Here is a 288,358-nt window from a genome sequence, read left to right as displayed (position 1 = left end):
ACATATGGTTCTTGTCCCATGCTGGTCAGTTTTCGACGCGTGTCGGGCCACCCAAGATTGTCGCCGCGGTGATGGGAGGGGTCCGTGATAGCGTGCGTAAGGAAAGGGTTTCCCCTTATTGTGTCGATCAGCTCTTTACCTTTCATATTCGTCCGTTTCATTTCAATGGTCATCAAGTGGTAGGCGAACATAAAGACTCTGTATGTGCATGTGAAAAAAGGACGAACAAAATAAGAAAGGACAGTGTACACGTACGAGTCAGCCAAAAAAAAACAAGCATGGTCTCCAGCTATCAATCTTTGTCACCAATTTCCTTCTGGCTTACTTCTCGGAGGCAAGAGAGTCTTCCGCGGTCCTCGTTGATGCCGGCTACTAATGTTCGAAATTTGAAAATAAAATATGCTTCCCGCAGCACATGCTGTGGAAGTGTACCGGTAACGCGCAGCAGTCCCCTACGAACCTGGTAGACATGGCAGTCTCGAACCGCGAGGTGCGATGGGAGGCGGATCTGCTCAGCCACGACCTTGCCGATCAACTGTGGCCATCCGGCAAGCCCAGGATGCCGCCCGGGTCCAAGGACTCGTGGCCGTCACCCATGCCGGGGTGCTTGTAGCCCCACCCCGCTCAATGACGCCGGACATGTTCAATAAAGTTTTTACTCACTCACTCTCGCTGTTCGCGCTCGCGCCTGTTTGAGAAACCGGACTGCAAAATAGTTACGCAGATATTTTCAAAACTGTGGTTTGGCAGGCGCAGATGTCTAGATAAAGGTAGCTTCGGGTGAAGTGGCGTGGTACCGGTGATTATTCAACCGCAGTCAAAATGGCGTGTCTGTTTGGCCGATATATTCTTGTCCGCAGATGTTGCAATATAGCATGAATATTACGTTACTGGAGTCACAATGAAATCTTTCAGTTACGCAGAATTCGAAATCCGAGAAGTTCGCTTAGGATCCACGTGTTGTGACCATTTGTGGGCATACCTTGCATCGAGCTTTTCCGCAGGGATGGCACCTTGCTTGAATTTTGGGGGTGCTTGTTTTTGCTCTGACAAGAATGTCCTTCAGATTTTTATTCCTGCGGTACACCACGTGAGGTGGCTTCGCGAAAATAGAAGTTAGTCGTTTGCTTTGCCTGATTATGTTGAAATGGCCGGAAAGTATGTTGTTGATTCATGGCGCTGATGAGGAGTAAGTTAGTACAAGGTTCGTTTGGGAAGTCGTTTTAGATACTCTGTTTGGTCCCTTATTATATCATTCCTGTTCACGTCGAGCACGTAGTAATGCATCGTCAATAATGTCTTCCGGATATTTTTGTTTCAATAAGTAATGCTTTACGTGTTCTGCGTGTCTGTCAAATTCCCGCATATAGGTGCATATTCTTCGGTACTGGTAGGCCTGAGAATATGGAATACCCTTTTTGCAATGCTTTGGGTGGCTGCTGTTGAAATGTAGGTACATTTGACGGTCTGTAGGCTTTTTGTAAAGGTTTGTTGACAAGCGGTCATTTTTGACCGTTACACACTAAACAAAAATGACCTGAAATAACCTCAAAAACTGGGTAAACCATTTGTCCTCTAGCGCACTACCTTTCCTGGGTTTTTTTTACCACCTCCTATCGAGGTAAAAATTTACTCTCGTGCTAACTGAGTTTTTGAACGTAGGGAGAGTAGTAAATATTTACCCCAGTGAGGTTTTCAGCGAGTACAGAGGGAGTAAATTTTTACTACCTTCACAAGGTTTTTGAGGTGATTACTGGGACTTATTTCTGGTGGCAAAAAAAATAAAAATTGACGGGTGCATTTGGCCAGAAACGACAAATTTATTGAATAGCAGAACTGATTGAATTTATTGAACGGCAGAATTGGTGACACATAGATTCACATACAGACAAACACGCACACACAACAAATGCAGAATTATACACCACTAGAACAGACTGCACGCGTTGCTCAACTACACTTCGACAATCCGGTGTATATATGGGCACGACTTTTTGACCGGCCAAGTAGTACCGGTAGGAGAGCTCTTTTTTTCCATCGATTAACAACAACGCTTGAAGGTGCAAGCGTAAGCTTCAGATGGGCTGCAGGACACTAAATCTCACACCGAACTTTTATTGTAAATCTACACGATCTCACCTTTTTGATTATCCAATAATTTCTTGGCACACCGAGCTCTTTGCCCCACGCGTGTTAGCACTGCTGATGCACAAGTCCATAAAATATGCCTAATTACACACAAACCATGGTAGCTCAATGATTTTAATAGAGCGACGGTGCACAAACACAGTAGCAGCACGTATTCATCACAACGGGCGTAGAGGAGCGGTGCACGCCTGCACACAAGCTTCTTACCGACGGTGTTCTAGGCCTTTTCGATGAGCACGGCTATCCGATGAAACACAGCTGGCGATCACAGAACACATATCCTGTGCGAATTTCATCGTCATTTCAGACACAATTTAACGCGTGACCGCTATCTTGCGGAGACGGGGCGGTGTATGCATACTTCCAACGAAAGATCACCATCCGGGCAAGTCCGGGTTTTCTTCGTGCTCACCGGCCGCCGCTTGTTGGTTCCGTCTGCCTCTTATCGGCTTCGTGCTACATGTTTGAGAACAGTTGGTGCATGAGGTGGGCAATTCGGGCAGCACTTTACTCGTGCAGACATCGCCTACTGTGGAACAAAATATATGCGATGCTTCTTTCACCTGCCCCGGCGACACACTCCCACTGGTCACTGGTGGCCGCGGCTCGGTGCCGACGACAGAGTGAAGCATTTTGCTTATTGCTTCTCCAGCAGGCAAGCACGGACGACGACAGCAGATTGATTTTGTTACCACTGGCAGATCTGGAGATATCCGCGAATTGGAGATATCCGCGACGTGCAGGTTCGGAGGCGCTCGGAAGAGCACGGTCGCTCGATGATGTAGGAAACACGTGAGATCCATCAGCCCAACCAGACACACAGATACCGAGCTTCTTGCACTGTCTGTCTCCAAAGCCACCGCCGAGCAAAAGCAACAATTTGCGAAAATATGCAGGACAACTTTCCACGGCAGGTTTTCTTTCTTTTTTTTCTCTTTTGAGAGGCCACCCTCCGTCTTTTTCTTTTTTTTTGTTCAAAGAATGCTGTTCTCGCTTGTTGTGCTTATGCTGCCCCCAGTTCCAGTAAAAGTGCGCTGACTCGAAGTCAGTCCAGAGGCACGGCGATGCAAAAAAAACAAAAAAAAAAACATCTGTGGGCTTCGCATACCTTCAGTATTCACTGAGAGCGTCACAAGGGGGGGTATGGGGCAAGAGCCGCCGAAGCAGCTGCACCTTGCAGTCACGTGGTAATAAACTCTGAAACGCAGGTTAAAAATCACGTGATAGAAAACTCCCTAAGTGGTAAAACTGGATTTTGACATCCTTTTACTACTTGCCTGAGAGGTGGTGGTAAAACTATGTCATGTACCATCTTTTACTCCTACGCGAGGTAGTAATTTTAAACGCAAAGGAGTTTTCAGAGGTCATGAGCCGGAAAAACCCCAAACTCGGATAGTTTTTGCTTACAGTGTACAGTGACGTCCAAGAAGTTAATGCTAGTTTTGAATATTTTGTGCGTGATTTTAATTGACGGGTGGCACTTGTTAAAATCATCTATGAAGCGGAAAAGACTTCCCTCATCGTGGTTCCATATCATAAAAATATCGTCTAAGTATCTTCTGTAGTAGAAAGGTTTCAAGGTGCGTCGCTCAATGAATGGGATTTCAAGTGAAGTCATAAAGGAGCTCGCGAAACTTGGGGCCATTTTTGTTCCCATTGCAGTGCCACTGACTTGAAGGAAATGCTTGCCATTGAACTCAAAATGGTTATATTTTGTAAAAGTTCAAGAAGTGTGAACAGTATCTCGCCCCTTACACTCGTTGATGAGTCAGATTTTACATATGCAGAAATTATAGCCGCTATTCCGTCATGGTGGGGTATGTTGGTGTACAGTGAACAGACGTCCATGGTCACCAGAAAACTACCGCCTGGGATGTCGAGACTTGAAGTTTCGCAGATGAAGTGATTTTTGTCCTTTAGGTAATATGGAAACTTTGGGGGGGTGTTTTTATTAAGGAATTGATGAATTCTGATACATTTTCTGTTAATGTGCTGTTACTGGATACTATCGGACGTCCCGGATTGCCTGCTTTGTGTATTTTGGGGAGCAAATAGAATCGACCACGAACAGAATGGGCCGGTAACATTGCTTTTAACATTTTGCCGGTAATTTTCTCGTCCCGGCGGAGATTAATTAGCGTTACTTTTATCTCCCTTTCAAATTCGGGAGTCGGGTCCGTTGGAAGTTCTTTGTAAAATTTTGTGTCTGATAATTGTCGTTACCCTTCCTTTAAGTAGTCCGACGTGTTTAGAAATACTATGCAGCCCCCTTTATCAGCCGGTTTGATAGTAATTTCAGTGTTTTTTTCGTAGTTCATCGAGTGCCCTTCGTTCTGACTTTGATAGGTTGTTTCAAGATGGCCGATTTTTTTTCATACGCTGTGATGATATCTTTTTGAACTGCTGATATATACATATCGAGGTGTTTGTCCCTCTGCTCACCTGGACACCAAGATTTGTCACCACCAATCAATATATTCTCGTCCGTACACTCCTTGCGATCATGAAAGTATTCACGGAGGCGGAGATTTCGCGCAAAGTTATCGAGGTCTTGGTACATTTCAAATTCATTGAATCTACCGGATGATAGACAAAAGGTTAAGCCTCTCGACAAAAGTTGAAGCTGAGCGGGTGTGAGCGTTGTGTTGGACAGATTGAGGACATTTTTCTCATAAGTTTTTGGCTGCTCTTGGCTATCACGTGGCACGGGAGTGTCAGCGTCATATTCGAGAGTAAGGGTGTTTTGATTAGGATTGCGCTGTAGTTACGAGTTCCCATTTTTCTCCTCAAAGTTAGGTTGTGGTACGGGTGGTCCCTCGCGTTCTTGTACGGCCTCATTCCTATTTTCCTGTTGCAGAGCAGTGGAGCTTCTGCAGTCCCGATTGAATTTTCTATCTTTTACTACTGAAATTTCGCCCCTCTTTTTTAGTTCATATCTTTCCACTCCTCTTGCCTCATGCTCTCTGAGATTAGATACTAATTTCTGCGTGGCCTCCGTGACACTGTATTCGGTGGCCTTACGCTCACTATGGTCCTCAATGACCCGAGTCGGTTGCAAGGACACTTCCAGTAATATTTTTCCCACTTACCCCTTTCTGCTTCCCTTAGTGTAGACATTGAGGTGTTGCAGGCTAGGCGGAGGCCCTTAGGTGCAATTTCGTGAGATGGATATTTGGTTAGTTGTTCCGTGTGTTTTTCGTATTGCACCCGTTTTTCAATGATTTTCCTAATCGATAGTAATAAATGGGACCATGCATGTTTAAGACTGCCCGTACCTTTTGTTTCCCCGTGTCATTTGGAAGCCGCCATCTTGGTCTTCGCCGCCTTCTTCCGCCTGGTGTTGTAAGGCCTCGCTGGTGGGAGTGGCGACGTCGTCACTCCTGGGGCCCTGGATGACTCTTTGTGTCCCTCGGCTCCCTGTTCTTGAGTGGGTTTGGCACTGGAGTTTGCCGTGCAAGCAGATGCCGCCGATCTCTGACTCACTGGTGGGACTCGCTGGCTCGCTGGCCTCGCTGGTGGTAGTGGCGACATCGTCACTGCTGGGGTCCTGGATGACTCTGTGTGTCGCTCGGCTCCTTGTTTTTGAGGGGGCTTGGCACTGGAGTTGTCCGTGCAAGCGATTGCCGCCGATCTCCATGCCACCGACGTCTATCGCAACTGCACCCTCGTGTGTTGTGCCAGCAGCGCGACTACATCGAAGCTTGCATGTAAGCTGTCAGCAGCCAGGAAGCGGCGCAGCGGGAGTGTTGAAAAACCATGTTTGACGTAATAGACGCCTGCCGTTAACAACCCGTAGTGGCAGAGACGGCAGGCCTCTCTGATGAATCGTTGTACCTTCATATCAAACCGATTCATTGATCGCCAGTTCGAGTCCCGCCGTCGGCGATTGGGTGCGCGAGGTAGAGGCAGACTAAGATGCAGTGTCTTGATGTTCGGGCGCATCTGCCTCATTCGTTTCAATGCCTCCCTCAACGAATCCAGTGATCTTGAAGAGCTAGTCTTCAGGATGTCCGTGGTGCCCACATGCAGAAACAACGTGTCCACCCGGTAAGATAAGTACTCAAGCAGTGCTGGAATATATGAAAACATAGCACCGCCATAAGAGATGAAGCATGGCGTCTTTGAGCCGTTCGGGCTGAAGTGCGTGTGGACGTATCGCATGATTGAGTCCCCGATGATGGCACACTTCGTAGGGTAATTTGGATATCTTCGCGACAAACGATTCGTTGATGTTGTACTGGCAGCTTAGGTTCAGGTCAGTGGGAGTAGTAATTCAATGGGCCAGTTAGTCTTCGTGAAGGTATGGGATATAGCACAACGGGAGCGTTGACGCCACTTCACTGCCTAAGCTACCTTTATCTAGACATCTGCACCTGCCAAACCACAGTTTTGAAAATATCAGCGTAACTCTTTTGCAGTCCGGTTTCTCAAACAGGCGTGAGCGCGAACAGCGTGAGGCATATTTTATTTTCAAGTTTCAAACATTAGCAGCCGGCATCAACGAGGACCGCGGAAGACTTTCCTGGCTCCGAGAAGTAAGCCAGGAGGAAATTGGTGACAAAGATTGATAGCTGGAGACCATGCTTGTTTTTTCTGACTGACTCGTACGTGTCCACTGTCCTTTCTCGTTTTTTTCTTCCTTTTTTTCACATGCACATACAAAGTGTTTATGTTCGCTTACTACTTGATGACCATTGAAGGGAAACGGACGAAGATGAAAGGTAAAGAGCCAACCGACCCATTAAGGGGAAACCCTTTCCTTACGCATGCCGTCACAGACCCCTCCCGCCACCACGGCGACAGTCTTGGGTGGCCCGACACGCGTGGAAAACTGACCAGCACGGGACAAGAACCGGATGTGGACGTACACGGACATTTGGTTTCGTTCTCAGTGTTGACAGTGGTTCTTCGTCTTTTTTATTTTGATTTTTTCTTTTTTCTTTTTTCTCTTTTTCTTTTCGTCTTTTTTCTTCTCTTTCTTCTTTCTTTTTCTTTTTTTAGTTCTCTCTCACTCTCGCAAGCATTTTTCAAGGCGAGAGGGACGCGGCAGCAATGAAGTTTGGAAGTTCATGTTAGTATAACTCATCCCCTGATGAAGGGAGGACCCCTCCCGAAACTGTTGGGAAATAAATATATTTATCCTTGTTGACAACGCTCCGTTATATATATATATATATATATATATATATATATATATATATATATATATATATATATATATATATATATATATATATGTATATATATATATATATATATGTATATATATATATATATATATATGTATATATATATATATATATATATATATATATATATATATATATATATATATATATATATATATATATATATATATATATATATATATATAAGAGAAAGTTGTGTATACTTAAGGGCTCGCAGTTTCGTGTTTAGACACAATTTTTAATTAGATTTAAGAGACAACAATGCCAAAGAAAGTATAGGCCAATTGTAATGAAAAATGTGAAGAAATAAAAGTTGGTGAAAAGATAACTTGCCGTGGGCAGGATCCGAACCTGCGGCCTTCGAATGACGCGTTCGATGCTCTCTCTCTTTTGATATATATATTGTCACGTTACAACGTAACTGTAACCTGCTGATAATGGCACAGAAGAATGTCAAACTGATCGAACAACGGCAGTACGACTATTGTGTTTCTCTGCACGCGCATCTTTGTCCTCTTCTTAACAGCGGCACATACAAGCATGCCAGCATCTGTGGAAATAATAGTTTTTTGTACTAGTGGCATTACCCCCCTTTCCAAAGGACATCGTCCCGATGTCATAACATTATTGCCAGATGAAAACACGCACGATAAGCAGTACACAATGGGGTGTTCACAATCACTGTATGTCTACTCAAGGGAGTGTGACGAATAGTCAGCGTTGGTAAAATGGTTTCATCCTCGAAACATGAACGACGTGTGGCTGGTGTGAACGGCGGGATTGACGAGCCATGTCCTCGTCAAGAACCTCGTAGTTCACTTCACTGAGACGACGGAGAACTCTATAGGGACCAAAATAGCGGCGTAACAACTTTTCTGACCGGCCCCGTTGTCGAATGGGAGTCCACAACCATACTCGTTCTCCGGGTTGATAAGAGACATCGCGACGACGAGCGTTGTACCGCAGTGAGTCGATGCATTGTTGCTTATGGATTCGTTCGACTGCAAGCTTACGAGCCGCGTCTGCCAGTCTGATAAATTCGTTCGTCTTGACACTAATTTGGTGTCTGTCTGGTAGAAGCATGGCATCCAGCATTGTAGTGACCTCCCTGCCATGAAGCAACCGGAATGGTGTGAATCCAGTTGTTTCTTGCACAGCGGTGTTGTAAGTGAACGTGACGTAAGGGAGGATCTCATCCCAGTTTTTGTGGTCTTGGTCAACGTACATGGATAGCATGTCAGCGATCGTCTTGTTTAGTCGCTCTGTAAGGCCGTTGCTTTGTGGGTGGTATGCAGTAGTTTTTCGATGTGTTGTGCCGCTAAGCTGCATGACGTCTTGTATCATCCGGGCGGTAAAAGCTGTGCCACGATCAGTTATGACAACTGCTGGTGCTCCATGTAGGAGGACGATGTTTTTCATAAAAAAGTGGGCAGTCTCAATGGCGGTACCACGTTGTAATGCCTTCGTTTCGCAGTAGCGCGTCATGTAATCAGTAGCGACTACAATCCAGCGGTTGCCGTTACGAGACTTGGGAAAAGGTCCGAGTAGATCCATGCCAATTTGTTGGAACGGTTGTGTCGGAGGAGCGACGGGCTTCAAAAAGCCGGCTGGGCGCTGATGTGGAGCTTTACGGCGCTGGCACTCGTGACACGTCTTCACGTAATGCTTCACGTCTCGACTGAGCTTAGGCCAGTAGTAGTGTTGGCGAATCCGGGCCAAGGTACGTGTGAATCCCAAGTGGCCTGAGGAAGGCTCATCGTGACAGGCGGACAAGACATCGGCTCGTAACGCTGGCGGGACAACGAGCAGGTACTCAGTCGCGTAAGGGTCGAAGTTTGTTTTATAGAGGATATTTCTGCGGACGCAGAACGATGATGACGAGCGGGCGAATGCTGGTGGTGGATGCGGCGTACGGCCTTCGAGATATTCGATGACTTGTCGAAGCTCGGAATCGTTCTTCTGCTGTTCAGCCAAGTCGGATACACTAATGGCGCAGAGAAAACGGCCGTCGAGATCGTGATCACCTGACGCTGTCTTAAGAGGAGCTCGGGAAAGGCAGTCCGCGTCAGTATGCTTCCGGCCAGACTTGTACACGATTGTCAAATCGAACTCCTGAAGGCGTAAGCTCCACCTGGCCAGACGTCCGGAAGGGTCTTTAAGGTTCGCCAACCAGCAGAGCGCATGATGATCGGTAACAACTCTGAACGGGCGACCGTACAGGTACGGTCTGAATTTAGCTATTGCCCAGACAACAGCTAGGCACTCCTTTTCAGTTGTTGTGTAATTCGCCTCCGCAGATGATAAAATCCGACTCGCATAAGCAATAGGGCGTTCGACGCCGCCTTGCCACTGGACGAGAACTGCACCAAGGCCGATGTTACTGGCGTCTGTGTGTAGTTCAGTGTCGGCATATTCGTCGTAGTGTCCGAGTAAGGGCTCAGACTGTAGACGCTGCTGGAGCTCGGAGAAAGCGCGTGTTTGCTCAAGGCCCCACACGAAGGGAACGTCGTCTTTTGTCAGACGAGTGAGGGGTTCGGCAATGTTTGCGAAATTTTGGACAAAGCGTCTGTAGTATGCGCAGAGGCCTAAAAATCGACGCACATCACGTTTGTTGGTAGGTGGTGGAAAATCTGCGACAGCCAATGTTTTGTCTGGGTCAGGCCGAATACCATCAGGGCTAACAAGGTGACCGAGGAACTTTAATTCGTTGTAACCAAAATGACATTTTTCTGGTTTCAGTGATAGGCCTGCCGTGCGAATTGCAGCAAACACAGATCTAAGTCGCTGCAAATGCTGCTCAAACGTTTGGGAGAAGACAACGACGTCGTCTAAGTAAACAAGGCATGCTTCCCACTTGAGACCGGAGAGCACTGTATCCATCATCCTCTGGAATGTCGCAGGGGCAGAACACAGACCGAAGGGCAGCACCTTGAATTCGTACAGACCATCAGGCGTTATGAATGCTGTTTTCTCTCGGTCGCGTTCATCAACTTCTATCTGCCAGTAGCCACTGCGTAAATCCATAGAGGAGAAGTATCTGGCGCGTCGGAGGCGGTCTAGTGAGTCGTCGATGCGCGGAAGCGGATAAACGTCTTTCTTTGTGACTTTGTTGAGTTTGCGGTAATCGACGCAAAATCGGAGAGTGCCGTCCTTCTTTTTTACTAGTACGACGGGGGACGACCATGGACTGTTCGAGGGTTGGATTATGCCATCTTCGAGCATCTGCTTCACTTGAGAACGTATAGCCTCTTGTTCCTTTTGTGATACTCGGTAGGCGTGCTGACGTATGGGTCGCTCAGCATGGTCAGTGACAATGCGGTGCTTTACGGTTGGTGTTTGTTTTATCTTGGATGTAGACGCGAAACAGTCGCTAAACATGCGGAGGATACAGCGGATTTGCTCTTTCTGCGCACATGACAGGTTCGGATTGACATCGACTGCATCGGCTACCGCGGTGTCACTTTCAACGGCTGTAGAAATTGGGGCTATCGTCGCACACGCTTCATCGTCAATGGATTCGAAATGAGCGATCGTTGTTCGCTTGGCCAAATGTTGGTATGCTCCACTAAATTTGGTGACCAACAACTCAGTCATTCCACGTTTAAATTGAATTATGCCGCGGGCAACACAGATTTGCTGAGACAAGAGCACCGAAAGGTTGGCTTCAGCGATACCACGGCTGTCATGGTCTATGTCGCCCTGTACTGTAACGAACATACTGGTGCGTGGTGGTAGTGTGACGGTGTCGTCGACAATGCGAAGCGCAGTCTTCTGCGGATTGGTATCTCTAGACTTCGGGCCATAGTCGTCAGCAAACGTTACGAGGCAGTTTCGAAGATTTATAACAGCGCCATGTTCACGAAGGAAATCCATGCCAAGGATAACTTTCCGGGAGCATTCGGGAAGCACAACAAAAGAAGCAACGAACGTCGACTCACAGATTTGCAGCCTTGCGGTGCATCTCCCGATTGGTGTCAAGAGATGACCACCGGCTGTCCGAAGGTTTGGTCCATGCCCCCAAGGAGTCGTGACTTTCCTGAGCTCAGCCACAAGTTCAGCGCTGATAACTGAGTAGTCGGCACCGGTGTCAACCAGAGCAGTCACTGGAGGGTTGTCGACACGAATGGCAATGTCAGCAGAAACGGGTTCGTCAGCGATGTGTGGTGTCGGCTGAAAGGAATCGTCGAAGGGCGGTGGAAGGGTCGGAGGAGGCTGTTTTGACGATAGCTTAACAGCGGTCCCACCCCCGGAGGCCGCTGATTCTAGTTTCCCCGGCGTGGACTTGGGGACCTAGCGGATCGTCTCGCAACAACATCGGCGAAAGTGGAGTAATGATTCGCGGACGTAAAGCGTCGAGGAGACGGAGAGCGTGATTGGCGTCGCTGAAGATTCGGAGACGGTAGACTTGCCAAGTATTCTGCGATGGCGCGGCGTCGTTCGCCGTCCCTGGGCCGACGAGCGTCTGGCCGAAATCCAGGTAGGCCCATCTGTCTGTACGAGCACTCCCGGTACAAGTGACCTGGCTCACCACAGTGGTAGCATAGTGGCCGATTGTCGGAAGCGCGCCACACGCTAGATTTCCGCAAATTAGGTCACGGATTCTCATAGTGTGGTGGGCCCGAGAAGTACTGCGGCATCTGCGGGCAAGTCGGTCGTTGGTTTTCATAGCGTGGCCCGCCCGAGAAGTGCTGTGGCGTCTGCAGGCTAGTCGGTCGGGGGAAATAGCTGGCTGCCGGTGCAGGAGCACGTACAGCTTCCGCATACGTAAGCAGAGGAGCTTCGGTTGGAGGTGGCGCTAATGGTCGTACCAGCTGCCGCACCTCTTCACGGACGACGTCTGTCAGAGCAGCCACTTGAGGCTGTGAAGGCACTGCGTGAAGCTTTTGCAGCTCGTCGCGTACAATGCTACGGACTAGCTCAGCAAGGTCTCTCACGCTCGTGACATCGGGTGTTACCAAGGGTGCTGACAGACATGCAAGGTTGTCGGACCGCTCATACTGCGAAGACCGCTGTCTAAGCATTCGCTCCATTGTCGTCGCTTCACGGAGGAATTCGGCCACGGTAGCTGGTGGGTTTCGTACAAGTCCTGCAAACAGTTGCTCCTTGACACCCCGCATCAGAATGCGCACCTTTTTGTCTTCCGTCATTTCAGAATCCGCTCGACGGAAGAGACGAGACATCTCCTCAACGAACATGGCCACGCTTTCATTGGGTCGTTGATTGCGAGAATTGAGGAGACGTTCGGCTTGTTCTTTCCGGTCAGCGCTACCATACGTGTTCCGCAGCTGAGCGCAAAACACTGGCCAGGTTTTCAGGGCAGCCTGGTGATTCTCGAACCATATACGCGCCGAATCCTCCAGGTAGAAATAGACATACCGCAGTTTCCGGTGCTCGTCCCACTCGTTGGCGACGGCGACTCGATCGTATTGGTCCAGCCAGTCTTCAACGTCTTCGTAGGGCTCCCCATGGAAAGGCTTTGGCGTTCGAGAGGCTGGTAGCCATGGTGCTGGCGGAGTCGCGGTCTGTTCAGTCTGGCTTGCAGTTGTCGCATATGCCATGGTTCTGGAGCGTTCCGGCAGAGGGCTGAACTGGGGTGGTAGGCCTAGTTGCCGCCGACTGCGTCGAAGGTTGGCTGTTTCTACTAAGGCGTCGATGTTGGGACCGAGATCTTCCTCGTGGTAACAGTGCATAGACTATTACCCAGCGCCTCCACCAGTGTCACCTTACAACGTAACTGTAACCTGCTGATAATGGCACAGAAGAATGTCAAACTGATCGAACAACGGCAGTACGACTATTGTGTTTCTCTGCACGCGCATCTTTGTCCTCTTCTTAACAGCAGCACATACAAGCATGCCAGCATCTGTGGAAATAATAGTTTCTTGTACTAGTGGCAATATATATATATATATATATATATATATTGGTCCCATTGGAACGTCATGTGTATTTGTGGGAATTGATTTGCGCCACTAATGGCTAGTTTTTTTCTCTTGCTGGAAAGATCAAGTGTAGGCCTAATAGCAGACGTCTGCCTATGAACAAGTCTAACTGTTATTTTTTATTTCTTATTTATTTTTTTATCTTCTCCTATTTCACTTCTTTCTCTATTTCTCGCTTAATTTTTGTTTCATTTCTGTCTCTCTGTCTTCATTTTATATCTCTTTATTTGATTCCTTTCTCTCCTTGCTGCTATATTTATCAGTTTTCGGTGTGTTTTTTGGTATTCTTCAGCTTTTCTTCCCTTAAGTTCTCTGTTATCTTTCTGCCCCGCCGCGGTGGTCTAGTGGCTAAGGTACTCGGCTGCTGACCCGCAGATCGCGGGATCAAATCCCGGCTGCGGCGGCTGCATTTCCGATGGAGGCGGAAATGTTGTTGCCCATGTGCTCAGATTCGGGTGCATGGTAAAGAACCCCAGGTGGTCTAAATTTCCAGAGTACTCCACTACGGCGTCTCTCATAATCTTATGGTGGTTTTGGGACGTTAAACCCCACAGATCAGTCTGTTATCTTTCTTCCTATCGCTTTCTCTTTCTCATTAAACTTGTACTTGCTAACTCAGTCATAATCGTAATGTTGCATCCCACACTAGACAACTTGCGTACGTGTTCTGAGGCCGAATACAAATACGACGAAGAAGCAGGTGAGAAAAACATAGACATGTTTTTGATAGTTTTTGTTTGTTTGCTCTGCATGAAATAGCGGGCGTACTAAACAATTCCACTGCTAACATTTGTTCACCAAGCACGCCCCACCTTGCTTCGCATCCCATTATGACAGGAAGGGCTCGTGAATATAATGGCTCCTTTGTTGAACGGCCGAGCTTTTAATGCTGGCCGTTAGCCCATCCATCGCTAAAAAATTGGATGTCACTTTGACAGGCATGTATCACTGCAAGCGCGTATGTTCGAACCAGGTTCTACAGTTGCCATAAATGCCTAGGAAAGGCCAATCGATAAGGTATGAATAGCTTATCGATAATTCATTGAGCACCATAAAATACTAGAACCTCTTAGAGTGTTGTTAGTATGACGAAAACACACAGCCAAGGCCTAAAATAAAAAATATATAAGCAAATATTGCCTCTACACTATCCTATCAATATCAAATAAATAGTCAATCAATATTCAACACTTTCTAGAAAATGCTTGCATGACTTTGACCTGACCTAAATACTTGAGGGAGACAAGATATAACCAATCTAGAACAAGTAAATAGCTAACTTGCAAGTAATTAGCAGGTAGAATCGACAAAAAATACAAATAAAGATTTTTTTATTAATTTAGCCTCACCTTAGAAATGCATGACCGATACATCTTAAAAAGGAATCTTTAGTGAATGAATAATTGATAATTTTTCATACATTCTAGAAAATGCCTGTTCGGGCTTACTCTAACCATGCATAATATAGTACAGCGAGAATAGGGAAATTTATAGGAAGCAGGAGGCAAACAAGGCTGTGAGTGGGTAAACCATAGCATTGTTTTGTGTAGTATAGTATAAAATAGCATAGTACAATGTAGTATAATATTGTTTAGTATATAAATGGGTGGGGAAGAAAAGTGAGGCTTCACACGAAAGAAAACGATATGGCCAACACCACCATTTTCATCGCTTCCTCCATTTTCGCAACACACATTTAGTTATCGTTGTCTCGCGCCCTTCTCCTCGTGCGTGTTGTTCATCGTCCTCGCGTTGCCAATTGAAACATTCGTCGATTCGATCTCGTCGACCATTCTACCTTAAATATTCAAATTTAATTTGAAATGAACCCCTTGCTTTTCGCAGTTCTTTACTGCCAGATAAATGTCAGCCATTTTGAAAAAGGTGAAATTGACAGAGGCCACTCGATGAATTCGACTAACAAAAATTGCAGGTTCAGAAGGAATCTAACTCAAGCATTCTGCAATGAGATCAAGTGTTCTACCACAAAACCACGGCAGGTCTCGACACCTGTATGGAAAAAGACCATACACAGGCGTACTGCTGGTCAAATCTCAACTGTGGTTGCGGTTCTGGCTATCTTAATTAATATATTTTACGTATGCACCTTTATAAAACAGGCTTCCGACAGGTTTAAGGTCATAGTGAAGCTCAGTGTAATCCGCTGTAGTAAAAAACTGGTTATATAAATTATACGCGACTGTTCAATGCACGTGTGCCCACGCAAGATTTGTGCATATTACTAGCGTCATTTCGTTACATTTCGCTGAAGAAAACAGTTATCTCACATTTGTGATTCATTCGCATTCGCCATTCATTCACATGATTCGCCTAATGTCGATTGTCTTGGAAGGTGGCAGGTGCAGAATTTTTATAATAAGTAGAACAGGCAATAAAGCACAGCGCATAGAGAAACGTGTAGCGCATTGCGATAAAGAACTTTATTGCAAAACTTACGATAGCAGTTGCCGAATAGGAAAATATTAGCCCATGGTATTTAGGAATAAAATCGAGAAAGTTCGAAAACGTAAACGTAATTAAGAGTTTTATACTTGGTGGTTCCAAGCATGAGCAATGCGTAATTAAGCACAATGAATACAGATTGAGATTTCAGTAAATATCACTGAAATCGCTCATATCTCCTCATTATTGTCTAATATCGAAATATCAGTCAATAATATCCCCAAAGGTCCCAGACGAACACCAGTGACCTCATCAGCTTCAGCCTCATCAGCTTCAGTACTGCCTTTGACGGGTCCCGCAGTGTCTTTGCTATCGGACGTGGGCGACGGAAAGATGTAGTCGAAGTTCCAGGTTACAGTCACAACTACCACCAGTAAAAAGATCGTCATCACTGCGACTATAGGCTTCCTGTGTCCTGGTGCTACGACAGACTTAAGACATTGTAGTAGACACTGGCCGAGAGATTGCTGTCCTGCCGACTTCAGAGCGCTTTCGGAGGTGTCGTGGTGGGAGGCGGCTATGGGCACTCTTGGAGGATGCGCCACTGGAACTGGAGCCGGTGCAGTCGCTCCTGCCTTGCCCGGACTCGGTGCCTCCGCATGATGTTCGACAGGAACCACACGTGGAGGTTGACTTGGACTTAAATGTGAATGATCTGTAGCGTGTTCATGCAAGTCGGCTTTTTAGATGTTATTGACCTTCATATCTTTCGCCGGCTCCGATGCAACTGCCACAGCTCGCTTCATTTCATGAGTTTCGCCAGCTTTTTCCGTCGGGTTTTTGCTAGAATACTTCGAAGGTCTGGGGAAAGATTCGAGGAAAAGCATAACATTCCGTATTCTCTCCAGAGTACCTGCTAATGGGGCTTGACTTGTGTCCGAATAGACGCATGAGTCAAGGTGAAGAAACGTTTCTTCTGGTAGGGTACTCTCGGGGCCTCTGCATTCCGCAGACTTCTGCAATTTATCGGCACTGTGCTGGAATGTGTTGGGTTTTTTGGTCTCACGGGTGACACGCTCCCCCGAAGCTTTCTGGAATATGTTGTCATTAGGTCGATGGAAAAGATTCAGCGCTTCGGTGCTGATGGGACTGGCAACAGAGCTTGCAGCGCTCCGACGTTGGTCTGAAGGAACAGCAGTGGACGATCGTGGTGGTAATCGCTGCTTTTCCTTTGGTAGTTGGGACATGGTTGCTGAATCGAGTGTTGACCACTTGAACCTTCCGGGAGAATGCAGCACAGACTATTCGCTTTCGTGTTTTTCGTGCGAGCCGAGAACATTGTGGTCTATTAAAATGCTGGACATCTGTTCGCTTTCGGAAGTCGCTGAACTACCATTCAAGTCTGAAGGCGGATCACTTCTGCCTGCTGCACTGGAGCTAAAAATGTATGTGGGAGATAGTCCTAAATTTTTATATACGATAGAAACCCCACAAGAGGCATCTCCAAAGTTTGAGTTTTCCTGATTATCCGGGACTGTGATGCTTGGCTCATCCGTGACATTACTTTCTTTCACCTTTTCATGTGGCATCACATCTTTCTTGATGCAGCTCTCTAAGACAGGGAAGAAGTCATTCCACATAGTGCTTACAACAGAGTGAAGCTCCTCCAAATATCCTGCGTCTTGCGTTGATTTTACGTCAGATGAGCGACACTGTGGTGCTGTGAGTTGCTTGCCGTTCATTATCTTTGATAACTCTGAAAACTTTCCACAACGTGTACACCTGGCAGTTCAACCATTCAAGCAAATCGTAAGTTCCTTGAGAGCCAGCACAATATTGCTAGTGCGAGGGCACCAAATGACATACATTTGTAATTGGTAGTCTTTGGAAGGTTCTCCTGGTGCCGATCTTCAAGAGCACTGTGTCAAGTTTTACTTCTTCACAGAATGATCACGCTAATTGTTACCTTGAACCTCGCCGTCCGTATCAGAAGAACGTAGTGGTCTCGTCAGCTTACTATAACAGCAGCGACCAAGTGGAAGAGTTCACCTGCAACGAACAATGACCGTGATATGCTTACAGGCGCTTAAAAAAAGAAGAGCTCTCAGAACGTACGAAACGTACCACAACTCGTTTCCTGCTGCGCCAGTCTAATGCTGATGCTGATGACCTCTGATGAATGGCGCTTACACACAAAGGGGGATGGGCCAAGAACAGGGCGGCAGAATACTTAAATGAAACTAAAATGAAATTGAAGCCAATCTGAAAAAGTAGCTTAAAATAATACTACCAAAAAACAAAAATATTTGCTGAGCAAGCGGTCAAACCATCTTCTGTTTTTGAAAGACATAACTACGAATTATAAACTAAAGATCTGAAAAGGTAGGGGTTCACAAGCATGGTAATCTTTTTTTGCGTTGATGTAATCAAACAGCGGAGCATACATCCCTGTGGCAGTAACCAAATGAAGTTCCGCCAAGTGATAAAATTACTGGTAGATTTACTTGTATTCCTAGTTTTTGTAATGGGGCTACTAAAAATCTTTTTCTCTGATAAGAATAACAATGACAGAATAAAGAAATGTTCAATTGTTTCAATTTCTTTGCACCAAATGCATAACGGTGACGCCTTGAGCCGAGCTTTGTTAAGGTACTAATTTAGTTGTGAAACTGCACAGCGCAATCTGGTATAAGTGACCTCTAACTGGCGAGATACACACCACTGTTTATTCCAGCAATAGCTCAAATGCTCGAAATCTTTGAATTTATCCAAATTACCTTTTCCCCATTGCAGGCAAGCATTTCGGAACCTTAGCGCGGTTACGTAAGCCGTATCTGGCAAAACTGGGATGGTGGGCCCACCCAGGAATACTGCTGCTAAAGAGTCCTCCATTTGGTTCAAATATAATCCGCGGTGGCCTGGTACCCATAGCAAATGCAGTTTTATTACGTTTTTCGGTACTAAATGCCGAAACGTATTCATCAGCTCTGAATTTACTGCCGCAGAAAGTGCATTACAAACTGATAACGAATCTGTAATGATAACTGCTAATGATTCGCTTGAGGGTAAGTTGCGTAGGGCAAGAACAATGGCCAATAATTCTGCAATAAATCATCATCATCATCATCATCATCATCAGCCTGTCCGCGTCCACTGCAGGACAAAGGCCTCTCCCATGTTCCGCCAGTTAACCCGGTCCTGTGCTTGCTGTTGCCAATTTATACCCGCAAACTTCTTAATCTCATCTGCCCACCTAACCTTCTGTCTCCCCCTACTCCGCTTCCCTTCTCTGGGAATCCAGTTGGTGACCCTTAATGACCAGCGGTTATCCTGTCTACGTGCTACATGCCCGGCCCATGTCCATTTCCTCTTCTTTATTGCAGCTATGATATCCTAAACTTCCGTTTGTCCCCTAATCCACTCTGCTCTCTTCTTGTCTCTTAAGGTTACACCTACCATTTTTCTTTCCATTGCTCGCTGCGTCGTCCTCAATTTAAGTTGAACCTTTTTTGTGAGTCTCCAGGTTTCTGCTCCGTAGCTAAGTACCGGCAAGATACAGCTGTTATATACCTTCCTCTTGAGGGATAGTGGCAATCTACCTGTCATAATTTGAGAGTGCCTGCCGAATGTGCTCCATTCCATTCTTATTCTTCTAGTTACTTCAATCTCGTGGTTAGGCTCTGCGGTTATTACCTGCCCTAAATAGACATAGTCTTTTACAACTTCAAGTGCACTATTACCTATCGCAAAGCGCTGCTCCTTTCCGAGGTTGTTGTACATTACTTTCGTTTTCTGCAGATTAATTTTAAGACCCACCTTTCTGCTCTCCTTGTCTAACTCCGTAATCATGAGTTGCAATTCGTCCCCTGAGTTACTCAGCAATGCAATGTCATCGGCGAAGCGCAGGTTACTGAGGTACTCTCCATTAACTCTTATCCCTAACTGTTCCCATTCTAGGCTTCTGAAAACGTCCTGTAAGCACGCAGTGAATAGCATTGGGGAGATTGTGTCCCCCTGCATTACACCCTTCTTTATTGGTATTCTGTTGCTTTTTTATGAAGCACTATAGTAGCAGTTGATCCCCTGTAGATTTCTTCCAGAATGTTTATATATATTTCATCTACGCCCTGATTCCGCAGTGTCTGCATGACGGCTGATATTTCTACTGAATCAAACGCCTTCTCGTAATCTATGAAGGCTATGTATAGTGGTTGGTTATACTCTGAGCATTTCTCTATTACCTGATTGATAGTATGAATGTGGTCAATTGTTGAGTAGCCTGTTCTAAATCCTGCTTGTTCCTTTGGTTGATTGAATTCTAATGTTTTCTTTACTCTGCTAGCAATTACCTTTGTGAATAGCTTGTATACTACAGAGAGCAAGCTGATCGGCCTGTAATTCTTCAAGTCCTTGTCATCTCCTTTCTTATGTATTAAGATGATGTTAGCGTTCTTCGAAGACTCTGGTACTTTTCCCGTCAGGAGACACCTCGTAAATAGAGTGGCTAGTTTTTCTAACACAATCTGTCCTCCATCTTTCAGCAGATCTGATGTTACTTGATCCTCACCAGCAGCTTTGCCTCTGTGCTTGCTCTCCAAAGCTTTTCTGACTTCTTCTATCACTACCGGTGGGGTGTCGTCTGGGTTACTGCTAGTTCTTATAGTATTAAGGTCGTGGTTGTCTCGGCTACTGTACAGATCTCTGTAAAACTCCTCCGCTATTTTAACTATCCTATCCATATTGGTAGTTAATTTGCCTTCTTTGTTCCTTAGTGCATACATCTGCCTTTTGCCTATCCCAAGTTTCCTCTTCACTGCTTTGACGCTTCCTCTGTTTTTCAGAGCGTGCTCAATTCTCTCCATGTTATACCTTCTTACATCGCATACTTTACGTCTATTAATCAGCTTCGAAAGCTCTGCCAGTTTTATTTTGTCTGTTGTACTTGACACTTTCATGATTTGACGCTTCTTAATTAGGTTCTTCGTTTCCTGGGAAAGCTTGCCGGTGTCCTGTCTAGCTACCCTGCCTCCAACTTCCACTGCACACTCCGTGATGATACTCGTCAGATTATCATTCATTGTATCTACGCTAAGGTTGGTTTCCTCGCTAAGAGCAGAGTACCTGTTCTGCAGTGACACTCTGAATTCCTGTACTTTCCCTCTCAGTGCTAGCTCATTGATTTGCTTCTTGCGTATCAGTTTCTGTCGTTCCTTCTTCAAGTCTAGGCGGATTCGAGCCCGTACCATTTTATGGTCACTGCATCTTACCTTGCCAACCACTTCCACATCCTGCACGACTCCTGGGTGTGCAGTCATTATAAAGTATATTTCGTTCTTATTTACGCCATTAGGGCTCCTCCATGTCTACTTGCGGTTTTCTCGTTTTTGGTAGAAGGTATCCAAAATACGCAGATTATTGCGTTCTGCGAATTCTACTAGTAGCTCTCCTCTGGCGTTTCTAGTGCCGATGCCATAATCTCCTACTGCCTGGTCTCCAGCCTGCTTCTTCCCTACTTTTGCATTAAAGTCGCCCATTACTATAGTATACTGTGTTTTCACCTTACTCATGGCCGATTCCACGTCTTCATAGAAGCTTTCAACTGAAGCGTCATCATGGCTGGATGTAGGCGCGTAAGCCTGTACTACCTTCATTTTGTATCTTTTATTCAGTTTAATTACAATGCCTACCACCCTTTCATTAATGCTATGGTAATCCTCTATGTTGCCAGCTATGTTTCTGTGAATTAGGAACCCTACTCCCAGTTCTCTTCTGTCTGCCAAGCCCCGAAAGCAAATGACGTGCCCATTCTGTAGCACAGTATAGGCCTCATCTGTCCTCATAACCTCACTCAGCCCTATTATATCCCATTTAATGCCTTCTAGCTCCTCTAATAATACAGCTAGACTTCCCTCACTAGATAACGTTCTAACGTTAAACGTTGCTAAGGTGAAGATCCAATGGTGGCCTGTCCGTATCCAGAGATTCCTAGCACCCTCTGCTGCTTTGCAGATCTGACCGCCGCCGTGGTCAGTTGCTCCGCAGCTGGTGGGGACTGAGGGCCGTGAGTTAATTGACGAATGCCTACGGTAGGGGGTGGGCAGATACTGCACCAGGGTGGCCAATCCTTCTCTGGTGAGATCATCGGTGCGTACCGGCTTTAAGTCGGTACGATCAGACAGTAGTGGGAATGCTCCATGCATGTCTTCCTTATTGTTGTTCAGCAGCGTTGGCGGCCACCCACCACGGAGCCCAACGAGGGGACGCTACAAGGTTACAAATGCTGAAACCTGCAGACGCCAGCCGTACAACGCCACTATAACCCAATGCGCCTAGACCAAGGTAGGCTATTTGCACAGGGTTAACCCTAGCCGCCAGGAAGTTTGGAAGTAAATGGAAGAGAGTAGAAGACAGGACAGATAAATAGTATGAGATAAAGACGAAGATGTAGGGAGAGAGATAGGAAAAGGCGACTGCCGATTCCCCTGGGTGGGTCAGCTCAGGGGTGCCGTCTACGTGAAGCCGGGGCCAAAGTGGTGTGTTGCCTCTGCCGGGGGGCCTTAACGGTCCAATCACCCAGCGTCGGCTCAACCCCCAGGATCCCCTTTCCCTCGGACACGGCAAAGCCACGCACGGCTAGGCGTGGGAGGGAGTCGAAACTCCCCCGTTAGCTCGGGTTCGTGGTGTCGCTACACACCAAACGCCTACTTGCGCAGGCGCCCCTGCGGTACTCTCATTACAACAATGGTCCAATACTATACATCACATCACAGCACAACACTTCGACACTTGTGACACAGGATAACACAACATTAACACAACATATGGCACCCAGCACTGCCAAACACATTCTGATTCGACTTCAGCACTTATCCTGTGTACTTGGAGCGGCGCTTGCGCCCTTTCTTGCGGTGCTCGCTCGATCTCTTCTTGTGTTTCCTCGTTCCCTCGTTAATCCAATTAGTTATGTTATATTTTATCACTTACATGTAAATATCTTGAACTACCAAAAGTTTCAATAATAATTTTCATTACGTTCATTTTGTTTTATTCACTTGCTGTTTTTTTTGTTGCCAATCTTTGTTCTATATTTTTATACATGAATGCACAGGAGGTCCCCCTGACATTTTTTTGTTTTGGGACCTCCTTCTGTATTATATCAACTTTTTAGCTGCACTGTATTGTAATGAATGAATGACATTTCGGTGAAAAAAAATAGTTAACCTGCATAAAATATACCTGGATAGTTGAAATAAGCTCAAGAAACTGAACAAGGCAGTGCATTTTTACCTAATTTAATGAAGAAATAACCCACGTAATCTTAAAAACTCACGTTCCCCCTTAAGTATCGCTTTCATTAAAATGCACCTTACAGTATCGAAAATAGCCTCCTTTGGGAAGCTGAGGGCTAGATTTCTTGAACGTTGATAAGGAGCAGCCATATATGCTTGACATAATCTTCAAAAACAAATATTTGTGCCGGTCTTGTGCTACTTTCACACTCAAATTGCAACACAGTAAATATGCTATTACACGAGAATGCCAGCAGCAGGCCCTTGATATTTTTTTACCAGCAGGGACTGAGACACAAATCAGACGCACCAACAACTGAAAAAGCATTCAAGTTCACGGCCGACAGTGATCGTAAATGTTTACCAAGCTAGTGTGTGCAGTCTGGACATTAGAGACAGGTCTTTAACTGACCAAACGCAACCTCATTTAACATAAAAATACAAAATGCATGAAAACCTAAGAAATCAACACGACAGAAATGTTCTGTCCTTGCGTATCTATGCCTTACCATAGAAACTGACAGCATTACCACTTTGTCATACCAAAGTGGTATGACAGCCATACCACTTTCGCGGACCGATGAAGCCAGTACTCTTTGACGACTTGCGCAGGAAGTCACGTTTTCACTATGGCTCCCACCAAGCAACGAGACGAATCGTCAGCACCACCTGACCTCTTTGATGGCTCTCCACATGCCCACTGGGCTCGATCGAAAAGAAGCCACTCTTCTTCATCGCTTATGGCTAGGAGTGGCATTTACGAAATCTTATTATTTTGTCATAGGAATGACGGACAACGCTCTTCGCAATGCCCCTCATTGCGAAGAGACGCTACATCACATCCTGTGCGTCTGTCCATTGCAGGAGATCCAGAGACAGTCACTGGCATCCGTTCTTGCACACAGTGACAACAGCCAAATGTCTGTGGACACTGTTCTGTCAAGTGCCCGAGAGAAGACATTGCAACAAAAGGCGACAGAAGCTCTGTTGAAATTTCTACGCGACACGGACTTGAACAAGTGGCTGTAACAGCAATGTCACTCACCGCAAAAGACAAGACTGGACAATGACTGAGTGTGCGCGCGTGTGCTGCCGAATGTGCTGTGTTTATCTCTCTTCCCTCTCTGCTCTCTATTATTCATCTCCCCTATCCTTCTCCGATATACAGGGTAGCAAACAGGCTGCCTATAGGCTAGTTAACCTCCCTGCTGTTCTTTTCCTCCTATTTTCCTTTCCTTCCTTGTCGGCCTCCGGCAGTTCAGCATTGGCTTTGCGACACAACGCTAACACGTCTTCTATATAGAAGAAAATGTGATGCATAACAAAAATACACTCAAACCTCGTTATAATGTAATGGGATATAACGAAATAATGGATATAACGAAGTAAATAAAATTCCCCTTGAAAGCTCCATTGAGAACTATGCATTTTAAACCTCATTGTAACGAACTAAAATTGACTGGTAAATAGATGTAACAAACTAAATATAAATTAGTATATATATAAAAAAACTGTAGTGTGTTAGGTACTACATTGCCACGCTGTGTTGGTGGCAAAAGACGAGAGCAAAGAAGTGAATGGCAGATGTGGCTGAGTAAACAGTCCTTCACTTCGAGTTCCTGTCTATCGTTTCCTCTCGCGACAGACTGGTGGATGTGCTGGGTACTGTACTGCAACGTCTTATGACTGCTGATCCTGAACCAGAAGCAGCGATCGCCAGTGCACAAGGGTCTGCTGTAATCCATCGAAGCAGCCACCGCCTTTAAGGACTACCACCAAAGTACGGCCCCTTGGCAAGTTCCGTGAGGACAATGTTTGCCACATCCGCAACCCAAACCGGGCATGACCCATTTGCTAGCGTACCCTGTGTCATCACCCCGCCTCGCAAACCCAACCAATTTCATGGTGATGCCGGTGAGGATGTCGAAGACTGCTTGACCATTTCGACCGGGTCACTGCCATCAATGACTAGAACAATTGCCGTAAGTTGAAGAACTTGTATGTCTCCCTCTTAGACGCGGGAAGAGTGTGGTCTGAGAACCACGAAACTTCATTCACAAGTTGGCAGGAATTCCATCGGCAGCTTCGCGAGGCGTTCAGTAACCCCAAACAGAAAGAGAGAGCAGAGCAGGCACTTTCTTCGCAGTTTTGAATTCCGAACGAGAGCGTCCCCATGTTTGTCGAAGAGATGTCGCGATTGTTTCGACGGGCTGACCCCCACATGCCAGAAGACAAGAAGGTGCGCCTGCTAATGCGAAGCGTAAAGGAGCTACTTTTCGTAGGCCTTGTGCGCAACTCTCATACGACTGTGTCGGAGTTCATACGTGAGGCCACAATTATGAGAGCGCATGCTTCGGCAGCGGTTGTCGCAGTATGAGCGTCAGACGGCCATGTCCGCTGCAAGCTCGCTTGTACCAGGAGGTGATAAGAGGGAGGTCCTCACAGAACTCATACGGCAAGTTGTACGCAAGAACTTTGGAAATTTTATGCAGCATCCCCTCCCAGTAGCGCTGCTCTTACAGACATCGTTCGTAACGAAATCCGGCAGTTCGTTCAGTTTTCACCACCATCGCAAGTCGAACCTCCCACGCTCTCCTACTCGGATGCCCTACGTGTCTCTACTCTGTCAACGGCACATTTTGCTCATCCACCTGCTGGGGCCCCCAGACGCTTTCCAAGTCCAGCCCATCGTCTGCCTTCTCAGGCCCATTTTCGTCCTAGCCCGCGGAAGCCCACAGTCTGGCGTGCACCCGACAATCGTCCTTTGTGCTACCATTGTGGCAAAGTTGGACACATGTACCGCGACTGTTACTACTGACGAATAGGCCTACGCGGATTCCACCCAGATGCACGTTGTCCACGTTATAGTGAGTGCCCACAAGAAATGGTGGATTACTTGGAAGGTAGTCATCACACTCCTGTCCCGCCGCGACGACAGTCACGGTCACCATTACCCCGTCTGTCCGCATCAATGCACCGCACCTGACCCGCCTTTGGGTCCCCTGGTGTCAGTGGCGCAAGCCCACACCGGAGAAACTGAAAACGGCGACCTCCGGAGGTGAGGCCGCTGTCATGCGAACCGACAAATACCCTCCGCCACTGCCTTACGACGTACTGTTAAAGCCTGTTTCTGAAACCGCCAACAGAACGCCCGCCGCCATTACCGTTTCCATCGACTGTTATCCAGTGACTGCGCTTGTCGACACGGGAGCCGATTAAATGGTGATGAGTGCTTCATTGGCCACCCATCTACACAAGGTGCTGACAACGTGGGACGGCCCTCAACTAATCACTGCTGGAGGACACCTCGTATCCCCTATAGGAAGGTGCACCGCCAGGCTTGAGATTTGTGCATCGGCTTTTGTAGCGTCATTTCTTGCACTGCCCAATTCTTCTCGGCCGGTCATTTTGGGCATGGATTTTCTGCAAGAGTATGGAGCGATAATTAATATACGTGATTTGTTCGTCAGTTTTGCTAACTGTGTTTCTCCAGATTCCGACATCGAGAACAAACATCGTGGCATGGCTTTACGCGTAGTCAATGATTGCGTCACGTTGCCACCTCGCGGTAGTATCTTCGTGCTTGTTGAGCGTCCACGGGAGCAGTCGATTACGGGCATCGCCGAAAGTAACCTGATGTTATTGCTTCATCGGGAAGTCGCCATTGCTCGAAGTCTCGTTCAACTCCGAAATACTCGTTCAACTCTGCAATAAATACCGGGGTATAATCTGGGAGTCGAATCGAAAAGGACCAGTTCAAAGAAGGAGAGAAGATGCCAACCCCAGCCTTTTCTTTTGACACTGATGCATCAGACGCTATGATATTGCTTATCTCTAGGTGAGCTAGATAATCTGCTAACTGGTCATTTAAATACCTATATGCCAATTGTTTATGAGGAAATATATCATCGAATGGCATGCTAAGCATTGACTTAAGGTTGTGTATTGGACCAATATGTCTAATTTTTACATTCAGTTTCTTAGTAGCGCTTGTGCAAATACTATTTGCGGGGTGGGTAGTCGCGACCATTGGGTTTCGAAAAATAAAGTTGGTTCTTGAATGAAAGCGTAAATTGAGAGTCTTTGTTGTGAACTGTATATCTTTAGGAATGCTTGCACAGTAAGAATTTTAAACCTATTTAGCAGAGAAGGTAGGCGAGCTTCCATATACAACACGTTATTTGCAACAAACTTTGGTAGACCCAGACACAAACGCAACGCTTCTCTTTCCAGCAGTATTAGGGGTCTCATTTTATAAGCTGCGCTGCCAGAAAATAATACACATCCGAATTCTATGATGGTCCGCACATAACGTTTATATATCATTATTAGCACATCTCTTCTTAAACCCGCTTTACGGTTGGCAAGCTTCCGTAGCCACCCCATGGCCCGCGTTGCCTTGGAGTACACATCATCAATCTGACTTCTCCAATTTAATGTGTCATTATATATGATGGCCAAATATTTAAGGAAATTTGCCTGCGGAATGAGCTCATTGCTGAACATTAACGAGATTTTGATAGGCTGCATAAAAAAGAATGCAAGAAGCACACTTTTCTTTACGTTCAGGGTCATATGAATAATTTTAAGTCATCTTTCTATCATATTGAGATATTTTTGTAGACTCTGGTATAATGATTGAAGGTCGGTATTACTTGCACAAGAAACAATATCGTCCACGTACACATATAACTGAATATCCTTAGTTAAAGGAATGGAGCTTAAGAAAATGTTAAATAAAACTGGCGACAGGACAGCCCCCTGTGGTACGCCGCGTGTCTGCTTATATCTATTCGATTAGTACCCATCTATAAAGCAGTAATATTCTCTCCCTCTTAAAAACTGCGACACCCACACAGTGATGTAGTTGGGAAAGTGGTGATATTTCATCTGTTTTAATAAAATGGAATGCTCAACTTTATCGTACGCTTTAGCCAAGTTTAGAGTAACTAAAACACAGTATTATGCACAGTATGCGCCAGTCGGTGCTTGTGACCATCGCCATCGCATTCTTCTTCCTGAATCACCATGACCCATACCCACAATTCGGTACTCTTGCTTAATCGTGAGTCTATGTGAAAAAAGTAGAAGCAGATTGATAGGTTGGTAACACGCTTATCACCCGGAATTCCTTCTTTGAAACTGCGACGAAGACGAAAACACACTTTAAAAATGTAGGGTTCTCTTATGCAGCCACCTGAAGATACCAAAAGTCAAGTGCCACGTGGTAAATTACCTTCTATATTACCTTATTCAGGAGCGTTGGTGCAGCGCTTTCACGAGGACGAAGTGAAGGAAGTTAAGGTAGCGCCACGCGGGTCACGTGATAATGAGTAAGCGACCACCATTCTGTGCTTTTATTATTCACACAGATGAAAAGGGTGTAAGTAACTAAAAATACTTTACAGAGAAAAACTATTTTCTCTCTCTAAGTAAATTATTGTTTCACGATATCAGAAGCACGGCTTTCCTCACTAGGAGACACTTGGTACGCAAGAACGAAATGGGCCCCGAGAGCGCTATCGCATTCTACTTTTGACAACGAAGCTTGAGTGCACATGTCCTCCTAGATTTAGTTTATGTGTACGAAAGACTCTTTCATTCGTTAAGGCTAAAAACAGTCGTGAAGAATTTCAGCGAGGCCAATGCATTGCGCTATTTTGCAGCACAAAGAACCGAAAACAGAAAAACCAGGTGGAAACTCGCAATAAATGTTTTACAGGAACGCGGAAAAAACAAAACGCAGGTTGGAAAAATATTCACGGATTAAATTAAAGAACCATGTGCCATGCACTCTAATAAATTGCAAATTTTATTCGAGTAGTTTTCGAGGTACAAATTGAAATCAACTACAAAGAGCCAAGTTTGAAAATATTTGGGAGGACGCATGAAGAAGTTAAAGCGGACAGTTAATCGGACATAACGAATTGTTGTAACTTAACGCACGCAAGAATAACAAATGACTATATTGTCACTGGATTTCAAAATGTATAATAACAAAAAAATTGCAGGACCAACGTAGAGTGGGAATCAATGATATGCGAAGCACAAATGAGGAAGGTGGATAGGTGACTTTAAATTCAGGACAAAGGGCTTTACTCTCGAGCCGGCAGAATTATTCACTGCTGGTGCTATTCATAGTAGATTCAGAAACCCTATAGTACACAGGGGGAATGTAGTGAGCTGATAGACACTAGCGATAGCTGGCGAGGTTTGCAAACCCGTTTGACGGGGTGTTAAATGTCACCTCCTCTACTTGATTACGTGGCCAACTAAATGTGTAATAATAAAAAAAATTGCAGAACCCACGCATAGTGAGAATTGATGATATGCGAAGCACGAATGAGGAAGGCTGATAGGTCACTTTAAAATCAGGACAAAGTTACGAGACGGAGGTAAGTTATGCCGTACAGACTTACATGTGCTGATTATTGTGTTTGCATGTGTGTAGTTTACCTTCGTCATCTATTCGCATCACCTGATACCTACTTTGGTATATATGAAGCTAGTGAAACAGCTACGAGAACGCTATGAGCGTAGCATGTAGTACTGTTTTACATGAAATGCATATTATGATTATCAGGTTTGCACGTGTCATTTACCTTCGTCGTCTAGTCACTTCTCGTGATACCGAATTCGGTACATGTGGAGCTAGCGAAATGGCGGTGAGTACGTCATGAAGGGCCCAATATAATCCGACGCAACGTAGACGTGCACGCAGGCGGGGCGCTGCGATGCCACGCTAGCGAAACGTGACTGGCGTGACCAGCGTCGGTGCAGCCCGGTGGCAATTGTCGTGGCAATTGACGTGATTGACGAAGGGACGCCAAGTGTGCTCAAACACGCATGCCTCAAAGCAACGCATCACCACCTGCGAGTATATGCCAGGCAGATCCACAATGGAGGTCAGTGGGCAGACACACTGAACTCTACTAGAGGGATATCGCGCCTGGCGTGGCATTGCCGGCTTGACGCAATGAAACGAATCCCGGCGCGCACGCGCACCGGTTCACGTCTAAGTGTATAGGCGCCTTGAATGTGGCATGTATTCACGTTCTCACACGACACGCTTCTCATTATTATCATGTTTGCACCAGTCACATGCCTTCGTCATCCACTTATGTGATGTAATAACAAATTTGGCATATGTGAAGCTAGCGAATCGGTTACGAATGCATCCCCAGTGTGGGACGTAGTCATGTTGTTGCATGACACGCATGTTGTGATCATCATGCTTGGACGTGACATTCACCTATGTCGTCCGTTCACGTCACGTAATGCCGAATTTGTACTTGTGAAGCTAGTGAAACGGCCACGAGCTCATCAGGAGCGTAGCATGTAGTCATGTTTCACATGACACGCATCTCATAATTACCATGTTTGTACCAGTCACATACCTTCGTCATCCACTCAAGTCCCGTTATAACAAAATTGGGACAAGTGAAGCTAGCTAAATGGGCGTGAATGAACCATCAGTGTGGCATGTAGTCATGTTGTTGCATAACACGCATGTCTAGGTTATCTTGTTTGGATGTGTCATTTACCTATGTCTTCCGCTCGCGTCTCGTAATACAGAGTTTTGTACACGAGAAGCATATGAAACAGCCGCGAGCGCATCATTAATGTAGCATGTAGTCATGTTGTTACACGACACGCATCTCAGGATTATCATGTTTGCACCAGTCACATACCTTCTTCATCTATTCACGCACTGTTATACCAAATTTGGTATATGTGACGCTAGCGAAACGGCCACAAGCGCATCATTAGTGTGGCATGTAGTCATGTTGTTACATGACACGCACGACATCATTTTCATGTCAGGCTATGTCACTTGTGTTTGCCATGCAATCATGACATACCATACAATCATGTTATGCTATATCAAGTTCAGTATCAATACCATTATCAAAACGGCAAGGAGAGCTAAAAGTCTTCGGTGGCTAGATATGTAGATAGATAGATAGATAGATTTAGATAAATAGCTAGATAGATAGATAGATAGATAGATTTAGATAAATAGCTAGATAGATAGATAGATAGATAGATAGATAGATAAATACGCTCACAGTCGCTGAAGTTCGCTAAGAAATGCTTCGCATTCAAAAATAACACCTTGTCACACACACAAAAAGCGTTTGTCTGGTTCGATGTGCTTACCGCCACGATAGTCTAGTTGCTAAGGCACTCAACTACTGACCCGTTGCTGGTGGTTAGTCTAATCCCGGCCACATTTTTGATGTAGGCGAAAAGGCTGAAAGCCGGTGTGCTTAAATTTAGGAGTACGTTAAGGAACCCCACATGATCAAAATTTCTGGAGCCCTTCACTATGATGTCTCGCAGAATTATATGATGGTTTTGGGACGTTAAACCACGACAAATATTATTTGTTATTATTTATTTGAAGTTTCCTATTGTTCATGCTGCGATTGCTACTTGTTGCTTATCGTGCTTAAGTTCTAATACTCGGTTAATACGCAAAACGAAACGTACGTGCATCACTAAAAACGGGTCCTTGTCCTTCTTTCCAGCAAGAGCACTCTATTCTCACATTTATTGTATTCCTGAAACTAATTTCTTGTCCAAGTCAAAAGGAAGTTGTGTGTATCCGTACATACATGTCGTGTAACATGTGAACTCTCAATTCCTTTTAAAGCATTCACACTCCAGCCAAGTGGCTTTGTGCAGTGAACGCTCAATGGAGTTTCAGCTGCCAACTAATCATGGCGACAATATCCCGCTACGAGTACTTCGTTTAGCACGCGCTCAAAAGAAGGAGACGCGTTGACTGTGACTGCGATCTCGCCATTGTGTGTGTGCTATTTGGAAGCTTCTCGTCATTGTATTGAACTCGGAAAATATACGATAGAGGTTTCGCGAGTCTTCTGAAATATTTTCACAACTCAGTTCAATTTGTTCTTTTCTGTTTCCTTTTTTGCATGGACGGTGAATAAACGTAAAAGTTGGCACTCTGATTTAGCATATTCACTGTGAGCACATCTCGTACGATCAACGCGAGTTTTAAGGTGAAGCCCTTGAATATCTCACCAAATTGGGAAATTTACCGTCGGTGACCGTGGCATCAACAAGACCGATGCACAAAATAGGGTTGATCTCTCTATCATAGGAAACTGTTTTACACGAAAGTGAAACATATCCTTACAAAAATGGTTGCATGTTTATTGTATATTCATATAAGAGAGTATGTGCATTACTATTCGTGTTTGGCACCTATATCATTGTTTAACGGGATGATGGTGATAAAAAATCATTAAAAACAAAGACGTTGCAAGAACAATCAGGCCCTACAGTGGGTCAGCTTTTTTTCACCACAAGGTAGTGCTTGGTCAGGGACCCCACTGGTTGTGGCCACTCTTCTGGCACACCCGACCATGGCTTGTTGGACGGGTAGGTCCTGTAAGCTGAGCAAGGCTGTCTCCCAGTCCTGTCAGGTTAGATTATGGTTCGGGCGCAAAGTAGAATGGAGCTGACATGCCTATACCATGTGTCAGCCACCTCCGCACAGCACTGGCAGATGCCAGCAAAGGTAGAGTTGAGATGCCTAAGCATTCTCGGGAACTGTCACGTGTTGATTAATAGAGGGAGATTTAATCTCTTATCCGCCTTCCTGAGTCTTTTTCAGGCTGCAGAAGAGTGTTGGTGGGAGTTCCGATAATTGTTAATTATCTCATTATAGGTCAAGAGACGAGTGGCACTCCTCTGAAACACAGGAGTTAACGGTGGGCGAGGCTGTGACCCAGGGAATGAGTGCGCAGGTGGCAGCATGCACCACTTCATTGCCTGCGAATGCTTGATGACCAGGAATCTATAATAAAGCGTGGGGAAAAGGGTAACCTACCCGCAGAGCAATTAAAGAGGACACACTAATGTTGTTGCTTCGTAGTAGGTCACGATCCCGACGACAAATGCCCATGATCACTGATGAAAGAAATATTTGTCGTAGTTGTTGTCGATATCGGTAAAACACATTCAGAGGTATTGGCGGGACAGCCAGAAGAGCTGATCGAACGCAGAGTGTGAGCTACAGATCGCTCCCCGCGGCATTGAACATTACGGTAGAGTTATTGTTCGATGCCATGGCTGAACTAGAGTGAAATGCGATACCATGGCCGGAATAGAGTGATTTTCTTCGGGTCGAGCTTAAACGGTGAACATGGTGTGAGAACTAGGAGAGGCAGGCGCGTGCCGTAGAGCTATTTCTAAGAAGGTAGTCTTTCTAGAGATACTTCTCAAAGGAATTGTACTTGTGCCACATGATTACATTTAATAGTTCATTGACAAATCCACAGGTTCCACAGAGTACATGAACAATTACTGATTGACATGTTTTTCACAATGGTGTTTAACAAGGGCGACATTCAGGCCGTGCACAGGCTTTGTATTAGACCATACTTCAACGTGATAATTTAAATTTTTCTGTCAGTGACAATATTCATCCACAGGGCAAAAGTTTAGGCTTTTCCTCAACGTCTATCCATTTTCATGGGCTTTCTGCATTCACAAGTGTGCCTATCGGTACGCAAAAAACAAGTAATATGCAATTTGACGTACACATCAATACGTAAGTGAGATATAGTGTGTTTCTTTATTTATGGAATGAATACATATATATTATGAAGTCTTGGTAGCCTTGGCTGCGACAGCGTTTATTTGAGGAAAGACCTCGCAAAACGAACAGGCAGAGCCGGCACACCGACGATGACGATGATGATGACCCAGAGTGGCAATGAGGGCAAAGAGACAAGCGGATGATGGTGATTGTAATTATGCAGGGATGAGGACGATGTAAGTTACAAATGCCCACACTAATTCCCCCCACTTGGAAGCGGACACACTGGCCGCCGTAAGTCAAAGTGACGGGGAACGTCGCGTGAAAGGTTTCTTGCGACAAACGTGGACAATCTTTTTGCTGCGGTAGCGGTGGTCTGTTGGGGCGACGAGTGGTGTCACACGATAATTAACCTGCGAAATCTGTTCTAAAACAATGTATGGCCCGATGAAGCGTGGTTGGAATTTGTCACAGAGACCAGGAGTGTGAATAGGTGTCAAAAGCAGCACCTCGTCACCAGGTTGGAAAGACACAACGCGGTGGGATTCGTCATAGATGATCTTCCGCTCGTGCTGTCTCGCTTCAGTATTGATGCGAGCCTGATGGCGAGACTGGGCCAGGCGGGAAATGTATTCTTCGCTAGAAGACTGACATGAATTCCCATGGCTGCTAAAGAAGGAGACGTCGAGAAAGGTAGTAGGGGTGCGTCCGTACACGAGGTAAAACGGTGAGTAGCAAGTTGTTCGCAGAACGGCGGTGTTGGAAGCGAATGTCAGGAATGCTAAAAGAGTATCCCAGTTTTTGTGATTGGGCTGGACGTAAACGGCTATCATGTCTGCAAGGGTTCCGGTGAAATCTTTCTGTGAGACCATTTGTCTGAGGGTGGTAGCTTGAAGCTGTCTTGTGGGTAGTTGCAGAAGCGCGCAGTACTTCATTTACAACTTGTGACAGGAACACTTTGCTGCGGTCACTAAGCAGTACACGAGGAGCCCCATGACGCAGTATTATTGCGTGAAGAATAAAGTCTGCAACTTTCACAGCCGAGCCTGTAATAACAGAGGAAGTCTCAGCGTAGCGTGTTAGGTGGTCCACGGCAGTCACTATCCATCGTTTGCCAGCAGATGTGACGGGGAGAGGCCCGTAAAGGTCAACACCTACAACCTCGAACGGCATTGAAGGGCACGGAAGTGGCTGTAGAGGTCCAGCAGGTGCCGACGTGGGGAGTTTACGACGCTGGCATGGGTAGCAGGAACCGACGTACCGAGCTACACTAGAAGAAAGGCCAGGCCAGTAATAACATCGAATGCGGTCAAGAGCTTTTTTAAAACCAAGATGACCAGCAGTCAAGTCGTCGTGGAAGGCTTCGAGCACCTGAAGTCGAAGAGAGCGTGGCAGTACAGGAACCCAGCGCTGACCGTCAGGGTGGTAGACGTGGCGGTAGAGAACCCCATTGTCCAGCTTAAAGTGCAGGAGTTGACGACGGAGTCACGCGTTTGGTGGATGAGAAACTCCCGAAAGGTGGTCCATCATGCGTCTGCAGTATGAATCGGACCGCTGGCGGGAGATAAATGTTGACTCGTCGTCCGAAAAGGGTTGCGTTATTGATGCGAGCGTATGAACTTTGGTAGATGTGGCGGTAGAGTTCTCACCAACGCTCATATGGGTAGTTGGAAGCGGGCAACGAGATAAAGCATCGGCGTCTTGATGTTTTCTGCCTGACTTGAAGGTTATGCCATAGTCGTACTCCTGTAAGCGTAGTATCCACCGACCCAAGCGTCCGGACAAGTTCTTCATTGTAGAAAGCCAGCATAAGGCATGGTAGTCCGTAACGATTGTGAAGTGACGGCCGTGGAGATAGGGACGGAACTTCTGGACCGACCAAACCACAGCCAAACACTCTTGCTCAGTTATGGTGTAGTTCTTTTCAGCAGCGGTGAGTACGTGACTGGCATATGCAACAACTTTCTCTAGGGAAGACTTGTCGCGTTGTAGAAGAACGGCTCCTATACCAAGGCCGCTAGCGTCGGTATGGAGGATAGTCGGTGCGGCTTCGTCAAAGTGGCAGAGCAGAGGTTCAGACGTGAGTGGCCGCTTCAACAGGTCGAATGCCGTTCGACATTCTTGAGACCACAGAAAGGGGACGTTGGACGCAAGTAGTTGGTGTAATGGAGCAGCAATAGAAGCGAAGTTCTGGATAAACCGGCAAAAATAGGAGGCGAGGCCAAGGAAACTGCGAAGCTCCTTTTGTTTTTCGGGGCGCGGAAATTGAAGGACTGCAGAAATCTTGTTAGGGTCGGGCCGGATGCCATCTTTGCTAACGACGTGTCCTAAGACCTTGATAAATTTGCTAGGGAAAGAGCATTTCTTCGTGTTTATTTGAAGCCCGGCGCCGGCAAGGCACGTCAAAGCTTGATCCAATCGTTCTAGGTGCTCAGGAAACGTTGACAAAAAGATAATAATGTCGTCCAGGTAGCATAGGCAACTTTTCCATTTCAGGCCGCGCAGCACGGTATTTATCATGCACTCAAAAGTCGCGGGTGCGTTGCAGAGCCCGAAAGGCATCACATTAAATTCATATAGTGCGTCGGGGGTTGCGAATGCCGTTTTCTCCTTATCGTCTTCATGCATGGGGATCTGCCAGTACCCAGAACGCAAGTCGATGCTTGAAAAGAATTCCGCGCCCTGTAGGGAATCAAGGGCGTGGTCAATGCGTGGCATAGGGTACACGTCCTTGCGTGTGATCTTATTGAGCACCCGGTAGTCCACGTAAAACCGCACAGAGCCATCCTTTTTATGGACCAAAAGAATAGGAGACGACCAAGGGCTAGATGAGGGACGAATGACTTACCGTTTAAGCATGTCCGCAACGTTTTCTTCTATAATTTTTCTTTCAGTTAGAGACACGCGGTAGGGTCGGCAGTGTACAATAGATGTCCCAACAGTTTGAATTCGATGTGCTGTAGTATTAGTGCGGCCCAGCTTAGGCGAGCGAATATCGAAAGAATTTGCATGTTTCTGTAACAATGCGAGCAGCTGCTGCCTCTGTGAATATGTCAATTCGCTGCTGATAGTGGTGGTAAAGGCAGAGGAAGAAACATGCTCACCGAGGCAAGGTTCTTTGGATGCGATGGCCTGAAGTGGCGTGACGAGTACAGGCTCGAAGTCAGCAACACGGGCCACAGTAGTGCCCTGTGGCAGTAAGATCTTCTCCGGTGTAAAGTTGACAGCGGTGACAAGTGCCTAGCCATTGCAAAAACGAACGACACCGGACGGAATAACTATACCTTTGCGAACGCAAAGTGGTGACGGTGAGACCAATACATCCCCGTGATAGATGTCGTTGGACGTAATGCTGACAATTTGCTCTTGTAGTGGTGGGAGTTCGATGTCTTTCGCAGCGACCAGACGAAGTGGCTTCTGGTTATCGTCGTCAGGCATGTAGTCGGTGTCAGCGAGGTGAACGACGCGTTGTCCACAACAAATCGCCTTGGAAGCAGATGATAGAAAATCCCACCCTAAAATTAGTTGGTGAGGGCAGCGGGACAGAACAGCAAACTGGACATGATGGCGGATGCTGTCGATGAAAACACGCACAGTACAAAGCGCGGAAGGGTGAATGACGTTCCCCTGGGCAGCAACTAACGTGGGGCCTTCGTAAGGCGTCATTACTTTCCTTAAATGTTCACACAAATCAGCACGTATCACAGACAATGTCGCACCTGTGTCCACCAAAGCATCGACTCGCACTCCTTCCACTTTCACAGAAACCATGTTACACGGGCCTAACGGAGGAATTTCTGTTGTAATTCCGAATGCAGTTTTTCCTCCACAAACTGCATCACTTAGTTTTCCAAATGAATATCAGAGGTGAATGAGGCGCGCTGAAGTGGAGAAGTGGAAGGGTGGAAGGGCGAAGGCGAGCGGCGTCTCGTGTTTCGGCTGTTTCGTGGTGATCTCGATGCAGGAGGAGATGGAGACCGGTGCGGGGGAGACGAATAACGCCGACCTTGATAAGACGCCCCGGTGTACAAATCCCGTTCACGCACATCGTTCCGACGCTCATCTTGCTGGCGCTTTCGGCAGAAATGAGATATGTGGCCGCGATAGCCACAGTAGTAGCATACAGGGCGAGACGAGCGCCACGGTGGGGAATAGAATGCATTCGGGGCACCTGGAGATAGCGCGGTCAGGTGGGCCGAAGGGTCAGGGGGCACGGAATGGTAGTTCACCGGGGTAGCGGCAGCAACTGACGCGTAGGATGGACGTGGCAATGTCGCGTGGGCGTCGCTGGGAGGCACGGCAGCAACTTGAGGGTACGTGGATACAGGGTGAAAAGCAGGTGGCTGTACGGGCGCAGAGCCAGTCAGGGATGTAAGTTCCTCCCTGATGATGTCACGTAAGGGCATTCCCGAAAGCTGTGTGGGTCGCGATGTAGGAGGTGTGAAGCCCATGGACCGCAATTCTTCGCGTATAATGTCCCGGATGAGGTCACGCAGATGGCCATCTGACGTGGAGTGGTGGTCGCCGATGTCTGGTTGAAGGCGAACGGAGTCCAGCGCATCAAGGCGCTGGCATGTCGCCACGACATCAGCGATGGTAGCTGGGTTTTGCACAGCGAGGGCATTAAAGGCAACAGGCCCAATGCCTTTCAATATGTGGTGCACTTTGTCCGATTCTGGCATGGATTTATTGACACGCCGGCAGAGTGTGAGGACATCCTCGATGTATGAAGTATACGATTCACCGGGATGTTGTCGGTGAGTATCGAGTGTCCTCTTCGCGACGGCGGATCGAATGTCTGGTGTCCCAAAGACGTGCCGCAGCTGCTGCTGGAAGGTAGCCCAGTCGGGTAAGTCAACGACGTGGTTAAAATACCATGTCTTCGCGACTCCGACCAGATAAAAAGGCACGTAACGCAGTTTGGCGGCCTCGTCGCACCTATTAGCGGCACTTACGCGGTCGCAGTCATCAAGCCAGTCTTCCACGTCTTCTCCCTGAAGACCAGCGAAGAGCGGGGGTTCCCGCTGATGTCCGTGTATGTAAGTAGGAGGGGCAGCGTGCGTCGGTGCGTGGTTGATGACATCAGCGCCGGTAGGCTCGGTCTGGAACATGCTGCCTGACTGTGGGCGCAAGCGGCGGCCTGAACGAAGCTCCAGGGGGTATAGCGGGCTGCGGGAGGTCAGAGGACCGAAAATCCACCTCCACCACGTATGAAGTCTTGGTAGTCTCGGCTGCGACAGCGTTAATTTGAGAAAAGACCTCGCAAAACGAATGGGCAGAGCCAGCACACCGACGATGACGATGATGATGACCCAGAGTGGCAATGAGGGCAAAGAGACAAGCGGACGATGGTGATTGTAATTATGCTGGGATGAGGACGATGTAAGTTACAAATGCCCACAATATATATATATATATATATATATATATATATATATATATATATATATATATATATATATATATATATTGTAACGAGGGCAGTGGGCATGGAGCTCGAGTATAGAAAAGGAAGAAGACTTGCTGTGATCGCAGGCTTGCGTTCAGTTAGCCCTTGCGCTAAATGAAGCTCTCCTTCGCCGAGTGAACTCCTGCTTGTTCAACAACACGTTACAAGTGGTGGAGGTGCTGCGTTGGCATCGAAAATTTCAAGACCTAACTGCTATCCCCCGAATGAAATCGAACTCTATATTGATGGCATTAAGGTGCACGGACTTGTTGACACTGCAGCTGCCGTATCTGTAATTAGCGAAAAACTGTGCCGAAACTTGAAGGAAGTGACCACACAACCTACCGACCTTTCTTTGCAGACAGCTACGTCCCATCATATTCAGCCTTCAGCTTTGTGCACTGCACGAGTCGTCATTCAAGGTGCGATGTACATCGTCACATTTGTAGTTTTATTCCGTTCTTCGCATGACGTTATCCTTGGGTGGGACTTTTTGCGTCAAATTCTGCTTTGGTCGACTGTGCTCGTTCTGAACTCGCGTTATCTGTGCCGTGCTATGACCCCAACGATGGTGCTTCGTGTAGAGTGTTTGCTGCTTCTGACGTTGACATTGCGCCTTTCTCAGCTGTTGTTGTCTCGGTGTCGTGTGCCTCCCCTCCGAAATCGCCTGTGTTGTTTATGCCATCGGTCCCATCTGCGTGCCGTCGAAATATCATGCTTCCGTTCGCCGTCGTCATTTTTCGCAATGGTCACGCTGCCATTTATGTGTGCAATCCCTCGGACAGCCCGTCATCCCTACTACGTGGAGAATGCCTGGGAAGCTACGAACCTTACGAGTGCATTCTTCCGGCTACTATACCCGATTCTACAGTTTCGCTCCCAATTTGTGCTGTCACTCCTACCAACGCGCCTAATGATGCTCTGGACGTATTCTCGGATGCCATCGACTCTGAGCTCGCACCAACTCAGCGCGAAGAAATTATAAATCTTCTCCTCCGTTTTCGTTCTTCATTCGATCGTGACCAGTCAGGCTTAAGCCGAACCTCTGCGGTCGTTTACCGTATTGACACCGGTCAACAAGCCCCGCTAAGGCAGCGTCCGTACCGTGTGTCATCTGCTGAACGCCGTGTCATCGACGAACAAGTGGACGACATGTTGAAACGTGGCATCATTGAGCCCTCCAACAGTCCCTGGGCTTCACCGGTTGTTCTCGTGAAGAAAAAAGACGGATCCATCCGGTTCTGCGTTGACTACCGCCGACTCAACAAGATAACGCGCAAAGACGTATAACCTCTGCCGCGCATCGATGATGCTTTGGACTGCCTACAAGGAGCAGAGTTCTTTTCTTCGTTAGATTTACGCTCAGGCTACTGGCAGGTGCCCATGGCAGAGGGTGACCGCCCGAAGACAGCTTTTGTAACACCGGATGGACTATATGAATTCACCGTTATGCCCTTTGGCCTCTGCAATGCGCCTGCCACTTTCAAAAGGATGATGGATACCGTCTTGCGAGGTCTGAAATGGAAAACGTGCCTCTGTTATTTGGATGACATTGTGGTATTTTCAAGCGACTTTGCGACTCACCTCAGCCGCCTCAAGCAAGTTCTTACGTGCCTTTCCACGGCGAGACTTCAACTTAAGTTGAAGAAATGCCACTTCGGCGCTCGCAAGCTTGTAATTCTCGGCCATGTGGTTTCTAAGGACGGCATTCTCCCGGACCCTACGAAACTTAATGCAGTCGCAGCGTTCCCAAAGCCAACCACCATCAAAGAGCTTCGAAGCTTCATCGGCCTATGTTCTTATTTCCGCCGCTACGTCCGCAATTTCGCCTCCATTATCGCCCCCTTGACCAATCTTCTTGCCGGAGGTTCTGATTTGTCAGCGTGGTCGCAGGCGTGTGATGATGCATTTCTGGAACTCCGACGGCTCCTCACCACGCCTCCCACACTCCGACATTTCGATCCGTCTGCTCCAACGGAGCTTCATACGGACGCTAGTGGTGTCGGGCTAGGGGCCATACTGGCCCAACGCAAGGAGGGCTTTGACGAGTACGTCGTTGCCTATGCTAGCCGCACCCTCAGTAAAGCCGAGAAGAATTACAGTGTAACTGAAAAGGAGTGCCTCGCCATTATTTGGGCAATCGGAAAATTTAGGCCTTATTTATATGGACGTCCGTTTGATATTGTAACAGACCACCATGCGCTTTGCTGGTTATCTTCACTAAAAGATCCTAATGGTCGGCTCGCTCGGTGGGCATTGCGGTTACAGGAGTTCGATATCCGTGTTATCTACCGTTCTGGCCGGAAGCATTCCGACGCCGATGCCCTGTCACGTTCGCCATTGGCTTCAGAGCTTGTCGGCTCGCCTATCTCCACTAATGCTGCCTTGGCCATCAGCATTTCTGACATGCCTTCCGAGCAACGCAAAGATGCTTGGATTTCTTCCCTTTTGGACTTTCTCTCAAACCGGACGCCCGCTCCAGTTCCCAGGACGCTTCGCCGTCAAGCAGGACACTTCGCTATTCGGGATAACCTGCTTTACCGCCGAAACTACAGCTCGATCGGCCGTAAGTGGTTGCTCGTCATCCCCCGACATCTGCGCTCTGACATCTGTGCCACGTTTCACAATGATCCGCAATGTGGCCACGCTGGTGTGTTAAAAACATACACCCGCTTGCAGCTGCGGTACTACTGGCGCGGTATGTACCGTTTCGTTCGCCGTTACGTAAGGTCTTGCCTTACGTGCCAGCGACGCAAAATGCCCACTCAACATGCCACAGGTCCCTTGCAGCCGTTGTCATGTCCAGCACGAGCTTTCGATCATGTCGGAATCGACCTTTACGGTCCGCTTCCCTATACTTCGAGTAGCAACCGCTGGGTCATTGTCGCTATCGACCACCTAACGCGGTACGCTGAAACAGCTGCGTTACCTTCTGCTACCGCAAAATACGTTGCGTGTTTTATACTGCAAAACCTGGTTTTAAGGCATGGAGCACCTCGGGAGTTGCTAAGCGACCGTGGCCGCGTTTTTCTCTCCGATGCCATCAAAGCGTTGTTGAGCGAGTGTCGCATCATACACCGCACTACCACAGCCTATCACCCGCAAACTAATGGGATGACAGAGCGTATTAATCGTACACTTGGGGATATGCTGGCCAAGTACGCTTCATCCGACCAGTCAAATTGGGATAGCATACTCCCTTTTGTGACATATGCTTACAACACTGCAACGCAAAGCACGACTGGATTTTCGCCTTTCTTCCTTCTTTATGGACGCGAGCCATCATCAACAATGGATACCATTCTTCCTTATCGACCGGACCCTTTAGAGATGACTACCGTTTCTCGAGCAGCAGCACACGCTGAAGAATGTCGGAAGCTTGCTCGTGCGTTCACGTCACATGACCAGACGCGCCAAAAACATCGCCACGACGCGTCAACCACGCATATGAGCTTTGCTCCGAACTCACTGGTGTGGTTATGGATTCCTTCCACTCCTCCAGGACTCTCCCACAAGCTTTCGTCCAGGTACCATGGCCCTTATCGAGTTGTAGGCCAAACATCCCCTGTTAACTACCTTGTCGAGCCGCTGGATGCATCTCCGGACAAGCGCCGTCGCGGAAAAGAAATCGTACACATCTCTCGGCTCAAGCCATACCATGACCCTTCTGTGTACACCTGTCCTTAGATCGCCAGGATGACTCCCTCATCGACCGGGGGTGATTGTAACGAGGGCAGTGGGCATGGAGCTCGAGTATAGAAAAGGAAGAAGACTTGCTGTGATCGCAGGCTTGCGTTCAGTTAGCCCTTGCGCTAAATAAAGCTCTCCTTCGCCGAGTGAACTCCTGCTTGTTCAACAACCCGTTACAATATATATATATATATATATATATATATATATATATATATTTATAAATATATATATATATATATATATATATATCTTTACAAAGACCACAGTATTTCCTACGCTGCGCCTATGACGCGACTCTATGAGCGGAAAAGTGGTTGTTTTCTGCGCTTCACACAGACGTTCAGGGAATGAGGAGGAGGAATAAACTTTATTATTCAGAAATGAGAGGGGAAATATGGGAAACCAAGATTGACGGTGGCTGCAAGGGGCCGCAACACTAGCAGATTTGTCCACCAGCTTGGCCTGCATATGCAAATTCGGGCTCCCTAAGGACCTCTGCCAGGCTTCCTGTGAGAGAGATGGCTGCAGGAGCTGCTCGGGTGGATGGTTGTTGGGGCAACCGCATAGTACGTGGTCTTATCCTGCCTGTGCTAGGCCACAGTTAATACACTTGTGTAGCTTTTCATCGTTCACTATTGCGGCCAGCCTGCTCGTGCTGGGTATACAATGAGTCTGAGCCCTTCGCAGTGTAGTCGCTTGGGCCCGGGTTAATGCTTCATCTGGAGGTGGATAAAGCCTTCTTTGTTCTCGGTGCCGGCTGAGCTGGTCGCCGTAGCTGAGCGCCAGGTCATTCCGATCTGGTTCCTGGGACCGCACCACTGCCAGGTTTATGTTCCCTCGGACTGTCTGGTGAGCAGCCTTATTTTCCGGGTTGCCACAGTGGCCCGAAACCCAAATTATGTTGATTTCTTGTTGAGGTTGTGCTAATTTTCACAGTGCCGTTCTATTCGTATACCCTGCAGCATATGCCTTGATAGCCGACATCGAATCCGATATAATAAATTTCGTGCCCTCAATGGTAGTTCAAATAGCAATCGTTGTTTCTTCTGTCTCGGTTGTGGAGCAGGCCTGAAAGGTTTGTGTCCACAATGTGCGTCCATAGCCATCAACTGCCACACTACCATAATTGATCCCGCCGGCGTGAGTGGCGTCCACATACGCTGCTGTTTTGTTATCCATTCGGCTTTAACTAAATTTACATGGTGCTGCCACCTAACCATGTTTCTGCATTCTAGAAAACGTTTTGTATCTTGGAATGATTGGAAGATGGCACTCATATCTCACGGAGATTAGAGTTACTGCATATGCTACCTTTGGGTAGCATATGGTACCTAAATGTAGCATATATAGTGACTCTAACAGAGATATGGGTGCCATTTCTCCGTTTGATCTCGGTGAACGCCCCTTAGTTTACTGCAGAAGGGGATTATTGCAATGACCGGCTTGTGTGCGAACGTAATGCCTTCTCTCATTAGGAGTTTCGCCGAAGGCTAATAATCCAGTTCCTAGTTGGAGCCTTCTGTAGGACATAATTTATTGACCCAATTAGACACAGAACTCTGTCAAAATGTTCAGCTCATATGAAGCTGCACATCAACAGGACAAGCTGTTCAATGTCACTTTGAAGTCTATCACATAATTACATAATCATATACACATCGTTATTCTGACTAATACTTCGGCATGTAGTTTTTATTTTATCTGTTTAGGAAGTCCGACAAACGACAAGTCTATTGCTAATTAAATGCTTATGAACTAGAACTCACAAGCAAGGAATATAAACTACAAGAGAAGTAAACATAGTATTACAAGGTAAATGAAAACAAAGCACGGACAACAAAATAAAGAAAATGCATGAAAGTCGCTTCGTGTCTGTCAGTGCCTTTTGCAAAATGAAAAAAAGCAAGAGAAAGAACGAAACAACAAAGTGACGAGGCATAATTGAAATTGATTTAACTTGAGAATTCACCCTTTACAAACGACCACAGTGCTTCAATGTTCGAAGACTATGCAACAACCAAACAAAGAAAGACACTCGGATAGAATTTAGGCACCTGCCACGCACCTTTCGCACAACTTAGCGTTGAAGCGAGCCGTACTTTTCTATTAGTTCTCATACGGCGCCAAAATTTGCGAACAGACGGTAGCATGGCAAAGGCGCAGCGTCCTCGCCGTAAGATGTGCTAATGCGTGTCATTTCTTCGGGGCTGCGTAGAATGGCGGAAACATCGCAGTCAGCCAAAATACAACCGCGTGACACTTTATTTATTTTGCCTTTAGACGCGCTAACGGCTAGGAACGCCATCGACTTTCTCTGGCTCAAAGAAGGAGATCAGAAGCGCCTGTCTTGACGCAATATTGATAGCGTCTGGGCGCTTGAACTCAAGGATTTCCAGTGTGCCGCCATAAAATTTTCATATATAACCTTCCCTCCCACATCCACAGAGAGAAGGCGAAACATTCTTGCTATGCTCCTACGCCTTATTATATTTCTTATTAACAAAAACTTCAAGTGTTGCTCAAGCATTCTCATGAACAGTTATTCATCATTCTACTTCTGAATTCACCTGAGTACTCTAGATCATTATGGTGCGTACTACTACACGTCGTCTGGAAAGAAAGGAAGAAAAAAAATTGCCCGCAGCTTCCCTCGGGGGAACACTGAGGAGGATGCGGAGCATATAATTGGTTAACGGGGTGTTAAAGTGCGACTTGGGTCGATGGCTAAATTGGTTAACGTGGTTGTGAAATGGGGTGTTAAATTGCGACTTACTTGGGTCGATGGCTAAATTGGTTAACGTGGTTGTAGGAGGGGGTGTTAAATGAGTGAACACGTACACACGTATGCGAAAGGACGGCGCTGGACGAAGGGACGTCGATCATTGTGTTTGTGGATTCGTTGGAATTCATTTCACCGCGACCTTGGACGTCGACGCGCCGTACAAACCAACCGACGAGCGGCAACTGAGCGAGCGAGCGCCGACCTTGAGTATATATACAGCGCGACGGCGCAAGCACTGTCAGCTGTTGAATGTTCTCGAAGGAGAAGCGCGCGCGCGGCACAGACGGCGATGGAGCGACGGCGCATGCGCTGTCAGCTGTCGAATGTTCTCGAAGGAGAAGCGCGCGCGGCACAGATGGTGGGCGACGTCGCGACGGCGCATGCGCGCGCGTCAGCTGTCGAATGTTCGAGAAGCGGTGCGGACGGCGCGGACGGCGCACTACAAGGCGCGAGTATAAGATGCTTCCGCATCTAAAAAGAAAGAATGCCCGAAATATGCGTGTTCGACAGGCTGCCACTTTCTCGGTCGTACATTCTAGCCTTCTCTCGAGCTATGTTTTTACAAGAATAAGATATGGCTGCGCGTGTATGTCGCGTAGTGATAGTGCGTACAAGTAAAGATTGATCTTGATTGATGTGCGGGACTTAACGTCCTGAAACCATCATACGATAATGAGAAATGGGGGAGGGTACTGGAAATTTTCGACCTCCTGGGGTTCTTTCACACGCACCCAAATTTGAGCACACGGCCCTAAAGCATTTCCACCTTCTTTGAAAATGCAGCCGCTGCAGCCAGAATTCCATCCCGCGACTTGCGGGTCAGCAGCCGAGTACCTTAGCCAGTAGACCAACGCGCCGGGTCTAGTCCCTACAAATATGAAGCTCAGCAAAAAAAAAAAGCGAGCGATTTTTAATTTGGTGCCACTGGCTAGAAGCTTTATTGACTCAACGGCACGTTCTTGGCCACCATGCACGAATAAGTCGCCTTCACCGCTTGCAAGTTTTACACAAAATCTGAGCAAAAAGAATGAACTAACACCTTCAGTGCAAAACGCCTTCAGTGCAATATGAAAACAGAAGGCTTGCGGAACTAAAATATGCTTCACGGCCACGTGTTGACACTGTTAAAACTTTCATCAATCAGCTCAGAATAGACTCAGTACCACGCCGTATACCGAGGACGAAAGGGTAGTGTGATTGGGGTCCTACGCGATTCGAGCCCTTGAAGCACGGGAAAAGTAAAGTATGTACACAATATGATTTCATTTGTTACATATTGTGTACTATTTGGATCTATTGTATCGTTATACTCTTGTATCGTGATATCACATTGAATTCGTGTGTACATGTGTGCCAACATAATCATGTATATTAGAGCAAATGTCTTCACTGTAACGTAGTGATGTTAGTCATGAAATATAGATGTGCCGAACTGTATGTGCCTTGTTACTGGAATGGTATGAAGCCATTGTGTTCTGTACAAGCTGTAAATAAACTTTTCTAAACACAATAGAACCATGCAGTCAACAGTCAACACCAAGGCCAGGCACAGGATGAAATGACTCACCGTGATGGAACTTAAGAAGCCTTACATAGATTATATCTGCACGTGCTCACGTGCACGTGCCAGAGTCTTTAATCTCTGTGGCACTCGGCAAATTATAGAAGAGGAATAATTTAAGCAACATATCTTTTTCATTTAACACCCATGACTCATGGATGGACTAATGGGATAAGCGAAGCGTTATTCTATGAAGAAGAATTGAAGGAACAGAAATGGAACCACTGGCGCAGCTCAGTGTTAAGCGCTTGCGGAGAGAGCATTTTCATTTATTTAATGTTTTATTTTGAAACTAAATATCCGGCTTCATTTTGGTTCCACAGACCTTAACTTTAAGTATCATGCCACCCGATTCTTGTAATTGAGCGCCATTCATGCGGAGTCATAATCATCATTACCTAAGCAGACCACGTAACTTGGAGGCAAGATTGCCCCTGGTCATTAAGGGGAATTGATATGCAAAGACAAGGCACACGCACGAGGGCGAAGCTGAAAGTTAGGAGAGCTTATGAGACTGTGAACTGTGCTAGCCTATTGTGGCAGCAGAAATCACAGAACCGAGCTGATTGACGAAACGTGCGAGAGGTATTTGTCCAGTATTGGGCGTAATCAGGCTCATGATGATAAATATTACAACGATTCAGTCACAAAGCGTGCTTCTCCGCTCTTGTGTAATTGTATAAAACTACACGTTCCTAAATTTTAGAGTGGAATAATTATCAACATAAAAGCAGGTGGGTTGTAGTGACGCGAAAGGTAAGTGCGCCTATAACATCTAAAGCCATTTCAAGCAGACCACTGACGCTAATAGCATGCAGTACAAGTATAAAGTGGCTTGCTCACCTAGTGAAGCCATGCTAAAGAAAACAATCATAAATCTTTTGAAAGAAAAAAAATTGGGGGACCCTTATGGTACGCCTTTAGAAGTGGAACACGAGAGCGATATTCAGTCTCTAGTGTGTAGTGAGTTCAAAATGGCTTATGTCAGTAAAACTTTTGCTTACGGTTTCGTTCTCTGTAAGGGTAACAATAAAGTTGTGTTCTCTCTTTCTGTAAGAGTATAACATGGTTTAAACCACGGTTGCGTGTGAGATCTTTTCGAGCTTCATATGCATCCACTACGTGGCCCTAAAAGAAAAGGCGCGGTAACTTCTGTGCCTTTTGTAGTGGGTGACAAACTTCAAACCATCAAGTCATGATAATCACCTGTTCTGACATGTGATGCGTGGTACAAACGTGCCACGAATCATAACTGCGATATTACATGTTGCATGGTAAAACAACATGTAATATACAGTACACGTGCATTTGTAAGGCATGCAAGTTACTTTCACGGCATTTCCTAGCACAGAAAGTTATTTTCACGGCATTCTTAAGCAGACGCATGGCATTGTGGTGGAAAACCCGCCTTCCAACAAAACGACCGGGTTCGATTTTTACTCAGACCTAGAATTTTAAGGGCGAAGCTCCTTAGGCTTTGGGTCATTCCCTGCCCTTTATGTAGTAGGTAGCCACCTCTAGTTTATGGCTTGCTCAATCGATGGCTGTGTGTATATGTCCTGAAAGAAACAGAGAGGGACATTTGGAACATCGGAATGCTTACAAAATCATCACTGCAGACCTACCGAACTTTCAAGCAGTAAACTTCAAAAGAAAATATCTATGATAATTCTCGAGGTAGTTTTCTGCTGTTCGAGGCTAGAACGGGAGTATTGCGGACCAAGACGTACTGAGCCAAATACGAATGCACAGACATGGTATGTTGTGCGTATGGAGAGGAGGAGAACAGCTGAACATTTGATAATGTTCTTTAAAGTGCTCTATACTCTGTAGTGCAATATAATTGTGTGGCATTTTTCAAAGCAGTGGGGTTTAGGGACAGTAAAGGCAAAATAGACTTTGAACGGGTAGAAATAACTAGCAGGAGGCCAACTGATTAGTGGCTACAATTAAGGCGCGAGTGAAATTTAATCATTAAGCACAAGGTGATAGTTCTCAACTTTATGTCTAAGTAGTGTGAGCCACCGGCCGGTCTAAAGGGCACATACGGATACATTCATCCATCCATTCATACATCCATTCATTCATCCATCAGTTCATCCTAGGGAATAAGGAGGCGTGGTGTTTACAGCGTATTTATGAATAGAATGATGATGAGTGGGGCGAAGCGACCATCGGTCCATCCGGGTGTCGAACCGTTTGTGCGCCCATCCGTTCGCCCGTCCATCCGTCCATCCGTGCATCCGTCCGTCTGTCTGTCCACGCATACTTCTGTTCATCGGCCCGTCTGTCCGTCCTTGTGTGCGTGCGTGCGTCTGTGCTTCCGTCTATGCGTCTGTGCTTCTGTCCGCCCGTCTGCCTGTTCGTCCGTGCTTCTGTCCACCCGTGCATGGGTCAATCCATGCTTCTGTTCATGCGTGCTTCCGTTCATCCACGCGTCAGTTCATGCATGCTACAGTTCGCGAGTCCATCCGTGGTTCTCTACGTCCGTCTGTGAGTGCATCCATGCGTCCGCCCATGCGACAGAGGCGCGGAAGCATGGACGCACTGATGGATGCATGGACGGATGCATGGAGGGAAGCAAGAATGAGCAGATGAACGGAAGCACAGACGGGTGAACGGATGGACACAAACGTGGACGGAAGGACAGACGCTTCGCCCCACTTATCATCATTCACTTCGTAGATATGCTCAGATATTTAGGGGTGAAGCTCCTTATAGCGGCACTTGCTCATCCCTCGTAGCCGTTGTAGTATGTAACAAGTAAAACCTTTTGACCTGCAAGGTGGTGCCGGTGAGAGATTTCTTCTGTGCGTTGCTGAAGAATAAGAAATAGTGCTCAATGTACATGCCAATGGCTGCTAATTGGGAATGAGAGACAGGAGCATTCGGCTTTTAGTTAACGCGCACGCTGCGATCAACATTAGCAGCCATTGGCATGCACATTGAGCACTATCTGACAAGAAAGGGTTGCTACGTAATACTCGCTGGGTGTAACCTCCTTAATCTTAGAAAGGTTTCGCGAGCGTTCAGCCGCAGTGCCATGAATATAACGAACTAGTATATACCATGAATGAACTCGAGGTGGTTAAACGTTAGAAGTAGATACGAAGCGCAAGCCGTAAGAAAGTAAAAGCCGAATTCTCCTGTCTCTCATTTCCCATTAGCAGCCATTGGCATGTACATTGAGCACTATCTGACAGGAAAAGGTTGCTACGTTATACTCGCTGGGCGTAACCTCCAAGGTTTTAGAAAGGTTTAGCGAGCGTTGGGCCGCAGTGCCATGAATACAGTGAACTAGTATATACCATGAACTCAAGGTGGTTGAAGGTGGGAAGTAGACCCGAAGCGCAAGCCGTAAGAAAGTCTGTGGATGCCACCTCTCATTTAGTCCTTGGAAAGTCCGCTGGATGGCGGTGCTTCTATATGGTGAATATATGATGAAAAGTTGTGAGATGGTGGAACTTGGAGTGTTGAATAGATGAACGAACGGACACACAGAAAGATGCATGGATGGACGCATGAACGGACGCACGGGCGGATGCAAAGACGAACGCAGGGACGGACGCACGAACAGACGCACGCACGGACGGGCGGATGGACGCATGCACGGTCACGCAGACAGGCACATGGACGGACGAAAGCAAGAACAAATGGACGGACGAATGCTTCGCCCCACTCTCCATCATTCACTCCGTGGATATGCTGCCAAATTTTAAATATTTATTTTAGTTGCATCTTTCTCGATTTTCGGTCACGCATAAAATGATTTTTCCCACAGAATCAACAACGACGTCAGCAACGCCGAAACTTAAATTGCTGTTAAACGAGCTCTTTATCGCTACCATGTTTATAGTGCACAGTTTTGCTTATACACTGGGCCGCTCAAAATTTATTGGTGTTTGTCGGCGTTGCCAAGACTGATTTCTAACGTATTTATGTCTCAGTGCATCACAGTGCACGTTACGGTAAAACTATATGATACTCAGTAAAAGCCGAATTCCTCCTTTTTACAGGTGCAAGAACACCCAGGTGGTATGCTCCAAACAAATTGAGCAAATACCACCACCACTGAAAATGAAAAGTGAGAGGCTAGGACGGGAAACCCCAATTATAATTTTCGACAAACATCAGCGCTAACTGTGATAGAAATTATTAAGTCGTAACAAAACCTTGTGACAGACTTGGTGAGGGGGACGTTTCTGCTCAGCTGCTTAACAATGTGTGGGGTGTGCTGCCACTTTTCAAGTGTTTACCGAGTTGACTTGTCGAGCTTTTAGATAAGAGAGGTCTGTTATATGCTCAGACGCATATATCAGTATTCAATAGTCTGTAATACAAGACCAATACTTCAGGTCTCTCGCAGTAATTAAAACCTCCACACTCCGGGATGACTTGGTAAAGCATTGAGAAGAGCACGTGAGAAGTCTTAGTTGCTTTACTCGAGATGAGCTAATATTCACACTGTCAGATTACTGCGCAGTACAAGTTATAGCGCTACGTGTTAACTTTCCTGAAGCATACCAAAGAAACACTAATACCACCCATCCGGAAGTACAATTTCTGCCAATGTGTGTTCTTGGAATCTACCGCAAGTCGATCACGCCTCTTTTCTCATACACATCTCTTATGCATCCTTTGTGCTAATGAACACGTTCTTTGTCACCCTAATCTTCAAGTAGAGGACTCCTATTTGCAGAGCCTAATTGTGTGCAAGCACCGAGTTCTCATTTGGAACACAAACCTCAGTAATTTCACGCCTTGTTTGCTTCCACTTGAGCTCGAGGGAAAGGTAAGAATGGGCAAGTGATTATTGGTTGGCGTGCGCTTTAACTGAACTCCATTTAAACAGCCGTAGCTTTTAGAATGAAGCAAACGGTCTATTCTTCTTAAAATTAATGCTCTGCAAAACACTCAGAAGGTGACACTTTAAATACCGAAATATACGGAGCTCGTCGCAGTAAAGCTACAGTTTCCTTCAGAAGCTGTGATCTCTTCTTTTGTCATTCGATCAAGATATTTGTCGGAGCTACGTGCTATCCTTCTTTTCGAAGCACTCATTCTGTTGTACTTGAATGCAATGATCCTGTTCACGTGGGTGGCGTTCAACATTAGCAAAACGTACAGCAGTGCTGGGTCTGGATAGTTAACGCTGCTGCTACAAAACGTGAAGGTAACGTGCCACGTATTTTCTAGTCTTGGTACAAACTTTGGGAAAAAGCAAATATAGATTGGGCATAATAATTTTAGTTGTGCCACGCCAAAGTTTTGAAACTTGAGTTCTAATAATTATGCACTTACATTAAAAACAAACTTAATACAGGTATTGTTTAATCAACTGCCTGTATTCTGGCCCCGTAAAACGCAGAAACGGTGCTAAATGAGAACATTGTTCGCACAACCCCATAGCAAGAATAAGGTGTTCGTACAAGTCGAATACTTTGGTCCCAACACCAAGATTTTTTATAGTGCGACGTGATTATTTTTATTAGGACTGTCATATCTGATGCTTGATGAGTCGTGTTACGTTACAAGCAATGCGAAGATAATGGATATGAAATAGCAATGCCTTCAACCAGTTTTTCTCATCCTTACATTGTACCATAACAGCCTTCAGAGTTGAGGCAAACTTCATTGTTGAAGAAGCTGCACGAAACATGAGCAATTTCGAAAGCCTGCGTCCTGACACAGAACTTTTCATGCGCACCAGAAAGGCGATAATATCATATATTTGCCCTAATTAAAAAGCTCAGTGTTTGTATGCGGCCACACATGAATAAAAAACATGAAACCATGGAACTCGGTTGGTATGTGTAGTAAAAATTATTGTGAACAACTATCACAATTAGATATCGATGTGTCCAGCTTATTCTAAGCAACAGAGCAGCATATCTTAAAGCTGGTTTTTAGAAAACGCCCACAATTATAAACACGCGAAAATACGTCACAACTTAGATAGGATGATGATGCAGGTTTTGGGAAAATCAGTTAATGCTCGTTAATGGGCCCGAAGCTCTGCACAAAATCTTTATGATTTTTTTGTTGTCTCGGCTACGTTGATGCTGACTAAGGAATGATAAGAGCGCACTGAAGCACAATTGCATTCGTGTGTATGTGCGAATGAGTGTATATGCGGGTCTGTGCGTGTTTGTGTGTGTGCCTGTGCGGGCGGGCGTGCGTGCGCAGGCGTGTTACACACTAGCGCACTTCGTAATGCGGCATTCTATAAAATTATTACTGTCACCTCTCATTTTTTATTCCATTAACCAGGTCCCTAACGTACACCGATCGTTGTACCTTGCCCAAACAGAACGAAACAGCAGTGATGACTCCGAACGGCCGCGAATGTTGTGGTTACGTAATCATTTTCTTTACCATAGGAGGCCAGGAATCCGAAAGCGGAAGTGTGAAATATGAAAGATGACATAGTCGTAACGTAGAAGAAATAACAATATATGCCGACAGACACAACAGTTTCATCTCGTTTCAAGCTTCGTGAACTGATGTTCAACCAAAATTTACAAATTTCCTAGTCGCAACTCACGGAAAAAAATCTAATAATTGTTTCATGATGACGCTTCGTTTTTAGAATTGTTTCAGTGGGAATGATAATGCTTGTGTTATGTCTTCCACGGTTAGGTGAATATGGGCATTCGATTGATCCAAGGAAACAGAGCAGCATTACACGCGTTTCAGCATTTAGACAAATTCGACAATACACTCATAACTCGATATAACAAATTACGATAAAATGAATTGTCGGTTAAAAAGTTTGTTAGCTTTGCCATAACTACAATGTTACTGATAATCACTTTTATTAAAGTTTTGGATGCAACAAAGTATTTTTGTGGTAGATGGGATTCAGTTATACTGAATTTTGATTGTACTTCTTGTGAAGGACAATACCTTATTACTTAGGTACTTATATTAATCAATAATACTCTGCTTTGGTTCTGTATGTCATTTCACAATTTTACAGTGGTCACGCAAATCTTATACGTTCAAGCTATCTGACATCACGCACACAGCCATACAGCTCCTCGACTGAACTTCAACGCGTTCAGGCGCAAACTTTTACGAGTTATATGAATAAAATATTGCCCCCTCGGGCTCTGCATTCGGTTAGTTATGCGCTAATAAAACTACAGAAGGAGCTTGTTAGTACGACTTTGTGGCTTTCCCCGCGGCCAACAGATGACATTAAATTAAAGAGGCATTCCGCAGAACCAGGCTGAAGTACGCTTCACGATGCTGCTCACGATGCGCCAACTCGCATTTCCTCTTGTTTTCGTCAAAGTGTGACAGGATGAATATTAATGCAGCGTACTTATAAAGAGGTTTAGGCTACCGTTGCTTTCAAATGAACCCAAAAATTGCGTTATGATTCAAGTGAATTCGGAAAAGCCACACTGGCTGAGGTAGCGGCTAAGACAAGGTTTTGATTTTGAACCGCATTAGATGCATTACTAAGTATATAAAATTGTAAAATTGAAGGAAACAGGTAGTGTTGTGAGGTGGTGAATTCCATGATGAATATAACGCACTGTGTTAGCCAATGTACATGCAGAAAGTAGTGAAGCTTGGAACTTTCTTGCAAACAAGCTATTTTATCATTTGTAAACCAGCTGGTGGTTGGCGCGCTTTCAAGTAATTTTCCTTATAGGAGTGATGGACGCATCTTTATGTTTTACGAAAAGCATGCGCACTTCGTCCATGTGCCTTTTCTTTCAACTAAGCTGTAAGTAAACCCCGCGTTAATAACTTCTTCCTTAATGTTCAGTGTCTAAAGCACCGTTTTGTATTCATCATGAAACCGTTAGAATACTCGCGTTTAAATAACTATAATAATATGCGCGGCTAGGAAAATCGCAGCGGTGTCTTCAACTAGGGCTTGACAGAAAACCACATGCATTATCAAAGATATTGTAGACATAAATGCTGTCTTCGTCGCTCATTGTTCATCTTCAATTCATAACGAGCAAAATTTGTAACGCTATCCTAAAGTGCCTGCGATAAGCAGCCGTAAAAGTTCCATTAGGCACTTTTCTTTAAAAAGCACTAAGTGCTATAGCTCCGAAAATAGTTTTCGGCGTGTAAAGAAATGTAGCGTACTATCTCTGGCAACTTCATGCGTCAAAATCATTGACAAAAATGAAGCACGCGCATTCTTTGCGGCCAGCCTTGTGCGACCTCACAGTTATCGATATCGAAATCACCCAGCTGCCTACGCATTCGCATGAACTAGAATTCGAAGAGCTATGTCTGTTCTCCCTCAAGGAATATTGTCTGGTCGGATGAGATTGCTCCCAACGGCTTCTTGCATTTCTTCCTTACTTGTTCGGTTCACCACGAAATCAGCCAGCTGCCTACGCATTCGCATGCACTAGAATTCGAAGAGCTACGTCTGTTCCCTCTCAATAAATATTGTCGGGTCGGATGAGATTGCTCCCAATGGCTTCTTGCATTTATTTCTTACTTGTTTGGTTCACCAGCAGCCATGGCCCATCGTGCTATCACCAGGGACACCACAAATTTTCAAGCACACTGATTCATCGAACTTTTAGCTTTTTAATTATCTCTGCGGTATAGAATGTCATCATTTACAACTCGTGGCGAAGGATTAATTTTTCACAAAAAAGAGAGATATTAATTATTTTTATATGCGCCAAGTTTTCGACGACTGCATAGAAAATATGTAATATTCTTTAGAAAACAAGTACAAATGGTTGGTAACTTTCTTTAGAGCATGCATCGGAAATTCACCCAGGCTCACCGTAGTTTGTTGCAGTTCACGACACAAGAGTTAAAAGTGTACATTTCAGCACCGCAAAGCAATATTTAGTGGTGTTTTGTGCCCAAGTTGACAGGAATCATTTTCGTGTTGTTTCTTATGTGAAACAATGTAGATATTTTTGTCATTTAATGCGAAGTTATAGCTTAAAGTCAGGGTAATATTTCTGGCAATCGAGAAAAGGCGAAACGAAGCAGCAATAGAGTTTGTAACGTTCGGTTTTAGGGGATGACGCGATATTCGTCAGAAGTTTGCCATCAGTTCAAAATACACGTAATGATGAAAACTAGAATTTGTACGCATATTCACAAACTAGGTGTATGAGGCGTTCCCCAAGCGGGGTTTATAGTGTTATTAAAATGAAACAATTCGAAATGATTTGTTGAGCGGTGTTGTTGCAGGCCTCAACCTGATGGCCCCAACATCGCGCAGTAGGTATGAAATAATAAAGAAGAGAAAAGGTTAGAGGAACCATTTGTGAGTTACTCAGGAAATGAAGCAGACTGATCTGCCATTCGAGATCGCGAGGTTAGACTTATGAAGAATAAAAAAATAGTAATAATTTAGTCACCTTATATAGATCGTGTGTACTTTAGTATACACGCTCTTGTACTTTGTTCGCTGTAAATAGAGTCTGTGTACTTTGCAGAGTGTCTTGGTCTTGCAAAGGAGTCTTGTTAGTGGCGTCCCCACGCTGCGTATATCCGCTGGTAGAGAGCAAATGATATAAATATCGACTTTTATCGCGTCACAACTCAAACGCATATTTGATTTCATTTTTTTTGGTAATCCTCATCCTTTGATTTGTGCACTCACAGAGTAATGACGACGGGTTCCGCTAAGAATATTTTATCCGAGCTGACTTCCCTTCTTATAGCGGGAGTGTTTCGCTGGTATAAGAGTTTAAGTGCACCATGCATGCGGCTGCGTAAAATACTGCCAGGACGCACTTTCCCCTGCATGTGTATTCGTAGGGCTCCGATCCATTTAGTCCCAGTATTCTCACTCATTTTACGCACCACAGTCTCACATAGAAGCACTGCGCCCAGCCCCAACATCAGCCGGCTCATATAGAGCCGAAAGGCCACTGAGCTCACAGAACTGAGATGACATGAAATAAAAAAATTTATTGCGCCGCACTGCTCCGGTTTGTCTTAATAGACGAAAGCAGACAGTAGAACTTTTAGGCCACGCAATGACCTAAGGGCTCTTATATCCACTTAAGATCTTAACTTTCCAGCTTGTCAAGCGAACAGATGAGTTCCATATTTATAGGAAAGCGCTCCGCTTCCTCAGAGAGAGAAAGAGAGATAAAGATGTGAGGAAAGGCAGGGAGGTTAACCAGACGCACATCCGGTTTGCTACCCTGCACTGGGGAGGGGATAAAGGGGAGAAAAGAGGTTGCAGAAAGATGAGAAGGTACATACAATCACGAGCACACTCGGGGAGCACACACAGTTTACAGGCGATCGCTCAGGTTTGTTGACTTAAGGTAAAGTAGCAGTGCTTTAGTTGCTTTCTGCGCAACTGAGGCAGATGCCCAAGGTCCTAGTATCTTCTGCACACAAAATGGTCCGGGGTCAAGTCGATCATCGCTGTGTGTCGTAGCAAGCGCAGCTGCACAGGACGTGTTCGATGGTCTCTTCATCTCCGCAGTAGTCACATGTAAGAGTGTCTGCCATACCAATGCGAAAGGAGTACGCCTTTGTGAATGCAACACCCAACCAAAGGTGGCATAACAGCGTCGCATCGAAGCGGGAAAGGTGTGATGGTAGCTTTAGCTTGAGCGAAGGATCCAGTTCATAAAATTGACACCTTTAGAAGGTGGTAGACGACCAGAACGTGCGTGTGAGATCTGGAGCCAGCAGGTAAAGTTGTCTTGCTGCATCATTTCTTGATAGAGGAATCGAGACTACACGGGTTTCTTCATGGGCTGAGCGGGCTGCATCATCGGCTAATTGATTTCCGGTAATACCGATATGTCCAGGCAGCCATTGATATATAATATCATGCCCTCGTGCTAGAGCTTCATGATGGCAATGTCTTATTTCTTCTACCAGTTGGTCATGGCTCCTCCTACGCATGGTAGACTGCAAACTCTGAAGCGCTGCCTTCGAATCACAGAATATGACCCATTTTCCTGGACGTTCTTGAACGAGATATTGTAAAGCAGCCCTTATAGCAGCAAGCTCTGATGCCGTAGATGTAGTCATATGCGACAACTTAAACTTGATTGTCATTTCTGCAGCCGGAATTACAGCGGCACCTGATGAGCTGCTGGATGAGACGGACCCATCAGTGTATATCTGCGTTCGGTCTAAGTACAACTCATGTAATATTAGCAGTGTTGCTTGCTTCAATGCTACTCTGGAGTGACTGCTTTTCTTTTTGATTCCCGGAATTTCCAGACGTACTTGCGGCTGGTCGAGGCACCACAAAGGGCATGCCGTTCTCGCAGCTGGCGTATATCCTGATGGAATGCTGTTTAGGTGCTTGGCTATGACGTCTGAAAACGTAGCACGTGGTCTTCCGGAAGGTAGAAGGGCCAAGTGGTGGTCGGGGACACGGCTAGCATGTCGAATGTGCGCTCTGAGGCAATCCACAACTATATATTGTCCTGACCAGATGGTCTTTGGCAAGCATGATTGTGGCATAAGTAGAAGCGCATCGCGGCAGTCCTAGGCAGATACGCAGTGCCTGACCCTGCAAACTCTCCAATGAATGAGTATTCGATTTGCAAGTGTTAGTCAGCACCGGCAAGCTGTAGCGCAATAGACCCAGAAATAGGGCCCTGTACAGCTGTAGCATGGAGGCCACAGAAGTTCCCCATGCTTTACCGTACAAGAATTTCATGATATGCACAATAGATAGCAGTCTCTTCTTCAAGTACGCACAATGTGGGCTCCACGAAAGACTTCTGTCGATAATTATGCCCAGGAAACGATGCGTCCGTGCATATTTGACACTCTGCCCATTGATGTAAACAGGACATGGCGTCATTGGTTTGCGTGTAAACGCCATCAACGCGCACTTCACAGTTGATATATTTAGGCCTTGTTTCTGAAGGTAGGCTGTTGTGAGGGTTGCTGCCCGCTGTATTCGTGCACGCACCTGAGGGCGAGTAACTGCAGCACTCCAGAGGCAAATATCATCGGCGTATATGGATAGGCACACCGACTTAGGCAGAACCTTCACCAGACCAATGAGGGCCACATTGAACAATGTGGGGCTTAAAACACCTCCCTGAGGTACACCGCAGTAGGTGTAATGTTGGGTAGTTGTACCCTCATATGTTTGTACAAAGAAACCTCTGCCAGTTATATAATCTTTTATCCATTGAAACATTCGTCCACCAATGCCCATTGCTGCGAGAGAAGTGAGGATGGCATCGTGAGCTACATTATCATATGCACCCTTCACGTCAAGAAAGAGTGCCACTGATATGCGCTTGCGACTTTTTTCTTGTTGAACAAATGTCAATAAATCAATGACACAGTCAATGGAGGAGCGGCCCAGACGAAAGCCTGCCATGCAAGAAGGGTATTTGGTGTATCGTTACAAGTACCACTCTAGACGAAATAGAACCATTCTTTCCGTCACTTTTCCGAGGCAGCTTGCGAGGGCAATAGGGCGATACGCTGTCAAGTCCAATGGTGATTTTCCCGGTTTCAAAAGTGGTATTAATCGACTTATTTTCCATTCTCGGGGAACACTGCCGCTGAGCCAGGAGTTGTTGAAGCATGTTAAAAGTTCTTTTCTAGCTTTTTGTCCAAGGTGTCCCAACGCACTATAAGTAATACCATCAGGACCTGGCGATGACATGCGCTTAGAAGCGACTAACGCACCTTCCAGTTCTTCCATGGTGAACGGAGTGTCCATTTCTGGTAATCGCGTCTCAGGAACGATCACAGCGTCGATGCTCTCGTTCATAATATTCCCGGCAACTCTCGTGCAAAATTCTTCAGCCACCTCGAGTTCTGTTTTTCCATGATGGAGTGCCAAAGCTTTAAACGGGTGCCGTTGTTGTGGAGAGGAGCGAAGACCACAAACTGTTCTCCAGATATATGACAGTGGTTTATGAGGGTCTAGAGATTCGCAGAATGCTTTCCAGCGTTCGCTCTCCAGTTTGTAAATGCGTCGTTGAATCTTTTTCTGGAGCCGCCTTGCTTCCCTCAGATCGTAAATTGATTTTGTGCGTCTGTATCGTCGTTGCGCACGCCTTCGTATAGCTCGTAATTTTTCCAGTTCGATGTCAAACTGTGTTACTTTAGACGAAAATGGTAATTTGCATTTGGACGCTTGCAAAGCTTCCACTATGGTATTTTCCAGGCTGCAGGCGAGGCCTTCTTGGCAAGCGTTCTCAACACGCGATGCAAACATCGACCAGTCAGTGCCAATTGCAACACCGGAAGAGAATTTTTTATGATACCATCGATCGTCACGTAGGTGGGTATGTGATCACTCCCATGAGTCTCAATATCGCAAAACCACTTAACTTTGGGAGAGAAGCACCGTGACACCAATGTCAGGTCAAGGCAACTGCCATACGTGAGACCCCGCAGATATGTGGGGGTACCATCGTTCATGATGGAAAGGTCGTAATCGGAAGCGAATGTAACAAGGTTCCGGCCCCTGGCATTCATCCTAGTGCTCCCCCAAAGCATGTGATGGGCATTGAAGTCACCGGTGATGATCCAAGGCCCACCGGTTCTCATTAGGATGTCTTTTAATCTGTCGCAGTCAAATCGCGATGACGGAGATATATATCCACCAATAAGCGTGAACGAAACTGCATTCTTCTTCACACGAAGACACACGTACTGATTGTCGTCATTTGAACTTATTGGGTGCGAAAGATAAGTCAAGTCTGTGCGAATGTAAACAATTACTTTGCTTCGTTCTTCGCAAGCGGCTGAACAAAAAGCTTCATAACCGGACAATCTATAAGGCGTTGATACGTTTGGTTCACATATGACAAGTATAGGGAATTGATTGGCCCGAACAAATTGGCGAAAGTCCGAGATACGGGACTTCATACCTCTGGCATTCCACTGAAAAATCGCGCACTTTTAACTTTAGTGCGGAAGATGAGATTTTGTTGAGCCATTGTGCTTATACGAAGTTAGCAAGAACTGGATTCAGTGCATCCAGTATTTGCAGTGCACTCTTAGCAGACGGAGATTGTATGCTGCTCAGTAGCGTGCGAATCGTGGCAATTAATGATTGCACGATTGCAGCCACTTGCCTGTCTTGGTTGGAAAGATCTCGAACCGGCACGATTGCAGTCACTTGCCTGTCTTGGTTGGAAAGATCTCGAACCGGGAGCGCGGACTGGCCGTCATGAAGCTCCTTCGGTTCGCTTGATGCTGCTTCCCCTTGAAGTGCAGGCCACTCTGTCGCAGTTAGGGTATGCTCACTGGCTTTGTCCTTTACAGCCTTTCCCACGGCATGTGGTCTGGGAGGCAAAGGAGGTGGTACTGATGAGGGATCACGCAAACGTGTCGAGGAGGTAGCGGGCGTCCTCGAAGACCGACGTCGACGTGAACGACGCCTTCTGACTTTAGCTGCGACTTCTCGATGAGATGAGTGATCGCGCACCATCTCCTTCAAGATGGCAATTTCCTTCTGAATCCGCGGGCACTCCTTCGATGTGGCTTCATGGGATCCATTGCAATTAGAGCATTTCTTAACAGTTGCGACGCACTTATCCGCTTCATGGTGCTCGGCGCAGCGGTGGCATACCACCGAATTTTCGCAGACGCTGCTCACATGTCCAAGTTTCATGCATTTACGGCACTGGAGAGGCTTCGGAATGAAAGGCCGCACAGCATGTCTGAAGTACCCCACCTTCACATGACAGGGGACTGATGTGCTCTTAAACGCAATCTTCACACAGCGAGACTTGCCTAGCCGGGTGACATCAACAATTGGAGTATCAGTTGTTGACTTGACAAGAAGTTGTAAGTCCTTATTGGAAATAGCGACATCAATGTCGTAGATCACGCTGGTTACTACATCACATACCAAGAGAACATGAGAGCGCACCTGGTTGCCGTCCAAGTCAGTTACAGTGCGCAGAACGCCCAACGCACTTGCGTGCAAAACGTCAACAGCCAGTATATTCTTTCTGGCGTTCACTCTTATGTCCGTGATCTCATTTGGCACGAGCGTTTCCAGAGACCTCGACACAGACTGTCTGTTAAGGCGTTTCATGCTGACGGTAGGAAGTGCAGGCAGAAACAGGATGGTATAAGTGTTTGATTTTGGCGCTTCACTTACAGTTTGAATAGTTGAGGGTGAGGATGTCCTCATGTTCCTTCTCTTCGCCTTGCGGCTCAGCACAGGTTGAAAACCGTCATCTGAGAAGTCCTCACTACTGAGATAGTAAGCATGAGTATCTTCACTGTCGTTGTCGCTCGCTTGTCCCATCCGCTTCCTGGAGGCGGTCGCCGCTGACGCCGCTGGTGCCGGCAGGCGCCCGGGGTGGTCTACTTCCATCCCCTCCAAGGTAGCAGCGGAAACTGATCAACAGACTTAATTTACAACTGAAATACGCTGGAGTTAGCAGAAGTAGCTCCTATTCAAAACACACTTCTTCGTCTTCCTCTCAGTGGGTCAAATGTCAAACAGTGTGCTTTTAGCCTGCATACGTAACCTGCATCCGCTTCCTCAGTGGGTCAAATGTCAAACAGTGTGCTTTTAACCTGCATACGTAACAATGGCAAATCGTGCTATGTCAGTCGCTTTAATGGTTTATGCACTCAGACTTGGCGTAGTAAAATACCCGATGAAATGAAGAGGAAAGCGAAGCGCTTTACTTTAATAGGTAAACTATATGTCCCATTATGTGAATGTTGCAGGCCACGTGATCAATATAGAAAACAATATGCTTTGTCGGGAGTTTTATTTATTTTCTCTTGTGTCAATTCGCAGTATAGTTAAATACTACGAAAAATGCTACTACTGACGCCTCACTCAGCTTCATTGCTTGTATGTGTCATTAGGTTGTGCCTTTGGATGACACAAGCAATTGATATATTGCCCTTCTTTTGTTCATTACCTACATGTGCCACATTTGAAACACTGGTAAATTTGTATCCTTATTTTGGCATTCCACGTTCAGTAAACTAACGGGCATGAAGGAAATGGTCGTAGTGTACAGGGCGCTATATGTCTTATCGAATGCGCTGCAGAAACACGGAAGCTAAACAACTGTTAGTACTTCATGCTAAGATCAGTGTTGGTATATAAATTTGGTTTCATTGAAAAAAAGGACGCCATTGTAATGCAGGTGCCCTGGGTATAGCTCTACAAAAGATAAGATACCATACTGGAAGGGCCAATTTATGCACCGCCATGGAAACGTGGTAGTGCGCAGTGCAATATGCTAGAAGTGGTCTTAACTGGAACATTACGGTGCGCCTGCCACCCCACTGCTCACCGGGCCACGTTGGGAATTGAAACGAAGTCATTCATTCTAGCAGACCGACAAGGCGCAATGACATGGACGTTTTAAGAGAATCAAAATTATAGGCCCCACGTACCTCTATAACCCACAGACAAAACTGCCGTGAACGCAATCACAATTGCAAAAGTAGCCCAAGGAGCCCTCATGGTAAAATAAATAGCTCCAGATTGTCACCCGCTTACGACAGAAGCACTTTCTGCGGCCAAATGAGTTCTGAAGTAGCAGGTTTTGTTGTCTTACTGTTGTAATTTGCATTTCCAGTTTCAAGCTTTATTCCTTTTTTTCTCGAGGGCTTGAATGCCTCGGTCCAGACACGGTTCGATTAAAATGTGCACGTGCCTGCAACTGGCATACTCTCTCCTACATGAATGAAGCTGTTCCTCTGCATTTCAGTGAGAGGATATATCTTCTCTGAGTATTCATTTGTACAGGAGACTCAGTCCATTTTTATAGAGAGCAATAGAAAAAACGGTTAAAGGCGAAGCACTTCAGGGTAATAAGGGCTGCAGCGCGAGCACGAATGTGCTAGAAGAAACAGACGAAAGTCGAGGCACGAAAGGCAAAGAGGACAACACGAGCGCTTTGCCTTCCGTGCCTCGACTTTCGTCTGTTTCTTGTAGCACATTCGTGCTCGTGCTGGAGCCCTTATTACCGTGAATTCAAACCAACTAGCCCAAATTGCCATTCTTCTGCGAAGCACTTCATAGCAAACTTCGGCCAGTTTGATCGTTGTCTATCTATCTATCTATCTATCTATCTATCTATCTATCTATCTATCTATCTATCTATCTATCTATCTATCTATCTATCTATCTATCTATCTATCTATCTATCTATCTATCTATCTATCTATCTATCTATCTATCTATCTATCTATCTATCTATCTATCTGTCTATCTATCTATCTATCTATCTATCTATCTATCTATCTATCTATCTATCTATCTATCTATCTATCTATCTATCTATCTATCTATCTATCTATCTATCTATCTATAAGTTGGTTTGGCATAGCATGACTGTAGCACGAGCATAAGTTACTAGTCGCAACATTAAAATCTAAAATTAAGATGGCAACCGACGGATGGAAACAACGTCGAGGGGTAATCAGGGTGAACAGTGGAAGTGCTTCAGACAAGCTGACTGACGTTTCGATAGGAGGGTCTATCTTTCTCAAAGGCTCCGTGTCTTCTTTGGCGTGTTAGTTTTGAAGGGGTTAGTAGTAAAGTCATCTCCAGGTAGTGGCGCGTGTTTCTGTTGATAATCGCCAGTGATTATCAACCGGGACACGCGCCACACCAGTAGTTTATGTCACCGCTGACCCCTTTAAAACAAACATGCCAAAGATGACACGGCGCCTTTGAGAAAGACAGAGCCCCCCTAACGAAACATCAGTCAGCCTGTCTGAGGCACTTCCACTGTTCAGCCTGACTAGTCATAACATGAAAATGAAGACATGCATGCCATGGATGTCATAACTAACATTTCATGATCTTGCTGCTCTTGCATCGGTTTCATTGACATGATATATTGCAAAACTGGTAAGGTACGACATGACTGCAATGCGAAGATAAGTGCCAGGCCACAACGTGTAAGTCTTGACATGCATGTCATGAAAGTTATGACTACCCGCCGTGCTCACGGTGCGCTCGTGGTCGTTTCACTAGCTTCACTGATACCAAATTTAGTATTATGGGACGTGAATGAATGACGATAATATATGACAGGTGCAAACAAGATAATTATGACATCCACGTCATGTGAAGATATGACGACATAACACGATCATGATGGGCTCGCGGCCGTCCCGCAAACTTCACCTACATCAAAATTGATAATACATGACGTGAAGGATGACGAAGGTATATGACTGGTGCAAATATAATATACATGATATTCGTGTCATGTAACACATGACTACATGCCACGCTCATGATGTGTTCGCAACCATTTTACTAGCTTCAGATATACCAAATTCGGTATTACGTGACGTGAATAGACAGCGAAGGTAAATGACACATCCAGACATGACAATCATGACTTGCGTGTCATGTAATACATCACCAGATGATAATACGCTCATGATGATCTCGCGGCTGTTTCGCTAGCCTGACAAATACCAAATTTGGTATTAAATGAGGTGAATGGACGACGAAGGTCAGTTACACGTCATAACATGATAACATATATGATACGCGTGTGATGTAAAACACGACTACATGCTACGCTTATAGCGTGCTCACGTCCGTTTCACTAACTTATTATATACCAAATTTGGTATTACTTGACGTGATTGACGATGAAGGCAAATGACACGTCCGAGTATTATAATCATAATTTGCGCGTCATGTAAGCATGACTACATGCTGATATCATAGCGCGGTCATGGCCGTTTCACTAGCTTCACATATAACAAATTTCGCATAATGTATTACGTATTACGGAGTAATGTCAGGTGGATTTGTGTTCGAGACATAATAATTATGACATAGTAGTCATGTACGGCATAGTTTATACGCCTAATAATGCTGGTGCTGGTATTCCAAATGTCATTGGTACTGTCGTTACGCTACCATAAACAACATACCTGCATATTGTCTACATATGTGAGCGTCCATAGCAAATCTACAAGTGTTTACTGTGTACTACGTCCGCCCACTTTATAACGTTGTGTTGATTTTAAAGTGATATATAGACCTTCCTTATTCGTGCTTCGTATATATTTCATTCCCACTATAGGTTAAATCTGTCAATTTTTATAGAAAGGCAGGTAACTTACCCGGCGTTTACCCATCACTGACTTGCTACTGTGCGGATACAGGAAAAGACAGAAAAAATAAAAAAAATTGAAAATAGAAATAACAGAATAAACTGAGTTTTTTGGCTTCCAGACAGCACACGCCCTGATGAAGTCTCGCATTTGGTGCATTAAAGGTGCAAATAACTTTGTCGAGCTGACCAGTACTCTCCAAATAATTAATAAAAGTTTCATCGCAAGTTCTGTTGCGTACGAGGCAGGCTAAAAGGCCAAAGACACAGTAAAATGATAATCATTATTTCTCTTTTATCGAAAGCATGGAATCTCGGTAGGGCGCACGCTAGCGGATATGTGCTCGACAAAATAAATTTGCACAAATGGGTTGCCCATGAAATATATTAGAATAGAAACTTAGCGGTGTTTACTTGTAAAAAGCTGCCGTTCGCGTTGTTCCCTTCTCTCTAAACACGACGCAATCTTCCCAGAACAGTTCCTTTCCTCAGCCTTCGACAGATGATGACAAATGTACAGTCTGAAGCCATCTTGGCCTCACCTTGCTTCTCCGGACAAAAGGCGATATTCTTTTTTTGTCCTTTCTCTGAGAACAAGCGCTATTAAACGCATTGTATAGGATGCTCTCTTGTCAACAAATGTAGCTAATATTGAAAGAGTAGCAAGCAAAAATACTTTTTTTCTGTGATCTTAGCAGATTAGTGACGTTTTATTCAGGACGGTGCGCAACTACCACCGTATACCTCTGGTTAATGAACAATTGCACTGCTAAATTCATGTCATCTCCACCATGGTCTGCATCATCAAGGTAATGAAAATGTCACGGAAATAAAAACCTCTGATATCACATTTGTTTATTCGTTTACATTAACGCAACCGCTTTACTATTTGTCTCATAAATTCAGGCTGCCTTCCCTGCGATGCTAGCTTCAACTAAAGAAATTCTAGAGCGGCCATGTATAAAGCATCAAACTCTTTAGACGTGACTTCCGAGGATGGTCGAACCAGAGTATATCAGGACAGATTTATCCTCACCGGGGTCAAAAACTCAGCTGCCAGCTTCCATCCAATCAGTCTTTCGTATCTTGCATATTCCCTCAGATGGGGCTTTTATAGGACGTCCATAAGCGCGAGTGCTGCGAGTGATTATGCCGCATATGGCACTTGCGAAAGCTAAGCGTATTCCTGTTTGCGCAGGGCCACGTAGATGGCATTACTCTCATTTATCATCCTTTATTTTCACGCCCGGCGCAATGCCTGATTTCTCCTATGTTTTGCAGCTTTTTTTCCTACACGAATTTCACGCAGCATATTACGAACACAGATCGATAAGATGACAAGCCGCAACAATGTGAAGTGCTTGAAGACAACATCGACTTTTTCGCAGTAAACTTAATTTTTGCCGCATATGCGTGGCATGCTTGTTCCACTGAATGTATTTTAACGCTATAGCATTGCAGAGCTCGTTTCAAAAGGTTCTAGCGTAGGCGGTTGTGAGCGAAAACTAATCATCATTGCGTTACCGAAAAGTCAACAAAGATGCAAATAAAATATATACTGAATGCCGAGTCTGAGTTAAAATCAAACCCTTGTCGTTTGCGTGGCATGCGGGTGTTGTACCACACAGCCACGCCTCTGCTTGTAAATACATGAAAGTAAGTTCCTCTGCTTGGAAATGAAGAGAAAATAACTATTATGCCTTACCAACGCACGCGTCCTGTGTACGTACATGTTTCAAAATATAACAAGTAATACTGCCGTAATAGTGCGTGGGACAAGCGTACATCGCCATCAGGCGTCATAACTTAGAATTATCATGATGTCATAGTTCAAAACCAATCGCCCTCTATAAAAAGCCAGCACACACTACTGCACCCTTCAGGCCTCGTAGTGGGTGCATAAAATGTTCGAAAAGATTTCGTACAATGGGTGGTTGAAGTACACACTAGGAACAGAATATCGCTATGTCGGTAATCAGCAGACGATGATGAAGAATCGATTGTGGGCTCCTGTCTCCCTTGCAGGCACCATTAGGTGCGTGTACCACTGTCATCATCATGTACCGTTCTGCGTTATATTGTAACCACTAAAGACATTTTAGGGGTGAAGCTCCTTATGGCGTGGCTTGTGCGTCCCTCGTAATACGTAACCACCTGTGGCACATACCCAAAATAGGTATAACATTTGACCTCCAATGTGGTGCCGGTGAGAGATTTCTTCTGTGCGTTGTTTAACAATAAAAAAATAGTGCTCAATGTACATGCCAATGGCTGCTAATGGGGAATGAGAGACAGGAGCATTTGACTTTTAGTCAATGCGCACGCTGCGATCCCCATTAGCAGCCATTGGCATGTACATTGAGCACTATCGGACAAGAAAGGGTTGCTACATTATACTCGCTGGATATAGCCTCCTTAGTTTTAGAAAGGTTTAGTGAGCGTTGAGCCGCAGGGCCATGAATACAATGAACTAGTATATACCATGAATGAATTCGAGGTGGTTGAAGGGGGGAAGCAGATACGAAGCGCAAGCCGTAAGAAATTAAAAGCTGAATCCTCCTGTCTCTCATTTCACATTAGCAGTCACTGGCATGTACATTGAGCACTATCTGACAGGAAAAGGTTGCTACGTTATACTCGCTGGGCGTAACCTCCTTGGTTTTAGAAAGGTTTAGCGAGCATTGGTCCGCAGTGCCATGAATACAGTGAACTAGTATATACCATGAACTCAAGGTGGTTGAAGGTTGGAAGTAGACCTGAAGCGCAAGCCGTAGGAAAGTGTGTGTGTGCCACCTCTCGTTTAGTCCTTGGAATGTCCACTGAATGGCGGTGTTTCTATATGGGGAATATATGACAAAAAGATGCGAGATGGTGGGACTTGGAGTGTTGAATAGATGGACGAACGGACACACAGACAGATGCATGGACAGACGCATGAAAGGACGCAGGGGCGGATGCATGAATGAACGCAGGGACAGGTGCAAGAAAAGATGCATGGACGGTCACACAGACAAACGCATGGACGGACGAATGCTTCGCCCCACTCTCCATCATTCACTCTGTGGATATGCTGCCATTTCTTTGTAATTTGGCTTTGCGTCGCACGCCGTCGTTCCACGACAAATGGTGTCGAAGCCATGGAAGCAACGAGCGGAACCGGCAACCTTACTAGCAAGTAAGCCGTAATCATTACAATACAAGAACCGCCTGACAGCTAAGCGCTCTGCTAGACAAATGCAGGTACGAGAGTCACGGATGAGGTGACAATGCTCTCGGGGTGTGACAGCAACGACCGAGTGGTATTCAGCAAGGTCATAGTCAAGCTCGTCGCAAGCTGTGACGAGCTTTGGAAGATCAAATCCGCAATCGAGAACGTGATTCCGGTGGACGAACTTGAGAGAGAGTACGAGTCAGCGGGGCACAATGACGACCAGGTACTTCAGGTTCTGACGTGCCAGTGGCGTCGTATTGAAGAGCTCAGCTTACGGAATGCGCGGTGGATCTCTACTTGAATGGCAATCAATATGTCTCCTGCCCCAAGGACAGAAGCGTCCTGGAGGTTTGGACCGCGTCTCCCAAAGCTGACTGTCGAGCCATGTCGTGGGGGCGCATGTCAGTGGATATCTTTCTGGAAGCAGTTTAACGGAGCTGCCATACCAACACATTTCTGAGCAAGACGGAAAAATTTTGTTACTTCCGCAATTACCTGGTAGATGAAGCCATAGTGGTGATTGCCGGGTCACCAAAGACGCAAGCCTCTTATGAGAGTGCCACCTGGTTGCTGAAGCAGAGGCTCTGGAACAAGAGCAGTATTGTATAGCAGCACTTCTAAGCACGGCGTGAACTGCAGCCGGTAAATTGTTCATCAGATATGAAGGAGTTGAGCAAGCTTTACGTTGCAGTCCAACTGAATATACGCTGCCTCAACGTTTTAGACAACGCCATGAGCAATTTTTCAGCAGTGCGCTACGACATTATGCTTCAATACTTTGCACGAGAAATCGCCGTCGTGTTCCACCGCTATAGACGTCTCTAGGAAAACGACAAGGACCAGGAACATCTGATTCAGGGGAGGCAACCACAAAGTATTGTAAGAAAACAGAAGCATTTCTAATCTATTTCTTTACATGCATCTGTGAAAGTGTCGTGTGTCTGCGCTCTAATTATTTTTTTTAAATGTGCAAACACTGTTTTTGAAAACACTCCTCGCTCGTTTATCGTCAATTATGGAGGCTTGTTATATATGCAGAAAAATCTCTGCATGGGTTCCACTACACCGTTCATACGGCCAAGGCATCGATATTAACTACACCAGATGGTATGCACTAACGCTGAGGTGTTGCAGAATCACACGAGGATTACGATTCGTGCTTCTAATTGCCGCGTTGCACTTGACTCTGAGATTACATCGGCGCTGACTTGGAGCAGTAACATGGCGCCAGGTGGTGATGATAGCTGGACCAGTAGTGACTGTTCCTGCCGCAGTTCACTGTAACAACTAGTATTGCTCATTCACTCTGTGGAGGTTAATGGATAATAAACAAAAGTTTGTGGGCATGCCATAGAAAACCATATTGGCAATAAGTAAGTTCAGCTTTGGCAGTTTTCAACAACACACGAAAACAAGCACATCAAACCGCACGTTCGCGCGAACACGCGGCCACATTTCCGTTCATACAGTGGGCTACTCTTGTTTCACAATTGTGAGCTACATTAGCTCTCACCTAGGTATCATCATCGTTTGTTTATTTTTTGGTATAATGACGTCTGTTTGCCATTGTGTTTGCTTTACTAATTTCAGCAAACATTATGGTACTTGCTTCACCGAAACTTCAGCAAAAAAATTTATGCGATAATGATTTACTCGTAACAAACAGAACAATTGGAAGTGGTCTTTCGGTTTACTTAGAAAAATTATTTTCGTAGACACTTACGTGGTACTTGCGACGAATGCGCGCATCATTCATAATGAACCATATACAACATTCTCAACTGGCGTTACAAAGATTTTAGCGAAATGTTGTTGCTGACCTGGTGATTTAGCACATTCATTCAGAAATAATCTTGCTTTAGCTAGCATATGAAACTGATTTCGCCACCTGCTCCAGAGCAGTCCAAAGAATACGTCGGTAATTGAACATAAGAAGCATCATATGCTTTTGATACCCGGTATAAATAAACAGCAAGGTCTTATTTACACCATAGTTTATTTGGCTTTATCTTTAATTGGCAGCGTTGTTTCATGTAGAATTGACTACAGATTACTGCACTGTAAAAGCCGTGTACAATGCGCTGCTTCTAAAGATCATTAGCATTGTGTAAACAAATATACGATATATGGCAAATCACCGAAAAGAATATACAATATGTAATAAATAAGCAAAAACTTTCAATAACGCATTAGGCACAGCTTTGGTAAACAAGAAGGCGTTCTGCGTGACAACATTTGAAATGAATGAAATGCCGGCGTTCAACAAACCCAACTGCGCTCAAGCAATGTAACGTACTGCGTACAACTGTAAATTAGCCTCAACGGATCTATAACCTCTAATCGTCGTGTGAGAAATTTCGCTAGTAATTTCCCCTTACACGGGAGCTTAGACCGGTCACCATGAAAATTATTGCACAGTGGAGATAATTACTGGGCACTGCTTCTGACTTATTATCCCTAATGCATCTGGGCTGTCAGTGATCGGGCGTGGGGTGGCTCGTTGCGCACAGCATCCATACCTAGACTGCCTATATACGGTCGCCCGCTTTGCGGAAATCATTTCTCGCAGAGATAAAAGCCGCGGAGTGCCATCTGTTTAGACTAATGCCTCAGATATTTTCTTTTTGTCTTAGTTTTTAGAGAATTATAGGAATATATCACGCATACCGTTCATGATGCACTCAAAGGACAGCGCCCACTTTCACATCGCGAGCATTCTGCCTCAACAAACAACAAAAGCATATGCACGGAGTGCATGAAGAAGATTGGGGCGAAGCACCCGTAAGTCCGTCTGTGCTTCCATCTATCCGTGCGTCCATGCGTCCGTCCCTGCATTAGTCTGTGCATCATCCATCCGCCCGTCCATTCATCCGTTTGTCTGTCCGTGCGTCGTTCTGTCCGTCCGTTCATCTAGTAAACACGCCAAGTACCACCATCTCGTATCTTTTCATCATATATTCATCATACAGGCGTGCCGCGATTCAGCGGACAATCCAAGGACTAAACAAAAGGTGGCACGGCCGGATTAGAGGAGTGGCACACGCGCACGGTCTTACGGCCTACTCTTCGTGTCTAGTTCCCGCCTTTCACCACCGCTAGTTCATGGCGATGCAGCCCAACCCTCACTAAATCTTGCTAAAAGCAAGGTGGTTACGCCCAGCAAGTTTAACGTGTCAACCTTTTCAGGCCAGATAGTGCTCAAAGCGCGTCCTTCTCCAACACTTCTTTTTTTGTAATAGGCGTCAAATTCAAGGCAAATTTTGTTGGAGATTAAGTCATCGATACTCGTCTCTGTAAGTTGTTTCATCAGAAACAACCATTCCTCTATTGATAATTAGTATGCGTGGGTTTCCTCCTCAATTGAAAAGGGTGCGCGCGTGCCACTTCTTTAGTCTGGCCGTAGAGGTGGCTACCTACTACTACTACGACGATGACTACTACTACTGCTACATACATCGCGGACGCACGTCCTACGGCTTTGGGAGCTTTGCCCCCAATATGGAGGCAGTGAAAGAAGCTCCGGTACGTCCCATTATGTAAATGGAGTGATTGCATAATGAGCTTTTGTCAAAAATGGCTCAATGTTGAAGAACTCGCGATATTCTGCGAATAGTTTTGCCGCAATCGAGAAATAGAGCTTAAAATGGGAGTTCAAAGTACGTAAAATTGTGTAGTGTACAAAAGGGAAAAAAAAACTTGCTCGACCAAAGTACTTTTACAAGCTTTTGTTTTCAAATTGCTCCAATAATTAGAATGCCGTGTTTATTTTAGGAATTAATTTCTAAGTAGTGTTGCAGATTGTTCATTAGCAGTTATATGCAGGCTCATGAGACGATCGCTTTTACGTTCATGTCGTTCCCAACTTTTTGGTTGCTAAGTACTCTATGAAACGGAAGTTCTTTATGTGACTTTAGATATTAAACGAGAGCCCCAACAGAAACTCACCTACCGCCAAGTGTTGTCGTTCATTCAGAAAAAAAATATATATATTCCTGCAGAGAAGTCTATGCCAGGAGCGAAAAAAAGTACAGTGTAGTGCTACAAAACTTAAAGCGCAGTGCCAGCAGCCCGAGAGCTCGCGGATGGAGGTAATGAATCTTTAAACGTTATGGCGGAAGCAGCAATTGTAGCAAAGCGGAAAACGCAGCGAGAAAACTTAACAGCGGAAATGCCTGTGGGGGGAAAACCAGAAAATTCAGCGTGTTGTGTGAAATGTTTTTCCGGCATGCTTATCACCCACCTTAAATCGGTCACGAGCGCTTACGCTCATTCATTCTAATAAACAACAATGTTACGTGTTTCTAGCATACCTCCGCATAGCTTCAAAGAACCGTAAAGTTATGGCAAACCTTTTTTTTTGTTATCATACAGCCATTATGTCGGTCAAAGCGTCACCTCAGCCATGAAATTGTAGGCATGGTGCCTATACTGGTGTCATGTTTAAAATACCCCGTAGAGTCCTCATGTCAAACAAAGAATCCCGTTTGAATTCGTTTGATAACGTGATAGTAAAGTAATGTAACATGCAGGAGTCACACAGTGCAAATCCCAATTCGAGTCGGTAGCCGAATGCCTCCAACCCATTACAAACAGCTTAATCGCAATTCTTGATCGTCGTCAGCCGCAATAGAAGCTGACAATGCCTTATGAATGTGTTACTCTATGGCTTTCCATAGAATAACGAAAAAACGACCTAGTCCGCTTCCATGAAACAGTGCGTAGGGCGCTCGGTGAATGAAACGAAGGTCGAGTGTTCGATCCCGGCCGTGGCGATCGCATTTTGACAAAATGGGGGAGACCCGATACTGTGCGATATCAATGACATTGCGATTACAATGACCTCTTTTCACGTAGACAGGATCTCAGCGGAAGTCTATAGAGCTCTATACAGGCAGGGGAGGGTGTTCTGTGTGTCGTCAGGTAAGTTCTTTATCATTTGGTACACAACACAGTCAGAACCTGGTGCAGATTCATTGCAGCACTTCAGCTATGTCGACTGTATCGTTGAATTCGCCTTATCCTTGACGCATTTTGTTTGTAGTTTTTGGCTTTCTATAGCTCTCTGATATTTGTGAACGTGTTAGAGTAGTGCTCAGAGCAAGACACTCGTTAAATATGTGCACCCGGAAAGTTTGCTTGATCTTCCAGGCTGTTGACAACAGTGTTTACTAAAGGGAGAGAGTGTGCTGCTTCACCTTGCATCCTATTTACCTTGTGCCAGGCCTTAGCCACATCTGCATAGGAGTTAATTACCGATAAAAACTTGTGCCAGCTCTCTCTTCTTGCCAGTGGGCGTTTTCGCCGACCTTCGGACATAATTTGTTTAAAGAGAATGAGATTCTTAGCAGTGGGGCAGCCATGCAGCAGTCCCAACACTTTGTTCGTTGCGTCAGTATGACGTGATCTAGAGTGAAAACTGATTTTGACGTCCTCACTTGACCTTAATTCTTGGTGAATTTCAGTAGTCTGAAACCGCGTTAAGTGCAGAATTCTTTCGGGGAGACGATGAGACTAATGTAATTGACATAAAATGAAAATAAAGAAAATATCTCTCGCATTGGAGTCATCCTTGGTAACTGCACAAAGAATAGCAGACTTCTTTCTATTCTGTCATTGTGTGAGCAACAGGTACTTGAGGTTCGCTGGTGCTAGCTAGATTTTTCAATCGGCCTAAAAAACCTTGGCACATAATACCTCTTCGTTCAAAAACATACCATCTTTCGGTAGCATCAACAGACTATGAATGTACAAAAAATAATTCTGTGTCGTAAGGTAATTTTTCTGAACACTTTTGAAGTACTGCATTTGTACGAACACTGCCTTCCACGCCCTTAATATTTTTGTAGCCTGCATACATTAGACGCACATGAACGTAATCTTCCAAGAATTGATATGTGGGGTTTAACGTCCCAAAACCACTATATGATTATGAGAGACGCCGTAGTGGAGGGCTCCGGAAATTTAGACCACCTGGGGCTCTTTAACGTGCACCCAAATCTGAGCACACGGGCCTACAACATTTCCGCCTCCTTCGGAAATGCAGCCGCCGCAGCCGGGATTCGAACCCGCGCCCTGCGGGTCAGCAGCCGAGTACCTTAGCCAGTAGATCACCACGGCAGGGCTCTTCCAAGAATCATACCTTGATTTCATGGAAAACTGCATGGAAAAACGCTTAACAGTCTGTGCCTGCCTTTATACCTTTTTTTCCTGTCATCATTTTATTATCCAACTCATGAAAGCAGATTTTTGAAGCAACAGAATGCTTTTGTGAAAGAAAATGCGTACAATTTTGCAACATTGCAAACGACACCGTTTGCGAATGTTGCGAAAAAAAGACGGGAAGAGGTTAAATATAAGACAGCCCACGTTTGCGGCCTTCAATATTTAGATCAGAATTAGCAGATACTCTCCTCCGGAGGTGCAATCGGATTTCTATTAGATAACAGTTAGGAGAGACTCGCTTCACACAAATTCAAATCTAAGTGTAGTCTGGCTAGTTTTTAACAAAAAATAGGGTTTCCCCGAGAGAGAAAAAAAAGGGGGGCGCAAACAATTATTATCACGGCTACGAGTTGAAATCGAACCTGAGTCTTCAGCTTAGCAAGCGCTATAGTCTTGCTACAAAGCCACGCGAATAGTTGAAGCTATTTATGAAAAATGTGATAATCATCAGGTGTTGATGATTGTAAGAATCAATTTGATGCGAAACAGTCTGTGAATAACTGTCTATGGTGAATTTCTGTACTTCGAGCGAAGCATTACTTGGAGATATTCATTTTTTTGTAAATGAAGTAGTTCTGTTCACATGATGACCTTATCATTCAGCATTGAGATAAATGCAGCGCTCTGACAATCAAGACACAGAGCATATTGACATCGCTGTGCAGCCACTCTGGCAAAAAATCTCTTCAGTTGACTACTGAAGAGGTCTTCCATCGAGGTTGTATCATAGGAACGATTCACTCTAACAGGGTGCTTTCTGCATAGCAGACGTTAGTCACTGTTTATTTAAATGTATCCCCCTGAGTGGACAATTATGTCAGAAAAATGAAATCAGGGACTGTAAAAATTTTGATCCAAGCACAAAAAAAAACACAAGAGCTCGTGTTCAGAAAAGCCAGGGCAATGAACTCGGTATAACTTATCACATTAATCTTTATTTTATCCAAAAAGCTAGGCTCCCACGTTGGGAATACAAAAAAAAATCAGCTTCCTCTTTGGAAAGTGTACATGAACTATAAATGGCCGAGCACTTTGTGGAAATGTGATGTATCGTTGTCTTATTTGTTCATTATCGTCGGAATCATAGTTTTCCCCGTTCCATTACGGTAGCATCGTCATTTAGTTGGTTGGCTGCATGACCCTAAAAGCGAGGGCTCGATTGCGGCTGCGCTAGCAGCGTTCGAAAGGTGGTGGAGTGCTACAAGTCTGTCTACTCTTCGGTTTAAGTACACGTCCAGAAGCACCAGATAGTTCAATATTCTTCAGTCCTCCACTAACATGCACCTTGTATTCACCTCATGCTTTTGGCACAAGACAACCCTGATAAGTTTTACCATGTATTTACTCTAACCGGTGTAAAATAAACAACCAAGAAGGCCGTTGCTGGACAGTGTAATTCAGCCTATGCAACCAATTTCTTTGTCAACAGAAATAAGCTCTTGATTATATTTTATTGAAGTGTTGCTTCGTTAATACTACGGGTTTTTGTTGTTCGCCGTCGTGCACATCTTCAGCTACTGAGGAATCGGCGTCACGTATACCTTAATGCTGAATTATTCACCTTGTCATTAACACTTCTCACCCTCTGAGCTATATCTTAATGGAATCAGAATACCAAACTCTTGGTAACATATTCATCTATATAGCATAAAAGCACTGATACTGATATCTTTTAGTCCCGTACGTCACCTACACATACAAGGCTGCACCTAATGCCATTCCAGAAAGTACATTGTTCTTTGGCTCTACAGCAGCAAGTCCCCCAGAGCCATTCATAGGGTTCTTCCGTATACCGTGAGAACCCTGGCGGCTACTAACGTCACGTCTGCGGTCACTCAACATGCCAATTAATTCAAGCAAGTGGTTGACGGCGACTCAGAAGCATCGTCCGATACAGTGTCATACTTCAGAACCCCTCCCTGACTCTTTAACCTTCGACTTCCACGCGCAGTTTTGAATCTCACCTGTTTCTGCTTCAGGATTTTAGTCTGAGCTTCTTATAATGTACTACGGGCCCTATCAGGTGTTTTCTCAAAGATATCCTGCTAATTACATGGTAAAACGTGCTAAGCCACCTTCCAACTTCCATCGTCGCAACTGAAAGACCGTTAACGTTGACTGGCTCAAGGCACATTATGACCTTGTGACGGCTCTCAAAGTCTCCAGAATGTCTACATTCCAGCACCAGATGTGGCTTCGAGTATATCACATGGGAAAGCCACAGTTTTGATACAATATTTCTTATGCAAAACATCCTTAGGCCTTTTGCTTATGTCCGTTTATTGACATGCCCTCAATGAATGTTTTTCTGCTGTTATATTATTGTGAACCACTTTAGGATTTTTGCGACAAGCTCCTAAAAAAGTTTCGTTTTGGTTTATTGCTGTCTGAGTGGACTCAATTTCCTCGATAAGCTTTTGCGCATATCAGGCAGTTCCGGAACTAGTTGTTCAAGCGGCTTTATACTATTTTAGAGTGCGCCGTACATGCTTTACCACTGAACCGACGCCAGTATTTTGGTGGAACACGGATACTTTCGTGAATTTTCTTTTACAGAACAGGGCCTCTTTATTTCCCCTTTACAAGCAACTTTAGGCACTAAATGTGCATTTTGCAAAAGACTACACGTTTACAAATCCACTCATCTCACTTGAGGCACAAGATGAACGATGGCGCATATTTGTCAAAGTGGGATTTTGTACGCACCATTGCTGTCCCTTGCCGTTACTCTGAAGAGAATGAAGACGGCGATCAGAACATATGCATCTGTATTGTGCGTGCACACAAGAATCTTTTTACTTAACATGTGCAATCTCTTTGACGAAACACGGTGGGTGAATGTACTACTCATTCAGCCTTGCGAATTGTCACTCAAATCATTATTATTCTCATTCCTTCCAGCCATAGCAGCGCTTTATAATGTAAGAAAGGGAAGCGCAATATTATTCACACAATATTTTCTCGAGGCGAGACACTACGATGAAGAATTCGGGGGCGTCATAGCCATAGCTCTTTATGCGTTTCTTCTTTCACTGAGTTCGATGTTGTAAAACATGCCTTGAACGTTAGAATATAAGATGGAGACACAAGCTTTCTTTAGGTGAATGTGAGCACTTATGCGGAGCCCTTGTGCTGCGTTAAGCTAGACTAGTACAGTGTTTTTACAAAATAGAAAAATAATTCAAAAATTTGCATGTTGAGGAAGGTATTGAACAGTTGAGGCATTCCAGTAACTTGCATTCTTGTTCACCGTTGACGTTCTGTAAATCACAGCTGTGATCAGCAGCACAAGCCCGAGAAAGTTCGAGCCAGAAACTACGTAACAATTAAAAATTAAAACACTAAGGCATATGGTAACCTAACAATCTTGTCCACGCGACCCTCGGCATTGAAGGGGAAAGAAGTTTCAAAGTGCGGAATGTTTGACGCCTAATACTCTCTTCACTCCCACCCACTGTCGTTGCGAATGCGCATTCAAAGGAATTGAAAGTGAACGCCGCATTCAGCATGGTCGCTTTGATTCTTTAAAAACGTGTGGCAACTATATAAGCACTTCACTGAATTCTGCCAGCGATCGCAAGCTTGCTGTTAAACACATTCAGGAGTACAGAAAACTTGAAAGTGAGAAGGGCAACGAATGTTCACCAGTAAGCAGATGTTTTGTTCATAACAAAAACAAAGCTGTGCTTGAAACACCCCGTGCAACTTTGAGGGATATTTCTGTGAACTGGACCTTTCTGTAAACTGTCATATTGCCAAAAGGTGGCAAGATGTTCAGGTGGTTTTTAAAGGGAGGCTTTTTTTAGTACTGCTATAGTAGTAGTAGTAGTCAGTTTATTTCATATATTACAATGCAATATAAATGATTCAGATGCAAAAAGCGTTTAATACATCTATGAAAGGTTTATGAAACTGTAGATCATCACAGATATAATATTTTTGCAGATACAACAAGCAACAAAGCTGACATGTCATGTGCCACCATCGCGCAAACAAAAGAATACAGTAATCAGAAACAAGCAACACATGATACGCCTAACATAGTGCATATACACAAGTGATAAGCACAAAAAAGGGGAAAACTAAAACAAGACAGGAACAAGACTAGATGCCTCGTATACCGCAATGAAACCACACGCTTTCTCAGCACTTGGGAAAATGACAAAGCCCAATTATTTCTACCTCCTCTTTTTATACATTATGGATTAGTCATGATCAGTTATTTCTTTCCTGATCCAAGTTTATTCGAGTTGTTTTCGAGAGGTCCCTACACTGGCGTAAAACTGCAAGGCATTCTGGAACTCGTTAACTAATAGCGTTGACTGGCAGTGCAGTGTTTGTTTTCCAATATTTGTCCTGTTTTTTTTTGTAAACGCTGTAAGTTTCGTTTAGCAAGATAGCGATAGTCATTCTCTTTTTGTTTATGCCACTTGTTTTGGGTACTTCTTGAAGTAGTTTAAATATTATATCTGGTTTGCCATTAACATTTCATGTTAATGACAGAGCACTGAAGCGTGCAAGTTGTCTATTCTGCCCTAGTAATTTTAATATAAGCGAAATGGTATCGTTTGTAACAAAGATGTTTATTATATTTTTTGTTGTACACCAAAATAGTAAACCGTAACAAAGCCTCGAATAGAATAGGGCATGGCAGAAAATTTTCTTTTATTAGTGAAGAATGAGCAAGCCAGTTCTACACAGCTATTCTACCATTTCTGAAAGCCGCCTAACTATATGATTAACATGGATGTTCCACGTTAATTTTTGACTAAAACAAACTCTAAGGAATTTAACTGTGCCCTGCTCTGCTTCAGCTAGTTTGAGAATGAAGTCATATACTCATTTACATTTATTTCTGGCATTTCTGAGTGATTTGGTGTAAAATAAACGTTCGTGTTGTCCGCATACAAAATAAAGTGCATTGGGGCGGGTATACATGCAGTATCCTTAACGTGAAGAAAGAATGACAGATGACCCAATAAAGAAAGCTTGTTTGGAAAATCATGCATTGCTATTGAAATTGTAAGCAGTGTAGACACATAGAACTGCCATAACATGTCATAATCATCCGCAGCAGCCTGACTATGCCCACTGCAGGGCGAACGCCTCTCCCATGCTGTTATACACCGTCCTCTTGAGGTTTATCGGTCGATTACCGTTCATAATTTGAGAATGTTTGCCGAATGTGATGCTAACGCGAAGTACCACAGTTTCGTTTTTTGCACTTATCATGATCCTTTCACACCATACGGACTTTTCGTAGCGGTTATAACACAGTGTATCTTATATTTCATGTTATTATAAGATCACTGTGGATTTTCGAGAGTTACAACTAATTAAGACTGAACAAAACAATGGAGGTGGACCCTCCGTAAAAAGACACCTCTCCCGCAAAAATAGGTGCGGCTAAAAATTTATCAGGGCTTTTTGTTATTCAAAAAAATTATAGAGGCAGCCTGGTTTCATCCTCAAACGTTAAACAAGAGAGGCTGCGTTCGAAGCCAAGTACTTGACTGAAGTGTGTGTGAGTTTGTGCGTGTGTGGGCGCATGTTTGTCAGTGTATATTGTCTCGAGAGGAAACGATAGGCAGGGACTTGAAGTGGAGGACTGTTTACTCAGCCACAGCTGCCATTCACTTCTTCGCTCTCGTCTTCTGCCACCAACAGAGCGTGGCATTACCCTCTCCCCAAAGAAAAAAAAAGAAGCATCGCATGAATACAACAGGTCCGAAAACAACGAAAGGTAGTCAGAAATGTCTTGTGTCCTTTGAAAAGAAAAAAAAACGGGATGAAAAATAAAGAAGCAAGAAAATAATGCACAATTGTCTTGAAGGCTATTTCAACATCACTAAGTTCTTGACTTGCAGTGAACGCGAATAGTACGGCTTCATCCTGGAGACGTGAACCACATCCGAGGAGCGTGGTCTGCGAAAACGGTGGGACGTGTCTGCTGGGACAACTTCGTAGTTCACTTCGGCGAGGCGATGAATAACTCGGTAGGGTCCGAAGTACCAACATAACAATTTTTCTGAGCGTCCCCGTTGACGTATAGGAGTCCAAACCCAGACTAGATCACCGGGTTTGTATATCACTTCTCTGTGGTGGATGTTGTATCAGCGAGCCTCTTGATTTTGCCGCGATAAAATGCGAAAGCGCGCCAGCTGACGGGCGTCTTCGGCACGCTGAACAAATACATCTGCGTCCGGGGTAATCGTGTCCGGCAGAGTTGGTTGCAGCATGATGTCAAGTATTGTGGTGACGTTGCGGCCGTAAACCAGACAAAAAGGAGCAAAGCCGGTGGTTTCCTGTAAAGCCGTATTGTAGGCAAATGTAATATACGGGAGGATTTTATCCCAATTCTTCTGATCCTTGGCAGCATACATTGAAAGCATATCTGCAATCGTTTTGTTATGGTGTTCGGTTAACCCGTTAGTCTGCGGGTGGTACACAGTTGCTGTTCGGTGCGTCGTGCTGCTCAGCAACAGGATCTGTCGGAGCAACTGGGCCGTAAAAGCAGTACTACGATCTGTTATGACGACAGCGGGAGCACCGTGGCGGAGAACGATGTTCTTGATGAAAAAGTCAGCCACCTCGAAAGCAGTTGCTCGCTGGGTGGCTTGTGTTTCGCAGTATCTGGTCAAGTAGTCCGTGGCAACCACATTCCAGCGGTTACCAGCCGTAGACTTCGGAAATGGGTAGAGTAAATCTATATCGACCTTTTCAAAAGGTGCGTGAGGGGGTCGCAAAGGCTTAAGCAGACCGACTGGTTTTATCGTTATAGTTTTGCGGCACTGACAGGTTGTGCATGTCTTGACGTACTGCTGGACGGTTTTCGTAAGTTTCCACCAGTAGTATTTGTCTTTGATCCGCGCCAGAGTACGCACGAAGCCAAGATACCCTGGCGATGGCTCGTCGTGACAAGCACGCAAAATATCATCGCAGAGAGCAGCAGGAACGACGAGGAGGTAAACAGTTTTCGTTGAATGAAAGTTTGTAGAGGATGCCTTGACGTAGACAGAAAGATGACAAGTCACGCACGAACTGACGTGGGGGTTGTAGACGACGTCCCTCAAGGTATTCGATCAGTGGTTTTAATTCTAAGTCTTCGCGCTGCTCCTCAGCTACGTTTAATGATGCGACAATAGCAAGGCAGCTGAAGTCTTCATCATTATCTTCTTCAGTGACCTCGACGGGTGCGCGGGAAAGACAGTCAGCGTCAGTGTGTTTCTGACCAGACTTGTAAACCATCTTTATATCGCATTCTTGTAACCGAAGGCTCCATCTTGCGAGACGGCTCGAAGGATCTTTCAGATTCGCTAGCCAGCAGAGAGAGTGGTGGTCACTGACGATTCGGAAAGAGCATCCGTACAAGTAGGGCCTGAATTTCGTTATGGCCCATATAACCGCCAGACATTCTTTTTCAGTCGTCGAGTAGTTCTCCGCAGATGACAACGTGCGGCTAGCGTAGGCGATGAAGCGTTCCACGCCATCTTGATATTGCACGAGAATAGCTCCGAGGCCAAGGTTGCTCGCGTCAGTGCGGACTTCTGTGTCTGCTTCGTTGTCGAAGTGACCTAAGATAGGTGGCGTTTGTAGGCGTTGTTGAAGATCGCGGAAAGCGCTGGACTGTTTGGGGCCCCAGACGAAGGCCACGTCAACCTTGACGAGTTGTTGAAGAGGGTCGGCGATTTTCGAAAAGTTCGGCACGAAGCGGCGGTAATAAGCACAAATTCACAGAAAGTGGCGTACATCATGCTTAGTTTTTGGTATCGGGAACAAAACAACTGCCATAGCCTTGTCAGGGTCGGGGCGAACACCACTGCTGCTGACAATGTGGCCAAGGAATTTCAGTTCCTCATATCTGAAATAACACTTTTCCGGTTTCAGAGAGAGGCCAGCAGTGCGAATAGCCAGAAGAACCACCTCAAGCCGCTCAATGTGCTGCTCAAAAGTCGTAGAAAAAACGACTACGTCGTATAAAATACACTAAACAAGAAAACCACTTCAAGCCACATAAAACTGTGTCCACCATTCGTTGGAACGTGGCTGGAGCGGAGAACAGGCCAAAAGGGAGAACTTTAAATTCATAGAGACCGTCCGGTGTAATAAACGCTGTTTTTTCTCGGTCCCGTTCATCTACTTCAATCTGCGAATATCCGCTACGGAGATCCATGGAAGAGAAGTAACGGACGTGTCGCAGGCGATCCAAGGAGTCATCGATACGAGGAAGAGGATATACGTCTTTTTTTGTTATCTTGTTCAGTTTGCGGTAGTCGACGCAGAATTGTAATGAACCATCTTTCGTTTTAACCAGAACAACTGGTGACGCCCAAGGACTAGTCGATGGTTGCATTACGTCGTCGTCGAGCATTTGTTTCACTTGATGACAGATAGCAACTTGCTCCTTCTGCGACACGTGGTAAGCATGTTGGCGCACGGGTTGCACGTTGGGCTCAGTGATAATTCTGTGCTTCATTAGAGGAGTCTGCCGGACTTTCGAAGTAGTGGCAAAACAGTCACTAAAGGGTGAGAGGAGACGGAGGAGCCTTGCCTTCTTAGGTTCTTCCAACTGGTGATTGACGTTAAGGCGACTAGTCACGTCATTATCGCAGCTGTTTTCAGTCGAGATCGTCGTAATCAAAGGGAAGGCGTCCGAAGTATCGAATACCTCCAAGTAAGCTATGGTTGTGCGTTTCGCAAAGTGCCTGTGTTTACAACCGAAGTTCGTAACTAAAACCATAGTCTGGCGATTTCGCAGTTGTATGAGACTTCGAACAATGGCCCCTTCCCGATCAAGCAATAACGTCAGGTTACTTTCGGCGATGCCCGTAATCGACTGCTCCCGTGGACATTCAACAAGCACGAAGATATTACTGCGAGGTGGCAACGTGACGCAATCATCGACTACGCGTAAGGCCACGCCACGATGTTCGTTCTCGATGTCGGAATCTGGAGAAACACAGTTAACAAAACTGATGAACAAATCATGCAGATTAATGATCGCTCCATACTCTTGCAGGAAATCCATGCCCAAAATGACCGGCCGAGAACCATTGGGCAGTACAAGAAATGATGCTACAAAAGCCGACGCACAAATCTCAAGCCTGGCGGTGCACCTTCCTATAGGGGATACGAGGTGTCCTCCAGCAGTGATTAGTTCAGGGCCGTCCCACGTTGTCAGCACCTTGTGTACACGGGTGGCCAATGAAGCACTCATCACCGGGTAATCATCTCTCGTGTCGAGAAGCGCAGTTACCGGATAACAGTCGACGAAAATGGTAATGGCAGCGGACATTCTGTTGGCAGTTTCACAAACAGGCTTTAACGGCACGTCGTAAGGCAGCGGCGGAGGGTATTTGTCGGTTCGCGTGACAGCGGCCTCACCTCCGGAGGTCGCCGTTTTCAGTTTCCCCGGCGTGGGATTGCGCCACCGACACCAGGGGACTCAGAGGCGGGTCGGGCGCGGTGCGTTGGTGTGGACGGACGGGGTGATGGCGACCGTGACTGTCGTCGCGGCGGGACAGGAGCATGATGACTACCTTCCAAGTTATCGCAATTTCTTGTGGGCGCTCACCATAGCGTGGACAACGTGCATCTGGGTGGAATCCGCGTAGGCCTATTCGTCGGCAGTAACAGTCGCGGTACATGCGTCCAACTTCGCCACAATGGTAGCACAAAGGACGATTGTTGGATGCATGCCAGACGGTGGACTTCCGCGGGCCAGGACGAAAATCGGCCTGAGAAGGCAGGCGATGGGCTGGACTTGGAAAGCGTCTGGGGGTCCCAGTAGGTTGATGAACAAAATGTGCCGTCGACGGCGTAGAGGCGTGTAGGGCATCCGCGTAGAAAAGCGTGGGAGGTTCGACTTGTGATGGTGGTGAGGAGTGAACGAACTGTCTGATTTCGTCACGAACGACATCCGTAAGAGCAGCGCTACTGGGAGGGGGCGCTGCATGAAATTTCCAAAGTTCTTCGCGTACAGCTTGCCGTATGAGTTCTGTGAGGACCTCCCTGTTATCACCTCCTGGTACAAGTGAGCACGCAGTGGACATGGCCGTCTGACGCTCATACTGCGACACCCGCTGCCGAAGCATGCGCTCAAAAATTGTGGCTTCACGTATGAACTCGGACACAGTCGTAGGAGGGTTGCGCACAAGGCCCTCGAAATGTTGCTCCTTTATGCCTCGCATTAGCAGGCGCACTTTCTTGTCTTCTGGCATGTGGGGGTCAGCCCATCGAAACAATAGCGACATTTCTTCGACAAACATGGCGATGCTCTCGTTCGGCATTTGAAATCGCGAAGAAAGTGCCTGCTGCGCTCTCTTTCCGTTCGGGGTTAGTGAACGCCTCGCGAAGCTGCCAATGGAATTCCTGCCAACTTGTGAATGAAATTTCGTTGTTGCCATACCACACTCTTTCCGCGTCTAAGAGGGAGATATACACGTTCTTGAACTTACGGCGATTGTCCCAGTCGTTGATGGCAGCGACCCGGTCGAAATGGTCAAGCCAGTCTTCGACATCCTCACTGGCATCACCATGGAATGGGTTGGGTGTGCGAGGCGTGTTAATGACTCAGGGTACGCTAGCGAGTCGGTCATGCTCGGTTTGGGTTGCGGATGTGGCAAACATTGTCCTCACGGAACTTGCCAAGGGGCCGTACTGTGGTGGTAGTCTTTGAAGGCGGCGGCTGCTTCGATAGATGTCAGCAGACCCTGGTGCACTGGTGGTGGTTGCTTCTGGTTCAGGACCAGCAGGCATAAGACGTTGCAGTACAGTACCCAGCACGTCCACCAGTCTGTCGCGAGAGGAAACGATAGGCAGGAACTCGAAGTGGAGGACTGTTTACTGAGCCACAGCTGCCATTCACTTCTTCGCTCTCGTCTTCTGCCACCAACACAGCGTGACAATATGTTTGAGTCTGTGAGCGTGTGTGTTTGTGTGCACATGTGTGTCACTGTGTGTGAGCGCTTGTCGTGGGAATGCGTGTGTTAGCGTGTATTAGCGTGTGTATGTATGAGTGTTTGAGCGTGTGTTTGTGAGTGTGTATGAGCGTGTGTGAGAACGTGCGTGTTCGTGTGTGCGTGTGTGTGTCTGTGTGTGAATGTGTGATCACAAAAGAAAAATACTATTCGGGTGTTTTTTTTAATTCCATGTTATCTTTTCACAGTTCTTTTAGCAAATAAGGAGCGACAAAACAGTTAAAGGCAGTGATGAAACAAAGAATCAAATAATTGATAAAATTTTCAGATAACAGAGGAACTCTTGACAAAAACGGCTGCCTAGACACGCAGCAATTTCTAACAGGCTTCACTTAACATAGCCACTGTTATCTCTCCACCTCTCGGGAACTAGTGTTCTTACTCACTTTCAAAGTTTTACTCAGAGCCACCATCATGTTGTTCATCATAATTTCGACATACTTTAATGCTGCCGAACGCGTGTAACGCCCTTAAAAGCTGCGACACTGGTATTCGATCAAAAAGTGTAAACCCGTAATAAAGAACCTTTCCTCTCGTTTATATCAAAGGCGATGCAGGCGCTTTTCGCCAGTTTAATAAATAGCAGAGTCTTTCAATCGATATTGATTACACACTTAGCAAACATCGTCGCTTCGACCAGTTCTGCCGGTGCGGGTACTTCAATATCCCTGTTCCCGCACAAAAGCTTCAAGTTTATCAGAAATCCTACACCCTTTTGATCCTCCCGTTTTCCCGAAAGAGGAGTTAAAGTAAGCGCGGACACAGATATTGGAGTCGATATTTGCAGAGAACTTCTACCGGAGGCGTCGTGCTATTGAAGCCAGTTATATAGCAGCGCCTTTCCTATATCGGTCTAAATGGGATAGTCTTTCAACAGCCTGTGTGCCGAGAGCCACTGGTTGGGCAAGGCTTCAGCTACGCTTTGATGTTTCTTCTTTCAAGAGTTCAACATAGTTTACTAGGCCTTTCATGCGTGATAGCGACACCTACACAGTAAAAATTTTTACACCCAGAAGGGTGTAAATGAGCTTGTCCCGTGGACGACATCCTAAGGGTGTCAATTTAGCACCTTCCAAAAAGGGTGCTTTTTCATGCATCCTTAGAATAGGGTGTACATGTAAAAAAATTGTAGGGTGTTAAAAAACACCCTTAAGGAAGGGTGCCTTCGATGTCCATCACTTTTTTAGCACCCTCTGAGGAGGGTGCGAGAAGGGTGCACAAGGGTGTTGAGTGCCCATGGCAGGGGTGCCAGTATTCTTTTAGACTGCACTAATAGATATCAGCATGCACTGATTACACACTACTTGAAGAAAGTGGTCCTCATTATCAATGGTGCGCCACCTGTCGAGCTCCATTCATTGCATCTGGGCAAAAATATAAACGCGTGCCATCGTGTATAAACTTGTGCTGGATCTATATATACTTCACAGTATATGCATAATGCGCGTTACAGAAAATGAAGCCTTGCTGCCCTTGCATATTGTGTTTATTTAATAGGCAAATAAAACAAACTTTTCTTCTGCCACACAACTTTTTCACCAGATATACGTTCACATATACGTACACTACACATGCAACACCTCAAATGTTTATTATATTTATTCAGTTTCACTTCATTGACAATTCTTTGCAACATACAATTACACTGGTTTCAGTTTAGTATACTGCTTCAAGTACATAGAGACTACAAATGAAATATACGCTAATATATCCCTATAATTCTTTCAAGTATCTACAATCCCAGTGGTTTCCAGTTTAATACTCCTTCATGTACACAATCGGTTAATAGGAATGAAATACAGGCATATATATACTTATGATTCTTTCAAATATATACAATCACCATGATTTCACTATATACGCCTTCATGTACACAATCGTTCCAAGAAGTGATGCACACAAAAATATATATGGATAGTGTTTTTCAAATGTATATAATCACAGTGGATTAAGCTTTGTATTCCTGGATGTATAACAATTGGTTATGAGAAATGATGTACATGCAAACATATACGGGTTTTTGCACATATACCTTTAGCGAATACTTAAAAAACCAATACAATGATCAGAAACACAATAAGCTAAAAACGAACACAAAACTGAGTCAAAACACACAAAAAACAAAAGAGGTAATGCATAATTATGGCTAATGACACAGCTGGGTCACTTTATGCCAAATGTCCCAGCCATTTTGGCAACCATCTCAAATGTATTCGAAAAACTCGTGCTGCATTGAAAATAGTGAACTTCTGGAATATTTAGGAGAGGAAAAATATTTGGTCACGTGGCTGCCTTCTGAACTTCCTGGAATGCCGTCTAGGTGTTGTATGTGAAAAATTTTATTTTAAAAGCACCGCTCCTTCTTTTCCTACGAAACTCGGTCTACGTGTTACGTAATAAGAGTTTAATTTGGGCGAGTTGGTTCATCGTGGTTGTGTGCTAGTCACAGCGCGACAACTTTGGGAAGAGACAGAAAGGACAGGAAAGAGCACCGACTGTCAACTGAATTTAATGAATGTGCTACGAGCCCTTTTATACGGAGTACAAGAACCGTGTTCATGCGCGACGACAAGTGTGAGCACTACAAAATAATCTTTAACTGTGAAAAGAATACTCCCTCTCGGAAAGGATAAGTGAACGTGTAGTGATGCACTGATTATTGGTTTACCTGATAAAAAATACTTCTTCAAACATTAAATTGGCAATGAGTAAGCCTATTCTTGTGACGAATGGGGCAAGATTGACTATTCCTGTTGCTGTTTAGTACACACACTTTTGAAAGCTTGCAAGGGGTGGAAAACAACACGCTAATATCATATCTGCTGGCTATTTTTTTAATTGTGAGACACATGATGTGGTATAACATGCAAAGGTTTTGGTCATTGTTTTTTTTTGTTGGTCCTGTCTTCTTAAACTTTACTTTCTGCAGGAGGGTTTCGCAAACGGGTGTGATGATTCTGTTGGTATATCCAGCATCTTTTAGTCTTTTAATCTGGTTTTTAAGCCTGACCTCACCCTTGTGTTAACATGACTTCTGAAGGTTGGCCTGAATACATGTGGTATCAATTCCTCTTTTTACTAATTTTGAATGCCCACTATCAAAAGGCAGAACATTCTTAGCCCTCCTGGGCTGATAACACCAGCCAATACCCCAACAGCATCATCACACTCGTTTGCGAAACCCTCCTGCAGAAAGTTAAGGTAAAGGAAGCAGGACCAAAAGAAAAAAGAGAATGACCAATCACCTTTGCATGTCACACGGTACTACGTACATAAGGTGTCTCACAATTTTACGGAAAGAGCCAGCAGATATGACATTGTTGTTTTCCACCCCTTGCAAGCTTTCAAAAGTGCATGTACTTACAGCAACAGGAATAGTCAATCTTGCACCATTCGTCACTAGAATGAGTTTACTGAATGCCAATCTAATGTGTCAAAGATACCGCTAACATGTGGAAAAATAAACAGGACAAACTGGGCAATGCTTCAATGATCAAGCAAGACAGCATGCTTTATATAATAAGAAGAGCTATAGTAGTCTCATGGCCGGACACCGTAAAGAATGTAAGTGTAGTCCTAGGTTTCATAACACACGGTTTTTGAAAAAAAAGCAAGCAGAAAAATGAGAGATTTTAGAACTCTTTATCAGGAAGGCCAAGGATCAATGCATCAGTACACCTTCACTTATCTTTTCCGAAAAAGAGTATTCTTTTCTCGGTTAAAAAATATTTTGTCATGGTCACACATGTGTTGCTGCAGATGAGCCCTGTTCTTGTGCTCAGTATAAAAACGCTCGTAGCACCTTCAATAAAATTCAGTTGACAGCGCTCTTTCCTGTCCATTTGCGGTAAGATTTTTAATATAGAAAGAATTTCATTTTCTTACAGTTTACTTTAATGATGAGTTTTCATTGTATCACAACATGGAGCAAATTGCATCTCAATACGGAGAAAAATCACGATTTTGTGAAATTCGTGATATTTTCTCATATATTTCAGCAGCTTGAGAGGTCTAAAGATATTTTTTCCTCAAAATATACTTTCTGTTGAGTAAGTATTCACTGCTCAGATATTCATACAAAGTGCAATATTGTAATAAAAATGCAAACATAACACATTTTGGCTTGATTCTTGGAAGAAAATGTGGCGTAAAAATTGCACTAATATTATTGAGCTTCAAATACCTTACAGAAGCACATTTACTTAACAGGTAGACCGAATTTGCTTTAGAAAAAACAATCGGTAGTTTTAAAACGAAATTTTCCACAAACAGCACACAGACGGCATTATGCCAGGAAGTTATAAGCCAGCCACATGAACAAAACTTTTTTCTCACTGAAATATTCCAACTGTTCACTGTTTTTAACGCAGTAAGTCAGCACATTTTTTTTCAAATACATTTTAGATGGTCGCCAATGTGGCTGAGACATTTGGCATGGAATGGTCCAGCCATATTTAAAAGCAAAATAACTTACACAAATAACAATATTTGTTCATCTACCATGACCACACTAGAAAAAGTTGTTGAGGCATTGTGACACTAAAATTTTCAGTGTCGTACTGCCTGAACAACTTCTTTGATAAACGCCAAACTCACGCCAAGAAAAAGCCGCTCTATCACGGTGGTTGTTAAACCCCTTGCGGCCGTAGACAATGTTGAAAATAAAAAAATATCAACTCATCAGTGCTGTCACTCCTTCTTCGTCATTACTGACACGGAAGATTTTTCGGTTATCCATGTGGAGGTTCAGGAAGTAGGCTTGCTCTAGACTGGGGCCGGGGGGTAGACTACGCAGGACGTCAGCGGCACCCTCTCATCCTGTAATAAGAGCAAATATGACTTCTCTTAAAAGGATGTTCGTGCTGTTCTGGCAGCACCATATATAAAGAATGTGTAGTGTGTATCCTTTGAAACGGCGTGTAATTGACATTACACTGAACTTGAAGCATACAACCCATACATTCTAATAATTTCGTATGATAAAGATAAGAGTTTTCCAGCATACAGCAAATTCCCGAAATGAGGTGAAGTGTAAGACTACAGCTCGAAAATGGCACTTACGAACGCCTGAACTCACCTAAGAATCAAATTTCTTATAGGGTAGTGAGCCAGTGTGAAAAACAATTCCTAAAGTACAACGCTCAGAACATGTAACATTAATCAAAATGCACAAGAAACTCACCTCTTCATGTACAAACAGTGAAGACATCTCTGCTTTCTCTTTTACATGAGAACAAATGATCTTGGGCGTGGCACTAGCGAAGAGGTCTGCAAAAAAAGTAAAAGATTTACTGACTTTAATCACGCCTCTAACAATCTGAGGAATTATTACAAGTCACCAATCAGTGCAATTCTGACTGCCTCTATAAGGGCATCAAAAATGAACAATTTTCTCGTTCTTTCTACCCTCACAAGTCAATGAAATCTAATCCAAATTTGACGCTGTGCTTCCTATTTGCCTGATTTCTAGACGTAGGGCTGCGAACATGCGTTTTGTGCACCTAATCTAGCACAGAAATTCGTCATCTATAATTCAATCATCTTAATTCATTGTAATTTGATAAAAGATGTGATAGCTCGTCCAGTTTTTAATGAGTTGCGGGCCTGCAATAGGCACTGCCTTGCACGTATGAAAGTACTTCTTTAAAAAAAAATTCAAAGCTTGCTTTGAGAAAAAGCGTCTGGCATATTTCGACAACCAAGCCCATCCTCTGATGGCAATCAGGGGCACGCTATTAGCGATTATTGACTACGGGATTTACAAACGTAACCCGTGCCTATGTACTCTGTTAAACACAATCACGCAAGTAAGAGCGCTCGAACGCGGCAACGCGCTCGGACGCCGACTACGTTGCAGCAGCCATGGCTTATGCTAGAGCAACCGCACATAGCCCCAACAGTCACGTATACTCTCTCGATTCTGTAATAACGCCGATCGTTATCGCAGATGAAGGCAAAGAACGGAAACAGCAAACAGAAACGAGGGAAAACAACGCACGGCGATGGCCACAACAACGCGCCTTTGGAAGTCTGCTAGATCTTTCCCTGTAGCTGGTGGCACTTGTCCTAAATAGCTTAAAAGACCGAGGCGCACGTGCTGGGAGCATCGCGGCATATCAGCACCTCCAACTATACCGTCTTTAGGCAAAAAAAAGCCATTTCGTACAGTGCGCCTCTGTACATAATTTTTGCTTTTTCTTTCTTTTTTTACGCTTAGCCCTACAGAAGCACGTTGCACATTTGAGTATTAATAGAAATGTTATTACGATGTAGCCCAAAGCACATCTTAAAACAATATCAATCACTTTGTGCAGTGTAGAGACAATGTGCGATCAGCAACTAATCCCGCCCTTGTTAAGTGATCACATCACTCACTGTATGAGTGATGCAGGCACTTACACAACATCGCGCATAGCAGTGTGAACTCGTTAAGTCACACGTTTAATCGGGCATCTGCAACAGGCCCGCGAACGCATACTGTTGTAAATGGCTGGCAGCCTACTTCAGCAGAGCTGCTGCAGGCGCCCAGCTAGCGCTGTATGATTACTACCTACGAAAACAGTACACTCACCGTTAACAGGACCACGTTGTCCGTGTCCGCCACTCGATGAATATTCCTTAATCCGAGCGTCACTTCGAACACGGTGTCATGCGTGACCACCATTGAATATGCGCCTGTTCGCTAGAACACACACAGCGACCAAGACCCCAGACCAACGCAACGCATTTGAAAGACGATGAGACAGAGGGAGCAACGTTGAGAGAGAGAAGGAGGAGGCACTGGCGGCGGCGTGGCGGCGCGGCAGCTAGGGTTCCTCGATGCGCGCTCTCCCCTCCGCCGCCTTCGAGGAACCCTAGCGGCAGCTGTCCACGCAGGTGTTCGGTGACGCAACTATTCGCTTATCTACACCGCCGTTGGGGGGGAGGGGGGAAACGCTGGCCGGGTTGAGCGGGCGGGGGGGGGGAAGAGCGGGAAACCCGCCAAGGCGGCGCCGAAAGGCAAACGCTATGGCGCATACGGCGGACGGCCGTTCGGCGCGGAATGACTCCTTGTAAACGGCAACTCTCCTCCCAGCCAGTCGCACAGCGACGCAGATTATTTACCAGCCTCGGGTTCTTTGAGTATTTTGACGGAATGCGAATGCAGTGGGCGAAAAATAGTGAAGCAAAACTTGCGGAAAACAAAGTGCACCATGGAATGGCCAGAAACAATAATTATTTCGTCCTCGGTGGCATTAGCGGGAGAGCATCGCCACACCTTTTTCCAGAAGAATTTCTTTTCGCATTGTCTGCGTCTGGCTATTCCGCGTATGGTGCCGCAAACACTGAATGCGTAGTCGAAGCTGGAACAAATTAATCCACAGTCGCGGATGTTTATTACAAGGCTTGTCACGCACCACGAAACGTGCCGAGGTTGTAATAACAAACTTTTTGCTGACCACATGATCAGCACATAATTCCATATGGTTGCCCAATGAGCTAGCTAAGCACCTGTAGCAAAGGCAGGGCACGTTCTTGTTAAACGTTGTTAATATAAACGATGGTTGCGCATAAGTGCAGTGACAGCTTTCCGTGTGAATTGGTCATAACCCACGTTTTCGAGCGTAGAAGCGCCTCAGTGGACCTAATCAGCTACCACAGCAAGTTCGTAAGCAATGATTTAGTACGAAAGTGTGCAGCTGTTTTCCATGTACTGTATAGTCCGTGTACAGTGCGTTGACCACAGCCATTTCTTAAGCCACCTCCCATATAGACTCTCAGTCTGAACAGGTGTGGGACCTTAAACACTAAGAAGCAGTGCCCCCCCCGCACACACACACGAAATTTGAGGGCGCACGAGCTGATACACACGCATACTTATTCACAGGCGCACACACATACACGTATACACACATACGGCAACACACACACGCGACCGTAAACGCACGCATGCATGGGCGTACACATGTGCACAGGCACGCTAACACAAGCACGGACTCGCACATACACGCGCACGCACACATGCACGTGTGTACACACAATCGCGCTTACACGCGAACGCATGCGCAGGCTCACGCACACACACCCATACTCGGGCGAACATTATGTTCCTGTATATAATCCACAGCAAACATGTAGCTTATAACCAACGCTAAGGAAAGCTTTCGTAACATGGATTGCAGTTAATTGCCAATATAGATGAAACGCGATTTGCTTCTGCTGACATTCTGCTGTATTTGGAGTGCACCTTCACACATTCTAAGTCAATTAGGCCGTCATTTAACGCAAGGTCCACATATTCGTGCAGTAGCTGCGCTGCTCAGCCGCCAATCCGAAGGTCGCGGGTTCGATGCCGGCCGTGGCAGTCGAATTAAGGCGGAGGCAAAAATGTGGAAGCCTTTGCACTGTGCGATATGAGCGCTCATTAAAGAACACCAAATGATGAAAATCTGCAGCTTTCCACTACGACGACCCCCATAATCATATCGAGGTTTTTGAGACGTAAAATCCCAAATATTATAATTATGTGTTCTTCTTATGCTGCATATTCCATCCGATGAATCGGCATCTACACCCTTCTCAGGCACAAAAGCACCCTTAGAGCCTATTTTAGGGTGCTATCGAGGCAAGCACCCAAACAAAAGTGTGCTTTTTTTCAATCGACCATTTATGGGTGTTAAAGGGTGTTGCAAAGGGTGCTTTCTCGTAAAAGCACCCTTCTTACACCCTTTTGGGTGCAAAATTTTTTTACTGTGTACTGGTATCCCTTTACACCTGACGTTCGTTGGCAGGCGTAGTGATCATTTAGCGAAGGGGCTTTCATAATCATCGTTGATAAGCAAGAGCTGCAGACCATTTAGCCACCGGTAGTCTCCAATTTGCAAGGAAGAGTTCTTTTGTTATCCACCTATAGACATTTACTATCCGCAACAAATCGGCACGTGCAGCCGGCAAAGGTAAATCGACTTCTAGCCTGTATTTAGGATGTACACTGCAGTGTTGAGAGAACTCCAAGTACGCTACTGAATTTATGGCTTTCTATTATTTTCGTGGGAGCTTCCATTCTTGGTCTTAATTTTGATTTTACCTAAATGTATCTTGTCAAGCGCACATTGAGCTCACTAAACAAAACAGCTGAATGAAAAACACTTTCACAATGCCCTCTCAGCAAAACATCCCTAGCCTAACCAACTACCTGAAACATGCAAGATTTTTTTGTTCTGCAGAAAGGTTATATAATGCGGCGCACATATAACGATGTAGAAGAACAGACTGAGTCGTTCATGACGTGCACTGCATGATTCACCTCACGGGGTGAATGAGCTAAATCCTATACAAGTTGCTGGATTTCAGAAGAAACTATTTAGTACACAGTAAAAATTTTTACACCCAAAGGGTGTAAGTGAGCTGGTCCCATGGACGACACCCTAAGGGTGTTAATTCAGCACCTTCCAAAAAGGGTGCTTTTCCATGCACCCTCAGAATAGGGTGTACATGTAAAAAAACTGTAGGGTGTTACAAAAACACCCTTAAGGAAGGGTGCCTTCGATGTCCATCACTTTTTTAGCACCCTCTGAGGAGGGTGCGAGAAGGGTGCACAAGGGTGTTGAGTGCCCATGGCAGGGGGGCCAGTATTCTTTTAGACTGCACTAATAGATATCAGCATGTACTGATTACACACTACTTGAAGAAAGTGGTCCTGATTATCAATGGTGCGCCACCTGTCGAGCTCCATTCATTGCGTGTGGGCAAAAATATAAACACGTACAGTCGTGTATGAACTTCTGCTGGATCTATATATACTTCACAGTATATGCATAATGCGCGTTACAGAAAACAAACCCTTGCTGACCTTGCATATTGCATTTATTTAATATGCAATTAAAACTTATATACTTTTCTTCTACCACACAACTTTTTCACCAGATGTGTAACATGTTGACGTATACCTACGCTACACACACAACACTTCAAATGTTTATCATATTTTTTCAGTTTCACTTTATTGACAATTCTTTGAAACATACAATTACACTGGTTCAGTTTAGTATACTGCTTCAAGTACATAGAGACTACAAATTAAATGCACGCTAATATATCCCTATAAGTCTTTCAAGTACCTACAATCCCAGTGGTTTCAGTTTACTACTCCTTCATGAATACAATCGGTTAATAGGAATGAAATACAGGCAAATATATACTTATAGTTATTTCAAATATATACAATCACCATGATTTCACTATATACGCCTTCATGTACACAATCGTTTCCAAGAAGTGATGCACACAAAAATATATATGGATAGTGTTTTCAAATGTATACAATCACAGTGGTTTAAGCTTTGTATTCCTGGATGTATAACATTTGGTTATGAGAAATGATGTACATGCAAACATATATGGGTTTTCGCACATATAACTTTAGTGAATACTTTAAAAACCAATACAATGATCAGAAACAGAATAAGCTAGAAACGAACGCAAAACTGAGTCAGGACACACAAAAAACAAGAGGGGTAATGCATAATAACAGCTAATGACGCAGCTGGGTCATTTTATGCCAAATGTCCCAGCCATTTGGTAACCATCTCAAATGTATTCAAAAAACTCGTGCTGCAGTGAAAATAGTGAACTTCTGGAATATTTAGGAGAGGAAAAATGTTTGGTCATGTGGCTGCCTTCTGAACTTCCTGGAATGCCGTGTAGGTGTTGTATGTGAAAAATTTTATTTTAAAAGCATCGCTCCTTCTTTCTATACAAAACTCGGTCTACGTGTTATGTAATAAGAGTTTAATTTGGGCGAGTTGGTTCATCGTGGTTGTGTGCTAGTCACAGCGCGACAACTTCAGGAAGAGACAGAAAGGGCAGGAAAGAGCACCGACTGTCAACAGAATTTAATGAATGTGCTACGAGCGCTTTTATACAAAGTATAAGAACCGTGCTCATGCGCGACGACACGTGTTACCACTACAAAGTAATCTTAACTGAGAAAAGAATACTCCCTCTCGGAAAGGATAAGTGAATGTGTAGTGATGCACTGATCATTGGTTTACCTGATAAAAAATACTTCTACAATCGTTAAATTGGCAATGAGTAAACCTATTCTCGTGACGAATGGTGCAAGATTGACTATTCCTGTTGCTGTTTAGTACACACGTTTTTGAAAGCTTGCAAGGGGTGGAAAACAACACGTTAATATCATATCTGCTGGCTATTTTTTTAATTGGGAGACATGTGATGTGTTATAACATGCAAAGGTTTTGGTCATTGTTTTTTTTGTTGGTCCTGTCTTCTTTAACTCTACTTTCTGCAGGAGGGTTTCGCAAACGGGTGTGATGATTCTGTTGGTATATCCAGCATCTTTTAGTCTTTTAATCTGGTTTTTAAGCCTGACCTCACCCTTGTGTTAACATGACTTCTGAAGGTTGGCCTATATACATGTGGTATCAATTCCTCTTTTTACTAATTTTGAATGCCCACTATCAAAAGGCAGAACATTCTTAGCCCTCCTGGGCTGATAACACCAGCCAATACCCCAACAGCATCATCACACTCGTTTGCGAAACCCTCCTGCGGAAAGTAAAGTTAAAAGAAACAGGACCAAAAGAAAAACAGAATGACCAATAACCTTTGCATGTTACATGGTACTACATACATAAGGTGTCTCACAATTTTAGGAACAGTGCCAGCAGATATGGTATTGTTGTTTTCCACCCCTTGCAAGCTTTCAAAAGTGCATGTACTTACAGCAACAGGAATAGTCAATCTTGCACCATTCGTCACTAGAATAGGTTTACTGAATGCCAATCTAATGTGTATGAGATACCGCTAACATGTGGAAAAGTAAACATAGGACAAACTGGGCAATGCTTCAATAATCGAGCAAGACAGCATGCTTTAAATGTTAAGAATCGCTATAGTAGTCTCATGGCCGGACACCGTAAAGAATGTAAGTGCAGTCCTAGGTTTCATAACACACGGTATTTGAAAAAAAAAGCAAGCAGAAAGAATGAGAGATTTTAGAACTTTTTATCAGGGAGGCCGATGATCAATGCATCAGCACACCTTCACTTATCTTTTCCGAAAAAGAGTATTCTTTTCTCGGTTAAAAATATTTTGTCATGGTCACACATGTGTTGCTGCAGATGAGCCCTGTTCTTGTGCTCAGTATAAAAACGCTCGTAGCACTTTCAATAAAATTCAGTTGACAGCGCTCTTTCCTGTCCATTTGCGGTAAGATTTTTAATATAGAAAGAATTTCATTTTCTTACAGTTTACTTTAATGATGAGTTTTCATTGTATCACAACATGGAGCAAATTGCATCTCAATACGGAGAAAAATCACGATTTTGTGAAATTCGTGATATTTTCTCATATATTTCAGCAGCTTGAGAGGTCTAAAGATATTTTTTCCTCAAAATATACTTTCTGTTGAGTAAGTATTCACTGCTCAGATATTCATACAAAGTGCAATATTGTAATAAAAATGCAAACATAACACATTTTGGCTTGATTCTTGGAAGAAAATGTGGCGTAAAAATTGCACTAATATTATTGAGCTTCAAATACCTTACAGAAGCACATTTACTTAACAGGTAGACCGAATTTGCTTTAGAAAAAATAATCGGTAGTTTTAAAACGAAATTTTCCACAAACAGCACACAGACGGCATTATGCCAGGAAGTTATAAGCCAGCCACATGAACAAAACTTTTTTCTCACTGAAATATTCCAACTGTTCACTGTTTTTAACGCAGTAAGTCAGCACATTTTTTTTGAAATACATTTTAGATGGTCGCCAATGTGGCTGAGACATTTGGCATGGAATGGTCCAGCCATATTTAAAAGCAAAATAACTTACACAAATAACAATATTTGTTCATCTACCATGACCACACTAGAAAAAGTTGTTGAGGCATTGTGACACTAAAATTTTCAGTGTCGTACTGCCTGAACAACTTCTTTGATAAACGCCAAACTCACGCCAAGAAAAAGCCGCTCTATCACGGTGGTTGTTAAACCCCTTGCGGCCGTAGACAATGTTAAAAATAAAAAAAAATCAACTCATCAGTGCTGTCACTCCTTCTTCGTCATTACTGACACGGAAGTAATTTCCGTCATCCACGTGGAGGTTCAGGAACTAGGCTTGCTCTAGGCTGGGGCTGGGGTATACCACATAGGACGTCAGTGGCACCCTCTCGTCCTGTAATAAGTGCAAGTATTACTTCTCATAAAATGATGTTCGTGCTGTTCTGGCAGCACCATATATAAAGAATCTGTAGTGTGTATCCTTTGAAATGGTGTGTAATTGACATTACACTGAACTCGAACCATACAAACCATACATTCCAATAATTTCGTATAAGGATAAGATAGTATCCAGCATACAGAAAATTCCCGAATTGAGGTGAAGTGTAAGACTACAGCTCGAAAATGGCACTTACGAAGGCCTGAACTCATCTAAGAATCAAATTTCTTATAGGGTAGTGAGCCAGTGCGAAAAATAGTTCTTAAAGTACAACGTTCACAACATGTAGCATTGATCAGAACGCACAAGAAACTTACCTCTTCATGTACAAACAGTGAAGGCATCTCTGCTTTCTCTTTTACATGAGAACAAATAATCTTGGGCGTGGCACTAGCGAAGAGGTCTGAAAAAGTAAAAGATTTACTGGCTTTAATCACGCTTCTAACAATTTGAGCAATTGTGACAATTCAGCAATCAGTGCAATTCTGGCTGCCTCTATAAGGGCATCAAAAATGAACAATTTTCCGTTCTTTCTACCCTCACAAGAAGCTCCGTCCATGGCATCTGATCTAAATTTGACGCTGTGCTTCCTATTCGCCTGCTTTCTAGACGTAGGCCTGCAAACATGTATTTCGTGAGAGCTATTCGAAAACATACAGTGTGCTTCAGTGAGCCATGGCACAGCCTAGAATGGACACTTGGTTAATTTTTACATGACAGTAAATAGTAAATAGTCTACAATAAGAATTTGATAGTTATATTTCTCACTTCATTTTCAATTTTCAGTGAAAATGCTGTCATCCCTCATAAGAGTGCATAAGTGTTTGGCATGTACAGAATTAGTTGTGTGCTTCTCAGATAACACATACTTTCATCCCAGAGGTAGGATCCCTGCTTTAGCTGTCTTGTCCATAAACCCTGGTCCAATTTTTATATTTGGTCATCAAATCACAACCTGTAGTTATTTTAACACATGACTGCCTCAGCAGTAAACACAGTCTTGCATATGTTGCCTAATTAATCTAGTCATTTCTGTTTTTAAAAGGACTTCAAACATATCTGCTGAAACACTCTACATGTTGGACACGGTACAAGCAACGAAAAGTTCTTGGTGTGTTGCTGAAGCCAACATTTGAATATGTTTGCTTTTCGAAATCTTGGCTCCAGCGCCAGCTCATGTTCCAAGGGTCCTCCCATGAACTTCTACCTTATTTAAATTCTGAAGTAACGGTCATGAGAGTTTTAAGCTGAATTTTCCGAATGTGTTAGTGTGTGTCAGTAGACACGGCATATCACTCACGAGAGATGCATTTCTAGACTTGTTCATTTGCAAGTGCGCAAAATTAAGCAATTATGTTTATTAGTGTATTAAGCGGAGAAAATTTAAATTCGTTTGTGAGGGGATGTTTCCAAACTAACTTTTTTAGTGATTAGGCTTAAAATTGATCACAATATAGCTCCGGAACTATTACACCTGTCCTAATGAAACCTGAGCGGCGACAGGTCTACTACTAGGGCTTTGCCCTGTATGAGTAAGAAGTTTCCTGGTAGGTTATTACCAAAGTTAAAAGCGATCGTAAGAAAAAAAAACGTGGTCCGAGCCTTTGAATTGACGGGCGTACCTTTGCAACGAGCAGTGAGCCACCCTCCTCCTCTGAGCGAGGGCGAGGGAAGACGCGGGCGCCTCACGTTTATCAGCGTGTCTCTTTAACTTCTTTCTAACTGCATACCTTTTAATTGGCTAAAGCTATCGAAATACTTTTTTCACAAGAAGAAGCGGATTGTCATGTTCTAAAGGTAGGTTTCAGCAGTGAATCAGTCAAGTTTGTGGTTATTTTTATAAAAATGTTTTAATGAAATAAGATTTCTGCTGATTACCCCCTTAATTAAGGGCCTAGAGAGTACGGAGTTGGGCCTCCGGTTAGCCTATGGGGTGCTGTTTCTAGTTCCGGTACTATCACTCCTGTCCTGATGAAACTTGAGCGGCGACAGGTCTACAACTAGGGCTTTGCACTGTATGAGTTAGAAGTTTCCCGGTAGGTTATTACCAAAGTTAAAAGCAATCGTAAGGAAAAAAAAACACGTGGTCCAAGACTTCGATCTGACGGGCGTACCTTTCTCCCGAGCAGTGAGCCACCCTCCTCCTGAGCGAGGGCGAGGGAAGATGCGGGCGCCACACGTTTATTAGCGGTTCTCGTTAAATTCTTTCTAACTCTGTATCTTCAGGTTACCTTAAGCTATCAAAAATATTTCTACACGGAAAAAACCGGACTATTGTGTTCTAAAAGAAGGTATTAGCTATTTTTCGGTGGTGTTTGTAGCTCCTTTTGAAAAATTGTTTTACTCAAATGAGCTTTTTGCTGATTACCACCTTAATTAAGGGCCTAGAGTGTACGAAATAGGGCCTCCTGGTAGCCTATGGGGTGCTGTTTATTATTATAATAAGCGGACAAAATTTAAATGCGTTTGCAAGGTGATATTACCAATTTAATTTTTTGAGTGAATAGGCTTAATTTTTATTGCTTAATAACTCTGGAACTAATGAACCTAGTCTGATCAAGCTACAGCAGCGTCAAGTCTACCCTAAGGACTTTCAACTTTAAAGTAAGAAGTTTCCCGGTAGAATATTAACAAAGCTAAAAGCGATCGTAAAAAACACGTGGTCCGACTGTTGTTTTCACGAATTCACACTGTTTTCCGCTCCTAAAATATAAAGTTTTCGTTTGTAATAGCAGTATTTGTAGCGGTTGAACTCCTTGTATCTTCACGAACAAATAGACACTACTCTGACCCTCCTAGAACCAAAATTGCTAAAGTTATAGGTAGATATGTGCAGAGCTCACTTAACCGTGCTGCTGACGCGGCCGCTGTGCTAAAAACCCCGCTGTATGATTACTACCTACGAAAACAGTACACTCATCGTTAACAGGCCCACGTTCTCCGCGTTTGCCGCTCCATGAATATTCCTTATTCCGAGCGTCACTTCGAACACGGTGTCATGCGTGACCACCATTGAAGATGCGCCTGTTCGCTAAAACTCGCACAGCGACCAAGACCCCAGACCAACGCAACGCATTTGAAAGACGGTCAGACAGAGAGAGAGCAACGTTGAGAGAGAGGAGAGGCACTGGCGGCGGCGCCGCAGCTGTCGACGCAGGTGTTTGGTGACGCAACTATTCGCTTATCTACACCGCCGTTGTGGGGGCAGGGGGGCACGGCTGGCACGGGTGAGTGGGGGGGGGGAGGCAAACCGCCAATTCGGCGCCGAAAGGCAAACGCTGTGGTACATACGGCGGGTGGCGGTTCCACGCGGAAGGCAATGGAATTGCGCTTCAAGAATTACTCCTTCTAAATGGCAACTCTCCTTCCGCACAGCGGCGCAGGTTATTTACCAGCCTTGTGTTGTTTGAGTATTTTGGCGGAATGCGACTGCAGTGGGCGAGAAATAGTGAAGCAAAACTTGCGGAAAACAAAGTGCACCCTGGAATGGCCAGAAACAATAATTATTTAGTCCTCGGTGGCATTAGCGGGAGAGCATCGCTACACATTTTTCAGAGGAATTTTTTTTCGCATTGTCCGTGTCCGGCGATTCCGCGTATGGTGCCGCAAACACCGAATGCGTAGTCGAAGCTGGAACAAATTAATCCACAGTCGCGGATGTTTAGAAGGCTTGTCACGCACCACGAAACGTGCCGAGGTTGTTATAACAGATTTTTGCTGACCATATGATCAGCACATAATTCCATATGGTTGCCCAATGAGCTAGCTAAGCACCTGTAGCAAAGGCAGGGCACGTTCTTGTTAAACGTTGTTATTATAAACGATGCTTGTGCATAAGTGCAGTGACAAGTTTCCGTGTGAATTTGTCATAACCCACGTTTTTGAGCGTAGAAGTGCCTCAACGGAGCTAATCAGCTACCACAGCAAGTTCGCAAGCAACAATGAGGTACGACAATGTGCAGCTGTTTTCCATGTACTGAATAGTCCGTGTACAATGCGTTGACCACCGCCATTCCTTAAGCCACCTCCCATATAGACTCCCAGTCTGAACAGGCGTGGGACCTTAAACACTACGAAGCAGTGCCCCCCTCCCGCACACACACACACACACACACACACACACACACACACACACACACACACACACACACACACACACACACACACACACACACACACACACACACACACACACACACACACACACACACACGAAATTCGAGGGCGCACGGGCTGATACACACACATACTTATTCACAGGCGCACACACATGCACGTATATACACATACGGCCACACGCACACGCGACCGTAAACGCATGCCTGCATGGGCGTACACATGTGCACAGGTACGCTTAACACAAGCACGGACTCGCACATACACGCGCACGCACACATGCATGGATGTACACAAAACTGCGCTTACACACGAACACATGCGCAGGCTCACGCACACACACACCCATACTGGGGCGAACATTATGTTCCTGTATATATTCCATAGCAAACATGTAGCTTATAACCAACGCTAAGGAAAGCTTTCGTAACATGGATTGCAGTTAATTGCCATTATAGTTGAAACGCGATTTGCTTCTGCTGGCATTCTGCTGTATTCGGAGAGCACCTTCACATATTCTAAGTCAATTAGGCCGTCATTTAACGCAAGGTCCACATATTCGTGCAGTAGCTGCGCTGCTCGGCCGCCAATTCGAAGGTCGTGGGTTTGATGCCGGCCGTGGCAGTCGAATTAAGAAGGAGGCGAAATGGTAGAAGCCTGTGCACTGTGCGATATCAGCGCTCATTAAAGAACACTAAATGGTCAAAATCTCTGGAGCTTATCACTACGACGACCCTCATAATCATATCGAGGTTTTTGAGACGTAAAAGCCCCAATATTATAATTATGTGTTCTTCTTATGCTGAATATTCCATCTGATGAATCGTCACCTACACCCTTCTCAGGCACAAAAACACCCTTAGAGCCTATTTTAGGGTGCTATCGAGGCAAGCACCCAAACAAAAGGGTGCTTTTTTTCAATCGACCATTTATGGGTGTTAAAGGGTGTTGCAAAAAGTGCTTTCTTGTAAAAGCACCCTTTTTACACCCTTTTGGGTGTAAAATTTTTCACTGTGTATGAGGTGTGATGTCTTTACGAATGGTAGCTGCTTGACACGTTTAGACGCCTGCTGTTGTATTTTTTTGCCTCGCAACATATCATGCGGTATTATATGAAGTGTCAAGTGTTTCTTTCTACTATATTACACGAATGTAGGGCTTTTTTCAGGAAGCAGTTGGAGCAATAACGTGGCTATATGGCAAAACATCTGCTTGCCGCGGAGACGGCATGGGTTTGATTCTCACTTGAACCCTAAACATTTATTATTATTTTTTATTTGTCTCCTTCGCGATTCTTCAGGCCCGGACAAGGCGGGGATTTCGCACTCAGAACCAATGGCGCCGGCATTGTTACGGACTCTTTAATTTATGCAAAACAATTTTTTGACACTATTTGGTTAAAACATCACTATCTCTCAGTGTCTATTTTTTATATCTTTCGCAAACTGCAGCTATTTTATTGCCCCATAGAACGTCACGAGAAAATGTGCCTTGGGAGTACATTATTTTTGAGTGATTGGTTTTTGGAGGTAAAGGGTGTTTTACTATATTATATCAGTGTTTCCAGTATTTCTCAAACTACTGCATTATGTTTCAAGGAACATGAAATAATTCACATATTGTAACCAATATTCATTATCAACCCACCTCTAACATGCTCATACCTGTTTCTTTTTCATTATGATATGGTTGATTCCGTAAATATTCCTACAATATCTTTTTTTTTCTTTCGCAAACAGCGTGAAATGAGTCGTGTAGTTTTATTGCAAAACGTTGTTTTGGGACGCAGGTGATGATGAAAGCTGATTACAGGCATGGCGGCTTGCCCCGCTTTGACACAGGAAGTAAGATACCCCATTGCTTTTTTAACGCAATAGCGTTAGAGAGCTAGTGTTAAAGAAATTCCGCGGTCGGCGTCGGCTACGTTGAATGTGAGTGAAAAATCGTCCGTGAGCGAAAAATCAAGACATAAGCAAATAAAACAAAGAATAAAATTTTCGGTCTCATTGAAGATAAAATCCGAGCCGTTTGCGTGCAAAGCAGGTGTCCTACCACAAAGCCATGAGGTTACTTGCAGCCGCCTAAAGAAAAAAAAACACTACATAAATGCCATGTAGTGGATGGAAGGAGTCTCCTTAATGCATTTTATTTGACAGGCGTCACGATGAAAACGAGCCCGTTCGGCAATTGGTAGGCGCATTTGGGAGGCTATCAAACTACGTCGAAAAGTGCCACGGAAGTGCAGCTATCGCCGCACCGCTAAAAACGCACCATAACTTTGAAACAGCCATAAAATTGGACATTTATATTTAACTAGCGGAAATCACATCATGCCTTTTTAGAGGTGTTGGTCAAGGAAACACCAAACCCTAGATATTGTGCTGCCCTCTGTGAGGCATTGTGGGACTCGTTATGGCCTCCGAAAGGGTGAGCGCGTGGCGTGTATCTTGGATGCCTTGTGACTCTTGTTTCAGATCAAAAACCTGTATGTAACATTTGCGCGCGCACGTGTGCGTGTGTGTGTCTGTGTGCCACCTGTGAAACATTGTGAAAAACGCGTCTCCTCTACAGCAGAGGGCCGTTCTATCAGAGGGAAGTGGCCACACTGCACAGTCCCTGCAATACTATAGTTACGTCACGGTTGCAGGCACGTGCATTTGTGTCCGTTTGTGTGTGTATGTGTGTGTGTGTGCGTGTGTGTGTTGGTGTGTGTGTGTAACCAAAAATAATAATAAGTATGCACTTATTGGTTAAAGGGTGCACTAGAGGCCGGATTTCGCTATCGCGTTCAACTCCTAAAGGCGAAGCTTAAGCGTCCCCGAATTTTTCAATTGATCTTGGTACAAATTATTTATTACTACAATTGAAGTAACACACGCACTCACACACATGCTCACACATGCATGAGCAGATACGTGCGTGCTCAGACACACGCACACACGAGCACGCGCGCCTACATACATACAAGCGTGGGAATTCGGTTCATCACAGCGCACTACCGTCCCCTTTTTAGAGGACAAAGGAGGGCGGCCTTCTCCAGTTAGTGTTTGTGCCCGCTTATGCACAAACACAAACACACGCTTACGTGCAGTTTCTTGTAAAATTGATCAATGACGTATAAATGCGTATTGCGACAAACACTGGGCTCTCAGACTGGCACCAGTACACTTTTGCAGATACAAAGAATGTGAAGATAATGGCGGCCAAGTAGGCTGCCTTTGAAAGATAGCTATCCCTCTACGAAGCTCACAGATGAGAGAGAGCTAGAGAAGTGATTCGAAATCCGCGGGTTTCGCACCATCGGACATGAAGTTTTTCGGAGAGCTCTGTAGGTGGCGGCACAGAAAACACCACGCACAAGCGCGACGCACAAACGCGTGCGAGCGTAGCGATGACATACCTAGCATTGGCCCTTCAATGGCTCTTTTTTTTCTTTCGTATTAAGATATTCTGTGACCTTTCCTGTTTGTCGTTCCGTCTTTCTATCGATCTCCCTATCTCTTTCGACATTGGTTTCTCCCGAAGTGGCCCTCGCAGACCTCTCTTCCCTCTTCCTCTCCACACATCTCCCTCCATCCCTCACTCTTCCCGAAAAAGGCGTGCTCGCGACACTCCACTCTGCAACGACGAGATTCGGAGCGCTTAGTCGGCGTGCGGCTGCATTCGAGGGACGTCGTTGGTGCGCAAGCAAGGGAACGTGGGAAGTCGGAAAAACGTCGTTGAGTCATCGCCAGTTATTCAAGCTGGAGAAACAACGGGAGTGGTTGCGCCACGTGATCGCTGTCTCTTCCAACTGGATTCGCTCTCGATAGCAAGCATATCGGATCGTTCATCTATCCCGAACAGCGTTACTCCGTCAGAAGGCATTCTGCAAGGACGTTCAGCAACAACAAGAATTGAGAAAGCTTGTGACAGTTTGACTTCGTTTGATTGGAAACACGTGTTGTAACAGTAACCAGCGGTGACAAGTGGAACGTTTTTGCTCGTGAGTGCACGGGACAGTGGTGTGAAAGTTAGCGGTGGTGCATCTCTGTAAGATTAAGTAATCAAAATTTATAGGTTTCGCCAAAAGCGTTGAGAAAGACAGCGTAATTCGATTTACTGAAGACAGCATGACAGGAAGCCACAAGAGGCAAAGGTGACTAGGGACATTCGTATGTTACGCTGTATCTGTGTGTCAAGTTTTCCCTTCATTTAAGCCAACTTTGATTTTGGAGTTTCTAGCAATTTTAGGGCAAGCGGAACTGCTATATGTTTGAAGAACACCGTCAGTTAGACTTGCAGGGATTCTTTCTTAATATACTTCTGCTTTCCAAAAAAAAGATGTCGTGCTGGTAGGAAAAATGAATTTGCAAAACATAAAAAAGGGAGCCGAAAAGTCACAAATTTCTTGGTATTTCGAACAATTATAAGCTTTATGTGTACATTCCCCAATTTAGAAAATAAGATAATAACTGAGCAAGTCTTTTTTGGAGCAGACTACATTTTCTACATTAAAAACATGGTTGTTAGGAAAGAGATCAACACTCGAATTCGTTAAGCTTTCAGCACACGGTAACCAAAAAAATGAGAAGTGTCTTTCTTTTCAATCCTACAGGAGGCAACTGTTGAAAACGTGAACGCGTACCTTTGGGAAGGATTTTAATCCAGAACGCCTGCCTTTGTGCAGTGGTAAGTCCTTTGATCTCGCCGATATTTCTCTTCAATCTGGGAAGTTCAGACACAGCATCTCGACTACGGTACAGCGAACGAAAATAATTTTAGCAGCCCTTTTCTCACACATACTAAACTCGCTCATGATATTCGAGTCACGTCTTTCATCGTTGTGTATCAACGGGCGCTAAGCTGTGGGTGGTGATGAAGACCTGCACGATACTTCTGAGGAACTGCCCTTCGCGCTGATACGCGGTACGTGGTGGCGGACGCATGGCTCGGCTTCATCGACGTGACGTGGGACGGTTAGTGGCCCCGAGTGAGCGGCGGTGGCAGCGCCTGACATTTTTCATCGCAGCCTTAGCTACCACACTCCCAAAAGGAAGCTACATGAGCGCTGCGCTACCCGATGTCATCCGAATCGGTGAGTTAATTGCTTTGACAACGCACGCTTTGCGTTCTCCATTTTCTGGAAATGTTTTTGTCATTTTCCTCTTTTTGCTGGTAACAGGATGTAAGAAAAGTTGTTAGTGGAGTCGCTATCGACTCTCTGCTTATCAGAGAGACTAGGTGATTTGTCATAAATGTGCAACAGCCCAAATGCATCGAACCAATGGCGAAGTTCAGTAAAGAACATCATAGTAATGATGTGGGAAAGGTGAAGGAGGGGGTTATGTATATAACTTTAAATGGTGGAATTGATGTGAAGTAGCGAAGAATGAATATGCTGATTTATTACACTTGACCACTAGCTAGTATACAAAAAAGGTGATCACACAATTTTAGATAGCCTAAGATACTGTCGGTTCATAATAGTCATCAATAGAGGCAGTGCCCTGATGCGGAACGAGAACAATGCTATCAATGCACTATTCACGTGAGATGATGAGCGTTAATTTGTAATATTCGCAGCTGTAGAACCTGCAGAATTTATAATTTAGCATGTGAACTTTTCCGTGATGCGACAATCATATTGACAGACTGAACGGCATAATTCTCAGTGGCTAAGGAACGACAACAAAGTGCTTCGAAGCAAATGTCTTTTATGACTCTACCTAAATACCTTTTTTGATTTATTGAAATGGCGCAATTATAGTGGTATCGGCTACTCCTTCTCGCTTAAAAGACAGAATATGAAGTGAAAAAAATGAGGGCACAAAATTCAATACACTAGAACACACGCTATGAAAGAACATGACAGTTCAAACACGTTATTATATATGCACACGAGTGCCCAATCACAAGTTGAGCAAGAAAAAGTCAGTTCACGTGCAAACGTTCATTCTAAAATGTTCCGAATTTCTTGATGTACACTGGAAGTCACACTGGGACAAATAATTACACATAAAATCTAAAATGCCTTTTTTTCTGCGGTGTGCGATGAGAGAAAGGCGGCATAAAGTTGGACTCTGTGAATTGAAATGAACTCTCTGATGACCCCTTTATAATGCAGTACAGTAAGAGTAGTGGCATGCAGCAGATAACGCAAAAAAAGGCATTTTCCTGCTGAATATCAAAATACTTTCTTTGTGAACCGAAATTTAGTATGCACTTTACGAAATGGGTTGTCTTATGTAAAATATGAAGATTAAACATTGACTGTGAATCAGTGGTGCTGTGCGCCAGCTTTTCACCGTCTCAAAAAGAGTTAAATTAGGCATACCTACACAATAAATAAAGTGCTCTACACATTGAAGAGGCAAGCTGCACATTATCACAAGGTTTGCTTGTGTATTTAGTAATGAAACTCACCACCAGAATTTAAATTCGGCGTATCCCACCTACCTGAAAATCAACGTTATGCGAAGCGTGTGGAGGGAACGTGACGGTGTTGGAAATTTTTCGTTGAGCGACACGCCATGAAATGACGCTAAATATATGTGCATATGTTGCAAACACAGGTATATGTTGAAGAGTTGCAGATGTTTATGTGACCAGTTGTTTGCACTTGCGCAACGATACCAACTAGAACATTAGCAACATCAGAAGCTGACATGAAGCGCTTACGCTCCCGAGGATGTATAGCTCTGGACGCCGCTACATAAATGAACTTCAGCGCATGGTAACAAACCACAATTCACGTTAACCCAACGTGACGGCTGTATTAAAGGAGTACATATGTAATGTTTATAAAATTGGGTAGGCTGCACTGAAATCACTATTAGCGTTTCATGAAGATCAGCGTCTATTTCAAAAGTATTTCCGAGACCTGGCATAGCTCTGTGGTAAAATGCTTCATTACCACGCAGAATGCTTGGGTGCGAATGCAGCTGGAACCCTGACATTTATTCTTTGCATTCGTCGTGTATACTCTACCGATGTCGGATATTTCTTGACGCTCACGCTTTAACATCACCGATATGTGTTCTCTTCGTTCCTGGGTAGTTACTAAGTATGAATCACCTATGGCACATACCCGCATACCAGTGGCACATACCTGCCCGTGCGTATGTGCCAGTGTCTAGCGGGAAGTGTTTGACGACGTACATGACGAGATTGTGACCTTATTCATGTGTTAACCACTGCATCATATTCGACAGACCATCTTACCCTTCCTTGCTAATTTGGCTCACGCCAAGTTAAGGAGGTGACCACGAGAGCACCGAAACGTAAGCGCGTAGACAGACAGACAGATAGATAGATAGATAGATAGATAGATAGATAGATAGATAGATAGATAGATAGATAGATAGATAGATAGAGACACTAAAAGTCGCCGAAGTTCACTAAAATACGCTTCGCATTTGGAAAGTAGCTGAAGGCAGCTACTTACTGAACAAGATGTAGGTGTCATATATTGACTTACCAAGGCTGTGTCTTGTGAGAATGGTGCCTATGTATCTGGATTTCGTCCTTCCTTATAAGGGCTTACTTAGGCCGTATAAGAAATCAGCATTATTCATGACAATGATTTGCAGCAGCCGCGGGCTTTGGGTGTCTGTGTGCAAGAGCCAAGGCCTCATTGAGCGGAACTTGTTACTTACAGAAGCGCAAGCATCCACTTCTGCAACTTCCCTGTGATTAACACAGAGCTCTCCGTGCTTAAAGAACCATTTGTAACGATCTATTGCAAAACCATCGGCGCATCTTCAGTATGATAGAAGGCCTGTTTTGACGAAATGTTTCCTGTTGCCACCACTGGTTTCATAAATCTATCGAGCTCCAGGCTCGACACTTGTTACTGGCATTATTCGGTGCAAGCGGGGATGAGAGAAAATATTGTTTGCGTGTCATACCTTACCAGAAATATGTGACAGTGGAATAACAATATATATATCTAAAGAGACGCCTAATGTGCCCTATATAAAAAGTGGCTTCCGGAAATGCAACTTTCCCGAGAGCGTCCTCGCGATTCAATCTCTTTGCAGCAGTTCACAAGCAGAAAAGTACGCTGCCAGCAATTCTTTGCCAAAACCAAGTCGTTTTGGCTTAATGTTCCTCACTTTGATGGCCTTCTTTATGTCCTCGAAACAGCGTTTTTTTGTACGTGAAAACTTGATCTACTGTTTTTGTTTTATTGCAAAGGTTTTCGCCAGTAAGCTGCAGTGCGCATACGCATTGCAAGCGATGCAGACTTCTAGACGGTACTTACCGATCACTCTCTATCTCCTAGCCCTATCCTTTCGATATAAACTCGCACGCATAAAGAAGTATAGGATAAACAGGCAGAAATAGAAAAAAGTAAAGTAAATTGATTTATTGACTTGACTTGGTGCAGCATTCTGACTGATGCATGCAAGCAGTTGTATATATATATATATATATATATATATATATATATATATATATATATATATATATATATATATATATATATATATATATATATATATATATATATATAACCGTTCACAAGATATATTACTTACCCGGATTTTCAATATGCCGACGACACCAGCATACTAAATTATCTAATTATAAAGTTTCCGTCCTTCGAAGAATTGTCGAATGATAGTTCCACGACCATTGAAACATTATGGTCTCAGTTAAAAGAAATTATGCACCACTGTATTAATACCTTTGCACCTCTTAGAGTGAAAAAAATTAAGAAACACAACCCGTGGATAACACGTGAGGTAATACATGCGAAACGCAAAGTAAAGCGAATACGAAAGAGAATGAAACGAAAACCCGGCGCAGTAACAGTAAATAATTTGACTGCTGCTATGAGTGACCTAAAAACAAAAATCAAAACAGCGAAGAGCAACTATTTCACTAAAACGTTGCCAAACTTTCTAAAAAATTCCCCCAGCAAGTTTTGGAGCTACCTAAAGCCTGCAAAAAACAACAAAAGCAACAGACCCCCGGAAAAAGATAACCCGATCACTGCAGACAAAATGAACAGCTATTTCAAGTCTGTATTCACTGTCGATGACGGAAACATTCCAGACATCGACACTAGTGCGGAAGGTACCCTGGAATCGATTATTGTCAATGAGGCCGGTGTCATAAATCTCTTGTTAAACTTGGACACAAAAAAAGGAGCAGGGCCTGACAACATTCCTAACATCTTTCTTGTAAGATATGCAGAGGTGCTAGCTAAATATCTGTGCGTCATGTTTAACAAATCACTATCAACGTGCTCTTTACCTGTGGAGTGGAAAAAGGCCAAAGTTGTTCCTGTGCATAAAGGAGGATGCGGAAATGATATATCTAACTTTAGACCTATATCCCTGACATGTACTATCTGTAAAATCTTGGAGCACATAATCCTTAAACAAATAACTGTTTTCCTAGAAGAAAAACGTATACTATCTCCCTATCAGCATGGCTTTCGCCGAGGTCTTTCAACCATAACCCAATTAGTGGAATTAACACATGAGGCATCCCAGAGTATTGACAACCAAAAACAAACTGATCTAATCTTCCTCGATTTTGCCAAAGCATTCGATAAGGTATCACACAAGAAACTACTTCAAAAACTTGAGGCCACCTTAGGAAATTCTACTGTTCTTAACTGGATCAAAAATTATCTTACTGATCGTACACAGTATGTGGAATTTAACGATGAAACCTCTGCTACCACCTCCGTCACATCTGGAGTTCCGCAGGGCTGTGTGCTGGCGCCAATTTTGTTTCTTGTCTTTATTAATGATTTGCCTACAAATATTAAGGAAAAAATCAAATTATTCGCGGATGACTGCGTGCTATATCGAGAAATAAACTCAACGGAGGACCATGTAGCTTTAAAAAGTGCTTTACAAGATGTTTCCTGCTGGTCCCGTAAATGGCAGATGTCACTTAATGCAAACAAGTGTACAATTTTATCAGTAAGTCGAAAAAAAACTAGGTCAAATTTTCTTTACACCATTAATGGCATTCCCATAACTAGAGTAAGTCAGCATAAATATCTTGGAATTATTATAACTGAAGATCTAAGATGGGATGCACACATAAGTTACGTTACTTCAGCTGCACTACGCCGCTTGTTTACACTCAGATACCGGCTTCGCCAGGCCCCGCCTTCTCTAAAACTGCTTGCATACACTTCCCTTGTGCGATCATTACTTGAACACGGTAATATTATTTGGTCACCTTTCACAAAACAGCAAATCACGAAACTGGAAGGAATACAAAGGAAAGCTATGAGGTTCATTTACAACAAGTACAGACATACAGATTCTCCGACTAAACTAATGAAAAAAGCTGGATTACTTACTTTAATGAATAGAACAAGGTTAGGACGTGCGAAATTCATACATGAATTATTACATGGTCATTTAAACATTGATATATCCGCCTATCTTACGTTTGATCAAACTAGAACAATACGCCAAAAACACCCAATGAGACTTAACGAATACTCCTTCAACACAAACTGTTTTAAGTACTCATTCTTTCCGTTAGCCACTAATGAATGGAATAAACTGGATCCGAGTATCTCCAGCACTACCGATTTAGCAAAATTTCTAACCCTTGTCGAAAATGAACTTTGTATTATGCAAACGGAATCACCTGGTTGATTTTAATATGTGTGTTCATGTGAACATTGTACGAGCGAAGTATCATGTCATCATATTTTTTCTTTAAGCAATTTTTAGTACTGAATCCAGGTGAAGAGAAATCGCTCTGTTGATTCTTGAACATGTTTCTGTTTTTCAGTGTGTATAAATTTGCCCTTCCTTGAAATACTTCGCCATATTGTAGGGTAGTTTCTTATTGTTGTAATTTCTTGTTGTGTTTCTTGATGCATATGCCAATATGTCAACCAATGTGTCAACCAAGTCGCTGCATTTATTTTCTTCTGACAACTTTTCTTTACACTAATGTTTTATGCCTTCTTTGATCTGAAATTGTTAAATGATCCTATTCTGTTAGTTTCATTCTGTACTTTATCGCGATGTATGTCTTTATTGTGTACCTATTCGAATTTTTATGTTCACGCCCTTCCTGCTAAAATCCCTGATGGGATTGGCAGTATGTCGAAATAAATAAATAAATAAATATATATATGTGACGTATGAAGTGATGGTTGGTAGAGGCAGAGAAGGAAGAAGTCACAGAATGGAATAAACATGGGGTATGAGCCACGCCACGTCTCCCATTCATCGTAGCGTCACACAAGTCGACAGGATGAAGACCTCCTAGCCACTTCATCAGTCACTCATCATCGACGCAGTTCCCCAGAAGACGCCCTGACCGTACATTGACTACCGAATCATCGCCTAGAAGGACAACGACCAGCACCATGACAGAACCATCGGCTGAGCTCGACATCCCCAAGTACACCGGATCAGCGGACGACGGACCTGTACAGGACTGGTTCAACCTATTCGAGTTCCACGCCGCCGCTGCATCCTGGTCGGAACGGGAGATGGTTACGAACTTCAGTGACTACGTCACTGGTGAGGCATTTAAATTTTATCTAATTCACATATTTGAGAACGATGAGTCATGGCAAAAAATCAGAGAGCAGATGATTACCCGTTTTAACGACTATGACCAAGACCTACTCATTGCCAACCATCTAGAGACCACCGCACACTATCGTCAATTTCCTAAGCAGTCCTCAACCATTCTAAAGCCCAGCGCGCATCGACAACTGCCTCAAGACGAAGTGGCACATGAGTTTACTTTCAGAAGACCATGCGTGTTTTGGGAAACACCTAACCATCAAGCGCGCCTCCCTTCTACACGAAAGTCAGCATTTCGAAAGTCCTCGCTCAAGCATATGACGCGAGGCGTTGCTCACCGACCTGATGCTTTTAATTCTTCTCCTCGAAAACGCAGTCCACCACGTGGTTTTCCATCACCCGGCTCTTCAAGCGCTACTATCGCTAACCATTTGCCTCATGAGGACGCTGCGACCACGGTAGACGACCTGACGCTGCACGAAAATACCCTGTCAAGCCATGCTTCTTCCGGACGGGTTCATTCATCACCGTGCGGTGCATACACACCAGACAGTCGAAACAAAGAAGAAGGCTCAGACAAATCGAACATCGTACGCTGCCAAGCTCAAAAGCCCTTCGTAGTGAACAGTGCAGAAGAAGCCTCCAAAGACCTTTCCGTCGATCCTAGTGCACCACCTTCATTTTCTTTTGAGAATCACGACAACCCAACGACTACCAACTATTTATTGGTAACACCAACTATCAAAGAAAAGCAGGCTCGTGTTACTAAAGGAGTACCACCTCGACAGATTCCGCAACATCAGCAGTGCCATCAAGAACTCAAAGAACTTCGCAAAGTACGGCAGTTACGTCAAGCACTACGACGAACTAAAATAAGATCACAAGCAGATTTGTGGCTTAAGGATGGTCGCCAGGAACGGCACCAACTAAAGGAAAGACCAAGTCAACATCTGAGCCATATTCGTAGAAGAAAACATCAAGGAAGTCTTCTGTACCAGATATCAAGGCATCATGTACAATCCTACCGACGGAGGTATCACCACAGAAAACCCCGAAACAGACTGAACGCTACCATTTGCAAAATGCAGGAACGCAGACATTGTATCATCAACTTCGGTTCTCGCAAACGCCAGCCGGAAGCAATGCTTCTATCTCAGCCAGGACACAAAATACAGCACCCATGACAGAAAATTCGGCGCATACGACGTCTGACTTTCAAAGGCTACAAGGACGTTCAACCCCGTTCGTTCTTCGCAGCTGCTGAGGCCGTGTCTTGGTCAGTGCAGTTGTGCAAGACGTGGTTATCTTTTCCAGAACGCCACAGTCAAGCTCGCCCACCCGAACTCCTGTGTTAACCGGACTGCTGCACTCGCTCCTGAAGTCTTTGAAAGTGTACGGAACTCCTCTGAAGCATAGAACCAATTCTGAATTTTGACATTTGTGACTTTTCAGCCTCTTCTTCTTTACTTTTTCTTGTTCGTAATGCATGCATTCTTTCAGGGGGAGGGGGAATCGTGTGACGTATGAAGTGATGGTTGGTAGAGGCAGAGAAGGAAGAAGTCACAGAATGGAATAAACATGGGGTATGAGCCACGCCACGTCTCCCATTCATCGTAGCGTCACATATATATATATTTTGGTAATTCTTTTCCAAGAGCAAACCAAACCAGTTGATGTTTATATATATATATATATATATATATATATATATATATATATATATATATATATATATATATGTGTGTGTGTGTGTGTGTGTGTGTGTGTGTGTGTAACGGATGAGACATGGCGTTAGTCAGAACACCAGTTTATTCTGACCCTTCGTCTTCCTAATCTTCCATCCCCACATTCACCTGTGAATCGTCACACGTTTCCCCCTCCCCCGAGAGAGTGTCGACTTATTGGGACAATAGTAGCGACGCAGTTTGTTGACGTTCACAATGTCAGTAGTTCTGCTTAACGGAGCTACGCATCGGTCGATCTCATAGTTCACAGGAGAGACTTTGCGAAGATTTGTGCAAAGTCCTTCCATGACTGAACTGAGCTTTCCTTTGTTCGGTTGCCAAGGTGTTTCGTAGAGGACCAATTCACCAGGTTGGAGATCTTGTGGTAGAAATTTTTTGTCGTAGGTTATCTTGTTCTTCTCATGATAGGCAAGCGTGTTCTTGATTGCACTTTTCCTTGCTTCTTGCACACTCTCCATTGGTGCGTCTAAAATTATGTCGTATGAAGGAATTTCATACATGAGGTACGATGGTGGATATCGTGTTACTTCCTGTGGGGTTCTGTTGTATTCATCGACGACATCTGAAAGATGCTTGACTCAAGACTTCTGTGGCTGCTCATTCATTTTGCACTTCAGCCATGTTACAATAGCCTGATTTGTACGTTCGTTCATGCCATTACATTGAGGGTGTTGGGAGGATGTGAACAATTGGCAGACACCATTGCGTTTTAGAAACTGCTTGAATTTTCCAGCTGTGAAATCTGGTCCACGTTCAGATAGGAACTTCTTGGATTTTCCTGCTGCAAATATGGTGGTGATGCACGAAATGTATACGTTACAAGTCTCGGTCTTGTGGGAAAACACCTAGACATACCGCGTAGCATGGTCAATCGCCAAGTGAATAAAGTTCTCTGTCGACCCAGATCCTGAAAAGCCACCTATAGTGTCCATTGATAAAAAATCAAAGGGTTGTTCTGCAGGTGGTAGTGACGCGAGAGATCCGAATCTCTGGGTTTTCGGCTTCTTGCAACGCTGACCTATGTCACAAAGACGGACGTAGGATGAAACGTCTGTGATGATTTCCGGCCAATATTAGGAGGATGACAACAAGCCCAGAGTTTTCTTTACTCCGACGTGTCCGAACTGACAGTGTGCTTTCTGCAGAAGGCCCAGTCGAAGCTTGAGAGGAACGTACACTTTGCGAATTTCTTTACGTGTCACGATAATGACCCCGTTTTCCGTTGTGTACTTGCAGCGAAGGTGGTCATCCTGGTAAGTATGAAGTTCTGGTAATAAAAGGAGTTGAACCATAGGGCTTAACGAAAATGCGTCTACTTCGATGTTTTCGCTGCCTTTTTGAAGTCGAATGTTAACGTCATACATCGACAGCTTCAAAGACCATAGAAAAAGCCGGCCATGTGGATTTTTTATGTTTCTGAGCCATTGTAAAGCAGCATGATCGGTGACCACAGTGAATGGTCGTCCATGTAGATAGCAGTGCCACTTGTCAACAGCGTCAATTATAGCGAAGCATTCAAGCTCTTTAAGGGCATAATTTAATTCGTGCGTGAGTAGCTTTCGCGAGTGATCGGCAACGGGGCGTTCTTTACCATCATGATCTCGTTGCTTCAGAACTGCACCTACGCCTACGTTAGATGCGTCGCATTAAATAATGCATGGTTTCTCGCAAGAAAAATTTCGTAAAATGGGGTTTTTGCTCAGACAGTATTTCATATTCTCAAAAGCTTGTTCACAAGAGGAATCCCATTCCCATGCTTTGTCCTTCTTCAACAGCTTCGTAAGTGGGAAAACTATGTCACTGATGTGCGGTATAAACTGGTGGTAAACGTTGTTGGTGCCTAAAAACGCTGAAGCTCTTTCGGTGATTTCGGTCTTGGGAATCGCAATACAGCTTCTATGTTTCTTCGTATAGGCGACACTGTACCGTGTGACACTCTGTGACCCAGATATTTAATAGAATCTTGGGCAAAATGCCACTTTTCAATTTAGGTTTTATATTCTCCATGTTTAGGGCATAGAATAGAGCTTGAAGGTGCTGTAGGCGCTCAGTAAATGTGTCGGAGAAGACTACGATATCATCAAAATAATTAACGACATTCTTTAGGTTATGTTTTTTGATAACTGATTTCACAGCTCTTTCGAATGTAGCAGGAGTCTTTCTCAAACCGAAAAGCATAACAAGCCACTCATAATGGCCATTCGGCGTGACGAAAGCTGTTTTTGGGATGTCCTCTGGTTCATTTTGACATGTCAATAGCCTGATGTGATATGCAATGTCGAAAAATATTTCGATTTTCCCAGGTAGTCTTGAACATTGTCTATACGCGGAATAGGTTGGTAGTCAGGCACAGTGACAGAGTTAAGCTTTTGATAATCAATGCATAAACATGTGCGTCCTTCACCTTTCTTCTCTGCAAGATTGACGGGAGCCGCATATGGAGAAAAAGATGGACGCACTACACCTTGCTTTCGAAGTAAGTCCACTTGCCTGACAATTTCCTCTTTGTCTGCCAGGGAGCATCGATACGGTGGTCTGTGGATAGGGATGTTGTTGCTGAGGACAATGCAGTGTCGTTCATCCGTGATAAATTCGAAGTTCATCTAAGATTTAGAGAAAATGTCTTCGTAATTGTGAAGCACCTCTCTCAAAGCAGCTTGTTGCGATGGTGGAAGGTGCGTGACATCAACGGCTTGGAGAGGAGTTATATCGGCGCTGAAGACACACTTTTGTGTTTGAAAGAAATTCTGCAAAGCTTTGCTGTCTCGAAGCAAAGTCATTGTGTTTAATCCAGTGACAGGTTGAAAAAGGAGGCGTTGTCCAGGCGTAGTAAAAATTCTGTCTTCATGCCTAGTAGAACGTGTGCTTGAACTGCCCGCTTTATCTTCCGTATTTCCAACTGTATGTGTACGTGGCCCAAAGTTTTTGTGGCTGAGGTGACTTGTTGGACACTAATGCATGGATCCTTGAGCAACTGCAGCTTGAGTTTTTTGAACACAACTTCATTGATACATGTAATAGTCGCTCCTGCATCCAGAGTTGCGTTTACAATGTGTCTGTTCACAAGTGCACCAAAAACGTACTAATGAAGCTTTGGGCCGCCCTCTTCGTTTCCCTGGTTGTTAGTTAGAGCAGACACCATTTCATGACGAGGGCGCTCATTGTGCCAGTGAAACTGATTCGGCAAACCAGCGGATGCACAATGTCGGTACTCAATGTGAGGGGTGCGCATCGATCCTGCAGGGAGCCATGGTCGCGTAGAATGAGGCTCTCGGTGCATGAGCTACCGTTTTGACGAGTATTGGGAAGCATCTCTGTGGACAGAGTCGTCCGCTTGAAGTGCAGCAGCAAGCCACTTGGCCGGGGTGGTGAGCGTCAATCCAGCGAGGTGCCTTTCGATCTCTTCAGGTACACCATCGGTCAATCCTGATAGTATGTGAACGTCTTTTAAGTCTGCGAGGCCACCAAGGTGTCTTTTCTTCGTAGTAGTGCCTGATACGCTGTTCTCTTTTGAGCCTGCAGTGTATGAATTGGCGGAAAGGGTCGCTAACAGGTGCAGAAAATCGTGATATCATGCTTGTTTTGATGCCTCCCCACGTATCTTCTGTGTCGAAATTCTTGGTGAGGTACCATTGGAATGCCTCACATTCCAGGTACTCGCTGATGCAGTCGATGCGATCTCGTTCGGACCAGCTGACGTTGCTCGCCTTCGTTTCAAAGAGGTGCAACCACTTGTCAACAGGGATGTCGTCTTCAGTTCCAGTGTATTTCGGCAGGCTGATCATCTTCTTTGGTGGGATCATGATGTTGCTATGGTAGATCCTGCCGACTTAGTGTAACGAATGAGACATGGCGTCAGTCAGACCACCAGTTTATTCGGACCCTTCGTCTTCCTCATCTTCCTTCCCTACATTCACCTGTGAAGTGTCACACATACACACACACACACACACACACACACACATATATATATATATATATATATATATATATATATATATATATATATATATATATATATATATATGCTTTCGTCATACTTTTCGAAGCGGAAACCACACTAGTTGATGATGTGTAAATAAGGATGGTATGCAAGTTGCTGCGAAACATTCAGGAGGATGAAAATGTTATCATCACTTGATACTTTTGTTCAGCAAACCAATGTCATATATTTTAGATTGTGATTGGGTTTAATGCCATGGGTTGTGTCCTCTCCAAGTCAAGAGTCTGCTGTAAATGAAAATTTGTTTCTTTCGAGTCTGTAACCCCCCTGCTATAACGCCTTCTGGCGCTGCAGGTATACTTAGAATAAAGAATAAAGAATAAAGAAGACTATTGGCTCGCTCTGCTTCACAGAGAGCGATCCATAGTTAATTTTTATTATTACTGTTTGTTTTGAGGAGCTGCTTCGCCCCGCGGAAAATACGTTTGCGCTAGCGAAGAAAAGAACTGCTGCTGAAATACGGAGCTAATGGCATCATTCATTCGCCAAAATATTGCACCCTGTGGCCTTTGAAGTACATTTTTTGTCTTCGCCATTGCGAGGCCGGTAACAAAGGACTTGTTACGGCCACACACGTTGTTTAGACCTGTGTTTGAGACAAAATATTTATAGTTACCCCAACTAAAGACACCAGGGAGCCTGATTTTCGTTGTAAAATATTTAATTTCTATACTTAAGGTAGAGGCATGTACCAACGGCCGCGCTCAGTACGACATTGCTAAACGAACTCTCAAGAGGACAATATATGCTGCCTTCTCAGTTATTTTATTCTAGACTCAGATGTTCGAATTCAAGGAAGAAAAGCTTACCCCTCAGTCTCTAATGACCTGACTGAACAACTAGAGCACGGAGTTTTGTCTACTGCTATCTCTTCGAAGCGCTTCAATACTCTTAGCCTTTGAGTTTCGGCAACTTCGGGGAAATCTCCCCCTCTTTTCTGCGCAAACAAACTTTCGTTTTCTTCTGATGTAAACTGTCTCCGCGCGGCTAAAGAACACCACACGCAGGGATGCTCTTTGCCACCGCCTTCAATTAAAACCGGTGTCTGATAGCGCCACAGTGTACGCCGCCCAGCCGAAAACAAGTCTCCGGCATCCTGCCCTCGTCAAGTCGTTTGCGGCACTTACTGTAGCTGGAGAGAATGCAACACGGGCACCGAAAGAGCCCTCGTTAATCGCTGTGGTCGCTCAGTAGAAGGAAGACGCGCCAATCTATGGCTCAATGCGACCGCGCGTACGCTGTCGAAAGTCCCTGTCTCCCCGATTGAAGACAAGCACAGCATTCTCACAGTGAACTCATTTGAGAACGAAACTGCATGAAATACACAAGAACTTGTGTATGATAGGGTCGTTTATGAAAGCAAAGCATAGGTCAAGTATTGAAACCGCTTTTTAGACGATGAGGTGCGTTCTTAGAATGTCAAGAAGCCGGGGTTGTAGCATACGAAGCAGACAGGAATGCCATAACACATTTGTATTTGAAATGTGGCGCAACATTAAAGATGAGGTCTGAAAAAAGTCATCGTTACGGCAGGAAGACGGTGAGTTGGGGCAGTTGATTTGCATTCATTTTTGGTAATTTGTTAAGTACACCAGTGTGCGGGACGGAAGTTTTCAGAAACTAAGGCTAATTATGGTTTCGACAATGTAAATCTATGACGAAGTGCACATAAATTACTTACCGTATATATTTTTTTCTTATAGTTGATTGCTATATTGTTCCTATCTACGTTAAATTGGTCCATACGATCAGATGACAACAAAACTTGCGTGGCGAAAAGCCGTCGCAGCGTGGAATGGAAGATAATATTTTTCTGCTGTAAAACAATACAGGCCGTTCTTTCTTGCTCCTATCTAGAGACAAAAATGTGATACTTCATAAGGTGGAATTACAAAGTTGTGCTTCTCGCAACGGAGAAAATGCAGCTTGTAGTTAATATGGAACTAGTAAGCTTGGGGAGAAACGATGCAACACTACGTTACTAGACGTATTGTTGGCCTTGTTGGCACTTGCTTTGTGACATACTTTGGGTGCGAATATCACAAACACAGAGTAAAGTAACACAACACTTGTGCTTCTCGTTGTGTGTTCCTTTACTCTGTGTTTGATATTTGCGGACAAAGTACGTCATTAACCATGTTACTACTTGAAACATGGCCATCATCAAGACAGCATGCATGTAACTTTAGGGGCTAAGCTCCTCTAGCGGGGGCTAGAGAACAGTGGGCCACCAATTGCTTTCCGATTGTTTTGATCGTCATACACAAGAACGACTCACCACCACCTCTCGTGTTAGGAGCCGTAGACGCTGCCGTTCTCGTCTGTAATCCTACGCTTCCTTCGTTGAGGCACGCAATAACACAGTTCCGAAATAGAACAACAAGGCTGCGGCACCAACCATTTTCGAAGAAGTGGTCATGAGCTATCTTAACAACCGCTTTTGGTCTTCAGCGATACCATCTAAACTCGCAACCGTGAAGCCCAAGGCTCAATGTAGGCTTCTCACACATTGCATCAACCTTGAAGTGCAATAGCTGCACAAAAATGCACATTCAGTACTCCAGCCACTATCAACAGGGGGGTCATACGCGTGGTGCTGCAGACGACACCAGACGGCGGCGTGCCCCACTGATTCCACAGCCACCCTGGAAAAGCACGTGACGGCCGCTACACATTGAGCTGGGTAGCTCACATTGCAGGGCCTCTTCTTCGCTTTCCTTTCACTATGCGGTGCGGCGCAAACTCACGCTCCCCGGCTCCACAGACTCCACTGCACACACGGAGTACGCGTTAGCTATTCATCACCCAGAGGCGAACGAGCACCCCGGGTTTGCAAGGCAGCAGCAACGCCTGCTCGCCGCCAAGACGCTGCGGTGAGATCCCGGAAGACCCAAGCAAAGAGGATGCATCCACGAGTCCACCTGGCTCTGAGAGCAAGTAAAGCAGAGGCGCCACGTAAATGCCAGGAAGCGGACCTGGGCTGAGAGCCCGCGAGGCCGATGACAGAAGAAAGCGGCGACAAGCGAACATGGAAGCGGAACGGGCGCGGGATGCAGCAGTCAAGCGCCTGAAAGGGTCGTTACCAGTCTGGAAGCGCCGAAGCGTGCTTCAAGGGCGACTTCCTAGACTACTCACTCTGCCACATTTGCAAGGTACGCGACCACTTGTGGTTCGATAATAACCACGCCGCAATCTCCTCTTATATACTCGTCCTCTGTATTAAACGCATCGATGTTTAAACAATAAAGTTTGTGTACATACAGTCACCCTATTACAACGTGTCACGTCTTTAAATGATGTGTCGGGTGAATGTTTCACAAGTTTACCGACAAGCGTTGGAGCTTCGCCCCACACATGAAAATTAACTTCGTGGAGATGACATGATTTTTTTGCGCATATATTTCATGCAAAGTAAAGGATGGATATGTCTCGGACAACAGCGGTGTTTTCGGTATATGCCGGTGAATGTTGCACATTCAGAAAAATAACTATGTTTTTCGCCACCACCATTCTGTGTAGAAAGCAGGCCATGATCTTTCCGGAACGGTGCGTCGACAAAAAAATCCGGAAAATGGAGCACGTCTTCGAGTGACTGAAAAAACCATTGCACAGAGTACGAATTCTCTCTGTCCCACGTGAGAGGCCACACGTTACCACGCTTTTTTGGCGACGCCACTCGGTGCGCCAGCCCTCATATATCACGTTTCCTGTCATTGCATCGCCTTTTCATGCTTTGCGCTTTTCACGTTGTTGTCAACTTTCAACTTTAGAACAACGACCGAAGAAAAACATCACGAGATATGGTTGCATCCACGCTGCAAGAAAAAAAATAGTATTCGCATTTTTTTACTTCTGTACACTTTCTCTGCGTGCCGCCATCTTTTACTTCGAGCGAGGGAGCCCGTACATCTTCATTTATAATTTTTGAAATCCATTTGAGCGTGCCATGCTGCGTAATTCTAAGAACCTTCTAAATTTCTCTGAAACTTAGTTATCTACTGATTCAAATGAGAGAACGTCGTTCAGTACAGTGCGACCGCATCATTATTTTTTATTTGTTCATGCAGACATTATTCGTTTTTTAAATCAGCTGAATAGATGACAAAATCATTACAACTTTCATGAAAACTCCTAATAATCCCGCCAAAAATATTTTACGTTTCAGCAAAAGATAATTGGCTATTGAATATTGCGCACGTTTGAGCGCATATTTCAGATTGCAGTCCGTTTAAAGGATATAGCAATGTATTCTAGTTGCTGCAGAGGGTACAATCATGGAAAGCTATTTAGTTCATTTCTCTTTTTCGAGTGCACGCTATACAACATATACACACTCAGTACATGTTTGTTGGTTTGTGTGTGTGTGTGTGTGTGTGTGTTTGTGTGTGCGTGCGTGCGCGTTTACTCTAGCTGCTAAAACGTCTCCATGCAGAGCTGGTAAAGGGCTCGCATACATTTTGAGTTCAGCTAGACAACTGCTACAGGCCAAATTTTGTGCAGAGAAACACAACGATGAACGACGAAAGCGGAGATTATGGTATGTGCGCTAACTTTCCACAAAACTGTTTATTTCGCCCGAATCACGAATATATGCTCACACGCTGCACCCAAATGTAATGCGCAAAAAAGTACAATCTTTTGTCATTCTTATTTTAAGAAAAGATGCGCAAATAAGTGGACAAAATGTGCACTCATCAAGGTCGTAGTTCCAACGCTGATCCTGCACAAAACAGGACAGCTGTGGTGCCGTAGATACAAAAAATTTCTCATAACATAGAACGAGCCGTGTCACGTGCTAATGTGTAGGTAGTCTTCTCCGCCCATTGGAGCCTAATGAAAAAGAGACTCAGCAGTAAAGCCCCTCAGAAGAGGTCTGCTTGCAAGATAAGGCATGGAGCCTAGTTCCTGGACTGTAGAGAGGTGTATCAGCTTCAAATTTCTAGAGAAATACAATACGTCGCACAGGCACGGTGCGCTGTCGACAGGTAATGAGAGCACTGCAACATTGCAGACAACGGTAATGATCGGTGTCTCGCGGTGCTCTGCAGACTTTGTTGGTGAGCCCTGGTTTTCTGAGAATATACCAACCATAAAAAAAACGCCAACCCTGAGTGGAAGGCTCAGCACAGTCACAGTGAAAGCTAAAAAAATGGCTTTTAAGAGCCTTTCGAAAACACTCATTGGGTAATTGCAGCAAGCACACTTGCTTGATACCCACTAGGGCATTATTAACAAACTTCTGGTTAGTAGGCTGATGCTGATGCTGATGGCCTCTGATGGATGGCGCTTACCCACAAAGGGGGATGGGCCAAGAACCGGGCGGCAGGATACTTAAATGAAACTAAACTGAAAATGAAGCTAATCTATAAAAGAAGCTTAAAATAATACTACCAAAAAAACAAAAATGTGTGCTGAGCAAGCGGTCAAACCATCTTTTGTTTTTGAAAGACATAACTACGAATTATAAACTAAAGATCTGAAAAGGTAGTGGTTCACTAGCATGGTAATCTTTTAGTTGCATTGATGTAATCAAACACAGCGGAGCATACATCCCTGTGGCAGTAACCAAATGAAGTTCCGCCAAATGATAAAATTACTGGTAAATTTACTTGTATTCCTAGCTTTTGTAATGGGGCTACTAAAAATCTTTTTCTCCGATAAGAATAACGATGACAGAATAAAAAGAAATGTTCAATTGTTTCAATTTCGTTGCACCAAATGCATAGCGGTGACGCCTTGAGCTGAGCTTTATTAAGGTAATAATTTAGTTGTGGAACTGCACAGCGCAATCTGGTATAAGTGACCTCTAACTGGCGAGATACACACCACTGTTTATTCCAGCAATAGCTCAAATGCTCGAAATCTTTGAATTTATCCAAATTACCTTTTCCCCATTGCAGGCAAGCATTTCGGAACCTTAGCTGGCATTCACTATGCTATTTTTCGTCATTCTTCTGAGAAGCGCAGTATCCGCTAAACACTTGCAAGGAATTTTGTGCGAATCATCCATGCAACAGCTGACGACGATTAGGAATTGATGGTTGTGCACCACAGTTAATAGGGGAACGAGAACAAGCTTTTGTAATGAGTTGGAGCATTGGACGGTCAACTCGTTACACTGTTCGTGTTGTGCGACGACTGGTTGTTCTCTCATTTGCTTAAAAGGCTTTATAAGTCGTAATAATGCGATTGCTTTCCAGACATAAAGCCGGCCTAAAGCAAGTTTGCCAACAAGTTACAAGCACTAGCGTAGCTCAGTGCCATTCTGCTTTTGGTGACCGACGCGTGTGGACGGAGGATAACAGGCTCGTCAAGAGCTGTTACAGCGGCCGCCGCTGGCCGTAGTCTCTCGTGCACATCACTTCCTAAGCACTGCCGTTTAATTCTGCCACCACTGCCATCAGGAGAAAGACTCAGACGCACATTGATTCTGCACTGCGATATCGCAGCATGTCCGTAAGGGATTACTGACTTCCGAAAGCCGCTCAAAGAACTAGGCATCATTGAAGAGGTGAGCGGCATAGGAGCATATCAGATGTCGCATGTCTGGCTTCTTAACATGAAGACAGATGAGGCTAAGAAGACACTTCTGGACGCTGGCCTACTCTCCGTGAAAGACCGGCCCTGCATCGTCGTCGACCCAGAGAGGCAAGAGGTGCGTCTCAAGTTGCATTGGGTAGCCTTTAACGTCAACGCTAAGGCTGTACGGCGTGCTTTCCGGGAGTATGGTGAAGTGAAAGAAACCATCAGTGACAAGTGGAGAGACGAAGACTTTGAAAGAGTTGAGTCAACCACAAGATTCGTTCGGCTATTACTTAAGGAAGGCGTTACTACGGATCGCATACCCCACAGATGCGTCTCGGGAGCGGCACGGCACTGGTGGTCGTGCCAGGAAGAGCGCCGCTGTGCCTGCGTTGCCGGAACACCGGACAAATTCGTCGCGACTGCAGGGTGCCCAGGTGCGCTGGTTGTCGCGCTTTTGGGCATGAGCAGGTGGACTGTACTCGTTCCTACGCCAGGGCAACAAGGCGAGCAACAAATGCCGACCACATTGAATTGTTCATGGATGAAGAGGAAGCAGAGAGGGCCGCGGCGCCGGGCGTCGTAGTCAGCGGTGGAGGCATTTCATGCAGTGGCGACCAGCGAGAGAGATGGAGACACCTAAGCAAGACACAGGTGACAATACGGTTATGGACACGCCAACGCAACCGCGTTCGACTCGGACGGCAACCCAACACAAGCCTGAACCAGCCATCGGCCCCAACGCTACTTTGGACATGGATACAGTCGAAACTACGCCAGTAAAGCGACGACTGAGTGAAGGAGGCGCGGCGTCCCAGCAGCGTCCAACCCTGGCAGATCAAGGGCAGTGGCGAGTGGCTGGCTCCAAAAAGTCTCGGGGTGCTGGCCGCTTGCGTTTGTCATCGCTTTCACGCGGCAGCGATGGGACGACGCCTTGAGCGTCGGCCGGACAGTGGGTAAGGTGAGGTAAGCGGTAGGTGTCGGTAAGGTAAGCGTCGTTCACTCGGCTTTTTCTCATCACGATGGTGACGATTAGATTGTTGGTGCTAAATGTACGTGGACTTTCTGCCAAACGGCGGCAAAACCAGCTTTACCGCCTGATTATAAAACAAGATCTAGATATCGTCGCTGTACAGGAAAATAAAGTAAATAGTGAAGAGCACGCTGAGCGAATGGTAATGCCTTTCACGAGACTGTTCGACGTGTGCGTTTGTCACGTGGTGGGTACATCTGCAGGGTGCCTCTTGTTAATTCAGCAGAGCCCTAATGCGAAAGTGGAGTCAGTACCTACCTGCGGGGTGGGTCGTTTTATTATATGTGATTTATCCTTACCTAGAGAAAAATAAAGAGTAATCTGTGTGTACGCACCCACTGTGATTCAAGATCGAAAGGAGTTTTTTTTGAAAAACTTGATGTGTATTTGAAATGTGAACGTAAGCTAATTTTGGCCGGGCATTTCAACTGCGTTTGTTCGAGTATAGATAAATGAAGTTTCAGGCCATACAGAGATTCAAGCACTGCCGTTCTAATCGATATGGTGGCGAAGTCTCAGCTAGAGCACGTGGGTAAATGTCTCCGCAGTGGAAAAGGGACTACGTTTACCCACTTTCAGCGTTCAAGCCATGCTAGACTAGACAGAGTATACGTGTCTTCTTAAATCATTCCTTCGTGCCATGATTAGAGGGTTACACATGTTACATTTAGTGATCATTGTTTGGTTTCATTCTTAGTGGGTAAAGATAAAAGGAATAACGAACATTTCTCTTGGGACCTATGGAAATTTATTGTATAGCTATTAAAGAATGAAAAGATTAATAGCATTTTTCTAGAGGGCATAGAAGACTTAGCAAATAGAACACTTGAATGCTTGGGACATAAGTGAGAAATTTTTAAACAGACCATTACACTCAAAGCTCTTGAGAGAGTCAGTACCCTGAGAAATGCTAAAAAAAAACTTGAAGTGCACTTGCTTGAAAACTTGCAACAGCTAGTAGCGGAAGAATGTACTCAGGCTGGAACATTTTCAGAGGAGATAAACAGAACTAAACAAAAGCTAGAGTTGATACACCAAGAACGTTATCATGGAGCATTGATTCTAGCTCGAGCAGAAAACTTGGTAGCGGGAGAGATGCCAACGAAACGACCTCCTGGAGCTGAGAAGAGACATGCCTGTAAAAGTGAAATAAGAGAAATAGAATATAAAGGAACTAGATAACGTTCAAAAGAAGCAATAGCCGGTGTGTTTTTTGAATATGACAAAGAGTTATTCACTCCAACCAATGTACACGCAGATTGTTTTAATAGTGATTTCATTTCATTAACGCGAAGAGTTGATGAAGAAGGGAAGGAAATTTTAGAATTGCCTATAACAGAGCGAGAAGTCAAAAAAGCAATTGATAAGTGAAACAATGGTAAGTCTCCAGGACCTGATGATCTCAGTGCTGCAGTATACAAGGAATTCATACACGTAATTTTACCTATTTTGAGGGAGGTATTTAACGAGGCTTTTTTTTGTAAACAACTTCCACCACCGTTCTTGTCAGTCCACACGGTCTTAATACCTAAAACAGAAGATCCCGCAAACTTAAGAAGTGTTACTTCTTATAGTCCAATCAGCCTAACTAATGTTGACTATAAAATGATGAAAATATGAGCCAGAAGACTCCAGACAGTTATGACAAAACTAGTTGGGTCCCATCAAACTTGTGGCATAAAGGGAAGAAAAATAATGACCAACATAAACATAGCACGATCAATCCTAGAAAGTTGTAACACTATGCATCTCAATGTTGCCATGCTTCAAATTGACCTCGAAAAGGCATTTCATCGCGTGCCGCATGACTTGCTCCTTTCCTTACTTGAGCCCATTAAACGTAGGGAGTTTGATTAGCGACGGAGTGCGCATGGCTTACACTGGATGCACGACGAGATTAGTAATAAATAAAACTGCGGGTGAGCGTATACCTGTGCTGCGGTCAGTGAGACAGGGGTGCCCACTATCGCCCCTGATTTTTGCCACTTTTATCGAACCTTTCTGTTTAAGTGTAATTTATAGCACTGCAATGAGCTGCTTTAAATTGCGCAAAGCTGAGGCTAACCTCCTTGCATACGAAGACGACATTGTAATATTCTGTACAAATTATGAAAGTATAATGCTTGCTGCAAATTCCGTGAAAACTTTTTGCCAGGTGAGTGGTAGCACCGCGAACTGGGATAAGTGCTTTGGCTTCTGGCATGGGTAATGGGACGTCACGCCAAGAATATTTCTAAACATTAAATGGCAGGAAACACCAGTTAAGTATTTAGGAGTGCCGCTGGAGTTCTATCATGACAGTGAACCGTATTGGAAAAAAGAAACACAGGCATTGCGGAATGATGTAGAAAAATGGAAAGGCTGGGGTATTTCGATATTCGCACGGGCCACAACGTGCAACTTGTTTCTTGTGAGCAAGCTGTGGTACGTAATGCAGGTTTTGCACTGCAGTAGAATAAGTGCACAAAAAATACGCAGAGCATTTGCAGTTTTCATTTCGAGCTCTGTCTAGAAAAGATCTAGCCGCACAAATCTCTTCAGAAGAGTTAGAGAGCAGATTAGTTCATTTGTGCATAAGCCAACTTGTCAATCGTTTTTTTTTCTGCGTAATGTAGATGACCCCTTTTTGAGAACTCTTACACAACTAAGGTTATCTAGAGTGCTGCCGGGATTTCTCGTATCGTCATCAAATACGCAAGAAACAACACAAGCGCATTTAAAGGAAGTTTCGTCTTTCCACTTTTTTTCAGTGAGATTTTCGTTAGAGTATCTGGCTTAAGCACCACGTAAAAAACTGTATAAAGACCTTGTCGATGTTTTACTGCCTGTACCATTGTACATTCAGCTATATTGTGCAGGCCGAGGACAGTATGTTTTGAAACGTGTTAAAAAACGCGTGAAACCTTACCAGTTAAAACGTGGTTGCAGGATAACAGAATATTCGTTCCATGGTGTACAAATTGTCACTTGTGGTATAAACAGGAATCAATTGAACACGTGTTTATAGATTGCTGGAGTGGGGTCTTTTTCTGGGACATATTGCAACGAACGTTGAAAAAAGGATTAGCATTAAGTCCACAGGACATTCGTTTTCTTTGGGTTAAAAACGAGGCAGGTGTAGCGTATGATCTACTCATGCTTCTGAGCCTACACACTATATGGAAAACCTGATGTGCCTTTGAAAACGCACATGCACAAGCGCTATCAGTACGCCAATATTTTTGCGAATCTGTGTGCCATTTTCTTGAAGTGCTGAAGGGCCAAAAGGATGTACCAGACTGAATGGGGCTCATTGAGCGATCGTTACGAATGTCCAAGTATTTATCAATAGTCAGCTAAGAGCTGACGGTACGTCAATGAATTCTGTGGTTGTATTTTGTGACGCACTTATTTTTTTGACAAATGTGTCAATATGTCAAATGTGAACAGTCTTGATATGCAAGGCAATAAAGAAAAAAACAGCCTAGCTCAGTGAAAGAATATTGGCCTCGCACGCTGAGGACCCGGGTTCGAGCCCCGCAGTCTTTTTGTGCTACGTTTTTTTGTTATTGACACCGGCAACGAAGCCGGTGACGGATGACTGCGCATGACCCGAGTTTTGATCTCATAACAGCTTTCGCTGTTTAACTAACCAGAATACCACAAGAAGCCGGCCAAATAGCAAAGTTTGGTAGTGATTAGGCAAGCCCGAAATCATTGTCCCCGTCGGATGAAGAATTGTATCTTGTGAGCGTGCACCCGCTGTCCGCCTCGGTGAAGTCGTGGGGGCGCTGCTCTGGTGCTGACACAAAGGTCATGGGGTCCACCCCAGCGATGGCGGTCGCATTAGATGAAGCTGAAATCATGAAGACCTGTGTTTTGTGTAGTGTCAGTCCACGTTAAAGAACACGAGATGGTCAAAATACGGGGAGCCCTCCAGTACGACATCTTTTTTTTATACTCATATCATGGTTTCCGCTTCCCTTCCTTTTTCACTCAGTTCGTTTTCTTTACTTTTCTGTCTCCCCTTCTCTAGTGCATGATGGCAAACGAAATATTTGTTTTCCAATTAAGCTGCCTACTTTTCTAATTACTATATATATACATATATAAGGGAAAGAAGTGTACACCTAAGGGCTCGTTTTTTGCGTGTTTTAACACAATAATAATGAGATCTAACAGACAGTAATGCAAGGAATGTACAGGGGAAGTTATTAGAACCAATGGAATGTAAATATGAAGAAAATAAGAAAGAAAAGTGGATGAAAAAATAACCAGCCGTGGGCAGGAATCGAACCTACGACCTTCGAATAACGCGTTTGATGCTCTAACCACTGAGCTATCACAACGGCCTTCCCTCCATCCACTTTTTTTGGGTATATATATATATATATATATATATATATATATATATATATATATATATATATATATATATATATATATATATATATATATATATATATATATATATATATATATATATATATATATATATATGGGAAAGAATTGTGTACTTAAGGGCTCATTTTTCCGTGTTTTATCACAATGATGAAATCTAACAGACAACAATTCCAAGTTAAGTATAGGGTTATTGGGGAGGTTATTAGACCGAATTGTAAGGTAAATCTGAAGAAATAAAAGTGGGTGAAAATATAACTTGCCGTGGGCAGAAACCATGGGCAGGAATTTTTATTTCTTCATTTCTTCACATTTATCTACAATACGGTCTAATAACCTCCCATATACCCATATATTGTACTTGGCATTATTGCTGTCTGTAAGTATACACTCCTTTCCCTTATATATATATATATATATATATATATATATATATATATATATATATATATATATGCTTTCAGAACTTCAAGCAACAGATTGGTATTATTGAACGAGAAATACTTCGAAGAACTACGTCGCCTCAGACCATGATCAGAAAAATTCATTTCTCTGTGCATCTGTTGTAAAAATGAGAATGACAAAGAATGCACTCGACTACGCATGACAAGTGGGCGTAGCGTGTGAACATCCCTACGTTTTGTATGGTGCTTCGCTTGGGATAAAACGGGTATATTTGTCTCCATCCCTTCTTGTCCTGTTTCTCTGCGTTAAATGTTACCTAGCGTATTACAAACAAGGGCGGATTTCCTTCCTTGTCATCCGCAGGGGTTCATTGTATTGTGTACTGTAGAACCTGAAATGACTGGAGTGCTTTCAGCACCTGCAATGGCGGCACTCAGCCGAACCAATAAGTGTCAAAAAATATATCTCACACACACTACGATTCAGATAATAAACCGAGAGAATAGTAAAGCAGTCCTACAATTGAATAAGATAAAGGCAAAAATAGGGCTTAGTATCACAGGAAAAAAATAAATGTGCACAGTTAGAAACAATTCATTGGTGTGGAAACATATATATGCGTATCTAGGACAAGTTTACAACAGGAGGGCCTAATCAAGAACAAAATAGCTATTAAGGAATAAAAATAGGCTAGTGCATTCGGCAGCTGCTTCCAAAAAATGTGAAAAAGTCAGCCAATGTCAATAAGGTAACATTCATGCAATCACTGCGTGCCGTTATCTCTAAAATTTGAGCCTGGAACGCTAAAGCAAAAAGAAATCAAAGACGAGAACTTCAGTACGAGGCAGCCAGCAATGGAACAAAAAAAATAATAGCAGTACATCAAGCCAGCAGAGGTGGCTGAGTGGGTCAGGGATAAAGTAGAGGTTGGAGGTAGCCTAGTTACATAAACGTAAAAAAATGCATCTGGGGTGGTCACAAATTACGTAGCCGGTGGACAGTACGAGATATGGTAACCAGTGGACAGTAACACTAACAGTGTGGGTACCACTAGACGGTAAGCGCAGCCGAAAACGGGAGAGAGTTTGATAGTGGGACAAAACTAAGACGTTCTTAGGTAAAAAATAAAAACTGCTGGCCCTGGATAGGGCAAATTTGAAACCATTGTGTGGGTCTTCTTATCCAGCAGTAGACTCAAACAAGCTTAGAATGAGAATTATAATATTGAGAGACGACGTCCTACACGACAGTATCATTGTCATATCTTAGTGCAGCCGCACGAGGCGCAACTGAGACAAGCCACCTGACAAACAATGATGATGATTACAACTGTTTGTATGTACCGATGAAAATGATTCGCTCAATGTCAGCACCCACACTGCTTTCCCCCGTTCGCGAAAGTGGCCACTAAATTAGCAATTAGCAATAGCCTTGGTTTGATCCTCACTCGGACCCGGAAGTGTCTTTCTTTTTTTCCAATTTATTGGCATCTTTCTAGATTCTTCGGTCATGGACAGGATGATTATTTTTCACTCCCAACCAATGACGTCTAATGCCAACGCCGACGCGGACGCCAATGTTTCCGCAAAATGAGTTCTTTAACGCTCTCGCGTTGAGATAAAAGAATATGACGGTCGGCCCAACAAGCGGTTAAGCGGTAAAGAAATTTCTTCAGCCTACCAGAAAGGTACAATGATCAACAACGAGTATGTGCTACAGTAAATAACCCTTTCCCAATACTCACGACTGCTCCACTAAAAATGGAGCAGAAAGCAGTTAGCCTTAGGCTAGGGAATGGGGAAAGGCAACGGCGGCTGCGAGAGAACCCAAAGGGATGGAAGGCATGATCTCAACGACGACCTGCCCGTAGATCTATGAGAGGTGCGAATGCTTGGCTTCGGAGTGAGATTCTGTCAATCGAGTTTCAAGGTCCGGCAGGTGTTCGTGACTGTGGGCGGCTTACCTCGGACCTCTAATCGAGAATCAATGTAGAAACAACCAGCTTCGCCTAGCCAATGTTTTGTAACGATCTAGGTGCAACCTAAAAAATACTTCTGCACCCAGTTGAGACCTCTAAACAACCTAGGAGCTTGACTTCGGCCAAAGGAAGGGGGGAGGCTGGAAGCGGTTGTTATATCAATATTAAACTATGCAAATGCAGAGCTCTCACATTCTTTAAAAAATGCACCCCGCTTAAAAAAGTTCTGGCTACGAGCCTGCCTAGAAGGAACAAAATCAGTTTTTGAACAGCCCAGTTTCTCTGTTTCAAGGCTTGTGAATTTTCATTTTGCTTCTTCTACAGAACCGTCTATATTATATTGTATTGCACTGTATATTTAATGATATAGTCGCGCGTTTCAACTATAGTCGTCTGTAAAACATACAAAAGCTTGCGCAGAAAATGAGCCGCAGTGTAGAGGAAAAGCAATTGCTGTCCTAATAAAGGCACCGGGACTTGACACAGCCTCGGTATTTTAAGTCTCTGCTGGGGAGCCTCGAACAACAATCTTGGCAGTGTCATTAATAGAAGCTAACAGAGCATACCGAATGGGCTGTGTGCCGAAGGAATGCACGGTCGTTAATCGTGAAAGTCTCAGAAGAGGAAATAGGCAGGGGGGCGTGGAATAGACGCCCAAGGTTAGGCATAGGTGTAATCCGGTGACCAGCACACTTTATCGCGCAAACGTTTGTACGCTGTGCAAAGGAAGAACCGGTCTCATCTCCTAGCTCCTGCGTTGTAACCAGCAAGTACGTGTTTATTCAAATGTGAAAGTGGGAGTGGCTCGTAATCGAAGGCACTGTTATTTTTTTAATGGCCATCTCCCTCGATAGAAAGAGTGTCATGCAGAAATTGATGGCTTTCGAAGCGAACGAAGCCATTAGGACATCAGAAGCCTATAGGTAATTATCAGATGAAACTAACTCTTTCATCAGTATCATCAACTTGTTTCCGTGTGCTCTGCAGCAAGGAAAGCCTGTGTCCAATGACTTCTAATTATTATAGTCCTGTGCTAGCTAATTCAAAGTTGTACCGGCAATGTTATCCTATTTCTCCACATCACCACAATATCTGCTATGTCTACTCAATTTCCCCTTTTTACTCACGAATTTTGTCATTCTTATAACGTTCCAAAGAAAGCGGTTTGCGGTCTTCCATTCATTTTTTTTTACATTTTGCCAATCTACCTCTACCTGTTCTTCCACTATAGCCTCTTTTTTGTCGTCTTTTCCAGCCGATTTTCTTGGATAACTACAACCTCCCAGCCTGCTCTTTCAATCTTCCGGAGATGGTATAGAAGTATTGTGAGAAATATTGTTCCGGGAGGATACACAGAGAAACGAGGTGATAGTTGAAATATATTTGCACGACGTCAAGCGCAAGCCGAGATGGCAAGCGAGAATGTGCCCTACATCAAAGATTCACGTCGTTTTTCTCGCTGTCTATCTTGCTTCTTCAGCGTGGTGTAGTCTTGTAACATAACCCTTGGGTGCAGAAACACCATTTTGGTGCTTTCTATGGTGTTGCGAAGCGGTAGAGCTTCAGGCGGGAGACATGAACAATGTCTGTAGACAGTGGAGCGGAGGGAGATGACGACTTCAGTGGGGCCATCTCGTAGGTAATGTTGGTCAGCTGGCGCAATACGTGGTAGGGGCCTGAGTAGCGGGAAAGCAGTTTCTCAGAGAGACTAACATGTCGAGTCGGCGTCCACAACAACACGAGAGAACCCGGGGAAAAGGAAACGCCGCGATGATATGCGTCATAACGTTGCTTTTGTTGCTCTTGTGATGCTAAGCGCTCTGGTGAAAGTGTCACAGGCGTATTCAGTCGGCGAATCGACAGCTGCCGGAAAGATGGTGTCGAAACTAGAGTTAGGTCACAGCCGAATAAGAAATTGAATGGTGAAAACCCAGCGGTATCGTGGCGTGAGGAGTTCAATGCAAGTGAAACAACAGAGAATGCAACGTCCCAGGCTATAGGTGGTCAGAGGAGAACGTACATGGAGAGCATATCAGCTAAAGTCTGGTTGAATCGTTCGGTAAGCCTATTCGTTTCTTGCTGGTAGGTCGTCGTAAATTTATGTTTGGTTTTGCAAGAGTGAAGCAGGTTATAAAGAACTCGGGAGAAAAAATAGCGTCCACGATCTGTGGGGAGTTGGCATGAAGCACCATAATAAAAAGATGACATTGCAGAGAAGAAAATCGGCAACATGTGTAACACAGCTGGTTGGCAAAGCCCGTGTGATGGCGTACCGGGTTCTATGATTCATTGCCACAGCTATCCATTCGTTTCTGGAGGTAGACTCAGGAGAAGGGCCTAGGAGGTCAAGGCCAACTCGAAAAAAGGGGTCAATAGGGAGATCAAGTGGCTGGAGGAGTCGGGCTGGATTCACAGGCGCTTTTTTTTCGACGTTGGCACTGATCGCATGCGACGACGTAGCCCCGGATGGAGCGATAAAGCCTGGGCCTGTAAAACTGATACTAAACACGGTCGTAAGTCCAAAAGAGACCAAGATGACTGGCGGCGGGGGCATCATGGAGCTGGGCGATAACACTCGAACGTAGGTGGGAAGGCACCACAAGGAGTGGTTCGCTCTCAATGGTGTTGACACTGTAGCGGTACAAGGTGCCTTCTTTAAGCACAAACAGTAGAGTAGACGGATGGGGCGTCAGAGAGTTGCGCTCCTCAATAATGTAACGCAAGAAGGGATCTCGGCGCTGTTCATCACGGATGTTGCTCAAAGCAGAGAGAGTAGTGATCGAGTTGTTCCGCTTGGCCGCAGAGCTGACGGCTGGCCTATGCGATAATGTGGGTGCAGCCGCTTTGACGCTAGATCAAAACAGTACCCATTCCATGGCCGCTGGCATCAGTGTGGACTTCTGTTGAAGCGGAAATGTCGAAATGGGCCAGAATAGGTTGTGTTGTAAGGAACGCGATGAGAGTAGGGAACGCCAAAGTCTGCGCAGCACCCCAAAAGACAGGAACATTCTTCTTCATCAAGTCCGTAAGAGGTTGGGCCACTTCCGCAAAATTGTTTACAAAACGTCGGAAGCAGCAACATACGTCTGCAACATAGCTGTGGACTTCCTTAGTGCTGGTTGGGACGGGGAAAATTCGCACAGCTCAAAATTTACGAGGATCAGGGCGTATGCCAGAGGAGTCGACAAGATGGCCCGACATGGTTAGTTGCTGGCGTCGGAATTGGCACTTTGTTGAGTTCAGTTGCAGTCCTGCATTATGAAAAACAGAAAGGATGGAGGAAAGGTGATCTAGGTGTGTTTCAAAGGTAGGAGAAAATACAATGACGTCATCGAGGTAACAGGCAAATTGACCACTTGAACCCGCGCAAGAGAGTGTCCATCATTTGCTCGAAGGTGGCTGGAGCATTGCATAATCCGAACGGCATAACCTTAAACTGGCAAAGACGATGAGGGGTTACAAATCCAGTCTTCGCGTGGTCCATGTCGTCGACAGCAATTTGATTGTACCCTAATAGAAGGTCGATGAAAGCAAAATACTTAGCTCCATGAAGGCAATCCAGGGAGTCGTCGATGCTCGGTAGCGGGTACAAGTCTTTCTTTAGTGATCCGGTTTAGATGTTGGTAGTCGACACAGAATCACCAAGACGGTTGAAGTTGTGGACGCTGCGACGACTTCTAGCCTCTTGAAAGCGTCAGCATTTCCTAACGACATCTTGGACTGTCGAACAGCCTTTAAATACAAGGAGGCTAAAGGCATCATCAGGGATGCCCTTGAGTACGTGCGCAACCTAGTCGGCTTCGGTTATAGTGGTATCAACCTTACGGCAAAGGGTCAAGGCATCTTTAATATAGGCCAGGTAAGAATCCGTCGATATCTGGAGACGGGTACCAAGTTCTTTCTTAGCGGCCTGCTTGCACCCGGCAGATTGGCCAAACAACTCACGCAACTTCGTCTTACACACGCCCCAGCTGGTGAGCTCTTCTACGCTGTTGTTGAACTGCGCCTTGGTCATACCTCTCAAGTAAAAGATAAGGTTTGCCAGCATTATGGTTGGGTTCCAACAATGATTATCCCTCACGAGCTCGTAAAATTGAAGCCACTTATCGACGTCTTCGCCGTCAGTGTCCGAAAAGTTGCCAGGATCATGGGGTGGAATGGTAACAATGACCACAGGTGAGGTGGGCGCCGTTGATGCGTCGGGCATGGCTGTTGGCGCATCATTCCTGCGGTAGTCATGTTCGAAGCGGCCACTTGGCGTCCGCTGCGAAGCTCCGTCATGCTTTGCTACCAAGCGCCTCCGCCAAAATTTTATGGGAGGGCACACAGAGAAACAAATTATAGTTGAAATATATTTGTACGACGCCAAGCGTAAGCCGAAGTGGCAAACGATAGCGTCCCCGCATCCCAGAATTACGTCGTCTTTCTCGCTGTCTGTCTTGCTTGTTCAGTGTGATGTAGTCTTGAAACGATATGTTTGATAGAAATGCCTTTTCGACCTTGCCCCGAGGTCCTTGGTAGTATGCCACCTTCAGTACACCTTGTCACTTCGTGGTCGTCATGCAGAAGTAGGGACCAGTAACATGAGACTTCAAGTCGAGTCCTTTTCGCACAAGGACCATGCTTCAAGGCTGCACATCGGGAATATCTGATCGATGATGCTTATCAAAATTTTCATCCATTGTATGGCTATATTGTTGGTTCTACTGTGCCACCATATGTTGTTTTTTGAAGGTAATATTGTCAACTAAACCTTGCTCTATATCAGGTGGCAGCCAACTTGATTTTCCGAAAGCCGGGATTAAGGTTTCAGGTTGATGTTGGGCTCTAAAGCATAATGTTATGCCTCTTTCTTTTCTGCCCATTGTCGAAGCTTAAGACTTGGGAAGGCTGGTCTGTTCTCAGCAAGAATTTCTTTACTGTCTTTGCGATAATCAGCATTTACAGTGGAACTGCCTTAGACTAGCTGGACGACATTTTAATAGAGGGACTTCTCTTTTTCGTTGTTTCCATTTATCGGCTCCCATATAACGTCTTTGAAGATTTCCCGTTCGAGGAATGAAATTACTGCATTCGTATCTTCTATGCCTGCCTTAGCAGCAACATGGCGCGTGCACTCATTGACAACAACCAGTAATGCTTGCGTTTTCTGCATGCCCTTACCTTCTTCATTTCGGCAAAGTCGAGATGCAGTACCTCGAGAGGTACCTCAGAGTACTTCGGCGTAATCATTTCATTTCTTCGTGGCCAAAACTTGGCTTTGAAGACCTGGCATTCATGGAATGTTTTAATGCAATACCCGCCTTTATGTTTGTCCACATGAACCGTGCAGTTAGCTTCCTGTACGTTCTTCGAAATTCATCGTGCCCTCCAGATTTTGCACAATTATAGTAGAGCCTCAGAATAGTTCCCACTTTGGTCACAGCTACATGTACTTTTTCGTTTCTAAATATAGGTTTTTTAGTTCCTTCCCACAGCTTTGCCAAGTTTATGTGCTCCTCTGCAGTGTATTAGGAATTGTATATTCTGCACATTGCATCCGCATCTTGGTGACTTTGTTCCGAACGATGAGCTACATCAAAAGTGTACTGTTGAATTTCACTTATCCAGCCCGCAATTCTCCCCTTTGGCTGCACGAGAAGCCGCCGATAGGTGAAGGCCGGGCTCTCGGTGAACATTTCAAATAAAAATCTCCCGTTGAAGTATGCTCTAAAATAACTCAAGGCCTTAACAACTGCTAGTGCTTCTTTCTCTGTGATGTAATAATTATTTGGGTTTCAGTAAACGTATATTAAAATATCTGATCAATTGTAGTTGTCGAGTCACATCCTCCCTGTCACTTATTTGGTAAAAAACAGCCCCAGTTCTATGATGGGAAGCATTGATTTAGAGCTTGAATGGTAAGGTAAAATTTGTGAACGTCAATACAGGGTCGCACAAAATGGTGGTACTTAGCTCTACAAAGATAATTTCACATTCTTTCGACCGCAAGAACGGAACCTCTTTTTATGTCAAGGTTACGAAGCAATTGGTCTTCTTGGCCTAGTCTTTTACACATGCTCAGATGTGCCCTGCGAGTCTTATAGACACATGAAGCGAACGGACGTTGTGGGGCTTCGCAACAAACCTGATTCACTGCACGCTTTCTTCTCTGGTACTCTTCGTTTTATCATCTGATTTCTGTTTGGCGCCTGCCAGGAAATACTACCGTGTGACTAAAGAGCTCACTTTTTTTCGCATTGATTTTTAGTCTTGCATCACTGAGTGCTTGCAACACTGCTTAAATGTGAGGTATAGGGTCGTCTCTTGTCCTTGAATACACTAGGGTATTGTCAACGTACAAATTGCAAAACATTCCATTAAAGTCTCCGGGTACACTGTTCATAATTTTCTAAAACAGTGCACTGCAGTTCTTCCATCCGAACGGCAGTCGGCTGTGTTCGCACACGTCAAATGTTGTAACAAACACCGTGAACGTTTTCGTGTATTCCATCAAGCGTAGTTGCCGGTATCCTTTACACAAATCTATTCTAGAGGACTAGTCGCCTCCGTCTGTTTCATCGATGATCTCGTCTATTTTTTGCATGGGAAACGGGAACTGGTCGGTCTGCCGGATGATGAGTCTGCAATCCGCGCATAAGTGAAGTGATTCATCTTATTTAGGCACGATCTTAATCGTTGAAACAAGCGACGATGTGGATGGTCTGATGATGCCCGCGTCCAGCAAACCCTGAAGTTCTTGCCTTAACCGGGATTTCATTTCATGGCTCTAAGTATATGTTTTTTTCTTACTACGTTTTTGACACGCAGTACGTTACTGTCACACTGTCTTCCAAGTCGCTGAAGTCATGTGATTGTCACCGCAGCACGTAGTTCCTTCAAAATGTGTTTTCGGCTTTGGAGGAGGGAGCGGGGGTATCAAAAAGCAACAAAAATTTCGGAGGCATTTTGCTACGCTACGATTTTGTTTTATTGTGGAATATTATGCTGCGAAATGTTACCACTGGCCAAAACTGCATTTTCCAGGCTCGTTGACTAAGTCATTAGCGCCAGCTAATAGACCAGACGCCACTTAGGGTACGTAGAAGCAGCGCTAGTTAATCGTGGTACAAACTCCTCAGACGTAGTGCGAAGTCTGCAGACTGCGAAATCCCACCAGGCACCTTACAAAGGGCTGGCGGTGTGTCCTATTTAGGCGTGCTAGCAGGCGCCTATCAATTCAGCGCACTAAGTGAACGAACGCGTCGCCGGTTCTCTGAGTAGGCCTGTCTTGCTTGGGAATGCTTTAAAGGAGAGCGATGCGGCGAAGCGGAATGATTTGTTTTCTTAGGTTTTATACAAAATAAAAATGAAAATGTGCTAAACAAAAGTGTCCGAAGTAAACAATTAACTTGCTTTATTATCTGTCCTAAGTTTCTGACTACGAACAACTTCACATGCAGGTTGTAAAGCAAGATTGGTGAAAGCAAGAAGTTCCTGTCGCTCATTTTTATTCTTCTCTGCCGCCAGAGTAGTTACATGGCTGAGAAAACAAATGAAAGAGAAGTGATAAATGTCCATGTTGGGCCTTTTTATCGGTGTTTTTATGTATTTAGTGCAAAGGAAACGGTAGAAAAGGGTGCCTGTATCAGAATTTGTCAACTTTAACAGTGCTGGGGTATAGATAAGTATTGCATGTTTCAGTATGACTACCTGCTACGCGCACGGAAAAACTTTGTTTCTGTGTGTCCCAGGTCGCTGGCCTTCAATACGAGTTAAATATTGAGTGAGGTAGGTTATTTCATTCTCAACATGAAGTACTAACACAAGAGGGAGTTAGGTTGGTTGGTCAGATTTCATTTTGAAACCGCAAAAAAGCTGAGAACCCAACTCTCTGTTTTGTTGAGTACTTGATGTTCACAACTAAACTAATCTATCTCGCTCTTTATTTACATCTTTTTCAAGGCTAGAGATCTGCGACCACACAGAAGTAAAGTTTTTCCGTGAGTGTGGCACAGGAAACGTCACACGAGCGCTCGTGCCGTTAAGTCTCTAGATGTTTACTTGTCTTGTGAACCAAGTCAAATGAAAGCATAGTGTATATATATATATATATATATATATATATATATATATATATATATATATATATATATATATATATATATATATATATATATATATATATATATACATAGGTAAATATATATATCCCAAAGAAAGAAAAGTGGGTGAAAAAATAACTTGCCGTGGGCAGGATCCACGTTATTCTGACGAAGGCCGGTCCCACGGCCGGAGCGTAAAGAAACCTTTCCACTTTTCGACGTGTGTCTTCTTTTTATTCATACAGCGTACGCCGAAAAATAGCATGCCTTGCGTGACCTTTTGCTGGTCTAAACCAGGAAGCATATGCTTTTTTAATACGAACAATAGTTCACTGTTTCGAGGCTTTAAGCATGCAACAACAGAGACAAGCGCAAAACGATGTTACATATTGCCGCGAACGTAATAACAGACAGCGACGAAACGACGTCTTACTTGCCCTCAGACCAGGACGCAAAAAGCCCTCTTCTTTCTTCACTTCCCAGGAATTCCACTTACAGTTGATGGCTCATACCCATTACCTGTGACATTACTCCCTCTCCTCGAAAAGCATCGGCTCGATGCTGGTTGTGAGCGTTGAGAAAACAAATGAGAAAAAAAAAGATGCTATCATGGAACCCAACAACTCTGTCATAAGGGAGAAAAAAAAATGGGCTGGCGTCCTAGAATTACTCAATAAAGAAAGGAGTAAGTACACAAGACAATAAAAAAAACCAAAGTGACCAAAAATAGTCATCGCATGGTAAGTTAGTCCACGTTCGATGGATGACGCGAGAAATATGGCTTGAGTCTTGACACGTGCACCACATCACTTTGTGGAAACCGACGGGAACGTCTTGAGGCGCCCTCAGGGAGAACTTCATACGTAACGTCACTGAGTCGGCACAGAGCTTTGTAAGGGCCGAAGTAGCGCCGAAGCAACTTCTCAGAGTGACCACGCTGTCGAATGGGAGTCCACACCCAAACTTCATCGCCTGGTTGGAAGGTAACCTCTCGGTGTGTAAGGTTGTAGCGTTGTGCGTCGGCAGTTTGGCGAGCCTGAATACGGCATCGGGCGAGTTGACGGGCCTCCTCGGCGCGTTGAGCGAACAATTCAGCGTCCGTGTTGAACATGCTCAAATTGTTAGGAAGGAGCATTGCATCGAGCATTGTGGTGACCTCTCGACCATGAACTAAGCGAAATGGGGTGAAACCTGTACTCTCTTGGACTGCTGTATTGTAAGCAAAAGTTACGTAAGGGAGTATATCATCCCAGTTCTTGTGATCAACGGCCACATACATTGATAGCATATCTGCAATGGTCTTGTTCAACCGTTCAGTGAGTCCATTTGCTTGGGGGTGATAACCCGTGCTTTTCCTATGCTCTGTACCACTTAGTCTCAGCACTTCTTGAAGCATCTCTGCGGTGAAAGCTGTACCACGATCAGTGATTATCACAGCTGGCGCTCCGTGACGAAGTACGATGCTGGTGACAAAAAACTGTGCAATTTCGGCGGCGGTAGCTTTGGGCAGGGCTTTTGTTTCGCTGTAACGCGTTAAATAATCGGTGGCAACCACAATCCACCGGTTTCCAGACGAAGAGGTGGGAAATGAGCCAAGCAAGTCAATGCCAATTTGATGGAATGGTGTCTTCGGCGTGGCGATTGGCTGTAATAGTCCTGCTGGTCGGACAGGTGGAGTCTTACGGCGTTGGCAGTCGCGGCATGTGCGGACGTATTGCTTGACTGTCTTCGCGAGGCGGGGCCAGTAGTATGAGTGGCGAATTCTTTCCAATGTGCGCGTGTAGCCGAGGTGTCCGGATGATGGTTCGTCGTGACAAGCATGTAAAATATCGTCCCGAAGCGAGGTCGGCGCAACCAGTAGGTAAGTAGCCTGGGTATGGTCGAAATTTTTCTTATAGAGCACTCCATCCCTCATGCAGAACGAGGCCAGCGAACGTGCAAAGTTTCGAGGAAGGCTGCGTTTTCGGCCTTCGAGGTAGTCGATCAGCGGGCTTAGCTCCATGTCGTCGCGTTGTTGTTGAGCCAAGTCGGTTGCTGACACAGAGGAAAGGAATGTATCGTCCTCTTCAACGTCCGCGTTCGTACTTCAAATTGGTGCACGCGACAAACAGTCAGCATCAGTGTGTTTGCGTCCTGACTTGTGAATGACTGTAACGTCAAATTCTTGCAGCCGAAGGCTCCAGCGTGCTAGACGACCAGAAGGGTCTTTGAGGTTGGCGAGCCAGCATAAAGAGTGGTGGTCGCTAACTACCCTGAATGGTCGACCGTATAAATAAGGGCGAAATTTTGTTATAGCCCAAACAACGGCTAAGCATTCTTTTTCTGTTGCAGAGTAGTTTTTCTCTGCAGATGATAATGTTCGACTTGCATAGGCAATCACGCGCTCTACGCCATTTTGCCATTGAACCAGTACAGCTCCAAGTCCGACGTTGCTGGCATCGGTGTGTAGCTCTGTGGCAGCGTTATCGTCAAAGTGACCGAGTACAGGTGGGGCTTGGAGCTGTTTTCGTAGCGCGTCAAAGGCGTGATGCTGATCATGACCCCAAACAAACGGTACGCCGTCTTTCGTAAGTTCATTTAGCGGTTCAGCGATTTTAGAAAAGCCTTTGACGAAGCGTCTGTAATATGCGCAGAGTCCCAGAAATCGGCGGAGGTCGCGCTTGTTCGTTGGGACAGGAAATGCGGCAACAGCTTTCGTTTTCTCAGGGTCTGGGTGTATACCGGCGTGGCTGACGACGTGACCAAGAAATTTTAGTTCCTCGAATGCAAAGTGGCATTTTTCAGGTTTGAGAGAAAGTCCAGCTGTTCGAATCGCCTGAAGAACTGCCTGTAAGCGCTGGACGTGCTGCTCAAACGTGTCCGAGAAGACGACCACATCGTCAAGGTAGACAAGACACGATTGCCATTTTAGCCCAGAAAGAACCGTGTCCATCATCCTTTGAAAAGTAGCTGGTGCCGAGCATAAGCCGAAGGGAAGGACCTTGAACTCGTAGAGTCCGTCAGGAGTAATGAAGGCGGTCTTTTCGCGGTCGCGCTCATCAACAGATATTTGCCAATAGCCGCTGCGTAGATCCATGGAAGAAAAGTAACGAGCATTGCGAATGCGGTCCAGCGAGACGTCTATTCGTGGTAAAGGATACACGTCTTTCTTCGTGATCTTATTCAACTTTCGGTAGTCAACGCAAAATCGCAGAGTACCATCTTTTTTCTTTACTAACACAACAGGGGACGCCCAGGGACTGGTCGATGGCTGGATGACATCGTCCTTGAGCATCTGCTGGACCTGTTGGCGTATAACGTCTTGTTCTTTTTGCGAGACTCTGTAGGCATGCTGTCGAATGGGTCTCTCGGTAGGCTCGGTGATGATGCGATGCTTGGCAAGCGGTGTTTGGTTAACTTTCGAAGTCGTAGCGAAGCAGTCCCGAAATGAGCCAAGTAGCTTCAAAAGACGTTCCCGTTGTGCAGACGGTAGACCCTGGTTCACGTCGAGAGTGCTTGCAAATGTCATGGCGGAATCGTCGCACGACGAAAAAGCAGATAATGTTGAGGGACCAGGGACGTTGGCAATATCCTCAAGGTATGCGATCGCAGTGTGCTTGGTAAGATGGCGATACTCCTCGCTGAAATTCGTGACGAATAGGCAAGCTTGCTTTCTACTGGGCTGTACTAGACCTCGGGCAACGCAGATTTGTTGTGCAAAAAGTAGGGACAAATTTCCTTCTGCAATTACAGCATCGGGAACGTCTTGGTCACATTCAACGTTGATAAAAAGGCTGCTGCGGGGAGGCAGAGTAACAGATTCGGAAGATACACGTAGGGCAGCCTTCGATGAGCGGGCGTTTTCCGGTTCAAGATGAAACGGGTCCTCGAACGACACCTGCAAGTCTCTTAGGTCAATAATTGCGCCGTGTTCGCGAAGAAAGTCCAGCCCCAAAATGAGTGGACGGGAGCACACAGGTAATACGAGGAAAGACCCTGTGAACGTCGAAGCATGGACTCGAACACGGGCTGTGCACATTCCAGTCGGCGTGACGAGGTGGCCCCCTGCCGTGCGCAACGGCGGTCCTTGCCAAGAGGTAGTTACCTTTCTCAGTTGGGATGCTAGGGTGCTGCTCATAACCGAATAATCGGCGCCGGTGTCGACGAGGGCAGTGACGACGTGATTATCGACGTGTACGGTGATGTCAGCGGAGTCTGATGACTTTCGGAAACGACTGGAAAGTCAAAATGGTCTTCGTCGGGTCTTTGCGTCGAAGGAGGCTCTTTGACAGTTCGTTGGGACGCGGCTTCACCCCCAGGAGCCGCGGTTTCTAGTTTCCCCTGTGGGGACTCGGTGACCGGCCTCTGAAAGGAGCAAAAGATGACGAGGGAATGCTAGGTGACGGGGGGCGGCGAGGTGATGGTGATCTTGAAATGGGGCGTTGACCAAGACGAGGAGCTTGCTGGCCCGTAAGGTACGCTTCGATGTCGCGGGGACGCTCACCGTAACGCGGGCACCGAGCATCAGGGTGAAAGCCACGGAGACCAATTTGGCGGTACTGGCAATGGCGGTAGACGTGACCCGCTTCGCCACAGTGGTAGCAGAGGGGACGGTTATCGGACGTACGCCACACGCTGGCCTTTGTGGCGTTTTGCCGCGATCCAGACGGACGATAAGTCGGTGCACTCGGAAACCTTGAGGTGGGTGGCGGAGTCGAAGAGGTGCCCTGGAATCGATGGCTAGCCTGATCCATTCTCCCCATGGTGGGATCAGGGCCATTTGGTGCAGGAGATCGCAGAGCCGCCGCATAAGTCAGTACAGGGGCCTCAGGCCTTGTTGGCGCGAGTGGGGTGACCACCTGTCGGATCTCATTTCGGATTATGTCTGTGAGAGCCCCTACGGGTGGTTGGGGTCCCGCTGCTTGGAGTTGGCGCAGCTCGTCCCGCACGACGCTTCTTATGAACTCAGCGAGGGCATGCCTCTCGCTGTCAGCCCCGATAAAGCATGCAGCAGGGGTCACGTCGTGGCGTTCATAGTGTGACGACCTATACTGGAGAGTACGCTCCATTGTGGTTGCCTCATTTATGAACTCTGCCACAGTCGTCGGTGGATTGCGCACGAGTCCGGCGAAAAGCTGCTCTTTTACCCCACGCATTAAATGCCGCACCTTCTTTTCCTCGGACATTGCAGGGTCAGCACGCTTGAAGAGTCGCAGCATGTCCTCGACAAACATCAAAACTCTCTCGTTGGGTCGTTGGTTACGAGACGAGATAGCCTGCTCTGCTCTCTCCTTCCTTTCAGTGCTGCGGTACGCGTCACGAAACTGTCGGCTGAACTCATGCCACGTCGCAAAGGAACCCTCGTGGTTTTCGTACCACGTTTTGGCAGAGTCTTCTAATGCAAAGTAAACTCTCCGCAGCTTGCGAGCTTCATCCCATTCGTTGATGTTGGCAACTCGATTGAAGTGGTCAAGCCAGTCGTCAACATCTTCGTAAATGTCTCCATGAAATGAGCGTGGTGTTTGCGGCGCATGAAAAACATGCGGGAGAAAAGAATAGCCGTCGTTGGTTTGACTCGCCTGGTTGTTAGTTGAAGTTGCCATCTCTTCTTGAGAGAGGGGACCGTACTCGGGAGATAGTCCTCGCAGGCGGCGACTGCTTCTTGCCGTGGGAGCTGTAGCTGTCTCCAAGTAGTTCGGTGTGTCGGCTGAAAATCTGCAGCCGAGGCGCATTTACCCCGGCACCTCCACCAGTGCCGCGAACGTAATAACAGACAGCGACGAAACGACGTCTTACTTGCCCTCAGACCAGGACGCAAAAAGCCCTCTTCTTTCTTCACTTCCCAGGAATTCCACTTACAGTTGATGGCTCATACCCATTACCTGTGACAATATGTTCCCGTGTGCACCTACTGTTTCAGCCATGAAATCATGAAGATTTTCTACTATAATTATGCACCAAATAGCTCAAATAGTAACGCTACTAAAGTTCTATGGCATTATTTTAATGCGCACATTTCGACATGATCCACTTTGATTTAAACCGATCTGTGGTCCTGCAATTACGTATTTTATTCATCACACCTACACAACAAGTGTACATTTGTGTAGGTGTCAACAAGTATACCGAAAGTGCACGAAGAGGCTACAGCATAGAAAGTTTATTCCGGAGTGTGAAAAAGTTGCTGTGGTACATTGTTCGGGTGCTATCTCGTTCTGAACCAGTGTTGTTACGCAGACACGGCACTGGGTCTTACACGGTCGATAAAACACTTCCGCGGTTTTGCGATGTCTGCAACAGCTGCTACGATACTCCATTATGGACTAAAGATACAGGCTGGCTGTTAAGCCAAAGCGACCAGATTTCTCCCGCTTGTTCTTTTTGATCGCGTTGCTGCGCTGGGAAAACAAGATTTGGAGAGGCTGAACGAAGGCGTAGGCGTGAAGAACGTGGAATTCTAAGAGCCTGAGGCACCCGCGAAAACATAGAGCTTGCCGAACTTTAGAAATATTTCAGGTGTTTTACGGCTGCAACTTGCACTAAGAAATGAATCCATTTCAAGGTGATGGTGTACCCACTGTATGGCCTTAGCGAACGCTTCGTAGCAGTGTTTTAAAAACATCGCATTCAAGAGAAACAAGAATTGCGAAATACAATATCTGTTTGCCACATGTAGCGTCACTGAAGAGGGCTGAAAGTGACATCCTATACAGGATACTTGCATTCGGAATAAAGAAACACTAAGAAATATGCAAGATGCATTCAACTTTTCTAGCATCTTTAAACATTGCAAAGCGTCGTAAGTACAGCACCGGGTGTGGTATCGAGCCAAAAACAAGGTGCAGCGGAAAAGTCTTGGCACCGCTTCAATTTAGCTGAACTTTATTGGTAGAGTCAAAACTTATGGCATGCTCACGTTTTTCATGCGTTGTGATGCTTTGTTTGAGTGTTTCCAAACTATGACGTCAGAATTTTCTTCTCGTAGAAGATGTCAAGTGCACATGCGTAAATGACAGATCGTGATTGATGTTTTTTGAGGACAGTTCTGCTGAAGACAAGTGTTTTGCCATGTATTTATTGGCCTTTAGGTTTACGGTGCACAACGAAGATTACCAGTGCAATGATGTGCAAAGACTGGCCAGTAAAGTACTGCTCCCTAGTCCTCTGTTCTCCAATCAAGAAAAACCCGACAACAAACAGTCCTTGCGAGATGCATCGTCTTGCATATCGTCTAATTCAGTCTGCAGTAAACACAAAATTTAGGACGTTCAGAGTGGAGTTGACTGAGTTTACGACTGACATTTCAATAAATGAAACAGGCAGATATATCAAGCAACATTAACACAATCACCTATCACATCACACAATCGATTGTCGCTGAATACCACCAAGTAACAAACGAATGCCTCTTCACTGGGACTACCACATACTATTAAAGGTTTTGTAACGTTCCTCCCAGCCTTGTCCCTTTTGTTGCTTGCTCCTCCCGGAACGTAACACTAGGACAGCAATAAAACATGACCCTTGAAATGCATACAAGTTTGAGTCGTTTTGGACGTGTCCGTGGGCAAAAGAGTCCACTGCTCAGAGAATAAATAATTTATAGGAACGAAAACGATTTAATAAAATATACGTTTACTATCTCGAAGCAGTGTTTCCGAGCTCGTGAGTTCTGGGTCAACCTATCTGGGAGGGTCCCTCATTACAGGAATCCTCTAGGCGTGGTCACTTTTCTGGTGACGAGTGGTATTTCAATGCCTGTAGAGGACTCCACCGGAAATATTGGCCTCCCACGTTTTGGAGAGGAGGCATTGTGTGTGGGCGTTACCGGATAGCGATTGCTATCTTTGTTGCGTCATAAGTCCTCGTGTGCCACTGCGTATCGCACGTTGTGCGTGACCGCTGTTGTATGCATGAAGAGTCGGCTAGGTTCGATGTGGCTAGATACCGTGCGTGTACGTCTTACATTTAAGTCTCCGAAATGCTGAGGTTTCATCTTTATTCAGCTTGGTATAAGGTAGCGGGAACACCTTGCTGGCTAGGTGATGCCTGTCAGTGCAAGTCAAGGGCATAACAAGGTGGATGGTTGATATTTCCTGCAGCACCACAGATTGCACACGCCGCACAGTCTGCCTTCGTCATACATACATACATACATACATACATACATACATACATACATACATACATACATACATACATACATACATACATACATACATACATACATACATACATACATACATACATACAATGATCTTTAATTGATTCTGAGGAGTTACTAACAGGACTCTCCGACGGAAGGCTGTCGTAACCGCTGGCCGCAACCACGTATTCGTCAGAACAAGAATATTTGCTTCGGATTGAAACAGAACACAGTATATTTATGGTGTCCCTCCGCACAACCCCTTTATCAGGATTGCACGAAGACTTGTAACAACATCTCACACGTACAAATATGCCATCTTGTAATGGTTTGAAGCATACTCCAATAACCCACACGGCTATGTGCAGAAGTCTCGGGTTTTTCCTGATTTATGAACAGCAAATTCTACTCTTTTCAGCTTAGAAGTGAAATACAACGCTGTTTTGCTATTCCCGAGGTAGAAAACTCTATAGCATGGATTATAACAGCTCTCAATTTGCTTTTTTTTACGCTTATGAGGTTGAAGGGTTTGTACCTGTGAAACTGCAACACCCACAAATTTTTGCTCGGCCCATAAATAGAACGTTCTCATCAGATGCATTATTATTCAGCTGTAAAAAGCAGACACGCAACTGCTTGCTTAATAGGAAACAAATAGGCGTTGATCTTAAGCTGGCATCACTGATTCGTCGCTTAAGCCTGCTTGATGAGGGATTACGGCGATAATTTCGAGAGTCGAAACGTGCATTTGCATATACTCATAAACCTACGCGTATCATGCAGGCCTGGCGGTTTTTCATGTCAATGCCAATATTTTGTACTTTCTTCACTCTATTTCTCGTGCCTTAACGACACCGTAGCTTAATGAGAAGCGCCAGACCTAGACAAAGGAAAGAGGGGAGAGATGATCAACGATACCGCCACTTTATGTCATGCCGGCAGCCATGGGCCACGAGTGCAAAATGAGTAGCGTGGTATCTTCTATATTTCCATTTTTTTGCCTCAGAGTGGCTAGTAGAGCAGCAATCTAATATCAATGCAGTCATCACGTTTTGAATTCTCATTTCGTTACTGCAGCTTGCGAGGATATATGCTTCTTTTGCTTTTAGTTGCGTGTAGGTTACCTTGAGCTCGGTTATATTGCCTTCTTTATTTTTCTTACATTTTTTGTTTATTTTCTCTAAAATACCTCATTTTTTTGTTCTTTCAGCTGAGTAGCATTTGTATTTTATTTTAACATTTTAAAGGTGCTTGAATATTTACATCATCACGCATTTTTGTGCAACAAAAGTACACGTTTTAATATCTTTGCTAACTACTAAAAACGCGCCGCAGAAAACTTCGAACTTCGTTTTAGAATTTGAAAGTTCGTATATACTGTTAATATGAAAGTAAGGAGTGGGAGGCAGGGATAATAGAAGCTACAAGATGATGGCATAAACGAGACCCATAACAATAATATGTAGTATAATCACGCTCCAGAACCATGATATCTATATGAAAGATGCGTAGTGGAGGAATATGGAAATTTTGACCATCTGGTGTTCTCCAACGTACACTACACCGCAGAGTACGCGGGCCCCTAACATTTCACCTCCATCAAAATGCGACGCTTGCGGCCAACATAGAACTCACGACGTTCCGGTCAGCAGCAGAGCGCTGACTATTTATTATGAGGAATATTGCTACAAAATATTTCAATGGGGCATAATTCACAATTGCACTACCACTGATATTGGTACTTGTACGCGGCATCGCATCTTCACCCAATGAAACAACGTAGCTTGGCTACTTTCTTATTATTCATTACGACTATTTTCTATTTGTCTTGACTGTATTGACCAGTCTTTTCTTATTAAAATATTAGCAATAGGGAAGATTTAAGCTGAAGGTTTCGCTAACACTCCGAAATATTTAGCATGTCATAATGTCAGTACCACGAAATAATGGAAACAGTGATGTTGGTCTTCGGTGCTTGGACGCTATCTCTGTAGTGTCTAACAACAAAGTGGGGGGGGGAGGGTTCGTGCTTCTCGGTATCCAATGATCAACTATTTTGCAGCAAACATTCTTGAAAACTGACGAAAGAGACTCAGACGAGCACCCGTCCCTGTCTATTTCGTAAATTGTCTAATAAATTTGGTGGAAGCAGTAGGCTAATTGGTCAAAGTAGAGGGCCACATTCAAGAGAGAGACAGTCACGTATGAGATTCGAAATGTAGAGAAATGTCGAATAAAATATAAAGATTTATAAAAAAGCGTTGTCACATACGTCAAGCGGGAATCATAATACTGACGAAATACCAACGAATGGATGAAGAGAAAGATTGTTGTTGGACTTATAGATGCATCCTGGTGTGTTTTTTTGCACTTATTTCTGTGCTTTAAATGCGAAACTTGATTTTTTTTGTCGATGAATACTTCTGACACATTCCTCAACATTGATTTTTTCTGTTCAGAGTGCTAACTACTGCATAGGCTATCCTTGCAGAAAACGAATGAATCTCTAAATACTTACACAGCCATGTTATTTTAAGAGCTATCGGGAACACTATTTCTTTAACCTAATTTTATTCGATGAATGCTTCTTTTAAGGAGGGAAACAGAAAAAAATCTTCCTTTATTCGTCTATAGGGCAACAAAATCTATCATGCCACGTTTACAGCCTAATGCTGGAACAAAGAACACATGCTTCAATTCAGATATGACTAACGTTGACCAACTATACATACTAATATTCAATCTGTACACCTCGACTCTATGGACTCACGGTGTTTTCATAAAAAACATGCGATTTTGAAACATAAGCATGTAAAATTTACTGTATGCTTTCTAGTATAGGTGTAGGCAGCTGGTAGTGATGTGCTGTACTTTAGAGGAAGTGTCTTCGAAATTTATCGAGCACTTCTTCAGTGATACACTGAAAATAAAAATAAATGGAATAGTGTACCGTATTGTATACCATAATACGCACGCCATAACAAAGGAATGGCAGTCAGAAATCCGATCGTATGGGTTCACTTTTTTTCCAACTCCTTTCAAGCGAAGCACGTGAGGCACAATGATGGCTGTCATACTTCAACATTACCCTGTAGGCTTTCCTAGAACGAGTTGAGACGGGGCGGCGTATTTGCTCTAGCAAGCTGTCTGCAGCATCTGGTGCCGCTAGGCTGAGTGTCCGAAAGCTAAAGCGAAGTTTGGGCACCTGTCAGGCGTGCTTTATTTACTCTCTATTTCCAGTGCTGAAATATAACTGAGGAATAGGCAAACAAACGGATATGCTACCCACAACTGGATGCTCTCTGAGGCACATAGCGTGAAATGTAAACATTCAATCCGACGGAGAAAGTCTTACATTGGCACGTAGAAAGAATAAATGGTCCCTACATTTTTTGCCGGTTCACTGCCTGGGGATGTCTATTTTTAACATTTTGGGGGCGATCCCGTTTTTTGGGGTAGTTTTAAATCAACATTTTTTGGGTAGTTTTGGCATAAATTTTGATGGGGGCAAATAGTGAATCCGTATGCGGGGCCATTCTACCACTGGTTGGCCAATGTGGGCATCTCAGTAGGGACGAATTATATTTCGAAAAGTCTGACCATGTGATCACGTACAAAGGATAAACTGTACAGTGAGTAAAATAGATGTAAAGTAGGCATAAAAACATTGCCCGTTGGCAAGCCACTCGAAGAAACAACACATAAATAAAGCCTACTAAAACACTGTCCTGGAAAGCGTGCAAATTGATCTACGAATGACCTTTCATTTGAGCTTCTGGCACGAATAAACAGAAAGAAGACCTTATGGCGTGAAAAACGAAAGGTAATGTTCCAATAAGCCACAATCTCTAAAGGTCTGCATTGATGAAAATCTCAGTGAAAGAACATACTCTTGTGTATACTTTTAATGAAAATATTTCCGTAATTCAGACCTTTTGAGACGTGAAAAAAGCAACCAAACGTGTTTCTTTTAGTGACCTATGGCATTTTGATTTGAAGCTTCGTATTTCAGTAGTCAAAAGCTTTTTTTTTAGTAAAGAATTTGACGTTGGAGTTATTAAGGTGTTTATCATTCTCGCTTTGCATCGCGTTATTTTTCAATTTTGAGGCGTGAACAACGGTGTCTTGCTATGGATATTTTGCTAAATTCGCACCGATGGGATACAACTTTCTGGTATGTTTAATCGTGTGTTGCCTGTTTTATAGGCTTTGATATCTTCAATTTGCGCCGAAAATCTGAGAGATATGTTGTTCTTTTCTTTGTCAAGTACGGTTAGAGAATTTTGGCCGTAACCCTCTGAAACTCCTTGATTGAATTCTTATGCCAATGCGAGCAATACCAGTAGCTATTTATGTAGTTTGCCACGTTTCTCACTTTAACGTAGGTTGATAGTTAAAAAACCCGTAAACAGGGTTGGTGTGCTCGTGTGGATGTTTCGACAAGTTGCCATTTTTCCTCAAGGCTTGATGAACATTGAGGAACACAAGCCCACTTGTCGAAACGAAAGAACGAACACACAAATCTCTGTTTACAGATTTGCTTTATCCACTACATCAGGACATTCACGAGAAATGAGCGTGGCGTGCCTCGAGCTTTGTTCAATGAAGTAAAACGCACGACGGCCGTTAAGCTAATACAATTAACAGCTTTTCCGAAGTCGTTAAGTTAATTACCACAAAATCGACACATGCATATACGGCATATTTACTTCCATTCAGGCGTACATACAACAAAACCAGAAAAGACATACCATACAAAGTCATCGGCAAGCACAAAACTAGCTCGCAATAACTGCGAGCTAGTTATTGCTCGCAATAACTGCGAGCAATAACTGAAAGTTTAAATTGTTTTAAAGAATAGGTACTTCGTCAGTAAGCAGATAGGAGTCTACAACTTTAGCACAGCAATAGCTGAACTTTAAATATTTTGCTAGCATTGATATAAGTACCTTCCGTTTTCATTATTAAAAAACCGCTCCAGGAGTTGTAGACAGTGGTATTTATTATGCGTAACAGATGTGCCAGTTTAGCCTGACACCTCAACTAAGACAAAAACCTGTCCTTCATTTCTATATATATATATATATATATATATATATATATATATATATATATATATATATATATATATTGCAAGAATCAACTAGCAATCTAAATGCGAAGCATTTCTTAGCGAACTTCAGCAACCTTACCATCCACGTACCGTATTACGGTACGTAGATGGATGACGAAAGTATGTGACAGGTGCAAATATTATAATCATGAGATTCGTGTCATGTAATAAGATGACTACATGCCACGTCCATGATGCGCTGGTGGCCTTTTAGCTAGCTTCACTTATGCAAAATTTGCTATTAACGGAACGTGAATGGATGACGAAGGTATGATACTGGTACCAACATGACAAACAAGAGATGCGTTCATGTATCAACATGACTTCATGCTACGCTCATGATGCGCTCGTGGGTGTTTCGCTAGCTTCAAATGCACCAAACTAGGTATTACACGCCGCCAATGGATGACGAAGGTATGCGACTAGTGCAAACATGATAATCATGAGATGCGTATCTTGTGGGAAAGTGACTAGATGCTGCAGTCAAGACACCAATACATTTCGACGTGACCTGGTTCGCGTACTCGCCGGCGTTCATTTCGTCGCGTCACGTTAGCGTTGCCACGCCAGGCGCTGGTCCTGCCATATACTGGCATGCGCGCGCTGCACTGCGTTGCTTTCAAGCATGCACGTTTCAGCGCGTCCGGCGTACCTATGTCACCAAAAGAGGGAGACGCAGGGTTGTCTTGGTAACGCATCGGCTCAATATGCAGCATGACGCTTTTCGCGCCGGTTGCCGTCGGGCCGCGCCGAAGGACGCTGGTCGCGCCTGGCGTCAGACTATAGACCCATTCCATGTTTGTAAACACAGGTAGGCCAACGTCGACATTATGGGTAAAATTAGAGAGATGTCCGCACGTAAATTCCGCCATAATCGCTGATGGTTGCGGTGTGTGCCAACAAAACGACGTTGTGAGACGCCATAAGCGTTCTGAAAGCCATAAGCGCTGAGGGCAGCATTGTGCGCCAATAAACAAAACTAAGTTTTGAGACTCGACTCAAATCCAACCGCCACGCTGCTCATCGGCATACCGTTTTTTTTTCTCGTTGCTTGACTGAGAACGCCACTTGCGCAATTGAAAAGCCAGCAGTAACTACTGCAGGCAGAGCGTCTTTTGCTTACCAAGACAGCGCCACCGCATTTTTGTGAAGAAAGTCCGGTTAGATTTGTCTATAAGTGCTCGCGTTTTGCTAACGTAGCGTCGATTTTTCCAGCGTGCGAGTGCGTCAAAGCTACATTGGAGTATATAGGGCCTTCATGATGCGCTCGTGGCTGTCTTGCTAGCTCCACGTATGGCAAATTTGGTGTTGCGTGACGTCAATGGGTGACGAAATATGTAACTGGTGCAAACATGATAATCGTGACACGCATGTCATGTAGAAACATGACATCAGACCACGCACTTATCGTGCTCGCAGCCGTTTTGCTTGTTTAACATATGGTAAACTTGCTATCACGTTACGTCAATAGGTGACGAAAGTAGACGACAAATCCAAACATGATAATCATGAAACGGAAGTCATGTATGGCATCATTTACCTTCACCTCGTAACGTTGTGCTGAGTTGAAGCGACATATGAACGAACATTTCTCATTTGTGCTTCGCATATCATCCATTCCCACTGCACGTGGGGTCTGCCAAGTTTTTTTTCATTGCAATAACTTTTCTGCTTTCATTAAAAGAAATAGGGCACGGGAGAATGCATAACTCGAGTAAAACACCCCAAATATTGTCTCAATTTTCTTTTGAGTTTTCTATTGCGCTGTTATTACCAAAGATGCGATCACTTACTTTATTATCTTACGCAGTCGAGTTTTAGGGGCAAAACTCCTTATAGCGGCACCCGTTCGTCCCTCGTAGTATGTAACGAGTATAACATTTTGACCTCCAAGGTGGTGCCGGTTAGAGACTTCTTCAGTGCGTTGTTGAACAATAAAAAATAGTGCTCAATGTACATGTCAATGACTGCTAATGGGAAATGAGAGACAGAAGCATTCGGCTTTTAGTTAACGCGCAGGCTGCGATCACCATTAGCAGTAATTGGCATGTACATTGAGCACTATCTGACAAGAAAGGGTTGCTGCGTCGCTGGGTGTAACCTGAATGGCTTTAAAAGGGTTTACCGAGCTTTGAGCGTCACCCCCGGAAAATCTTTTCAGGCCTGCGCCCAGCAATCTGACGTCATTTCCGGCCGGCCGACTCTCAAGGAAGCCGCAGCGGCAGCGAGCGCAGCGCGGGTGGCGGTGGTGATGGTTCGGCGGCGTGGTGTTGACGGTGTTTCGCGTTTGTTGCTTTCCGTTGTTGTTTTGCGGCAATTTCGTTTCCGTGCGTGATGCTGGAGTGATGCGACAATGCCGAATAAGTGTTGTGTACCCGGATGCACCGGCAACTACAAAACAGGAAAGAAGATACAAGTGTTTTCCTTCCCTAAAGACGCCGACGCTCTCAAACAATGGCTACGCGCCATTCCTAGGAAGGACTTCGTGCCGACTTCGTGCACTAAGGTAAGAATTTGAGATGCTCCTGTTCTTAGCTTGTCGTTGCTTGTTCGGGTAGAAATCACCTATGATGGGAAATACTTGAGAGAGAGAGAATAAACTTTATTGGGTTCCAGCATGCGGGATTCCCTCCGGCCGCGCAGGGCGTGGGGTTCACCCTATCTCACGTTACACTAGAAGTCCTAATGTCACGCGGGCCTAGACCTCAAGGCCTTCGTGCCCCGGCGCCGCTCGGGTTACTGAGGGTGTCCCCCTTTCGCCTTTGCAGCGCCAGTGCGACCTCGAGCTGCCGGACGGCCCTTCGCTGGTCTTCTGGGTCCGTAGACCCCACACGCTGTTCTACTTGCGGCGGTAACACCGGACCGTCCGCGCTGTCTGCGTCACATCCCCAGAGTATGTGAGCCAGGGTGGCTCTCGCGCTCGCGCACACACTGCACATTTCACTCACGTGAAATACTTGAGCGTGTGGCCGCCGGGCCTCGCGAAGCGCTGACGCCAGCAGTTGATGAGAATCGCCCAGAAGGGCACGTTCGCAGCAAGGATGGTCAGCTGCGCTTTGTTCACTAACAGTGCCGTGGTGTCGTCCATTCTTGCAAGCTCTCGGTGGAAGCGCTTCGTGGAGTGCGGTGACATCACGCTCCCGTGTTTCCTTTCATGTTGCTTGTACCGCTTAGCGCAGCGCTTTTATTTAGATGCTTGCGAAACGTAGGTAGACTTTGTTTTAGCTACACGGACTGTAAACACGGTCATGCAAACGGGAGCGCATTTTTTTCTTTTGAGAAGTGGCGTCTCAGACGTTCTTGAAACGTTTGTGCAGGTGTGCGCGGATCATTTCGACGCTTCATGCATCGAGAAGACGACATCGTACACGGATCCAAGGACAGGGAGAGTTATTGAAGTTGCACTCCCAGTACCACGGTTGCGTCCTGGATCTGTCCCAACGGTATTTCCCGGCTGTCCGTCCTACCTATCAGTACGAGACCAGAGCACGAGAGAAACCCCTGACGCCAAGAGGAGCCGACAAGAAGCCTCCCAACTCGCCCGTGCTGTAGAAGAGTCGCTGGCGTCATATGAAGCGGAGCAAGAACGAGACCGGTTTTCGTCCCTCGAAGAACTAAGGGCTCGCCTGCAAGGGGTGTCAGTGTCTCCGAAGTGGACTGTGATTCATAAAGAAGAGTGCTCCATGTTTTTGAACATTATCGACTATCGTGAACCTTGTTTGAATGCGTCATTGACCGTGTTTGCAAACCTTGAAGTCTTTGCCTGCTATCAAGGTTCACCAATCAAGAACCTTGGTAGCGCTGTTGTACCAGACTCAGTTCAAAAAGTAAGTTCCTTGTTGGAAATTTTGAACAACCTGTCGATGCTGTCTGAGGAGCGCTGCACTTATCGCCACCTGGCTCAAGCAATACATTCCCTTCTGGACAAATTGGAAGCCAGCATTGATGAAGGCAAGAAAGAGACGGTGAACTTTATGAAGGAGCAGCTACTACTCCTTTCTGCAAAGCGCATTCAGTATAGTGCACAGGTGATGGTCTTTGCATGCATCTTGCGTACAATATCACCACATGCCTACAAGTTCCTGAGAAGCACAGGTGCACTAACTTTGCCCCACCCAAGCACTATTAGAAATGTGTGCTCGTCTATTCAAATGTGCCCACAAGTTGATTCTTCTGACGACACTTTCCTTCAGTATGTGTCTCAGAGATTCAAACATCTGCAGGCACATGAACACACTGTGACGCTGATGCTTGACGAGATTTATATCAAACCTTGTTTAGATTACAAAGGTGGGAACATATGTGGTGCAGCAGTTAACTCCAACGAAGCGGCCACATCGGTGCACGTGTTTATGATACAAAGTTTGCTGAGCGCATTCAAGGAGGTGGGGCACATTCTTCCTGTAAAAGCCTTACAGGGTGAAGATCTTCATCGCATGCTGAAGAAGGTGATCTTTGGCTTAGAAGAAATTGGATACAGGGTCATAGCCGTTGTCTGTGACAATAACTCGTTGAACAGGAAGGCAATGAAGATGTTTCTGCCAGAACCAAAGCTTAGCCCTCTTTACCCGCATCCGGCAGACCCAGATCGGCCGTTATTTTACGTGGTGGATGCTGTGCATCTATTTAAATGCATAAGAAATAACTGGCTCAACCAGAAAAATGCTGGAACTTGCTTTTTCTACCCACGCTTCGAGCTTTCGAACAATGAAGTTCATCCCGAATGCAAGATGACTGCTTCATTTAAGCATTTGAGAGATTTGCATAAAGAGGAGTCACCCCTGCTTCTGAAGTCTGGGTATAGCTTGACGTCAAAAGCTCTAAATCTAAGCAGCTTTGAACGACAGGACGTCAAACTCGTACTGCAGGTTTTTAATCCGCACGTAGCCGAAGCCCTGGCCGCTCGCAAGGGTCATACTGATTTTCAACATGCTACAGCAACCGCCGAAAGATTGTTGCGACTGACTGAAGAAGGACCTGAGCGATAGCAACCGCCGAGTTCATCAAAATAATTCTTCGTTGGTGGAGCATTGTCAATGTAAAGACACCTAGTAAGGGCTTCCATCACCGTAATGTTTACGAAGAGCCCATGTCAAACCACTCAGATGACCCAAAGGCAAGCTTTCTAAGCACTTTTATCACATGACTCGATGTGTGGGAATTTCATAGGCACGACACCGGAGTACTTACCCAGGAGACATTGAGTGCCTTGAGGCTCTCTGCTCAATCCCTTTTGGCATTGGTGAAGTACTGCGTTAGTGAGCTTCACTTTAAGTATATTCTGCTAGGGAAAGTCCAGACGGATACCCTCGAGAGTCGCTTTGGACAGTACAGGCAGATGGCTGATGGGCAGTATCACATATCTGTTCGCCAGCTTTGCGAAACCGAGGGAAGGATTCGCCTTCAAAATGCCCTTCCAAGGATGAGCAACGATGATCTCAGAGGCATCGAAGAGACGGACAGTGTCAGGGATGCGGGCACTTCTTTTAGTGTTCATGTTAGCGATGCTGACCTTGATGAGCTCAGAGCACAAATTCCGGTGATTGGTTATGTTGGTGGGTATTGTGCACACGCTGCAATGAAAGTTCTCAAGTGTGAAAGCTGCCAGAGGCAGTTGGTCGTTACCCGAAATACGGCCGAAACAGGAGAGGACACCCATTCTTTAATCGCACAACTGGATCGGGGTGGCCTCAAATTTCCTTCTGCTCTTGTAATCACAGTAGTTATGTACACGGAGGTTGTAGTTAGAAAGCTCATGACGGAAAGTACCTCTACCCAGTTTCTCCATGGGCCGAACCAAAAGAATGTCGTTCGGCAACTTACACTGGACTCTCTGCCAAGGCTTGAGGACATAGATACGTGTGAAAACGGGCACACCTACGAGCTCCTCATCACATTGGTTGCAAACTGTGCAGCAAATATAATGCTCAACAACTTGTGCAAGCAAAGGAACGATCTTTTACGCATTGAAAAAGATCAGAAGGCGAAAAATAGAAAGGCCCGAATTTTTCTTGGAAAGTAATTTTCCAAGCGTCGCGTCTTTCTCTTCACATTTATTCTTGTGAAACTGCACAGAGTGTATTTGATTGCATGTCATGACTTGATTTCCTTGGTATACTTCTGCCTTATGTAAAATGAGCCTTGTTTCCAGTTTTGTATCTCTTTACAAGTTGTTAGCTTTTAAAAGTGCTGTACTTTTTTCTTTTTTTTTAACTCGAACTGCCTCGGTGCCTACTGTAGCAGTTGTACAGTCCGTTTTGGTACCTAAGCTGTGTACACTTTCCTTGTGCACTGTGATTAGTTTTTTCTTAGATTTTTGTTTGATTTTTTCCCTAGGACATGCACCTACCTGTGGCAGTACAATTACTTTTCTTTCTGTCATTTATCATGCTGTGGACCACAATTTAGTCACCAGTGTTCTTATGTATTGTATTTTTTGGCCAGTGTTTGAACCTGATACCTTGTGTTGCTACTGCTACTATGATAAACGAATGGTATGTTTTCCTCTAACCTACAATTTAAATGAAAGTGTGCTTTTTCTGTTCCAAAGCTCGGGGATGTTTTTGCTGTTACAATCTGTTTTGTTTTGAGTTTTATGTGGCAAGATATTGTGTTTTGTACTTTTGGCATATTTTCAGCATTAAGGGCAACATCTTGTGTTGCCTGTCGTCTGCCTGGACCGAGAACAATGCGCACTGTGATATTTGTACAGACGGCGTCTGGCTGTGATAAATAAATATGCATTATTCCATTCACGATATTCATTATTTCTTGATACCTTGATAAGTTCCCCAACCGCGGTGGCTCAGTGGCTAAGGCGTAGCGCTGCTGAGCACTAGGGCGCGGTTTCGATACCCGGCTGCGGCGGCCGCATTTCTGATGGAGGCGAAAAGCAAAAACGCCCGTGTGTACGAGATTTCGGCACACAATAAAGATTCCCAGGTAGTCAAACTTGATCCTGAGCCCTCCCCTACGGCGCGCTTCATCGCCTGCGTTGCGTCGGCGCGTTAAACCATACAATCAATCGATACCTTGATAAATCGTGCGGACATGGTGTCAAGGCACCTCGCCCGAGTCGGTAGGCGTGAAGGGCGCTCGCGGCAAGCGCTCGCGGCTGGCGCAGCCACCCAGCGAAGGGCGGCCGGCCGGCCGGCGCGATGTGACGTCGTCGACGTCACGTCACGTGACGCGCAGGCCTGAAAAGCTTCCGGGGGTGACGCTTTGAGCCGCAGTGCCAAGAAAACAATGAACTTGTATATACCATGAACGAACTCGAGGTGGTTAAAAAGGGGAAGTAGATACGAAGCGCAAGCCGTAAGAAAGTAAAAGCCGAATTCTCCGCCTCTCATTTCCCATTAGCAGCCATTGGCATGTACATTGAGCACTATCTGACTGAAAAAGTTCGCTACGTCACACTCGCTGGGCGTAACCTCCTTGGTTTTCGAAAGGTTTAGCAAGCGTTCGGCCGCAATGCCATGAATACAGTGAACTAGTATATACCATGAACTCGAGGTGGTTAAAGGTGGGAAGTGGACCCGAAGCGCAAGCCGTAAGAAAGTGTGCTTGTGCCACCTCTCGTTTAGTCCTTGGAATGTCCGCTGGATGGCGGTGCTTCTATATGGGGAATATATGATGAAAAGATGCGAGATGGTGGTACTTGGAGTGTTGAATAGATGGACGAACGGACACATAGACAGATGCATGGATGGACGCATTAACGCACGCAGGGGCGGCTGCATGGACGAACGCAGGGACGGACGCACGAACAGACGCACGCACGGACGGGCTGATGGACGCATGGACGGTCACACTGACGGACGCATGGACGGACGGAAGCAAGAACGAATGGATGGACGAATTCTTCGCCCCACTCTCCATCATTCACTCCGTGGATATGCTGCCATTTTTTTTTGTTCCAAGCAAACTCTGTGTATCATTTGTTCTTAAACAAACTATTTGCGGCCTCCTTGTTTCTCTTTCCAGGTAAAAAAAAACTTCAATGTTATTCGGTTTATATCCACCTCGGTGGTCTTGTTGGTATGGTGTTCGAGTGCTGACGCGAAGGTTTTGAGATGGACGGCCAGCAATGGCGACCACGTTTAGATGAGAGCGGAGTGGTAGAGGTCTTTGTACTTTAATATATAAGCGTGGTAAAGCACTGAAGATGGACAAAATTCATAGAGTTCCTTCGCTACGGCGTTCCTGAAGATGACTGTGATCTTTGAACGTAAATCCCCAACAATCATTACGATTGTTTTGTGCACAGGTGTCGTGTACGACCATGCTGGCTCATCTGAAGAAGAGAAGCTCCTGTGGCAAATGCTCGACCGAGTCAACCTGAATGCCAGCGACGATGGAGATAACACAACGTCAATGGCTGGTAACACAGGCACCCACGAGTTGGCCGAGTCTGCTAGCAGAGCACCGCACCTCAGCCTGGCCATTGAGAGACTCGATCCGGAGGACATCTTTCAATCGGCAAAGAAAGGTGAATGCCCATAGCATCACTAAATTCACCGCAATAATAGGCTAAATAGCCTGCCACTACATTTAACATTCATTGTTGGTTAAATTTCGAAAGAGGCCTGTCGAATGAACCAAGAGCGATGAAGGAAGTGAAAGCACGGTCACATATACGTTGTCTACGTGCAGATACATTTCACGATGACGGAATAAATATTAGCTTTGTTAGCAGAGTTCATGTCTGCACGTCGATATCTGCTCGCCACGTGATGCATCGATTGTGCGCGTCCATTTATGCACTGCTAACTGCACTCTTATGGTATGTCTTATGCAAGGAGGGTCGTAACGCTTACCATTTGAATATACAATTCATTGTGTGGCTATTACTAGCACACCTGTTGCTTTTAGTTAAAATTTAGACAAGAGAAACGTATATGCTTGTCTATATTAAGTCTGCGAAGTGAAAGAAAGTATACTGCAATTACCCTAAACTTTCGCATAGATAAGCACTTTTGTGAGCTTCTCGGCTGTGCTTGCAATGTCATTAAAAACCTATGTATTTAGAACTGTAGTTACGGTTTTAATGCGTAAAAGGAAGGCCTGATGCAAATATTACTTCATTCGTTCTTCTAAAATTATTTAGGAAGAAATACTTTGAGTTTGATATCTCCGCCTACTCGCAAAGAACACTCGGAACTCCGTGGCACACAATTAGTATTTTTAAAATTTTATTCACCTGGCGTCATTAGCAGTGTTGTGGGCAAATATTCTTTCATTGCAATGATGAGCAAAGTTAGCTTGACTAAGTCAGAAAAAAAGCAAAAAATTCAAGTGCAGTTGGGAGCCGTGGGACATAGGGCGATGCATTATCAATGAAAGTAAAAAAATTAAAATTGATTTTTACTTCATCGCTATATACGTCCGTAGAATGACGTTACGATTTGAGGGGTGTTGGTTGAAGTTGCATGATATAGGAACTTCCATTTTAAACATCCTAAATTATATTTAGAGGGCATGGTTGAAGGGCTCTTTAGCCATCACAAGTTCAAGGGCAAAACAGTTGTGGCTTTCTCGCCTTTACTTTCCTTCCTACAACCACTACCTCTCCTCGCCACGTATTTCTTATAAAACACGAGGAATGTGTCAGCACTAATGTTTAAGGAGTTCTGATCTCACGCACTTCAACCATACGCTGCTACCTGTGCTTGCGCAATCGCAAACGCAGAACACGAAGTGAGATCAGTTCATCGCGTGCTACGTTCATGCGATACAAGGAAGAACTAGCGTGTGACTTCTTTGCAAAGCATTGTGTGAAACAATTCACGGCAGATACATTTCCTATATTGAATAATCAAGAGCTCATTTCGCCCTAACGTCACGTGATCAAACTGCAAAGGTCGGGAGCCGTGCCGCGCAAAAGGGCAACTATGGGATATAATAAGAATATGGTTTAATATTTTGTCAGAGGCTGTTTAGAGGTCCTCTAAATATTCTCAGTACGAAAATAGGGGTATATCTCACTGCATATTCAAAATTTTCTCCATATTGACGCATAAAGTTTCTCGTGTATTTATAATTGCTATGTTAATGAAACCAGCGCAAGCGTTTACAGTGTAGTTCACCATCTTCTCTTGGGCTTACTAACATTTGTAATCACCATCAACGTGTTTTCTCGCCATGTGCTCGGTTTTTGGCTCACTCGCCTTTGCTGTAATTATAATAATCGTTTTGTCATACTTGACGTCGTCTCACAAGTGCTGGGGGTGCTGGGATGGTAAATATGGGCCGTAAAATCGAAATGGCGAAAAATGTCTCGGACATGAGGCGTCGCTTCAGAATCTAGAAAGCAGCTTCACAAATGAATTATTCCAACAATGTACGCAAATAATTTTCCATAAAAATGAAAAGGAAGCTGCTAGCCAGTCGAATCGATCTAAACATGTCTATTGTATACAGCCATCCACTCTTTCGGGGAGCTTAAACGTAAAGGGGCACTAAAGGCAATTAAGTGAACGCTGGTTTTCTAAATGGTGGTTCGAAAACCTCGTAGTGTTATTTTTGTGCCAAGAAAAGGCCTATTTTGAAATAAAATCTCATTTCGGAGCTCCGCATCGAGTTGGCACATTTAAAATCACCCGCCTCAAGAAACGAAAGGCCAGACCTTCGCACGTCACTGTTGCCGTGCACAACGTCACTCGGTTTGACTGCGCTAGTGGCAGCAGACCGAAAGCAGTTGTATCCACAGCAGAAAAATCTGCCATTGATCAATTTCCCGCCATTGACTTCGAGACTGCAGACGCTTTTTTTAACTGCGCCCCGCTAGATGACGCCACCTGTCTCGTGTAACCACGCGAAAATTCAATTTTTAACCACTCGCACCATTTCCCATAGTAACGTCCGGTGGTTCTTTTTTTTTCATGAATCAAACAGAAATGAAAAAGCAGCATTTTATTGCATTCTTTGATGCACAGGAGGTTTTTTATTTAGTTCATTTAAATCAATAACTAGTGATTAATTGTAGGCGGGCCATCTGATGTGATCGGGATCCTCTTTAAAGTGTCCTGCAGTGGCACCTGTGTTCTTCTGCATTTACCTAATTTCTTGGTAAGTAGGGCACTGTTGTTGATAAAATTGTCTTTTTTTGATGTTGTCATACATTGTGCTTTCAGTCTGACGTATATTTTTATTTGACTTTATCGTCCCTGTAAGCAACACCGTACTATCGGGCTTATAGGTCGACCATGACGCAATTGATTCTTTGTTTCTCAGGGCAGCAAAAGAACACTTCCCTGGAGTGCTGTTTTGTAAGCGTTCTATGTAGAACGTGAGAGAGATCAAACAAAATGACGCGAGAGAGCAAACAGCCAATAGTCGAGTTGAGAGAATGCAGAAATGCTTTAAATGCATTAAAGACATATACAAATTATTCAGCTCAACATGAATATTGATAGGCATTGCTTTCAAAGTTCGAGATTACAGAGCTGGATGGCCTTAAGAAGTTATTTGTTGTGATGTTTTGAGTGCACGTTGCTGTCAAAATTTGGTGAGTCGTTCGGTGTTTTTCGACATGGGTATGACGAGATCGGAGTAAGCCAGGCTCAAAACAGGACTAAATTGATTATCTGCGTTAGAGCATATACGTTCATATAGGATTCACGTGATCCAAGAGACCGTTTCTTATTCGTACTAGTGATAGAACGGGGCTTCGGCCCATTCTATGCACATTCTGTGGCAATTTTCAAGCCTTCACCGTCCGAATTGCCTCGATGAATTCCGCGTGTTTGCCTTTCATCCCTCTATTTCATACCACGCCCGACAGAACGCTTACAAAATATTGCCATTGCTTTATCGACACACTTCCCCCTTCATAGGAATTACTGAGCACCGGGCTGATTCTGCGACTTCCTTTTTAGAGATTCAAGTGGGTCCCTCATGGAAACCGATTCTACGTTTGTAAACAGCTGTAGGCACCATCGACATAATGAGGCATTTGTAGTGACGCCTGGACCGTAGGCTCCGCCCAGCTCGATGCTCGCCATGATGACCAGACTACTGCATGACAGAGCAGCTTCAAAGCTGCCTCTGAACTCGGATCCAGCTTTGCAGCTTAGCGACATTCTGAGGCGTTTGTAGCACGATGTTACAAGCTGCTCAGTATATGTCGCCGGCGCCAAGCGCTGTTTATAAACATTATTAGGTCTCTAGAAAAAAAGAAAACAGTGCAGTGAAGGACGTACACCTGAGACTGTACGAGTGCCTATGCGCTGTTTCCGGCAAGTGTTACATGAAAGAAAAAAGATTACATGATCTCTCGCTAAATAGAGTCATGTGTAGATACGAACCAGCGGAATTACACTGGCGGCGACGTTGACGCGGGCACTCATTGCGGCGTCCTGCAGGAGAGTAACCTACGGAAGCGTAAAACACGCAGTGATGGACCAGTGTTTCCAACTGAAACATTCGAATCGCTGACAATGTGCTATAAGAGACAGAAGACTCGGATTGGTCACAGAAACTCGCTGTCCTTATTTTCAACCTGCATGCTGCAAATTTTTATTGTTCAGCAAAGTACAGGAGAAATTTATCACCATATATTGGGGGTGAAGATGAAGTACCTATATATACGGGCGTTGCGTGAACTGTTGTGGAGCACGAACAGTCAGGTTCTTTAATCAAGAAACTCGCTAGCAGATGCTGCCTGCGTCGGCATTACGTTGCGAGAGAGGAGAGAGGGTAGTGGAGATATAGAAGGGGAGGGAGGGGACGCACAGGCGCATAGACGTGTACTTGCCGCGGCGAGGCATGCCAAGAAGAGGAGACAAGGCAGTGAGCGTTGGTTAGCAGATGCTCCCGTGCATCGGCATTGTGAGGTGGAACATGAAGACCAGAAAAAAGGAGGGACGCACATGCGCAAGTGGGGTGGTCACGAAGCACACCGGATTGAGCTCGACCCTAAGCTACTTCCCATCTAAAGTATGTAGTGATGAAGTGAAGAATATAGCACGCTTCCGCTATATCAGTGTTTATCGCCAGTGTCTTTTTGCATCGGTTTGCGGTAGTTCTGAACACCTCTTCATCAGGATCCTCGGAACAACGAAGGACACCGAAAGAGGTTGTCGTGGGCCGACCTGTGAAAAAAGCTTTGCTCTGGCACTTTGAGCAGAGAAGAACAAAAGATTGGTATACTGATTAAACTGGCTGCGCCACCTGAAAACGCTGTCTTTCAAAGAGTGCACTAAGTGCAAGGGCGCCTGCGGGTCGGTATAGTGGATGTTAGCAGCATAGTGTTTGTTCGTTTGCTCGTTATATTTTGTTTTCCCTTGAAGCTAACCGACACTTAAAACAGTCTACACGAAAAGTGCAAGCATCTTTTTTTAATGCGGAGCGTTTTTTACTCCCACGATGTCGCGCTTTGGCGAAGGCGGCGCCATCTGCAGCACCACTGCGCATGCTCGTGTTTTGGAGCACTTAAGGAGCTCCAAGAAGAGGAGCACTCTTGAAGTTCCGACATAGTTGCCATTGTGCGCGTGCCGTTACAATTTGTTGCAATTATTCTGTCGCCTTTTTGCTGAAAAAATACAAAAAATTCTCAACCACTTCTGTGAAAACGAGGCCAACGATTGCTCTAAGGTCGCCACGTCGTGGTTCCGTAACGCATTGAAATATATTGCAGTTCCCCAATTGGAAAAGTGCCGTACGGGAACGATGCAAAGATTCGCCTCGTTGAATGAGCTAGGAAGCTCCAGCCATGATGAACTAGTTCACGTTATCGCTTCTAGAGGTCGAAAACACTCTGTGACTAAGAGCGGTGATGATTGATGGATTGATATGCGTGGTTTATTGTCCCAAAGCCACCATATGATTATCGCAAACAGCATAGCGGATGGCTTCGGAAATTTCGACAACCTGGGGTTATTTAACACGCACCCAAATCTGAGCACACGGGTCTACAGTGATTTGGCCTCCATAGAAATTGCAGCCGCCGCAGCCGGGATTCAATCCCGCAAACGGCAGTTCAGCAGCCTAGTTCCTTAGCCACTAGACCATCACGGTGGGGCCCGCAACCAAGAGCAATCCGAGGGAAAGCAGTGAAACACAAAATACAGGTTTGCGACCACGGTCCAGTGTACAGCGTGCTGGACATTCATTGTCATGGATTGCGAGGTGGTGTGTTGGCGAAGACATACATTGTCTTGGCGAACTTCGGTGGGTTTGACCGTATCTATCTATCTATCTATCTATCTATCTATCTATCTATCTATCTATCTATCTATCTATCTATCTATCTATCTATCTATCTATCTATCTATCTATCTATCTATCTATCTATCTATCTAAAGCCTACGACTTTTAGCATTTCTGGCCGTTTGAATAATGAGGTCTTAACCAAAATTGATGTAACACAACATGACGATACAAAGTGCATAAGTGACTAGTCATGACATGGAAGTCAGGACATGTATCCCAAGAATGTCATAATTCACATGTCATGCTCTTCCTGCTCCTGCGGTACTTCCATTCGCAAGACATATTGCAAAGCTGGTATAGCATGACATGACTGCATGGCGAACACAAGTGGCAGGCCTTCAACCTGAAATCATGACATGCGGGTCATGTAAGAACAAGACTTCATGCCATGCTGATGATGGGCTCGTGGTCCTTTCGCTGGCTTCAAATACACCAAGTTTGGTATTGCGGGAAGCGAATGAATGGCGAAGTTATAAAACTGGTGCAAGCATGATAATCATGACTTGTGTGTCAATAAAGTACATGACCAGATATCAAGCTCATGATGCAACTGTGGTCGTTTTCCTAGCTTCACATACAATATCTTTGGTATTACGTGACGTGAATGAATAATGAATAAATATGACTGGTGCAAAAATGATATACATGACATGCATGTCATGTAAGAACATGACTACAGGCCACGCTCATGATGCGCTCGCGGTAGTTTCGCTATTCTAACATGCACCAAATTTGATATTACGTCCCTTAAATGGATGGTAAAGTAATATCACTGGCACAAACATGATAATTCTGACATGCGTGTAATGTAAGAACATAACTACATGCCACGCTCATGATGTGCTGGTGGTCCCTTCCCTGGCTCCACATACGCTAAATTTGGTATTTCGGGAAGTGAATTGATGTGGAAGGTATAAAAATGGTGCAAAGATGGAAATCATGGCATGCATGTCAATAAAAAGCATGACTACATACTGCGCTCATGATGCGCTCGCGGCCATTTGGCTACCTTCACATGTAGTAAATTTAGTATTGCGTGACCTGAATAGACAATGAAAATAAATGACATGCCCAAACAAGATAACCATGACATGCGTATCATGTTTGGCTACATGATACACTCTTAGCACGCTCGCGGTCATTTCGCTAGCTTCACATATGCCAAGCTTGTCATTACGTGACGTGAAATGAATGACGAAAAAAATGCCAGGAGCAAAGATGATAATCATGGCATGAAAGTCATGAATTGCAAAATTTACGTCCGCCTCGTTACATTGTGCTGATTTTAAAGTGACATATTAACCTCTCCCATTTGTCCTTCACATATCATCGATTCCCACTGTACATCGGACCCACCATATCTTTTCACAAGATAATGTGCCTATTTTCTGGCCTTGTTTCCATGACGGAAATATGTCACCGGGGTATTGGTAAACCCTGGAAAACAGTATTTTTCTGTAAAAAAAGTGTGGATTGCTGCAACTTGTGAAAGTCAGATTTAATAGATGTGTTCTTTTTTGCGGTACCTGTAATAACTGCGCCACTATCGCTATAAAAGCAATCACTCTTTCTCTTGCGTCGCGATTTCTACGGTGTACGCAGCTGGTCTCAGTGCCGTGGTGTGCGCCTGACGAGGGTAAATTGAAGAGAATATAAAAAGGGGCAACGTCTATGGGAAGTAAATTGCACTTTAACGACCAATGCTCACATGGGCACTGGCAAATGCGATACGTGTAAGCTAGGCCCATTAATATAGACCTGATCTACGAAAGGGCATCCGAACTTCAATTTTTCCCCGGTTTATTCTCGTAAGTGTTGCGAAAAAAGAGGCCGTGTAATCGTAATGTTGGTTTTGCTGCCTCTGCAAGTATTTTGCGGTTACCTTCTCAAGATTTGCGCCAATGTTTACGGCGGCATCATAAAGCAGCTTTATTATGGCCACGTCATTCGTGACGGTATTGAGATGTTTTGTTTAGATGGCTATCGTTACTAAAACTGCGCTTCTGCGAAGTCCACCAGAGCAAACGATCGTATGAAAGAACAAGTGCAACAAGTCCATTTACTCTTGTTTTTTGTACCGTCTATCGTGCTGATGAAATTTCCAAATCTTGAAACAACTTGTCGAGGCAAAAATATTTTTGAGCAAATACAAGTTCCACACCTTGCATTCACTTGCGCTCCTTATTAAAGTACATTTACACTTTGAAAGAATATTTTTGGCTTCTGGTTCTATTACATGAAAGACTGTCACGGTCGAAATTTCAGTGGGGAAAAACAATTTTTTCTGAAAATATGGTTCCCTCATATTTCGCCACTTGAATTAGTGATTCCAGAAATACACACACAGATACATACATTGTGGTGATTTCTTCTTTCTTGCGTTTGAATGAATCACGAACATTATCATGTTCAAACTTTTGACACTGCAATACACAGCAAAATAGAAGGTAAATGTTACTGGTGGAGCAGCTTCCAAAGAAAACCATACAAATGGCGGCTCATGAGCTGCTGATGTAGCTTAGCATCGTATGTTTGAGGAGCGAACCCTTCCGGTGCAACAAGAAATACATTGGATGTTGTGCTATATCTGGTAAAGAATTGACGTGGTTTTGTTGGCACTAGCGCGAAATTTCATGTAGAATAGTTTTAGTGGGCCCCCTAATGGCGAACAACTCACAATGAGGCAATTTCTTCAAGACTGCGCTTTAGGTGAATTCAAGCTAAACTGGCATTCCTTTGAAGCTTAATCACATTGAGCTGTCCAATTCCAGCTCAGTGTGGTTAGGGGAACAATTTCGTAAGACTACTCTCGTCAACGTCTCTATAGTTCAGTGTACGACATGTTAACCTGAGTTTACGAATGTCTCATACAACAATTGCGTGCTGCCAATTATGTTTATTTCGTTGTATCGGTGCAGTATGCAGACTCCTGGAGAAAGGTGTTGTAGCAGTGCTGGGACCACGGAAGCCAGAAGCAGCGTCACTGGTCGGCAGCGCTTGCGCTGGACAGCGTGTGCCACACATCTTCTTGTCTCAGGAGTTTCAGCCCAATGCCAACGTCAACGCGGCTTCGGTGTCTGTTAGCATGGCACCTTCTCACAGCGAGTTGGACAAGGCATTCCAAGATTTGGTGAAAGCTCAACGTTGGAAGAGTTTCACGATTGTCTACGAAAAGCCAGAGGGTGAGTGCAGAGTCGCATAGTTTTTAGGGGCGAAGCGCCTTATAGCGGCACTCGTTCGTCTGTCGTAGCCGTTGTAGTGTGTAACAAGCCCATTAATTTCCGTTCGGGTTCCGAGCACTTCTGAGCACGCAGCGTGCGCATCATCTTGCCTTGTATATTCGCGGGGACAGGTCCGTTCGAGGCCAGAGAAACATCACGAAAGAAACGTGCTTCTGTTGCCGTCATCAAGCACCGTTCACGTACTGCAGCGTGGTGAACACAGTCTAGCTACCAACACAACCCACCCACATGACACCGCTGAAGCGTGGTGAATACAGTCTAGCTGCCAACACAACACACACACACATGACACCGCGGAGCTATTCACAAACGTTGTTGACAAGACAACGGAATGAAATAAATACGCCAAGCAAGCTACGAAGTATCCGTGAGCGCATCATCGCTGGCGTTATGTAGCACTGCAGCATTGCCGCGCCGGCGCCGGCCCATGCCAGACCAGACCCACACTGCGGCTCTCTTCTTTTTATCTTTTTCTTTTTCGCCGTTACGCCCGCTACGCCCACCGCGCAAACATTATAAACTTTCATTGCGGGTGACGTAGCTCTTCATATGCCTGTAGGCGGGACTGCCACTTAGGGCCGCAATTCGAGAAGTTACATGAATATTGTTTTATGACAAGGTCCACCACGGCTCCGAAGACGTAGTTCCGTCACAGGTATGACGCAGTAAAATATAAACGAGTACTGACATATCGAAAAAAAATGGCAGCACATCCACGGAGTGAATGATGGAGAGTGGGGCGAAGCATTCGTCCGTCCATTCGTTCTTGCTTCCGTCCGTCCATGCGTCCGCCTGTGTGACCGTTCATGCGTCCATCCGCCCGTCCGCGCGTGCGTCTGTTTGTGCGTCCGTCCCTGCGTTCGTCCATGCATCCGCCCCTGCGTCCGTTCATGCGTCCGTTCATGCGTCCATTCATGCATCTGTCTGTGTGTCCGTTCGTTCATTTATTCAGCAATCCAAGTACCACCATCTCGCATCGTTTCATCATATATTCCCCATATGGAAGCACCGCCATCCAGCGGACATTGCAAGGACTAAACGAGAGGTGGCACACGCACAATTCCTTACGGCTTGCGCTTCGGGTCCACTTCCCACCTTTAACCACCTCGAGTTCATGGTATATACTAGTTCACTGTATTCATAGCACTGTGGCCCAACACTCGCTAAACCTTTCTAAAACCGAGGAGGTTACGCCCAGCGAGTATAACGTAGCAATCTTTTTTGGTCAGATTGTGTTCAATGTTCATGCCAATGGCTGCTAATGGGAAATGCGAGACAGGAAAATTCGGCTTTTACTTTCTTACGGCTTGCACTGCATATCTACTTCCCACCTTTAACCACGTCGAGTCCATGGCACATACTTCTTTATTGTATTCCTGGCATTGCGGCTCACCACTCGCTAAACCTTTCTAAAACTAAGAAGGTTACACCGAGCGAGTATAACATAGCAACCCTTTCTTGTCAGATAGTGCTGAATGTACATGCCAATGGCTGCTAATGGGGAATGAGAGACAGCAACATTCGGCCTTTATGTAACGCGCACGCCACGAACGATTTATTGTTCAACAAAACGCAGGAGAAATCTCCCACTGGCACCATCTTGAGGCTCAAAATGTAACACTTGTTACACACTACGACTACGACTACAAGGGACGAACGGGTGCCGCTTTAAGGAGCTTCTTCCCTAAAAATCGAGTCACTGAGGAGCGTTAAAACAGTTACCTCAAGCTCTTAGCACGCCACGCTGAATACGAAGCCAGAGAGCAACTATCTCCAGCTTGTATAGGGTGAGCCATTTACATACACGATGTACCGCTGGCGTTCCCCAGAACTCAGCAACTTCAGCGCATTTTCGTCGTCACTACCCAGATGGCACGACGGGCGTGCGTGGCCTCAAGGTCTTCGTGCCGCGCCACATTACGCATCGCTGTGCATTCGCCTCCACATAGCATGCGTGGTGGCTCCAAAAAATCTGTTGGCTAACTCAAGCACACACCTATTTTAGGTTCTTTACCTCCTGTGTTCCCACCACAAGTCTGCTTTAAAGTTATCGTAGTTAAAGAGCGCACGAACATCACTTCGCACGCTGCCGCAGCCACGTTTACGAAACGAGCGTGCTGAAAACACGAAGTAAAAATTGTGGCAGCTCACGCTCTTCCTGTTTATACGTGTGCGTTCAATTTGTGCGTATTTCTTTCTGTTTAAACAGCGGAAATAAAGTGACGAGCTATGACAGTCATCTGTCCATACTCGTCCTAGGTATACATTTTTAGACGTAATTAGGCTTGAAGATGTCTAGCATCACGGCACGCCTTTGTGCTCTCCCATAGTAGTTTACAACGCAATCCAAGTCATTAACCACTTTTTCTAAACACACCTCTATATGCTCATTTCAGCCGCGCTTTCTGCTTGACGTCCGGGCACGTTAAAGAACCCCAGGTGGTCGAAATTTCCGGAGCCCTCCACTACGGCGTCTCTCATAATCTTGAAGTGGTTTTGGGACGTTAAACCCCACATATCAATCAATCAATCAATCAATGCTTGACGTCCGGAGTGCATGTTTCGAGCTGCTTGCCTTTTCTCGCGTGACACTGCAATTTCTTGCTTCAGCATTCATTCCACATTAGAGAATTCATTCCATACGCATTCCACTGTAGCATTCAATGCACTATGAATTCTGAACTACCTCTGTCAGGACACGTTCCACTTTCGCGTTATAGCGATTCTTAAAAAAAGGGATCACCCATTATTTTTTTTACAACCAAAGCTGTTAGGAGATCACAACTCGGGTCACGCGCAGTTGTTGTCCGCTGCCGGTGTCCGTAGCCACATTGCGCAAAACTATTAAAAAAATGGCAGCATATTCACGGAGTGAATGATGGAGTGTGGGGTGAAGGATCCGTCTATCCATTCGTTCTTGCTTCCGTCCGTCCATGCGTGCGTCTGTGTGGCCGCGCGAGCATCCATCCTCCCGTCCGTGCGTGCGTCTGTTCGTGCGTCCGTCCCTGCGTTCGTCCATGCATCAGCTCCTGCGTCCGTCCATGCGTCCATCCGTCCGTGCAGCCATTCGTGCGTCCACGCGTGCACATGTCTGTGCGTCCGTTCGTCCACCTCTTCAACACTCCAAGCACCACCATCTCGCATCTTTTCATCATATATTCCTCATATAGAACCACCGCCATTCAGCGGACATTCAAGGACTGAACGAGAGGAGGCACACGCACACTTTCTTACGGCGTGCGCTTCGTGTCTACTTCCCACCTTTAACCACCTCGAGTTCATGGTATATACCAGTTCACTCTATTCATGGCACTGCGGCCCAACGCTCGCTAAACCTTTCTAAAGCGAAGGAGGTTACGCCTAGCGAGTATAACGTAGCAACCTTTTCTTGTCAGATAGTGCTCAATGTACATGCTAATGGCTGCTATTAGGGAATGAGAGACAGAAGAATTCGGCTTTTAGTTAACGCGCACGCTATGAATTTTTATTGTTCCACAACGCATAGAAGAAATCTCCCACCGGCACCGCCTTGCAGGTCAAAAGGTAAGACTGGTGTCACACTACGACCAAGACTACGAGGGACGAACGGCTGCCGCTATAAAGAGCTTCGCCCCCAAGAAACGGTCCACTAATGAAAGAGTGGGTCTTGAACCTGGGTCCGCTGGGTGCTAGCCCGACATTCCACCACCAAGCTACACCGGTGCCTGCGACTTATCAAACTTGCCTTAGGCAGGCATGATGTAGGGAAAGCAATCGCGTTATTACGACTTATAAAGCATTTTACAAATGAGAAAACGCAACCAGTCGTCACAAAATGCAAATAGCGTAACGAGTGAGCCGTTCAGTGCTCTAAACCACCAAAAAACTTGTTTTTGTTCCGCTATTGACTGTGGCGCCAACCCTCTTCCACCATAATTCCTCATGGTCATCAGCTACTGCATGGACAATTGGCACAAAATTCCTTGCAAGTGTTTAGCGGATGCCAGGCTTCTCAGAAGAATGATGAAAAACAGCATAGCGAATGCCGGCCTACTACACAAAAGGTTATTATTATTATTGCCCTACTGGGTACCAAGCAAGTGTGCTGGCAGTAGTTACCCAATGAATATTTTGAAAAAGGCTCTGAGAGGCCCCTCTTCGAACTTTTGCTGTTACTATCTCGCGCCTACGGCGCAGGCCTGGGTTTATTTTTTTATGCGAAGAATTTCTTAGCGAGCTTAAGCGACTTTGAGCGTATCTATCTATCAATCTATCTAGCCACTTACGACGTTTAGATCTCCTGGCTGTTTAAATCATGGTATCGACACCAAACTTGGTATGCCATAACAAGATTGTGTGACGAGCATAATTGATTAGTCATAACATAAAAGTCATCACATGTTTGTCATGAATGTCGTGATTTACCTTTCATTGTCTTGCTGCTCTTGCGGTGGTTTCGTTCACATGGTATCTTGCAAAACTGGCATGCTTTGACATGACTGCATAACAAACATTGATTGATTTGTAGGGTTTAACGTCCCAAAAGCACCATATGATTATGAGAGACGCCGTAGTGGAGGGCTCCGGAAATTTCGACCACCTGGGGTTCTTTAACGTGCACCCAAATCTGAGCACACGGGCCTACAACATTTCCGCCTCCATCGGAAATGCAGCCGCCGCAGCCGCGAATCGAACCCGCGACCTGCGGGTCAGCAGCCGAGTACCTTAGCCACTAGACCACCGCGGCGGGGCATACCAAACATAAGTGAGAGACCCTAACGTGGAAATCATGACAAACATGTCATGATTTTATGACTTGTCATGACTACACACCACGCTTAAGGTATGCTCGCAGCCGTTTCGCTAGCACCGCATCAACCAACCTTGGTATTACGGGACGTGATGAATGACGAAGGTATTTGACTGGTGCAAACATGATAATCATCAGTGCAGGTGCGTGTCATGTAACAACATGACTGCATGCCACACTCACGATGCGCTCGCGGCCGTTTTGCTCGCTTCACATGTACCGAATTTTGTATTACATGACGCCAACGGACGACATGGGTAAAGGACAAGTCCAAACATGATAATCCTGACATGCGTGCCATGTAACAACATCACTACATGCCACACTCATGATGCACTTCAGCTGTTTCGCTAGTTTCACAAATGCCAAATTTGGTATTACGTCATGTCAATGGCTGACGAAGGTATGTGACTGGTGCAGACATAATAATCATGAGATGCGTGTCATGTACCAACATGACTACATGCCACGCTTACGGCGCCAATACAGTTCGAGGCGACCCCGCGCACGTGGTTTCCGGCGTTCGTTTTTTCGCGTCATGCCTGTGATGCCACGCAAGCACCGATCTATTTGCCGTTTACTTGCAGGCGTGCACCACGTTGCGTTGCTTTGACGCATGTGCGTTTGAGCAGGCCCGGCATCCCTCCATCACGAAGAGAGGCAGACGTAGTGCTGTCTGGAGAGAGCTGGGTAACGTCATGGGCGTGAAATGCAGCATGTTGCATATCACGCCGGTGGCCGCCGGGCCGCGCCGACGGACGCTGGTCGCACCAGTCGCGCCTGGTACCTGTTTTGCTAGCGCAGTGTCGCTAAGCCCAGCATGCGCACTCGTCAACGTTAGGTCGGAGTATCTTGGACCCTTCATGATGCACTCGCGGCCGTTTCGCTAGCTCCGCATTTACCGAATTTGGTGTTACCAGACGTCATGGGATGACGAAGGTAAACAACTTGTGCAAGCACGATAATCATGACACGCGTGCCATATAAGAACATGACAACATACCACGCTCATGATGCGCTCGCGGCCGTTTTAGTAGCTCCAAATATATGAAATTTGATATCACGTGACGTAAATAGAAGACGAAGGTAAATGGCACGTCTAAACATGATATTCATTATATGCGTGTCGTGTAATGCATAATTACATGCTACGCACATAGCGTGCTCGTGGCCGTTACACTAGCTCCACATACACCAAATTTAGTGTTTAGTGACGTGAATGGATGAAAAATGCAAATGACACGTTGTAACATGATAATCATGACATGCGTGTCGTGTGAAACATGACTACATTCTACGACCATAAGGCACTCGCGGCTATTTCGCTAGCTATCCATATGTCAAATGTATATATAAAATGATGTGAATAGATGACAAAGGCAGGTGACACGTGCAAACATAAGAATTATGACGTGGAAGTCGTGTACGGCGTAATTCACCCTCGCTTTGTAACGTTGTGCTGAATTTAAAGTGGCATATACACCTTTCTTATTCGTGCTTCGCATATCATCGGTTCGCACTGTACGTGGGATGTGCTGTTTTTTATTTGTTTCACTGCGCTCCACCTAGGCAGTATTTTATTGAGTAAGTGGGTGCACACCGCTTCTATGCAGTTTGTTATCCAGTACCTGGCTGAGAGAGTGCACAGACTTATCAGCTTTTCTGAAACGTTCTGCACACACAAACCTGGGCACGCACCTATGCACGCACGCACTATGTAGTCCGAGTTGTCATTTTATTCTTTCACCACTTTGCGCCTTGATAACTCAAGAATTTTTAGGTTCACTTTGTATGATGCACAGATGCTCTAGTCAGTGAGTGTTTATGTCTGCAGCAATAAAGAAAGATGTCGCTATCTACGGGAAGGAAATTATGATGAGGGAGGCTTATCGTCTAAACCACCCACATTCGCCCACATATCATATACAGACTTGACTCTTTGTCATAGCGACGTTTCTATATAAACTTTTACACGTGGTGATTAATATTTACATAAGGGTACAAATAGTTAGACTTACAAACACGCAAGATGTAATCATTTACGCATCGCTGAAGCTATAAAGAAGCATTACGTTATTGATTCCAAAGATGCGGGATAGCGTTTTCCTTTGAACATCAGAATTTTGTAGTTGGTAAAGTACTTGGTGAGAGGATCTGGGATGAAAGGTGGTAGTTGAAAGTTGGAGAAGACCATTTCGATACAGGTTCCCCTGATGATGGTGGGACGCTTGTGGTCATACGAGCTGCACCAGAGACCGTAACCGGACATCATGAGCGAAACTATCCTGCCACCGTTAACCGCCACGATGTCCACGTTGAAGTCTCCGATGAACACAAATGAACTATGTTTGAATTCCCGTTTATCTTCGGCTACTGGAGCTCTCACCGTTCCCACCGCATGCGGAGCGATAATGGTGCCTACTCGGGAGTGCTGCCGACGCTGGCGTCTACCTTCACACTGGCGAGTTCTCACCGCGGAACATCGGCAACGGGCGCGCATTGTAGCCGCATTGCGAGCTCTCCGCGCCACTGTGCGTGCTTATTAAGTAGCTACGTAGAGATGAGAACTCATTGGGCTACCGTTTATTTGAAAAAAAAAGCATGCCAAAAACGCTCAAGTTGAGAACTTGTGAACACGGCGCGACGAGTGACTTGCGCCGAGCAAGAAAAGCTTCGCCGCTGAAAAAAAAAACACACAAATATACTTCGCAATAAGTCTACAAATCCTACGTTTAATCCGAAGGTACCCCCTGAGTTTCTTGAACGTGCAACGAAATGATGTAGCGAGTATGTGCTGCTTTGTTGGCAAGCCGTGTAATAATAACAACTGTTGGCGCTTCTATCAGCAAAACATGATGTGATCCACAAAACACGATAGTATACACGACGGGGAGGGCTCCTGAAATACTGACCACCCGAAGTTTTTCAACATGCAATTTAACGCGGGCCTGTGAGTACGCGGGCCTATGGCGTGTCGTCGCCATCGGAAAACAGGAACCTTAAGAACAACGCGGATCGAATTAGATCCCCTAACACTGTGTCAGATACCGGGCGCCGTACCCTCAAGGCCCCTTCCGGTGACAATTCTACGTTGAACCTGATAGTCAACTGCAAAAGAGTAATAATGCTCGAATAATTATTCCACTTTGAATTATTGCTCTCTCGTGGAGTCTTGAATTCGAGCTTTAGGTGGCACGTTCGCCTCGATAGATCAGTGGCTACGGTGGTCGGCTTCTGACCTGAAGGTCGCGTGTTCGATCGCGGCCACGGTGGCCATATTTCCAAGTTGGCGAAATGATTGAGGCCTGCGTACAATGCGATGTCAGTGCACGTTTAAAAACACCGGGTGGTGTTTTTAATTACCGGAGCCCTTCATTAAAGAGTACCTCATAAACTTATGTTGGTTATGGGGCGTAAGAGCTCCCTTGCTTTCTATAGCTCTAAGTGGCACGTCTTCGCTAGACTTAATAACGTGTAGCTTTGCATACTAACAATGAATGTATAGTGATGGTATAGGAAATTGCACAAAAAATGATCTGTTGTTTCACTTGAAGGTTTCTTGTTTGGCTGTTGAAAAGCCTGTGCCTTAATTTTCGGTGTCTTTCCTTAACAGTGCAGCAATGTAAGGGACATTGTATATCTAGCATGTATATATAAGGTGCAAGGTTTGCGAAAACATAGATGCAAATATGCCACAGGGTGACAAAAGACTCTCTTTCCCGTTTTTTAATGTTTTCTTTTATTTTGCCTAAGTATCTGGATCAGAAAAGCTTCAACTTGTCTAAGACAGTTCTCTGCTAAATCACCGGAGGGAACACAGCGTATAGTAAACGTGGACGAACAAGGAAGACACATAGCGCTGAGGGTGTCGCCTTTCTTTGTCCTGATCCTATGTTGGATTGCGTTCCTCCCAATGTTTTACGAACACAACCATGCTTCTGTCCACTGACTCTCATAGTGCTTGCGATCACGTATGGCTAGGAATTAAGGGTTTGCTTGCGTCGGACGCGAATGCTATAACATGTATCGGTGCAATGCATGCAGACATAAAGCATGCCCGGAACTCAAGAAACATATTTACAGAGGTCACTACAAAAATTAAGAAGTGCTAATTTCTTAATTTTTGAAAACAAAAATATGTTAGCCTGCGGTCTAGCGCAAACTACTTGGAGCAGCATTGTTTCAGCCATGAAGAGAGAGACAAAACATCTTTATTATGTGAGTAGAACAAAAAGCATGGGAGGGACCCCTAGTCCGGGGTCCCTAGGACGACTCCGGCGACGTGTCGATCCCGTTGTATGATGGCTCGCAGAACCTCGGGAGGTCCGTCGCGGAGGGCGTCATCCCACAGCTCTTTTTTGCGCAGCGGGCGGAGGAGGGGTGGTAATGGAGGGAAAAGGTTTGCCGTGCACTCGATACCCTATCGGAAAAATTGCCATGGTGGACACTGGAAAACATGGTGGGCGTAGTGGAAATAATAGTGGGCATGGTGGAAATAATAGTGGGCATGGTGGAAATTATGATGGCTACGGTGGGACGTAGTGGAAAATATAGTGGTTATGCCGGGACATAATGGGTGGTATGGTGTACAGATGATGGGTAAAGTGGAAATGATGGTGGAAAGCAGAGGCTAGATAGTGGGCAATAATGGGACACTCTGCCCACCATTGCGATAATGCTGGGTAGCCCTAAGCATATGGTGGGTGGTGATTATTATGGTGGGCTACATGGTGTACCAAGTTAAGAAACTCTTCCCACCATTGCGATAATGCTGGGAAGCACTAAGCAGATGATGGGTGCTGCTTGTTACGGTGGGCCACATGGTGTACCAAGCTGAGAAGCTCTGCCCACCATCGCGATAATGCTGGGAAGCAGTAGGCAGATGATGGGTGGGCTTATAATGGCGGGCAATCTATATAGTGTACCAATCTGGGATCAGTACACTACATGTTCTACCACCATGATTTCCATCAAAGTTAGGCCTACCGACCGAGCCCCTACAATTGTGTTATCCGTGCTTCCTGGTTTCAGAATACATGATTTCGACGATTAAGTATGACAATGCAGCGCAGCCATGGCATCAATGAACCTAAATGAAGCATTTTTATTGTGTATGGTGTCCGCTCAAGAAGCAACAAACATCGATGCGACGCGATTAAAGCACTCCCAGAGAACGTAATTAAGTGTCTTCTCACCGACAGCCGCCGGTCGCACTCGCCGGCACTTCTCTAGCTTTTGTACGAGAACTCAGACGTGGCAATTCGTATGCTTGGTGAACCAACATGAAGCGTAATGTTTCCGGCACACGGCATTCGTTTTGGCCAAGCCGTTATGAAGTTGCTTTAGCGAAAAAGCTACAGCATTGCGCTGGCGCGACCGCCCTCTACATTGCGCGGAAAGCATCCCAATACTCAATCAAATAAATTACGCGGGCGTATCTATGGAATGAGCCTAGAGGCGTCATAAAGCGTGAGCAGATGTCACCCTTTAGAACGAGCGCGAATCGGGTATTAAACTTGGCAGACCCCGCCGGTAAACTGTTGCTGCTCCCCAGTCCACTTGGTTTTTTTCTTGAAGTTGTGAATTGTAAAAAAAATAGCACTAGTGCCGTTAACATAGTGGTAATCGTTACAGGCCGCAGTTGCTTGTGTTTAATACATGTGCAATTTTGAGTAGCAGGTGTAGATTTTGTCTATGTTGTGTACACGACAAACATAACTTAAGTTGAACCGTAAGTTTGTATGCCAACTAAGTATTTAACACCCATACAACGTCATGTTGGTGTGGCGCAGTGGTTAGCGTCTTCAAATGGGAATCCGCAGGTTGCACGTTCGATCCTCCGTGGCAACTTGTTTTTTTTTTACGGGACGGGTATTTTTTATACTGTTTTTATAGAATTCTTTTTTATTTTTTATGACAGCTCGTCACGGTGATTATGACGTCATTTCGTGCTCAAGTTTTGCCGGCACTGCAGCGCCCACCATACCCACCATGCGCCATGGTGGGCGTTTCCCACCATTCACCCACTACACTAATCCACTATAATGGTGGGTGGTGGTTTCCACCATGCCCACCATTCGTTTTTTTTCGATAGGGTAGTGACGTGGAAGATGGAGGGTGACCTGCCGCAGCCCGAACAATTGTCGGCATGACAGTGTGGCCAGAATTTGTTCAGGGAGACAAGATTAGGAAAAGTGTCGGTTTGCAACTGGCGTAGTGCCACTGCTTCCTCTCTCGAGAAGAATGGTGGTGGCGCACGGTGAGTGCAGCGAACGCTTCTATAATGACGGAGAATCTCCTCGTAACGCAGCAATAAATCCCCCCACCCTGAACTGGTCATTTCACCACGCCGGGCCGCCCGGAGGGAAATATCGCGGGCTACTGCATGTGCGCGTTCATTGCCCGGCAGCGAGGCATGACCAGGGATCCACATTAAGTGGATGCGGGAAGGTGTGACTGAATCATTTTTCGGGATCTGTTTGAGAATTGGTTGTGCCGCTCTCGGAATGCCATGTCCTGATAGGAACGCCCGGCATGCCTGTTGCGAGTCCGTCAGTATATACACTTCCCCTGGGACACGAACGGCGTGTCGAATGGCGAGAGCAACGCCGAGAATTTCTCCGTACGTGACATTAGTGCCGCGCATTGCAGCAGAGTCCTTCAGAGATTCAGTGCCATCCAACACTACGGATCTATAGCCCTCTTGAGTGCGCGCCGTGTCTGTGTATAGAGCCTGGGATTCTGGGATGTTTTCGAGCATGCGGTTAAGGTATCGCACACGAGCTTTACGCCGTCCTTTGTCATGCACTGGGTGCATATTACGCGGCAAGGAATGAATATTCAGTACCTAACGTAGGGCGGGGGATAAGGTCATTGGGCGGGCTTCAGGTTCAAGTGGTGGGAAAGAGTGCCCTAACCGTGCAAGGAGATAGCGGCCGGTACGTGTGAGCAAGAGGCGTTGGCGGTGACTGACCCAATGCGCCTCTAGTAGTCCTCCTAGTGTGTTATGCGTTCCTAAATTAAGGAGACGGTATGTGGAAGTTGTGATGCGAGGTTCTTGTTGCTGATTTGTTTTCCTCCTGGGCTGAGCCTCAGAGAGTTTTGTTAATAAGGACAAAGCCGTTCGGTTTCCAAGAAACACACAAAAAGTTTAATTGAAAAGTAAAAAAAGGCGAAAATTCCTCACAAAACAAAACACTTAATAAACAGTTGACTGGACATGACGAAACACATCTGTAAACACCCAACAAGAACGTTCAAAGTCAGTAACTAAACCTAACGCTCGAAAGGGGCTGAGTGATGAGAGTAGCGCAAGAGTATCGGTGCAGTCTCACCCACAAGTTGGTTTTCGGCGGTGATGAGAAACCGGAACGCCGTGACTCCGGCGTCAGTGCGTGGGCTGGACGAGGACGAGGGAACGCTGGCTGCTGGCGACACGTCGGAAAGCCCTACCAAATCGTGATGGTTTCGGCTTGAGGAGCGTGTACACGTCGGAGACGGGAGAACGCAGGCTGGTGGCGACGCGTCAGGGAACTAGGGTCGACCTAGTCAAGCAGCTGGGCGCACAGCTCGGGCCCGGAGCCCGACGGCTGTAGCTCGCCTGCCGGAACCAAAGTCCGCAGGCCCTGGAAAGGAGTTCAGGACCGGATGGCCACGGTCCTTTGGAACGGGAACCCGACAGCAGGAGGCCCCGGCCGGTTGAAGTCCTGTAGGCTCGGGTCCGGAACCCAACGGCTCATCTTCAGCGCCCGGTCCGGCGACGACCTTCCGCTTGCACTGCCTGCCTCGAACTCCCCTTGCTCTGGTCTGCTCAGGCTCCTGCTTCAGCTCTGGCCCACTTGTCTCGTTCTCATTGGAGATACTGCTGTTTCGTGGTGTCAAGCCATTGGGCCTTGAAATCTCCGTGTTCGCTGCCCATTGGATGTTTTACCTTTTGTTTACTTCACGTCCTGCCACGCATCCTCGTGCTTGACGCTCTTTAACGTCGTCATTCTTGTTTAAGCAGCACCGCACGTGCACTCTGGTATTTCTCCTTTTTTTTTTTTTTTTTTCCGTGACGCGCACTTTTCGAAGGCGCGCACTTTAAACGCGCACCACACATCACATACGCCCCCCTTTTATTCAAGTTTTTTTTTTTTTTAGAAAAAAAAAAAAAAACTGTCGATGAGTGCGCGTTCTGCACTACGTCACAATTAAACCACATATTTGCACCACGCAGTTCAACACATCACCGGGCTACAGTTCGCTACATCGTCCAAATGTCCACACGTAAACTTTAGATTCACCCAATTGCATTTAAAAGTTCTGAAACACAGAATAAACCTTTTTACTACAAAATCGACTATGGACAAAGCTACTTGTGTCCGCATCTAAAAGTCGAAGTCCAGAAAGAGCTACCGGTTTTCTAACTCTACACTCAGGTTATTGCGTCCCAAACCAGACGCACTGCCCTTCTCGCACGTTTCGAAAGTAACTGTGGCAAACATGCTTTTATGCACGTTCGCTGAAACGCGTGTCTGCGCCCCCGCCGGCCACATGAACGCTTACCGGTCACAGAGGAACAGGGCGCGGTCTCGAGCCGTCGGCGTCGACACGAAACGCACTGAGACACGAATGTCCAAATGCCACAATCTCTCACACAAATGCTTTCTTTTAGTTCACCATCTAATGAACACAAGCTCGGTGTGCCCTCAGCAAGCCCAAACGCTCCGACAAGCGTGTGAGGTTCTTGGATTCTTGAGAAGGAATGCCCTTGTGCTCGGTCATTATACAGCTCATCTTGAGTGGACTTAATTATAGGTTCAAAACCAATCACGTTCTCAGGTTCAAGACCCTGTCTGGCATTCTCCATACCTACTATCGAGCCCACCTCCGATTCGATACTGTTTATTTTGAAGAGTGCTTCAGCACTCCCATCGTGTTTTCTCGGACAAATAGCAGTTACGCTATCCTGTGAACTAGAATCCCCTCTCTCTCTGAGCGAGATATATGTATGGTCTAGGACCATCGACATGGTGCCTGCTGCTACCTCTGTCGGTACAAAACAATCAGTGGCCACTATATCAGAGCCTTCATGGCATTCGCTGCCATCATCCCAATGACGTTCTAGCGCTCCTTCCATGGAGCTATTGAGAGGTAGCCCTACCTCTTCCTGAAATGTGCTCGGCCTTTGAGACGTTCTGATACACACCTCATTCTGAATGGAACTTCTTTGTTCCCTGCTATCGAAGCTTTGCTCCACAACATTTTTCACAGCTTCTAGGTCGCCCATATCCAGGCGCTCTTCTTCATAGGTGCTTGGCCTCTCAGAGGTCCCCAAGCAGCTAACGGAAGTAATATGTTCCCAGCCAGAGAAGCTTTCCGTCGCTTCAACAAGCTCCTCATGACTCCTGCCTTCTTGGCTGTCCACCTCTCTGCCTTCCTCTATCTGAGCTTCTCGCTCCGAAGTAAGGCTGTCGCGAGGCTCGAGGCCAACCTTGCAGGAATCGACTTCCCTCCAGCAAACGCTGCTATCGGAGCAAACATTCACCGCTTGCTCGACCTTCGGCATCGCCAGCTGCCCCCTTTTCGCCATCGCAAGCTCGAGTCGCCGCTCGAAATCCACCCTCTCTAATTGGAGCTGCTGCTTCAGTATGCGTGTCTGACGCTCTAGCAACACTTTATTTTCACGCGTTACGCGCTCTAGCTCCTCCTTCTTAGCTCTAAGCACCAATTCAAGCTTTTCCTTCGCCGCCTTTCGTTCTGCAGCCCGTTGCTCACGCTCCCTCTCCATCCGCTCCTCGTACCATACTCTAAACTCCGCTCCCGTCAGTCCCATTTTATCCGCCAACTCAATTAACTCCCACGTGTTCGTCATCGTGTTAACCGCGTCAAAAAAAAAATCTACTGGAAAAACAAACGACTTTGTCCTGTCGCTGCGGACGCCAGTTTGTGATGCAAGGTTCTTGTTGCTGATTTGTTTTCCTCCTGGGCTGAGCCTCAGAGAGTTTTGTTAATAAGGACAAAGCCGTTCGGTTTCCAAGAAACACACAAAAAGTTTAATTGAAAAGTAAAAAAAGGCGAAAATTCCTCACAAAACAAAACACTTAATAAACAGTTGACTGGACATGACGAAACACATCTGTAAACACCCAACAAGAACGTTCAAAGTCAGTAACTAAACCTAACGCTCGAAAGGGGCTGAGTGATGAGAGTAGCGCAAGAGTATCGGTGCAGTCTCACCCACAAGTTGGTTTTCGGCGGTGATGAGAAACCGGAACGCCGTGACTCCGGCGTCAGTGCGTGGGCTGGACGAGGACGAGGGAACGCTGGCTGCTGGCGACACGTCGGAAAGCCCTACCAAATCGTGATGGTTTCGGCTTGAGGAGCGTGTACACGTCGGAGACGGGAGAACGCAGGCTGGTGGCGACGCGTCAGGGAACTAGGGTCGACCTAGTCAAGCAGCTGGGCGCACAGCTCGGGCCCGGAGCCCGACGGCTGTAGCTCGCCTGCCGGAACCAAAGTCCGCAGGCCCTGGAAAGGAGTTCAGGACCGGATGGCCACGGTCCTTTGGAACGGGAACCCGACAGCAGGAGGCCCCGGCCGGTTGAAGTCCTGTAGGCTCGGGTCCGGAACCCAACGGCTCATCTTCAGCGCCCGGTCCGGCGACGACCTTCCGCTTGCACTGCCTGCCTCGAACTCCCCTTGCTCTGGTCTGCTCAGGCTCCTGCTTCAGCTCTGGCCCACTTGTCTCGTTCTCATTGGAGATACTGCTGTTTCGTGGTGTCAAGCCATTGGGCCTTGAAATCTCCGTGTTCGCTGCCCATTGGATGTTTTACCTTTTGTTTACTTCACGTCCTGCCACGCATCCTCGTGCTTGACGCTCTTTAACGTCGTCATTCTTGTTTAAGCAGCACCGCACGTGCACTCTGGTATTTCTCCTTTTTTTTTTTTTTTTTCCGTGACGCGCACTTTTCGAAGGCGCGCACTTTAAACGCGCACCACACATCACAGAAGTATAGTGCGGTAGGCCATGGGCTAGCTTCGTACTTTACGAATGAGGGCATCAACGCGAAGTTGTTGCGCTTGGGTCAACCGCTGAAAGAGAAGATGGTATGTAAGACGGCTGATGATGCATGCCTCCACCAAGCGCCACAGGTCCTCTTCTCGAAGACCCGAGCGCCTGTTAGAGACCCGCCTGATCATGGCCAGAATTTGTTCAGTTTGTCGGGATAGAAGGGAAACAGTATAGTTAGACCTGCCATCCGCCTGGACGTGTAGGTCTAGGATGCGAGCACGGCTGACCTGTGGTATGGGTATACCATCCACGTGTACAGTGATGGGAGGCATAGGTGAGGGGCTGCGGGAACGAATGATTATGAGCTCCGACTTTTGCGGAGCACAATTTAAGCCCCCTTTTCTCGCATACTCAGAGACAGTGTCGACTGCTTGCTGCAGTCGCTCCTGGATAGCACCGTCGCAACCCCGTGTACACCAGATAATGGTGTCGTCCACATAAATAGCGTGAGCGACATCGGGGATCTCATCGAGAAGCCGGGGGAGCCCTGCAAGCGCGATATTGAATAGGGTGGGGGAAAGAACAGAGCCCTGTGGTGTCCCACACCCTACAAGGCGGATTGTACCTGATCGTTGCTGCCCGATTCCGATGGTAGCTGTGCGATCTCGAAGAAATGCGCGGATATAGTTGTACATACGAGCCCCACAACGCGACTCTGCAACATTGCGAAGGATAAGTTCATGTGCAACATTATCGAACGCCCCTTTGAGATCTAAGGTGACAAGTGCTCTCGTTTGGGCGCGCGACGGTGGTCCTAAGACTTCCTCCCGTAATTGTAAAAGGACATCTTGGGCAGACAGATGAGCTCGATATCCGAATTGAGTGTTAGCAAAGGAAAAGTGTTCTTCCAGGAAAGGTTGCAGGCGCCGCAAGAGTACGTGCTCAATTAGCTTACCAATGCATGATGTTAGAGAGATGGGCCGTAGATTTTCAATTTTTATAGGTTTACCCGGTTTGGGGATAAGTGTAATGTCAGCATGTCGCCACGCTTGGGGAAGTGTGCCTTCGCGCCAGTATTCATGTAAGATATGGGTAATGTGGTTCATACCCGCGTCACTCAAGTTACGAAGGATGAAAAATCGGATTTGGTCCGCTCCTGGAGCCGTGTTTCGTCGCAGGTCTTGTAGGACCACCCGCACATCGTCCGGGGTTATGTCGGCTTCCATCAATTCAATCTCCTCACCCACATACGGGTAATCAGGGTATTGTGGTGGCAGGCCTATGGGATTGAATTGATGTTCTAGTTCCGTGAGGAGCAAGTCAGGATCATCCCGGTACTCGTGCAATGAGATGTGCAGCTGCTGAAATGTTTTTCTCTTTGATGTGTTGGGGTCTGTGAGCGAACGTAGAATCGACCATGTTTTAGCTGTGCTTAATGTGCCTGGGAGGCGGTTGCAAAATTGTCGCCAGTTATTACTGGTGAGGGACGCTGCGTAATCCTCGGATTCCAGTGTAATTTCTTCTATACGTTTCCGAAGTTTTCTGTTGAGGCGTTGTCGCTTCCATCGCTGCGTTAACCCTCTCCGGGCGTTTCAAAGATGAAGTAAATACTGATGTATGTCTGGTGTCTCAGTTGTGGTACGAACTGTACGCGTGGTGGCCTCAAGATTGTAAGCGAGAGACTCAAGCCATCGTTCGTAGCCCTGGCCCTCAGGCGGGTCTTGGCGGCGTTCCCTGAATTTTGTCCAATCTGTAATGTGCACATTTCGCTCTGGCCTGCGAGCGCCTCGTAACGACCGGATGGTTGCGACAATATAGTTGTCACTGCTAAGGTGCTCTTCTAAAGGCCCGTGCGCTACGACTGGGCCAGTATTGCGGACAAAGGTAAGGTCAGGACAGGTGTCACGAGAAACACTATTGCCTATACGAGTGGCGTGCTCCGGGTCGGTGAGCAGTGTGTATCGCATGTTACAGATGGAATTCCATAAGCGGGTTCCCTTGGCTTGCGATTTAACGCAACCCCATGCGACATGTGGAGCGTTGAAGTCACCACATACCACACAAACCCGTCCACGGCTGCCAAATTCTTTTAACAGACGGTAAAAACAGTGTGTACGCGAACGAGGGGAACTGTATACATTGAGGATAAACAAACTTTCGCCGCGTTTTCCTTGCGTATAACTTCCAATATTTGATGAGGAATGTCACTACTTGTCGTATGCCTGCGACATGTAACGCGTTTCGAGACTAGGGCTCTCACAAGAGGTGAGACACCCGAGAGCGGGCTGTAACCGGATAAGGAAGGGGTGCAATTGGGTTCCTGTAAAAGAATGACATCCGGAGGGTTTGTGGATGTGGCAACGTACTGTTGCAAGGGACCTCGTTTTTGACGGAATCCGCTACAATTCCACTGCCACACCACTAGCTGTGGCGGGTCACGCGGCGCCATCATCATCACGAGAGGAAGCAGAGGGGCGTGTATAGGGATGCGCGCGTTGGTTACCCCCGTTAGAGTTACCCACGTTTGAATGTTGCGGACGAGAGGTGTGGTCGGGTGGCAGGCTGGCGCTGTAACTGCTAGGTTCAGGAGTTTGTATGTTATTATCTCGCGCGAGAGTACGTTCTATAACTTAATTTCACTTGCTCCGTAATTCCTATACGAAGTTCTTCCATCTTCCGCTCGATTCGGTCGAGGGCCGCCTGCATACTTGTACCCATGTCTGCCACCAGCGCGTCCATTTGTTTTTGCAAGTGCTCACAGCGTGCCTCCATGTCACGGCGTAAACGGGCAATTTCTACCAGGGGATCGGGAACAGAGGATGAGGTAGTGAGAGGGGACGGAGTAGAAAGTGAAGTATGGGCTATAATGAGCTGTGGGAGATACGCCGCTCGACTTACCTCTCGAGGTGCCTGTGTGGATGTTTTTTGCGCCGAGATTCTTTGCGCCCCGTGGGGGCCTGGGCCACCCTGGCAGAGGCGTTGGTAAGCAGGGCCTTCTTGTAGGGTTGTTGTGAGGGTGGTGCAGTTTGGTCAGGAGGGCGTTTCTCGGGCGGCCACATTGATGCTCCGCGGGATCTGGACCGAGACGTGGAACGGGTCTGGGATTTGCGACGGGATCTCGAGCGAGACTTCGAACGCGCTCGCTGTGTCCCCTGAGTCGAGACTTGTGAGTGTCCAGTCGTTGCCATATTTTTGGAAGCAGTAGATGCGCGGGGGGGCTGCAGTTCACGCTGCTCTTTTCAGAGCTTTACGCACCCACGCCTTGTTCGGTGTCTAGCGAGCGCGCCGTGGGCAGTTTGGGTCGGATGTAGGATGGCTTCCATCGCAGGACCTGCAGTGAGGGGTGCATGGATGCGACGGGGCTGGGTTGTCAGTCCCGCATGTTGCACAAATAAGCACGTGTGGCGTGGGACAGTGGTCAGCCCAATGACCGATCCGGTGACATATCTTGCAAACCAGTTGGCGAGGGCGATGATGGTAGCAGCGGAGTTCGGCGCCGTAGAATCGCACATAGCGAGGCACTTTCAATCCTTCAAAGGTGACTAACGCAACGTTGGTCAGCCCCATCATACGTGCTTGAAGAATCTGGGTTCCAGGTGTCAAAAGCTCGTCCACTAGCGTGGACGACGGCGTGCCGGGTACAAGACCGGGAACAATGCCCTTGCATGAGTTGTCTGGGGCAGCAAATTACGTTGTGATAGGATACACTCGCTGACCAAGCCTCAGTTTCCGCACCTTGTATAATGCGTCGGCAACATGTGACTTGGGTGTGCTTATGACTGCCTAGCTCTGCTGGGGCCGCAGGCGGAATATGATGTTCTGACGATCTTTGGTGTTCAAGCCTGCCGCACTCCAAAAAGCTTTGGCGAGCTCTGGGCGCGTCCAACTATCGAGGCAAAGTCCGCCGTGGGGTCGCAGAATTATCTTTTCATCGTGTAAAGGAAGCGGAGGCGGATTCTGATTCTGGCTCCGCTTGCGTGTGGTTTGCTGAGGGGCATAAGGAATGCCCGATGTATCTTTGGGGGGTTGCGCCTCGGCGTGCATATGGCGGGCGCGTCGCCTGTGTTGGACCGTCTTCCAACAACCTCCCGCGTCGTTGTCCGTGTTGTCGCAAAAAGTTGTGGCCTCCTCCATCCTTTCCCCGGGTGGATTGTCGACTTCAGGTTGTTGGGAGAAAGAATTGGAGACAGCCGGATCACTTGCCGGCCTCGCAGTATTCGCCTCGGGTGTGTGCGCTGCTACCGTGGGACGCGCGTCGGCGTTCGCCGTCGACCACGGCGTTTCATGTTCGTTGGAAACTGTCGTGGAGGCAGTCAAATGCTCCATCGAAACAAAGCGGGTAATAGGCCGAACGCCCTTGGCGCTCAGGTTGAGAAAACGTACCTTGGACAAGCTGGTGGATGGGCGTTCCTGGCTCATGGTAGGAAAAACACGCCTGGACAGCTAAGGCCCCAACAGGGGCGGCTGCCTGGGAAACCGCTTCAGAGCTGCAGAGATGTGGGCAGCGGCAAAAAGCAAACGCACAGTAGCGAAGTCGTTGGCTGCCTGTGACGAGGAACGCGGCAACGTCGTAGATTCACAGCTGGGGAGCGGGCACGGCGGAACGCGCCGTAGTCGAAGGAGCCGAGAGACGAGCGTCCGCACTCCACGGTTGCCAGAGCTAGAATCCTCAGCCATGAAAGAACTACATTTTTTGCGAGGCACATTATTTTTTGTTTGTATTTCTGTGAAATGACCGTTGCACGTTATCTAATAATGTACGCAGGAACCATAACAAACGGGCACTCGCTCGACGCTAAAATAGAAAATGTGGAAATGTCCTGCATGAACCAACAGCATCTCCTTGCTACACCTAAAGGCCCGTATACCTTAGTGTTTAATGTGGACCTCGCTGCCCTGAAGCATGCAAGCGATATGAGAAATGTGCGTTTGGTGAATCCTCTGTGCATATAGCGTTTAAGCCCAAGCGATGTTGTAAGTGGTTAATGTAAGCTTGGCTCCGTCGCGCATTCACTAGAAAGAGACTTGGTCCACCTTTATTTATCATGTAAGATGACAGACACAATTACACTGTAAAAAAAGAGCGAGTAAAAAGGGTGTATTTTCGTCCCACAACAATAATCGTCATCTATATTGTGTTCCATCCTTGCGCTATTGCACTGCGCCCGGTACATTCCGGTCATGATCGACATGCCCATTATCAGGGTTACATTGCATTCTCGATAGGAAAGTGGCCAGCGCCGAGTTTTCGAGAAAGTAAGTGCACGCAAGCCTGATGACAATTATTATTATTGAGGGGAAAAAGACACCCTTTTTACTCGACAATTTTTTATAGTGTAGATTATAGCTGAGCCTTATTAAAGCATAAAGTTGACCTTTTCGTTAAAGATTCATCATAAAAGGAAGGGTGCACGCAAACACAGACAGACAAAGGGCATTGAACAGATGCTAAAAGCGTTTCTTGTCGCCTGACTCTCTGCTCTTGTGCCCGTGTTCGAAACCTCACCTATTGCTTTCAGGGATTTAGTGTGCTTTCTCTGGCGGTGAAGTGAAGTCGCAGGATGTAAGGATAAAGCTGGACTAGATAGAGAAATATCTAAAGAAAAATCACAACGCACATTCTTCAATGCATGATATTGTAGGACACGTTGTTTGGGTTCTGATTACACACTAGCACAGCCAATCCGAAAATAGTGCCTGCACGCAAGCTTTGAAGATTGCGCACGCCCGGAAAATTCTTGCGACCTGGCTTGAAGTTCTATGCGCCATTTAGTGAGCCCATGCGGGAGCCAAATACCCATAATTGTGTTCAGCACTTTATGAACCTCAGTCGAGATTAGCGAATAAGTTTGTTTGTTTTTTGTTTTTAAGAATTTAGCCCCGTAATAACGTTATTGCTCAGTAAATGTTTAGCGCTCTTCCACGGTAGTACTCGGTCATATGAAAATATTTGTCCTCTCAGAAGCGAAACTTCGTTTTGTTTTTCTTATAAACACGTGGAGAACGCTTTTGAAAAAACAGTCTGAACTCTACAGCGAAATACCTAAACGAGGCTATTTCCATCAACTCCCTACGAGAAAAAAAAGAAAACATATCACGAACGAACTTTTCAGTATGTTCGTTGTAAATATCATGACTCTATGTGTATTGAAATAAATTGGTTATTTTGTTTGTAGCTTTGCTGTGCGTTATCACGTCTGGCTTTAAGGATGTCAGTGCATTCCATTCCTCAACAAAAAAAAACAACATTATACGGAAATACTTATGAAGCATTAGCAATGACCATTACCCTCATAATAATTGACACTTCTTTGTTACGATGACACCTGCTAGAGTAATTAAAAAACCGTTAAAAACGTTAGACGTTAAAAAACCTCAAGTGGTCAAAATTTCCGGAGCGTAGCTTCCACTACGGCGTCCTTCATAATAACACGGTGGTTTTGGCACGTTAAACCCCAACAAGAAATATTTTTAATATTAATAATTCCGCACGAACCAAGAGCATAAATTTTGTGGAAGCATATTGCGCAATACTGTCAACCGAAATCCTGTTTACGCTTGCTCTTTGCCCTAGCACTCGCAACACTATTTCACACTTCACGATGTTCACCTTATTAGTGCATCACATGACCTGGTGTGAATTAGTGATGCAAAGGAAAATGATGCACCCAGACAACGCTTTTTTTTCACCTGTACCGTCGGTATCATTTTGCATTCAAGCGGTGTTCATTAATTTTTCGCTCATCTTACTGCTTCCAGCACGCCGGAAGTATTTCAAACCTTATATCAATGTTTCTAGGGCTCTCTAATAATACCAACTGGATGTGCCGAAAGTACAAGTTCTGAATGCACTGGTGCACAGTCTTTCTTGAAATGCCGGCTTGTTCATATTTTTGCGACATTTATCTAAGGCTGGCGCAATCGGTGGAACGATGGCCATTTTTTATTTCCTTTATCGAATTCGCAGCGTTGGTGCGGCTGCGTGGCCTCTTACACTTGACTCAGCCTGGCAGTCTCCCAATTCCGGTGTCGCTTCGGTTACTTCCGGAGAAGATGAACCCTGGGATCATTCTGCGGGAGATCGCCAAGAACGGTGAAAGCAACATTGTGCTCGACGTGGCGACTCACAAGCTGGGTGATTTGTTGAGACATGTACGGGAACATTTATATTTTGATATGAGTATAGTGTACGAGTCTGGTTACGTTTTCTTTACTGTCGTTTTCTGGGCCATCGGGTCTTTGACTTTAATATTCTAGCTTTACGTCAATCTGGTGAACTACTTTTCAGTCACTATAATGAAACCGTCCTCAGGAGAAAAGTAAACAAATCTTTGAACACGGACCTTCGTCAGTATGTCACCTTTAATTAAGTCAAAAGTAAATTGATACGTACTTAAATACGTTGGGTTGTTTGCTTTGTGTTATTTGTTCAAAATAGAGAATAGAACTATAAGTTTTCGTCACTTAATCCTATCGGTATTTGAGCAGTTTTCATGAGCGTCATACGACTTTGACTTGAAGTATTCGTGCGAGTAGTTTGGAATAATTGTTTTGTCACAAATTCTAGAAGTGCTGATAGATACTGTTGTGTTCTTTTAATTGCCCTTATTCTATGAAGCACACATCACGTCTGACATAATGTGAAAATATTTTTACAGGCACAAAGAGTTGGAATCGTGAATGAGTATCACAACTTCATTGTCAGCACACTGGTAAGCATCATCGACGAGTTCTTTTAAATGACAATGTTGTCCTCTTTGCCGTGCTTTTTCGGATGTTCTACTTACAAAGAATAATACAACAGGGGCAACCAAATTCTTGATTACAATTGTTAACTCCATGGATTTGCTCGTCCATCACCGAGCCCTGGTCTTAAAGAACGCAACCTTCCTGCGTGATGTCTAAAGAAAGCCTTCTTCACAGAATGCGTCTACAAACATTACTGAAGAAATGCCGCACATCGAAATAGTGGATGCTATCCAAGGGTCATTTTTGTCTACAATCGCATTGATACCTAAAGGCTGCATAGTGTTCTTACAATAAATATTAAAAACAACAAGGATGCGGGTTCGAAAAAAACGACCTCCCCGTGGCTCCGCCTCACTTTTTATCCTTCCAAATGTAATTTTTGCTTCATTTAGCTTGTCTTACAAACGTGGATCACCAAATGGCCTTACTGATTATTAAGTTGTCGTGCTGTCGTGCCAAGATATATATTTATTAAACCACAGTTTCTCGCTTAATTTTGTTCGATATGCGAAATTTCTCGTACATTACTGCATTTTAAACTAGAAGGTCAGAATGAGCATTCCTATTACACAATAGGACACAGCGTGACAGTCATAACCACCTGACTGATACATTCGAGCTTTTGTGGAAAAATATAACAGAGATACATTGTCGCTCGTTGTCAATGATATAGGAATAAAATGCTTTGAAGTTAGCGCGCATCGAGTCTCCAATGTTATTGAGCTCTAACAATAAACCTATGTAGGATGATACAATTTACAGAAGTTTAAACTGTACAAAAATGTTATGATTTTTATGAAGCTAGGTTCCAAGATTTCGTTATTTGAACCAAGTATCTGGATGGTGCAGGACCTCCACACTGTCGACCTGACAGCCTTGCAGAACTCAGGGACGAATTTGACTGGCTTCATGCTTCTGAAGAGAGAGGTTTGGGAACAAGACATTGGAGCTGTACGTGAGAAGTACACAAAAACTGGCTTATACCCCCTCTTCTTGACTCATCGGGTCTCCTGGAAGCAAATAAGGGTGAGTTCTTAAAGCAGTCTATTTTTATTACCACTGTTTGCAGACTTAGCCATCACAGTAAATAATTCAAGCTGCTTTGCAAGCAGGCTTGAAAATGTTAGACATAATTTTTACGTCGTTTTACGTGTCTCAAATACTCTTGATATCTTGTGACTGCATTCAAGGAAAAACAGTGCATCAGTCAAGCGGCTCGCATTATGTAGCTACTTCGGTAAGGGTTCTATTTCTCCGTTGAACATTCATAACAGTCACTGAAACGACTTCGTCATACTCAAACCACAATACATCGCAAGACAGTATATTGTAAAATTCATATATTCAACAGCCGTACCATAATAATTAACTTTACTCGTATAAACTAGGAGCATCAATCACCATCTCTTATAGCGAGGACACTGTGTCTCCATCCGTAGAAAATAACATGGTGTTCACTACTCGCGTAAGAATAGATTTCCCTTTGCACATCGAGGTAGTTATTGGCGCCAAAGAAACGGCACTCTTTCAGCAGATCTTGCTAAGCGATGCTCTGAATCTTAGTCGGAAATTGTGTCATGAAGGAGACGTGAAAATCACGTGTCTTAAATTATACATAGCTCGCATAGAAAAATACTTATTTGCATTCAATACGCAAGTTTAGCAGAGCACAACAGTCGCACTGTAATGCGACGCTGTAGAAAACGCAGAGTTCTCAAAACCAGTGTACTAATCGTGAAAAGCCGTGCACTGAAAACTAATATCTGCAGCTTCTACCACGTTTACCATGACACAAATAGCTCCATTGTTTTGCGATAATTTTCTCACATCTATTGTCCTAGCACAACTACACGAACAAACAGAGATAATAATTGTTTTTTCCTCAATACTTGCTTAAGGCTAACCAAAAATTCGAGGAGCATAAAACTTCGCTTTTAGAAGTTGGGCGTAATAGCAACATCTTGTTACTAGTGCGTGCTTCAAACATTTAGTGCATAAAACCTTTTCAAGTTTGCTATGCACCTACTATACTTGGCCTTAAGAGAATAGGTGCAGTACCGTGTTTGCCTTTTTAAAGGGGGTAACCGGCCTTTAACCACGGATCCTTAATAATAATCACAAATTCTTACGCGCATTGCCAACGAAGGCTTGCGCCCCGCATTAATTATGCAAAATGTCATGTTGCATTGTGAAGCATGTGTACAGGACGCGTGTGTTGGGAAAGCATGGAAGCTACTTTCAGTGCATTTTCAAGCTGATCAAGTTTTTTTCGCTGTTTTCACAAGCAGAGGCGTGGTCGTGTGGTACAACATCCACTTGCTACGCAAACGACTCGTATTCAATCGCCAATCGGACCCAAACAACTGTGGTGCGGGCCTTACTCTTCTTCAGGAATGTTCATCATTTACTTATTTTATTTGCATCATTCTCAATTTTTGAGTAACGCGAAAGATGATGATTTTTCGCTCACTGATAATTTTTCGCACACCAACAACGTAAACACCTATGCCGACACCAGAATTTCTGTGAAACGATCTTTCTAAGGCTCTCACGTTAAAATATAATCTTGTGTGCGGTAGAGCACAAGTGGTTCGGAAGAAAGTTCACGAGACAGAAAAGACGTGCACTCGCGAATAAGCCTGTATCCTGTCTTGTGTACTTTGTTCCAAACTCTTTCCCCCGCCCCAAGTGTAGGGTAGCCAACAAAGTCAAGCTTGGTTAACCTTCTTGCCTTTACTCTCTGTCTTTCTCTCTCTTTCTTCCGAACCGACTTGTGCCCTCCTACGCAAGGTTTTCCGCCAAAAGACTCAACAATACAATGTTTTGCAATATTACAATATGTATTTGGTGTATAGTGAGAACTGCCTTAGTTGCTAAAAACTCGGGGGACTAAGCATCAAAACAAGGACAAGAACGTTGGGTAGAGAAACACGCAGGACGCAGGACTCAGGCCTTTCCAATATATTGATGTACATCTATTGGCACTGCTTTTTAGAACGAATCATAATCGCTTTCAGGAAGTATACTTTTAGCCAAGCACCTTCATGTCATGTTATTTCTGCAAACGTCCTCGGGCTCATGACGTACCGGTGTTAGTTGGATTTGATTACGCGCTCTCGGTGAAGAAAAAACTTGTAATTGCAAAGGAAAGGCAGGGAGGTTAACCAGTTTAGAAGAACTAGTCTGCTACCCCACATATTGGAAAGAGGATGGGCAACATTGCAATTTGCAAAGTATTGAGCATAAGAAACACGTGGTATGCCATGCGTGTAGGTCTCAGTCACAGTTGGATCATCCTTTATAATTCTCTCTTGACGCAGGAATCGGTCTTTACCATGAATAATGCGAATAAGCCTATATATTGCTATATAGGCTTATTATACTGCTATCAATATGCTGCGAATTATTTCATTTATTCCACCGAAGAAAATGGCAATAGACGACTGGGATACATTTTTATTAATAATGTTATTATCAAATGATCTCTATATTAAGATTTACCATAATAGAGCTTCTCTAAAGTTCGAAATAAGGTTGGTCAAGTCACGCATGTGAAAAAATTCGAAATCAATACTTTGAATGAGCGTTATGCACAGCGTTGAAATGAACTATCGCAAAAAGTCCTGGTGTTTCCGTCCAGACAGACACGGCTCTCACTCAAGATGCTCTGATAGTTTTGGTGCGAGCCATCCAGAGCCTAGCCAAGGCGCGTGCATTGGAGGTACAACCACGGTTCAGCTGCCGTACAAGTCCTGCGGAACGGAACCTCACTCAGTCGAACATGCTTAAAGAGGCCGTGAGAAAGGTAAGCCAGCTATCTTAAACTTACTTCCATACAAACAGTGGCGGCACTTGTTATAGCTTCAGTTTAATACGACGGTTACCGTAGGTGCAACACCTACAAAAATATGTTTGTTTTGAATATGAGGTCTGATAGCGATTTTGATTGTAACAACGCATCGTGAAGTTGCGTCATCAAGGCTTCTCAATCACTGCCCTCAGGTTTTCAATCTTGTCGAGGTAGCATTCAAATGTGTCGTGTCATTGTTGCAATAGAGAGCAAACGCAAGCATAATGTGCTTGTCAAATTGCTCTTCATAGAAAACTACGCACAATACAGCAGCGAGATTGTTCATGTTCATTAGGCATCCTGTGTATTCATTGCAGAATAAACTATTCTTTTGAACTTTGAATCAGAGCCATAATTGGCGGTGGACGCCACGCTGTTTTTTATTTTCAGAAGTAATCACATCACGAATCGGTCCATTCCTAAAGGCAATTTTCTTTACTTCGTACCATGTATAGTAGCACAAGCAGATCATCTGCCATATGTGACGGGTAAGGTCACACAAACTAAATTTTTACATAGTGATCTTACTAGTGGTAAGATTAATCTGGCTTTCTGAAAATGCACTGTTTGGTCCCGTAATCAGCTATTAGTGTAGATAAGATTGTTTTATGTGCCCACAGTATATTATAAAGCTTGTTGAAAAACATCTGTTTCATGTTTAGAGGCTAGGAGGAGGAAACAATTCACCCATGCTCCGTGATATTATCGTTCGTGGTTCAACGCTGTTGGACAATTAAGGCTTTTAGACCACGACCATAATTTAGTATAAATCACGCAAGAATCATGGGTTCTCGTAGATGACAAATATACGTATTACCTCAAGCTGCTATGGAGGTGTTCTTAACGTGTAATTTTCTTGTCCACAACTGTAAAGTTGCCCACTGTGGACATGTTCAAAGTTCCGTCACAAACCACTAGCAGTAGAACACTATTGAGGTAAAAAAGAGAGACAAGCAAAGGAAGGTGCGGATTTTTTATTTTTTTGTTCTAAGAAACTAAATGCTACTTAAATTTTGTTATTTTGATAACAAGGTCTATTTCTTCACAAATGAAGGGTTATTAGTCAATATAATAGGAGATTCCAGGCATTGAACCTTGTTGGGAAGGTAGGCAGATGTCTTTAACTTTATTATTATTATTTTGAAAAAACCAAGATAACAAAGATTTAGATAACAAAGAAACACAGGGTCGGATGGCTTCATTGAGTCTGCCCTGCAAGAGGCTATCGACACCACCGAGTCTTACCTCGACCACACCGGTCTCAGGTGCTCATCTGCAAAGTCGGAGCTGTTGATATATTTGCCCAAACGCCGGGGTGCCAAGCCCAAAGGGTGGAAACCTCCGGCGGAACGCAATATCACCCTCCACACCAGAGATGGTCGTACTATACCCAGGGTAGACACCATCAAGGTCCTCGGCATGATCATCGAGTCCCGCGGAACCAACACCCAAACAGTGCACAAGCTCAGGACTAAGACTGAGAATGCCATACGACTCGTACGTAGAGTAGCCAACAGGCACCATGGTCTCAAAGAAGATAACCTGCTGCGTCTCGTACACGCGTTTGTTTTGTGTCATTTTACCTACGTTGCCGCTATACACAAGTGGCTGCGTGCTGAGCGCGATCAACTCAATGCGCTTATTCGCAAGGTGGTCAAACGAGCCCTTGGCCTCCCTATCACCACTCCAACGTACAAACTCCTCGAGCTTGGCGTACATAACACGCTAGAAGAGATCGCCGAAGCTCAGGAACGTGTGCTATTGACCCGACTCACTACCACCAAGGCGGGCCGCCATATTCTGCGCGAGCTCGGCTTCTTCTCCTCGAGGGCCAGGGACCCCACAGAGTTGACTCTAATTCCCCGTGAAATCCGCGACCTTATCACTATCGCTCCCATACCACGAAATGTACACCCCGAATACAATAGAGGCAGGCGCCTTGCGCGGGCGACCGCCATTCTGAAGCGCATAGACACGGAAGCGGACAACGTCTCGTTCGTGGACGCCGCTGCCTATCGCAACAACCAAGCCTTCGCTGCGGTCGCGGTATCATCCGCGCAGCAGACTCTTAACTCAGCCACAATCCTCACCCGAAAACCCGAAGTAGTGGAGCAAGTAGCTATAGCTATAGCTATGCTCGACAGCAAACGGGAATTTATCTACAGCGACTCCAGGCCGGCCATCAAAGCCTTCGAACGCGGAGTCATCTCCGACCAGGCGTTACGTATCCTGCGCAATGCGGACCCGAGTGCCCTGAAGCACCACACTGTCATCTGGTTCCCCGCCCATATCGGCCAGGTGCCGGGTGCCCTATCCAACCTCAACGAAATCGCCCATGATGCAGCGCGCGCACTTACTGACCGCACTGCCACAGGGCAACCTCATCTTGTTGGGTTAGATACCAATCGGGATGCACCAATGACGTACAATGAAATCACAAAGCACTTTTACTTGGAACGCCGCATTTTTCCACCCCCACATCCGAAACTTAACCGACCCCAGGCATTAACCCTACGCCTGTTACAGACACACACGTACCCAAACCTTGCCACGCTTCACGTTTATTTTCCCGATGCATACCCCAGCGACACATGCCCATCATGTGGACACACAGCGACACTCGCACACATGCTCTGGGAGTGTGGAACAACTCCTCCCGACTCTACTTCAAGCAAGTGGGAGAGGTCCCTCAGGAGCTCACTTCTCGCCGACCAGCAATGGGCCGTCCAGCAGGCCCACGAAGCGGCCGCCAGGTACTCCCTGTCGGTCCCTACGTGGGAGACGCCCGCTACGCGCTAAGCGCGTCCTGCAGGACTGAAATAAAGTTTTTTCATTCCATTCCATAACAAAGATTTTGTAATTCTGATAACGAGGTCTACATCTTCACAGACGAAGGGTTTACTTAAAGTAGGAGTAGTGAAACGGATAGAAAATAACTGATACCAAACCTTGTTAGGAACTGTTACATGATATGGCGCAGACTGTACGTGAGATATACGATGCCAACTTCCCGAGTGTAAATCAGCAAAGTAAGTGTGTTGTCCTCATTCGTATACATTAGCCTTGATTATTCCTCGCGAGAATTCATATGCCTATTTCAGAGCAAGGTGTGCTTCTTAGTGCTGGCATGACACGCTGTATTGTTGCTACAACTGATACCGTTGAGTCGCCTAACACCGCGAGGAGGACTAGGATTAGTACCTTGTCGTTTGCATGAGCCCTACCATGAGCGGTACCAACTTACACCCCTTTGCACATTAAACCTCGCTGACCCGTTCTCTCGTCACCCACGCTTTTTACGGTATCTTCAACAAGTGCATGTATGAAGGTCACTTACGGCAAGCCTCATTCTCCGTTATTTTATTCATAGAATACTGTCAATCCCCCCATGGGGATTAATACAGGGGTGAGCATCACTGTCACAATTTCGACGCTTGAATCAAGAAAAAGCAGAATAATAAAGAACACATAACCACTGAACACAGCAGTAGGTCATAGAACAATCATACATAGTTATTTAAACGATAACCAAGTACGAAGTACACCAATGGTACACCAACAAAAAACAGGAGTCGAGAAAAATTGAAGCACAGAAAGAAGAAAACACAGATCGAGTATTGTTATCAAGAAACCATATTAAACAATAATTATATGCAGACAAGTATTTTAGTATGACAATTGGAAACAGGAAGGTCTGCGTGAAGAAAAACAGGAGATCAGTGTACATGCTAACTATATTAGAATGGATCAGTGCCTTCAATTAGTTTCATAAAGTTCTCTTATGTTGGCTGCTGTGTAATGACTGGATTCAGTGTGTTCCATTCTCGAATTACGCGCGGGAAGAACGAATGGGAAAAAGTATTATTACTAAATGAGTATTCTTCGAGTTCCCATGCGTGGCTTCGCCTCGTCGGTCTGGTATCTCGAAAGCTCAAGTAAAGATCTGGGTTTATGCGTAAATATCTTTGCATTTAGTTACTTTGTCCGAGTAATATTGCTACGGAGAGCAAACATTTTTATCGTTTTCGCCTTGTAACATGCAGTTGTGATGAAATATCGTAAGAAGGCAGTCTTTGTTCTTATTACTTTTCATGAGTCAACGGTAATTTTTTTCCATCCCAAACATGAGGCTATCACTGGGCTTAGCACTGCTTGGTGTTATTTTCACACACGGCTGATGGCTGCCAATGAAGGGGGGGGGGAGTGTAATCATGCGGTTTATTTATCTCTACTGACTCTCTTGTGTATTGACTGCTTTTCTTGTAACAGTGTGTATACGGAGAAAACTAGAAATGCTCGCTAGAGCTTTCTTAAGGCTGTCATATGTGTAAAGAAGTCCTGGCATATGGAACTTTTTTCTCTAGCAGCGGCACCAATTCATTGCTCTAGTAGACGTGGGCGTGTTTATTAGTACTGGCTATACTTAGCGAACGTTCTCATTGGTATAGAGAACGTGCTTATTGGTATCGTGGTGCGGTAATGCAAAGGTTGCTCGGCTCAGGTGGCTGGGCTTATGATGGCAAAAAAGCAATCGTTTTTGCCATGAAAACAATAACTCAGGGGAAGCCACGGCATCTCCAGTGTGAAGTGCCAGTAGATGAAATCAGCGTAATGACACTTCAAGAACTTAAGCAGCGATTTTGCCGCGCGCACAAATAGAACAGACAGATTAAGCAACATCGTAACGCCAGGAATAGCACACGCAACATGCAACGTAACTCACATGATGGAAGTACTATAAGAGAGAATAGCAAGGATTACAGAGAAATCACATAATGGCGCATGAGAGTTTCATTATGAATGACAGCAACATATGGGAAACTAGATAGTTTGCCCACATCAGAAACAACAAACTCATAGTATTCGTAAGGGGGGGGGAAGCAAGCATTTTAATAGCACAGGCAACAGGAAGTGCAAAGGATTGATGTGGGCAGCACAAATAAGAAAAAGGCATTCAGTCCTCACCCACAACAGGTGATGAATCTCAATTTGGCGAGTTCGCTCGGCGCTTTCTGAATGTTCCGCAGGTGGTAACCTTACTTCCACTGCTTGAGCTACCAGGCTTGGAGCGACTCTGCGAGTTTGTGGTTGACGAAGATTTTTCGGGTGAACAAACATTTTTGGGCGACAAAGATGTCGATCGTGCGGCTTGCGAAAAGGTATCCCTCCCTAATTTTTGTCATAGTTACCGGCTCCTACAATGTCTAGATGCCTTGCCGGTCACTTCTTGGGTGTGCACAGCATGTGTGCGCGACTTCCTTGACTCCGTGGTTTTTCTTCACTTCGTTGACACTGTCTTCACGCTACATTCTAAGCCCACCGGTGACCGTTCATTGAGCTCGTCTTTTGCACTTATTGTTTCGGGAGGTTGGATATTGCTGAGTAAGTTTTTCTTGTCCCAGCGCCTGAAATGCTTTGGATGCTTCCTTCAAAGGTGTTGAGTTCGAAGATTGTTCGTTTTCTGTGGCTTTGAATTTCACTGATGAAGTTGCGGACGCACTTTGGCGTCTCCGCAGCGTTGCTGGGCTCCTCTGACGACTTTGTGGAAGATGTTAACGCTCCGGTGTCGCCAGTCAACGTAGCCGGAAACAATTTTTAGACGCGTGTTCCACGTTACGCCGCTCAGACTTGGACACATCATCCTCAGAGGTATGGCCGAAGGTGCACATAGTTGACAGATGGAAGTTGGCCGGACGCAACATGCCCTTTTCTGCTGCATCGCGCGCACAGCCTGCGCACACCGCGTGACTCAAGCATCACGCGATTACCTTATTGAGAGTAAGTTATGGGCTGGCTTGCTCATCTCGATCTGACTATGCGGGGACAGCCAGCAGCGACCCTGCTGGAGCGCTGGTCTCGTTGCTGACGAAAAATGCGAGCAAGACGCACTGCACAAAATTTATTCCTGAATGGAGCACAACACAGTGATAAGAGAAAGTGTTTAGTGATTTACAGTATTCGTACTCTACTATGAGAGAGCAGTGAGCCATACTGGTAGATATAATTCCAACCACTACAGCCAATGTGTTTAGAAAAATGGTTAACGATTTAGAGTCTCGGTACTCTAAGCTATGGGAGAGCCCAAAGCCGTCATTTGGGTCCCTCATTTGATCAGGCAGCATCGACCCCTACACGGAGGGTTAACAGCAAATGGACCCACTGAACGACGTGTTTCCCACGTACGCTGCTATAAACATTTCGGGTGACAAAGTGCTCGAGCAATGTTTATTGTTACTATTTTACCTCAATAAACCTCTAATTGAAAAGCAGACTATTGGAGATTCAGTCACCCATAATAGCTCTCACCGACTAGTTCGCCCTCCGTGACCCAGCTGACGCTCTGACGTTGTGGAATACACAGACAAGGCACCACATCTGTGGACTTCAACCGGCTCCCAACTTTGTTATATCCTTTTTAAATTCGAAGTATTTCTTAGCGAACTTCGTCTAATTTGCGCGTATCTATCTATCTATCTATCTATCTATCTATCTATCTATCTATCTATCTATCTATCTATCTATCTATCTATCTATCTATCTATCTATCTATCTATCTATCTATTGTAATGGTGATAAGTGCAGTGCTCAGGCACGGGCACATACGCGACTACAGAAGAAATAGAGGATGACGAAGTACAGAATAAGAACAGCTGGCCCAGAATCGGGTGTGTTCTCTTGTTCTCTGTCTAGTACATTACAGTGGCGCAGTCGACGAAGAAAAAGTCTTACGTCCCGGCTTCGTCATCCAGGACAGCCGTGATAAGAGCCGCTTGAGGACGGCGTCAAGGCCTCCTCGGTAGCGGTTCACCTGCCGCCACTGCCACCACCGTTCGGGGACGGCGTCAAGGCCTCCTCGACGGCTGCAGTACAAGTTGCTGGCACCATTTCACAAGGGAATCCTTGGCTATGGATTCTGCCGTCAGCGCAAGCCGACAAGTGAACCCTCTGCGGGAAGCTACCGGAACGTGTCTTCGTGGTTCGTCGGCAGTGCAGGCTTTTCCATCCAGGAACGCCGTTCACGCTTCTTTGGCGATGGAGTCAACAACCCGGCCGCGGCTTCAGCTGCCCATCGGACCATCAGGGGATGGTGTCCATGCCTCCTTTGTGGTACCAGGTCATCAACCAATGGACACTATGCTACCACTTCGCGGCCGTAATACGCACGGGATCCTGTCCATTGGGAATGCTGTTCAAGCATCCCACGGACTGCATTGCCTGTCCGGTACTCTTCCAACATACGAGCCGCCAAGAAACGCTGTTCACGCTTCCTTGGACGTGCGTGTCACCGCCGTAGGTACCACTAGAACCACGTACTTCACGGACGTGAGCCAAAGCGGTTCAGAAGCCTCGTACGACAGTGCCGTGGAACTGCGGCTTACTATCGCGCTACTCCGCACCGAGACTAACAAACTGACAGCGTTGATCGCCAATCGAGCTCCTAGAATGTTGCCAGCACTGTGTGACATTAACGCAGTGTTGGATGTAGCTGCCTCATACGACCTTGAGACAAGCACACCGGAGCAACGCTGGGAGCTTCGGTCTTCTCTGATCGAGCTTTCACACCAGCTCTACTGCTTCGCGTCGGTGATCTCTGCGTTACCACCTGCCATCTCACAACCACCAGCCGTCTGCGAACTACCGGTATTCCACGGGGTCCGGAACGACGCCGACAGTTGGGTGGCAACCGTCGACGCGATAGCAATGCGCGAGGCCTGGACGGAATCTCAGAAATGGACCGTGGCTGTAGACCGTCTTTGGGAAGGCGCAGTGGCGTGGAACCGGTATGAAGGCTGTAAGCAGCAGTCATGGGCGGAGTGGAGCTACAAGCTCATAGCTGCTTTTAGTCCTAATCCTTACCACGTCTCCACCACCACCCCGTCCAACCTGACCGGTACCGAGGATGGAGTTAAAGAAGGGTTCCATCTCGAGGCTCTGGCTGAGCACTCCAGTTCTCCACATGAGCTTCCAGACTCGTCGCTGGTACCGGACCCAAATTCGTGTCAGCCGTTGGCCACCCCGTCCTCTTTCGTGGGGGATTTGCCTACTACGTGGCAGTCATTGGCCGAGTGTGAGAGTGCTTCACTCATTCAATCCATGTCTGCCAAAGACAGATTAATGGCCTGTTTGCCTGTTTTATCAGTATCTGCCCACCACGTCATGGCCGACGGCAGTGATGCACCGCAAGCAGGCGAAGTCAACATCATCACTTCCGACCTCCCGGCGCACAGCCCTACTTGGGATCACGGGCAATGCAATATGACTGAAACCATCTGAATGCCGTGCGGATCACCAGGAGGCAGTGTGCGTTGAGGAGGAATCGGAGATAAATCGGCCAGCTGGCGACCAGCTCGCACAGAGCAGTGAGGGAGGCCTTCGTACGCCCCTGGTGTCTGCAGCATGATGTGCAGCTATGGTGGCGTTAACTTGTATGGACGCCGTGGTACAGAACGACCAAGGAGCATATTGATTCCTTGTGGCCGCAGAACAAGAGGAGCCAAAGATGGCAGGGCAGAGGCTCCTGCGTCAAAGCATGATGGCCGGGAATCACAGCCTGAGCCGAATGCAGACGGGAATGAATAACAGTGCCCCAAACTGCGTTAACTGAATTGCCTGATGCTGCGGCCGCCTCGAGACAGCTAAGGTCACCCAACAGAGTGTCCGATAGCCCCGAAAGGCAAGTCTTGGCGTCCATGAGAGACACCCCACAGACACACCGCTCGCCAGAGACGGTATTGGCAACTCAGGGCTCCGGGCCTGCGGGCCGAAGACGACCATTGCGGAACACTCAATGGCGTCCACTAGAGCCATCGTCGCCGGCTTTCAAAGCAAGACACAAAAACTGGCACGACGAAGTCAATGGCGTCCACCAGAGACATCATCGCCTTACTTTCCACGAAAGACGCACCGCGTTCATGACCGGCCTATGCGAGGCAGCCAATGCCGCACACCAAAGAAATTAGTTCTACCCATAGTGGTTCATAGCCTAGGCCCTCTGAATGTTTCGACCTTCCAAGAAAAGGAGCTGTGCCAGTGAAGGGCAAGCTTAGCAGGACTGCATGCTCGCAGCGTGGCCGAGTGTAATGACGATAAGTGCAGTGCTCAGGCACGGGCACATACCCTACTACAGAAGAAAGAGAGAAAGACGAAGTACAGAATAGGAACAGCTGGCCCAGAATCGGGTGTTGTCTCTTGTTCTCTGTCTAGTACATTACACTATCTATCTATCTATCTATCTATCTCTCTATCTATCTATCTATCTATCTATCTATCTATCTATCTATCTATCTATCTATCTATCTATCTATCTATCTATCTATCTATCTATCTATCTATCTATCTATCTATCTATCTATCTATCTATCTATCTATCTATCTATCTATCTATCTATCTAGCCGCCTACGACATTTAGCTCCCCTGGCCGTTTCGATAATGAAAGGTATCAATACCAAACTTGGTATGGCATAACATGACTGTATGAAGAACATATGAAAAGTCACACCATGAAAATCATGACATAAATGTCATGAATGTCATGATTTACATTCCATGGTCCTGCAGCTCTTCCGGTGTTTCGTTCACATGGCAGGCTGCAGAACTGGTATGGTATGACGTGATTGCATGGCGAACACAAGCGACAGAACCTAACATGAAAATCATGACATGCGTGTCATGTAAGAACATGACTACATGTCGCGCTCATGATCCACTCAAGGCTGTTTCGCTAGGGTCACATATACCGAATTCAGTATTTCAGTACGTCAATAAATAACGAAGGTATGTGACGTGTCAAACATGATGTTCATGAGATGCGTGTCATGTACAACATGACTACATGCCACGCTCATGATGCACTGGCGGCTGTTTCGCTAGCTTCACTTATATACTAAATTTGGTATTACGGGACGTGAATGGATGACAAAGCTATGTTACTGATGCAAACATGATAAACTGGAGGTGCGTGTCATGCAACAACATGACTACGTGCTACGTTGATGATGCGCTCGCGGCCGTTTCGCTAGCTTCAGATGTACGAAACTCGCTATTACGTGACGCGAACGGACGACATAGGTAAATGACACACCGAAGCTTGATAATCATGACATGCGTGTCAATTCACAACCAGATCACATGCCACATTGATGATGCGCTCGTGGCCGTTTCACTAGCTCAACATACGCCAAGTTTGGAATTACGTGACGCCAAGAGATGACGAAGGCATGTGGCTGGTGCAAAATTGATAATCATGAGATTCGTGTCATGTGAGAACATGACTACATGCCACAGTCAAGGCGCCAATACATTTCCACATGAAGCGGTGCGCGTGCTCGCCGGCGTTCATTTCGTCGCGTCACGCTGGCTTTGCCACACCAGGCGCTGGGCCTGCCATATACTCGCAGGCGCGCGCCACGCTGCGTTGCTTTGTCGCATGCGCGTTTCAGTGCGTCTGGCACCTCTCCATCACAAAAAGAGGGCGCAGAGTTGTTGGGGTAACGCATCGGTGCGAAATTCAGCGCCGGTTGCCGTCGGGCTGCGCCGATGGACGTTGGTCGCGCCTGGTGTCAGACTATGGATTGCTCGAGATTTGCGGCCGTAGCGTCGCTGTGCCCATCCTGCGCGCGCGTCAACGCTACACTGAAGTATATTGAGCCCTTCATGATTTGCTCGCGGCCATTTTGGTAGCTCCACTTATAGCAAATTTGGGATTATGTGACGTCAATGGATGATGAAATATATTACTGGGGCAAACTTGATAATCCTGACATGCGTGTTATGTAAAAACATGACAACATACCGTGCTCATAGTGGGCTCGTGGTCTTTTCGCTAGCTCCGCATATACTAAATTTGGTATCAAGTGACGTGAATTGATGACGAAGGCAAACGACACATCTAAACATGATAATCATGACACGGAAGTTATGTAAGGCATCATTTACCTCCACCTTGTAACGTTGTGCTGATTTTGAAGTGACATATCAACATTTCTCATTCGTACTTCTCATATCATCATTTCCCTCTGTACGTGGGATTCGCCATGTTTTAGTATCAGACACCGGAGCTTCTCTCTGTCAGAGAAATGAAAGTGCCGTCACAGCGTTTCACTGTACACTCCGCTAGATAATAATTAAGTTTATTTACAAAATCATCTAGCAGCTGCAATATAGGAGCGGTAATAAATATACTAGAACGACAAATAGCGGGAGCAGCGACCAACGATTGTAAAGTTATATTCCGCTTCTAGTAATAACGAACAGGAAAAGTATATGTGGCTATAGGCGCACTAGGCAAGCTTTTTACGATACGGACGCTGAGTATACACATCGTTCGCTATACTTAGTCTAACAATGGGGCACCAGAGAAGTCGCTGCCTGAAGGGCTGTTCTGAATACTACCTGATCAGGGTTCGGTTTTGATAAGGCACCTTAGGAGACTCTCCACTTTGAAAGCATTTAAAATGCCGAACGAACAGAGCCACAAGCGATTAAATTATATTCAGCAGAGACTGACTAATTAAGAACGTAGCTGTACACCAGTAGCCAACAAGTACAGCCAATTACAGGCGCTGTGTATGTATGCGGAAGTTGGGGAGGTTGTTATCTCAAACAAAGGCTTGCTGTTATTTCGGCAACAACGCATCGTGCTTTTCGCGTTGGTTCAAACTACGTCTAGAATACGTGCTCATATTTACTATTTGCCGAAGAGCTGTTTTATATTTGCATTTAGGAGAATATCGAGGATGTTTTCAGGTACCCGAATATTTTATGCAGAATTGAAGGCAGTTAGGCGAAATGATCAGTTTACGTTATCCCACATAAAAAAAAAAACAGGAAGACGTCGATGAGGCGACTCGGTTTTCACGACGACGACGACGTTCATGCACGCAAGTAATCTCGTTCAAGACAGGTGTTTTTCAACACCAAACAGATGAGCAGATGTTTTGTGGGTACTTTTGCGTTAAGAATTGTTTATGAAAATGGGTTTTTAGAATTTATCCATTGGCGAAGAACAAAGAAAGAGAAGCGCTCAATGAGAAACATTCCTCCGTGTTTTGTCTTTGCAATAGCGCATTATTTACTAAACGAAGTAGCCTGATCTCATACTTTAGGCTTTGACTATATTTAAAAAGCGGCATTGGCTAATTGCCTTTTGCCACTAGCCGGCCGGCTTCGAAAAGTAACATGCGTGGAAGTGTTAGTTGTGAAAATGTTCGCTGGAGGACATTGTGAGTGTAATAGGTTTTGGTAAACAATGGCAAGCTGCTGTCCACTCAAGCAAAGCACAACCTTAATAATTGTTCTGCATTCAAAGTTGCTAAGCTCAGATAAACGTTAACCATTTTAGACACGGCGAATATAACTTTATTGATGGTCCTCATTGGTGTCCAAAGTGGACAGGATTGCGACTTCCTTGCCTCTCCTCTCATACATTACCCGGTGGCCCATTTTCACAGTGAGGAACTGGTTAAAAGTTCTTTGAAATTTCATTTCACTTAATCTTGTTTCTGGCAGATACGTTTCTCGGGCTTGAGTGGACCATTGTGGCTGGATTCTTCGGGCCAACGGAGAAACGTGTCCTTGTACGTGGCAAAACTCAAGCGTACGGGACTGACTTCGGTAAGTGATGTCAAATTCCAATAGCAGACGCGAGCGCTGGCCCAGACAGCAAAGAGAGCGCGCAAATTCAAGCCGGGTATCTCACAAATCTGCTATTGGAACGCACGCATCTCCACTGAAGCAGTTTGTGAGCGGAAATCAAGCAAATGAGCATGTCCGGGCGCGAAGCGTTTTACGGACATCCATTGTTGATTGGATGAAAGACGGGCTCACAGAATACGTCACGTGAACTTCCGGCCAAATCCACCAGTTTTTGGTGGAGCGAGAATTTTCACTCCAAAGAGCAATCCGCGGTCTGCGGTTGCTCTCAGTCTGCCATTCGAACATACAACGCACGCTTTCGATCCACCGTTGAAGTGTGATTGCTCCGCTTAGTGCAGAAAACCTTGATCTAGCTGTGCCATTGAAATTCAATATTCAATACTTGGTTTTCCGCATTGACGTGGTTTACAAGCGACATTTAGTTCACATGTTCACATACAATATTACCTTGAAAATATGATTTTTTACCTTAATGTTGGACAACACGTGCACCTAATTTCTTATAGGGAGGGACGTCACGGATAGTTAAAATTACATGCAATCGTGCCTCCTTTTAGATGGCTGCACTTCTGTTTTATAGGGTAACAATTTTATATGCGTATCTCGAGGACGTAAAATGTAAGACATTGAACAGGTTCAACACGAGCTTACATCAGCAAACACCTGCTCACTTGTCACCAACCTGGCGTAGTCACGCCACTGAGACGCTACTGTGGTTAATCATTGGACAGGGTATGTATGAGATACATGTATATCTGATAACAAAGACTGCACAACCTACGTCACAACTCTGATTATTATTCTGGAGAGCACTTTATTTAGCTGTTATCCGCAGATTTTCCTGCTGCCGCTCTGGTTAGATTTATGCCACTTGTTTACCATTCCACATTATGAACCCTGTTACGTATACCTTCAGCTTCAATGGTGAATGAACGAATAGTGTGTTGCCATGTTGGAAGTATAACATGGCGTTGTCATACGATACATAGAACAATGCGATTTTCCCGTGGTGGTTGAATTTCGTGGACAACAATTTTCATTTGCTCAGCTAAGCAATATATTTTAATGTGCAACTGTAGCACAGCACGCTCGTGTTCCTTTGTTAATATCTGATGCTTTTATAGCTCGCTGAATTTTTTCCGCAGTGAAGATATTATAATGTGAAAGCAATAAACAGCTGGTTTAGCTGAAATTTCGGCATCGGTGTCGGCAGTGGAATCCTTGGTAGACAGTGAATGTGGTCGAGAGATGAAATTCGACATACATGCGAATAAAAATATTTTGAAAACTTTGGTCCACGTGAGAATCGAACTTGTGCCTTCTGTGGCTAATCGGTGTTTTACCAGGGAGCCACTTCCGCACTTCGGGATGCTTAAAAAGAACGTTATAATAATGTTATCTACCAAGGCGTCATCTAGATGAAAGAAGTATTACGTTGCAGAATTTTACCATTGCACCAAGTGTCAAAACGTGCGAATTGCGCAACGAGTCAGCTGTTTAATTGGTGAAGTACCCGCCTTGCGGGTGGGTACTTCACCAATTTCACGTGCTTTCAATTTCAATTTCAAGGCCAATGTCACGTGCATAAACACCCCTTGCTTATGTCATGGCTGAGCATGACAAACTGAATCACAATATGCGCCATCCCGTCCTACTTCAGAAGGTGAAAGTTATACGTGCTCGAAGTATCTTTTTTACATTTTTGTATCGTGCGAACAAACTTACTTTAACTTCAAGTGCCACCATAGAAAGACTGCAAAATTTGTATTTTTGCGATAGCATTTCTTGCCTATTATTCGTACTTTTCATGTTTGCATGTTTTCTTAGGTTGGGACGTGGAGTACGTCATCGGGGCTAAACATTAATCAAGCAGAAAAGATGTATGAGGACGAAATACTCAGCGTACTGAAGAACAAGACTTTGAGAATAACGACGATACTGGTAAGCCCGGCATTCACTCTTGCAACATGGTGGAAGTTTCGGCGTCCAACATAGTTTTATGTTTAGTAGGTGGTTGGACTGGTAAAGCCGCATTTCGTGGAATCGGAGTAAATATATATATATATATATATATATATATATATATATATATATATATATATATATATATATACCGAAATATGGAGGACGGGCAAAACGAAAACGTTTTATTTTTCTTACGTTCCAGCCGGAGACTGGCCTTCATCAGGGAAAACACGATACAAAATTGCGCTTTTCTTAAGTAGGCATGATATATAAAGGGCCCCTGAAACGTGAACTATAACTATCATACACTATCTACTGTGACGTGGCGAGTGATGAACAGAAGAGAATGTCAAAGCAATGTCAAACAAAGATAATGAGAATGCATGAACGGTGTTTACATCAAGTAGATCAAATGAATAGCCCACCCAATCTAGCTTTGTCTAAGCACGTTAACATTCCTGGTCACTCATTCAATAAACTAAGAGCTGCTATACTGAAATCAGGTTTCCCTTCACACTATGATAGGGAACTGCGCGAGTCATTTCTGATACACAAGTTCAACGCGATCTTATCTGGTAAAAAATTAAGATCCAGGCAAACTGACGTTTCTTTCGGTGCAGAACTAAGTCCTAGTTTCATCACAGTCTGTTCATAATCACTGTGCACGCAGATTTTTACGACACCTTTTTCGGTGCAGTGAATTTCTTGACTTTGTCAAATCAATTCTGTTTGTACCCCATGAAACTCTTAGTTACGCATCCTTTTCCATTTGGACGTTTCGTGCCATACTTTTTTCTTTTTTGTGCGTGCGACTAGCTGTATTGGTTTGATAGTTTTTGTTTGTAGATATTACTGTACTTTTCAAACTGCTATTCATGTGATCTACTTGGTGTAAACACCGTTCGTGCATTCTCATAATCTTTCTTTGACATTGCTTTGACATTCTCTGCTGTTCATTACTCGCCACGTAACAGTAGATAGTGTAGTATGATAGTGATAGTTTACGTGTCAGGGGCCCTTGATATACCATGCCTACTTAAGAAAAGCGCATTTTTGCATCGTGTTTTTTCTGATGAAGGCCGCACCCCGGCTGAAACGTAGGAAAAATAAAAAGTTTTTGTTTTGCTCGTCCTCTACTTTTTGGTATTTTTCCACTGGATCCAAGGTGTCTATTCAAGTAGATCCTCCGTGAACAGTCACAACGTAGTTTATTTCGACATTTCGGCCTAGAGTCTGGCCTTCATAAGGAATGAAGGTACGGTTTATTGGTGCTCAGCTTTACACAATTTCAAATCAGAGGGGGAGAGAGAAAGAGGGGAATTAACAGAAAAAAGAAATAAAGAAAGAAGAAAACAAAGAAAAGAAAAGAGAAACAGACTATAAGGTGGTTTCCCCCCTCCAGGCGCCCCCCTTCCACTCTTCCCTCCACTTTCCCCTCCATCTCTCTCTCTTTTCTCCTTTCCACCTTTCGGATGTATGAGGTCTGTGTATGCTTCCTTTCACTGACGCATTCTTCCCGACCAGACGGCGCCTTCTGGCTCTGGCGGTTCGGTGTGGGGCAAAAAGAGCTTTTTTAAGAAGTTTAAACCTTTAACTACTCAGCGCCCGTCGACATTTCGTCGTAGAAAGAGGGATGCCGCGTATTGCCGCAGAGGCTGGCAAGCGGGCGCAATGCGAATTCCTTGCCCGCTTTTGGATTACGCTTGCAGTAGGGGCCTCCCGACTGTGTACAGGGTTGCTGTTGGGCATGTCATGCTTGGCACAATTGATTGGGTGGTAAACTAAAAACAGAAAACAGACGACAGCTGTACTTAGGAAGAGTAGTCACACTTGGCATTGTTTTCAGTTGTCCTGTGCCCTTCGCAGCTGCAGTGCCATTAACTCAGTTACTATTTTCATTATTGCCATTATTGTTTTCTAATGCTTTAATTGCTGCAAGTGTATTAGGATTCTCATTTATTCCTCTATTAAGGGCGTTAAATCGGTGGATAAGGTATGAATCTCGTTGTTCCCGTTCTCGGTTTGATTTAAATTTCGTCTCAAAGAGCATTACTGATACTTTGTAGAATGCATGGTCAGGAAGATTAAGATGTTTTGATAGGGGTAGATTGGGGCTGATTTCGCATGGGCTCTGTGATAGAGACAAACGAAGATAAAAGTAAACCCCGCAACTGTCTGTGTCATAGTGCGACACCTCAAGAGTGACTAAGGAGGGATGGTGGTAAGGATTAATTAAAAGGGATAGGAATATAGATAGGAGCACGGACAGAGAGACCCACATACAGAAGTAAGAAGATGGGAAAGAAGGACACGGTCGCAGGAGTCCAAGGACAGGGCACCACTCAGCGCGAGCTTCACGGCGTCAGGAAATGGCGGAGGGCTTTCCTTCGTGGTGGAGGGCGAGCCGGTGGGCCATAGCTGCGCTGTCGTCGGAAATCGCGGGGGCACAACCGGTCAGCACGGAATTCAACGAGCGAGTCCAAGCACGGTTTTTGCCTTGCGGAGACTCAAGCCACAAATGCGAGTGTCAATTGTGATCTGCTTGTTTCACCCAGCTTACTGAAGCTGGAGGAGCTGGAATGCCGCAAACGTAAACGTAAGAGACCTAAAGCCCCCCGATATGCTGGATAGGTGGCGTCGTCTAAGGCGGTCAAGCAAAACCACGAGAGCACAAAATTGTTCTTGCAGAAATGTCATGCATTCTACTTCTTGATTGAATGCTTTGCAGCGGGAAAAAGACGACACAGTTGCTTTTTTACTAATATTTCTTTCATAACATTTTGGACAACGACGTATTTTACCACGCTTTGTGATTGTTTTTACTTTGTATATTTTCGGATGTAACCCCCTGCTGTAATGCCCAATGAGGCGATGCTGGTATACAAAAAATAGATAAATAAATAAATAAATATTAACTTGGCACTGAAAAACTTGTCCATGTTATCACGAGGTGTCAACACTATCGTCCGGTAATCCAGTGTTTTTATACAACAGTACATAAAAAAAGAATAAAAACATCTCCTACTATTTTGCCTCAGGGACAATTCAATTTTAACAAAATCAAATATAGTTTCAAAGCAATTTTCATCACCATTTAGTAGTTTGCACAAACGAGAAGGTGTACTTTTACGTACGTACACAAATGTTAAAGCATGGGAGTTAAAACTTTGCAAGAACATGCGTTCCTGTCTACCGGTAGCTCGGTTACGTAAAAACGCATGGATACATGCTAAAAGCCTCTTGAAGCCAATAACATGCAGGCGATTTGTCCGAACTTTAGAGTGAAGCTCTCGCGTATGCCTTACACGATCATTACTGCAGAATGCACCGTACGTCATGCTCAAGAAATCCGCGCACAAGCTCGAGGGAAACGACCGCTTCGAGGGTTACTGCGTGGATTTGCTCCATGAAATATCCGCAACGCTGGGCTTCCGCTACCGGCTCAAGCTCGTCAGAGATGGCGCCTACGGAACCCGTGACTCACAGGGCAGGTGGAACGGCATAATGCGCGAACTTGTGGACATGGTAAGTTTTGATTGAGGAAATTCACTGCGTACGCCAACAAATGGGTGTAACGGTAGACAGCTTTTAGGACAACTGTCGTACTTGGTTGTGCATATTGTGATTATAACACTCCGCATGCTTCTTAAGTAGTCCACGCAGTACTTCAAAACGTTCGGTTGCGTTCCGGTTCATGATATACAACCGTTATGAAATATCTTGTGCTTTATTGTCTTCAGATTAAATGGTACTTTAGACATAAAAATATCGTCTAGCTTCTGTCGCTCCTAATATAATCAATAACTTATAATTACAACCAGTTTAGGGTATTGTTATTCTCTCGTAAAAAGCTTCACCATACCGTAGATTTGGTTCACATACATAGACCGCTTTCACCTGCTTGTGTCATATGCGTAAAAGCGCAGTATAGCTGATGTGCCATGCATCACACGTATTCGCCCTCGCTCTTTGTTCACCGCATTTACGCGCCAGCCTAATGAAAAAAGAACGCACACAGTTGTCTAACTCAGGCTAAGGGTCAAGCAGCCGCAGTGCTTATTAGTTTATATTACTATTATCAGTTAAGTTATGGTTTTTGAACTATAGACACCGAAGTCCTAACCACTTTCATTTCGTAGGAATAAATTTAAACGCGTGCTCTCATGTTCTATTCATTGTGTTATAAAGCTTTGTTCTATTTGACCGTATGATTAGGGATGACGTTACCGAGGACAATTGGGTAATAAGTAAATTGACACCATCTCATACATTAAAAGTGAGGCTTGTAAGCCTCAGGTGGCTTGATTTAGACTGTTTAGCTAAGCTTAGTGAAGGTATTGAGACATTTCAACCAGAATTATGTGAGGGTAAATACTGGCTACTCTTCATTTGCAAATACTCCGCACTATTCACTTTACAGCTTTTATTTGAATGTGTCAACCACGAAAATTATCTGAAAATTTCTTGAAGTCAATTGTAGCGTCTTACGTTTTTCAGTATTCAAGCGTACTTATAACCCACCTCATCTCTAGCAAATGCTCTTTATTTCAACCGGCTCAACTGCTCGACTACTCCTACGTCTTTGCTGCAGGAGGCAGACCTGGCGATTGGTGACCTGACCATCACCTCAGAGCGCGAGCAATCTGTTGACTTCACTATGCCTTTCATGACGTTGGGAGTCAGCATACTCTACAAGAAGACCGACCACAAGCGTTCCCTCCTATTCTTCCTGTCTCCGCTTTCGGGGGATATGTGGCTTAGTGTCGCTGGGGCGTGCGTCGCAGTGAGTGTAATTCTGTGCTGCGTTGCTCGTGCTCAAAGCGCAGTGTGTCGCGGAAATAGTGCCGTATCACGACGTTATGGATGCTGCTGCTGCAGAAACAGTTTATCGCGCAGTGATGTAGATTGGTATACTGAAACGGACAGTGGCCGTGCCAGGCTCGACATCATCAAGGGTCAGGAAGCAGTCGGTTCCTCCGAGCTCCAACGAGAGACGGTATATTCAGACAGCTGGAGAAATAAAACTCTGCCAACGGTGCGAAGTGACTTCACTCTCCCTAACAGTTGTTGGTTCATATTTAGCGCCATCATGAGGCAAGAATGTGGTATATTTCCTAGGTAAGTTGAAAATTGTATTTCCTACATCAACTGCTTCATTGCATAGACTTTATTTAAAACTAGATATTGCGATTCTCGTTCTCTACCTTTTATGTTTTGCATATTAAAGAGAAAACTTCAGCTAAGCAAATCTCGGGTTTTCGACCTTATGCTGATAAAAGAGATGGTTCAAAAGGCAAAAGTTAGCGCTTAAGAGATTGCTTCATTCTGCTGCGTGATATATGACTACGCTGAATAATTAAATTAACATCAATTTTTTTAAAGTGCGTATAGCTTTCCATAATGATTAATCACGAAGTTGTATGTTACACCTTAAGCCTAGAAAAAGTAATGTTACGTTGCGCAGATATCGAAACTCGGCTGACAGATTGAGGAGATATGTGGCTATTAGCCTTAGTGAATTGTTCTCGCTCGGAAAGAAGTCCCCCAGTCCCGCTTGTAAGAACTGGTAATTCTTGTGACACACCTTATACTTTGGCCATCTCGGTTGAAATGATGCATGTCACATGTTTCAAGTACTATTGATGAGATGACGCTGCCCCATGATAGACAATAACAAAGTATTTAACGGTGGCGTAAATTCAACCTAAATATTCAAAACCAAACAGGGAGAACATACTTTTACAATCATGATGTTTCGCAGTAGTTTGTTGTGGCCTGGTGAATTTTTTATAGCAAAAGTTACAGAAAAGTACATTTTGGCGTTTCCGTTGTTTAGAGAGTAACGATTTTTGCTGCATATCCCGACTGTTGGTTGCTTATTTATTACATGTTTTTTAACACAACTTTAAAGATAGCTTGCAATTTTCGCATTACTTACATTTGGCTCGTTTTCCATAGCTTCCATTGTTATTTATTTCGATTATCCTCAGGGCACATAAAGGTGTTACAGAGGGGGTGAGTAATACAACAAAATGCCGTAAAAGTAGAACATAAAAATACAAGTCAGTGAGATTACATGTTTAACAACAAAGAGTTATTTAGGACGTATGACATAATCTGTTAGTGCAGTTTTGATTGATTACATATTTCTGTGAGAAATCGGACATCATGCATCTACATACCATATACAAAACATATAGGGTAGCATACTCCCTATAAGGTGGCATTGTGTCGACAAAGCTCTACCATGTGGCCAGCTTGGGCACCGTCCTTTCTTCAAGATAATTTTACATAACACGGCACATTGTGCAGGGCGGTTTCAGCACGCATCATTGCTGCAACTTGGTGGATCTTCTCCTTCGTGCTGGTTTCCTCTTACACGGCTAACCTGGCAGCTTTACTGACTAAAGAGAGGCTGCTGTCACCCATCGAGAGTGCCGAAGACTTGGCAAAGCAGTCAGCCCTGCGCTACGGATGCGTTCGCTCAGGATCGACTCACGCCTTGTTCAAGGTATGGCACCATCTATCAGCGACAAGTATTATGATCGGCTCCTGATAAATGCGTGCAGTATCGCTTCTAAAGGCACTATGCACCAAACATAAAGCAAGTGGTCTCATTAAAATAATATATTTCGTATTGACCAGCATTGCTATCACAATAGCAATAATTATCCAATTGTTGTGCTGTTTGTGAAGTCATACTTCTCCGAAAACTGATTTCATCATTTCGATGGGGTTATGTCCCGAAACTACAATACGATTAGCAGAGACGCCGTAGAAGAGCACTCCGAAAATTTTGACCACATGGGCACATAAAATTCCTTAACGTGCGCCCAACTCTAAATACACGAGTTGCAAGCGTTTTTGAGTCTATTGAAAATGCAGCCACAGCAGCCGGTATCGAACCCTTTGAAGCTGGGGCACATTTTATATCAAAGCGGATGTCTATTTCGGTGATGGCCTTGCATGGCACTACGTATGTCCTGTAAAACAATTGATGTGTTTTGAAAGCGCAAAGGTGTGAGTACTGCGTACGTTCAGCAAAAGGTAGATGAAGTCGCCTGGTCACGTAGCCCTGAAGAAAGTTTCAAAAGAAAGAAGCTTTTGTGCTGATATGTTTGTGAGCTAATTATTTTTATACAGCTTAATTCGGCCCAGACAATAGTTTTAAGCAAAGGCTTAGAAACATGTGTGGCAGAACTTTATGAAAGAGACCTCATTACGTATCAGGTGCTTTGAAATTCATCGCTGCATAACAACACTTTGGATGAAGAACTTTACGCAAACCCGAAGGGTTAGAACAGTAGTTCAGGCTTTTTGGGCCAAATGTTAGCGTTACATTTTTAAGTAGGGGTACGGCGATTTAGGTAGGCCGTTGAGCCCCGATGTCAGGGTCGCACAGGGATCTCCGACATCGGGGCTTTTCCTAGCGGATAACTAGTTTTCTTCATTCAATTGGTCCGTGCCCCGCAACGCCAGAGCATGTGGTCTAGGCTAGCAAATTTGTTGCAGTACCTGCAAGAGATTTTAGGATAAAAGTCGGGATAATTTTGTGCTAATTTGTGATGCATTTGTGATGAACTTTGTGAATTTGCGATGATAAATTGTGTGAATAATTTTGTTATGACGGGTATTTTGTTGTGCTGTATAGATATTGTATTTGTTTTCGTCTTACTATATGTTAACCGCTGGCATTTTTTGCACATTTTTGTCAATCTCCGTTACGTTGCGTATTCAGTGTACTTCCTACTATCTGGATAGGCTGTCTTGTACTTGCCGCAAATTGAGCTTGTGTTATGTCTTGTAATCAGGATGTATTCCTCCCACTGTAATGCCTTATGGCGCTGTGGGTACCAAATAAACAAAAAACAACAATAAAGCTGAGCTAAGATTCCAACAAGTGTGCAGTAGCGCGAGAGTCAAAGCCTGCGCTCGACTTATTTTATTGTTGGGAAGACGAAAGCCTCTCCTGCCAAGATAAAAGTGATAGGTAATTTCATTATAAGTGGTCGGTTGATCTCTGTTCTCCACAACTGCGGGCCGGCAGAGGAGTTCTCCGAGGTCGCGGAAAGCGAGACCTCACGCCTTGGAGTGGACTAGCTCGTCCGGGTTTGTGGGGACTGCCCTGATGGATCCTATAAAAGCGGGGAACCAGCTTCGCTTCTTTCTGCGTCGCCTTCGATATTGACTCTGCCAGCGTCTTGTAGCACTGCATACGCGTATCTCATAGACCACATAGAGCAAAACGTGTCGTTGAGGTGAGGCTATGATTCCAGTGATTCATAAGAAAAGTCTGCACTTCCAAGTAATGGAATAAATCAAATTTCAGTAAGTATTATTGCAGTTGGCGGGTTCTTCTTTGATCCAAACCTATGCTCGGATATCATATGTATTTTGTACAATCCTTAGCTTCGACCATTGCCTCACTGTATATTTGTTTATTTATTGGAATATCGCAACGTTTAAGCCGGATGAACCATTTCGACTTGGCTGGGGACCGATTCCGTTGTGCCCTTCGAAAAACCTAATGTCACAAAGAGCTAGCCCCATGAAAAGACACACACTTCTTGTGTTTTCGTTTATTACTATTTCTTGTCGTGAGTCTCACTTCTTTGTGTAACCTCTACTTGTCACAATATTCAGAAGGGTGAACATATCGGCATTCATAAAAACAAGGACAAGGAAACAAGCTCACCCTTTAAAGTGAAACATCGCTTGTGGTGCGCTTTGAGACTGTCCAAGTTTATTTGAAAAAGTGAGAAAGCAATCGCACCCTGCTCATGCATCATTTAAATAAATAATTTTCGTTCATATTACTGGAATCACTGGTTCACAGAAGCGGAGGCACGAGACGTACGAGATGATGTGGCACGCCATGAAAGGGGACCTTGTGTCTTCCATCGCCGAGGGCATTGAGCGTGTGGAACGCGCTGGCTACGCCTTCCTCATGGAGTCTACGAGCATTGAGTACGTGGTACGAAGACGGTGCCAGCTTAAGCAGATCGGGGGTCTTCTAGACTCCAAGGGTTACGGCATCGCCACTCCGCATGGTGAGCCTTAACTTGTACAACGTGTCTCATTTTCATATTCATCATGACTGTTGTCATTTTTGCTATCATGAGGCTGACTCCACTCACCCCAGGAGGACAAGTGCCTCTTCCGTGCTGCCGTCTTCAACAATTATACCGGCACCGTCTTTCCTAAGGCCATGCTATTTCTGTAGACTACCGGTAATATCATTTGTCCAACTAACTTGCTGCGTCCTCTTCAAGGGCCTGACCTCACGCTACATGCCTCTAAAAATGCTCATTTCGTCATGTTATTGATTCTGATGTTAATATTGAACATTTATTTCCTCGCTCCACTCTGCTCTCTTCTTGTCTCTAAATGTTACACCTATCATATTTCTCGCATTGGCTCATTGCATCGTCCACAATTGTGTGCTAACCACACTTTATTGAACGAAACATTGCTCATGAACAACCATATCATTAGCATGTAATAACCATGTAATAGAGGTGATGTCAGCTTGTCTTTTTGTGGATAGCTTTTCATCTATGTAACTGCAATTTCATAATCGCACGACGTTGATACGTAAACACTAAGATCTATGTTTCATGAACGATACTTCCTCTCCTGACAATATAAAGAATTACAATGGCATGTTTCTTTTACGCAACCTTAATGAAATTTAGTGCATAAGGAGGCCAAGAATCTTATAGGTGACATATTTATTAAGTGTTCAGTCAATTCAAGTAATTGTATTATCATTTCATCAAAGTTATGGATGCAAGTAAATGTGCTCTGCCTATAGTTTTTAGACACTGTCGGCTCTTTTCTCTAGAATTTCTTATATTCCGTTGAGCGCGCAATAGAGAAATCTAAAGCTGCGTTTGCCTTTGACGGCAATTGCTATTTAAGATCGTATTGTACTGTTATCTATTAGCAGGTCTCTTAGAACTTCAAAATACAGTGAGTGATGCAATATCGTCCCATATACCCCACGTTACATGTCACAGGAACACAGTTTGTGCCAAAATGAAGCTAGGTTCGTGTCCATGAAGCAAAAAATGAACGGCTAATTCTGACTTCACAGCAAGTGGCATAACACGAAATCAAAAGCTGTCGTTCCCGGAGTGGTTATATGCTTACTGTACATTGATATGAGAGAGCTTGCGCAATGTCTGTTGTTTTTTGGTACCTATAGCGCTGTTTAACGTAGATCCACACGCGTTCGCACCTGCTCGCACATCTCCATGCCGACTACTAATGACCATGATCAAAGAATAAAGAAGTTTTTGTGGTAGCTGTGTTAGTTACAGCTGAGAGCGCAAGCAAAGAAAGTGGTGCGAAAGTCAGAAGAGCGTTGCTGACTAAAAGCATATCTTGGGCTAATGCCGCCATCCAGTGGCATTTTGCAGAGAAAGGCAACGCGCGTTGATTGTAGCTTCTAGCCTGTGGTGATCTTTCACAGGGAGAACGTAAGTACGAAGCGCAATGTTACAATAGTGGTGTTGTTGCCAGTATGAATTACAAAGAATGCGAATTGAACATGGGAACACAAGAAGAGACCTTAAAAAGAAGAAAGACTGCAGCACTTGTCATTGATTTTTCTTGTATACGCGTGTTGAATTCATGCTGTTCGTACTTCGCACTGCTAAACCATCAGGCCAAAGCTTCACTAAATTAAATTATAGCCAGCTGAGTCAGGGGTGCATTGTACAGCTATCATATAGATAGATTGCATGAGGCAAGTCGAGGCTTGGGCTAACGTCGCCAACTTGTGGCAGGCCACGGCGCTGAAGAAATTCCAATTCTATTATTGTAAAGGCATTGAATGAAACGGAAGCATAGGCACAATGCCTTGCAGGAGCTAATAGCGGAGGTCTTGGTCATTATGGATTGCTTCACTTTGCCGCTTGCAGACAGTGACTTCATCCTGCCAGCCCAGATCACTGCGAGATGAAAGGGTAATATATAAAAAAAAGGTGGTAACGCCATCAGAGTATGTGACCTCAAAACAATGTGTGCGTGTCTCCGCGAATGAAGACTTTCACTTTTAAGATTCACAGGTACACTTGCTGTGAACACAAGGCAAATTACTACATTTTTTTTTGTCTTGAACGTTAACTGCCTATTGTGCTGAAATTATGAGAATATTGTGAAACGTTTTGTTTGTTTTCATTAGGAAGTGCTATTTAGGGATGTTATGCAGCGAAAACTGAAAAAGACTGAATTTGATTCCATGAACAATAGGCCCCTAGATGCGACCACGAATAGCAATGTCATTTGATTGCGTTACTTTTTTTATGCCGTTGACTGGACGGAAATACGTCACTGCAGTCTTCGTGGGCCCCGGTAGAAACCTTCAGTCTTAACAAACCATGTGACATGTTTTATTTGTGCAGGATCTCCGTACCGCAACATCCTGTCATCGACGTTACTTCGGCTGCAGGACCACGCCACCCTGCGAAAATTAAAGGATCGTTGGTGGAAAGTATGGGATTCGCTCAAACGATGTCCTACTACCGAAGCCGGCAAATCAAGGACTGATGCAGCTAGCGAGCTGGGCCTGCGAACAGTCGGTGGCGTGTTCGTCGTTCTCCTTGCTGGTCTTGGTCTGGCCTGCCTCATCGCTTTCGCCGAGTTGTTCTGTAAAGCGAGATTAGGACGCAGTTGAAGGGGTGCCTGAGCCTTTTACACTTCAGCGCATGAAGTGGACTATTCAGCTTGTGTTCATGTGGAAGACATGGCAGGCGCATTGAAGCGCATGCGGGATACACGAAGAAGTTGGCATTGCTCCCCACGTGGAATTTTGTGTTGCACTTAAGATTGTTTGGATCCTTGCTGGCTGTGAATTGTATGGAGAAAGACACAGGAATAAATTATGCATGGAAATGCTCAGAGCTCCTGCGAGATTAAGTAGTTTTTTTCTGTTTGAGCGCCGATCATTAGCGTAATAAAGTGCATTTTCATTATGATACACGTATTTTGCCGAATAGCTGCCCATCTTGATCATGTGGCCTGTATCGCAAATCTGGGCACATGGGCCTACAACATTTCCGCCTCCATCGGAAATGCAGCCGCCACAGCCGGCATTTGATACCGCGACCTACGGGTCAGCAGCCGAGTACCTTAGCTCCTAGACCATCGCGGTGGGGCACTCTCATACAGGTGGTGTAACTAGCCATAAGTATACATCACTCGTATGCTATTGTGCTGCAACACTAACAGACGGCCTTCCGGGAAAACAACCGTCATGGAACCATGGCCAAATGAGCGGCCGTGTCATAGGCATTGGGTCTACAGCACGTCAGCACTTGCGGCCGATAACGTTAACCTAATGTCACGGCTGTATCGTAAAATACACAAGTAATTAATGTTTATAAAATTGAATAACGAGTACGTCCTTGCAACCTGGACTGTTGTTTCGTGAAAGTTTCGTCTGTACAGAGTGTGTTTCCAAAGTGGTTCTGAGACTTGGAGTGGTTATGAGGTAAAATACTTGATTGCCATGCAGAATGTTTGGGTTCGATTCTTGCTGAGACAATAACAATTATTCTTTGGATTTGGCGGGTGAACGCAGCTTATGTTGGTTTTTCTATGCACTCTCGCATTTGAATTATAAATGTCTGTTTTCACCGTTCCTCGGTAGATATGTGCTGTCAAATAACTTAGGCGAGTACCTACCCGTGGTATGTGGGTATGTGCCACATGTGCCCGGCGGAAAGGGTTCCACGATGTACGCGATGACATTTTCGCAATATTTATGTCGTGATGAGCGAGGCATATTTGTGAAACCATATTACTCTCCCATTTATCTTGGTTTACCTCAAATTGATGGGGTGATCACTAGAGCACCTAGACGTATGAAGCTATATACACAGGTAACGTTGATATGTGAACTCATGAAAAGTACCAGCTGTAAACAAACTAATTCTTCGGATTTACCTTCACTGACATCATTGTTGCTGCTTTACACCTGTCAGGTGATGTCGTGCTATTAAAATGATTGTACGATTACGGACAAGCTAATGTTCTGCACTGGAATATGTGCCGTCTAGCGGAGCCTTTCTATTAATTTTTTTTCAATTACTTGGCAACCCACTAGCTGGCCGCCAAGTCAGCAGTGACATCCGTAAAAGGCTGAAGCGTTAAGGCAAAACTCCTGATACGACAGATTATAAAGAGCTATCAAGTAAACTAGCGCGTGTTTCGGAATGAAACTAACGTGAATTAAGTAAGAAAACGTATCTACGAATACTCTAACAGATATTACATTGAAACAAGCAAAATCGGCCGCAATTATGTCAGTTTCAATTAAACACTCCTGTAGATGGGCAGTCGCTGTGCAGTTGTATTCTATAGTAGCAAAGTTACAAATGTATCGGACTATCTTAAGATATAATTGGGAAGTATCATGTCGGAAACATTCATTCCGGAAGTATCTTGTGTCTCCATCTCCAATATTTCTTGCCCAGGTATTTTGTAATACCGTGGTATGATTTCAAATATTATTTGCCCTCACTGCACCGCTAAGATGCGTGGACGACGGAAACGCGATATAGCGTGCAGCTATCATTGCATGAGTTTACTGAAGACTAAAGGACGGAAGTGCACGTCCTCAATATCCTCCACAGTCTAGCTTCATATAGCAGCCAGTACTGAGCCCTCAGCTTTTCCCCATTGTATAGGCGTCCTTATGAGAGCACTTAGCACAACTTAAGGTAACCGCGTTCGAACCAGACGATAAAAAAGCAGTACCGCCGGAACCCCTTTCCCTGTTTGTTTCTCCGCAACTCTGCACCAGGCTTGAGGCTGCTTGGGAAGTGAAGACGGCAAGTGGAGCAGCGTACGTAGGTTTCGGAGCAGTCTTCGGAGCAGGTAAAAGTGCTATTGTAGCAGGCTTAGAGCATCCAGAAAGACATCTTGGAGCAGGTTTGGAGCAGCCACATCGACATTTTTGAGCAAGTTTGGAGTAGTCAAAGAGAACGTTCAGAGCACATGCCACTCTGTTTATAATGACACGTGAAGCAACATGCGTCTAATGGTGCAATTTTTCTGACACTAAGCTAAACTGCATGACAGCATACTGTACTTGTGTTTCTTATAAACATAAGAAAGAAAAAGAAACGAAGTAAAATACGGAGCAAGTCTTTATGGAGCAAACATAGTCTTCAGTTCTAAGACCACGAGTTCTTGTTCTTCAGACTCTGTTTTTACTATGTCTTTGTGTGTCTTTTAAATATCAAATAACCCCGATAGACTTTACGCCAGCTTGGCCTAATGAACCTAATTAAACTTAGTATGTTCGCGAACCATGCTTCTAGGCAAGTAGATGGTTAATTATTTATTTATTTGTTTATTCATACATACAGTCACTGATTTATTTATTATTTTTTGTGTAATAATACACCGATATCCCAGAGGGAATTACAAAGGATTTCGTCCCGCCGGTGTAAGTGACATGAAAACTGATGGCAGCAAGGAATAAAGTGCATGTAATAGTAAAGCAACTGCTTAATTGCAGTTTTCACAGACGTGCTGCTGTGTGTGGGAGAAATGAATTCTGGAAAGGTTCCGAAGATTTACAGCTAAAGCTTAGGTTCTCTTCACGGTAATAGCTGGCTGGTAACCGATTACAGCCATTTATGTCAACGTTTTCTTGCCTCTGATCAATTCAGATATATGAATCGGGTACTATTGCTAGCATACCCACTTTACAATAGAAGCTCAGGGTCAATTGTAGTGACTCGTTTTAACTTTGCTAGTAGACTGCGCGTTGACTTATTGGTAAACGAAGTGTAAACAGTACACCATGTACTGTGCAATGTAACCTCTATTTTACGTGATGACGCTCGATATTTCGAACGGGTACCAAGGTGACTTCCATCACGTCTGCTTTAAAAATTAAATCGTAGATCTTTAGTATAGGTCGATAGGATGGCGCAGTTTAAACCTCAAAATGTTTGTCTCAACTCTTTGGATTGCTTGAAAAAATGGTGCTCGTGTTGTATACTTTCTTGGGTCTTCATTTCTTGCTCTGGCAAGCATGTCGATTTGTTAGTTTGGGTTAGTACATTAGGCATTTTACGACAATATGCATGTCTTTAAAGTAAAATAAAGCTTCTTTCTTCCCCCACCCTAAGCAAACCGGAGTCATTCTCTGGTCAACTTTTCTCTCTTGCTTTTATCTCTATTTATTTCTTCTTTAATTTTACCCAATACAAATTACGCGATTATACATAAAGTTAATGTTACATGTTTATTATACCTACATTGCTTTCATGGCTTCCAGCAGAGCTTATTTCACCATTCATTTTAAAAGGCTATACTATTTACAGGAAAAAAGTTAACTAAACAAAAAAGATCATTACCATAAACTTGAATGCCAATTCAAAACTATTTTATTAATATTTTTTATTCATGGTAAAATTGTTATAAATTGCTTTGGGGGACACGACTAAAAGCTAAATGAACGCCTGACTAGGTGGTGCCACCCTGGCGGCAAAAGTGAGTAGTACCTAGTAACCTAGAGCAAGAAAAAAAATAATCATGGATTTTTGGTGTTTTGGTACAAGGTGCACGAAGAACTGAAACTTAACAGGACATTAGCGTTCGCGGTATATTCATAAATGTTATAATTATTTCCTTTGAAAGAGCTCAGAAGACTCCTTGGTCCTCAAACGTCTAACATTGTCACCGACCCTACGCAACGTTATTAGCTTTGAAGACGTCGAATACATCCGCTTTGCTTTGATCTCCCCCACAATGCTGATTTTCATTCGTCGTAGTATGGTAAATTTACCAAACGCCAACGCATTTCATCAAGCAGCCTTCAAGTCCATATTGAAAGGGATAGAAGGCTTTTTTAATGTGACTGTGCAGACAGAACCCTGCAGTTTTACCGCATGAAAAGTTTTAAACGAAGTCACTGGAGCACAACCCTCTTCAAAAGGACCGTGTTTCGTGCTGTTCTTTTCGGAGCGTATACCAGAGCATAGATGCTAGAAGTCGAAGTCGTGGCAAACTTCTCCTCAGATCAGTGAGCTAAACTAATTGGCGACGATGATTTTCGTAATATAAAGTAGACATTTTGTTGGTATTTCTTATACTAACATTGAATGCCCTGCAATAATCTTGATTACAGTTCTTAGTTGCTGTGAATGCGTAAAGTTTGAATGTAGACGTCTACGTACTGTTTAAGCGGCAAAAGAACGAAGAAATTGGTTTCGCCTGTTTATAAAGGAAGTGAATTGATGCCGATTGTAGTTCATTATTTTCTCAACGATGGCTCAGAAGAGCTTTTGAGGAATGAGGGCTTGAGGTGGGAGGCTTTGCAACAGCCGCGTCTTTACCAACCAGAGTTTTGTCTCGTCGGAATCTCTGATTGAGAGCAAATCTTCTTGATCTTGTCGATTACTGCAAGATAAAAAAATTTATGATAGTAAACTAATTAATACAGATGGTTCTTTCAAGTAAGCACAAACCCTGGCCTTCTGCGTGACAAGCAGCTCTCATACCACAGAGCTACGGTATCGCTTCAAAATTTTGTAAATGTGATGCAGTGCGAAAAATCCATTGCATGTAAAATTGCGTGGGAGATGCCCAGATTCCAACCCGCTAGGCGTGAGAAATTGTGAATTGCTGTGACTGGGTATTCTAAAACACCACACATCACAAAGTATTCAGACATTTTTTAATCATCATCAGCTGCTGAAGGACACACAAAATTATCTCATTTTTTACCTATGAAGTTCCCACTACTTATGTATTGTAACATGCATTGTCTAGCTTCTACTCTAAAATCTATGATTGATTTTTAGGGCGTCATAGATGACAATCTCCGGTTTAATGTCGTGAGCTTGATGCTTCGCTTGAGTGCTTTCAGCTGCAAACAAAGCGAACGTGTCTTGACTGATTGAATGACTGATTGCATTTCTATCATTTTGCAATACATACTACTAGTGTCAATGTATCATGCAGCCTTGATTTGCGGCCCCACTCAACTGCGGTGGTCTAGTGGCCAAGATACTCGGCTGGTGACCCGCAGATCACGGGATCGCACCCCGGCTGCAGCGGCTGTATTTTTGATGGAGGTGTAGTCCCGTGTTCTCAGATTTGGGTGCAGATTTGGGCGGTCGAATTTTCCGGAACGCTCCACTAAGGCGTCCCTTATTATCATACGGTTGTTTTGGATGGTTAAACCCCACATAATTATCAATAAATATAGATTTTCCACTACATATTTTGAATATCTGCACCGACTGCGAATACATGTCCTTATACTACAAAAAATTGTTGTTTGTTGAATTCGCCAGAACTGTACAAATTATAATGTATAGCAGTTATCACTTCACTCGAATGCATTTGCCGTGCAATGAAGCTTCAATGATGTGTAATATTTTATTCAGTAAATAATATCTTAAGTATATAATATTCATGTAAAACTGAAGATTTGAATGGTATGCTTTTGCAGAGTGACAATCGAAACCATACGCAATATACGCTTTGGCATCAATTGCATAATTTTATGCATTGCATGAAGGAAAGCACCACGTTATATTTCAGTGGTTGGCAGGTCATTGTGGGATCGTCGGTAATCAAAAGGCTGATCAAGCTGCCCGATCAGCCCATACAGACGACCACGACCTGTGAATACCTCTCTTTAGGACGAACGCTGCTAGGAAACTCCGCATACTTGCTCGCCAATGCTACATAGCCCTTTCAAATGAGCCTTTTTTAGGGCAATGATCTATAAGGCGTGTGTTTGTCTATCCCTTATATGTATATGTATTTATGTACGCGACTGCCTATATGGCAACCACCTGCGCCAGCTGTCCCTATTTCGTCTTTGCAAACATCCCACTATGCCCCATCACCGATCCACCCCTTCACCGACCATGAAGCCGTTATAATGAGGGGGAACGGATACGACGTATAGCTACCACTTATGAAATGTAGATAAATATATACAGTATTTGTATATATAAGCCTCCAGCGCTTTGCCCCACTCATCCTCATTCACACTGCGGATATGCTGCGATTTTTTACGCATGCAGATTACACTCATTTGATGCAACATTGAGCTTACGTCTTCCAACATAACTTCGATGAGGTGACGGTACTGCTCTGTGCAGACTACAGTTGGGCGTGGCATTCACTCGTGCGTGCGCATTCCGCATAGGGATGGCCGACATGGGCACCTGTGCTCAATGCAGAGATGAAGAGACAATTCGACACGTCCTCTGCGACTGCTAGGAATATACCATACATAGACAATACCTTTCTAATACACTCCGCAAGATATGACCAGCCGCTGTCAGAGGAAAGTATACTGCGCCATCGTCTAGACTCATCATCACAAAAGAAGGCCATGCAGGCGCTACTGAGCTTCTTGGGAACTACTGGCCTGTTGGAACGGCTCTGAGTAGATTGATTTCGTGTGTGCGTGTGTTTTCGTGTTTTGCTTTTATATTTTTTGGCTCTTTCTCTTTCTTTCAACCCCCTATTCCCCAACCCCAGTGTAGGGTAGCATACGGGATACTAGCACCTGGTTATTCTTCACGCCTTCCTTTTTTATCGTTTTTTTCTCTCTCTTCTCTAATAACCGCATATTGAAAATCTCGAACACACGCTGCTTGAAATTATTTTTGCACATTTGATAGTTTCACCACACAACGTACCCATCGGGGCGCCACCACTGGTAGTCATTCCGTCGTCATAAACAGCATAATGGGCATCGGTTGTCGGCGCTTTTCATTATGTTAGCCACACAGGTACATTGTTAATTTTCTTTTAATATAAACTGGTCACCAGAACCCTTGTTCATTCTCTGACATATGTGTTGTCTTCCTAGTTTTCAACGGTAAAGTTATGGTATGTTCCGTAGCATCGCACGCGGCCTAGTGCCTAACTTTATCGCAGGTATTCTTATTATCCTTCAAGTTTTTATCTATCTTTCAGCACTTGTAGAGCAACCATCGATGGGTCTCGAACTGAAAACCAGATCTGTCTAGCTCGGTTCTTCTTTTATGGAAGTGCTGAGTAGTTGATAACTTAAGCGGTAACGAACAAAATATTGCACTTGTGCCTTTTAATGGCTTGAGGTAGAGAGGATGACGTTGTGGTGTGACAGAAAGTGTTGCTGTGGTAACACTATCCAAAGTGTTCAATGAGACGTTGCTGAGTAGTCGTCAGCGCAGTCGGACGAACGTCTTTTAAGAAAGCTTTCTTTTTTAAAGACAATAGCCTTTCTTGGGGACGTTCGACGAAAAAATTTTGGTCTGTTTGTCAGTTTGTCTGTAGATATGTCTGTTTGTCCATCCTAACAATACCCCAAACGGCACCAAACGGCCAATTCTATTCGCCGCACCCACCAATATTGCTCAAGGTTCACGCGTTGATAGTTGTGCGAGTGTCAATTAAAAAGCAATTATTGCGCATATCTGAGGCGCCACAACAACGCTTCGATGTTTTCTATGTCAGCCTTAATACTAGAAGAGGCACACACAAGTAACACTAAGGAATGTAGCGTTTAATCGCGCTGCGCTGACAGTGCAACGCAATGCTCAAAAAGGCGTTTCCAACGCTTTGCTACGACGTCACGGTGGTGGAACCTGCCCGTCGCTTTGCGTTCTACTCCATATCACCTCCGAGACTGGCGCGCATCTTTCTCCGCGGGCTGCACGCTTAATACCATTCACCGATTTTCTTGCGCAGAACACCAGATAATCGTTTTGTTCACTCTCTCCGAACACAAGACTATCGTCTTTCGACGACATTTAGAGTGTAACATGTAGATTCGGGCCGATTTTTTTGTTGTTTAGTATTGTGGATAGCCTAACTATTCCGAGAAGTAACCAACCATTTTTTTTATGATTTGACTCTCCCATCCATCGGTGGTAAATTTTAGGACTTGCGCTTCCAGCTGTCAGATGAAATAATACAAAGTGATGCGGAAGAGTGGTCCCCACGTCGCCTTCAATGACACCTCAAGTTAGTTTTTTAGACGAAATATGTGAAAAAAAGTGCCAACAGTGCCGGCATTGTTGGCTTTTTTTATGATCGCAGTAACGTAACAATACATTCATTTTCATAGCTTTATAGGTTCCAGTTGTGAAGTATTCAATAAATACATCGAATGTGCACTATAGCGTTCGCCTACGTCTAAGTGCAGGCACGGCTGATAGAAATGCTTCGTTGCTTTTACGAACATATGCTGAAACTAATAGTATTTGTGCGGAGTGTATATAAAAAGAAAGCAAAAAAGTTCGCTCTACGGTCCAGTAAAAGATGCTGCTGTCAACGCGTCAGCAAGTTCAACTAGGTAATTGTGTTTTTTTTTCTCCATCCCGTGTGTTTTAATCCTCTATATATTTACCAAGTTCAATCATATTTGTGATTGACCGTATAGCCACTCGACAATATATAAACTGTCATCAGATTTTTTTCTTCGGTCATATTCATTCCTCAGCAGCAGAGAGTCATTTTGTAATCACCATTGATAGTTATTTGTATCACCTGTCTTAGTAAAAAAACCAGTGCCGTAGGGAGCGGTAGGGAATTTGATTTGCAGTGATTTTTTTATTTCTTGTGCGTATACATGCGCACACACAAATGCATGCACGGCCATATAAAAAGTAGGTTGACCTGTCATCAACCCCGTCAAAATTATTCGTGAAATCAACTTTGATTTTACGCTGTTTACTGTGATTGCTGTATCGTAATCAATAGCGTCAGGGAGTAAGACATTCTGGCATGATGTAGTGTTTCTTAGAACGCGTTTGAAGATATAGCCGCTATAGTTTTCTTAACTTTGTTTCTCGGTGCGGAAGCTGCAGTTTATTCATTCATTTTTCATAACTGTCGGCAAGGAGTTGGTAATAGCATATGGGCACCAGGTAAACATCTGTTCTGTCTAACAATAAAATCACAACACTGAAAACAGAATCTTCTAGACACAAAGCACAGAAGGACGATCTGTCACAAGTATTAGCACAATAACCATTACGGCATGCCTAAAATCTCGTTATATTGAAATTCTCGGGAGAGGGAAAGTGTAGGAAATGTTTGAATCACCCGAATCGCAAAATATGAAAAGTATCACAAAATCAACCAAATATCGATTACATCAATGCATCTTCGTTTTATTAATGAATACGTTATTTCAGTGCCTATTTTGAGTGACAGGAATATGAAAGCCCAGATTTCGTCATTCGCGACTTCGTTCGAAGTGTGACGGGCGCACATTGTAAGATAACCACTGCTCGAAAAAACCATTGTTTGATCTTAAAGGTGCTGCTAGCCAATCTCTTATCACGTACCGCCACTAGCAACGCTAGCAGGTGCACACGAAAATAATTCTTTCGACATAAAATTGGGCGCCAAGTGATCCTTCGTTCATCCAGATGTAGCATGCGAGCATTAAGTCAGCCCGCGGACGGTAGCTGACGCTGATCTTCAACAGCTTCCGCCATGTTTGACTTTTGTGCTATAGGGCGCACATTCCTTCATTTGAAGTTATGCTAGTGAGGGTCCCAGGAAATGATTATCGAAGCACCTGCGCACTTACGAAGCAACGCGTGCATTTTACGTTCAGGGTCTAAACGTCATTTGTGAGCGCCACACGACAGTGAACGTTCTATTTTTTTCCTGTAATGCTACATGCTTAAATAGTACAATGATGTTGACGTGTCGCACTGGTCATCTTACGCTGTTGATTTATTTATCCTCATCCTAGAAGTGGTACATGTACCATTCTACTTCTGTTTCGTCGTTTTATAGCTTTCCTAAAATGATCCAGAGCCTTGTTGGTTGTCATCAGTCATCATACTTATCATGACTAATTGCCGCAGCATCGTTAGCTGTTTAGCGACATGTGCAATATATTATAGATGGCTGTATGTGGTACCTATCTTTAAGCCTGAGGCCATTGTCTCGTAAACAGCTTTTCTTTTTATTAGGCTTTAAAATTTTGCGCAGCACCAAAAAAAATTATTGTACTCTTCGGATTACCAATTCAGATAACAACAGCGCGGCGGAAGGCTCGTGCAAATGCCAGCGCCGAAGATATTGCCCTTGCAAGTTTTTTTGCGCTCACTGCGAAAAATTCTTTGCTGCTAAAAAATCTCTCTTTATTTGGCATTTATTATGTGCCCTATATTGTGCATCGCCTGCGAAGAAATTAGTTTTCCTCGACTAAAACTTTTTAACGCAGACACTGTTCTCTTTTTTATTATTGTAGTTGCAGCGAAGATGCACGTACCTGGCGCTCTTCTCTTAACCAAAGCTGGTTTTGCATTTGCGTAGTCCGCTTGGTTGATAACAAAAATAAAGATACTAAAGCAAAGAATTTTCCATGAGTGAGTCTGACTGAGCTCCGGATATTTTTTTAACCCAGGCTACCCTTGCCGGACATCTTGTTGATGTGTGATCCTGAGGATGAGGATTTTTTTCTTCTGCTATTGCAGATACTAATTGATTGATATGTGGGGTTTAACGTCCCAAAACCACCATATGATTATGAGAGACGCCGTAAAGGAGGGCTCCGGAAATTTCGACCACCTGGGGTTCTTCAACGTGCACCCAAATCTGAGCACACGGGCCTACAACATTTCCGCCTCCATCGGAAATACAGCCGCCACAGCCGGGATTTGAACCCGCGACCTGCGAGTCAGCAGCCGACAGATACTAATTGCAGGTGATATTCGTTGGAAGTAAAACTACGATTCATGCCTCGCACTTAATATTTTTTAGTACTGGTGTCGATCGCACTATTCAATGCTTTACATTCCACCGGTCCTGCAGTACGATGAATGCTGGAAGATTGCGGCTTAGAAATACAGGTTTAAGAGCAGAATAAAGTCAGTCGATATTGCACTTTCACTGCTCACATAAAAAAGGCCGTAATCATTGTTAACGGTGGTGAAGTTTTAGTAGCGTCATTTGCAAAATGTTATCGCGGGTATTGTCTTTCGGGTTCTGTCTTAGATAAGCATTCTCGTAAGCCGAGAATGCTTATATTAATTTGACACAGCATTCTTTGTATTTCTTATTTTTCTCCCATCATTATCTTTGTTCTGCAATTCACTTTATTCTTCCTTTATTCACTACCGTAGGTTTGTTTCTGCACTGCGTTATCATTTTATATGCAAGATGGGCTGCCGTAGTTTTGTTTAGCTCTTCACTTAAAAAGAGTAGCACTGTGCTGTCTGCATAAATTACCGAAACACTAAGTTGCACAAGCGCTAGACCATGTATAATCTCTAAATGACAGCCTGGGTGGACATTTATAAGGACATGGTCGACTGAGTACTTACGGCTGAGCCAAATTTTTTATATAATTTTAGGTTGCTTTCATAGATTACTGTTTTTTGTGTGTTTGCGTGAGTCAGAAGCGTTTATTCATTCGCGATAGCAACAGCGAGACTTCCTTTAATGTGTCGAGCTAAGAGGAACACATAGTAGCCTTCACGCATGACTGCTTCTTTCGCAATCAAAAGCAGATTTAGGAAATGGGTGCACGCAGCGCTGTTGGCATCCATTTTATGTAATGTATGTCACAAGGGTTCTTCTATGGCACTAGTGGTCTTCCGAGAGCGCCTAATGATGGAGTGGACCAGCTGATTGATTGATTTGTGGGGTTTAACTTCCCAAAACCACTTCTGATTATGAGAGACGCCGTAGTGGATGGCTCCGGAAATTTTGACCACCTGGGGTTCTTTAACGTGCACCCAAATCTGGTGGACCAGCTGATATTCATGTATGTATGTATGTATGTATGTATGTATGTATGCACGTTTCCCTAACGCCACATATACCAAATTTGGTATTACGGTACGTAAATAGATGACGAACGTATGTGACTGATGCAAACATGATAATTATGAGATGCGTTTCATGTAACAACATAACTACATGCTACGCTTAGGATGCGGTCGTGGCCGTTTCGCTAGCTGGACATGTACCAAACTAAGTATTACGTGACGTGAACGGACCAGACAAGTAAATGACACATTCAGACTTAATAATCAGGACATGCGTGTCGTGTAACACCATGTCTACATGCCACATTGATGATGCGCTCGCGGCCGTTTCGCTTGCTTCACATATGCCAAATTTCGTTTTACGTGATGCCAATGGATGACGAAGGTATGTGACTGGTGCAAACATGATAACCATGAAATGTGTGTCATGTGAGAACATGAATACATGCCACAGTCAAGGCACCAATACAGTTCGACTTGACGTGGTACGCGTGCTCGCAGGCGTTCATTTCGCCACGTCACGCCGGCATTACCACGCCAGGCGCCGGTCCTACCATATACTCGCAGGCGCGCGCCGCGCTGTGTTGCTTTGACGTGTGTGCGTTTCAACGCGTCCGGCGTCCGTCCGCTAATGAAAGAGGGAGACGCAGCGTTGTCTGGGTAACACATCAGCGCGAAATGCAGCATGTCGCATTTCGCACCGGTTGCCGTCGGGCCGCGCCGAAGGACGCTGGTCCCACCTAGCGTCAGGCTGGAGAGTGCTCGCGTTTTGCTAACGTAGCGTCGCTTTGCCCAGCATGCGTGCGCGTCAATGCTACATTGCAGTATATTGGGTACTTCATGATGCGCTCGCGGTCGTTTTGTTTTGTTATACCAAGGTTGGTGTTACGTGACGTCAATGGATGACGAAATGTATGACTGGTGCAAGCATGATAATTTTGACAAGCGTGTCATGTGAGAACATGACAACATACCACGCTCATAGCGTGCTCACGGCCATTTCGCTAGGTTCACATATGCTGAATTTGGTATCACGTAACGTGAACAGATGACGAAGCAAAAGGACACATGCAAACATGAGAATCTTGACACGAGAGTCATGTACGGCATCATATACCTCTACCTCGTAACGTTGGACTCATTTTTGAGTGACATGTCAACATTTCTCATTCGTGCTTCGCATCAAGTTCCGCTGAACGTGGGATCTGCCAATTTTTGCAGCAGCTTGCTTCCCTTTTTGTTCGTAGAATAATTGTTTCTACAAGCTCCGAAGCAGTGTTAAGTTTGGTTCAGGCCAGTGTATTTAGTATCTGTGGCGCGACCAAATGTGACTGGCGGCCTAAAAACAAATGGTATTGTAGTAGCACAGATGATTGGGCTAGTTGTTATTGCTTCACATTTTAGGTGAATGAGGGTTCGCACAGACACAGACACTAGAACAACAAATTGCACACAATTTAAGCGCCACTAGAGAGTAAAATGTATAAGAAAAAAGGTAGGTATACATGTATCACTTCTGTCACTTGACCTGGCAGAGAAAAGATAAAAAATACCAATGGGTCTATAAAATAGGTGCCTGATATCACACCCACAGTGTGCTGATGAGGTACGAAAATTATTTTTCTGTTAGCGTGATGTAGGTAGCGCTGGCAAATATTAGATGCGGAAGCATCTTATACTCGCGCCTTGTAGTGCGCCGTCCGCGCCGTCCGCACCGCTTCTCGAACATTCGACAGCTGACGCGCGCGCATGCGCCGTCGCGCCGTCGCCCACCATCTGTGTACTGCGCACAGTGGACGTGCTTTGCTTCACCGAGACGTGGAACGCCAATGACGTCGACGTTGCGGGATACGCTTCGGTCGCGCGCATGCACGGGTTCCAACGACCTGCGGGCGGTGTGGGAATTGACGTCAAGCGTGACGTCGACAACGACGACGACTCCTTCATTGACCTCCAACTACAGCCCGGCGTTCAACAACGCGCCAACGGCGAGCACTGCGTTGCTACCGTCTGTGGCGTCGACGTCATGACGATGTACCTCGCGCCAAACCTCTCTCGTGCCGCCGTAGAAAAGTACGTCGACGAGGTCGTGCAAGATTACAGAAAACAACAACCGCAACATCGACCCTTCATGCTAGTTGGCGACTTCAACGTCGACGTCATCAAGGACGATTGGATAGTCGAATACATGGCGTCGCGACACTCGCTGAAACGCGCAACGCACGACGACTGCAAACACCACCAGCCGACCACCATTCGCGGAACCTGCATCGACCACGTCTTTGCAAATTTCGACCTACGACCGATGCAACCCGATCCACTCACTCTTTACTTTACCGACCACAAAGCCATCGTCCTCAAAGTTCGTCGCAATAAATAAAACACCGCCCTTTCGCATACGTGCTGTACGTGTTCACTCATTTAACACCCCATTTCACAACCACGTTAACCAATTTAGCCATCGACCCAAGTAAGTCGCAATTTAACACCCGTTAACCAATTACATGCTTCCGCATCCTCCTCAGTGTTCCCCCGAGGGAAGCTGCGGGCAATTTTTTTTTCCACTTCTAATGTGAAACGCCTCTATCACCTCTCTGGTGGTCCTATCTTGGTGTTTGAAAGAACAATGGCATCGCGAAAAAAAAGGCTTGCAACCGCACGACCTACAATGGCTGCGCAAGTAGGAACTATCTTTTGTGTCCAATGGTCTCCGGTGTTCTAGCAACCTGGTGTAACACATAATCTCGTTTGGCATATGTAGATGTGATCGCAAGACATTGGTACCAAACATGAAACCCCTATTACACACTCTACATAGAAATGCCTATGACTTGTCCCCGCCTCTAACGCTGGACAAACGCGTCTTAAACGCGCTGTCCTTAGGCGGTGCCACGGAGTAAGATATAAACAATTTAGTATCTTATACCGTGGGTGGTGCCAAGGCACGCGCACAATTGCCTAAACTTGTTCTATACACACCCCATTGACACCATGGCAAGTTAAGGTAAAGGCTAGAAACGATTCTGAAAACGCGAGAGGATAACGCATTATCCGTTTTCTCTAATGGCAAGACCAGTGGGTCGATCTACTGTCACGTCGGAAGGAAACGACACGGACGGGCGTAATGATATTTCGCAGTGCCACTGCACCTTTTCATGTACGCGAGTGCGCAGCGGCAGCGTGTTCTCTGGGTATCGCGGGTGGCGCAGGAGTCACTCAGTGCGTGTGCGTGAGTATTGGCCTCGAGGACATACCGTGGCGCCACCTACGTGATGACATCACTCACATAACACCGGCTGGCACGTGGTCGCCGCCACGGACTCTGCGGACAACGCTTGATGCCGGATAACGCTGCATGACTAAGAAATACACTCGCATTCAAAAATTTTTAGTCTGAGTCTTTAACAAAAGGTCTGCAACTCGGAAAAACTGAGCCGGCGGGAAGACCCGCCGAAAGCTGGCAAGATGGCTGACTCATAATCAACAGCAACTAGCCCGAGCGCGCTCTGCCCCAGACCATCTTCAATTCTAGCGGGCAAGCATAGCTAGTGCTCGCCGTACCTAGTGGCCAAGTGGCATTAATCACTGGTTAGAAAACAATAAAAACTGTATGGTCATTGCTACGATGCTCTGAAAGTACAAAGGAAGAGTCAGGGCAAACCTGGAGAAAATACGCGCCTACACACAAAAAAAACTACAAGGTTCATTCGCAGTCGCATTACAGCGTGAAGTACGCCTTCAGTCGCACTACGTGCACAATATCCGAGGGGTGCCTTCGGCACCGTGGCTAGAAGGCCCCATCAAAGACTACCTCGTAGTTCACATCGCTCATGCGTCACAACACTTTGTACGGTCCGAAGTAGCGACTGAGCAGTCTTTCTGACAATTCTTGGCGTCAGACCAGAGTGCACACACAAACTTGATCACCTGGATGGCGAGCGTTGTAGTGGCATCGTCGATGGCGAGCGTTGTAGTGGCATGCGTCTGTCTGTAGTTTGCTGGTGCGTAATGTGTAGGTGTGCTAACTATCGTGCTTCTTCAGCGTACTGGTTAAGCTGCACAGCGTCAGGTGTTATTAAAGCGTCGCAATTGTGTCGGAGCATCACATCCAGCATGGTATGGACCTCATATTCATACACAAGATGGAAAGGCATGAATCACGTAGTTTTCTGAACTGCAGTATTGTACGCGAAAGGGACGTACGGTTGCACCTGTTCCCAGGCCTTATGCTGGACATCTAGGTACATGGATAACATGTCAACGATGGTTTTGTTGAGTCGCTCTGTCGAGCCGTTGCTGTACGGATGATATGCCGTGGTCTTGTGATGGCTCGTGTTGATGAGCTTGAATACGTCAAGAATGAGCTGAGCTGTGAATGCTGTTCCTCTGTTTATGATTGCGCACGAAGGGACACCTTGTAGAAGAACGATCTAGTCCATAAAAAACTGGGATACATCGGAAGCCGTAGCACGTTTTTGTGCCTTTGTTTTGGTGTACTTTGTCGAATAGTCTGTGGCTACTACGATTCCTTTGTTGCCGGAAAATGAAAGCGGAAAGGGCCCCGGTGAATCTAATACTGTTTGATTGAATGGCACTGTGGTGGTTCGATGAGCTGAAGCCGCGCGCACTTCAGTGGCGGGGATTTGCAGCGTTATCATTCCCGGCAGTTTTTAACCTATCGCTGAACGAATGCAGAAAGCTTAGGCCAGTAGTACGCTTGTATAACTTCAGCAACAGCTTGAAAGGAACATAAGGGACCAGATGTGGGCTCATCAGGGCAGGCGAGAAGAATGTCGTCATGCATGTCAGTTGGCCGCATGACAGGTCCTGGAATTGGGCCCCATCTCGCATGCAGAACGACGATAGACTTCGCAAAATACACCGAGGTTTGGAAGAGTTGTGTCCTTCAAGGTTTTGAATAACGGCACAGATTTTGTCGTCCGCGCACTTTCGTGTAGTCAGATCTGTTGTAGTAAGAGCCCCAAGGAAACCACCGTCACCTTGGGTGTCGTGGACACAAACTTCGACAGGTGCACAGGACACTGAATCAGCATCTTCGTGCTTATGACCCAATTTGTAAGCAATCATGAAATTGAATTACTGCATCGTGCCAGTCGCCCGCACAGGTTCCGTTGGTTGGCTAGCCAGCAAAACGAATGATGGTCGATCACTACCTTGAAGTGGCGTTCATTAATGTACATCGTGGCTCATACAACAGCGAGGCACTCTTTCTCTGACGTGGAGTAGTTGACCTCGGCGCGGGAAAGAGTGCGACTAGCGTACGCAATCACTCGCTCAGTGCCCTCTTGTTATTGGACGAGGACAGAACCAAAGCTCACGTTTCTGGCACCAGTATGAATCACAATATCACCATCTTAGTCAAAGTGAGCGAAGACTGGGGGGTGTCTGCAAACGCTCTCGTAGTTTAGAGAAAGCTGTGTCGTGTTCTTCCCAGAGGAATGGCATGCCTTCACGATTGAGTCGAGTGAGCGGTTCAGCAATCTTAGAAAAATTGACTATAAAGCGACGATAGTAAGCGTAGAGCCCCAGAAAGCGACATACTGCCTTCTTATCACAGGGAGCACAAAACGTGGCCATGGTGGTGCTTTTACCAGGGTCCAGTCTAACACCATCTACACTGACAAAATGGCCGAGAAACTGAAGTTTTTTGTAACGGAAGTGGCATTTTTCTGGTTTCAGCGTCAGGTTAGCTGAGCGGATCACTTCCAGCACAGTATTCAGACGCTACAGGTGCTTCTCAAAGGTTACAGGAAACACGACATGATTGTCTGGATAAAGTAGACACGTGTGGAAATTTAGACCGGTAAGAACAGTGTCCATCATTCTCAGGAATGTCGCAGATGCAGAACAGAGGCCGAAGGGAATCACATTAAGTTAATATTGGCCATCCGTGTAACGAAGGCGTTTTTTTTCACGATATATGTTATAAACATCAATCTGCCAGTAGCAACATTACAAGTCTATCGACAAAAAATACTTGTCCCGCCGCAGTCTGTCGAGTGAATCATCGATGCGGGGCAACGGATGGACGCGTTTTTCAGTCGCTCTGTTGAGTTTTCTGTAGTTTACGCAGAAGCGCAATGATCCATCTTTTTTACGAGAACGACCAGAGATGACCAAGCACTCTTGGAAGGCTCGATAATGTCATGTTGCAGCCTCTCTCCGACTTCAACCTTTATCACGACACGTTACTTTGCCGAAACATGGTGAGGGTGTTGTTTTATGGGCGAGGCATCGGTATACGTAATTATTCTATGTTTGGTGATCGGAAGCACTCTCGAAATTGATATAGCAGTTCACGTAGCTTGGTCTGTTGTTGTTTCGAGAAGGTTGAGTTTAGACCAACTTTGGCTAGTAACTAAGTCACATCGCTTGGTCAACGCTTTCTCGTCAGCTGATGTAGACGCGAAACATTAGAAACGTCTGCGCCTGGGTAAGCGAAAGCAATGATAGTGTGACGAAACAGGTGCCAGTACTCGTTACTGAAAAAACTCTCAAGAATAGGGCAGAGGGTCCGTCATGAAGCGTGACGAGGCTGCGTGCAGCGTGGACACCTGGTGCGAACATAACTGCCAAGTTGTCCTCAGTGACAACCTCACCATCCCGTAACTTGTTGAACACCACATCAACTAGGACGCTGGAACGCGGAGGCAACGAGATGCTGTCGGCAGAAATGTGAAATGTGCTGTCACGGCTGTTGTCGAATTTTTCGGTAGATCCAGCTGTCGAAAACATCCAGGTACGCTCCCGAAGATTGATAATAGCACCGTTCCCCCGCAAGAAGTCGACTCCCAAAATTAAAACTTGGCAACAGTCATCAAGTACGAGGCAGCTCTCTGATATGCTGATTGGTGTGACTGCGTGCCCGCCAGCAGTACAAATTTGTGTTTCGTACCAAGGCGTAACAACTTTCTATATGTGCGCTGTTCCGTTAATGATCGAATAGGCCGCACCTGTGTCCAATAATGACCGAACGTCGTGGTTACTCTGGACTACCACATGTATATTCCAAGAAGGTCTGGTTCCGGCTTTTGTCATTGTCGCCGGTGAATCGCTGCGGGTCCGTGCTTGCGTTGGTGGGAGGCTTTGCGTGTTTCGAGTGTCATCGGCCTTGCTCTCGAAGGTTGCTGTCGTTAGTTTTTCCGCTTAGGTCTTGGCGAGCGCGCCTGCACCACCCCTGGGAGGTTCACGAAATTTGGAGAAGATTGCCTTAAGGATAGCGCCCGTGACTGCCACCACCGTGGCATGCGCTGCTGGGAGAGGTAAACTTCAACAGCTCTTGGTCTTTCGCTGACTCGGCCGTGGCGAGTCGACAGAAAAACCTTGTAGTCCAAAGCTGTGATAGGGACATTCCAGGTACTGTGAAGAAGAAAACGCATCGTTGACAAGCAACATCGCCACCACTTGGGCACTGGGTGCTGGCTTCTCTCGCTCGGCTCGTGCTGATCACCGCCGGCATCTGCTTGACCATTGCTCTTGCCCGATCGTGTTTCATTGTAGAACCACCGTCGCAACAGTCGGCAATAAACCCTTTTTCAATTGGTGGAGGGTGCTGACATTTCCCGTCGCCTGAACCTGGGTGCTGCCATTCGCCGTCGCTTAAACCTGGAGCTGCGCAACCGAACGCTACCTCCCATCATGGCTACCAACAACGCGCAACCTGGCTGTGATGAGTGAAGAAAACGACAACGACGGAAGTGCGGGGCAAGGCGCGTGTAATGTGCGCGTGAGTGTCAGCGAATCAGCTGATGACCTGTGGTGGCCCACAGAGGTGGCGTGCCACGATTGGGCCACGGGCGACCATCACGTGGCAATAGGCTTTGTGGCTGGGGACGAGCCGAAGCAGCGGCAGATGGGAGACAGCGGGCCGAAGCGTCGGACGCAGGCGATCCAGGTTCCGGCCAGGGAACGCGGCCGTCCAGGCTGCTGCCGTCCAACCACCAGCTGGGGCGAAATTGCCGGCATGAGTACTGCATCTCGGGGCGCGGCCTGGCCTGCTGTGCTCTTCCTTGCCAAGGGCATCGCGGATCTCGGCGAGGCGTCTCCACGGTCAGCCGTTCGACACAGCGATGAACGTGGCCTCGCTAATGGTCACGGTTGCGTCGAGCATCGCGTCTCGGCGCACGCTCTTCGCTGGACGGGCTGGCCATTACCCGCATGGAGCATCGCGTCTCCGATGCGGGTTGACTGCTCAGTAGTCGCACCCATGCCAACAAGCGCCGGTGTCACCAGAGCGTCGCACATCGGCAAGAGACAGCGAGACGTTCTGCCGGGCGAGATGCGGGTGTGTGCACGGACCACGGAGCCGGGCAAGGTCCAGGGTGGCCGAGGATCCAGGTGAGAGGACGAGTTCCTGGCAGCGTTCCTGAGCCGGACGTGAGACCTGCACGTGTCGGCCAGGTCGAGCTCCGGTGTGTCTGTTCAAGGTCCAAGGCCGAGACCTGCCGAACGACTCCTGCCTGGGTGCAGTGGCCGGGAGCAGGTTCGTGGACGAGGCCTACCGGGTGTGGTCGTCGTGAGCCGTGGCCTGATCCTGGACCTCCGTAGTTGCAACCCTGACTGCTGGGTTGGCCGCGACATCCGACTCAACGGCGCTGCACACGGTAGCGTATCCGTGCGCCGTTAGCCGTTCCACCCATGCCATGAAATAAAAAGTTCATGTTAATCCTTTCTCGTCCGCTATCAGCAAACATAGTGACGAACGTCATTAACCATCACACTGGCTCTTCCACTCCATCCCCCAGCAACCCCGGCGTTCTTCGTTTGCGAGAGCCCAAAGTCTTTAGCGGAGCTGATGAGACCGATGTGGAAGACTGGTTCGCTAACTACGAACTGGTGAGCGCAAGCAACAAGTGGTATGACGCGGACAAATTGACTAACGCCATCTTTTACCTCACTGACGTGGCCGAAACGTGGTATAACAACCACAAAAACGACATTACGACGTGGTCCATCTTCAAAACGTTGTTTGCTGACGTTTTTGGCCGACCCGCTGTCCGCAAGTCCAGAGCCGAACAACGCTTGCGGACTCGCGCACAAAAGCCAACGGAATCTTTCATAAGCTACATCGAAGACATTATTGGTCTTTGCAACCGTGTGAACACCACCATGCCTGAGTCGGAGAAGATTCAACACATCCTCAAAGGAATAAATGGCGGTGCATATCAGCTGCTTCTGGCCCGTAATCCTGCCACTGTTGCGGAACTTGTCACTTTGTGTCAAAGTTTCGACGAGTTGAGCAAGCAGCGCGCCCTGACTCGGCCATTTTCCTCACACGCCGACTCGCTCTCCAGCCTCACTTCCGTTCCCGACCACTCAACAACCCTGCAAGAGATTAAAGACTTCATGCGTGAAGAAGTAGCTCGGCAACTGTCGTTGATTCCCTTCACGCAGCAGCCGCCGTCCTGTCGTCTGCCCTCACCACTCCGCGACGTTATTGCCGAAGATGTAGCTCAGGCTGTTCCTGTCACTGCCCACCAGCAGCCTGTGGCCATGCCTGTTGCCCATGCACCGGCAATGCAGCCCGTGGCCGCGCCTCTTACGTATGCCCAGGTGGTACGCAGCAGACCCCGCCAGCAGCATTTGCCAGCCATGTCTTCAGTTGCTCCCCACTCCGCCCCTTTTTCGACACCTTGGGCCGCACCACGAGTCAGCAATTCCTAGCGCACTCCTGACAATAGACCGATCTGCTACGCCTGCGGTACTCCAGGACACGTGGCACGATATTGTCGCCGTCGCTTCCAACCACTCCACGACGCTACTCGGCCGTTACCGTATGACCCACAACCTATGCACATACCTGCTCCCTATCCCTCACCGCAGTATGGATACATTAACCTTCCTGAGTCTCGGTCACCCCAGCCCTCACCTCAGACTCACTCTCCCCGCTCCCCATCTCCTCGCAGGCGATCACTGTCCGCAATGCGTCCTAGACCCGCTTCCTCCATCCGGGAAAACTGAAAGCCGCAGTTCCAGAGGCAAGAACTGCGCCGTCGTCGAAATGCTCAAGTCCTCGCCCTTCACCAGCTAACGTCATTGCCACATCTGTCGATGGTGTTTCTACCTTTGCCCTCATCGACACAGGTGCTGCCGTTTCTGTTATAGCCGCCCAGCTCTGCCGCTCCCTACGCAAAGTGACCACGCCGCTCTCTGGATTATCGCTTCGTACGGCTAGTGCACAACCAGTTTGACCTCTCGGCACCTGTACAGACCGCATTTTCATCCAAGGCTCTATGTACGTTGTCGAGTTCCTCGTCCTTTCGGTGTGCTCGCATGACGTTATCCTCGGGTGGTACTTCCTGTCACATCATCAAGCCGTCATTGACTGCGCACGCGCAGAAGTTCAATTTTCGCACCTGTCTGACAAACCTTTGCACGAAACTCTTGAGCGGTTCCCAAAACTCGTCGTACGTGAAGACACTGAAATGCCGCCAGCCTCTCTTGCCGTTGTCTCTGTTTGCTGCGATGACCAAAACGACGCTACAGTAATGTTTACACCTTCCGACATTTTCATGAGCCGCAGAGCTGTTTCCTTGCCTTTCGCTACACTCGACGTCACTGCGGGCCGAAGCAATATTTTCGTCCACAACCCTTTTTCTGCACCGCTTATGCTACTTGCCGGCGAATGTCTCGGTCGAGTGGAGTACCTCGATTTCTCTTTATTCCTTAACATGCCAGACGAATCGTGCAGTAGCGCCTCGACCGAAGTTCATGCCCTTTCCCACTTGAATGCTCATCGAGTGACACCTTCTCGAGTTCCATCGCCAACACCTTAAGTGCCCATGAACGCACCGAGCTTCTTAATCTCCTCCAGCACTTCGCGAATTCATTCGACGTTTCTCAGCCGCAATTGGGTCGGACTTCCGCAGTGCACCACTACATTGACGCCGGTTCGCACCAGCCATTGCGTCAAAGACCGTACCGTGTCTTTGCTGCAGAACGTCACGTCATCAACGACCAGGTCGAAGAGATGCTACGCCGTCGCGTTAATCAACCACCGCACAGTCCTTGGGCATCTCCTGTCGTTCTAGTTCGAAAGAAGGATGAATTAATTCGATTTTGCGTCGACTACTGGCAATTAAACAAGGTGACGCGGAAAGACGTCTATCCATTACCGCGCATCGTCGACGCCCTTGACAGCCTTCAAGGAGCCAAATTCTTCTCCTACTTAGACTTACGATCTGGATACTGGCAGGCTCCTATGACAAAAGCTGATCGCCAGACAACTGCGTTCATTACACCAGATGGCCTGTACGAATTTTACGTAATGCCATTTGGGCTTTGTAAATGCTCCTGCCACGTTTGAACGACTCATGGACAACACACTGCGTCGACTGAAGTGGTCTGTGTTTCTATGCTACCTCGACGACATTGTCGTTTTCTCTCCCGATTTTCCTACACATCTGCTTCGGATCCAACTGGTTCTGACGTGTTTAACCAACGCTGGGCTCCGACTGAACCTTAAAAAGTGCTGCTTCGCCGCACGAGAGCTGTCCATCTTAGGGCACATCGTGTCCAAGCATGGTGTTCGACCCGACTCTGCAAAACTGCGAGCAATCGCTGAGTTTGCCAAACCTACTACACTGAAAGAATTACGCAGTTTTGTCGGACTATGCTCGAACTTCCGGCGCTTCGTGCGAAATTTTGCGTCGATCATGTCACCACTGACCAACCTCCTACGCGGTGATGCAGACCTTTCATCCTGGTCTTCTGACTGCGACGTCGAGTTTACCACGCTCCGTATTCTGCTAACATCTTCTCCAATTCTTCGGCATTTCGACCCATAGGCTGCAACGGAAGTTCACACAGACGCTAGTGGGGTTGGTCTAGGCGCCGTCCTCGCCCAACGCAAGCCGGGCTACTCCGAAAAAGTCATCGCTTATGCGAGCCGCACACTTACTAAAGCTGAGGCCAATTACAGCGTCAATGAAAAAGAGTGCTTGGCGCTAGTGTGGGCGCTTCGCAAGTTCCGCCCTTATTTGTACGGTCGCCCATTCGACCTGGTAACGGACCACCACGCACTTTGTTGGCTCGCCACATTGAAAGATCCTTCTGGCCGCCTAGCTCGGTGGGCACTGCAATTCCAGGAGTACGACATTCGTGTCATCTGTCGCAGCGGAAGCAAGCATTCTGACGCCGACGCCCTGTCACGTTCGCCTTTACCTCCCGACTTGGCCTGCGGAACCACTGGTACCAACTCCGTCGCATCTCTCGACCTCGGCTCCTTTGCCAGTGAACAATACAAGGACCCGTGGATCGCTTCCCTTTTTAACTGTCTCTCTGGATCGTCAACCACTGCGGTACCACGATCTCTCCGACGTCAAGCTGCTCATTTCGCCATTCGTGATCGGCTGCTACACCGACGCAACTACGCCCCCGAAGGTCGTAAGTGGCTCTTGGTTGTCCCGCGCAGTTTGCGATCACAAATCTGCGCCTCCTTTCACGACGATCCCCAATGTGGTCATGCCGGTGTTTTCAAAACTTACGAACGCATTCGCCATCGCTTCTACTGGCTCGGAATGTATAATTTTGTTCGAAAATTCTTTATGGGCTGCCCTGACTGTCAACGCCGCAAATCACCGCCTTTCCACTCGTCCGGTTTGCTTCAGTCGCTTCCGTGCCCTGCCAAACCTTTTGATCGGATCGGGATTGATCTCGATGGCCCTCTACCGACAACATCAGATGAAAATCGGTGGATCATAGTCGCTGTGGACCATTTAACACGCTACGCTGAGACCGCCGCCCTTCCAAGTGCCACTGTGCGGGACGTAGCATCCTTCATCCTTCATCGCTTCATACTACGACATGGTGCACCTCGATAACTACTAAGCGACCGAGGTCGAGCCTTCCTATCAGACGTCGTCACGTCTCTGCTTTCTGAATGCCATGTTGTTCATCGCAAGACCACGGCATAACGCCCGCAGACTAATGGGCTCACGGAAAGATTTGACCACACCCTTGGCGATATGCTCGCCATGTATGTGACATCTGATCATACTAACTGGGATCGCATTCTTCCATTCATCACGTTCGCATATAACGCCGCGGCACAGTCTACCACTGGATTTTCACCTTTCTTTCTTCTTTATGAACGCGATCCATCCCACACCATCGACACTCTCCTTCCATACCGTCCTGACGCATCCGAATGCCCATCAGTGTCCGAAGCTGCCCGAAATGCGGAAGAGTGCCGTGAACTCGCACGCACCTTTACGTCACAAGAGCAACAGCGCCAGAAAGAAAACAACGCCGACTCTTCACAAAGCCTCAGCTATTCCCCGGAATCACTTGTATGGCTGGCTGTGCCTTACCAAACCCGCGTCATTTCCTCAAAACTCGTTCCAAAGTACGAGGGCCCATACCGCGTTTTAGAGCAAACCTTGCCGGTGAATTTTCTCATCGAGCCACTTCCCCCATCTTACGACATGCGCCGGCGTGGACGTGACATCGTTCACGTCGCCCGCTTTAAGCAATATCATAGCCTTCTGCCTCCAGACTCTTAGGTCGCCAGGATGGCTCTTTTTTGGTGGGGGCAAATTGTGAAGAAGAAAACGCATTGTTGACAAGCGACATCGCCACCGCTTGGGTACTGGGTGCTGGGCTTCTCTCTCGCTCGGCTCGTGCTGATCATCGCCGGCATCTGCTTGACCGTTGCTCTTGCCCGATCGTGTTTCATCTTTGGACCACCGTCGCAACAGTCGCCAATAAACCCTTCCAGCTTCACCAATGCCCAGCTTCACCAATGTGATAACACAGTGGTCGTCTGTCCGGTGTGCGCCATACATCATATTTTCTTGGAAGCGGCTGTTGATTTTTCATGTGCTGAATTGGCTGCAACGAAGGAAGGAAGTGCATCTTGAGGCACAGGATTAACAAAGTGCAGTGAAGCAGGAATATATCGACAGACAGCTTCTGCGTATGATGCACGATGTGTCTTTGTAAGGACAGGCGGACCATAACTGGAAGGAGGCATGCACTTGCAGAGCTGGTCGTACTTCGTTTCTGACGAGGCTGCAGGTGGATGCTGCAGTAGGCTGGGACTGGCACTGAATCTTTTGTAGCTCGTCATGCCCCACCTAATGATTGAGGTCGCAGGGAGATTATTCGATGTTGATGTGGCTTTTTGCACTTCCGACCTGGCCCTCTGACGAAGCGGCACTCACTTGTTGGTCGTACACAGTAGAGTGCTGATGCAGCACTTGCTCCGTAGTTGCTTGGGTTAAAAATTCCGCCAATGTCTTTGGGGAAGAGTGAACGACGCTAGCGAAAAGCTGCTCATTCACTCCTTGCTATAAATAGTGAACTTCTTTTGTTCTTCCAGGCCAGGTTCGGCTCGACGAAAGAGGCTCGTCATGTCCTTGACGTACACGATGAAGCTCTCACTCAGCATTTGGATGGGCGACTGAATCGCTCACTCGGCTCGTTCACGGTAATCGGGATTGGCCCAGCAGGTCAGCATCTGACGACAAACGACGCTCCACGACGAAAAGCGCTCACGGTTTTTTTCCTAAGTACGAGCGCCATCCTCAAGGCTGAAATGCACGTTCTTCGCCTTGTTTAAGTCGGTCCAACCACTGTTTTGCAGCTCCGTTCGAACTGAGACAGCCAGTTCTCGACATCCTCCAAGATGGAAACATCGAACAACTTCGGCACACGTGGCTTCTGCAGCGTATGAGCCGCGGCTGCAGTGCCTTCCAGAGCGTTGGAGGCTGCAGCGCCTTCTATGGCATTCGGGGGTGTCACTGACGTGATCGCGAGAAAAGGTCGACGTTCAGAAGGTAGTCTTCGGTGTCTTCGGCTTGTGCTGAAAACAGATGTTGCTGCAGGTACAGGGCTACCTGGAGGCGTTTGAAACATTGGTTGAGGGTTACCCCGCAACTCAGCAGTCGTCACGTGCTACAAAAGGTCTTCAAATCAAAAGAACTGAGCGGGCGGGGAGACGCACTGAAAACTGCAAGATGGCTGACTCAATAATCAACGACAACTAGCGAGAGTCGTTCCGCCCAGAACATCTTCCATTCTAGTGCGCAGCCATGGCTTGTGCTTGCCGTACCTAGTGGCCAAGTGGTAGTATAAATTACAGGCTCAGAGACAGCGAGACTGAGATTCTAGCATACACGAGACGTACTTTTTAGGGGCAAAGCTCCTTGAACGGTGGGTTTGTCTCTCGTAGCGCGTATTGGTTCGTAACCACCTAGTCAGATGACTCACTCATCAGGTGCGGACGGACGGAAAGGCAGGCAGACACACATACAGAGGACAGTCGGAAGGACAGATAGACAAGGAGATGAACAGACGGATGGACAGACAGGCAGAAACACTCCCGGACGCACGGGCAGACGGATTCATGGGTGCGCAAATGGACGGAAGCATGGATGGACGGATGGATGGAAGCAAGAACGCACGAATGATCAGGCGAACGGATGGACGGATGGACAGGCGGACGCACGGAAGCAAAGACGAGCAAACGAAAGGGCGCACGGAGACATGGAGGGACGCTTCGCCCCACTCATCATCAATCACTCGGTGGACGCGCTGTGATTTTTTTTAGAATCCAAGCTCTTAAAGCCATGGTTCTGTCCATGCATATCTCTTGTTACGGTGCCTAGAAAATATTCTAGGCACTACACTTTCTGTCACTCGTTCGTAATCACCTAGTAGTAGACTCACTCAGCAGGTTGTGCTAAGGTGAGGGACAAACAGACATATACGTAGACGGCAAGACAGACTGCTGGACAGAGAGGCCTGCATAAACGCTCCATCCTGCTCCTCCTCAGGTACACTTGCTTGCTGTAAACGCCTTCGTGCGATCAAAATTAGAATAGGCGTCACAAATATGGGATCCAGTTTTGTTGAAAGACACTAATCAGCTCGAAATGATTCAACGCAGGACCACAATATTAATTTTAATAAATACAAGCGAACAGATTCTCCTATTATGACCAAAATAAATAATTTCGTTGCAGTCAAGCAGAAAGCTTCATCGCATAAAGTTCCTACAATACGTATTGGCTGGTGGCTTGAATGTAGGTGACTAAACATATCTTCATCCTGTTAACATAAGACGAACAAGACACACTAGACCCCATGCCCTGAAACCGCTTTTGCTATAGCCAAATCATTCCAAAATAGCTTCTTTCGCAAAACAATGAAGTATTGTAACAGACTTCCAGACTCAGCAATTACCTCACCAAACGTCCTCACAGCTCTTTGAGGACATAAGTTTTGTTAGATTATTTGTTTCCTCAGTGATGATGCTGTTATATATTCTCTATGTATGAGTGTTTTTATTTTTGTGCTTACATGCACAAATTAGTTCCAAATTGTACCATCTTACGTATTAACCCCTCCTTGTAGTGTGTTCTTATATGCGTACTGCCCTTTCATGCTATGGCCAAATCGGCCTGCAGTGCCTTGAAATAAACAAATGAATAAATAACTAGACACCAGCAAAGACGCCCGATTCACAGGACACTCGAACACGTCTATACTAATCAGTGAATTACTGAAAGCACCTTAACAAATTAGTCTTAACAAGAATGATTTTATCCTGTCACATATACGAAAGAAACATTGACACTTAGCATAAGATTACGAAATCTCGCGCTTCAATAGAATTTCTTGCGAGAAATGAATTTTCGATTTCTAGTCGCCTTAGCATGCCATTTAAACTTGGGCTTGCCACGTGCTTTACTTTGATATGACCTTGAAAATAATACCTTCATTGAGCGATGTGGAACCAAAAATTACCTGAGGGAGTTGCTGCTTTGTCTTACAATCACTTTCGACAAAGTCCCAAGACTGAAGTATTTACATATTTTAATATAGTATCAAGTGTCTTTTCTTTGTTGGCGTCGTCTTCGCCAACGCTAAGATACCACCTTTTCAAATGTTCACTAACAAGCTCACATTGCTCCACTTGGAGGAAGAACGACCATTCTACTTATTTATGCACAATACAGAAACAAACATTCACATGTAGTAGTGGAACGATACAGAATCCGGAAATACTATGAAATACTGAGTTCTATACTTTCTCGAAGCAAGCTTCAGCCATTTCCTTGTGTCCCCTCCCGAGTCATGAATTTGAATATCTACGCGCAAGGGTTCTGCTACAGCAAGGTGAAAGCTGTAAGCAACACTAAATATAAGAAACTGTAAATGAAACGTAGAAAAATATGCCGTATAATCATCCGAAGCACAAAATTCATATGCAGCATGAAATCATCCGGTGCACACGATTTCACGATTTGTTACAGTACACAAAACACAGAAGCTCGCCAACAGCATATACCTTAATGTCAGAAACATTCTGTTGAAAACAAAGTAACGCTCAAACTTACTGAATGTCATGAACGGCTGCCAGATTTTTATTCTTTCTCTTTTTTGGAAACAAGGAAATGGAACTTCGTTGGTGTCCTCATTATGTGCTGCTTGTTCTTGAAGTGGTGGATCAGCCGAAGAATACAGGACAACCACAGATTTTTGTTGTTAAGGTACTTGAATCCGTCTCCGCATGCGTTTGTTTTCAATTAAGTTCGACGACGTGTTTTGGTCTTCTAGTGACCTTGCTTTGTAATTGTTCTTACTATACGTGACTACTATCGAATCTTTGTTGTTTACTGTGCCTATGTGTATTGCGATACCATGCGGTAAATATTTCCCCGAATTCGTGCATTCCCACCGGGTGTTATCAAGAAGCAAATTGCAGAGCAGTAACGCTAATCTGCCGAAAACAAACACAGCAGAACACATTGTGCGGAAACCAGACCAACATTTGTTGACCTTCTGTTTCTCTCTCTACTTCCAAAAAACTGCTATTTGCTTTTTCTGTGTGTTTCGTTAAGCTTCAGAGAAGAATAAAAAACCTCAACGAAGTTTCACAATAGTGAAAGGTCACAACTATCGCCAAAACCAGGAAGGTGTTAGAGTGAAGAGTTCGAGCACTTCAGTCACTATCAATTCAGTATATTCTGCTTTTTACAAGCATAATTCTATTCCGAAGGCCTTAGTTGCCTGTAGTTTGTAATACACGGTTTACTCATTTCTTATTTTTCTGCTGCTGTTCTACTGCTCGGTGCGAAAAGGGAGCACATACTTAGCAGCAATGTATGAATGTTTTCTGCTTTGCTGTAAATGCTTGACTTCAGGAGGCCCCATAAAAAGAGAAGAAAGTAAACAGAATTCTAATACAAGCTCTTGTATTAGTGTGTGCCTAAACAGCTGCGGCCACGCCACAAGCACCTCGTTCTTTCAGATGGCCTGTTTTCGTTCCTGGAGATCATTCTGTCCTCGCTACAGCAACTAAACACAGCGTTACTCTCTCGGGAATGCGTCGATAATACGAACAGAAATACGAAGGAGATAAAATAGGAACAGACATGTCTGACTGGGGGTGAAGAAACATCACGGTGCAAAGCATGCACACAAAGCATCGATCGGCCAGTAAGTTGAATATCGCTGCGTTCAAAGAGCAGGGTAACTCTCAGCATGCGTTCTTCTTGATCGCTAACGTAACTTTTTGTAAATAGGGTGGATGAGCGCAGATGAAGGAAAATAGAGGGAAAAGAAAGGCAAGGAGGTTAACCAGCCTATACGCAGCCGGTTTGCTACCCTGCGCATGGGAGAGGGATGGGGGAGATGAAAGAGAGCAGAGAGGGAAGATAGAAACAGCACATTCGGCAGCACATGCGCGCACACTCAGTCATAGTCTAGTCTTGTCTTTCGCGGTGTGTGACATTGCTGTTACAGTCGCTTGTTCAAGTCGGTGTCGCGTAGGAATTTCAACAGAGCTTTCGTCGCCTTCTGTTGCAGTGTCTTCTCTCGGGCACTTGACAGAATAGTGTCCACAGACATTTGGCTGTTGTCGATGCGCGCAAAAGCAGACGCCAGTGACTGTCTCTGGATTTCATACAGTGGACAGTCACACAGGATGTGGTGTAGCGTCTCTTCGCAATGACAGGCATCGCAGAGAGCGTTGTCGGCCATTCCTATGACAAAGGAGTAAGATTTTGTAAATGCCACTCCTAGCCATAAACGATGAAGTAGGGTGGCTTCTCTTCGATCGAGTCCAGTGGGCATGCGGACAGCCATCAAAGAGGACAGGTGGTGTTGACGATTCGTATCGACGCTTGGTGGGCACCATAGTGAAAACGTGATTTCAAGCGCAAGTCGTCGAAGATTACTGGCAACATCAGTCCTCGAAAGTGGTATGGCTTCTTCTCGTGTTCCTTCAAGGGCTGCCCGCGCGGCAGTATCGGCATGTTCGTTCCCTATGATGCCGCAATGACTTGGCAGCCATTGAAGCGTCACATGATGCCCTTTCTCGAGTAAAGTGTGGAGAAGGCATCGAATTTCGAAAACAAGCTGTTCGTACGGGCCGCGACGCAGTGCTGAGAGCACAGATTGTAGGGCAGCCCTTGAGTCGCTGAAAATCGACCATTGTTGCGGTGGTTCCCGATTGATCACACAAAGTGCAGCGCGCAAAGCAGCTAGTTCCGCTGCTGTAGATGCCGTGGAGTGGTCAGTCCTAAAGCTGATGGTAACACCTCTTGCTGGGATAACTACTGCCCCCGACGAACACTGGTGGTTCGTGGAACCATCGGTGTATACATGTATGCTGTCTGAATATTTCTCGTGCAAAAGAAGAAGAGACAGTTGTTTCAGCACAGGCGATGATAGCTCAGATTTCCTCCGGATCCCTGGTACACTAAGATGCACTGTGGGTCGAATAAGACACCAAGGCCGTATGGATGATTTAGATGCAGGAGTGAAGCCCGAGGGAAGTGTATCGTTGTATTTCACAATCATTTTGGCGAACGATGCTTGTCGCCTCTCTGAAGGCAACAGTGCAAGGTGATGGCCGGGGGCACGTGCGAAGTGTCGGATGTGTGTTCTCAGGACTTCAACAACAATGTGAGTTTGTATCGGATAGTCACCAGCAATTGCAATTGTTGCTTCTGTTGACGTACATCTGGGCAGACCGAGGCACACTCTCAGCGCTTGTGCTTGTACTGCCTGTAAAATACGAACATTGGTCTTGCAGGTATTGCTAAGCACGGGCAAGCTATATCTGAGGAAACCGAGAAACAGGGCCCTGTAGAGCTCCATCATTGCGTCTACTGACATCCCCCACGTCTTTCCTGCCAGGAACTTGAACAGTTGACAAATAGCGGTCAGGCGTTTCTTCATATAGGTCACATGCGGACTCCGACAGAGGTCCCTATCAATAATGATGCCCAGAAACCGGTGGGTTTTGGCGTAAGAAATCGGTCGCCCGCAGATTGAGATGACATAAGGGGTCATTGCTTTACGAGTGAAAGCCACCAGCGCGCATTTTTCTGGTGATATGCTGAGACCTTGTTTGAACAAGTGGTTGGCAATCATAGTTGCTGCTTTTTGAAGCCGGGAACGTATCTGAGGACGTGTGACTGCCGATGTCCAGACACAGATGTCGTCTGCGTATATTGAGATTTTAATGGTGCTTGGCAAGTATTCAGCAAGGCCAATTAGTGCAAGATTGAATAGCGTCGGGCTAAGAACTCCGCCTTGAGGAACACCCCTGGAAGTATAGCGTCGCGTAGTTGGGCCATCTTCTGTTAACACAAAGAATGATCTTGCAGCCAGGTAACTCGAAATCCACCGAAATACTCGACCACCAAGGCCAACCACCGCAAGAGCACCCAAAATGGCTTCATGTAGTACATCATCATAAGCGCCTTTCACATCTAGAAACAAAGCTGCAGATAGTCGCTTACGGGATCTTTCGTGCTGAACGTACGAAACTAGATCAACGACATTGTCAATAGAAGAGCGGTCGCGTCGGAAACCAGCCATTGAATTCGGATAAATCTTGTGGCATTCAAGATACCACTCCAGGCGGCCTAGTATCATCCGTTCCATTATCTTCCCTACGCAGCTGGCCAGTGCTATTGGGCGGTATGAGGTTAGTTCGAGTGGGGATTTGCCCTGCTTCAAGATGGGTAACAAGCGGCTTACTTTCCAGTCATCGGGAACATAGCCATCCTGCCACGAGATGTTGTAGAGGCTCAACAGTTCTCTCCTTGCACCTTCCCCAAGGTTGCACAAGGCTCGGTACGGAATACCATCTGGGCCCGGAGAAGTTGAACGCCTGCAGAGAGCTAGTGCCGCCTCGAGCTCCTCCATTGTAAAAAGGAGGTCCATGTGGTAGTCACGGGAACGGGGGACGTCCCCTCTCACTGGAGAATCTGGACGAGTGGCTTGGTTGGCGATCTGCGCACAGAAATCTTCTTCGACATCGATCTCTTGCCTCCTTTGAAACAGCGCGAGCGCTTTGAATGGAAAGCGCTGTTCCGCAGGGTGACGCAGACCTTGCACCGTTTTCCAAATGTGTGAGAGTGGCTTGCGAGGGTCTAGTGACTGGCAAAACGTTGTCCATAGTTCCGACGCTAATCTATCCATGCGACGCCGAATCTTCTTTTGCATCCTCCTGGCTGCCCTAAGATCGTGAATTGATTTTGTACGCCGATACCGACGCTCCGCCCGGCGTCGCAGTGCTCGGAGTCGCTCCAACTCTATATCAAAGTCGTTTCGTGTGGTAGATATCGTCACCGTGCGAGTGGCGTTTTGCATTGTGCTCTTAATTGTTTCCTCTAACCCAGATCGTAGGCCATCGCTGCAAGCATCTTCCATGTCAGATTTGAAGTTGGTCCATTGGACTGCTCGAATGGTCGTCCGTGGACGATAACTAGACAAGCCTTTGATGTTAAGGTAGATTGGAATGTGATCACTTCCTCGTGTCTCAACATCTGGAAACCACTTGACGTATCTCGCGAGGGAGTTGGAGACAAAAGCAAGGTCGAGACAGCTGCCGTACGTCACACCTCGAAGAAAAGTGGGGCTGCCGTCGTTCAGGAGAGTAAGGCCATAGTTGTAGGCGATGTTTGCTAACCTGCGTCCTCTTGCATTTGTCCGCGTACTTCCCCATGCGTGATTGTGCGCATTGAAATCACCTATGAGGACCCATGGTGCAGGACACACTCTCAAAATATCCGCTAATCTCCTGGAATCGAGATTACTTGACGGCGATATATAAACGCCTATGAGAGTAAACATGAGTTGGTTCTTTTTCACAGTGATGCAGACACACTGATTGGCATCGTGAGGTGCAATTGGTTGCACAACATACGTCAGTTCACGACGAACAAAGACGATGATTTTGCTGCACGCACCGTACGTTGAAGACATGACAGCTTCGTACCCCGATAGTCTTATTGGTTTCGACAAATTGGGTTCACAAATGACGATGATTGGAAACACGTTGGTAAACACAAAGTGACGAAAATTTGAAAGGCGTGATTTTAGTCCTCTGGCGTTCCATTGGATGACGGATGCAGCCTTGACTTCTTTAAGAAATGTTGTGGTGTGAGTAGCCATCTTCCTAGTTGAGAGATTCAAGCACTGGGCTTAGGGCGTCTAATAGTCCAAGTGCGCTTCGAGCAGATGGTGTCTTCATGTCGACTAATATCACTCGGATGGCTTCTATAAAGGAACGCAGCACCGAGATCACTTGACGATCAGTTTTAGGCACATCTTCCATGGTTGGAGACGGCTCTTGTGTGGCCACAACCTGCAGAGGTTCCTTGGCAGAAGAGCGCGTCGGGAGCGTGGGCCATTCCTCCAGAGAAGGAGGCTTCTCTGTTTCTTTCGTAGAAGTGGTGGGCCCTTTCGCGTCGCTACTGGATAGAACCGCTAAAGAGTGGGAAGGAGCGTCTCGGGAATGTGCCTTCTTTGAAGACTTTCGATGATGCCGACGTCGACGCCGACGCCGGACTACTTCGGCTGCCTCCCTGTGTGTTGAGTTGTCTCGGGCCATTTGTCTGAGAACCGCGCGCTCCTTTTGGATTCGAGGACAGTCTTTCGACGAGGCAGCATGAGGACCACTGCAGTTGGCGCACTTCAGAGAAGTCGCCCGACAGGCGTCTTCAGCATGAGGTTCAGCGCAGCGGGGACACAGTCGTAAGTTGGGGCATACGCCCTTGACGTGTCCTAGCCTGAAGCACTGATGACATTGAAGTGGCTTTTGGATGAATGGTCGAACCGGATGTCGAAAATGTCCAACTTTAACGTGGGACGGTATGCAATCTCCCTTGAAAAACACTTTTACGCAGCGCGTATTTCCAAGGCGCCGCACTTGCGTAATGACAGTTCCCTCGTTTGCAGGCTTGATGAGGGTAGACAAGTCAGCATTGGGAATGGCAGTGTCGATGTCATAAATTACACCGGCAGTTGATTTGTCATCCATCGGGATAAAGGGGCGCATTTTAATGCCACCTAGCTCAGTCATTTGCTGCAGCTGTCCTAGCGCACTCACATCGTGCACGTCTATGGCGAGAATGTTCTTCCTTGGGTTTACTCGTACGTCCTTAATTTGATGTGGCACCGCACTTTCGAGAGCAACCGAAAGGGCTTGCCTGTTCAGGAGCCGCAGGTTGCTTGATGGATCTTCGGGCATGAAGATGATGACGTGCGGCCAGCGCGCAGGCCTTGAATGCACAGTCGCTGTGCTTGCAGGAGCTGATGCTGCTGTATTCGCCGTCCTTCTCTTTGCCCTCTTACCCCGGACAGGTATAAAGATGCCATCGGATGTGTCGTCTTCTGACATGGAGTAGAGATCGGTGTCCTCAGTGTCACTGGGAGAGCCAGCTCGCTTCCTTGTGGTTGACGGGTGTGAGGACCTGTGACCAGGCGGGCCTCTGGCATGCTCCGTGTCCATCACCGCAAGACGGAGAGGCGAGGCACCTCAAAAGACCGATGATTTCACTAAAATGAAACAGAGCGCTGAAACAAGCGTTCTTCTCATGAGCGCAGATGGTGTGAGAAAAACGAATGCGTAATAGATGTGAGTCCAGTGAGAAGAAAATGAAAAGAAAACTTGACATAGTTTTTTTCTGGGATTTCTTAGAGCTTTATACAGATTTGCAATTTGACTAGGGATGCCATTTCAGAATAACGCTACAACGCCCCGTTTACAAACACAGCGAGAAATTGAGCGAAGAGCAAAAAACTGGGCATGTTATATACGTATTACGAGTGCTTACGGTGCAACAAAGGACTATAGAAGAAGAAAGATTGCTATTGGTTGGGTGTACTGCACATATATACGTTTCTTGTTTATTAATCGCCTGTTGGTAAAGAATATTTGTTTTTTTAAGAGAAACTTTTCAGAGAAAAAAACATTTGCTTTCAGAGAAATTTGTCAAAGCTGTTGAATTACGAGCGAACTGTGGAAGAGTGATTCACAAGTGTCACAGATTATTGGCTGCTTGACCGCGTAAATTATCAAAGCACCTCATGTCCAAATGTACCCGAGTAATAAAAACGGCGAATTCATTTACGTATTTGGATGTTACTTTTTGGAAACACATTGTCTGTCCAACAATACCAAACTCCAATAGAATTTGCAACAATGATCATCTCAAAAGTTTTGGCGCTAATGTTTCTGATGTGTCTTGTGTGTCGTCGCTTAGCTTTTTCTGTTTCTGATGTGTCTGTTGCGCACATAGCCAAAGAAATGAATATCCATCATTACGTAAACTAATATTATGGATGTATTCGCCAGTTTAACGTACGTTCCAAGTGGAGAAAACCAACGCATTGGTTGTGTTGCCATCTACGCTTTTAGCCTGGCTACGCAGATAGCCATGATAATAGCCGTCTTGGCACGCAATATGTGCCATTACATCGTTGTCGCAATAAGAATGGACCGGTCTGTTATCTCTTGGGTGTTATTTGTTGCAGCAAAAGAACTAAACGAAAGAAAATGAGGTGGATGTCACGTTGTAACCATCGGGGCGTAATTTTGAAGCACCAGCACGGCTGGGCTTATCACACAGGCAATATGACCGCTAGTGTAATTCTAGGGATATTTCACCCGAACTTCGTGCCTTTCCAAGAAAAATAAAACACCAAATACATATGAAAGGGCGAGTAATTCTTTGTATTTTTAGTTGGGGAGTGTTTATTGTACAGGTATGTTACGTATCATTCACTGCAATGTAGTACGGTCCTGCTTCTTGCAGCTGTATTAAGAAGTCTTTGAAGGGGAGATGCTACTCGAAGACACATTCTTTTAATATTCACCCAAGAGCAATGAAACTTGAGCTGTTTATGGAACTTTTATGCCTATTTGAAATATATAATTAGTAGTTTTGCAAGTTGCATACTTTTAGCTCTGCAACATGACAAGGTGAAAACCTTTACTCTTTCGCCCCCCCCCCCCTCTTTTCATCCCTGAACTTCCGTAATATTTACCATTTATAGTTCGTAATATATGTAATAAATAGTGGAATGCAAATAACTAAATAGGAAGCACACAAAATATATGTAATAGGCGTGAAAAGTAATAGACGTGAAAAGTCCATATTTCACCTACCATAGTAAAGGTTTACACACATTTTTTCATTATACAATAAAACATTGAAACTTAAACTAGATAATTACGTTTGTCATACTTTGGAAAACTTTTAGGCTAAATTATAATGGAGATCCGAGCATTGGAAGTTCCCGAGAAAAGAGGGGCACGTTAAAAAAAATGACAAAATTTGTGCTTTGAGAAAAACGAGTTTTAAAGTTAAAATAGAGTTTTTATTTATAAAAGATATCATTAACTTTGATAAAATTTGATAACCGAAAAGAACAATCCTTCTTGTAGTAGCTAAAATACGCCAGCGCCATAAGTTTGTCCCTTTCGGCCTTTTCGAGCTGAATCTTCACAGACATTCCACTCACAGACAGGGCTATGAAACGCTTGCCAAACTTCCGCTCCATCTGGCAGAGCTATGTGCCAACTGCAAGCCAGGAAGAAGTTCGCCAGGACTGCAAAATCGAAACTAAGTCCAGTGTCATGCCATTTTGCGGCCATGCTTGTGCCACATACTGCCGTACATAATGGCAATGTCGTCCCTGTTAAGTCCCTAAATGCAAGCTCTTTCGACCTCACAAGATTGGCACGGACGTCATCCATTGCTGCATCACGAACTTTCCGGCTTACGGGTGTGAATACCTTTTGACGCATTGGCATTTGCAAGCCAACAACCGCCGCAAATACGACCAGCTGCTCGTAGCCTATACCTACTGAGCGCGCCTCACAACGGCTTTCACTTGCGAGCAATGGCTTTTTTCAAACATAACGGAGATAATTACACGAGAAAAGCATTGTTCAGCGGTGCTGCTCGACAAGACTTAGACTCCGCAAATAGGCTTCACAGCACATACAGGTGCGCAGCGGCCAATGGCGGTACCCCAATCCGTACCACGTGAAAAGCCAGTCGCGGCGCTTGAAAGACGCGCACAAGCGCGCTTTTTTTAATTATTGAAGACGATAGTCTTTCTTGGGGACCTTCGACGGAAAACTTTTGGTCTGTCTTTGTCTGTCTCTCTGTCTGTCTGTCTGTCTGTCTGTCTGTCTGTCTGTACGTTTGTCTGTTTGCCCATCCTAACGATACCTCAAGCGGCACCGAACGGCCAACCCCATTTGCAGTGCCCACCAACATTACTCAAGGTTTAGCGTTCATAGTTGTGCGATTGTCAATCAAAGAGCAGTTATTGCACATATTTGAGGCGCCACAACAACGCTTCGATGTTTTGTTTGTCTGCCTTTAGACTAGAAGAGGCTCACGCAAGTAACTCTAAGGAATGTAGCGTTTAATCGCTCTGCGCTGCCAGTGAAACGCGATGCTCAAAAAGGTGTTTCCAACGCTTTGCTACGACGCCACGGTGATGGCACCTGCCCGTCGCTTTGCGTTCTATACACCTTATCACCTCCGAGACTGGCGCACATCTTTATCCGCGGGCTGCATGCCTTCGTTTTGAAGATAACTGCCAAATGACACTTGTGTCTAACGTGCCTAGATGCGCTCGTTCGCCTCCGCCACATGCTCGAGGCACTCTAACGCTGCTCCTGCAGAATAGCATTCACCAATTTTCTTGCGCCGAACATCAAATAAACGTTTTGTCCACTCTCTCCAGACGCAAGGCTAGTGTCGTTCGACGACATTTACAGTGTAACATGTAAATTCGGGCCATTTTTTTTCTTTGCGCTGCATCACCGAGGGGAATTGTTATTTGAAGAGTGAGGCTTGACTCTTTTGCTCATGCGATCAACAATGGTAAACGGTGGCGCATTATTTGCGGCAAGGTGCTCCAAGCCTGCACACTTTGGTCTTTTTAACAGGCACCTTGTGCTCTTTAAATGGAATTTTAAAGTATTTCCAAATAACTCTCCATCTGTATTTTTCTTTTTCATAACAGTAGAGGTTATCCTATCAAAACAGGCAAAAATAAAAAATCCGTAATTTTGAAACAAACTCGCGTTTTTTGACCCACAACTCCCCTTAAGTTTGATCTTTTTCTTGCTTCATCTTGAAGTTCACATTACAATATATAGCCCCTCTTTTTCTTGTTATAAAAACTAATGCTACCTTTGCTGTGGCAAAAAGGTCAACTAAACATTGTATGCTACTAGTTTTGCCTTGTATACTGTTGAAAACAAGTTACTTTTAAGCCAACGTCGCCCGAGCAGTCCCACAGAGAAGATTTTTTTGGTAACTAAAGTACGTAACTATGATTTGTAGGTGATCGTCATGGAAACAAGACGAAATGACTGCTTCTCATTATTTTGTCGCTAGGCTGCCATTTCCGCAGTGTAGAAAGTATTCAACTCTGGTACACCACCGCTCATTTAGTATATTTTGAATGTGCATGGTGCTTTTGTGTATTACCTTCTCTTTTTGTCTATAAATGGGATTAAGCTCACGTAAGCTTACGAGCCTTCATGTGCAGTGATGAAAACCTAAAATTTACCACTTTTCCGGCACTGAAGCATTCAAGTGGCGCCAAATCGCCCATATATGTTTCGGAAGTTAAGCGATGGCGTCCGACTAAACTTATTGTAGGTAATTAGTGAAGTCGCCTAGAAGAACACAGGAAGTGATGCAAAAAGCAAAAAAAAAATCTTAAAGAGGAAACCCTTGGCCAACCGAAACTTGAACTGCAGAGAATTTCGCTGAATGCGGTTCATGTAACAATGCTGATGGCTGAATTTTCACGCATACAATTTTCTTCCGAGGCATAAGCTGTCCCGTATGGGACACTGTGCCCAATGTTAGCGATTCTAAATCATCAAATGTATTCGTGCACTAGGCATCACTTAGTGTAGGCCACATAGACATAAGAAACTCCGTTTCGTCGTTAACATGGTACGTTAAAGAGAAAAGATAACGATACTTACAACCAGCAATCGCATTTAAAACTTAGGCGTAGTCTGCAATACAAAAAAGTAATGAATGACTATGCCATCATTATAGCACAACCTTAATGAAAGAACATTTACACGTTTCCAAGTACGATGACATAGCTAAAAGTAGTCGCTGTTATGACGAATTTACTTGATGCTGGAAGAGTGAACTATTTAAAATCCTGGTTATTTCTAGAATGGGGTGGCTCGCCCTTTTTGTTTGTTCAGACAATGTGTTGCTTCTGTCTTTTCTAGGGCAGTGTTTGTGTGCGTGCCACATTCAGTAAAAAAAAGAAATTGGCCCCGTATCTACATGCTAATCTGCAAATGTCAAAATACGATAGACTTGCGTGTGGGGAGAGTGAACAATTTGATGTTCTGCGCAAGAAAGTTGGTGAATGGTATTCTGGAGGTGCTGCGTTAGAGTGCCTCGAGCGCGCAGCGGAGGCCGATGAGCGCATCAAGTCACGTCATACGTGAGATATGAGCGCCATCTGGCAGTTTTCTTGGAAAACAAAGTGCGTGGCTCTGAGACGGGTGTGCGTGCTCGTCTTAGAGGTGATAAGGTGTAGAACACAAGGCGATGGGTAGGTGCCACCACCGTCTCGTCTTAGCAAGAAAAATTTTGAAAAAAGCCAATCTATAAAAAACACAAGGGTAAAAGTCAATAAGTGTGGCATGGGGGTACAAGCAATAAACCAATTAGATTTTCAGAAAGAAGCAGGTCGACATGCATCAGCGGTGTATTTGCCTAGATCAGTGATTGAAGTTTGTGCGTGTGTGTGCGTGCATGCGTGTGTCTACGTGCCTGTGTGTGTATTTAAAATGTGCTGCTGTTGAACCCGGGAAAATCGATTGCTTGGTTGATTGACTGAATGACTGATTGGTTGATTGATTGATTGCTTGAATGATTGATTGATTGGTATGAAATGTTTGACGTGCCAAAACCACCATATGAATATGTGAGACCCCGTAGTGATAAGCACCGCATATTTAGACCACCTGAGGTTCTTTAACGTGCACCCAAATGTGAGAACATTGGCCTACAGCATTTTCGCCTCTATCGACAGTGAAGCCGCCGAAGCCGGGATTCGATCCTGCTACGTATAGGTCAGCAGTCGAGTACCTAGCCTACAGCATTTTCGCCTCTATCGACAGCGTAGCCACCGCAGCCGGGATTCGATCCTGCGACGTATAGGTCAGCAGTCGAGTACCTTATCCACTACACCCCCGCTACGCGGGAAACACGAGAAATCAGAACATGGCGGCGAGGTGGGATGTGAGCCAGTGGCCTGGAGGATGAAGTAAGCGTTCATGAGGATGATAACAGTTGTCTCTGAGAGGTCGAAGCGCATTTCTTCACTAGGTGCACGGTGGCCGGGAAAACTTGCGTGTGTATTTGTGGAAAAATAGCGTGTGTGTTTGTGTTTGTAACAACACACACACGTACCGGACTACAATGTATGTGTGTGTGTGTGTGTGTATGTGTGTGTGTGCGTGTGTATGTTTTACACACACACACACACACACACATACTAACGCGTGCGAATGGTACTATATCAAAGATAGTACCACTTGATCAGATATAATTGACTGATTTTTCGGGTTTAACGTCCAAAAATTACTATTCGATTACAATAGACGTCGTAGTGTAGGGCTCCGGAAATTTCAACGACCTGGGGTTCTTTAAAAGAACACTAAAGAGTGAGTGAAGTCGACGTTGGGTCTTGAAATAGCGGTCCAGGAACTTTGTGGTATAACTTTTGTGCGAACGAAGGGCCTATTTTGAAATGAAATCACGTTTTATTGCTCTGCATTCAGTTAACGCACTTCAAATTACCCGCGTAAAGAAGCGGACGGACTAGCGTCGCTGTCGACGCGCACAACGTTGCCCGACTTTGCTGCGCTAGGAGCTGCAGACAAAAACAGCGGGAGCCACTGCAGCAACAACAGCCATTGATCAATTTCCCACAATTGGCTCCGAATAATTGATTGATATATGGGATTTAACGTCCCTAAACCACCATATAATTATGAGAGGCTCGCCGTAGTGGAGGGCTCCGGAAATTTCGACCACCTCGGGTTCTTTAACATGCGCCCAAATCTGAGACCATTGGCTCCGAGATCGCATAGGTTTTTTTATTTCAACTGCATTGCACTAGATGACACTACCTGTCCTGTGTAACTACGTAAAAATTGTATTCTTTAACCTCTCGCGCCATTCCCCATAGTAAAGTGCGGCGGTTCTGCTTTCCATGAATCAAACAGAAACGAACAGGCAGCAATTTATTGGGTCTCTGGATGCACGGAAGGTTCTTTATTTAGTGCAGCTAGATCAATCACTATTAATTAAATGTAGGCGGTACATCTGATGTCACTGGGATTATTTTGAGAATGTCCTACTGCGGATCAGGTGCTCTTATTATGTATTATGCATTTACCTCAGTTTCTCGGTAATCGGACACTTTTGTTGATAATATTGTCGTTTTGGATGTCATTTTTGGAGCTTTCACTCTGACGTAAATTGTTATTTGGCTTTGGTGTCCCTTTAACGTGAACCTAACACTAAGCACACTAGGCTACAGCATTGTCGCCTCCAACAAAAGTGCAGTCGCCATAACCGAGATTCGATCCTGCGACGTGCAGGTCAGCAGCGGAGTACCTTAGCCAGTCTTTACCTTAGCTTAGCATTCCTTTGTTACTAGACCACCACACTAGGACCAAGACTAGCTATAAGGACTAAGCATTCAAAATTGTTACCCAAACACTTGCGTCTAGCATAGTACTTGACGTTGGACACCTTTTCACTCCAGAATACAGTCTAAGAATGAAACCCATGCTGCACCTTTTTGTTTTTTTGCCCCTGGCAGTTGGAGTTCAGGTGGAATGGCGTTGCTGTTTTCGGTTTAATGTAATTGTCGGGAACAGCTGATACAACTAGATTTTTCCATTCACTATGCTTCAGTGGAAAATTCCTACATTCATCGGTAGTACCGAAATTGTTTAAAAATAAAATATGCCATTTTAAAACTGGTAAAAAACGCATATGTTATAACGAGACCCTGGTGCCCTAAATGAAGCGCAAGAAAACTGTCCCATTAGTGCCAACCTGTAACAAAATTTACATTCTCAAATCTAAAGCTGTTCTATGCATTTTATCTTGTTTACAATTAAAATAGCAATGAACCCCTTTCCCAGCACTCCTTTCAAAGCCATCCAAACATCTCACTGCGATTCAGATATAAATGTTTATAGACAGGTATGCAGAGGCAAGCGTGATCGTTGCGCGGCGTTGTTATTCAAGCACTGCTTTCTTCTCGTTACGAACAAAGCAAACGAAATCTGTTTAATAATAAACATTTCCGCCTCGACTTGTTTTCAAGTTTTCTTTGCTCTTGAATAGGTTTCAGGGCAAGTCCCCGCCAGAATTCTGCAAAGTACTGGCCTAATTAACGCTCCTTAGAAGAAACCTTAGGAAAAACACTCGACACAGTGTTTACGTTTTGGGCCTTTTCGAAGAAGCGCCCAACAAACTTCGAAATGACAATGAATGAGAGAAGAGTGCGCGTAAAATCTGCCCTTGCTTTGCGTCAAAAAGTACGAGGTGGTGTTTAATTAAACGTCGAACTTTCCACGCTTCAACACTATTTTGCTCTGTACCGAGACGGCGTGGGCCAGCATAGTAGGCTTCCAAATGCGTAAGGCTTTTGAACGCCCAGCGCACCGGCACGACCAGAATGCCGCGCCCGGTGTGGCGCTTCATGCTTTTCTGCTTTACCTGATTCCTGGCTCAACGTCTCCCATGCTGGAGTGACTGGAGGATCACAAAGATGATTTACAAAACTTCGGAGGTAAACATGAATGAAAGTAAGTTGCTAGAAAGCCGAATGTATTGTGAAGCTACTACCACAAGCAGAGATTGGGAACATTTCTACTGCTTTGTAAGCAGAACGTGTATCAGGCGTGACACAACGCAGGTGTTGAAGGTAGAAAAGATAGAGAGCTGCAAATATTTATTGCAGAAAAAAAAAGAGAGTTTGGGGGCCTAAGCTTGAATTCGCTACATGATTGGCGTCCCTTGTTTTGGATACCTCATGAGGCCTCGAGACACTCACTTGTGCATAAAACTAAACCTACGACCCTACCTCACAGCTCAACTTTCAAGCTGTTCACTTTTTATACCTTCAATATAAAAGTGTATATGGCGGAAATACATACGGTTTAAGAGGCACCTATTTGGTAAACGTAGAGTGTTGCCTAAAGAAAAAAAATCATGCAACTATTCGCGCATTTCGGTTTCCTGAATTGGGACAGCGCCGCTGTGTCGTGAAAGAATGTGTGTTGAAAAGAAATGTAATTAAAAAAATCACAAGGTTCAGAGTGCAATTATTGCACACCCCTAGTTGCGTCAAGTTTATCACGTAAATAAAACAAACTGACCATTATCAGCTCCCGTAATGCCGCTGCAAATGTTGCGGTTACCGGCTACGTACAGAATACCACAACGACGGTGTAAGTTACCAAAACTAAATGTCAAATATGGGTAAAAAATCTCAGTTTTTAAGATATTCACCGTCATTTGTATTGCGTCTTGAGTGAGAAGGATGGCCTTATGTGTGTAAGCATTCGCACAATGTAAATGTAGCGCATGCAGTTGTTGGTACTTGGAGCCGCAGAGACGGACCATTTCCTGAAGGTCCGTCTGAGTGAACATCATGGCACTCATTTAACAGTAACAATAATGCAAATCCACTTTAACGAATATATTCGGTAGCCCGTGACCTGCAGGTAACGTAGCCAATGGGCTTAAGTCCACTGAAGGTGTGCTAAATTAATGACGATTCTTTAGAAGCATGCTCCGGAAATGCCAAGGGTACTGAAATCTGTCGTACTTCCGATAAACATTGAATGTTTGCTCCTGAATAAATAACTATATACTGTAGGTCTAGCGTTCTTTTGCATTCATAGTTATCGTATCAGAACAATGACATCGACAAGTGCAGTGTGAAGTAGACCTCCTGGCGACCTTGATAGATGTGAGAGGACCATAAGACAATTTGAGCTAATCAGTTTGAACCATCTCTCACCCGCAGTGATGTAAGTCAAAAGTATTGATTTAGGTTGGGCCATGTAATTACAAGAAGTGCTCGCAGAGTCAAATAATGGCATCTGAGGTACTTCTGAAGAATCTTAGTTGAATGGCCAAGAACAGGAGCGGGTGGCACCTAGGACGACAGAGAATAGTCAGCGAACTAGGTAGGAGGTGTTTTGCACCTATTACATTTTCGTTGATGTTGTTGATTAGGCATCAAAGAACTGGCCAGTTGTTGACATGGACCAGTGTGTTCAGTTATCGCCAACACAGGTTATAAGAGGCAGCGCTGGCGGTGTGGAAAACGCCAGAATTGACGCTGGAAGACTCGCAGGCGTGATAAAAAAAGTTATAAGTCCTGAAGTGGCTTAAAAGAATGTGTTGTATACTTATACGAGAAGCACAACTACAAGAGGCCGACTGGAGTGGTCTGACGCAACCTGAATCAACATGTCACCAAGACTTCGGTTAAACTATCCAGTTAAGCTAGTGGTTTGTGGATAACAGGCTGTAAACATCCCGTGAAAAAAACTCGCACTCACATAGTAGTCACTGGAGCACTCAGAGGGTTCAATTCCTCAATAGTAGTTACTATTCAATAGTGCCCGAGTAGGTTCGGAGCAGCTGCCGAACTCAGAAGCTCAGTAGTTTATGCCAGAGAACCATGTTTTATAAATTCAGTGAGATAACAAAATAAATGATATCTAATAGAGTGCTTACTCCTCTGGAGAAACAGAATAGGTTACAGAAGAGCTATCTGGAACCATGACATCTTTGGTTGTTTATTAAAAAGATCAATCCAAGGTGAATGCACAGGATACTTGGTTCAAATGGAAAATTATCATATATGTTGTTTCATGTGCCAAAATAATGAGGTGATTCAGTCACACTTAGTAGTGGCTAAAACAGTTGAGGCAATCTGCTGTTTCCTAACGTGTTCGGAAATCAGACAGTGAACGGTGGGTTTGTAGCACTTTGCATGGCAGGTCCGGATGAAACCAACAATTTCAGGGTCAGCAGCCAACCACCATAGCGACTATACCACTGACGTTGTCCACGAAAAATTATGAATTAGAGAATAATGAACAAAGAATGAAAACTTACGTGACTTTTCAACTGTATGGCATTATTTATAACTCCTATGGACCGAGAAAAAAGGAGGCTGAGTTTTTTAGTGTCCGTGTAGCGGAAGCCTTCCTTTTAGAATGAAGAGAAAGATTGATGTACATAGTAATATACCAGGTTCATTGATTCAACATAGTTGTGTCATGCACTTTTGTGTTTTTTTTCATTTAGAATCAAGTTTTTCTACCACCAGTTCTATTTTTCCTATTTGATTCGCCACTCAGTATGATGTTTTTATATCAACAAAGACTACTGGCTCCTATACCGTAGGCACTCTGTCAGAGTAAATGGTTCCCATGGTGTTACCCAGAAGGAATACTTTTTGAGCAGTTAATTGAAGAGGCCTTCCACCCTTACGACTGTGACTGCATCGCGATTGTCGAGGGCGATTGGTTTGCAGTCATCCAAATGCTGTCTCTTTGTCGTTTGTGCATTTTCTTGATGCTGACTTTCAAAACAAGAGTAAAGCTGGCTTATCATGGTGGTTTTACGTAGTGTTTTTTTGAACTGTGTAACCGTGATTATTTCTTGCCAACATTTAGTGCAGGCTTTTAAGCCGCGCTTTGAAATGCAAGGAGATAATCAAGCTTTTCTTTCATGATTTTCTCGTTATATTTCCCAATACAGGCATTTATATTAGAAGGGGCTGCTGTTTTCTGAAGGTTGGAATTTAAGATTCTTTACACAGAAAGAATGCTTAGAATGGTCTACATTTTGCATCTCCTTGACACTGTGCTTTTACTATGTTTGATAAAGTGATATCGAAGACTTATAGTAAAAGGAGAATTTCGTAAAAGTTTTTCGCTGTTAAAGTTTTCAGTACAGAAATATTCACATGATTGTGACGTACGCCGTGCGTAGGGCGCCATAATTTTTGTGCAGTCCGCGGTTTCTCAACGTGCAGTCTACAGGCGCCTACGCATTCAACCTGCTTAAATTGTGACCACCGTTGCTGAGATCGAACCTACGACTTTCGCGTCAGCAGTTACGCACCGCAAATGATGCCCCGCCAAGGTGGAAGTTTTTCACTAATTCGGAGCTTCACTTTAAGCAACACTCGAATAGAATGCACGTCTGTAATTACCGTTGCCGAATCGTTGGCCAGGACACTTAGTGGGTAAAATTAACAGCAACGCGACATTCGCGGGAAAGAAGGCCACATACACAGCGCTAAATTTCAACTAAATGTTTTATTTAGGAGGGCACATAATTTCTTACAATACTAATACACCATTATTATAACCACGAGAACAAGCACAATCGCAAATTTATGTTCTAGGCATTGCGATTTCTTACCACAAATAAATAAATCAGAGGCAACACTTCAAATACGTGCCCTACAGACAGATGCCCCCCTTTTTTTAATATATGCCGGAAGAATACATGTGAAAAATAGGCACAGCATTGCACAGAGAATTTATGTTTTAATCATCTTGTAATACACAAACCAGTCACTTTCTTCACTGAAAGCCAGGCATAGCGTAAGAAATGTAAAAAAAAACCGAATGAAGAGAAAGACTCTCCCTAATTTTATCACTCCGTTGTTCAAACGAGGACATATATAATTGTTAGTCAGCTCAAAAAGGCGAAGCGTGGCAATTTTTCTTATACAAGGATTCAGAACACAGTGAACCGTTGAACGTTGAAGGAGGTACATCCTTTAACGTTTAACCTCCTGACTGTGAAACGTTAGGTATGGGGCTACTCATGTCGAATTGTGACAATGCTGTGCAGAAATCTGTGGATCGGGCTGTTGGTTTGCTGCGCTATGCAAGATGAAGAAAATACGTAGAGTAACGAATATTTGAGGTCATAAGTTCACCAAAGAAGTTCCGCAATAAACACTGAAGCACTTTTCAGAATGTTGTAGGCAGATCATTGTAAATGGTGCACCGATTGGTCGCCCGAAGCACGTGTGCGACCGAGAAACAGTTTTCTTTTGAAATAATTTAACTTCCACCGGAATTTCAATGCAGGTGACAATTCATTGAATTGGGGATTATATAACTTGGCTTAAGAGTGTCAAGCGATTGTCCGAGATTAGTAAATTGTAAATGCATATTCAGATTTGTGACAAACAAATTTTGCTGAAAAATTGGGAAAAAAATGTGTGAACACGTATACAGAAGGTCAATGGAAGACCAAAACTTACAAATACGTGAGAGTTAATTTAGCTCGTAATTGTAAAATAAGAATCACTGAACATATGAGCGGAAATATGCCCTTTGTTGATGGGAACATGCGACTTAATGAGGTCGTTTTCACATGCTGTTGCAAACTGTTAAAGCTTCCGCGAGAGTTCCCATATGGCTTCCTATGGGATACCTACAAACATTTCTTTATTTTGCAATATTCTACATGTGTTCAAAGAACAATACCTGTTGTGACAGTCAAGCTTAGCCGAAGCACATTTGCTGGTCCGGCCATTATCGCCAGCTGGCTCCACATTGCTGCTCCAAATAGGCACTGAGGGCCTTTCAGAGTAGTGCTAAACGTGGCCATTAGGACCATGACCCGTAATTTTCCTGTGATTTCGCAACACCTGTGTGTTAGTGTGTCTGACCTTGTAATGGTAAGAATTACAGTTATCAACACAGTAGCTTCATCCACACGTTAGCAAAACACATGCAAGAAATAATTTGTTTTCGTAACAAGCCTTCCATCAACTTGTTAACGGTGTCTCAGCATGCTTTGTTTATGTGTGTCGTGACTGAGACTGGTAGTAGAGTAATAATGAACGTCAAACATTATCAATGTGATGGTTGCATTGAAAGAATAAGGTAGCATAATCTTGGTATTCCGATTTTTGATTTACGCAAGGAGGCACCACACGAACTGAGCAAATAAATCATTTGTTGTGTTTTTCTGGCCAATTGCTTTCATAAAAAACAGAAGCAATATTTTATAGCCGCGTTAGGTAGCTAAGCACTCACTTTCCTGCCAAGGCGGCTGTTTTTAGATGGACGTCGATTCTCTTAAATACCAGTGGACTCTAAATTTGTGATCATGCAATATCCGCATGCGCTGAAAATTAATCAGCATTCACATACTGCACCATGCTTTGTACTTTTAAGACGGTTTGTCACGTACGTGAAACCCCACAAGTACTTAATATAATTTTGTTCTTGAACAGAGTTTACGGAGTTACACGATGGCTGAATTTTCAACTTTGAAAGTCTAAAGTGTGCGAGATTCAAACAGAGCAATGTGCGACTACTCGAATATATTCCGGAAGTGTATTCTTTCCGTGAGAAAAGCGGTAAATTCTTAAAAAAATAACTGCAGTGATTTTAAACGCGAGTATTTAGTTGTTTTAGGCAAAGTTATCAACGTTCGCATCATCCCTGTACTAGCTAGCATCTGTCAATTTTGCCGTTCACAACCAGCTTTTTCAGCGCGCGTAACTACAGTTGGTCACACCATCAGAATAAATAACTGCACCGCCCCAAGCACGGCAGCGCAACTGTTATTCATCTCTGCAACCAATCAATGATTGACTATTCCCGTTTTAAGCCTAAGCACTTTTTCAACGATAATTCCAATACTATGCATATTAATAATTAACAGTTCCTTGTTGTTAAAATTTTACCTTTGGGTGAGCAGTGAAGTCAGAATTTCCGATGAAATTTGCGAAGTAAAACTTTTTACCTAGAACTATCGAAATGAACATGTGCCTGAACAGCCAAGTCTTATGCCTCAAATACGCCAAAGTTCCTGACGTCACGTAAATAAACCATAACACTTAGTGGGGTGTATATAAAAATTTTGTCTCGGTTGGTCGATGACTACTGTGGGTGGAGCTTTCATTCATTCTTAGGCTGTAACTGATTATAGGTCACTACTAAGCCACCTCTCTTGCCAGATGCTTCGTAGATGCAACGTTGTATTATGCAGTAATTGTTAGAATCTTACGCGAAGTTTAGAAAAACTTCAATTTTTGTATTACGCGTGGAATAGCACTTTAAGGTTACGTAATGGCGCATATACAGCCTTCAGCTCCTGTACCTCGAACGCTCCGACGCATGGCTTCGGCTCGCTTGGACGGAAGTCAGCACCGCGAAGCGTTGAAAATGATGTACTTGACGCAGATATTGCTAAATAAAACGTGCGTCGGTTTCACTAATGAATTTATGTTTCTAGTCTACTTGGCTGGCGGGTCAAATGCGCTCACTTAACATCCCGTTTTCACTACGTTTCTCTCTTGGCAACATTATCGCGTGCGCTTATGGCGTTCATTGTATATTAACCTGGATAATAAACCATAGCGTGTGACAACTTCAGCCCCTCTCAAATTTTAATTCACAGCTGCTGCTCGAAGAAAATCCCTTGTATAAAAATCAAAACAAACACACGTTCATGGTGTTTGTAAAAAATGTACTTCAAATAAGTCTGAAATGTGTTGGCGCTGTGCATGGCCTCATTCATTAATTTTCAGACAGCGTGAGTTGAAATGTTCTGGCAATTAGGTGTATGACATCCTGTTCTGTTCATGCTGTACGGTAGATGTGGTCTTGGTTTTTTTGCACTGTATCCACGCACCTTCCTTGCATGCAACACGCACAAATTAAATTTTAGATCGGTGTACTTACATTTAGGTGTACAGTAATGAACCATAGTCAAATTTCTGTAGCCCTAAAGTATGGCACCCCTCATAAAAAGTTGTGGTTCTGGGACGTTAAACCACAGATACTATTATGCGAACAAATCTGGCACTCCGAGATCCTATCTTCGGTGCAGCGTAAACCGAGCAGGAAGCTTGAACCAAACAGCGAATTGCGAGAACAGTTCAATTCACGCTGTCTGAAAAATTGAATCAGAACATGAACAATGCCAGCACATTTCAATTTTGTTTATTGTGCAAACTTTACCAACAACACAAACATGTCCTTCCTGTGATTTTATGCATGTGATTTGTTTTTAGCAGCAGCTGAAAATTCAATCAGGAAAGGTGCATAAGCTATCGCACGCAATGGTTCATTGTCAAGTTGAGTATACGACAGCAACTGCCGTTGGTGTGCGCGATAACGTATACAGCAATGAGCAAAAACGGGGTGAAAACAAGACGCTAAGTTAGTGCATTCGACCACTGTCCGGTAGACTGGATGCAGAAGTTTCTCAGGGAAACCGACGTGTGCTCCCTTTATCGTTAACTGCAGCTAACATGTCCGTTTCAACGCTTGGTGGCACTGACCTCAGGCCAAGCGAGCCGAGGCCAGGCGTCAGAGAATTCAAGCTAAAGGTGGTGACGGCTGTAGGTGCAGTAAAAAGGTGACAAGTAAATGTACGCAAATCATGAACTATACTTCCAAAATAGATAACCGGTGCACGGCGTGCTATTGAAAGTACCTTCATAACCTTCAAGCTTCTGCTAGAGCAGGCAGGGGGTACATAGAAGCCAAAATCTGTGCGCGCCTTTCTGTGTGTTCTCGTTTGTCGTGTGTCTGTGAAGTTATCTACATTGTTGTGGTGTATATTCACCCAGCTAATTTTCTCAAGTTATTAGCACACCTTGATTAGTGAACGAGGACGATGCGATTTCATTTTTTGAAGCTCTTTCTCCCATATGCTTTTACAAAAGATTGAACTTAGCATGACATTGAACACCGACATATGCCTAAAAGAGTAAACGTGTAGTTGGTTAGTTGTAGTTAGTACGGTTATTAAGGCGCAAACGTGGTGTCAAACTACTTAGTGATAGACTAAACATTTGATTTAGTGCTATTTTTCTATTGACATTGTAACAAATTTTACTGACTTGCATTTTACTACCTTCCTTTACTAAGTCGTTATCCCCTTTTGAATCAAGCTAACGGGTAGTATTTATTTATGAAATATACCATCTTGTTCGGAAAAAGTGCAGGCTTTTACTCGTGTACCACTTGGTCATGGCTAGGCTATTTCGCTTTTTTCGTTCACCACCCTAACAGATGAACAGATATTGTGGCTACGCTAACTTTACAACCACATTGCTGTCGCCAAATCGTCATACTTTCTGTATACTTATGCGTCTTGAAAAGTCTTGGGCGGTTATAACACAGCATTCTTGATTATAATTCTGGTGCAACTGACGACGACAGGACACAGAGCAGCTGCCGTGTTAAGTGTGCTTGTACCATAATCCCGCCAAATAACGGAAATACAAGAGAAGTAGTGACACAGAAATAGAAGGAAAGTAGTTGTAAAAATACTACGCAAAAATAAGAAATTAACATAGGCAGACACGTGATGAATGGTAAAGCCATGACAAAAATCTGCCTACCTCAGCAAACGTATCTGCCTTTATGAATGTTTGAATATTGATCACCAAGTACTTGTTTGGTCTGAGTATCCCCTTGGGATAACGCCCACGGCCTTTCACAGCGTCATTCAGCTCTGCCATATACTCAGATTTGTTTGTCGTATGAAGGTTAGTCTTCGGTTTTCCTCCCTGATGGTAGCTGAGTCAGAAACTCTACATGCAGATCGCATATCAAAGGAGATTCAAGTAGCTTATGCTCCACGCCCTTCGATATAGGGTATAAGGCTGTGATGTTTCCTAGCAATTTCTTGCACTTCCACGTCTTTGAAGGCCCGTCAAGGCGCACGGCAAAGTCTATATTCGCTCTCAGTGGCGTAGCCATCCATTCTGCAGCTTCTCTCACACCTCTTTATGTGTCGTTTGTTTTCACCCTTTGAACATTGGCAGTTTGCAAGCCTAGGGTATCTTGCCCTGGTCTGATTGGACAATTTGTTTCTAAACTGCGAATGAAATATTCTCGTTTTTACAGAATATCGACCATGCTGTAATAAATATGAACTGGCGGTATAATTTCCCAGCCTTGCTTATTGATTTTAATGTTGCGACATTAGCTCTTCACTTCGCGTTGTTGTAGGCCTTCGCCTGCTCATCAGTGCAACTTTGTCAATACCAGAAAAGCAGGATTAACTAAAGTATTTTGAAGTAATATGAAAAGTACTAATATCACTTAGCAAAAATTATGGCTTTTTTTTTCTTTGATCAATTGTAAAAAAAGCAATAAGTAAACGCTAGGCTTCTTCAACAAGGCGCCAAAGTGACTCGGAAGGACGCAAATACTGTGTACTATACTATACATAACATAGTGGCAGCATACTAGCTTGAATACTGATGACTTTTGATGTATTTTTTATACTTCTAATTTTCAAAGTATGTCTCACAGCACCATACTCTGAATGCCGGATATTTTCTGTTTAACAAGTGGGCACCCTCCGCACCAAAAAATAAATAATTCTTTTGAACATAAATTCACCAAAATAATTCTTCACTGGGCATACTATTATAGCGCCAACTATTTCTGCTACTGTTAAAAACGCTAGTCCCTACACGTGAATATTCAGTCTGGCAGATTGTTCAACAATCTGAACTAGTCGTTCAGCAGTATTGCCGTCGTTTATTGATCTCAAAAAGAGTCAGTCATTAGGCCAAAAGTAATCAAAGTAGTCAAGCCCTAGAACCTTATCGCTAGTGTATTGCTTGAAATATTGGAGATATTTATTATAGCAATATCTTTTATATTTCAACAATGAATTTTATTATTTTGCATCAGCACTGAAATAGAAATAAAAGCATAGTTCTTTTCCCCTCTTGCATATTCTTCAAGCAATAGGCAAGCTGCAAATACAAGAAAAATTTTAAGTTGCGTGTGCCTTTTGTGTTGACTATGTAGACGAGATGGAGTTATTGCCAGAGATCAATTAAGATTTGAACATTTCAGCGAATGAGTCAATAGGAAAAACTTTATTGTCTATAGAAGCAAGTCGTAGTATGCGATGTTTAGTAGTAACCGTATTGCTAGTCTACTTTCGTTTTGTTACGGATATTTTTTAGCAAGTTTACACGCGAATACTTGTGTTGCCAATAGCATTAGGAACTTCTCGTAGCGTCAGTCTCGGTGGTAGGCAGCGTGATCAAACCTGCTATTCAAAAGGCGAAGTTTATCACTTTATCACTTTATCAAACTTTATCGATAAAGGCGAATTTTATCACTTTATTTTTATTTTGCAGGTATTACCTCTTGGTTTTTAAGTTTATACACATTCATGAAACCATCCGATTCCTAGGCAATCTCCCACTCCAAGTTTGAAGTTTAAGTGAGGAAGAAGAAGAGCTCAGGCTCTGTCTTTGGAGGCGCACCTGGCTTGGGTTGAGGTGTCTTGATGGGTGTATACCAGGCTGTTGACGGGTAGCAAGACAGGTGAATGCGTCGGCCAACACTTCGGAAAAAGTTCAAAACGAAGGATTGTTGTGAGGATTGCTTAGTATTTCTCTGCAAAACACAAAAGAACACAACTAAATGCGCCAAAATAGAAGTTTGAGGCCGCCAGAGTAGCCATTACTTTATTAAAAATTTTTGTCCTTAACGGGATCGTAAAGTCATGATTTTGGCGCGACTTCGTCACCTGGCAACCCTGTAATCTTGCAAAGAGTCACGACTTAAAACTTCTGAAATAGTTAACAAAAAATATAAAATAAATGAACACAGTGTCTTCACTTTGGCAGTGAATTTGAAACATCCCGTGATTGTGGGATTCTTGTCTCGAGTGAGAACTTATGCACAAAAAAAGAGCATTATAAACATAACAAGCATTGTAATATTCAATGTCACTATGTGTATGCTTCGTGAAACAAACAAACTATTTTGTAAGGTTACCCTCGGCCGCAAGCAAGCTTAAATGAGCAAAAAGGTTCATTTGTGTTATGCATTGTGCATTATTTGTTATGTGAACGCATTGCTTTTGAAGCACGTGAAATATGCTGCGACACCACAAAGCGTACAACGAGCTTTACTTCTACAGCTCGAAAAAACCCAAATTAAGTGTGACACGCGTGTAGCAAATACACTGCAATGGCTAAATTTATAGGCAACAAGTCAATGCCATACTCTGGATTTTCACGGAGTTCCGGCGTGTAATCTTGTAAATTTGTGTTTACAACATAGTGGGTGAGATTCCTGCAGGACAAAATCCTGAAAACAGCAGAGTGAGGAAGCATCACGCCAACTTCCTAAAAAGCTGGAAAAGTAAAAATAATATCGGACTCTACATCGCCTCGCGTAAACAGGAATTACGCTGACCTTTCTGAAGCGTCGTAGGTGACATTCTCAGTCGCGGCACTCGCTCTTGCCGGCTGCCTATATGAGCAACGTCAAGGAATATACCAGAAACCAAACATTGATTCGATGGGAGCTGGCATCCGGGCCTTTGACTCCGGAAAAAAAAAATCAATTCTTTTAAGCTTCCTTTCGACAACGCCAGAGAGTCGCGTACAAAGAGGCAGACGCATTACACAGTGCCGATCTGGAATTCCTTTCATTGAAGATAGCCTCGTAGAAACGGTATCCTTGAAGTATGCGACAAAAAGCATAACGATCGCGTTTAATGTAAGGAAATAATGAAACGTGACACCGTAATTTCTCACACAGTTGTGAGTTTGATTGTTTTGATAATGACGACAACAATGATTATGGCGCATTTAAAATTTTTACCTGTGCAGTTCTTCATTATTCACACTTATACAAGAGAGGCTCCTGTCAAAGTAAAATAAAACGTCATAAATACTATAAAAGCGCAGAAAACGAGACTTTTTTCTTCAATTTGTTACCGGTAATATTTTACAGAAAGAATGCATTTTATTTCATGTTTTTAATTACCTTGTCTATAAATAGAAAATGACAGATGAAAATCAGCCTTTAGCAAGAAATTCGCCCGCGGCGAAGGTGTGAACAAAATTTTTTGCGTCCCCGCCTCTCAGCAGTTGGGGAAAACTTCTGTTCTGCGAAGGTTGCTTCGTGGTAGGAGAGAATGAGCTGAGCTGCAGGAATTCATGATTTAACATGGAAGCTATACGCCGATAAGCACGCGCTTCGTGGATAACGCAAAAGACTTTAGTTTGAATGTCTTAAGCCCTACGCAAAAACGTGTGTGCGATCAAACTTATAATAAGACATGAATGTAAATCAGTCAGCTCAAAAAACTTTAGTTGAACTTTGAATGCACCCTCTGAGCAACTCTCTCAGTGCGCCTCTCAGCAAAGCAGAAAAATATCAGTCTGTTTTTATCAAATTTTCATTCAATCATGAAATATTTATTTCTTATGATAATTTTCTTTGTTTATTCTTGTGAAGTTCATCTTGCTCTTCCTCCCTCCCTAAATTGCTCTTCAGCACACTGTATAAACAGGGCAGATTATCTCTATATAAATATTAAGTTGTTTCTCTTTCCTTGTGCCAATGAAATAAGTGTCCTGTAAAAATGAATACTTAGTGAAGCTGAATTATCGGCCATAATTTGTCCTTCACAACAGCCTGGACAGATGGTTTCATTCGTGAAAGAGAGCCTAGCACATTTACACACGTGTACATTAGAATGAAGCCATGTCCATAATAAGGCAGTCAACAATTCACAGAAGCCAAAAAAAGAAGGAGTGGTTCTGCAACTGCATAACACAAAACTACTTGTATGAATCCATCTACCTCGTGCCTCATTTGGCCGCAAAGAGAGCCGCTGTCGTAAATGTTTGGTAATCAGGATATTTTTTTTATAGTATAGGCTCACTTTGATACTTTTGTTCTTCTAGATGCATTCGAGACCTTTTTCACCACGTGTTATCAAGGCGACTGTACCGTTTATTCTGCTTCCCTTCAAAAGTCCATGTGGTTGCCCCTTCTCAGTCCCATAAAACAAATAACCCTCTTGCAATGCCCAACGTGAGCCGAGTGACCATTGGTGCTGTAGACACACCGTAATGTTTCGCGTTGAGGCCACTTCTAACATGTTGCACGACGCACCACTGAGTCTAGATGATGGTGCATAAATCGGTCCTCTCAGTACACTATATTATCAGCTCGAGAGCTGTGCTCAAGAGATCTGTATATTAGGATTGTGTCAATTTTTTCAGTGAAATCAAAATAAAAAATTATGATCTCAGCATTGCGGATGAACTTGTATTGGTCTTTTGTGTTTCTACAGCGTGTTTGACAAGACCTTAAGCATACTGCACACCACAAATATTTCTTTCATACATAAACCTGGAATGTGCAAAAGAGAAAGAAGACTGATAGGGTTTCAAACAGGGAACATGTTCTAAGTAATGAACAACGGGAGTACATCTGGGGCTCATTTCTTTCGAAAACACATCGAACGCTAGCAGACAGTGACGTATTTTGGGATATAGAAGTTCTGTCCCCTAAAACTAGTGCTGTTGAAGTTAGCGCATTGTGGTGACTTTCTTACGTACTTTTCTGCGAACGCTGAGCATGTTTTCAAGTTCAGAAACACGTCCATGGAAGTGCTAGCTTTATTGGTAGACAACCCATAAAAACCAACGTACACTCAAGTCAAAAAATTATCATCATCATCATCATCATCAGCCTGACTACGCCCACTGCAGGAAAAAGAATCTCCCTTGATCGGTCAATCGAACCGGTCTTGGGCTTTTTGTTTCCACATTATACCCGCCAACTTTTAGATCTCTTCGACGCACCTAACTCTCTGTCTCCCTTTCGCGCCTTTGCCTTCTCTGGGATTCCAGTCAGTTACCCTTAATGACCACCGGTTTTCCTGCCTATATGCTACGTGTTCGGCTCATGTCCATTTCTTTTTCTTGATTTCAACTATGAAATCCATAACCCCGGTTTCTTCCCTGACCCAGTGAAGACTCAGCCAGCAAGCTTCACATACCTGTTTTGCAAGTCGAGCCATAGGAGATTGCTTTCACTTTCATTTAATTACGTATTTTTGTGAATGCAATCCTAACTGTGTTAACTGTTAGGGCGAGCAATATAGCATGAAATGTTTTTATTACGCCTGCACCGTAAAACTACACAGTTGAAACCTGGACCCACTGAGGAAGCAGAGAACTTTGTATGAGTATGCAAATTGCATGTTTGCATGACAGGCTGGAGAGTTACGGTGAGTGCAATATAACAAGCTTTAGGCCATTTCGTGGTCTCAAAATTTTACTCTTCATTTTATTCACCGATGCGGCGGAATGCCAAGTCTTTCGTTTATTCTAATGTATTTTATTTGTAGTATATTTATATCTCACAAACAGTCGTTTCAAGGCGCTATGAACTCATTTTTAAGGGGAAAGAGGTGGGAGAGGATAGGCGTAACGCTGCTCTTTTGTGGTTGTGGCACATAAACCCGGTGGAATTGTTGGAGCGAAAGTGATCGGAGCAGTACGAATACTTATACTGGGAGAGCACGTTATGCGTCCACCCACGTCATCATCATCATCATCAGATTAACATCGTGATCATCAGCCTGACTGCGTCCACAGCAGGGCAAAAGCCTCTCCTATGATCTGCCAGTCCACTCGGCCCTGTGATTGCTGTTTTTATACCCCCAAACTTCTTAATCTCATCTGCCCACCTAACCATCTGTCTCCCCATATCCCACTTGCCTTCTCTGAAATTCTAGTTAGTTACCCTTAATGACCAGCGGTTATCCTGTCTACGTGCTACATTCCCGGTCCATGTCCGTTTCGTCTTCTTGATTTACACTATGATATCGTTAACCCCCGTTTGTTCTCTAGTTCACTCTGCTCTCTTCTTGTCTCTTAAGGTTACACCTACCATTTTTCTTTCCATTTCTCGCTTCGTCGTCTTCAATTTAAGCTGAGCCCTCTTTGTAAGCCTCCAGGTTTCCGCTTCATAGCTAAGTACTGGCAAGATACAGCTGTTATATACCTTCCTCTTGAGGCATAGTGGCAATATACCTGTCCCAATTTGAGAGGGCTTACCCAATGTGCTCCACCCCATTTTTATTCTTCTATAGTTAGTTCTATCTTGTGGTTCGGCTCCACGGTTATTACGTGCCCTAAGTAGACATGGTCTTTTACAACTTGACGTGCACTACTACCAATCTCAAAGCACTGCTCTGTTCGGAGGTTGTTGTACATTACTTTCATTTTCTGCAGATTAATTTTAAGACCCACCTTTTGCTCTCCTTGTTTAACTCCGAACTTGAGTTGTGATTCGTCCCCTGAGTTACTCAGCAATGCAATGTTATTGGCGAATAACAGGTTACTAAGGTACTCTCCATGAACTCTTATTTCTAACTGTTCTCATTCTAGGTTTGTGAAAACCTTCTGTAAGCACGTGGTAAATAGCAATGGGGAGATTCTGTCCCCCTGCTTGAAACCCTTCTTGATTAGTATACTTTTGTTTTTTATGAAGCACTATGGTAGCAGTTGATCTCCTGTAGGTTTCTTTCAGGATGCTTATATGTGCTTCATCGACGCCCCGATTCCACTGTGTCTGCATTAATGCTGATATTTCTACTGAGTCAAACGCCTTCTCCTAGTCAATGAAGGCTATGTATAGTGGCTGGCTATATTCTGAGTATTTATTTATAACCTGATTGATAGTATGAATGTGGTCGATTGTTGAGTAGCCTGTTCGAAATCCTGCTTGTTCCTTTGGTTGATATAATTCTAATGTTTTCTTTACTCTGTTAGCAATCACCTTTGTAAAAGCTTGTATACTACAGAGAGCGAGCTGATCGGCCTGTAATTCTTCAAGTCGTTGTCATCTCCTTTTTATGTATTAGGATGATGTTAGCATTCTTCCAAGACTCTGGTACTCTTGCCGTCAGGAGACACCTCGTAAACAGGGTGGCTAGTATTTCTATCACAATCTGTTCTCCATCTTTCAGCAGATCTGATGTTACCTTATCCTCACCAGCAGCTTTTTTCGTGCTCTCCAAAGCTTTTCTTACTTCTATCATTACTAGTGGTGTGTCATCTGGGTTACTGCTAGTTCTCATAATATTAAGGCCGTGGTTGTCTCGGCTACTGTACAGATCTGTGTAAAACTCCTCCACTATTTTAACTATCCTATCCATATTGGTAGTTATTTCGCCTCATTGGTCCCTTAGTGCATACATTCGATTTTCG

General features: G+C 45.1%; 2 protein-coding genes and 1 long non-coding RNA gene across 3 annotated transcripts; 2 read left to right on the top strand and 1 right to left on the bottom strand.

The window, feature by feature from the left end:
• Nucleotides 1–90,987: 90,987 nt before the first annotated feature.
• Nucleotides 90,988–93,195, bottom strand: LOC142784598 (uncharacterized). Its single transcript, XR_012888701.1, has 3 exons — nt 93,038–93,195; nt 91,649–91,734; nt 90,988–91,284 (listed from the first exon to the last, which is right to left on the bottom strand). It is a non-coding gene; the product is annotated as an uncharacterized LOC142784598 (long non-coding RNA).
• A 14,277-nt stretch (nt 93,196–107,472) lies between these two features.
• On the top strand, nt 107,473–227,956 carry LOC142784680 (glutamate receptor ionotropic, kainate 2-like). Its single transcript, XM_075883156.1, has 14 exons — nt 107,473–108,886; nt 164,971–165,192; nt 173,834–174,097; nt 196,910–197,094; nt 197,601–197,654; nt 198,541–198,717; nt 201,332–201,496; nt 214,050–214,154; nt 216,024–216,137; nt 219,483–219,686; nt 220,753–221,279; nt 222,474–222,672; nt 224,998–225,211; nt 227,570–227,956. Exons 1-14 carry the CDS (start codon nt 108,736–108,738, stop codon nt 227,839–227,841), a joined length of 2,853 nt encoding a protein of 950 aa, XP_075739271.1. The 5' UTR covers nt 107,473–108,735; the 3' UTR covers nt 227,842–227,956.
• LOC142784721 (uncharacterized) lies at nt 158,945–161,963 on the top strand. Its single transcript, XM_075883223.1, has 3 exons — nt 158,945–159,210; nt 160,022–161,227; nt 161,874–161,963. Exons 1-3 carry the CDS (start codon nt 159,058–159,060, stop codon nt 161,961–161,963), a joined length of 1,449 nt encoding a protein of 482 aa, XP_075739338.1. The 5' UTR covers nt 158,945–159,057.
• Nucleotides 227,957–288,358: the final 60,402 nt, after the last annotated feature.

Source organism: Rhipicephalus microplus, unplaced genomic scaffold, assembly GCF_043290135.1.
Source record: "Rhipicephalus microplus isolate Deutch F79 unplaced genomic scaffold, USDA_Rmic scaffold_15, whole genome shotgun sequence".
NCBI lineage: Eukaryota > Metazoa > Arthropoda > Arachnida > Ixodida > Ixodidae > Rhipicephalus > Rhipicephalus microplus.
This window is presented reverse-complemented; position numbering and strand designations above follow the sequence as displayed.

What these genes read in the sequence shown, in the direction of transcription:
- LOC142784680 (XM_075883156.1), top strand. Translation starts at nt 108,736, where the DNA reads ATGGCTCGGCTTCATCGACGTGACGTGGGACGGTTAGTGGCCCCGAGT. An exon ending in TGGGTGATTTGTTGAGACAT is followed by an intron (nt 197,095 to 197,600) that starts GTACGGGAACAT and finishes ATATTTTTACAG; the next exon opens with GCACAAAGAGTTGGAATCGT. An exon ending in CGGCATCGCCACTCCGCATG is followed by an intron (nt 225,212 to 227,569) that starts GTGAGCCTTAAC and finishes TTATTTGTGCAG; the next exon opens with GATCTCCGTACCGCAACATC.
- LOC142784721 (XM_075883223.1), top strand. Translation starts at nt 159,058, where the DNA reads ATGCCGAATAAGTGTTGTGTACCCGGATGCACCGGCAACTACAAAACA. An exon ending in TGCCGACTTCGTGCACTAAG is followed by an intron (nt 159,211 to 160,021) that starts GTAAGAATTTGA and finishes ACGTTTGTGCAG; the next exon opens with GTGTGCGCGGATCATTTCGA. An exon ending in ATAACTCGTTGAACAGGAAG is followed by an intron (nt 161,228 to 161,873) that starts GCAATGAAGATG and finishes GGAATTTCATAG; the next exon opens with GCACGACACCGGAGTACTTA.